Source organism: Prionailurus viverrinus, chromosome B3 (assembly GCF_022837055.1).
Source record: "Prionailurus viverrinus isolate Anna chromosome B3, UM_Priviv_1.0, whole genome shotgun sequence".
Lineage (NCBI taxonomy): Eukaryota > Metazoa > Chordata > Mammalia > Carnivora > Felidae > Prionailurus > Prionailurus viverrinus.
Window position 1 is genome coordinate 83,666,883 of NC_062566.1, and position 278,832 is coordinate 83,945,714.

The window sequence follows — 278,832 nt, forward strand, 5'->3', positions numbered from 1 at the left end:
AGACAGAATCCGAAGCAGACTCCAGGCTCTGAGCTGTCAGCACAGAGCCGGACACGGGGCTTGAACTCAAGCCGTGAGATCATGACCTGAGTCGAAGTTAGCTGCTTAACCAACTGAGCCACCCAGGTATCCCCCCTTCCCCCCCCCCCAAAAAAGAAGAACTTTAAATCCTTGAGTGAAGTCTTAACCAGTTTTCCTTCTTGAGGTAATTCCATTAAAGCACTTAGCCTAGAAAACAAATTACATGGTTGGATCTTCGTACTAATAAGTCAGTGAAGAGGATTGCAACTTGATAAAAAATAAACCTGAGAAATCTGAAAATTTCTTAAATATTTTTATGTCCCCTAGCATTATCTTTTCCAAAAAATGATACTCAAATGCCTACAACTGCTTCCTATTGCCATTTGAGTACTCTGATTTTCTTAAAATCACTACTTGCCATCACTGTCCGCTTGCTTTATTTTCATAACATTTACCATTATATCATATAGTTAACATTGGACTTTGGTTTATTTGCTTCTCACTTGAATGCACGCTTGAGAACAAGGTTTTTAAAATTATTTTTAACCCATTGCTCTATTTCAAATACTTAGGATGGGGCCTTGTGCATTATAGGCAATTTATAAGTAAATTACGACAAGTCCTTAACATGGCTTCTGTGATTCAATCTGTCTTTCCAACTTTAGTTGCGTCTCTTCCAGCACATAAAGTATGCTTGTTTCAAACAGTGAACCAAGATGCAGCTAGGAGCCATCATGGCTGGAGCAGAGTAACCAAGGAGAAAGGTGGTAAAGTATTTCAGAGAGGTAATGGGGGTAGGTGAGCAGCTGGTACAAAGCATTACAGGCCATTTAAAGTCTATAGGGAGTTTTAGGTGAAGTGATAATAAAATTTATGTTAACAGAATTACTCTGGCTGCTGTGCTGAGAAAAGATGAAATGGGGCCAAGAGCAGGAACAGAAACAAGACTATTGCAATAATTAGGCAAAATATAATGACTTAAACCAAGATGTTTAAGTTGTAAAAGTGGTCATCAGGTTTTGGGTAAAGATATTTCCCAGGGGATATGCTGGTGGACTATGGTGGTTGTGAGAAGTCAGGATGAGTAAAGATTTTACCTGAACAACTAGAAATGAATTGCCATTAGCTGAGATGAGGACTAGAATGAACAGGTTTGGGGATAGTGGATATGAGTGGGTTAGGAGTGACCCAAACTCTGAACATGAATATCTCCCATTATTCAGTTTCCTTTAATGTTTTTCCATAAAGGTCTTATATCATTTGGGAAATGTATTCCTAAGTAACTGACTCATACATGGATAAACAGATTGCTCTTTTATTGAGATTAACAGACACCATATACAACTTTATGAATTGTCAGAATGCTAACACCTATGTAATTGCTGAGGTGAAGAACTAGAACATTGCCAGGACCCAAGAATCCCTTCCAATGATTTCTCCCTCCCTTTCCTGCCCTACCATGACCACATACTAAAACAAGGAAGTTCTAATCCATGGCAGCCTACTGCAGCAAACTAAAACCTAAAACAGTAAATTCCTTGAGGTGCCTCAAGGTTAGGAAATTGAAAAACCTACAGACAGCCAATCACAAACAGCAACTTGGCTTTCACAGATAAGGTAATTGCTTCAGCTATAGCCAATCAAATAATTTCCTTGCTTTGCTTCCTGTCTGCTCTATAAGAGCCTTTCCCCTAGCTCTTGACAGGAGTTTAGTGCTGCCCAGATTCAAATCAATGTTTGCTCAAATTTCAAAATTTTACAGTGTGTCAATTTATCTTCTATACAACGCTATCCTGACTTTATGGTAGTCACATACTTGCTTTCCTTCATAGTTTTGAAAGTGATTCATGCATTCTCAACATTGGTTTATTTTTTCATCTCCTATTTTTTACTCTACATAAATGAGATCATAATGTATTTTGAATTTTGACTTCTTTTGCCCACATGTTTCTGTGACTCATTTTTGTATGTCACTTAATATCTATCACCAGTATATGGATATTGAGATTGTTTTCAATTTTAGGGTCTTACAAGTCTGCTATAGAACATTCATGTCTTGGTAAACATATGCATGGATATATGGTATATTTAAGAGTGTAATCACTAGGTCACAAGTTACATATTTTTTAATGTGGATTTTCTAGATGACTAATGTGGTTATGTTTTCCATTTTTTGAAAAAACCTTTAGATATCCTCTTTGGGGACTGTCTCTTCTTGATTTTAAGAGTTCTGTATTTATTCTGGAAATAAGTCTATTGAATATATGCACTGCAAATATCTTCTACTTTGTAGCTTGGCTTTTCACTTTTTTAATGGTATTTTTTTTGATTAAGAAGATTTCTTGATTAGGGGCTCCTGGGTGGCTCGGTTGGTTAAGTGTCTTGACTCTTGATTTTGGCTCAGGTCATGATCTCTCTCAGTTTCATGATGTCGAGCCCCACATCCGGTTCTGTGCTGACAGCACTGAGCCTGCTTGGGATTATCTCTCCTCTCTGTCCCTTCCCTGCTCATGCTCTCTGTCTCAAAATAAATATATAAAGTTAAAAAAAAAAAAATTTGTAGGGCACCTGGGTGGTTCAGTCAGTTAAGCATCTGACTTGATTTTGGCTCAGGTCTTGATCTCATGGGTCATGGGTTCGAGCCCTGCATCGGGCTTTGTGCTGTCGGCCCTGTCCACGTGGACTCAGAGGGATTCTCTCTGCCCCTCCCCCACTCTATCAAATAAACTTAAAAAATATTTCTTGATTATAATATTAAGTTTATCCATATTTTTATGGTTAATTCCTTATGTGTCTTATTTAAAATTCCTCTCCTCTCGCAGTTGGTGGGTTAGAGCCCCGTGTCAGGCTTAGTGCTGACAGATCAGAGCCTGGAGCCTGCTTCACATTCTGTGTCTCCCTGTCTCTAGCCCTCTCCCCACTCTCTCTCTCTCAAAAATAAATAAACATTTAAAAAAATTTAAAAAATTAAGTGTCTCTCCTCATTTCAAGGTCAAGAAAATAGTCTCATATTTTATCTTTAAGAAGCTGTGTTACCTTTTCTTATGTAACTTGATTATTTCCCTGGAATTGTTTTTTGTGTATGCTGTGATTTTGGGGTTATTACTCATTTCTTTTTTCCAGGTGAATGTAAAATTGCCCAATCTCAGTTACTGAAAAGTTTGTGCCTTCTACATTACTCCGCAGTACCATCTTTTATATCTAGTATCCATATATTCATGGTTCTCTTTCTAAGCTCTCTAATCTGTTCCATTGGTCTATTCTATGCTTGAGTTGATACCACTGTCTTGCATACCTTAGCTTCATATTAAGTCTTAATATCAGATAGAGCAGATTCTTCCACCTTGCTTTACTTGACTCTGCTGGTATTCTTGCCTATTGCTTTTTCATATAAATTTCAAAGTCACCCTTTGAATATCCACACACAAAAAAATTGTTGGGATTTTGACTGAATTGCTTTGAATCTACAGATTAATTTGGGAATCGACCCCACTGAGTCTTCCACTCTATGAACATGGCATTTTGTTAGGAATCAGGATAATGGTTATTGCCTGTTTTATGTTTTATATAAACAGATTCTTTTATATTTGTTCAACATTAGGTTTGTGAGGTTCATTAATTTTGCAGTTTGTAATTATTTTTTTTTGCTGTGCATTACTCCACTTTGTGCATATTCCACAATCTGTGTATCCATTCCATTCTTGATGGGCATTTGTGTGGTTTCCACACAGTTTGAAGCCAGTATGAACAGTGCTACTACCAACATACTTGTCCATGTGTTTTGATGAACATATGTAAACATTTCTCATGGTATATATAAGGCACCTGATTTTTAAGTTAAAAGGGAAAGTTCAGTGCCTGTGGCTTCTTCCTTTTCTGGTCCAACAATCCACAACATCAATTTTATCGTGCATAAAATGCTTTCTTCTCTTAAGGGATATTTTTATGGATCTCATTTCTTTTCCTTTGATTCATTTCTCAGATACAGTATTTGAGTTGTTTGGTATTTGTCCCTGCAAAAATTCTTTCACCTTCTGCCTTTAAGTTGAAAGCAGTTTCCTTGGGCTCTCATAAATGCTTTTAAGATTTCTTGCTTTTTTTTTTTTTTTTAACATTTATTTATTTTTGAGAGACAGAGCACAAGCAAGGGGAGGGGCAAGGAGAAAAGAAGACACAATCCGAAGCAGGTTCCTGGCTCTGAGCTGTCAGAGGGCCTGACGCAGGACTTGAACCCACAAACCGTGAGATCATGACCTGAGCCAAAGTCAGATGCTTAACCAACTGAGCCACACAGGCGCCCCCATATTTTGTTTTTAATTAAATTTTTTCGTATGTCTTTTGAGCATATTAAGGTCCATCACTTAATGTTTTTTAATAAGGACACTTTTCTCAACTTACCTGTCATAATAAAGAGTCAAATATACTTCCTAGGACATTTATAATTCAGGTTGTTTTACATTTAATTTTTAATTTATCATAAAATGATTCGTTAAATAAAAAGATATAGGAATCAACTTTTTCAAAAAAGTTGCTATTAATAATCCCAATATAATTATTGAATAGTTTTGTCTTTCTCCCTATATTGAAATGTAATCATAGAGCAAATTAACATATTTTCATTGGTCTATTTATAGGCTCTATTCAATTGAGTGCTGTTGCACTAAGGTTGTGTTATGGTAGGTTTTAATATCTAGTGTGCTAAATTCTCCCCCAATTATGTGTTGTTTTTTTAACTAGGCAAAGAACTTCATTACCCTCTGTTTCAAAATTTATTCCCAGGCTTCTTCAGCTTAATTAGCTGTGAAGAATGAATTGTGACAAGCAAAAAACTGAAAAGAGCTGCTAGTGGCTAGGGGACTTGGGCTTAAAACTATCAGATCTAGATTTTATCAGGTTCATGAACAAAATTTTAAAAAGCAGTTATAAATAGTAGCAGATGCTACTGTAAAGTAGCATCTCCCAGTAACTTCTTTGAGTTCTGTCTTCTTCAGAAGCCAACTTCCAATCACATTGTTGCATTCTTAGAAATGCATGAAAATTATCCACAAGATCTGGAACTTCATTATCAGTCTCTTCAGTAGCAAGTGATGCTTTTCCATCCCCAGAGAGTTTAGACAGAACTTCTGCCAGTCTCCTTACACTAGTCCCACTGTCTGTACCAAGCTGGATTAAGATGCTGGGTAGGCTTTCTGTCAGCAGTTTTGCCTCAGCATGGCCTGTAATGGTGAAAGTACTGGCTGCCAGAGACACCTGAACTTTAGAGTTGTGATAATGCATCACTGTTCCTTGATTTGTAAATATAGTCACCTCTTCAGTGTGAGAGATATTGTTGACTCCTAATATTCTTTCAGGAGAACTAAAGATTTTTTCTCTTCTGCTGTAGCTATTCTGTGAACCACCTTCTTTCTGCAAGCAGTTCCTTTTCCACCCGTGCGTACTTGTGCCTGCAGTGTGGCGAGTTTCTCCTGGCTCACGATAGTTCCTTTCTTCTTGTCAGGGTGGAAGTGGGGTTGTGCAGGGAGCTAGGGTTGTCACTCAAGGGGTTGCAGGCAGACCAGCTGGGATTAGGGGCACACAGGTAGGGATGCCCCCAATTATACTTTTCCAAATGTTCTAAGATAATATGTACTTAAAATTTTTTTTTTCAACGTTTATTTATTTATTTTTGGGACAGAGAGAGACAGAGCATGAACGGGGGAGGGGCAGAGAGAGAGGGAGACACAGAATCGGAAACAGGCTCCAGGCTCTGAGCCATCAGCCCAGAGCCTGACGCGGGGCTCGAACTCACGGACCACGAGATCGTGACCTGGCTGAAGTCGGAGGCTTAACCGACTGCGCCACCCAGGCGCCCCAATATGTACTTTAATGAAAACTTTAGAATCACTTTTCAAGTTTCCAAAAAACTAATTTTGACGTTGATTGTATTGAATTTATAACTTAGGAATAATCAACATCTTTAGAATATTGACTCTGACTAAACAAACTAGTGTTTCTCTCCATTTATTCTATCATATATGTTAGTAAAATTTTAGTTTTCTTCCTATAGGTTCTGCGCATTTTTATTAAGTGTAGGCCTAGGGTTTGTGTGCATGTGTCATTTGCTATTTTGAATAGGAATTTTTCCTTGCATCATATATTCAGTTAGTTGTTTATAAATAGAAAATTTGGAGATATTTTTCCAGTCTGCAGGAAGCTGCTTTGTTTTCCTCTTGTTTATAGTGAAGACTTCTGTGACTATTTCCCTCTCTCCAGTGACTGATTGAATCATAGTTAAAGAAACCAAGTAAGGCACTTCACCAGAAAGACGAAAATTTCTTTTTTTAAAATTTATTTAATCTCTACACAATGTGGGGGTCAAATTCATGACCCTGAAATCAAGGGTCGCATGTTCTGCCTGAGCCAGCCAGGCGCCACAAGAAAATTTCTTTTTGTTATAGGTTGGACCTATAACATGTTTAACTGATTTGAATGATAAATCTTAATTCATTAATAGCTAAATTTTTCCCCTATGGCTATTACCAACAATGCTCTGTTGAACCTCCCTCTGGTATCAGGCTTTCTTAACAATTTGGTCCAATTCTGTACCCTTAAAAAAAGCCCTTTTTCGGGCGCCTGGGTGGCGCAGTTGGTTAAGCGTCCGACTTCAGCCAGGTCACGATCTCAAGGTCTGTGAATTCGAGCCCCGCGTCAGGCTCTGGGCTGATGGCTCAGAGCCTGGAGCCTGCTTCCGATTCTGTGTCTCCCTCTGTCTCTGCCCCTCCCCCGTTCATGCTCTGTCTCTCTCTGTCCCAAAAATAAATAAACGTTGAAAAAAAAAAAAAGCCCTTTTTTTGTGAAATTGAGGGACGAAAAGGGTTGAAAAGACTTCGCTTACTACATTCTGTTTTATAGTTTTGACTTTGGAACCATGTGAATGGTTCATATAAAAAACTTGAATCAACAACCTAACCTTACACCTTACAGAGCTGGAAAAAGAACAGCAAATAAAACCCCAAACCAGCAGAAGACAGGAAATAATAAAGATTAGAGCAGAAATCAATGCTATTGACACCAAAAAACAGAACAGATCAATGAAACCAGTAGCTGGTTCTTTGAAAGAATTAACAAAATTGATAAACCCCTAGCCAGTTTGATCAAAAAGAAAAAGGAAAGGACCCAAATAAATAAAATCAAGAATGAAAGAGGAGAGATCACAACCAACACAGCAGAAATACAAACAATAGTACGAGAATATTGTGAGGAATTATATGCCAATAAAATGGACAATCTGGAAGATTTGACCTCAGCTGCAGCAACTTCTTACTCAACACATCTCCAAAGGCAAGGGAAACAAAAGCAAAAATGAACTATCGGGACTTCATCAAAATAAAAAGCTTCTGCACAGCGAAGGAAACAATCAGCAAAACTAAAAGGCAACCGACGGAATGGGAGAAGATATTTGCAAATGACACATCAGATAAAAGGTTAGTATCCAAAATCTATAACGAACTTATCAAACTCAACACCCCAAAAAAAAAACAATCCAGTGAAGACATGGACAGAAGACATGAATAGACACTTCTCCAAAGAAGACATCCAGATGGCCAACCAACACATGAAAAAATGCTCATCACTCATCATCCAGGAAATACAAATCAAAACCACAATGAGATACCACCTCACACCTGTCAGAATGGCTAACATGAACAACTCAGGCAACAACAGATGTTGGTAAGGATGCAGAAAAAGAGAATCTCTTTTGCATTGTTGGTGGGAATGCAAGCTGGTGCAGCCACTCTGGAAAACAGTATGGAGGTTCCTCTAAAAATAGAACTACCCTATGACCCAGCAATTGCACTAGTAGGTATTTATCCAAGGGATACAGGTGTGCTGTTTCTAAGGGGCACATGCACCCCAATGCTTATAGCAGCACTATCAACAATAGCTAAAGTATGGAAAGAACCCAATGTCCATCGATGGATGAATGGATAAAGAAGATATGGTATATATATATACAATGGAGTATTACTTGGCAACAAAAAGGATGAAATCTTGCCATTTGCAACTACGTGGATGGAACTAGAGGGTAGTATGCTAAGCAAAATTAGTCAGAGAAAGACAAATATCATATGACTTCACTCATATGAGGACTTTAAGACACAGAACAGATGAACATAAGGGAAGGGAAGCAAAAATAATATAAAAACAGGGAGGGGGGACAAAACATAAGAGACTCTTAAATATGGAGAACAAACAGAGGGTTGCTAGGGAGGTTGTGGGAGGGGGGATGGGCTAAATGGGTAAGGGGCATTAAGGAATCTACTCCTGAAATCATTATCGCACTAGATATCAACTAACTTGGATGTAAATTAAAAAAAAAAATAATAAACAAACTTGAATCAAAAGGAAAAGAAAATCCCTAAAACTGTGAAACAAATAGATACAAGTGAACTTTGGAGTATATCATTGATGGTATAACCACACAGAAAAAAGTATTTGAAATGACTTTAAAACTCAATCATTTGATATACCTTCCTGGCAGGATATATCTTAAGTAAATAAAATAGTCAGTTGTAATTGGTAGTTCTATTGTTAGTGGTAATATTAGTATTGTCTCTTTGAAACTACTTTGTGCACTATATATATATATATATATATATATATATATACACACACATGTATATGTATATATGTGTGTATATATGTATATATGTATATATATAATGCATAAACAAGTAATTATGTTAATTTCATTAAATATTTTCTGTGTAATAAAAGATACAAAAATATAAAATATAAATAAAAATATAAAATCAAAGAATTTAAGGGAAAACTCTAATTTCATTTGATTTGGAAATAACTATATGAATTCATAATTTAGTGTTTTTTCAAAAATTCACATGTTTCCTAGCTTTGTCTACAGAGTGGGCATAGAAATAATGACAGTCCAAAAGTGGTGAGGCATCCCAGTGCTGTAGTCTCTGAATGCTATTTTCCAACAAAAAGAAGCAGGGCTCCTTGAAGAAATGGCTGACCCTAGATCTAGGGCAGGAAATGTACAAGATGAGCTTGTCATGATAGAAAGCAGGGATACTAAGGGGCACTTTTGGAGGTTTCTGGGACAACTCATTCTTTTTTATTTTTTTAAGTTTATTTATTTATTTTGAGAGAAAGAGAGAAAGGGTGCAAGCCGGTGAGGGGCAGAGAGGGAGAGAGAGAATCCCAAGCAGGCTCTGTGCTGCTAGCACAGAGCCTGATATGGGGCTGGATCCCTTGAACCATGAGATCATGACCTGAGCCAAAACCAAGAGTCAGATGCTTAACTGACTGAGCCACCTAGGCAACCCTCTGAAAATTTTGTTTTAAGTGACACTGTACCAATGATGGCTTTATTATAACTTTTTTGATACATGTATCAAAGTTGGGTTTTTTTGGTTTTTTTATGGGGTTTCTGGACCACAAGAGACACTAGAATGCTGATTTTCATTTGCATAGTAATAAAAATCTGGATATTAAATAAGCACTCAAGTTCATCCTCTGCTTTTTGGATTATGTGATGGTTAATATTATGTATCAACTTGACTGGGCCACGAGTGCCCAGATTTTTGGTTAAAAATTGTTCTTGATGTGTCTGTGAAGGTGTCTTTTATTTTTTTAAGTTTATTTACTTTGAGAGAGAGAGAGAGAGTGCACTCACACATGAGCAGGGGCAGGGCAGAGAGAGAGAGAGAGAGAGAGAGAGAGAGAGAGAGAGAGAGTCCCAAGCAGGCTCCTCGCTCAGAGCAGAGCCCAACTTGGGGGCTCTATCTCACAACCTGAGATCATGACCTGTGACCTGAGCCAAAATCAAGTCCATTGCTTAACCGACTGAGCCACCCAGGTACCCCTGTTAGGGTATTTTGGGTGAGATTAACATTTGAATTGGTGGACTGAGTAGAGCAGATTGCCCTCCCTAATATGAGTGGCCCTCATCCAATGGCCTGAATAGAACAAAAAGGCTGCCCCTCCTACAAGTAAGAGGGAACCCCTCCTGCCTAACTACTATGAACTGCACATAGGGTTTTTTTCAGCCTTTGGACTTGGACTGAATGATTGGCTCTTGAGTTCTGAGCTTGCTGGTTTTTGGACTGAAACACTACTGGGTCTCCTGAATCTCAAACCTACAAACTTGGATTGGAACTACATCATAGGCTCTTTTGGATCTTCAGCTTGCTGACTGCCCATCCTAGAACTTTTCAGCCAATTTCTTATAATCTCTTTACATATAGCCATCCATACTATTGTTCTATTTCTCAGGAAAACCCTGACTAATGACGATTAATTAGTCTGTTTGATATCCCTTCACTTCTGCAGGTTTGAATTTTAACTTCTAATCTTCTCAGTTGAAAATAAAAATTAAAAATTAGTACACATTAAAAAATAGTCAAATGAGAGGTGGCTTAGTCGGTCGGACTTCTGACTTTGGCTTAGATCATAATCTTGGGTTTCATGGGTTTGAGCCCCGTGTCGGGCTCTGTGCTGACAGCTCAGAGCCTGGAGCCTGCTTCAGATTCTGTGTCTCCCTCTATCTCTCTGCTCCTCCCCCACTCAAGCTCTGTCTCTCAAAACTAAATAAATGTTAAAAATTAAAAAAAAAAAAAAGTCAAATGAGAGTGGAGGTTCCAAGATAGTAAAAAATGCTCCCTTGAGAATGGTAAAGAAAACTTCATGAACCTGACATTTGTAAGAATGTCCCCCAAAGGTCCATGTCCCAGTTGGGGAACTCTGGAGTGTGAAAAGCTCTACCTCTAAGTCAGAGGTGATACTGTGTAATCATTATTCCTGGGCAGACAGAAAGATGAAACTTACCTCCTCTCCTCTCACTTGCAATTAAGTGGAGCCATGTACTTCATTTTGGCCAACAGAATGTAGACAGAAGTAATATAAACTACTTGCAGTTCTGGTCTTTAATAGCATTGGATGTGATTCTCCATCTCTCTTCTTCCATAGTGACCTTGGATGCCTCATATTTCAGATGGTATAGCTATGTTAGCTACATCAAGGACAGCTCACATCAGACAGTAGTGTGAAAAAAACACAAATTTTTATTGTATTAAGTCACTGAGATTTGTGGGTTGTTTAAAAAAAAATTTTTTTTAATCTTTATTTATTTTTGAGAGAGAGACAGAGTGTGAGCAGGGGAGGAGCAGAGAGAGAGGGAGACACAGAATCGGAAGTAGGCTCCAGGCCCTGAGCTGTCAGCACAGAGCCCAACTCGGGGCTCGAACTTACGGCAGAGCTGGAACTCACAAACCATGAGATCATGACCTGAGCAGAAGTCGGGCATGGGATAGTAAGATTATGTTTATTTTGCTTATGAGCAGTTGGGATAGTAAGATTATGTTTATTTTGCTTATGAACAGTTTGATAAAAAGAATTCCCAAATTATAGAGTTAGATTGACAGTCCAACACAAGAGTTCTTAAAAATGGAAAGGAAGATGTGACTACAGAAAAAAGACACAGAGGGATGCAATGTTAATGGGCTTTGGGATAGAGGAAGGGGCCTCCAAGAAGGTGGAAAACACAAGGAAACAGATTCTCCTGTTGAGCTTCCAGGAGAGAACAGAGCCCTGCCAACACCTTGATTTTTGCCAAGTGAGGGATTCATTGGACTTTTGACCTACAGAAAATAGGTGAATTAGTGACTAATTAAATAACTAAATGTGTTTTATTTATTTATTTTAAATTATTTTTTAAAATGTTTATTTTTTTTGAGAGAGAGAGAGAGGCAGAGAGAGAGAAGGGGACAGAGGATCTGAAGAGAGCTCCACACTGATAGCAGGAGACCGATGCGGTGCTTGAACTTACAAACCATGAGATCAAGACTGAAGCCGAAGTTGGAGGCTCAACCAACTGAGCCACGCAGGTGCCCCAAATGTGTTTGTTTTAAGCCATTGTCTTGTAATTTGTTACAGCAACGAAGAGGAAATTAATAGTTATATAATTAAATAATGACACTGTGATTATATTAGCTTAAATAAAATATACTCAAATTTCACCTGATTCTTTTTATCTTTAATGTGGGTATTAGAACATTACATATATGGCTCACTGTTTATTTCTATAGGACAGTGCTGATTTAGAACATTATGGCTGGATCATTCTGTGTGTTGGAGAATTGCAAAATTAATTTTTGAGAATTCTTGGACTGTCCTCAAGCCCTCCTTTGGGTTACCTTCAAGGTAGGTCTGGGAGATAACTTTCTATTTAGTCATTAGACCTCTTGAACTCCTCAGCTTTCATAAAACAGTATCAGTCTCATCTCCATTCTGCTGAGTTAAAGCATATGATTCAGCATTAATAGGCAAGATAGAAGAGTTCTACATGTTCTACATATTGTCAGGGAACATGACCTCATACTCACAGTTGTTCAGTACTTACCTATTTGAACAAAATCACAGTTTAGTGTTCATTTAAAGAAGTCATGCTATTGCTGAAATTACAGAAACCAAGATAAATGTTACACATCTTTCTATAGGCCTAGTTCAGGACTAACAATAAATTTTTACACAGAACATACTATAGGGTTTTTTTGTGATGGAAACCTGGCTAGACACTATCTAGACACCAAGTATTTCTTCTTTGTGGGTATACATTTCTTAGCCTTCCTTGGAGTTAGTTTGTAGCCATGTGATTAGGTTCTATCCAGTGGTAGTAGGCAGAGGAGATAATACTCTGCTGTCAGCACAGAGCCTACTTTGGATCCTCTGTCCCCTCTCTGTCTGCCCCTCCCCTACTTGTTCTCTCCCTCTTTTTCTCTCTCTCAAAAATAAATGAACATTAAAAAAAAGCATCAAAAGGAGCTTTAAAAAAATCCATCCATTATCATTCACACAGTCTCCTTCTATATTAACTTCAGAGGCTACATGTTCAAGATGGCAAAATCACAAAATGGAAGGATCCTGGATCCCTGAGATACCATGTGGAAGAAAGCCACCAAGTGAAATTGGATGACTGAGTTTGTGAGTAAGAAAGAAGCCATTGATTTTTTTTTAATGTTTGTTTATTTTTGAGAAAGAGAGACAGAGTGTGAGCAGGAGAGGGGCAGAGAGAGAGGGAGACCCAGAATCAGAAGCAGGCTCCAGGCTCTGAGCTGTCAGCACAGAGCCCGATGCAGGGCTCGAACTCAGAGACTGAGAAATCATGACCTGATCTGAAGTCAGACGCTCAATCTACTGAGCCACCCAGGTGCCCCAGCCATTGCTTTTTTAAGTCAAAGAGATTTTTGTGGTTTATTTGTTGCCATAGCATATCTTAGCTTACCCTTAATAATACAGTTCTGTTTAATAATGACTTTTTAAGAGTTGTTTAATTCTGGAAATCACAGGGATAAGTTTATTTCCAACTACCCATAATCTTCAAAGTACCCATGCCCATCATCTAGCAGGTAGACAGCTCTGGAAATATAACTAATTAAAAAATGTGGAGGGGCGCCTGGGTGGCGCAGTCGGTTAAGCGTCCGACTTCAGCCAGGTCACGATCTCGCGGTCCGTGAGTTCGAGCCCCGCGTCAGGCTCTGGGCTGATGGCTCGGAGCCTGGAGCCTGTTTCTGATTCTGTGTCTCCCTCTCTCTCTGCCCCTCCCCCGTTCATGCTCTGTCTCTCTCTGTCCCAAAAATAAATAAACATTGAAAAAAAAATGTGGAAATATTCCATGTATCCTTGGGGGCATATATGAAAATTCATAAAGTTATATTAGAAGACCATGATAAATTTTGTTATAATTCTATAAAGTTATAGTTTGGTGACCTACTGGAAACTGGGTACTTGTAGATTTTAAACAAAGATAGTACAGATGGCATTTCTCTTGTTTCTATTCACGATATCAGGTCTTAGTATTTTCCAAAATAAAAAGTACTTCTTCAACTACATTTTTATTATTTCAAACCATGTTCCTACATTTTTCCAGGTAGCTACATTGTTAAAGTATTTCTAGATATTTTGGAAGCTCAAAGAATAATGGCAAAACTCCTCTGTACTTTATATTTATTTAATCATTGTTTTACATATTTCTTTTTTTTGTAATGTTTATTTTTGAGAGAGAGAGAGAGAGGGCATGAGCAGCGGAGGGGCAGAGTGTGAGTGGGACAGAAGATCCAAAATAAGCTCTGTGCTGACAGCAGAGAGCCCCATGTGGGGCTCAAACTCACCAATCATGAGATCATGACCTGAGCAGAAGTTGGATGCTTTACCGACTAAGCCACTCAGGCACCTCTCACATATTTCTTTTGTAATTAATAGGAATATTAATTATATATCAGAACCTACTTTATTACTGAAACTGATAGAGTTTATATAGTATTTATACTTGTAACAAGCCAATGAGGCTATTTTAAAAAATCCTTCATAGGGGCGCCTGGGTGGCCCAGTAGGTTAAGTGTTCGACTCTTGGTTTCAACTCAGGCCATGAACTTGTGATTGGTAAGATCAAGCTCTGTGCAACAGCGCGGAGACTACTTGGGATTCTTTCTCTCTCTTTCTCTCTACCCCTCCCCGACTTGCATGTGCTCTCTCTCTCTCTCTCTCAAAATAAACTTTAAGAAATCAATTTAAAAAATAATAAAAATTCCTTATAAACACACAGAAACCCTGTTTTTATATTTTTATCATACAACTATGGTGGGAAATGACATTCGATTCAGAATCCTAGACTGATGTCAAAACTAGCAGCACTTCACAAAGCCAAAATTGTACTTTTTTGAAGGAGGAAATGGGGTGAGGATAAGAGGAAGAAAAAGGGCCACGAAGAATGATACACAGAAGACATTTGTAGAGTCATTACTTTCCCAAGAGTTTAGAGGGATATCTCTGTACTTTGTCCTGTCCAGGTGAGTCACAGACTCATACACCTCATAGCTATACTAGTGACAATGTCATGGTCTCCTGTAGTGTTGTTTCTAATAATGCACATGCTTAAAAGTTCAGGAGGACTAATCACAAGGAACTTTAATGCTGAAAGATGCAAATTTTCTTCACTGAGGGCTTTGGGAATGAGATGTTTAAGATGGCATAGGTATGAGATCTTGAAAACATATTAGAAGTTATGACAGAGTCAAGTTTAGTCATAGTATGCAATGATTGTAATGTGAATTTTTGCTTCTGTAGTTATCTGTAGGAAACTTGAAATCCCAACCAAATCTCTCTTGCCTTCAAGATCATTCCTTTTGCCATCGATTTACATATGTGCTGAGAAATAGAAATTCATTTTACTGCAAGTTTAAGAAACATGCTATTTGAAAAGTATTAGCAATTATTTCCCAGGATCTCATAATATGTTCTAAATCCAAATACTAATTACTCACTTATTCTCACTGTTTATGAGGTTAACTAAGAGTTGCTATCAGATGTCCCTTCAGTTAGACTAAGCATTAGCTTAGTCCAGAGGGGTAACTTATGGGAAAAAAATTGAGAGCAGTAAAGTTAATCCAATAGTAGAGACCTTGTTTGGAGTTTCCTTGGGTGGTAAGATCTGCACTATTGAAATGAGCAAGGACATGATTAACATGCTTTAAAAATTGTAACTGGAAAGGGAATTTGTCATTCCTACACAAACCATAATAAGAACAATTTTCAGATAATTCCAGAAACTTCCAAAATAGTGTGGTTTGTGAAGATAAATTCCCAAGATTTCTTTCATCACATTGTGGGAGATAAATAAACAGAACATAATCTCACATGACCCAGGAAAAAACCCATAAATTGTCAGCTCCTCAGAGTCACTGGCCAGGATGACATCAGGCCACGTTTTCTAGGATCTCAATTAGCAACCTTGCCCCACAAAGATAACTTTTTTTTAATGTTTATTTTTTGAGAGAGAGAGAGACAGAGCACGAGCATGGGAGGGACAGGTAGAGAGGGAGACACAGAATCTGAAGCAGGCTCCAGGATCTGAGCTGTCAGCACAGAGTCCGATGTGGGTCTTGAACTCACTGTCTGTGAGATAATGACCTGAACCAAAGTTGGATGCTTAACCCACTGAATCACCTAGGTGCCCCCCCCCCCAAAAAAAACTTTTTAAGTTAGTAAATGCCCTGGATCTTATTGATTTGATGTCAAGTAAATTATTTTTTGGTGCCAAAAAACATACACTTAAGATAGTTGTTTTGTGAAATCTTGTTGTAATGAAAAGTGTAGACTCATATACATCATAAATGATAAATAGTGTTTAAAAATATTATGTCTTGGAGAAATTTAAAATAAACTCCTACCGTGATAGTAATACAAAATGTTTGAGGCCTTTGTTATATGATTGCCTTCTATGAAGCTATGGTGAACTCAAGTCACAGTTACTCCTGAGGCTAAAGCCTGGGTATATTTAGCAGTACAATTAGAGTAGATTTAGTGGATTAATTCGGGTTGATGGACAAAGCCTTGGAAAATACCTTCTCAAATGAATTCTTATTGTCTTTATCATTAACAGTACATTGTTAATACAGTTGGCTGAATTAGAACGGTACCAGTGCTTATTCCTGAGGTTAGTCAGATTGTATACTTTTGCTCTTTTTTATTTTTTTAATGTTTATTCATTTTTGAGAGAGAGAGAGAGAGAGAGAGAGAGAGAGAGAGAGAGAGAGAAAGCGGGAGAGGGGTAGAGAGAGAGACGGAGACACAGAATCCATAGCAGGCTCCAGGCTGCAGAGCCCTGCCCAGGGCTCGAACCCATAAACCACGAGATCATAATCTGAGCTGGAGTCAGACGCCCAACTAACTGAGCCACCCAGGTGCCCCTACTTTTGTTCTTTTTTAAACTAAATAGGAGGTTTGTGTGTGGTGAATCATTGAGTGTTATCCTGTAGATACAGGCTTAGGAGAAGAAAAAATGTGTGTGCTTGAACTGTTGGATCCATTCTATCTCTAATCCCTTCTGCTCTGTGAGGCTGCCTGTGGAGGAGAGGCCAGGATTCACAGCCTGGAGCCAGGCTGCACCCATCTCACCTCATTCAGCCCTTATTTAAGGCCACAGAGACTGAGGTTTCTGCTTTTTTTCCCTTTCTAACCTTCCAGTTACTTCTCTCTTCCTTCTTCACTGCCACCTTCTGCCACCACGTCATTAGGAGGTTATTTGGAGGACTGTTATATAAAAGCAGACAAAATTGCCTGGCAGTGTATTGGGATCAGAATGGGTCATGGATATTATTTATGTAAGAAATAACATTTTAAAAACCAGTTATTATATTTCCAAATGTATTTTAATTAAATTCAGTGAGTCTTATAATTGATTTTTATTTTGCATTTCTTTTTACATGCTCGGTGTCACATTTGTGTGATTTATTTAATCTTTGACTAATGAAAAAAAGTCACAAAAGATACATTTATTTGTTTAAGCACCTTAAACTTTGAACTGGTAGAAAGGTTCAAAGGTAACCTTTATTGGAATTTTATCTTGAAATGATCAAAAGATATATTTATTTTGCTTTCAGTAATCTTATATTTTAAGTATCTTTCTATTTTGCTAAAGAATTAATAAACCTCAGGAAAAGAATTGGCAAAATTAAGAATTCTCCGCATAATTCAGATAAAATAAGTTTTTGGATTAAATGTTAACTTGAAAATGACTTTGAGGGGTCATCAAAATGAAAAGCTTCTGCACAGCAAAGGAAACAATCAGCAAAACTAAAAGGCAACCAACAGAATGGGAAAAGATATTTGCAAATGGCATATCAGATAAAGAGTTAGTATCCAAAATCTATAACGAATTTATCAAACTCAACACCCAAAAAATAAATAATCCAATGAAGAAATGGGCAAAAAACATGAAAAGACACTTCTCCAAAGAAGACATCCAGATAGCCAACCGACACATGAAAAAATGCTCAACATCACTCATCATCCAGGAAATACAAATCAAAACCACAATGAGATACCACCTCACAGCTGTTAGAATGGCTAACATTAACAACTCAGGCAGCAACAGATGTTGGCGAGGATGCAGAGAAAGAGGATCTCTTTCGCATTGTTGGTGGGAATGCAAACTGGTGCAGCCACTCTGGAAAACAGTATGGAGGTTCCTCAAAGAATTAAAAAATAAAAATTGCTACAACCCAGCAATTGCACTAGTAGGTATTTATCCAAGGGATACAGGTGTGCTGTTTCTAAGGGGCACATGCACCCTAATGCTTATAGCAGCACTATCAACAACAGCCAAAGTATGGAAAAAGCCCAAATGTCCATCGATGGATGAATGGATAAAGAAGATGTGGTATATATGTACAATGGAGTATTACTCGGCAACCAAAAAGAATGAAATCTTGCCATTTGCAACTATGTGGATAGAACTAGAGGGTAGTATGCTAAGTGAAATTAGTCAGTCAGAGAAAGACAAATATCATATGACTTCACTCATATGAGTACTTTAAGACACAGAACAGATGAACATAAGGGAAGGGAAGCAAAAATAATATAAAAACAGGGAGGGGGACAAAAACATAAGAGACTTTTAAATATGGAGAACAAACAGAGGGTTACTGGAGGGTTGTGGGAGGGGGGATGGGCTAAATGGGTAAGGGGCACTAAGGAATCTACTCCTGAAATCATTGTTGCACTAGATGCTAACTAACTTGGATGTAAATTAAAAAAATAAAATAAAATAAAAATTTAAATAATAATAATAAAATGACTTTGAAGCATGCCTGGGTAGCTCAGTTGGTTGAGTGTCTGACTTAGGCTCAAGTCACAATCTCGTGGTTTGTGATGGAGCTCCACATTGGGCTCTCTGCTGTCAATGAGGAGCCCACTATGGACCCTCTGTCCCTTTCTCTCTCTGCACCTCCCCTGCTGGCACTTTCTCTCAAAAATAAAAAATAAACATTAAAAAAAAATAAAATAAAATGACTTTGAACTGTTCTGTATGGTACAGTAGTAGTGGATCCATGACTATGCATTTATCAAAACCCATAGAATTGAATGCTATAAAGAGTTAATTTTACTGTATGCAAATTAAAAAAAATCAACTTGAATGGCAGGGAGACCCAAGATGGAATGTAGGCTATGGCAAATAAATCTAATTGAATTATAACTGTATGACACAACCACACTAACAGGGATGGGAAAGAAAGGAGCTGACTTAAATAACTGTAAAAAGTGTTTTGATTAGTTACTGTAAGACTAAAGATAAAAAGACTTATACCTAAACATCTAATTCTTATAAACTTGTTTACCACAGGGTATGGGTTATCAATTTTGAAACTATTTTACACGTATGATAGGGTTGAATGATAAGTAAATATATTACAGACCATGGGCCAGTTTTCTTACTGTTGGACAACTTACTGTTGAGTGCTTTGATATTCCTCCCTCGAAGAGGTGGAGTTAGCTTCTCCTCTCTTGAAAGTGGGCTGGACTTAGTAACTCCCTTCAAATGAACAGAATATGGAAGAGGAAAAATAGTTACTTTACGTTGGAGACACCTGGCAGAACTTAAGTAATCAAGGTTAATATAACCAGTAACAGACATATTGATACCATGTATACCCCTCTGATAGGCTGTGATGAGGAGGGTACACCACGCTGATATTCTTCCCACAAACTCTACAACTTTAGTGTAATCATGAGAAAGCAGCAGATAAATGAAAATTGAGGGACATTAAAAAGTGTCAATGTATGAAAAGCAAGGAAAGAATAAGAGACTGTCACAGAAGGTTGTCATAGAAGATTGAGGGGATAGGACAACTAAATACAATATAGTGTCTTGGATTTGATCTTTGAACAGAAGGAGGACATTAGTTAGAAAACTAGGGAAATTATAGTAAAGTCTGTAGTTTAGTTAATATATTGTACTAATGTTAATTTATTATGTTTGAACATTGTACTAGACTTATATATATAAGATTATATAAGGTGTTGACTTGGGGGAAGCTGGGTGAAGGGTATACAGGAACTCTGTATTAGCAACTTTTCTGAAGTTCCAAAATTGTTTCAAAATTAATAAGGCTTTTGAAAACAGGCTTATGAGTACTTTTTTAAAACCATCAAATTTTAATTTTTTTTCTGGAAATAATTTGCATTGCTTTACATTCATTTACTTAACACACCCTGAACCAAATTCATGATCTTCCTCTGTCTCTCTTCCAAACCTGCTCCTCTCCTGTGCCCCTGTCTCTGTAAATGGCACCACCACGTTCTCTCTCAGTTGTCCAACTAGGAAACAGAGTCATCCTTGACTTTTCCTTCTCCCTTGCTTTGTGTTTATCTTTTATTTTTGTTTTTGAGAGAGCATGTGTGTGTGCATGCAAGCAGGGGAGGGGCAGAGAGAGAGGGAGCCCCTCTTGTGAGATCATGACCTGAGCCGAAGTCTGATGCTTAACCGACTGGGCCACCCAGGAGCCCCTAAAAGTAAAGTCTTAAAAAAAAGAAAAAAAGACACCTGGGGGATGAGGTACTTAGGGAGGTGGACACCAAAAGAGGCAAGAAGGAAATGTTGCATAAATGCGGACAGGATAGCAGCAGAGTGAAGGAGGATGATTTTGGAAGAGATGGCATAAGAATATATAAAATTGACCCATATTGGTTCTTAAAAGACACTAAGCTATTGATGATTGGAAATTAATAGGAATTAATTTTGCTCATTAACCTATTCATATAGCAGCCTGTTAAGCATTTCCTACAGTATTTGGGAATCCAAAGGCTTTCTAAAACTTTGTTTGCTGGATATTTACACTCTTACTGCTGCTACTAATATGAAACCATGACAAAGATACATATGGACCTAATTCTTTTTGTAATATTTATTTTATTTTATTTTTTGTCATATTTTTAAAAGAAAATTCAATCAAAAGGATTATCTGACTTTCTGTTTGAAATGAGAGACAGCAGTTGAGCAGCACAACTGAAGATAGAATTTCATTTAGTCATGAAGCATAAAGAATCTTGCTCTTGAAATCAATTCATTTATTCATTCATGCATGTATTCTTTCATTCTTTCAATAAAAAGTTATTGAGTCATGTATTTATTAAAAGATTTAATCTAAGGTACTTGAAGAATAAGTAGAAGTTAGCAAAACAAAAACATGAAGTTATATGATAAAAATACAAATAATGTCATTCCCTTCCTTAAAACTTCCTATGGCTTCCCATTGCACTTAGAGTAAAACTTACACTTACTTCCACAGCCAAAAGTCCCTGCATGATTGGACCTCTATGTCTCCTACTTCGTCTACCACTTCCACTTGCCTTTCTGTTTCTTAATTGTACATACCAAGGTATTTCTGACTTTTTAAAAAAAGTTTGTTATTATTATTATTATGTTTTTTTGAGAGCGAGAGAGTGGGAGGGTCAGAGAGAGAGAGAATCCAAGTTGGTTCTGCACTGTCAGGTCAGAGCCTGACACAGGGCTTGAACTCATGAACTGTGAGATCATGACCTGAGCCGAAACCAAGAATCAGATGCTTAACTGAGTCACCCAGGAGCCCCTATTTGTCACCTTAAAGCTTTGTCTCTTACATACTGGAATGCATCTGATATGATTCCTTCATTTTTTTTTCTTTAAATCATTGGTAATCAAGCTTCAGACAATGAAGTATGATCTCCTCCTTAATTCTTCTGTCTGCACAAAATGTTCTGTCTTCCTATTCCCCTATCTTAAGTCAAATGTCACTCTCTAGAGATGCCCTCCCTGACAACTTTATCTAAGTAGACACTTTTCTCCACAGTAACTTATCACTACCTGCACTTATCTTGTTCATTTATTTGTTTGCTTGTTCTTTTCTGCCTTCCTTCATTAGCATGCGAGGTCCATGAAAGCAAGGACTTTGTCCTGTTCACTCCTATATCTCCAGTCCCTAGAAGAGTGTCTGACACATTATGGGCATTCAATAAATAATGTTTACCCTGAAGGATAAGATTTATATTTGAAATTTTTTTATATTTGAAATATTAAGCTCACTAGTACAAAGTTGGTGCTCAACAAAATTAAATTCCTTTCCAATACATAGATGAGACTAATCAATTCAGCCCCCTGATCAGCAAATATCTCACACGTATGTTGAAGATGTTGAAGATGTTGCATACTATTAAAAAAAAAAACACATAGTAAAGGAATAATGACAGTGGGTGGGATATTCTCTCATTGCTCCTCCTAATCCACTCTTCACTCTGCCACTGTGTTCTGTGTCCCTGGAACACAGATCTTTAGTGCTACTTCAAAGGGTTTCCTTATTCTCTGGCATCTGGCTGGATTTGGTCAATGAAAGTTACCCCTGGGAGCTCAGAAAAGTAAAAGAGTGAAGTTTTCCTGACTGAGTTCCTTTACTGATGTCTTCGAGTTCCTTTTCGGCAGCCCTCTCCCATAGTTCTCTCCAGACAGTGGTCACTGTTCCTTCCTGCTGGGGATGTTACATGCCTTGTTGGTTTCCCTGAACCCTGAACAGTGTCCACACTGTTGCAAACAGCCCTTCATGAAAATTTCCTCAATGACAGAGTAGTGCCATCTCTCAAAATGGAACACCCGTCTATCTCCTGTTAGAACTCCAATACTGGCAGAATAAGAAAAAGCGGGCAGAATTAAAACATGGCCTTCAGCAACACAAAAGCAACAAAGGTAAAAGGAGCCATGGAGTGACAAGCACATATCGTGGCCCCAAATGTGCATGTTCTGCCACCTTCCACTTTTGTGTCTTTGGATCACTAGTGTCTGAGGTTGTGTTCTCTAGAAGTAGATGCTGAAAAGAGTTAGGGGTTCAAGGGATCACCACTAATGAAAGGAAGGGGGAGAAAGCAGGATTAGGCAAAAGGTGAAGTCAAACTACAGTGCAGCTCTACATAGCTTCAGTTAACCCAACAGGGAGCTCTGGAGTGAGGAATGCCTGTCAGAGTGTCTCAATTGGGCTGAAATGCCTCGCACCTTTGTACTCTCTTGTCATTTATCCACTAGATTCGCCAGATCATGCAGGAAGGGGTGATCTTGGGTAAGGTGGCTCTCTGCAGCTGAGACAGACCTTGAAGTCGTTGTCTGCCAGAGCCTACCTGCTACCTGTACTCCCTGCAGGTGAGTAGAAGGTCTTACCTTAAAGAGAGAATATGGAAGGGCCGTCTCTATGTCTTCCACAGCAGTCTGAATCTTAATCTTTCTTGGGCCTATCTCTCATTGCACATCTATCTACCATGGTAACTGTTTTCAAAGGCTTTGTTCTAGTACCCTCTCCCTAGTAAAAACTATCCCAGCTTAATTAGTTCAGCTTATCCCATGTAACTTCTAATCAAGTTTCTCTATCTTACGTATTTATAGAGTAACAGGCAGCTGGGTAAAGAAAATATGTTCCCATTTTAGGAAATCTGATGTACTAAGAGACAAGATAGTATATTATCAGATTATATAGTATCAGAGACATATAGTATTTCTGATTATATAGTATCAGAAATAACATCACCAAGCAGAAGCACAGCATTCATGATTTTGTCTTTGTATTGTCATGGAAAGGGTTGCTCTGTGATATTAGCTCTAAGATACTGAACATGTGTGGCTTTGATGATTCATTCTTTAGCTTTATACAGTAAGTACTCTTATCTCCTGTATCGTCTCTGAAGAATGCCATAGTTCTTCCAAATCAGTATTTCTGACTGAGTGTTACCATGAAATCTTCCTCAGCAGCAGTATTATATTTTATTTTTTAATTTAAATTAAAATTTTTTTTTAATTTATTTTAATTTTATTTAAATCAAAGAAAGTTAATAGTGTAGTAATGGTTTCAGGAGTAGAATTTAGTGATTCATCACTTACATACAACACCCAGTCCTCATCCCAACAAGTGCCTGCCTTAATGACTATCACCCATTTGCCCATCCCCCCAACCAACACCCCTCCAGCAACCCTCAGTTTGTTCTCTATTAGTTAACAGTCTCTTATGGTTTGCCTCCTTCTCTGTTTGCAACTTATTTTTCCTTCCCTTCCTGTATGTTCATCTGTTTTGTTTCTTAAATTCCACATATGAGTGAAATCATATGATATTTATCTTTCTATGACTTATTTCACTTTACATAATACACTCCATTTCCATCCACGTTGTTGCAAATGGCAAGATCTCATTCTTTTTGATTGCTGAGTAGTATTCCATTGTGTATGTGTTTATATATATGTATGTATATATATTGCAACTTATGATATTTATTTTTTTAATTTTTAAAAAATTTTTTAAAATTTACATCCAAATTAGCATATAGTGCAACAACGATTTCAGGAGTAGATTCCTTAATGCCCCTTACCCATTTAGCCCATCCCACCTCCCACAACCCCTCCAGTAACCCTCAGTTTACTCTTCATATTTATGAGTCTCTTCTGTTTTGTCCCCCCTCCCTGTTTTTATATTATTTTTGTTTCCCTTCCCTTATGTTCATCTGTTTTTTCTCTTAAAGTCCTCATGTGAGTGAAGTCATATGATTTTTGTCTTTCTCTGGCTGACTAATTTTACTTAGCATAATACCCTCCAGTTCCATCCACATAATTGCAAATGGCAAGATTTCATTCTTTTTGATTGCCGAGTAATACTCCATTGTGTATATATACCACATCTTCTTTATCCATTCATCCATACATGGACATTTGGGCTCTTTCCATATTTTGGCCATTGTTGACAGTGCTGCTATAAACATGGGGGTGCATGTGTCCCTTCAAAACAGCACACATGTATCCCTTGGATAAATGCCTAGTAGTGCAATTGCTGGGCCATAGGGTAATTCTATTTTTAGTTTTCTGAGGAACCTCTGTACTGTTTTCCAGAGTGGCTGCACCAGCTTGCATTTCCATATGTATTTATTTTTTTAAAGTGTGTTTATTTTTGAGAGAGAGAGAGAGAGGGAGGGAACCAGTGGGGGAGGGGCAGAGAGAGGAGACAGGATCTGAAGCAAGTTCTGTGCTGACAGCAGAGAGCCCAACCTGGGGCTCAAACTCACAAACAGCGAGAACATGAACCGAGATAAAGTCAATTGCTTAACTGACTGAGCCACCAGAGTGCTCCTCCATTGTGATATACATACATCTTCTTTTATCCATTTGTCAGTCAATGGACATTTGGGCTCTTTCCACAATTTGGCTATTGTTGATAGTGTTGCTATAAACATTGGGGTGTATGTGCCCCTTCAAATCAGCATTTTTGTATCCTTTGGATAAATACCTAGTAGTGCAGTTGCTGTGTTGTAAGGTAGTTCTATTTTTAATTTTTTGAGGAACCTCCATACTGTTTTCCAGAGTGGCTGCACCAATTTGCATTACCACCAGCAGTGCAAAAGAGATCCTCTTTCTCTGCATCCTCGCCAACATCTTTTGCTGCCTGAGTTGTTCATGTTAGCCATTCTGACAGGTGAGGTGGTATCTCATTGTGGTTTTGATTTGTATTTCCCTGATAATGAGTGACGTTGAGCATCTTTTCATGTGTCTGTTAGCCATCTAAATGTCTAGCAGTATTATATTTTAATATTGACCTAACACTTGACCTGAAAAATGCATCAGTGATTAGATAATATATAAATAGCATAATATGATCATCTTTATGGTAAAAATTGATGCTATGGTTTCTTATTTAAAAATTTTTAAACGTTTATTTTTTCAACGCTTATTTATTTTTGGGACAGAGAGAGACAGAGCATGAACGGGGGAGGGGCAGAGAGAGAGGGAGACACAGAATCGGAAACAGGCTCCAGGCTCCGAGCCATCGGCCCAGAGCCCGACGCGGGGCTCGCACTCACGGACCGCAAGATCGTGACCTGGCTGAAGTCGGACGCTTAACCGACTGCGCCACCCAGGCGCCCTAAACGTTTATTTTTAAGAGAGAGACAGTGTGCCAGTGGGAGAGGGGCAGAGAGAGGGAGACACAGAATCTAAAGCAGGCTCCAGGTTCTGAATAGTCAGCACAGAGCCTGATGTGGGGCTTGAACCCACAAACTGTGAGATCATGACCTGAGCTGAAGGTGAATATTTAACCAACTGAGGCAGCCAGGTGCCCTGATGCTTTGGTTTCTGTAAACCAAATGTTCTTATCTCTTTCACGTACCACATCTACACTTGGGTCTGTTAGAGATGGTTGACATTATGCTACCACATTTCAGATATCTTGTTAAATTATATTTAAGTGATGATCTGAAAATACAGTGATATAATCTGAGTATATTATATAGTAAGAAAGTAGGAACATTTCTAGTAGAAAAAAATCTCCAGGCTAGTATCTTAGGCAAGAATTTTCTCCTGTTTTTCTTGACTCACATTTCCTTAAAGCCAATCAATAGGCAATTTAAATTTAGCTGGGTTCCTAACTTAAAACAAAATAAGCATGTGACTCTTAATCTTGGGGTTGTGAGTTCAAGTCCCATACTGGGTGTAGAGATTGCTTAAAATTAAAAAAAAAAAAAGTCTTAGAAAACAAAATTAAAGTAATTAGTTCACAATTTAGCTGTAATGTCTTTAATGTTGAATACAAAAAGTATAAATAATTTTAATAAATATTCTTGATTTGATATTATAAATTATGCAAATAATTCTGTGCCAAATTTTGAAGCTGAAGAGTTAACCCTTCTTTACATGTCTTTGACAAGTTTCTAGACTTGTAAAAGTTTTCAAGAAACTAACCTAAAGCTTTTTGGGTGTGCATGTATATAACTATGCAGTGTTCTGATTGCAAGCCAAATGATCCTCAAATTTATGCTGTATCAGATTCTTTCTAAAGATGTAAAAATCTTTGATCTGACACAGGCGGCTTCTTACTAAAGTTTGTTTTTGGAAAACGAACAAAAAACACTGTTTTTGTTTTGTTTTGTTTTAGGATCCTGAAATAAAAGCCCTTCACCTTAGCTTGCTCAGGTGCTAGATATTTATTTATGTCAAGCACTAGAGGGAAGTGTGGTGTCACACAACTGCTATATTCTGCAAACCATGTACACTGTGGCATGCCCAAATATAGAGAAGAGGTACAGCAAAGAAGGACTTAGAAAAATACTTTCTCAAGATTGAAGTAGACAGGTGTGGTTTCCCCAGATCTACTGAGATCTAGTGTTTTACATAGAAAGTCCCAATATAGGGCTTTGATCCTTTTTAAGCAGCAATAACATTCAAATAACTGATTTTCATAGCTTTATTGTTATTTTACAACAAGATATGCCCCTGATTTTTTTGTTTATTTATTTTTGCTATGTCCCTGATTTAAAAAAAAAAAGGCAAATAAAGTACAAAGAAAAAGTGAACACAACTTGGAATCATACTATATGTTCTCACTGTATGGGGGAGGATTCTTGTAGATATCTCTCTCCAGTGACAGAAATATGCAATTTTATTTTATTTAAAAATTTTTTAAACATTTATTCATTTTTGAGAGACAGAGAGAGACAGAGCACCAGCCGGGGGGGGGGGGCGCGGGGGGGCAGAGAGAGAGGGTGACACAGAATCTGAAGCCGGCTCCAGGCTCTGAGCCATCAGCACAGAACTCGATGAGGGGCTCAAACTCACAAACCATGAGATCATGACCTCAGCTGAGCTTTTTTTTAAAAAAAAAAAAAAAAGCTGGGTCATGACCTTAGCTTAACTGACTGAGCCACCCTGGTGCCCCAGAAATATGCAATTTTAAATACATGGAATAATACTGTACTTGTTGTGTCTGGAATAGTTTTGTTTCAGATGGTAATAGACATCTTTCTGTTGTGGCAAAGTATAGTGTATGAATAGGGGGAGTCAAGTGTCTAGATTTAAATTTCTTCTCCACTCACTGTGTGGCTATCAGCAAGTGATTTAATCTATCTCTGTGTACCTCAGTTACCTCATATGCAAAATGGGGATGATAATATTACCTACCTTAGACAGTTGATGTGGGAGTTAAATCATACAATTGTTTAAGACAATACCTGGAACATATGAAGTACTTACCACATTTTAACTAGTTTTCTTCTTATTATTTTTATTTTATTACTTTTTTTTTTTAAATTTTAATGTTTATTTTTGAGAGAGAGAGACGGAGAGAGACAGAGCATGAGCAGGCAAGGGGCAGACACAGATGGAGACACAGAATCTGAAGCAGGCTCCAGGCTTGAGCTGTCAGCACGCAGCCTGATGTGCAACTTGAACTCACAAGCTATGAGATCATGACCTGAGCTGAAGTCGGACGCTTAACCAACTGAGCCACCCAGGCTCCCCTCTTCGTTTTTTTTTTTTTTAATGTTTATTTATTTATTTTGAGAGAGAGTACACACGCACCAGGGAGGAGCAGAGAAAGAGGGAGAGAGAGAATCCCAAGCAGGTTCTGCACTGTCAGCACAGAGCCCAACATGGGGCTCGCTCAAACCTACAAAATGTGAGATCATGACCTGAAAAGAAATCAAGAGTCAGACGTTTTACCAACTGAGCCACCCAGGTGCCCCAATTAACTATTACTCTTACAATTTTCAACTTCATAGTAACACTGAAGGTTTTTAAAATATGAAAGTGGGACTTTTTTCAAATAACCTTCATCATATTTCAAAACCATGCTTTTAATATAAATTATTACTGCTTCTACCTATAACTATATACTTTCTCCATTGATGTTGGTATTTGCATGAGACAAATACTCAGTTTGCATTTATTGATTGATCTACCTGAAGACTTTAACAGAAATAGATGAATTCTAAAACAGGTTTAAGAACTGTCCTGTTGAATGCAAGGTACCTTTAAGTCAGATGGTTTTACACAGGTCACTTTTACAATCCATGAGTCCAACTAAAAATCTGTTAATTATTAAACCATTATGTATTATCTGGAGACCTGACACTGCAGATTGTGAACAGACAGCATTTGTCCCTCAAGTTAAATCTAAACACCAATTGAAAAATGTAATTATCAAGAGATTTAAAAAAAAAAAAAAACCTTTTTGTCTTAAATTTAGTAGAGAAAGTGGGATATCTCTTGTTTTGACTGGCATAAACAGGTCTATGGCCGAAACAATTGGTTTAAACCTTGTTTGAGATTCCTGCTTGTTTTAGCATGGCGGCGCTTGGAGTTCACAGAACTCTCCTTTTGGTAATTTCTCTGACAAAGTGTCTGGAGGGCACAAAACTGCTGGCAGACTTTAAAAAATGTGGTGACTTGGAATGTGAAAGTAAGTTTGTTTTTCTTTTTTGCCTTCTTTTCCTCTTAAACTGAGGTTCTGAAATGACATAATATGTTATTGTGGGCATGTATGATAGAAGTAAGCATTAATATCATTGAGAAATATTTGCAGCTATAAAATATACTTCACTAAAAAAAGAAAATGCTAGAAGCAAAGCATTTTGTAATAGTTTTTAATATAAATATATCAAGGGGCAAAGATCAGCCTGATATATAAATATATCGGAAATTATAAAGATATTAATCCAGGCCTCAAAAACAAACAAATCAGCACTTTTCCTAGTTTTTAAGATAGCTATAATTGATTTGTATTGATTTGTATTATTGTCTAAACTTTATCAAACAATCATTTCTGTGTTCATTTATTATGTAAAAATATTAAAATCAGTGTTAGGAATGCATAATTTTATTTATATCCTTGAACATTAAATTTCTCCTTTCTTTTACAAAGAAAAATTAATTTTCATTTTACTGGTTAAGAAGTTATTTTCTGTTATTAGCATTATGGTGCAAAAGGAATAGTATCACAATATATTACAATTGTTTTACATATATTCTATCTCTCCAGTATGTGAGAATTATTTTTAATTTGCAATATGTAAATTAAAAATCCAAAATATTATTAGTAGAAATGTAAATAATTTATAAGTAAATTTTTATGAGTACACATTTTCCTTAATCATTTGGATATGCAATTTGATATATAGAGATTTACTAGATGATGTTTTATAACAATAATAATCTTTCTTTCCTTCTTTATTCTTCATCTTAGTTTCCTTAGGGCCAGACACCAAACATAGAAAGGAACATTCAAATTCATAGTAATTTATAACATTATTTTAACTTTAATTGTATGACTTAATCAAAATGTTTTACATATGTTAGTATAATTATAATAGGTAATATGTATATTACTTTATGTATTGAAGGGCTAGATCTAGTATATGGGGTTATGACCATTCATAATTATTGAGTGCCTATTATTTGTTGGGTCTGGGGGGGTAGGAGTGTATACCTAACAATAAAATGAAATGTCAGATAAATTTCTTGCCCTCCAGGAATTTTCATTCTAGTGACAGGTCAACATGAAAAAGTAAATATCAATACAGCATAAGAATAATAGGTAATATTGAAGTTCAGAGAAGGGCAGAACAGGCTGGACCAATTCAGGATGTCTCATAGAAGAAGTAGAATATGAGTTGACCATGAAGAGAGACTGAAGAGTTTCTGAAGGAAAGAGCAGAAAGAAAAAGCTCAGAATATGGAAGGCAGATGTTGCAGTGCAAATAACCTCAGTGCAAATCTGGCTCCACCATTTATCAAGTGTGCAACCAACTTTATAAGGTTTAAAGGATCATTTTTTAGATCGATACAAGATTATTGACCTTATAGGTCTGTTTTGAGGATTCAATAAAATAAAGATATGAAAGAGCTATCATAATGCCTGGAATATACTGTAGTCCCCTTTACCCATGGGTCACTTTCCATGGTTCTAGTTACCTGCGGTCAACCATGGCCCAGAAGCGGATGATCTTGCTTCTGACATACAGTCAGAATGTCAATAGTAGCCTAATGCTATGTCACAGTGCTTACCTCATGTACCTCACTTTATCTCATTTTATTTAGTCATTCTATCATCTCACATCATTGCAAGAAGAGTAAGTACAGTAAAATAAGATATTTTGAGAAAGAGATCACATCACATAACTTTTATTTTATTAAAAAAATTTTTTTAAATGTTTATTTTTGTGAGAGAGAGAACAGGGGAAGGGCAGAGAGCGAGAGAGAGAGACACAGAGTCTGAAGCAGACTCCAGGCACCGAGCTGTCAGCACAGAGCCCAATGCGGGGCTCAAACTCATGATTGTGAGATCATGACCTGAGCTGCAGTTGGACACTTAACCGACTGAGTCACCCAGATGCCCCAGCATCACATAATTGTATTATAGTATATTGTTATAACTGTTCAATTTTACTATTAGTTATTGTTTTTAATCTCTTACTGTACCTAATTTATAAATTAAACTTTATTATATGTATGTATACATAGGGAAAAACATAGTATGTAGGTTTGGCCCTATCTGTGGTTTCAGACACAGAGGTCTTGGAATGTATCTCCCTCAAATAAGGGGGACTAACTACTGTAGTAGGTACCAGGAAGAAAACGAATTATCTTTACCTTTCCTTCCTGACAAGATGGTAATAACATATTCCAGGGACAATGGACAGATGAACTTGACTATAAAGGAATAAGAGGAAGTCATTTTAAATAAGGAAGAGGAGCAGGTTATGGATAGCCTTGGACACCAAGCCAAAGAGCTTAGAATTTATTCTGTGTGCAGTGGGAAGTCAATGTAGGTTTTTGAGGTGATAAATGATATGAAGCAATTAGCATTTGGAAATATATAGGATATACTGGAGGAGGGCAAGATGGGAGGGAGATAAATAACATTTTAATTTAAATTGTGTGTTTTTCTTCACATGTTTACATAGCTTTAATAAGCAGAGTCTTAGCCATGAGAGATTACAGAGGACCTGACTGCCGATACCTGAACTTCACTAAGGGAGAAGAGATATCTGTTTATGTTAAACTTGCAGGAGAAAGGGAAGATTTGTGGGCAGGAAGTGTAAGTATCTAGTCTTAAAAACTGAATGTAGAGTAAATGACTAGCTTGCACAGAAAAGCTGCTTTTCATCTCTAAAGGAACTTTAATAATTTCAAAGCACTTTAACTATATAACATATATGTAATATATATTTAAAATATTTATTGGGGCGCCTGGGTGGCGCAGTCAGTTAAGCGTCCGACTTCAGCCAGGTCACGATCTCGCGGTCCGTGAGTTCGAGCCCCGCGTCGGGCTCTGGGCTGATGGCTCAGAGACTGGAGCCTGTTTCTGATTCTGTGTCTCCCTCTGTCTCTGCCCCTCCCCCGTTCATGCTCTGTCTCTCTCTGTCCCAAAAATAAATAAACGTTGAAAAAAAAATTAAAAAAAATATTTATTAATTTAAATATTTAACACATTTAAACAAACGAAAAATGGTCATGTTCAGTCTTGGTTTCAGAATTTCTATAAAAGTAGTGTTTTGGGAAGGCAGTTTGGTTGGGATAGAGAACTTAAGAGTGCCTTGAAATTATTTTTATGTAGCATGAATAGTTTCTGAACTTAGGTTTTATATTTACTTGGAGAATAAAATTACTTTAAAAGTGCCAGCGGAGATTATGGGACATCTAGGCAACACCAACAATAATGAAAAGATGCTATGGTAAGCAATTTTACTCCCAAGCTGAACAAGCATGACCCACCTGATGCACACATCATTTCCATTTTTTTTTTAAACATTTATTTATTTTTGAGACAGAGAGAGACAGAGCATGAACGGGGGAGGGTCAGAAAGAGGGAGACACAGAATCGGAAGCAGGCTCCAGGCTCTGAGCTGTCAGCCCAGAGCCCAACGCGGGGCTCGAACTCACGGACTGCGAGATCGTGACCTGAGCTGAAGTTGGACGCTTAACCGACTGAGCCACCCAGGCGCCCCCATCATTTCCATTTTGAATATGCATCAGATTTCTCTGTTGTGTAGCCTTTGTGATCACTATTTGAAGGAGAAGATTCTACTTGGATCTATCCTGCTTTTTTAGCAGCAGGGGCTGTATGACTGAACGGCTGACTCTCAATGGCCAGAATTATTTGGCTTCTGTAGTTCCCAAGATTCCTTACTGCTATAGTCCTTTAAATATGCCAGTGTATGTCTTTGAACACATTAGAGGCAACCAATGCAGCTGTAAGAAAAATGACACAGTAGGTATCATAAGAGAAAAAGAAAGCATTCTTTCTTGCTTACTATGTATGAGAATGATGGTTCCACACAAAAGTGGCATGCATGTGTAGAGCCAGGGTGAAGTTTCAAGCATACTTAGTTTTGTGCATTAGGTGATTAACCCAGGCAGGCAGCTGTTTAAGAGACCACACTATGGAATTCACCCACAGACTGTCAGTTTCCAAACAGCTGCCGCAACTGCAGAGCTGGAGAATCACAGTTGAGATGTAATGGTGCTGGATGAAAGGACCAAAACACGTTTCAACTTTGCCTGGGATAGGAAATGGGCTAAGAGTGCTGAAACCTTCACTCTCAGGGGACATCCTACATGTAATTAAACTGGATTAAGAAGATCTCTGCTACCAAGGTAGCCCCAGAAAAGTTTTATGGAACCAAATCCTCCCTGGAGGACTTACAGATCTTTGCTGTATTGATGAATCCATCTTGGCCCTTCAGAGTTAAACATCTTACTTGATTCTGTTGTCCTAAAAAATGCTGAATATGTCACAGCTCCATCTAACTTGGCTACTGCCACCATTCTTCTGCCTTTTGATAGCCCATGTTTACTAGTGTAAATCTGTGGTCCACCTGGGTAAGGAAGGTCATTAACAAACATAAAAAGGAAGAAAATGAGTATGTAGGATGGTTTTCCCTCTGAAGTTTAAAAAAGTGACATTGTACAACTTGACTCTTTGTTCCCTCAAATTAATACTATTGTTTTGAATAACAGGCATATCTGGCTGGCTCAGTTAGTAAAGCAGGTGACTCTTGGTCTTGGGGGCTGTAAATCTGAGTCCCACATAGGGTGTAGAGATTACTTAAAAACAAAATCTTTTTTAAATGAAAGAGATAGAGGGAGAAAGAGAGAGAGAGAGAAATGGGGAAGGGCAGAGAGAGAGAGAGGAAAAGAATCCCAAGCAGGCTCTGCACTGTCAGCACAGAGCTTTACGTGGGGCTTGATCCCATGAATTGTGAGATCGTGACCTGAGTTGAAATCAAGAGTCAGACACAGGGTATTCACTTTTGAATGCCACTTCTGTGTAAAGAGAGCTCCCATGGTATTCTTACTTTCTGATCTTATACTCTAGTAAACTTTTGCCTGCTGCTCACTTAAAAAAAAAAAAAAAAAGACAGACGTTTAAGCAGACTGAGCCACCTAGGCACCCCTAAAAAGAAAATCTTAAAAAAAAAAGGGGGGGGGGAGCGCCTGGGTGGCGCAGTTAAGCGTCCAACTTCAGCCAGGTCACGATCTCGCGGTCCGTGAGTTCGAGCCCCCCGTCAGGCTCTGGGCTGATGGCTCAGAGCCTGGAGCCTGTTTCCGATTCTGTGTCTCCCTATCTCTCTCTGCCCCTCCCCCGTTCATGCTCTGTCTCTCTCTGTCCCAAAAATAAATAAACGTTGGGAAAAAATTAAAAAAAAAAAAAGGAATATGATTTCACTTTCTTTTAGACAGCAAATGAAAGCCAATTAATGTTTGTGATTTAATATAGATGAAAGCCAAGGACATGGGACAAAATTAGGCCCAATAATTATTACTGCTTTGATAACTCTTCCTTGTTAATCTTCATTCTTCATTTTGGTAGAAAGGAAAGGACTTTGGATATTTTCCCAGAGACGCAGTCCAGACTGAAGAGGTGTTCATATCTGAGGAAGTTCAGATATCAACTAAAGTGAGTATTAAATAACATTTCAGTTGTTAATTGCATTTAAATTTTCTTGGCTAAAATAGTTTTCTGTAGTATAAGTGTCTATTGGTTAACTATCTTGTATAGTGAATACATAAAATGGTTTGGGAACTCACTCTAAGAATAGTTTGAATATGTGAATAAAATTAGGTTAAGACAAAGTTGATGACAGGCATATTGCTTTCTGAAAAACTGACAGGCAGTAGAGTGTAGTAGTGAAGAACATAGATTCTGGAAGTAGACTGAGTTCAAAGCCTGACTATGGCTTTGTATGCCTTAATTTTCTCATCTGTATAATAAAGATAATGATTATATTATGGTGCTACTTCACAAATTTATGGGGAAAGATGAACATAGGTAAAGTATATAGAACAGCATTTAGTAAGTGCTATATAAGTATTAGATATTATTACTAATGTTATTATCCTACTGGGACAAAATTTATTTCCCATCACTCCCTCTGGGTCTTATATCTGTGCAACCTCTTTTGCTATTGAGTTTTAAGTGAGCTCGATAATGTTGGATTTGATAATGTTGGGCTTGATAATGAGAAAGGGAATCAGAAGGTGACTTTTCACTTAATTTTAAAAATATTTATTTATTTATTTATTATTTATTTAAATTTTTATTTTCAGTTATTTTGAGAGAGAGAGAGAGAGAGAGAGAGAGAGAGAGAGAGAGCACAAGCTGGGGAGAGACAGAGAAAGAGAAAGAGAGAGAGAATCCCAAGCAGACTTCTCACTCTTAATCACAAACCATGAGATCGTGGCCAGAGCTAAAATCAAGAGTCAATGCCCAACTGACTGAGCCACCCAGGTGCCCCCAGAAGGTGACTTTTCAATATATGAGTCTGATTAGCCCATTTAATTCAGATTCTAGGCTAAGGCAACTCACCTTAAATAAAGTCAGTGTGAAGTGAGTCAGCCTAGTCATGCAAACTGTCTATTATGTGGCTCTTTCCCAGCATAAATTCTGGGATTAACAGTCAATTTACTGTATAATTTCTGGTACTGTCAATTTTCGTTTTTGTTTTTAAAGACAGAATTCTTATTTATTTATTTATTTAAAAGTAGACTCCATGCCCAATGTGGGGCTTGAACTTATGGCGCTGAGCTCAAGAGTCACATTCTCTGCTGACTGAGCCAGCCAGGTATCCCTGATACTGTCAGTTTTATCTCCAAAATATATATGGAGTATATTGTCTACTCCATATAGACTGGAGTAGTCTATATATGGCTGTCCCCATAGCCCTAATCCAAGGCCTCATCATTTCTTTTTTTTTTTTTAATATGAAATTTGTTGTCAAATTGGTTTCTATAAAACACCCAGTGCTCATCCCAACAGGTGCCCTCTTCAGTGCCCATCACCCAGTTTCTCCTCCTTCCCACCCCCCATCAACCCTCAGTTTACTCTCAGTTTTTAAGAGTCTCTTATGGTTTGGCTCCCTCCCTCTCTTTTTTTTTTCTTGCCCCTCCCCCATGGTCTTCTGTTAAGTTTCTTGGGATCCACATAAGAGTGAAAACATGGTATTTGTCTTTCTCTGTATGACTTATTTCACTTAGCATAACACTCTCCAGTTCTATCCACGTTGCTACAAAAGGCCATATTTCATTCTTTCTCATTTCATGTAGTATTCCATTGTGTATATAAACCACAATTTCCTTATCCATTCATCAGTTGATGGACATTTAGGCTCTTTCCATAATTAGGCTATTGTTGAAAGTGCTGCTATAAACATTGGGGTACAAGTGCCCCTATGCATCAGCACTCCTGTATCCCTTGGGTAAATTCCTAGCAGTGCTATTGCTGGGTCATAGGGTAGCTTGATTAGAATACTATACTGTGTGCCTGGGTGGCTCAGTCAGTAAGGTTTCCAATTCTTGGTTTGGGCCTCAGGTCATGACCTTCGGTTTTGTGGGTTTGATCCCCAGATCTGGCTCTATGCTGGTGGTGTGGAGCCTGCTTGGGACTCTCTCTCTCTCTCTCTCTCTCTCTCTTTCTCTCTCTTTCTGCCCCTCCCTTGCTCATGCTGTCTCTGTCTCTCTCAAAAAATAAATATATACTTAAAATACAAAAAATAAATATATACTTAAAAAATTAAAAAAAAATACTACAATAGGGGCGCCTAGGTGGCTCAGTCAGTTGAGCATCTGACTCTTGATCTCAGCTCAGGTCTTGATCTCAGGGTTGTAAGTTCAAGCCCCGAATTGGACTCTGTGCTGAGCATGAAGCCTATTAAAAAAACAAAGAAAATAGAATACTACAATAGCCTTCTAAACGATTTCCTCATCTCTACATTTGCTCTCTTCAAATTCATTCTCCAAAAAGGAACGGAGCAATGGATCTCATAAGAACAAAAACCAACCCCCCCCCCAAAAAAAAAAATCAGATGCCATTCCTTTGCTTTACAGCCATTTAATGGCTTTCTATTGAACCTAGAATCAAGCCCTGACTCCTCACCCTGGCCCTACTTGAGCTGCTCCTGCTCTCCCCTCGCTCACTATGCCCCAGGCCACACTCACCTATTGACTGTTCTTAGAACATGCCAAACACTTTCCCAGCCCAGAGACCCAAACAGGCTGTTGCCTTTGTTGAAATTCTTTCCCTCAACTTTTTCACTTGGCTGGTTCTTTCTTATCCTTTATGTCACCACTTAAGCATCAGTGCTTCAGAGAGGCTTTCATGATTCTTGTGGAATTACTGCATCTTAACCACAGATTCCTGTTTATGTCCTCCATAGCACTTACTAGATTTCATAATTACTTTGTTTCCCTTTTGTTTACTGTAGAATTTCAGCATCTAGAACAATGCAGAACACACAGTAAGTATACAGACACCCTACATTCTTAGGTCAAGTTCCCTGGGAACAGACTCTGAGGTAGACCTTTGCACTCACGAGGTTTCCTGGGGAAAACTCAGGAATAGCACCTGTGAGGGATCAAAAGAAAAAGCAGCTTTGGGCAGACAGAGAAGTTGAACTGTGATGTAGTCGCAACAAAGGTCTCAGTTGATTCAAGGAATTCTGAACCTGGGACGGCCTTTCAGAATTGCACTGAATAGAAGCAAGGTGTTGGGCTTTTTCCCCCTTGCATTACTGGGTCATCTGAGGTAGTGTTACTTGGGCTAGGTTAGTTTAGTGTTTACTATAGACAGCTACTATTCCAAGCATTTCATTCATTTAATCCTCACAACACAACACCCCTATAAACTAGGTACTGTCATTATTCTCATTTTACAGATGAGGAAACTGAGGCATAGAAAGGTCATATAATTCACCCAAGATCACAGAGATGAACTTGGCAGGGTCAGTATTTAAACCCAGATGGTTGGTTCCAGAGTCTGTTCTCAAGCACTTACTAGATTGCAGTGCCTAAAACATTGTAAAATGTTAATTTTGAAGTTTACTTTTTAAAAGTTTAAAAGTTCTGAACTGTATTCTCATTTCATAATGATCATATCCAAAGAGCAGCACATATCACTGTTTCATACCATGAGATTAAAAAATAACAATTTTGGGGTCCTTGGCTGGCCCAGTCAGTAGAACACGTGACTCTTGAACTCTGGGTTGTGAGTTCAATCCCCACATTGGGTATGGAGACTATTTAAAATAAAAAAAAAATAGTAGTAATAATAATAACTTAACCATTTTTCTTCTTGATTATTTGGTTGTTCTGTGAGATGAACAAGAGGATTCCCCACCTCAACTGGCTATATAATATCTCAATAAAAGAAGCCTAAATGTTTTAGTGCAATTAAAAAAAATTTTTTTTAATTTACATCCAAATTAGTTAGCATCTAGTGCAACAATGATTTCAGGAGTAGATTCCTTAACGCCCCTTACCCACAACCCCTCTAGTACCCTCTGTTTGTTCTTCATATTTAAGAGTCTCTTCTGTTTTGTCCCCCTCCCTGTTTTTATATTATTTTTGCTTCCCTTCTCTTGTGTTCATCTGTTCTGTGTCTTAAAGTCCTCATATGAGTGAAGTCATATATTTGTCTTTCTCTGACTGACTAATTTCACTTAGTATACTACCCTCTAGTTCCATCCACATAGTTGCAAATGGCAAGATTTCATTCTTTTTGGTTGCCAAGTAATACCCCATTGTACATATATATACCACATCTTCTTTATCCATTCATCCATCGATGGACATTTGGGCTCTTTCCATACTTTGGCTATTGTTGATAGTGCTGCTATAAGCATTGGGGTGCATGTGCCCCTTAGAAACAGCACACCTGAATCCCTTGGATAAATACCTACTAGTGCAATTGCTGGGTCATAGGGTAGTTCTATTTTTAATTCTTTTTTTTTTTTAATTTTTTTTTTCTTTTTTTTTCAACGTTTATTTATTTTTGGGACAGAGAGAGACAGAGCATGAACGGGGGAGGGGCAGAGAGAGAGGGAGACACAGAATCAGAAACAGGCTCCAGGCTCTGAGCCATCCGCCCAGAGCCTGACGCGGGGCTCGAACTCACGGACTGCGAGATCGTGACCTGGCTGAAGTCGGACGCTTAACCAACTGCGCCACCCAGGCGCCCCCTTTTTTTTTTTTTTTAATTTTTTTTTTTTTTTAATTCTTTGAGGAACCTCCATACTGTTTTCCGGAGTGGCTGCATCAATTTGCATTCCCACCAACAATGCAAAAGAGATCCTCTTTCTCTGCATCCTTGCCAACATCTGTTGTTGCCTGAGTTGTTCATGTTAGCCATTCTGACACGTGTGAGGTGGTACCTCATTGTGGTTTTGATTTGAATTTCCCTGATGATGACTGATGTTGAACAGTTTTTCATGTGTCAGTTGGCCATCTGGATGTCTTCTTTGGAGAAGTGTCTATTCATGTCTTCTGCCCATGTCTTCACTGGATTATTTGTTTTTTGGGTGTTGACTTTGATAAGTTCATTATAGATTTTGGATACTAACCCTTTATCTGATGTGTCATTTGCAAATATCTTCTCCCATTCTGTTGGTTACCTTTTAGTTTTCCTGATTGTTTCCTTTGCTGTGCAGAAGATTTTTATTTTGATGAGGTCCCAGTAGTTCATTTTTGCTTTTGTTTCCCTTACCTCTGGAGACATGTTGAGTAAGAAGTTGCTGAGGGCAAGATCAAAGAAGTTTTTGTCTGCTTTCTCCTTTAGTATTGATGGCTTCCTGTCTTACATTTAGGTCTTTCAACCATTTTGAGTTTATATTTGTGTATGGTGTAAGAAAGTGGTCCAGGTTCATATTTCTGCATGTTGCTGTCCAGTTTTCCCAGCACCACTTGCTGAAAAGACTGTCTTCATTCCATTGGATATTCTTTCCTGTTTTGTCAAAGATTAGTTGGCCATACGTTTGTGGGTCCATTTCTGGGTTCTCTATTCTGTTCCATTGATCTGAGTGTCTGTTTTTGTGCCGTACTGCAACTTTTAACCAGGCCTCCATGCTTTACAGTCTCTGGTCTGTCTGAACTGTCATCATGTGCTGTGAAATTCCCGTCTCTTAAATCACCACGCAGCTGAATGTGCCTGTTCAGTGCACTCTTAGGAGAAGCAAGATTTTGTGGACATATATACATTTTCATCAGGAGTTTATTTTCAGAATATGCTCAAAGCCTTGATTTTTCATTTAGGTATATCATCGACCCTGAGCAGTCAGTTGTGATATAAATGTTTGAGGTTAGGAGATCTGATTTTAGTTTATGCTGTGTGTCGAGCTAGTTTTATGGTCTTGGGAAAATCATAGTCATTCATTTTAAATGATTTAGGGAGGAATAAGGAATTTTAGTGTATTTATGTCAATCATAATTTTTTTTCTATTAGGAATCTGATTTTCTTTGTCTTCTTGGAGTAAGCTACACATTTGAAAACGAAGACAGTGATGGCAAAAACATATATCCTTATGAAGAAGATAAAGACCAAAAATTAAGTGTATATGAAAATGATTTTCAGACAGAATCTGGATTTTATTCAACTTCTGAAAGTATTTTGTTGGAAGATCAATTTCCAGCATCGGAGGCTCCTGAAGATATCAGAAGTTCTAGTGAATCAAAAGATTGGGAAGAAGTGGAAGCTGGAAGTCTGGAAGAGGATTCTATTCCTGAAGTGGTTCATATCCCACCATCCTCAACTGTGTCTGAAGTGAAAGGATGGTTTGGATTTGGAAGAGAACAAGCTAAAGGAAAGACTTTTGAATCAGTTGTTGAACCTCTACAAGAAAGTTCATTTCCAAGCAGAAAAGTAGCAGGAAAAGATGAGAATGACCTAGAGAAATTAAATAATGATGAGCCCCAGACAGAACAAAATCAAGAACCAGAATCGGAATTCAATTCAGTGCCAAAGAAACAGTCTGAACTAGGTTCCATCAGTTCTCAAGCCACTGGTTGGTTTGGGGGTGGTTTTACAAGTTATTTAGGTTTTGGAGGTGAGGATACAGGGCTTGAATTATTGCCCGAAGACAGAAGTTCACCACTACAAGATGCTCCTAATTCCATACCATCTGAGGAAGAATCTACAGTTCCATGCACAGAAACATTAACAGAAAAAGAAGACACAATCACCAATGATAGCTCAATTCTCAAACCAAATTGGTTTGATTTTGGTTTTGGTATGCTAGGCTTTGTATATACCAATGAAGATAAAATTATGTCAGATGATGGAAAAAGTGAAGAAGGAAGTGGAGGAGATGAACACGAACATCTTCCAAAAAGTAAATTTGACCCTGAAAAGGAACAAGAAATAAAAACAATAAAAATTATAGAAACTGAAGATCAAGTAGGGAATGAAAGAGTCTTAGAGAAAACAGATGATTCTGATACATTACCATATTTTAAAAATTTCTTATATAATTTTGACAATCCTTGGAACTTCCAGGACATTCCAAAGGAAACAGAATTGCCATCTCCCAAACAGATGCAGGATGAAAATAATGTAGTTGACAATGATGAAACAGAAGAATTTTCAGTTGAAAATTATCAAACAGATAATATGAAAGTTATGATGCTGAAAAGCAGATACAGTCAGTCAGGTTTGTATAAAAATATCAATTATGTAACTTATTTTTTAAACATAATTTATTTTTATAAGTACAAATCAGATTAAAAAAAGCCAGAAATCCATGTTTCTCAGCATATTCAAAAGTCAATAACAATCTTATCAACTACCCTTTTATTAATTTCTGGTTTACTCTGGGAATTAGATCTTAGTATTATAAAATAAAATACCAAGGTAAAAAGAATGATTGGAGATACATAGATATTCCAAGAAGATCTTAAGGTATTTTACAATAAATTTTAATTTTTATCAAAGTAGTATATGTAAACAGGTTTTATATAAATAGTGCTAAGCCTATTTTTTTTCTTTTTATACAGAAGCAACTTGTTGCTTCTGTCCACCTCTACTCTCTCCTCTGTCCCAGGGACAATAATTTTTCTTTCTTTCTTTCTTTCTTTCTTTCTTTCTTTGAAGCAAATTTCTTTTAGTATTTATCTCTATTTTCTAAATAGAATCTTTATATTGTTCTGCTTTGATTAATGTGCACTGACTTTCTATTTTCATTAATGAGGGTTTCTGCTCATTTACATTAACTTTTTAGCTTATTAACACCTTCCCAATATAACTATATTTGAACGGTTTTCTATCAATTCTGGGAGCTAAACAGAAAACTATGGAAAGGGGCAGAGTATCACAGGATACTTCTAGATCTAGCATCTAAGTATTTAGCAATTTCTATGATTAGAAACATGGATTCTACTTTAAGTAAAGAATTATGTAAAATGACTTTCTCACATTTCCATTCTGATGTCTCTCTGATGGACAGATTAGAAACTGCAAATATTGGCCAATAATACAGGAACAACTGAACCTTAGGATGATAGATAACCTTTCATAAGAAGAGATCAACAATGTTGCACACTCAGGAAACACATAATTTCCATTCGAAATGATTGATTTTCTTGAATTTTCAGAAGAACTATATGTTATTTCTTAATAGTCTCCAAAATGTGAGCTCTTAACTGAATTAATACCTTCAACCAGAATGTAGACTTATATTCTTACCCTTTGCTAAATGAGAAATGGGTATGTGTAATGCATGACTAAAAATAGATTGTCAAAGCCTAAAGAGGAAATGATGTTGTTCTACACTTGTTGGATCCTAAAGGAATATTTGTGAAAAAGCAGGTAAGAGTAACTGAGAAGAATAAATGAGACTAAAATAAAGCAAAACAATATCAAAACAATATGAAATAAAGAAGATTTAAAATATAGATATATGAAAATATTTTAAGCATATTTATAAAAACTCCAAGGCATACTGAACATCACTTTAGTAGAATTTATTTATTATTTCATATAGTGATGCTAGGAGAATTTCTTTTTTTTTTTAAATATTTATTTATTTATTTATTTATAAATTTATATCCAAGTTAGTTAGCATATAGTGCAATAATGATTTCAGGAGTAGATTCCAGTGATTCATCCTCTACATATAACACCCAGTGCTCATCCCAGTGTCTTCCTTAATGCCCCCTGCCCATTTAGCCCATTCCCCTAGCCACAACCTCTCCAGCAACCCTGTTTGTTCTCTATATTTCTCTATATTTAAGAGTCTCTTATGTTTTGTCTCCCTCCCTGTTTTTATATTATTTTGGTGAGAATTTCTAAATATGAAAACAGGAGATCAAACGAGAATAGGACATTTATGCAATTACAACTAATTTTGAGGGATTTTATGAAAATATTAGGAAATTCCTTTAAGCTTCTAAAAAAGATAGGTCATTCTATATATATAAAGTAGATTATTCCAAAATATTACGATATTAATTAAATGCAAAACAACCTGGGGTCGTGTAAAATTTATTTATTTTTTTAACCTTCCTTCCTTCCTTCCTTCCTTCCTTCCTTCCTTCCCTCTTTTCGAGAGACAGAGGGCAAGAAGGGGAGGGGCGAAGACAGAGGTAGACAGAATCACAAGTAGGCTCTTCACTGGCAGCACAGAGCCCCATGCGAGGCTCAAACTCATGAAACATAAGACCACGACCTAAGCCGAAGTCAAGAGTTAGACATTCAACTGACTGAGCCACCCAGGTGCCCCTAAAATTTATTTTAAAAAGGTAATACTAAAAGGATTCAGATAAATCCATAGGCCCTACTTTCTGGCTATTGGAGAAACAGCTATAGCAGCCAATATTTTTAGATAATTTCAATAACTCTTTTAGGAAATACCAAGTGGAAACTTGCGTTAATCAGAAAGATTGCATTAAAAAAATGAATCACTGGATCTTAAATCAATATGTATGAAAGGCTGAAACCTGAGATAACCAGATTTACAGAAAAACTAATATACTGATATAGATATTTACAAAACACATAAATTAGGGAAGTTATTTATATTGCAATATTAACTATTTTACAAAAGGACTCCAATTGAACTTATTTAAATGAATTTTCCAAGTATAGCTAAATATAAAACGTTCTTCATTATATTATTTGACTTAAAATTCTGTTTACAAACAATTGTAAGAAAGGCATATCTGTATCTAATGTAAATCCTTCTTAAAAAATGTTTATTTTGAGAGAGAGCGCGTGTGTATGTGTGCATAAGCGTGCACAAGTGGGGGAGGGGCAGAAAGAGTGGGAGAAAATCCCAAGAGGGCTCCTTGCTGTCAGCACTGAGCCCCATTTGGGGCTCAATCTCACTAACCAGGAGATCATGATCTGAGCCAAAATCAAGAGTTGGATGTTTAACCGACTGAGTCACCAAGATTTACACATCTAATGTAAGTCCTAAAGCTTTGGTTTAAGTCATGTGAAAATAATACCCTGAAATTAATTTAATTAATTTAATTAAAAGATATTATGGGAAGTATTCATTTTTCTTAACATATGTATTTATTTTAAATGCAATTAAAACAATATTTTAAAAGAATTTAAACACATACAAGTTTCAGTGTAATTAATAATAGACTAAGCCTTTTTTTTCCCCCTAATGCCATTAAACATCATTGTAGATCACTGAATCCTGCATTTACAACAGTCCCATTGTATTCAGGTTCCTGAGCTGATTGCTCAGTTTTAACTTTTATGTCCACAGGTAAGAGTAAGTTACTGATTTGTGTTTGCCTACTTGGGACTTTCATCTTTTGAACAAGGCTAAATAAGTGACAGCACTAAAGTGCCATGTTAAATTCATAATTGAAAGAGCAATAGACACTGAATAATTGTCTTATTATAAGCAATAATACTGCTTTTCAGAACTGCACTGATACTTTCCTATCCTTGTCTTAAAAAATAACCGAGCATCTGACTCTTGGTTTTGGCTCAGGTCATGATCTCATGATTTGTAGGTTTGAGCCCCGCATCGGGCTCTGTGCTGGCAATGCAGAGCCTGCTTGGGATTTTCTTTCTCTTTCTGTGCCCCTCCCCTGCTCATGCTCTCTCTCTCTCTCTCTCAAAATAAATAAATAAGTGTAAAAACAGAAAAGTAACTGAGAAGTAAATCCCACATTTTACTTGAATACTTTAGGCTAGGAATGGTTAGAACTTTTTTCCCTTTAACTCTGATTAGTTAATTCAGTCAAATGATTGGTTTAAACTATGTTTGAAAATTGAATTGTCTTAAAATAAATGGCTATTAGTATGCACATGAATATATGATGCAACAATACAAATGTGGTAAACTTTGACATATATGTTTCAAATTAAAAATTTTTTAAAATTAATTTTGGGGAAGGATAATCCTTTTAAATGTTTATTTTTGAGAGAGAGTCCTGCAAGGGGGGAGGGGCAGAGAGAGAGGAAGACTGAATCCAAGGCAGGCTTTGTGCTGACAGCAGAGAGCCCAATGTGGGGCTAGAACTCAAAAACTGTGAGATCGTGACCTGATTCAAAGTTGGATGCTCAACCAACTGAACCACTGAGGTGCCCCAAGGATAATCCTTTAATTAATTAACTAATTAATTAATTAGTTTAACATTTATCTATTTTTTAAAGACAGAGAGGGGCAGAGCACGAGTAGGGGAGGGGCAGAGAGAGAGGTAGACACAGAATCTGAAGCAGGCTCCATCCAGGCTCTGAGCCATCAGCACAGAGCCTGATGTGGGGCTCAAACCCACAAACTGTGAGATCATGATCTGGAGTTGAAGTTGGATGCTTAACCAACTGAGCCACCCAGGCGTCCCAGATAATCCTTTTAAAATGAAGGTTCTCAAAAGACATGCATTTATATTTTCATTATAAATTTGAACTCAGGTATATTATCATTGAAAGGTATACACATTTAAATATTTAATATGTAGCATAAAATCAGAAAAATGAGGAATATTTTAATTAAATCTCTATTAGCCTTCTTACACCGAAATGCAAAACTTACATAAATTTTTTCTGACAGTACAGATTTATGACTTCTGTAAAAAAAGCAGTGAGAAGATTTATAATTTCTTGAATTCCCTCTCAAATTTAGGACACTCATTGAAGCAAGATGTTAATTCCATGAGATTACCAAATTAAGAAAACATGTAGCTTTGCCTTTGCCAGACACATTCATAGTATATGAATGAAATCTAAAACGTAATTTAGTATTGATTTTAATGTTTATTTATTTTTGAGAGAGACACAGAGTGCGAGTGGGGGGTGCGGAGAGAGAGAGAGAGAGAGAGAGAGAGAGAGAGAGAGACACAGAATCTGAAGCAGGCTCCAGGTTCTGAGCTGTCAGCACAGAGCCCAATGCGGGGCTCGAACCCATGAACTGTGAGATTATGACCTGAGCAGAAGTTGGACACTTAACCAACTGAGCCACTCGGGTGCCCCATGTTGATTTTAATTTGATTTCTAAGCACAACTTTATGGTGTTTTGGGTCTGAAAGTGAAAATAAGCACATACCTGTGTATACTCATGGAAGAATGTATTTTACTAACAGTTGAATGAGAATATCTTGAGTTTTTTACTTTTATATTCTACTTAAAAGTATCAGTATTTTCCCTATTTCGTCAACATAAACATACAAAATGTTATTTTTATGCTGTCAATTTTTCTTAATTGCCAAAATAACTTAAATAAAGTCAAGAATATAGTGTGAACTTATACTATCTATATATTTTTTATACAACATACTCTAGTAAATTAGTAAATTATATAATGTGCTTTAAAATAGAAAATATCCGGGGCGCCTGGGTGGCGCAGTCGGTTGAGCGTCCGACTTCAGCCAGGTCACGATCTTGCGGTCCGTGAGTTCGAGCCCCGCGTCAGGCTCTGGGCTGATGGCTCGGAGCCTGGAGCCTGTTTCCAATTCTGTGTCTCCCTCTCTCTCTGCCCCTCCCCCGTTCATGCTCTGTCTCTCTCTGTCCCAAAAATAAAAATAAAAACGTTGAAAAAAAAATTAAAAAAAAAAAATAGAAAATATCCTATGAGGTCCTTGGGTGGCTCAGTCGGTTAAGTGTCTGACTTTGGCTTGATCATGATCTCAAGGTTTGTCAGTTCAAGCCCCATGTCAGGCTCTGTGCTGAAAGCTCAGAGACTGGAACCTGCTTTGGATTCCGTGTCTCTCTCTCTCCCTGTACCTCCCCTGTTCATGCTTTGTTTCTCTCTTTCTCTCTCTCTCTCAAAAATAAATAAACATTAACAAGTTTTTAAAAATTGCAAACTTCAGAACCTTTAAAAAAATAAAATATAAAACATTTTATAATTATTAACGAATAAAGATTGCTCTCAATCATATCTTTCAAATTTTTCACTTGATATAAAGGATGTATTTGATTTTAGGATTTACAAAGCTTCTATTTATTCATTTTTTTTTCAATGTTTTATTTATTTTTGAGACAGAGAGAGACAGAGCATGAACAGGGGAGGGTTAGAGAGAGAGGGAGACACAGAATCTGAAACAGGCTCCAGACTCCGAGCTGTCAGCACAGAGCCCCACGTGGGGCTCGAACTCACAAACCGCGAGATCATGACCTGAGCCGAAGTCGGTCGCTCAACCGACTGAGCCACCCAGGCGCCCCTATTCATTGTTTTCTAATATACCTGCTGGATAATATGATATGCTATAAACTGGACATGGGCTGAAAGGGGAAACAAAAATTGGACTTTGAAATTAACAAAGCTCCAAGGGAATGGAAAAAGTACAATACCTGAGATTTGATTGGTGCCTTGTCATTTTCAAATTTGTTTCAAGTATCCTAAGACTATGGGTACCTTTCTGTGCAAATGGCTAATATAGTTTCTTTGGTAGTGGGCTTTCTTTCTTCTTTGGAGCAATCTCATTAAAACTTTGAGTGATAATGGCTTTTATATTTAATAGTACATCCTGGCAACTATGGACTGTAGACATGTATAACCTAGTGGACTAGGTTTCAGAACTTGGAAGTTAATTGTTGTGAACTTTAATATTGTCTTTCTTTGTGTAACTGGCTCAGTTTGTTCTATTCATTATATAGAATAGGCGGTTATGGAGTGTATTATTACACTGGTTACAACAACTACCATATATATGGTGATTACAGCAACCAGCAGAATGGTTATGGGAAAGTATCCAGGCGAGGTGATCATCAAAATAGCTACTCACCATACTAAATTATTCCATTTGCAACTTATCCCCAACAGGTGGTGAAACAGTATTTTCTAATTTGAAGATTCATTTGAAGGTGGTTCCTGCCACCTGCTAATAGCAGTTCAAATTAAATTTTTGTATCAAGTCCCCAAATGGAAGTATGATGTTGAGTCCCTCTGAAGTTTAATTCTGAGTTCTCATTAAAGGAAATTTACTTTCATTGGGGGGCACCTAGGTGGCTCAGTCGGTGAAGCATCCGACTTTGGCTCAGGTCGTTATCTTGCTCTCTCTCTCTTTCAAAAATAAGTAAACATTAAAACAAATAAGAAATAAATTTACTTTATTTCTTAATTGCTATGCTTCTGAATCAATTTGATTTGTTTTATGTACCCCCTCCCAGTATTGTAGAGCAAGTCTTGTGTTAAAAGCCCAGTGTGACAAGGTCATGATGTAGTAGGGTCTTACTGGTTTTTAAATAAATCTTTTGTATAAAAAATGAGGCTGTAGATATGGTAAATAATTTTGGTCATTTTGACTATTTCTGGTTCTCTAAGAGATAAAGTAAGAAAAATCTATCATAACTAATTTTCTTGAATGGCGGGGATATATATTTTTGCAATGGGATTTAAATATTATACTTTCTTGGATAATAAATATATCTAACAGGAATGAAATCCTATAGAGAGCTATTTAATGTCTTATTCTTAGTCATAAGCTTATGTAATAGCACAACAGCATCTTTGTTGACAGTTATGTTATTTTTTATTTTTTTTAATAGTTTTTAGGACAAAAAGGCAAGGTAGAGAATAGAATTGTATACAGTCTTAAAAATTCTTCCTTGGTAAAAGAATAAAGAAAAGCATTGTGGTAGGCTAAATAATGACCATTCAAAAATGTTCATGTCTTAATTCCCAGACCCTGTGAATATGTTACTTGACATGGCAAAATGTCATATTGCAGATGTGAGAAGGAGAGATTATCCCAGTATCACAAGGTTTGTTACAGGTGGAAGGAAGGAGGGTTAGAGTAAGGGAGAGGTTACAAGATGCTGTACTGCTGACTTTGAATATGAAAGAAGGAGCCATGAGCTAAGAGATGCAGGTGGCCTCAAAAAAGTAGAAAAGGCAAGGAGATAGATTTCTCCTTTAGAGCCAACAGAAAGAACACAGCCCTGCCAACACCCTGGTTTTGGGACTTTTGATCTCCAGAACTCTAAGAGAATATATTTGTATTGTTTAAGGCACTAAGTCTGTGGTAATTAATTACATTCGCAGTAGGAACTAATGCAAGCTGAAGTTTATGTTTTATGGAATTCTTTCTGTAATGAAGTATCACAATGACCACAAAAATTCAAAGAATGACCTGCCTGGAAAACAAAAGGAAGCCCACAACAAACCCCCCTAAACAATTCTATATTTATTCACAGATATGGTATCTGAAATAGAGTTAACCACAAGAGTTAATAAAGAAGTACATTTCGAAACTCCATCTTCTAAAAATAATGATGAAAAATCAAAAACATCACTGGATACTGAAGGACCTACTCAGCAGGAAATAGACAGATCTGTGGAAAATACCCTGCCAAACAATCAAATGTTTTCAACTGATTACTCTCTGTCTTCTCAAAATTATATTGCTCAAAAAGGTAAGAAACAAGTTATTTGTTCTCTAATGCAGCAATTAAGGAAGAAATTAGATGCAAAAGTTATATCACATCAAGTGTTAACATATTTTTATTTATAAATTGACAGAAGATGCTTCTGAGTATCAGATTCTGAAATACTTATTTCAAATTGACATTTATGATTTCATGAATTCTGCATTTTCATCAATTATAATTCTTACAGAAAGGGTAAGTTGACCTTTTAAATCTTTTCCAATAATTTTACCTATTTCTAAATATAGGAGTAACTGAAAATGATGTTTAAGTGAATACTCTTATGCAAATGTTACATAATGTTGGTCTTTCTATAAAATCTTACATGTAGGATTTCTCCTTACATGAATGTTTTGTTGCATGGATATTGTTAAGGATTTTTTTTAACCTTTCCTTAAGTTTTGTTGATCATGAGCACTGTTTTTTTTTCTTTCTATTTTATTCCCTTTTTTTTCAAATCAGGAGAATTATACTGAATGATATAGCTTGGAAATAATAGGAGCTAAAATGAATCTTAAGCAAATTTTTAATATCTGAATGATAGCTGGGATCTCAAAATGGTACATTATAAGACTCTTACAAAAGCAACAAATATCTTAAAATTTAACCAAGCCATAACAAAAATTCCAAAATCTTCCACTTAAAAAAAATGTTTATTTACTTACTTTTGAAAGTGGGGGTGGCAGAGGGAGGGGCAGAGAGAGAGGGAGAGAGAGAGAATCCCAACAGGCTCCATGCTGCCAGCACGGAGCCCAATGCGGGGCTCAATCTCATAAACTGTGAGATCATGACTCGAGCTGAAACCAAGAGTTGGACGCTCAACTGAATGAGCCACCCAGGCACCCCTTTATTGTAAATCCTATTAAATCCTATCTCATTTATTGTAAATGAGATATTCCACAGGGCTTAGCTATAGTACTTGGCACATAGAAGGCCTTTTACAAATGTTATTTCCTTTTCTCATCTACTCTAACATATAAATAATTGAAGAAGCACTTTTATCTTCTTACATTTTAAGATGTAATTGAACAGTAGTTGCCTTAAGGAGCTTACTCTAGTTGAAGGACATAGGTAAAAAAAGCAATAATTATAATACAGTTCCGTAATAGACAAAGGAGGCTACTGATACATTAATCACCCTACGGATGCTCTAGTAGACTGACCAGAAGTGGTAGCTGGATATGGTGGGGGAAGAGAAGCCTGGGAAAGTGTCTCAGAGATCATACTTGAGCTTACCTTGAAGGAAGAGGAGGATTAGCCACACAAAGAAAAGATGGGCATTCTAGGTTGAGGAGAGAGCATTTTTAAAAGTAAGTGGAATAGATCATGCATTTTTGGAGAATTATAACCAATTTAGTCTAATTAAAAATAGTATGATAATGAAGATTATATAGGGATAAAATCAAAAATAGCTTCAAATATTATAATAGGAATTTGAACTCTATCTTGTAGATAATGGGGCACTATTGAAGTTTTAAGCAGTGAGTAAAATGAAAAAGTTGCATTTATAAAGTCTATCTGTCAATAGTATCAAATATCAAATAAGGATTAAACAGGTAAAGACCAAAGGCAGGCCTGGTCAAGAATTTATTGCATTGTAAAATCTGTAAAAAAAAAAAAAAAAAAAAAGGTGGGGTAGTGCCTGGCTGGCTCAGTCAGTAGAGCATGCGCCTCTTGATCTTGGGGTTGTGAGTTCAAGCCCCACATTGGGTATAGAGATTACTTAAAAATAAAATCTTAGGGGTGCCTGGATGGCTCAGTTGGTTGGGTGCCTGGCTCTTGATTTCGGCTCAGTTCACGATCACAGGGTCGTGAGTTTGACCCATATCAGGCACTCAGCCCCACATCTACACTAAGAGTGCAAAGCCTGCTTGGGATTCTCTCTCTCTCTCCCTCTTTCTCTGCCCCTCCCCTGCTTGTGCTTGTTTTCTCTCTCAAAATAAATAAATAAACTTAAAAAAATAATAAAATAAAATGTTAAAAGGAAGACTTATTGTATTAGTTTAGGAAATAAATGGTGAAGGTCTAAAACAGGGTATATAAACTCAAATGAAATGAGTGAAGCATAGGTAAAGATGAGAACTGTAACTAACTAGAGTGTGTATGCTTTCTCCAAAGTATGTAGCTGCTATTTACCTTTAGCCTGGTTTTACCAGATTTTCTGATATTTCAAGAAAAGTGGAGATGTGGATATTTTGTGTGAAATCTCTTGATTTTTAATGCTAGCAAATATTCACATTAAAAAGAAATACTAGGGGCCACCTGGGTGGCTCAGGTGGTTAAGCATTTCACTCTTTTTTTTTTTTTTTAATGTTTATTTATTTTGGGGACAGAGAGAGACAGAGGATGAATGGAGGAGGGGCAGAGAGAGAGGGAGACACAGAATCGGAAGCAGGCTCTAGGCTCTGAGCCATCAGCCCAGAGCCTGATGCGGGGCTCGAACTCACGGACCGCGAGATTGTGACCCGAGCTAAAGTCAGACGCTTAACCAACTGAGCCACCCAGGCGCCCCAAGCATTTCACTCTTTTGATTTCAGGTCAGGTCATTATCTCAGTGTGTGAGATTGAGCCCTGAGTCAGCACAGAGCCCACTTGGGATTCTCTCCCTCTCTCTCTGCCCCTCCCCTCTGTTCTTTCTCTCAAAAATAGATAAATACACTTTAAAACAAACAAAAAGAAGTACCATATTGGTCAGACAAAACGTTCTTTGGATCAAGTTTGGCCCACTAGCCACGTTTTTAAACTTTTGATCTAATATCTGATGGTGGTTGTTAAAATAATTGAAAGGACAAACTAGATAGATCTTTTGTAGACAGAATTCATTGGATTTAATGATTGATTGAATGTAGCGTGGGAGGAAAATGGAAAAGTGAGGATAACTTACCAGGTTTCTAGCTTGGGTGACCAGGTAGATGGTGGTGACTGTGATAAGAATCTTAGTGAAAACTGGGCTTAATAACATATACCATTTTGTTTTCAGAGGCTTCCTCTTCACTTTATTTCTTTGCTAAGTTCCAGAGAGTTGACCTTACCTGGTAAATAAGCCCAGAATAGTGATTAATTTACTCTGTATGATTTGGTCTTAAAGATGTTGATTAAAAACTTTACTTAGAAATCTGCTCCATCATAAGAGAAAAGAAAAACTAATAGTAATGATTATAAAAAGTCATAATAGGGGTGCCTGGGTGGGTCAGTCGGTTAAGCATCTGACTTCTGCTCAGATCATGATCTTGTGGTTTGTTTGTGAGTTCGAGCCCTGTGTCGGGTCTGTGCTGACAGCTCAGAGCCTGGAGCCTGCTTTGTCTCCCTTTCTCTGTGCCTATTGCCCGCTCACACTCTGTCTGTCTCTCTCAAAAATAAATAATAAACATTAAAAAAAAAAAAGATATAATAAAACTTTCAACGCCCCATGAATTAGTTCTGCTTATTTGTATGTCCTCTTGACAGATCCCTCCCATGTCAACCCTTCCCTCTCAAATTATACTAGTGAAATTACTAAATTAAAAAATAACAATAATTTATTAATCAGTATGCTATATTCACTGCTCCTAAGTGCTATTTAGTAAAGGCTATGCTAAGTATGTTTATTTTTGTGGACTCAGTAGATATAAACACATTTTACTTTAACTATTTTGGTTGACATTTTTTAGACATGAAATATTGAATTTAGTTTTGTGTTAATTATCTTGTGACCTTGGGGTGCCTGGATGGCTCAGTCAGTTAAGCGTCCGACTTTGGCTCAGGTCACGATCTCCAGGTCTGGGAGTTCGAGCCCTATGTCGGGCTCTGTGCTGATAGCTCAGAGCCTGGAGCTTGCTTTGGATTCTGTGTCTCTCTCTCTCTCTGCCCCTCCCCCACTCACACTCTGTCTCTCTCTCTCTCTTCCTCAAAAATAAAGAAACATTAAAAAAACATTTTTTTAAAAAAAATTATCTCGTGACCTTGGAAAGTCACTTATTCTGTAGGGCAGTCTCAAGTTTAAAACTCTAGCATCAGAAGCTGAGACCAGATGACAGACTGCTGGTTAAAGCTGCCTTGTGCATTGTTTAAAAAATTATGAACCAGTTGCCAACATTTAAAAGGTGAGTTAATACAAAAATCTGAATTTCTGGGTTCTCTTGAAAAAGTGGAAGACTGTAATATATAGTCTTTCATTTTCACATGGCCAAAAAAACTCAAGGGGAATAGTGCTTGCATTAAATACACAGGAATTCTTCATTTCCCTGCATTTATTTCACCTGTTCTGCCTTTATAGGGCTTTAAGTTCATAATATTTGGACCAAAAGTCCTGAAGGGTTCCTGCCAGGTCTAGAATTCTAACAATCTTCGTGCATCTACTAAACTCCCATAACATAGTTTTGAAAAGCTGCAAGTAAATGGAAAATCTGAGCAATTTTCCAGTTAAATTTAGGTGAAAGGGTTTCCTTTTCTTTTATCTAGATGTTTCAGGTAATTGTTTCTATTTGTTAGTAATTTCAGTTAGATTTTGTACACAACATAACTTTCTTTGAATTGTTTGTAATAGGAATTAATACTTTTTATCTAGGTTATTTCATAATTGAGGAGACTCTTTGAATTCTAACATTTATCTATTCCTAACTAGAATGTTTCATTTATATGTGGAGTAAACAATGGAAATTACCTAGCTCTTGTTCAACAGGTAACTCCGGATTCAATATGCTCTGAGAACAACTCTTAAATCGCTAGTACACAGAATGAAAGCGTGGCTCAGCATGTTTGATTTTCTTCCAAGGGACTAGATCCTATAGCCTGCGACATCGTTTAATTATGTTTAATTAAATGGGCGTAACTAGTACTTACAGCTTTGCAATAGGGCCCACATAAGGGAAATCAATTTCTAGGTTGAGGACAAAGTTTACTGGTTAGCATGTTTCTAATGTTACTGTGACTAACACAGGAGCATTTGTTCTCCATTTCCTTCAAAGCAGGCCTAGATAAGACAGCAAAATCCCATGTCTTCTTGAGAACAATCTTTGAATGTCTTTTATAGAGTTAAAACTATGTATTCTATATGAATAGACTATAAATAAAACATTCAATTTAACTTTTATCAGTTATCAAATTCAGGATATCTCTTTTCAATTGTAGATTTTTAAGAGGATACTAATGCAAATGATATTTAAGGAAAACAAAATTTAATAAGGAGTGATGTCCATGAAATTGGATTATAGGTTGGTAGTCACAACTCCACCTACAGTACCCCTTTACCACACAAGTGTCAAAACAGGATCAGTCAGTGTTAAACAGAAGAGTGCAGGATGTATTAGAATCTGAAATCTTTCTCAAGGATATGGGGAACTTAGTAGAACTTTATTTATATGTTAAGATATTTTAACATGAACTTTTTAAAAAATGGAATTGAAAGATCTAGAGGAAGAGGTAAGTTTCTATATGACTATTAAGTGTACAAAAGAGAAATTAGGTTTGAATTTGGCACCGAATTTAAGTTTTACTGTGTTTTTGCTACAGGGGAATCTTTTCGAGTTTTCAAAAACTTTGTTTATTCTTTTGTCCCTAATCTATGTTCCTAATATTTGGAATGGTAATTATTGAAAAATTGGAAAAGGGCACAGACTGCTTTAGGGGTGGGCAAAAGAGTTAAAAAAATGTTTTAGGTTATAAATAAGTCCTGAAAGCTGAAAATGATTTTATAGTTTCCTGAAAATGTTCAGACATTAAAGAATTTTTATCAAGTAATACAATGCTCTAAATGCATTGTTCTAAGATTCTCTGAAATTTTAAGTATAAAATTCTGGTTATGCTTCTGTTCTGACTTTAATAAGCTATTAACGTAATTTAATTTCAATACACACTGACCAGTATATATGAAGGTTGTGTAATATCTTAAAAATGGAGAATTATTAAGCAATTTCTGTTCCTGATACCGATTGTTCCTGAAACTCCTTAGGCTGATGTGGCAAAAGAGAACACTTTGAGTTCCAAAAAACTAGGCCCCATTTGGGCCCTCAAATCATTTGCTGTGAACTTGGCCATTTTTTTTTTTTTTTTTTAATTCTTTCTGGCACAATTGTTGCTGCCAGCTTACATTAGGGAAATTTCCTAAGGATTCAAGATTTTGTTCAACTATTGAGTTTTCTCAGGTGACCTGTTTAGGAAGAAGCATCTGCTCCTTTTTGTTGCTTCCCTGAGGACTTGTAGAAAGCCGAGCTTGTTGAGGATTATCATTGCTGGCAAGGAAGACCCAGGGGTTATCCTTTACACCTATGTCAGCTAAAAGTCTCCCACGAACAAATCCAGCCCTCCGTACTTTATTCAACATACCTAAAAATAGGGTCCTAAATTTAGAAGGCAAGGTGCTACTTTCAGCTGCTACTTTTTGCTCCCCTTTCTCAGAGGAGAACAGCAGTCGTCCAGCCAAGGTCCACAGCGGTCGGCTTTGGCATTTGGGCAACGAGGAGCTCATAGAGTTTAAGACAGTTCTGTCTAGCAAGTGCCCAGGTAACTTAGGTAGACATGCATAAACCATTCGAACCTCCTCTGGGCAGTGGAGACCCGATCGAAGTTCTCTAGCGTGGGAGAGGTTAAACTCTGTCTGAACCACAGCTGACCCGAGACGCCTTCCTGTCCAAAGTCCAAAGTCCGGACGCGGTTGGCAGTACGCACAGGCACGGGCCCTGCAGGCCATTTTCTGACTGGAAAGAAGGCGGCTGCCGGTTTCCTTGGGCCAGCAGCGTTCCCCGGGGTACGATGCCGTCAGGGCTTCAGTGGGGGTGACTCTTGACGTTCTGCGAGAGGAAAGTGCTGGGAGCTGGTGTTTGGCCTGGCGTCAGCCCTTGGGTCGAGGGGCCGCGCCGCGCTCACCCCGTGAGGCTTCACGCCTAGGGATCTCCAAGAGAAGCCTCGCCCCTACTGCGGCCAGATTTTGGGGGCGGGGGGGAGAGTCCTGAGCCGTAACCCCACTCCTGGGCTAGTGGCCCACACTACAGCGCAGAGCCTGAGGCCAAATTCCACTGTCTCTTCCTCGAGACCCTCCACTTCCAAGGGTGGTCGGCTTGGCCAGGTAGAGCGCCGGCCCCTTTAAGAACGAAAGGCAAGGACACGTCTACGGACCTCGCGCGAAGATGGAGGGGAAACTTACCGCATCCTGGCGTCCCCGCCTCCCAGCCTACCCGCCTCGGCCTGGCCGAAACCAAATCGAGGGGTGGACGGTGAGGAGAGGGCTAGTTGCAGGCTCCTGAGGGATGGGTATGGACCTCCGGATGTTCAGAACATAGAGTGTAACTAGAGGCGAGGCTTCCCGGTTGGAGAGCGTTGCACACTTGAGGCCTGTCGGCTTCTTTCTCTCCAGCAACCCCCCGCAGCCGGCTCAGCAGTGGTCTGCTCCTGTTGCCCGGTGCAGGTTTGGGTTCCGGACTGAAAGCTGGGTGTTCTTTGCTGCTTGTTGTGGCTCCGCCAGGCCCGGGCTGCGGCCGCTATAGCTGAGGCAGCCTTGGCGCCATGGAGGGGCCCGGGTCTGCCCCTCAGTCGTACTTGGGTCTGGTACTGGAAAAGCTACGCAGGGTGAGTCTAGGCGCGATCAGTGTTACTTGGCCCAGGGGTCGCAGGAGCCTCCTGGGGAAGGAAGCCGCCGACTTTGGCTTTGAGGTCTGAGCGGCGGTGGCTAGAGGTCCTGAAGCCAGTCCTCACCTGCTGTCGGGCTCGGGCCTGTGTCCGAGGCTGGTTCATAGGCGGCTTAGGTGGTTTTTTAGGTGATGGAAGGGGACCAGGAGATCAGGAAGGTGAAAAGAGCATTTGCCTAGCGGGATTTTGCAAAGGTGTGTTAAATGTTTTCGGGTTCCTAAAACGATTTCCCTTTCCGTCATGTTATTTATTTTGAACACGGGTCAGTGACACGTGGTTCTCCCACTGTGAGAAACTTAAGGACTGATCCTCTGAAATGAATTCCCTTTAATGCTGAAACTTATAGTTGTCTTGAAAGGACACCTAAGCCTGGATGGGAAGTTGGGATTATAATTCTGCGTTTTCTTTTACTAAAGAATGCTCTTTTGAGATACTTTACCTTGAGATTGTTCTTCGTTTCTTTCTGTGTGTGTGTGTGTGTGTGTGTGTGTGTTTAGTATAAAACGTCGTGTTAATGTAAAATCTGGAGATCTTGAACTCCCAGTGTTCAAAATTTCTATATATTTTTAAGATCATTTTATAATCAGGTTGCATAGATTTTTCTCAAGTGTTTATCGGTGTCTTTGGTGACATATTTTGGGGCACTTCTATCCCTATGTTTTAGACTATTTGCATTAAAAAGTCTTTTAAAATATTGGGGCAGTTGCGATTATTGGTTTCTTGTTATCTGTATTAAAAATACTGTTATGGTATTCAGTCATTCAATTATAGCGTGTATAGTGATTTTGTGTGTGTGTGTGTGTGTGTGTGTGTGTGTGCGTGCGCGCGCGCGCGCGCGCGTGTGTGTGTGTGTGTGTGTGTGTGTGTGTGTATGACAGTTCTGTGGAGAATCTAAATGGGCTGAGTTTGGGCCTCTGGTATCATGCTGTCTGTTAAAGGAGAGAAGACAAAAACAAAAAACAGTACAAAGTAGAAACCGATGAAGTGCTTATCAAAGCATACACAGAAAGTGCTAAGGAAATTGAAGGGTGGGAGAGATTGTATTTTCTTGAGTGTTTAGGAAAGCCTTTCCAGGCTAACTGAGTAGCTTAAGCAGAGGAAGCATGAAACAACATCGTCTGTGCAGGGAACTCAGTTTTACTAGAGTACAAACTGGGCTCGGAATGATGTGCAATAATGGTTGCTGGAGACATAAGTAGGTTCCAGTTGATGTAGGTGCTGGAGAGCATTTGAAGAATTTCAGTGGTTAGACTTTCGGTTTAAATAGAGCTTCCTAATAGTAGTGTATAGATGAAATGTAAGGAAAACAAAACTAGAAACAGGGTGTAGGGAAGAGATGACAGAGTTGTCAAGTAGTGATAAAGAAGAGGATATTGAATGGGGAAAATATTTAGTAGCTAAGAGCCAAAATGGGTAGGATTTTGTCCGTTGGATGTGAAGAATGAGAGAAGGCATCTACAATGACTCCCAGGTTTCTGGCTATGGCAGCTTCTTCATTCACAGAAAGAGGGTTTATTGGAAGAGAAGTATATTGTGGCATGAGTGATGATTTCTGATTGTACATATTTCCTTTTCTTCACTGAAAACAATAATCAAAACTTAGTTTTTATAGGACTGTGAATGGAGAGACACATGAGGAATTGCAGAATTCTTGCAGAATTTTTTCTCCTGTGAATGTATTTTTACCTGGATGATTTCTTTGCTAAAAACTGCTATGCTCACCACATGGGCCTGGGGGCTAGGATGGCACAACATTGTTCTGCTTTTTATTTATTTATTTATTTTTTTAGTTAAAAAAATATTTTTTGGTTCAGCTATAGTTCACATAAGATTCAGTCTTTTATAGTGTCCAGTGATTTTTTTATCTTAAAAAAATTTTTTTTCAATGTTTATTTTTGAGAGAGAGAGAGAAAGACAGACAGCATGAGTGGGGGGGGTGGTGGGCAGAGAGAGGGAGACACAGAATCCGAAGCAGGCTCCAGGCTCTGAGCTGTCAGCACAGAGCCCGACGTGGGGCTCGAACTCATGAACTGTGAGATAGATCATGACATGAGCTGAAGGCGGACGCTCAACCTACTGAGCCACCCAGGTGCCCCTATAGTGTCCAGTGATTTTTTTTTTTTTTGTATATTCACTATGTTGTGCAGCCATCACCACAATTCCAGAATATTTCCATCACCCCCAAAAGAAACCCTGTACTTATTAGCAGTCATTCTCAATTCTCCCCTCTCTCCATCCCTTGACAGCTACTAATCGACTTTTTGTCTCTATGAATTGGTCAATTCTGGACATTTCATGTAAATGGAATCCTGTAATGTGTGGCCTTTATGACTTCTTTTACTTAGCATACTTTCAAGATTCATCCATATTGTAGCTAGTAATAGTACTTCATTCCTTTTTATGGCCGAAAAATATTCCATTGTATGGATATGCCACATTTTGAATATCCATATAGTTAATGGACATTTGGGTTGTTTTCACTTTTTTGGCTATTATGAGTAATACTGCTGTGGGCATTTGTGTATAAGTTTTTTTGTGAATGTCTTCAGTTCTCATGGGTGGAATTACTGGGTCATATTTACCATATGTTTAAGTTTTTGTTTTCCACAGACACTGCACTACTTTACATCTCCACCAGCAATGTTTTAATTTTTCTACATGCTCTCCAGTAATTTTTTTTTTTTTTTTTTTTTTTAGCCACCTTAGTGAGTGTAAAGTGGTATCTCATTGTGGTTTGGATTTCCATTCCTCTAATTTTAATGATGTTGAGCATTTGTACATATGCTTATTCACTATTTGTGTATCGTCCTTGGAGAAATATCTATTCCTTTCTTTTACCGATTTAAAAAAAATTGGGTTATTTGCCTTTTTGTTGTTGGAGTCATAAGAGTTTTTTTAATATATTCAGGATACAGGATCCTTATCACATACATGATTTGCAGATATTTTCTCCCAGTCTGTGGATTGTCTTTTCACTTTAAAAAAATTATTATTTTTAATTTTAATTTATTTATTTAATTTATTTTATTATTATTATTATTTTAATGTTTATTTATTTTTGAAGGAGAGGGAGAGAGACAGAGTGAGCGGGGGAAGGGCAGAGAGAGAGAGAGAGAGAGAGAGAGAGAGAGGGAGAGACAGAATCTGAAGCAGGCTCCAGGTTCTGAGCTGGTAGCACAGAGCCTGACAGGGCTCGAACTCACGAACCACAAGATCGTGACCTGAGCCGAAGTTGGACGTCCAACCAACTGAGCCACCCAGGTGCCCCATCTTTTCACTGTTTTGATGGTGACCTTTGAAGCGTGAAGATTTGGGGTCCCTGGGTGGCTCAGTTGGTTAACTGTCCGGCTCTTGATTTCAGCTCAGGTCATGATCTCACAGTTTGTGAGTTTGAGCGCCACTTGGGACTATCTTTCTCTCCTTCTCTCTCTGCTCCTCCACTGCTTGTGCACTCTCTCTCAAAATAAATAAATACAGTAAAAAAGTTTTGAAGCACAAAGGTTTTACATTTTGATGAAAACTAATTTATTTTTTCTTTGGTCGTTTGTGCTTTTGGTGTCATATCTAAGAAACCATTGCTTAAAATGAGGTTACAGGGATCCTGGGTGGCTCAGTTGGTTAGGCCTCTGACTCTTGATTTCAGCTCATGATTTCATCTTACGGTTGGTGGGTTTGAGCCCTGCATCAGGCTTTGCACTCGCAGCATAGAGCCTGCTTGGGATTCTATCTCTTTCCCTCTTTCTCTCTGTCTCCCTCCCCACCCCCCCTTCTTTCTCTCAAAATAAATAAATAAACTTCCAAAAAAAAAAAAAGGTCACAAAGATTTACAACTATGATTCCTTTTAAGAGTTTTAGCTCTAACGTTAGGGTCTGTGACCCATTTCAAATTATGGTATGAGATCCACTTGTACTAGTAACATTTGTTGAAAAGCCTGTTCTTTCTTTACTGATTTATTTTGATACTGCTGTTGAAAATCAGTTGACCATAAATTTATTTCTGGATACTCATTTCTGTTCCATTGTTTATATGTCTATCCTTAGGCCGTTGCTAAACTGTCTTGATTATGATAGCTTTATGGCAAGTTTTGTGATAGGGGAGTGTGAGTACTCCAACATTGTTTTCTTTTCTTTTTTTTTTTTTTTTTTGTTTGTCTGTCTGTGTATGGTTATATAGCTATAGAGAAGGAACTGCTATATACCTTGCATTTCTCTATAAATTTTAGGATCAGTCTGTCCTTTTTTTGCAAAAGAGGCAATTGGACTATTGATAGGGATTGCATTGATTTTGTAGATCAGTTTGGGGAGTATTGCCATCAGGACAGTATTAAGTCTTCTAATTTGAAACATAGAATGTCTTTCTATTTGTTTAGAACTTAAATTTCTTTCAACAGTGTTTGGTAGTTTTCAAAGTATAAAGTTTGCTTTATTCCTAAGTCTCTTACTCTTTTTGATGCGATTGTAAATAGCAATTTTTTAAATTTCATTTTCAGATTGTTTATTGCTATTGTATAGAAAATAGGACGGATTTTTCTGTATTGATTTTCGTATCCTACACTGTTGCTGACCTTGCTTATTAGCACTAATAGTTTCTTATTAAGACTTCTTATTTTAGAATTTTAAGATTATTTAGGATTTTCTGTATGTAAGATTATGTGATCTTCAAATGGGGGTAGTTTTAGTTTTTCCTTTACAATATAGGTGTCTTTGATTTTTTTTTTTCTTGCTTAATTGCCTTGGCCAGAACCTCCAGTACAATATTGAGTGAATATGGAGAGAGTGAATATCCTTTTCTTGGTCTTGATTTTATTTTAATATTTATTTATTCATATAATCTCTATACCAAATGTGGGGCTCAGACTTATATGACTTTGAGATCAAGAGTCACATGCTCTTTTGACTGAGCCAGCTAGGTGTCCCCCTTGTTCCAGCTTTGAGGTAAAAGCTTTCAATTTTTCATCATTAAGTAAGATGTTAGCTGTTGGTTTTTCATAGATGTCCCTTATTAGGTTGAGAAAATTCCCTTCAGTCCTAATTTGTTGAATGTTTTGATCATAAAGGATGTTGGATTTTGTTAAATGTCTTTTCTGTGTCTATTGAGATGATTGTGTGATTTTTTTTTCCTACTAATATGGTATATAATATTGATTTATTTTTATTTGTTGAACCAACCTTGTACTCTGGTATAAATGGCACTTGGTATATAATTCATTCTATATACTGCTAGATTTGGTTTGCTATTATTTGGTTGAGAACTTTGGCATTTACATCATATATTGATGTGTGTTTTTCTTTTCCTGTGATATATATGTTTGGCTGTCATACTAGGGTAATACTGGCCTCATGGAATGAATTAGGAAAAGTTCTCTCCTCTTTTGTTTTTTGGAAGAGTCTGAGAATGATTGGAATTAATTCTTTTGTAAACTTTTGGTAGAATTCACTAGTGAATCCATCTGGTCCTGGGCTTTTCTTTGATGGAAATTTTTAAAAAATACTAACATTTCTGGTGAACTAGTAACGGGGGTAATGTAGGGAGAGGCAGAAATTAAGGTGTTTTTTTTTTTTTTTTTTTTTTTTTTTTAGAAGAGGTATAATCAGGTTTATTTAATACAGATTAATGAACAACAGACAGTAGTTTGGAAGGGGTACTTAATATGGATCAGAGTTATAAAACAGATCTGGGAGATGAGAATAGACATTAAAGGGTGTTGTTCTAGGTAGAAAGATCTTAGAAAGTAAAGATTTTTCATATGGGTTTTGGGTTGAACGCTGGAAAGAAACAGACCTGATTAGACTGCAGGTTTTTTCTTAAAAGGACATTTTTCTTTTTCTCCAGGTTTTTTCTTAAAAGGACATTTTTCTTTTTCTCCGTACTATTCTCCTTTCTGTGTTTGAGTAATGTTTGGGGCCTGGTAACAAAGAAAAGAATAACCCCATTGGGTGAGGATAAATAATGAGCTGACCCAGAGAAAGATGAAATATAGAAGGAATTGTAAAAGCCTTAAGCTGTTTTGTGCTGAAGACCTGCGAGGGAGAGAAGTAGTATAGAAAGGCCATGGTTACAAGATCATGGTCTTTGAAAGAGGATTGATGGAAATGGTTAACCTTTCCTGAGTACCTGTCATGCATGTTCAAACAGCATTAATCCCATGATAGATAAGAGTATGGAGCCACAGAAATAGGGTAGATAGAGGCATTCAGATTCTAAACCCAAAGCTTCATCATTGGTTTTCAAACTTTTTTTTTTTCTCTAAGCTGCAGATCTATCCACCCCCCCCCCCCCCCCATGGGGAAATCTTAAATGGAACCCAGTATATTCTATACATAAAACCTAAACTGGTTGGTAGCAGGATAAGAACACCTGAGCTCAGATTCTTTCTTTGGCCATCTCTCCTCCTCTTATTCTTGGAAATCTGAGGCATCTCTGTAGAACTCCAGTTTTGAAATCATTGCATTTCACCATACTGCTATTTTTCATCACTTGATGATTGAAAGTTGCCAGAAAAATACATGTGATACCTTCTGTTTGGTAGTCTGGCAGCTTATTTCATGAAATGGGTGTTAAGAGTGTTTACACATAAACCTGTACTGATGTTTGTGTCTTAGTTTATGTGGGGTCCTATATAATAAAATACCACAGACTGGGTGGCTGTTAAACAAGTAACATTGTTCTCAGTTCTGGAGGCTGAGAAGGCCAAGATCAAGGCGGAGCAGATCCTGGGGCTGGTGAGGATATGCTTCCTGATTCATTCTTCTTATAACCTCACATGGTGGAAAGGTCAAGGGAACTCTCTGTGGTCTCTTTTATAAGGGCACTAATCCCATTCATGAGGGTTCCACTCTCATGATCTAATCACCACCCCTAAAGCCCCACTTCCAAATAACCATCACACTGGGGATTTGGTTGCAACATAGGAATTTTGTGGGGCCACAAACATTCCACGTATAGCAAGCAGTTTGTAATCAACACTTTTTATCAAACGTGCATTTTTAAGAAGTTAATTTTCTTTGTCTTGAAGGTTGTGGCAGTGTTGCCTGAAGATATGAGACCAGGTCCTAATCCCTATGGTTTCCCATGGGAAATGGTAATATGTGCAGCTGTTGTTGGAGTTTTTGCTGTTCTCTTGTTTTTGTGGAGAAGTTTTCGATCGGTAAGTAACCAATACTAGGAGAATATTCATCTGTCTTCAGGTTGAACAATTAACATAAGAAATATATCTTTTGGGGCGCTTGGGTGGGTCCGTTGGTTAATGTCCAACATGGCACAGGTCATGATTTCGCGGTTTGTGAGTTCAAGCCCTGTGTTGGACTCTGTGCCAACAGCTCAGAGCCTGGAGCCTGCTTTGGATTCTGTGTCTCTCCCTCTCTCTGCCCCTTCTCCACTCATGTTCTGTCTCTCCTTCAAAAAGAAATAAACACTTAAAAAAAAGTTAAAAAAAAGAAATCTATCTTTTATTTTAAGCAAACGTACTAGCCTGTTGTTACGTGTATTCCTCGTGTTAATGTGTGGCTACTAGAAATTGAATATGGATTTAGAAGAATTTTTCTAAGTGTAAAAATGTTAAAGACTTTATTTGTAGAAGTATTCTACACTAATACCCTACCTGTATTTCTTATTTATTTATTTATTTATTTATTTATCTATCTATCTATCTATCTATTTATTTATTTATTTATTTTAATCTGTGTTTATTGTTAACAATATACTAAGAATCTGTGAATTTACCACTCAACTTGAAACCAAAACATGGACTATCACTTACATTAGGTGATCTTCCCTCATTTCATCCCCTTTTCTCCTTGTGCCAGAGGTAACCTTGTTCTGGATCCTGTGTTTATTATTCCCATGCCTTAAATTTTTTTTCTTTTTTTTTGGTGGTCATATCTACATATATTTCTCAAGTATAATATGTAATCTTATTTGGTATAATGCCATAAGACATATCTTGTAACTTTTTTAGTCCATCCTCTGTTGCTAAGATTTATCCATATATTTGGATGGGGCTATGGTTTTTTCCATATTGAGTGCTTTAGAATATTACATTGTAAGCATATGCTATAGTTTATATGTAGATTTTATGGTTTTGGACATCTGGGTTTTTTCCACGTTTTTTTCTGTTACAAATAGTGCTGCTGTGTATATTCTTATACATGTCTCCCATAGTATATTTGTAAGTTTTTCTTGGGAGTAAACTTAATGTGAGATTACTGGGTTATAGGGTATGTGGAGGTTTTACTTTGAAAAGATAATGACAAATTCTTTTCCAAATTGTCTATACCAGTTTACACTCACACAAGCAATATATAGGAGCTCCTAGAGATCCACTTGTTCTCTTTCTTCTCCAACATTTGTTATTGTTGACATTCTTTATTATTGCCATTTTGAGTGGGTATAAAATGGAGTTTTATCATAGTCTTGATTTTAATTTCTTGATCACCAAGTAGATTGAAATCTCTTAATAAATTCATTGGCCATTTGTATTTGTTCTTTTTGGAAATAATTATTTAGGTCTTTTGCCATTTTTCTATGAGTAGTTTAGATATTCTTGATGGTGTCTTTAGTTTGATTGATTGATTATGAATATGCCACATTTTATTTAACATTCTGTTGTTGATGAATATTTGGGTTGTTTCCAGTTTGGGGCTAGTATGGAAAGTGTTGCTATGTACATTTTTATGGGCTGTTTGGGAAACATATGTATACATTTCTCTTGTTTATATAACTAGGAGAGAGATAGCTGCATCATAGCATATGTAGATGTACTCAGTTTTAGTAGATGTACCAAATTTATTTTTCAAAGTTGTCTTCATACTAGTTGACACTTTTACCAGAAATTAATGAGTGTTCTAGTTGTTTTCATGTACTTACTAACACTTGATATTGACTGACTTTTAAACTTTAGCCATGTTTGAAGGTATGCATTTATTTTCTTATTGTGGTTGTAATTTGTATTTCTTGGATTCCCGCAGTGGTTGAGCATCTTTTCATGTGTTAAAAGGCCATTTGTTTAGTTTGTACACTGCCTCCTCAAGTCTTTTGTCCATTTTCCATTTCCTTTTTCTTTTTTCTGTTTTAAATGTTTATTTATTTATTTTGGGGGTACAGAGACAGAGGAAGAGAGAATCCCAAGCAGGCTCTGTGCTGTCATGACCTGATCCAAAATCAAGAGTTGGATGCCTAACCAACTGAGCACACCTGTTTTTTTTCCTTTTTAAAATATTTTTCATAATTTCTTTGTTTTTGTCTAAGTATACTTGACATGTAACATTTTCTCAATCTAAGGTGTACACATGTTAATGTTATAAATGTTGATACATTTATATATTATAATTTCCATTTTAGTGATAATTAGCACCTCTGTTACATTATGTGTTAATTTTTTTCTATGGTTGGAATAATTAAGTTCTAGTCTTTTAGCAGATTTGATGATTATAATACAGTGTTGTTTATAGTTACTATACTGTGCATTAGATCTCTGGGCTTATTTGCTACTAGTTGTGAGTTTGTACCTTTTAAGCTATCCTTGTTGCCAGTGTCGCAGTATGAAACATCGTTTCATCTTCCTTACCGTGTTTTTGTCTGTTATCAGAGAACAGAAATTCTTTGAAAATTTTGCATTTAACATGTCCTTGATTCATCTTGAATGTAATTTTTTGCCTGGAATGGGGTAAAGATTCGGTCTAATTTTAACTCCAAGATACAACCACTTTCCTGCTCATCTGCCATGCCACATATTAAGAGTTCAAATGCATGGACTGTGTAGATCTTTTTTTTTTTTTTTTATTCTTTTCCACTGATTACTGTTGAGAGCAAATACATGTATATCATTCTGTATCTCATCAATTAGGGGAAGACTAATTTGTGTTGTTCATGTATTATATTCTTGTTCTTTTCTTGTTTCCTTTCTTTTATCAAGAATGAAGAGAATTTGACTGAATTTCACTCTCTTGATAGGTTTATAATTTTTTTTGTAGTTCTGCAATTGTTGCTTAACATATTTTGAGCATATTTTATAAGATGGATACATGTTTAGAATTGCTATATCTCTTATTGGTGGATTGAACCTTTTGTCAGTATCTGGTAACTCTCTTTAATGTTAGTGATTCTTTTGTCTTAAGGTTTCTTTTATCTCTCATTTTTATAGCCATAGCAACTTTTTTGGGTGATATTTGATAGGTCTTTTTCTGTCCTTGTACATTTTAGCCTTTCTGTGGTGTTCTACTTAATGTGCATCCTGTGTAAATTTCTTTTTTTTTTTTTTAAGTCTATTTATTTTGAGAGAGAGAGGGAGAGAAGGGGGAGGGACTGGGGAGAGAGAGAGAGAGCGTGCATGCGTGAGCACCCCGGGGAGGTGCAGAGAGAGAATTCTAAGCAGGCTCCACATTTCAGTGCAGAACCTGATGCCAGACTGGAACTCATGAGTCATAAAGTCATGAGCCTTTCAGCAAAGTGACAGGATATAAAATCAATGCACAGAAATCGGTTGCATTCCTATACACCAACAATGAAGCAATAGAGAGAGAAATCAAGGAATCGATCCCATTTGCAATTGCACCAAAAACTATAAACTATTTAGGAATAAATCTAACCAAAGAGGTGAAAAATCTACACACTGAAAACTATAGAAAGCTTATGAAAGAAATTGAAGAAGACACAAAAAAATGGAAAAATATTTCATGTTCCTGGATAGGAAGAACAAATATTATTAAAATGTCAATACTACGCAAAGCAATCTATATATTCAAAGCAATCCTTATCAAAATAACACCAGCATTCTTCACAGAGGTAGAACAAACAATCCTAAAATTTGTGTGGAACCAGAAAAGACCCCAAATAGCCAAAGCAATCTTGAAACAGAAAACCAAAGCAGGAGGCATCACAAGCCCAGACTTCAAGCTGTATTACAAAGCTGTAATCATCAAGACAGTTCGCTACTGGCACAAAAACAGACACTCAAATCAATGGAACAGAATAAAGAACCCAGAAACGGACCCACAAATGTATGGCCAACTAATCTTTGACAAAGCAGGAAAGAATATCCAATGGAATGAAGACAGCCTCTTCAGCAAGTGGTGCTGGGAAAACTGGACAGGGCATGCAGAAAAATGAACCTGGACCACTTTCTTACACCATACACAAAAATAAATTCAAAATGGATGAAAGACCTAAATGTAAGACAGGAAGCCATTAAAATCCTTGAGGTGAGGGGCGCCTGGGTGGCGCAGTCGGTTAAACGTCCGACTTCAGCCAGGTCACGATCTCACTGTCCGTGAGTTCGAGCCCCGCGTCGGGCTCTGGGCTGATGGCTCAGAGCCTGGAGCCTGTTTCCGATTCTGTGTCTCCCTCTCTCTCTGCCCCTCCCCCGTTCATGCTCTGTCTCTCTCTGTCCCAAAAATAAATAAACGTTGAAAAAAAAAATAAAAAATAAAAAAATAAAAAAAATAAAATCCTTGAGGTGAAAGCAGGCAAGAACCTCTTTGACCTTGGCTGCAGCAACTTCGTACTCAACATGTCTCCGGAGGCAAGGGAAACAAAAGCAAAAATGAACTATTAGGACCTCATCAAAATTAAAAGCTTCTGCACAGTGAAGGAAATATTCAGCAAAACTAAAAGGCAACTGAGAAAATGGGAGAAGATATTTGCAAATAACATATCAGATAAAGGGTTAGTCTCCAAAATCTATAAAGAACTTATCAAACTCAACACCCAAAAAACAAATAGTCCAGTGAAGAAATGGGCTAAAGACATGAATAGACACTTCTCCAAAGAAGACATCCACATGGCCAACAGATACATGAAATGATGCTCAGTGTCACTCATCATCAGGGAAATACAAATCAAAACCGCAATGAGATACCACCTCACACCTGCCAGAATGGCTAACATGAACAACTCAGGCAACAACAGATGTTGGCGAGGATGCAGAGAAAGAGGATCTCTTTTGCATTGTTGGTGGCAATGCAAGCTGGTGCAGTCACTCTGGAAAACAGTATGGAGGTTCCTCAAAAAATTAAAAATAGAATTACCCTATGACCCAGCAATTGTACTAGTAGGTATTTATGCAAGGGATACAGGTAAACTCTTTCTAAGGGGCACATGCACCCCAGTGTTTATAAACAGCACTATCAACAATAGCCAAAGTATGGAAAGAACTCAAATGTCCATCAATGGATGAATGGATAAAGAAGATGTGTACAATGGCAATCAAAAGGAATGAAATCTTGCCATTTGCAACTATGTGGATGGAACCAGAGGGTATTATGCTAAGCAAAATTAGTCAGAGAAAGACAAATATCATGTGACTTCACTCATATGAGGACTTTAAGATACAAAACAGCTGAACATAAGGGAGAGGAAGCAAAAATAATATAAAAACAGGGAAGGAGACAAAAACATAAGAGACTCTTAAATATGGGGAACAAACAGAGGGTTACTGGAGGGGTTGTGGGAGGGGGGATGGGCTAAATGGGTAAGGGGCATTAAGGAATCTACTCCTGAAATCATTGTTGCACTAGATCCTAACTAACTTGGATGTAAATTAAAAGAATAAATTAACAATTAAGAAAAAATCATGAGCCTGATGATCTGAGCCAAAATAAAGAGTCCGATGCTTAACTGTTTGAGCCAACCAGGTACCTCTGTAAATTTCTTTTATGTGTGTTCTGGCAATCTCTTGTTTTTTCACTGTTTAGTCTGTCTACATATGTTATGATTATTGATATATTTGGACTAAATTCTTTCAGCTTTGTTCGTTTATTCCACTTTTTATGTTTAAATTCTTTTACATTGGTAAGTAAATCTTTTTACAGTGAAGACAAGAACCTTAACATACTCTCACATCCATTGGTTTCTTTCACTTTACTACTCAGATATATTTCTTCTTTTCTTTGTTTTTAATTTTCTCCTCTACTCTGTCCCTATCCCTTACAAACCACAAAAATTATTGCCAAGATACTTGGCCCTTACTTGATGTATCTCTTGAGGGTCTCCTGGATTTACTTCTTCCCATATTTGAATGCTTCTTTCAAAATTTTTAGTGTAGATCTTTGCGTGGCAAACCTTCTGCGACTTTATTTTGAGTGCTTGAGGATATTTGAATTAAGTCCTCACTTGGAATGGTAATTTGTTTGATATAAACATTCTAGGTTCAAAGTTCTGTCCTTTTAATACTTCAAAAGCCTTACTTCCTTGTCTTTTTACGTTTCATGTTACTTATTAAAAGGTCTAATGGCAGTGTGATTCTTATTTATAAATGATCTGTTCTCTGTGAAAGCTTTTAGAATCTTTTAAGTTGACATTGTTATTTCAATATAATGTGTCTAAGTTTGAATATTTTAAAATATTTTTAGAATTCTCTGGAATCTTTTAATATGAGAGCTTGTTTGCTTGTTTATTTATTTTTATTAATTATTGTTTTAGAGGGAGAGAAAGCACAAGTGGGGGAGAGGAGAGAGAGACAGAGAGAATCTTTTTTTTTTTGTAATAAAAAAAATATTTTAGAGAGAGTGCAAGAAGGAGAGAGGGGCAGAGGGAGAGAGAATCTTCACACTCAGTCAGCATGAGCCTGATGCATGGCTCTGTCCCACAACCCTGGGTTCATGACCTGAGCTGAAATCATGAGTGGGTTGCTCAACTGACTGAGCCACAAAGACATGCTGAGAGAGGGAGAGAATCTTATGCAGGCTCCACTCTTCAGCGTGGAGCCTGATATGGAGCACAGTCCCCATCACCCTCGGGTGATGACCTGAGCTAAAATCAAGAGATGGATGCTGAACTGACTGAGCCACCCAGGTGCCCCTGTTTTATCTTTTTTTAATTTTAGGAGTTATCTTCTGCATTTTACATTTCGTTTTCTCTTTTTGAGACTATTTTTTGGATTTTGTCCCTTCTACTTCTGTCTTCCATGTGTCTTAACTTTTGTTTTTTAATTTTTTTCAGCTTCCTGTTACCTTTTGAGATCGTTCCTTAATGTGATTTAGTGCACTGATTTAGTCCTCATCAATACTGATTCCACTGTACCTTGATCTTAAAACTTTTGTTTTTTAATTTTATACCTATACATCTTTGTAGATGATTTAAGTCCCCATTTAAGTTCCCTAAGCCTGATCCCTTTACAAATGGAGTTTTTCCTTCATTTTTTGAAGTCTATTCAGATCCATGGTCCTGTGGTAAACATTTCTCAAACTGTTATTTTGGAAAACATGATGTTAATAAGGGCTTCCTGAAATAGGAAGGAACCTGTTTTAGGGTAAAATATATTTGAAGAACAATGGACTAAATGAAATGAAACTGCTATCTTTAAGGCTGAGTTATTTCAGAACCTTCAGTATGCTTATATACAATGTGAATCTTCAATAGAGAAACTTTAATATGTAGCATTTTTTCCATTGGAAAAAGAACACTCTCAGTTAATGTATACTCATGCTAAGGCAGTAAGAAACCAGTTATTTATGTTAACTTTAAAAAAAATGTTTATTTTTGAGAGAGTGCGAGGACGCGCGTGCAAAAGAGACTGCAAGAGGGGGAGGGACAGAGAGAGAGGGAGACACAGAATCTGAAGCTGGCTCCAGGCTCCAGCTGTCAGCACAGAGCCTGATGTGGGGCTCGAACTCACGAACCACAAGATCATGACCTGAACCGAAGTCAGTCACTTAACCAACTGAACCACTTAGGCGCCCCAGAAACCAGTTATTTTTAAGTTGGTAATAGAAGTTAAATAAGTCAGATTTACTTAAATATGTATTTGTTTTAATATAATTTTGTTGAATTTTTTTTTTTCAGGTTAGAAGCCGGCTTTATGTGGGTAAGCTCTTTTTTCTATTATAGATCTCATCATTATTGTTCATAATTTTGAAACTTAAAACAATTTACATATAATACAATTTTTTTTTCAGGAAGAGAGAACAAGCTGGCTATCGAACTTTCTACACTGCTTGATGAAAAATGTAAACTACTTGAAAAATTTAGCCTTGTTCAGAAAGAGGTAAGACATTTTTGAAAATGTTACATATGTGTTAGAGCTGGAAGACTTTACACTTTGCAGTGCAGAAACTTCTGTGTAAGTTTATTAATGCTTGTTTGCAAAGTGTGAGAGTTCAGTTGCTCTTCATATTACCAGTCTTACTAATTGTAACCACTGTGGTAAGAGCATAGTGATGTTTTATTGTGGTTTCATTTTCATTTCCCTGACTAATGAGGTTAAGCACCTTTTTCATATGTTTATTTGTTGTTTGGATATCTTATTTGTGAAGTTACCTGTTTAAGGGTTTTTTGTTTTGTTTTTATTTTTCTTATTTGAAAATATGGTTATCTCTTTTTCTTTTTTGATACGTAGAATATTTTCTATATTTGAACACAAGTCCTTTGTTAGGTATATGTATTGCAAATATTTTCCTTCACTGTGTGGTTTGCCTTTTTATTTCAATGGTAAGCGGAAGTTCTTAATTTTAACCTAGTCTCATTTGTTAATCTTGTCTTTATGATGCCTGCTTTTTGTTTCTTATTTAAGAATTTTTGTCTACTTAAGGTTATGAAGATATTCTTCTGTGCTACTTTCAGAAGCTTTGTTTTACTTTTCTCATTTAGTCTTTGTATAAATTTGGTAGAGCCACCATAACAAAATATCACAGACCAGGTGGCTTACCCAACAGAAATTAATTTTTTCACAGTTCTGGAGGCTAGAAGTCTAAGATCAAAGGGTTGACAGGTTTGATTTCTTACGAGGCTCCTCTCCTTAGCTTGCATGTGGCTGCCTGCTTGCCTGGACCTCCCCTGGTCTTTCCTCTGTCCAGGTGCTTGTTTCTGGTATCTCTGTGTCCAAATTTCTTCTTTTTATAGGACATCATGTGATTAGATTAGGGCCCATCCTTAAGCCTTTATTTTAACTTAATCACCTCTCTAAAGGGCCTGTCTCCAAATACGGTCACATTATGAGGTACTGACTGAGACTTCAACGTATAAATTTTGGGGAAAACAGTTTAACCCAAATTTAATTAGTCTTTAATTCACCTGTAATTGAATTTGTAATGGTGTGATTTGGAAGTCAAGATTCAGTGTTTTTCAGATGGATGTTGAATTAACCAGTACCGTTTATGGAAAAGACCATCTTTTCCTCTGTTCCGTGGTGTCATCTTAAATCAAGTGCTATATATATTTGAGTATTTCTATAATATCTTCTGTTCTTTTGGTCAGTTTTTTAAATTCTTGTGCCAATATCATGCTTTTTAATCTATCTTTTTGTAACGATTCTTGATAGCTGACAGTGTAAACCTCCATGTTTGTTTTTAAAGATTGTCTTGGTGATCTTGGTACTTTGCTGTTCTATATAGATTTTAAATCAGTTCATCAGTTTACACACATAGGCTGCTAGGAATTCAGTTGGGATTACATTGAATATATAGATCAATTTGGAGAGGACTGACATTTTTACAATGTTGAGTTCTTATCCGTGGACTATATAGTATATCCCTTTATTAACATCTTTTAAAACCTCTCTGTTATTGTTTAAATTTTTGTGTTGAGGTTCTCATCATGTTTTATTAGATTTATTCCCTGGTATCTGGTGATTTTTGAAAGTCATCTAAATAGTATAGCTTTTTCTTTGTTTTTAAAAATTAAAAAAATTTTTAAAAAAATTTTAGAGAGAGAGAACACGCAAGTGGGTGAGAAGAACAGAGGGAGACAGAGAAAATCCTAAGCAGCCTCTATGCTGAGAACTAAGCATGGAGCCCGAGGCAGGGCTTGGTCTTACACCCTGGGATCATGACCTGAGCTGAAATCAAGAGTCGGACACTCAACCAACTGAGCCACTCAGGCACCCCGATAGTATAGCTTTTTCTTAACAGCTTTGTTGTAATATAATTTACCCACTATGCAGTTCAGCCATTTAAAGTATACAAATGACTTTGTATACTTTTAGTATATTTACAGCTGTTCATCCATTGCCATAATTTTTGTACATTTTTATTACCCCCAAAGAGGCCCTGTAGCCCTTAGTTATCACCCTTCACCCAGTTTCCCCTACTCCCAAGCCCTAGACAACTTATCTACCTTTTTTTTTTTTTCTATAACTTTGTTGGCTCTGTGTTCCATTTCACATAAATGGAATCATACAACATGTGGTTCTTTGTGTCTGGTTTTTTTTTCACTTAGTAAAATGTTTTCAAGTTTCATCCATGTTGTGTATAGATTTGCTGGTTCTGGGGCACTTGGGTGGCTCAGTCTGTTTAAATGTCCTTCTTGAGCTCAGGTCATGATCTCATAGTTTGTGACTTTGAGTCCCACATCGGGCTCTTTGCTGACAGCTCAGAGCCTGGAGCCTGCTTTGGATTCTGTGTCTCCCTCTCTCTGCCCCTCCTCCACTCATTCTCTCTTGCTCTCTCTCTGTTTGTCTCTCTCAAAAAAATAAATAAATAAATAAATAAACATTAGATTCACCTATTCTGGACGTTTCACATAAATAGAATCATATATAGTCCTTTGTGACTGGCTTTTTTCACTTACATTATGTTTTCAAGGTTCATCCATGTTGTAGTATGAATCAGTACTTTTTTTTTTGCCAAATACTCTTCTTTGCCACAATTTATATATGTGTTTGTCAGTTGGGTTATTCTGTTTTTGGCTGCTACAAGTGATTGTGCTATGGACATTTGTGTACAAGTTTTATGTGAATATGTGTTTTCAATTCTTTGGTGTATATTCCTATGAGTGCCATTGATGGATATGTGTTTAACTTTTTAGGAACTGCCAAATTGTTTTCTATAGTGGCTATACCAGTTTACATTCCTACCACAAGTTTGTGAGTGTTCTAGTTTCTCCACATCTTTCCAAACACTTGTTACTATCTGTCTTTTTGATTTTAGCCATCCTAGTGAGTATGAAGCTGTATCTCACTGTGATTTTAATTTGCATTTCTCTGATGGCTAATTATGAGGAGCACTTATCTTTTCATGTGCTCATTGACTGTTTATCTTTTTTTTTTTTAATTTTTTTTTAACGTTTATTTATTTTTGGGACAGAGAGAGACAGAGCATGAACGGGGGAGGGGCAGAGAGAGAGGGAGACACAGAATTGGAAACAGGCTCCAGGCTCTGAGCCATCAGCCCAGAGCCCGACGCGGGGCTCGAACTCCCGGACCGCGAGATCGTAACCTGGCTGAAGTCGGACGCTTAACCGACTGCGCCACCCAGGCGCCCCGACTGTTTATCTTTTCTTGAGAAATGTCTCTGCAGTTCCTTTGCCTATTTTTAAATTGGTCTTTCATCTTACTATCAAGTTGTAACTTTGTATATTACAGATGTGAAATTCTCATTAGATTATGTGATTTGCAAGTATTTTCTCTCATTTCTGTGGGTTGTCTCTTCACTCTCTTGGTGGTATCTTTGAAGCATAAATTTTTTTTATTAAAAATTTTTTTAAATGTTTATTTTAATAAATTATTTTTATTTAATTTATTTTTGAGAGAGAGAGAGAGAGTGTGAGTGGGGAGGGGCAGAGAGAGAGGGACACACAAAATCTGAAGCAGGCTCCAGGCTCTAAGCTGTCAATAGAGCCTGACATGGGGCTCGAACTCACGAACTGTGAGATCATGACTTGAGCTGAAGTTGGAAGCTTAACCAACTGAGCCACCCAGGTGCTCCTGAAACATAAATGTTTTCAATTTTTTTTTTATTTTAAAGTTTTATTTATTGTTTTGAGAGAGAGAATGTGCTCATGCATGAGCACAAGCGGGGCAGGGGTAGAGGGAGAGGATCCCAAGCAAACTGCATTGTCACCATGGACCCTAATGTGGGACCTGAGCCCTGAACCCAGGAGATCAGGACCTGAGCCAAAACCAAGAGTTGGATGCTTAACTGACTGAACCACCCAGTGGCCCCAAATGTTTTTAATTTTGATGATGCTCAGTTTAACTACTTTTTTTTTTGTTGGTTATACTTTTTTTGGTGTCATATCTAAGAAACCATTGCCTAAAACAACTCACGAAGATTTGCACCTATATTTCCTTCTAAAAGTTTTATGGGATTAGTTCTTATGTTTAGGTTTTTATTTGTTTGGAATTAATTTTTGTAAATTATGTTAGGTAGGGGTCCAGCTTCATTCTTTGGCATGTGGATATCCAGTTTTTCCTAGCATTATTTGTTGAAAGGACTGTTCTTTCTGCACTGAATTATCTTGGTAACTTGTTGAAAATCAATTGACTAAAGTTGTGAAGTTTCGACCCTTCAGTCAATTTCATTGATCTGTTATGTCTATCTTTATACCAAGTCCACACTGTCTTGATTAGTGTAGTTTTGTTGAAAGGTTTGAAGTTGGGAAGTGTAAGTCTTCTAACTTTGTTCATTTTTTTTTCAAGATCATTTTGACTATTCTCACCGAGTCCTTTACATTTTCTGTGAATTTTGGGATCAGCTTGCAATTTCTGCAAATGGATTAGCTGGAATTTTTTTCTTTTTTAAGATTTTACATTTTTTTAAAATTAAAAAAAATTTTTTTAAACATTTTTTTATTTTATTTTTTGAGAGAGAGAGATAGAACACAAGCAGGGGAGGGGCAGAGAGAGAGAGGGAGACACAGAATCCAAAGCAGGCTTCAGGCTCTGAGCTGTTAGATGCAGGGCTCAAACCCACAAATGTGAAATCATGACCTGAGCCAAATTCAGAGGCTTAACCCACTGAGCCACCCAGGTGCCCCAAACTTACTTATTTTAATGTCTGACTGAAAACTCTATTATTTGCATCCCTCAAGAGTCTGTTTCTCTTGCTCATTTTTTCTCTTGGTTCTTAGTCAAATCTTGTGTTGGTCAATGCCAGGTTATTTGTAGAGAAAAATTTGAAGTTGTGGGTGATGTTTCTGTAGTGAGGATTTGCTGTTGCTTCTCATAGGCAGCTAGGCTGAAACATTACATATTGTAGATTACTTTAATTACAGATTAAAATGTTTGGAAATTTGGCCTCATTTCAAGGGATTGGTCTGTTTCTGGTTTAGACTTTCTTATAAGATAGCCAGTGTGGGTTGGTATTAGTTTTGCATTGCTGCTGTACCAAATTATCACAAACTTAGTAACATAAAGTAACACAGGCTTATTTTCTTATAGCATTGGAGGTCATACATCTAAAACCAGGCTTATATAAAACTAAAATGAAGGTGTCAGCAGATCTCTTTCCTTTTGGAGGCACCAGGAGAGAATCTTTTCCTTGCCTCTTTCACCTTCTAGAGGCTGTCCATATTCCTTGGCTCTTAGCTATATTGCTCCAGTCTCTGTTTCCATCTTCCCATTGTCTCTTCTCCTAACTTTGATCCTCTTACCTCCCTCTTCTAAGGACTCTTGGGATTATGTTGGGTCCACCAAGATAATCCTGTATATTTGCCCCATCTGAAGATCCTTAACTTAATCACATCTGGAAATTTTGGGGATTAGGACAGAATTTGGAGAGGTCTTTTTTCAGCCTACCACAGAGCCCCATCACAAAACCTGAGCTTTGTGGCTCATCCTATTCATTAGGTCTTAAACTCCCAAGTTTTTCCCTCTCAGGTCCCCACTTCTACTAAAATCTCTGCTGGGTTTCTTGTCCTATCATCCTCTGCTTTTGGGCAGGGAGAAAGAATTGTCAAATGTTGGACTTGGTTCTCTGAGGATACCCTGTTCTATCATAAATTCTCACTATTTGGTTTTCTCTCCAAGGCCTTCAGACATGTCCTGTTGTTTTTGTTTTGTTGTGTTTTGTTTTCGACCATCTTTTGTTCTTAGTGTGGAAGGTTGGTCCAAATAGCCTAATCTTCTATTTAATCACCTTTTTTTAAAAGCATTGAAATAAGTGCATTTTGCCAAATCTTATCTCATTGTATGTTTCATTTTCCTTATTTTGCACCTTTAAAGATTTAACATTGCCTACTTTATTTGTTGTATGATTTGAACTACAAGTGAAAATTTTGATGGCCAGTTTGAGTTAGTTTCTCTTCAGTGAATAGGGACTTGGGACAGTTCTCTTAGTTTTAAGGGTGAAGTTCTGTCATTTGTTGTTCAAGCCAGTGTGTTAGCTGCCCAGCCTCTATTATAGTGGTCATATTTGAAGAACTTAAAGCTAAGTAAATTGAAGTAAATTTAACATACACGTGGAAGTGGATTTTGTCTGCTTCTTAGATGCCTATTCAGATAAATATGGAATAAAATTTATAGAGCTTTTCCTTACAGTGTTGCTTTCTTTCAGTATGAAGGCTTAGAATCATCTTTGAAGGATGCCAGCTTTGAGAAGGAGTCAACAGAAGCGCAAAGTTTGGAGGTAAAAACAAATAATACATATAATTATAAAAGATGGGGGTGGGGCACCTGGGTGCCTCAGTCAGTTAAGCTGCCGACTCTTGATTTTGGCTCAGGCCATGACTTGATGGTTCGTGAGTCTGAGCCCTGCATCGAGCTCTGCTATGTCAGTAGGGAGCTTGCTTGGGATTCTCTCCTTCTGTCTGCCCTTCCTCTGCTTGCATATGCATGCTCTCTCTCTCTCTTTAAAATAAATAAATAAACATTAAAAAAAAAAGCTGGGAGAAAGATTCTTACTGAATAACAAATTTCAAGAACAGTGTATCTTCTCAAAACTATGTTAAATGTGTAAGAGCATTTCTAGATGTTAAAACTTAAATAAAACATTAACTATAAGAAATAGAACATTAGTATAAAATATTTTAAACTATTAATTAAATATTTTATAAATATTTAATTTTATAAATTTTTAATAAAATATTTAAAAATTTGAGCTCTCTTGCTAACTTGTTTTGAGTGAGGCATATTCAGTTTACCAGTTTACTAGAATCTAAGGCCATATACAAGCTCTTTATTCTTCCTTCTTGAGAAATGTATTAAGGTAACCATCCCTTTTTTTGACCCAGTTTTCTCTAGAAAGGAAAAAAGGATTTGTTTTCATAAATTTAGGAGTAGCTGGCAATAAATTATGTAAATTATGGTAGTACTTGCCTTTACTTCATTCCCAGTATATCAAGAGCTGACTAGAATTAGGCCAAAGTTTTTTTGTCTTTTTTTTTTTAATGTTTATTTTTGAGAGAGAGAGGAATTTTTGAGAGAGAGAGGATATGCGAGCAGGGGAGGGGCAGAGAGAAGGGAGAGATTGAATCCCAAGCAGGCTCTGCATTGTCAGCGCAGAGACATGAGTCTTGAACCCACAAATCGTGAGATCCTGACCTAGCCCAAGTCAAGAGTTGAGCTGGATGCTAAACTGACTAAGGCACTCAGGGCCCCCTAGACCAAAGCTTTAAGCAGTGATGTTCTGGTAAATGTTTAACAGCTGTCTCTCTGAAAAGCCAGAGTCCTTATTTGTAGCATTTGCTGGGTTCGATTGTGTAAATATTCCCAGTTTCAAGGTACCAACATGATGTTACTGAATGTGGAGTTTGGAAGAGATATGTATAGTCAGCTCTCCTGAGCCAGGTATGATTTGGCCAGTAGTAAGAAGGGAAATACTAAAAATTTGTCATTTAGCTAAGCTGCAACAAATTAAGGTAAATAATAGGAGTGTCTTATTACTGGTTACAGTTGGAAGTGTTGTAAAAAGCATACTAACATAAAGTAGAAAACAATGGACTTAGTACCTTTAGTGTACATATTTAGTTAGTGCAGCTTGGCTGTTATGAATCACTGATGTCCAAAATCATCAGAAAGTCTCTAAGTATAACAGTGGATGTTAACTCACTGGAATTAAAATAAAAACTAAAAAAGTCTATAGGTCATGTTTCAGAATTAACTAGTAGAGTCCAAAGGAAGTTATGAATAGAATTCCAAATGAAGTATATTTCTTAATCTTTTCCTTCTTCATTTGTTACCTATTGATATCCTCAAGAACATGTTGAAATTATTTTATTTATTGACCTGTTTTAACTACTGTTCCAGTAGTAACTTACCAGTTTGATTAAAAAAAAAAAAGGAACTGTATAAGGAATTTAGCCGGCTAACAGAAGACCAAAAACTGGACAGCAAAAGCATTTATTCAAGTGTGGTAGTATTGTGGGTAAAATAAAACACACCAATTTATTTTTAAGGCATTGAATTTACATGATCTAGCAGTAAAATTAAAATGAACATTTTGGAAGTTTTTGTCTGATTTTAGTAATTTGAAGAACCATGTAGTGTTTATTTTTAAAATTGGTAAATGTAATTGAGCATAAACTATATGTGATAGAATTACAAAAATTTCATGGTTGAATTGGTAGATAAAATCGAAACAATAGACTAATTTTGACTCAAATCTGGGAATTCATATAATCAAGTAACCAAATTTGGGAAAATATATAGAAATAAGTGTTTTAACTACTATAATATAGTATGTACTTGTTCTTTCTTTTTTCTTGGCTTCCATTAAATTCTTTGAATCTTTTGGTTTTTTTTTTTAAAACAAGTTTGTTGAAGGATCACAAATATCAGAGGTATGTTTGTTACAGTGTTTAAAATCAAATTGGAATAATTCAGTGGTTAATCATTTAAAATTAAAAAGTCCCAGAAAATATGTCATAATTCAATTCAGAATATTACTATGAAGCAATCTTGATTAATTTTTTAGTTTATTTTTTATTATATCTTTAATTATATTAAATCAGACTTCTCATTTTTTCCTTTATAATGCTTTAGAGCAGAGGTTGGCAAAGTATATTCTGGGTTCTGCACCTGTTCTGTTTTATTTTTGTTTTTTAATTTTTTTATTTGAGTGTAGTTGACACAAATGTTACAACATGGTGATTCAGTATCACTATACTTTAATGCTATGCTCATCACAGGTGCAACTACCATCTGTCACCTTACAATGCTATTACAGTCTCGACTATATTTTCTGCGTTATACCTCTTATTGCCATGATTTATTCATTCCATAACTGTAAATCTGTATCTCCTACTCCCTTTCACCCATTTTGCTTATCTCCCCACTGCCTTTCCTGTGGCAACCATCAGTCTGTTCTCCGATTTTATAGATCTGATTCTGCTTTTTGTTTATTTGTTTTGTTTTTTATTTTTTATTTTTTTTTTCAACGTTTATTTATTTTTGAGACAGAGAGAGACAGAGCATGAACAGGGGAGGAGCAGAGAGAGAGGGAGACACAGAATCCGAAACAGGCTCCAGGCTCTGAGCCATCAGCCCAGAGCCTGACGCGGGGCTCGAACTCACGGACCGTGAGATCATGACCTGAGCCGAAGTCGGACGCTCAACCGACCGAGCCACCCAGGCACCCCTGTTTTGTTTTTTAGATTCCACATATGAATGAAATCATTTGGTATTAGTCTTTTTCAGTGTGACTTATTCCACTTAGCATAATATCTCTAGGTCCATTTACATTGTCACAAATGGCAAGGTCTCTTCCTTTTTTATGGTTATATGATACTCCATTTTGTATATATACCACATCTTCTTTATTCATTCATCCGTTGATGGACACTTAATGTTGCTTCCATATTTTGGCTATTGTAAATAAGGGTGCAATAAACATATGGGTGTGTATATCTTTTTGAATTAGTGTTTTAGTTTTCTTTGAATAAATACTCAGCAGTAGAATTATTGGATCATATAGTATTTCTGCTTTTAACTTTTTGAGACATCTCCGTACCGTTTTCCACAGTGGCTGTACCAGTTTACATTCCCAGCAACAGTGCACAAGGGTTCCTTTTTCTCCATATCCTTGCCAACACTTGTTATTTTTTGTCTTTTTGATTTTAGCCATTTTTACAGGTGTGAGATGATACCTCATTGTAGTTTTGATTTGCATTTCCCTTATGATCAGTGATGTTGGGGATCTTTTCATTTCTTTGTTGGCCACCTACGTGTCCTCTTTGGAAAAATGTCTATGTAGGTCCTCTGCCATTTTTAATCAGATTGTTTGGTTTCTCTACTTTTTTGTAAATAAAATTAAAAAAATTTTTTTTTTTTTAGAGAGAGAGAGTACATGCAAGTGCACGAGTGGCAGAGGGGGAGGGAGAGAGAATCTTAAGCAGGCTCCATGCCCAGTGTGTAGCCTGACATGGGGCTCCATCTCACGACCATGAAATCATGACCTGACCTGAAATCAAGAGTCGGACACTTAACCGACTGAGTCACCCAGGTGCCCCTGTAAATAAATGTTATTGGAACACAGTTATGCTCATTTATTTACATAATGTCTTTGCTTTCTCACTACATGCTCAGAGTTGGGTTGTTGGGACCGAGACTACATGGCCTACAGGCCTAAAATATTTACTCACTGGCTTTTTATAGAAAAAGTTTGCTGACCTCTGCTAGTATTGCTGTTATTTAAATATTATAAAAATGAACTAATATGTAAATGAAATTTATTTAATTTGAAATATATGTATTTGATTATACTCATCTGCTTTATCATAACCAAAAAATCCTATGTCTGTCTTACAAAGTTGGCTTTCTCTTTTAGGCAGTCTATGAAAAGCTGAACAGCTCTAAATCTGAACTTGAGGATGAAATACTTTTTCTGGAAAACCAATTAAAAGAAGAGAAATCTAAGCATTCTGAACAAGATGAATTGGTAAGGTATTTGTGTTTGAGGAGACTGCAGGAAAAGGAAATTTATTGAGTTTAAAAAACTTAATAGGTATCAGTTAAAGTATTATATGTACTGTAAAAAATCCAAAAAAATACAGAAGGCTGTTAAGGGGAGAGTAAAAATTTCCAGATCCAGTAGCTTTTTTATTTGTTACAGGTTACCGTTACCATGTTAAGTTTCTTGCATATTCTTACAGAAATTTTCTATGTGTACTATGGAAGTAGCTTACATAAATAAAGTTGAATTATCACATACTTAGTAGATTTTTTTATTGTTCATAAGTCATTTTGAAAACATTTTAACTTTCCTTTATTTGTTATTTTAAAATCTGTAGTAAGGAAGATCTAGATGTGTGTGAGATTATTTAGTAAGATGTGATGTTAGGGGATTTATCTTGAGCCTATAGAACTTAAATGTTATGAAGAGTAAACATGAAATGAATTACTGTTGTCTAACTTTCATATAAAATCCCTTTAAGCATATGGCTGACGAGTTTTCTTAATTTTAAGTCCGCATTTTTTGAGTGAAAGTGTTAGGATAACAATATATCTAAGATATATGGCCTCTTGGAAACCAAAAAAATTTAGTGAATACTTGTTTATAGATTGATACTGTCTTTCCAGATGGTGGATACTTCAAAAAGGATACAGTCTCTAGAGGATGAATCAAAATCTCTCAAATCACAAGTGGCTGAAGTAAGTTGAATTAGTCTAGAAGGTCTGTTGCTTTTGAAAATCATTTTAATTTTATTATTTTATGATTCAAGAAAAAGATATAATACTAGAATTTGAGATATAGGTGTCGTAGATATAGTTCTTTTATTGAAGGTACTTTAGGAAACTTCATTTTATTTTATTTGACAAGTATTTATTGAGCTCTTGCTGTGTACCACCGTTGAAAGTGCTTGGCACTTACCATTAGTGGATAAAATAGAAAAGCTCTCAATAAGTTTAAATTCTGTTAAGAGAGGCAGATAATAGATAGACAAGGAAGATGGCAGCGTAGGAGGATGCTGCGTAGTAGGTCATGCTGACCACTTAGATTCCACCCACATCTGCCTAAATAACCCAGAAAACCGCCAGAAGACTGGCAGAACGGACTCTCTGGAGCCAAGCGTAGACTAGAGGCCCAGGGAGAGGGTAGGAAGGTCGGAGAGGCAGTGCGTGCTACATGGACTGGCAAGAGGGAGTCGGGGCAGTGGAGGGGGAGTCCGTCCGGCAAGGCAGAGCTCCCGAGTCTGGCTTGCAAAAGCAGAGGGGCTGGACAGAGTGAGTTCTGACAGCCAGCGGGACATAACATCTGGAATGTTAATAGTCAACAGCTCTGCTCTCAGAGAGCAGGGAGGGCAGGACAATGCCGGGAGAGAGAGTTGCTGAGCCCTGGAAGACAGAGTTCAGCTCGGTTGGGGAACAAAAGCTCTGGGAAGCGCCATCTCCCTCTCCCATCCCCCAGCCGAAATTCCAAAGGGAAACAGTTCCCATCACCGAACTTGCTTGCACAGTGCAAACTCCCAACCCTGTGCTTCTGTGGATCCATCCCTCCATTGGGTCTGCCTCCCTCCTGGTGCTGCAGGGCCCCTCCCACAGGGGACAACAACTGCAAAGCGAGCTAAGCCTGCCCCTCCCACCCTGTGCACCTTGTGGATCCACCCCGGCTAATATGCCAGATCCCATCAAACCAGCACCACAAGCCTGGCAGTATGCAGGCAGCCCAGACAGGGGCCACACCACTCCACAGTGGGTCCTGCCCCTGGACGAGGGGAAGATAAGGTACACACCAGTCTGACTGTGGCCCCAGCCGCGGCCTGGGGGCAGACATCGGGTCTGACTGTGGCTCCGCCCACCAACAACTTTCTCCGGACAGCACAGGGGAGGTGCCCTGCAGTTTGGAGCTACCTCAAGGACTACCCAAGATGATGGAACGGAACAATGGTCCTCAAAAGAAACTCCAGGAAGTAGCGACAGCTAACGAATTGATCAAAAATGATTTAAGCAATATAATGGAACATGAATTTAAAATAATAGTCATAAAATTAATCTCTGGGCTTGAAAAAAGTATAGAGGACAGCAGAGAATCTGTTGCTACAGAGATCAAGGGACTAAGAAACAGGAGGAGCTAAAAATTTGCTATAAATGAGGTGCAAAATAAAATGGAGGCGACCATAGCTCGGATTGAAGAGGAGAGAATAGGTGAATTAGAAGATAAAATTATGGAAAAAGAGGAAGCTGAGAAAAAGATAAAAAAATCCAGGAGTATGAGGGGAGAATTAGAGAACTAAGTGATGTGATGAAACGCAAAATATCCATATAATAGGGATTCCAGAGGAGGAAGAGAGAGAAAGGGGCTGAAGGTGTACTTGAACAAATCATAGCTGAGAACTTCCCTGATCTGGGAAAGGAAAAAGGCATTGAAACCCAAGAGGCACAGAGAACTCCCTTCAGATGTAACTTGAATCTATCTTCTGCACGACATATCATAGTGAAACTGGCAAAATACAAGGATAAAGAGAAATTTCTCAAAGCAGCGAGGGATAAACATGCTCTAACATATAAAGGGAGACCGATAAGATTAATGACAGACCTATCTACTGAAACTTCGCAGGCCAGAAAGGAATGGCAGGAAATCTTCAATGTGATAAACAGAAAAAATTGCGGCTGAGAATCCTTTATCCAGCAAGTCTGTCATTTAGAATAGAAGGAGAGATAAAGGTCTTCCCAAACACAAACTGAAGGAATTTATCACCACTAAACCAGCCCTACAAGAGATCCTAAGGGGGATTCTGTGAGTGAAATGTTGCAAGGACCACAAAATACCAGAGACATCACTACAAGCATGAAACCTACAGACATCACAGACTCTAAACCCATATCTTTCAATAATAACACTGAATGCAAAAGGACTAAATGCTCCAACCAGAAGACATAGGGTATCAGAATGGATAAAAAAACAAGATCCATCTATTGTTGTCTACAAGAGACTCATTTTAGACCTGAGGACACCTTCATATTGAAAGTGAGGGAATGGAGAACTGTCTATCATGCTACTGGAAGTCAAGAGAAAGCTGGAGTAGCCATACTCATATCAGACAAACTAGACTTTAAATTAAAGGCTGTAACAAGAGATGAAGAAGGGCATTATATAATAATTACAGGGTCTATCCATCAGGAAGAGCTAACAATGATAAATGTCTGTGTGCCGAATATGGGAGCCCCAAATATATAAAACAATTAATCACAAACATAAGCAACCTTATTGATAAGAATGTGGACTTTAATACTCCACTTACAACATTGGATACATCATCTAGACACAGGATCAATAAAGAAACAAGGGCCCTGAATGATACATTGGATCAGATGGACTTGACAGATATATTTAGAACTCTGCATCCCAAAGCAACAGAATATACTTTCTTCTCGAGTGCACATGGAGCATTCTCCAAGATAGATCACATACTGAGTCAAAAAACAGCCCTTCATAAGTATAAAAGAATTGAGATCATACCATGCACATTTTTAGACCACAATGCTATGAAGCTTGAAATCAACCGCAGGAAAAAGTCTGGAAAACCTCCAAAAGCATGGAGGTTAAAGAACACACTACTAAAGAATGAATGGGTCAACCAGGCAATTAGAAGAAATTTAAAAATATATGGAAACAAATGAAAATGAAAATACAACAATCCAAATGCTTTGGGATACAGCGAAGGCAGTCCTGAGAGGAAACTACATTGCAACCCAGGCCTATCTCAAGAAACAAGAAAAATTCCAAATACAAAATCTAACAGCACACCTAAAGGAAATAGAAACAGAACAGCAAAGACACCCCAAACCCAGCAGCAGAAGAGAAATAATAAAGATCAGAGCAGAAATAAACAATATAGGATCTACAAAAACTGTAGAGCAGATCAATGAAATCAAGAGTTGGTTTTTTGAAAAAATAAACAAAATTGATAAACCTCTAGCCAGGCTTCTCAAAAAGAAAAGGGAGATGACCCAAATAGATAAAATCATGAATGAAAATGGAATTATTACAACCAATCCCTCAGAAACACAAGCCATTATCAGGGAATACTATGAAAAATTATATGCCAACAAACTGGACAACCTGGAAGAAATGGACACATTCCTAAGCACCCACACACTTCCAAAACTCAAAGAGGAAGAAACAGAAAATCTGAACATACCCATAACCAGTGAAGAAATTGAATCAGTTATCAAAAATCTGCCAAAAATAAGAGCCCAGGACCAGATGGCTTCCCTGGGGAATTCTACCAGACATTTAAAGCAGAGATAATACCTATCCTTCTCAAACTGTTCCAAAAAAATAGAAAGGGAAGGAAAACTTCCCTCATTCTATGAAGACTCATTCTATGAAGCCAGCATTACTTTGATTCCTAAACGAGACAGAGACCCAGCAAGAAAAAGAGAACTACAGGCCAATATCCCTGATGAATATGGATGCAAAAATTCTCAATAAGATACTTGCAAATTGAATTCAACAGCATATAAAAAGTATTATTCACCATGATCAAGTGGGATTCATTCCTGGGCTGCAGGGTGGTTCAACATTTGCAAATCAATCAATGTGATACATCACATTAATAAAAGAAAAGATAAGAACCATATGATCCTGTCAATCGATGCAGAAAAAGCATTTGACCAAATTCAGCATCCCTTCTTAGTAAAAACCCTCGAGGAAGTCGGGATAGAAGGAACATACTTAAACATCATAAAAGCCATTTATTTAAAGCCCACAGCTAATATCATCCTCAGTGGGGAAAAACTGAGAGCTTTCTCCCTGAGATCACGAACACGACAGGGATGTCCACTCTCACCGCTATTGTTTAACATAGTGTTGGAAGTGTTAGCATCAGCAATCAGACAACAAAAGGAAATCAAAGGCATCAAAATTGGCAAAGATGAAGTCAATTTTCACTTTTTGCAGATGACATGGTATTATATATGGAAAATTTGATAGACTCCACCAAAAGTCTGCTAGGAGTGATACATGAATTCAGCAAAGTTGCAGGATACAAAATCAATGTACAGGAATCAGTTGCATTCTTAGACACTAATAATGGAGCAACAGAAAGACAAATAAAGAAACTGATCCCATTCACAAGTGCACCAAGAAGCATAAAATACCTAGGAATAAACCTATCCAAAGATGTAAAAGATCTGTATGCTGAAAACTATAGAAAGCTTATGAAGGAAGTTGAAGAAGATATAAAGAAATGGAAAAACATTCCGTGCTCATGGATTGGAAAAATAAATATTGTTAAAATGCCAATACTACCCAAAGCTATCTACACATTCAATACAATCCCAATCAAAATTGCACCAGCATTCTTCTCAAAGCTAGAACAAGCAATCCTAAAATTTGTATGGAACCACAAAAGGCCTCGAATAGCCAAAGGAATTTTGAAGAAGAAGACCAAAGCAGGAGGCACCACAATCCCAGACTTTAGCCTCTACTACAAAGCTGTAATCATCAAGCAGCATGGTATTGGCACAAAGACAGACACATAGACCAATGGAATTGAATAGAAACCCCAGAATTAGACCCACAAAAGTACAGCCAACTAATCTTTGACAAAGCAGGAAAGAATATCCAATGGAAAAAAGACAGTCTCTTTAACAAATGGTGCTGGGAGAACTGGACAGCAACATGCAGAAGGTTGAAACTAGACCACTTTCTCACACCATTCACAAAAACAAACTCAAAATGGATAAAGGGCCTGAATGTGAGACAGGAAACCATCAAAACCCTAGAGGAGAAAGCAGGAGAAAACCTCTCTGACCTCAGGCGCAGCAATTTCTTACTCGACACATCCCCAAAGGCAAGGGAGTTAAAAGCAAAAATGAACTATTGGGACCTCATGAAGATAAAAGCTTCTGCACTGCAAAGGAAGCAGTCAACAAAACTAAAAGGCAACCAACAGAATGGGAGAAGATATTTGCAAATGACATATCAGACAAAGGGCTAGTATCCAAAATCTATAAAGCGCTCACCAAACTCCACACCCGAAAAACAAATAATGTAGTGAAGAAATGAGCAGAAAACATGAATAGACATTTCTCTAAAGAAGACATCCAGATGGCCAACAGGCACATGAAATCGCTCCTCATCAGGGAAATACAAATCAAAACCACACTCAGATATCACCTCACGCCAGTCAGAATGGCTAAAATGAACAAATCAGGAGACTATATTTATTTATTTATTTTTTAATATATGAAATTTATTGTCAGATTGGTTTCCATACAACACCCAGTGCTCATCCCAAAAGGTGCCCTCCTCAATACCCATCACCCACCCTCCCCTCCCTCCCACCCCCCATCAACCCTCAGTTTGTTCTCAGTTTTTAACAGTCTCTTATGCTTTGGCTCTCTCCCACTCTAACCTCTTTTTTTTTTTTTTTCCTTCCCCTCCCCCATGGGTTTTTGATAAGTTTCTCAGGATCCACATAAGAGTGAAACCATATGGTATCTGTCTTTCTCTGTGTGGCTTATTTCACTTAGCATCACACTCTCCAGTTCTATCCACGTTGCTACAAAGGGCCGTATCTCATTTTTCCTCATTGCCACGTAGTATTCCATTGTGTATATAAACCACAATTTCTTTATCCATTCATCAGTTGATGGACATTTAGGCTCTTTCCATAATTTGGCTATTGTTGAGAGTGCTGCTATAAACATTGGGGTACAAGTGCACCTATGCATCAGCACTCCTGTATCCCTTGGATAAATTCCTAGCAGTGGTATTGCTGGGTCATAGGGTAGGTCTATTTTTAATTTTCTGAGGAACCTCCACACTGCTTTCCAGAGCGGCTGCACCAGTTTGCATTCCCACCAACAGTGCAAGAGGGTTCCCGTTTCTCCACATCCTCTCCAGCATCTATAGTCTCCTCAAAACCACACTCAGATATCACCTCATGCCAGTCAGAGTGGCCAAAATGAACAAATCAGGAGACTATAGATGCTGGAGAGGATGTGGAGAAACGGGAACCCTCTTGCACTGTTGGTGGGAATGCAAATTGGTGCAGCCGCTCTGGAAAGCAGTGTGGAGGTTCCTCAGAAAATTAAAAATAGACCTACCCTATGACCCAGCAATAGCACTGCTAGGAATTTATCCAAGGGATACAGGAGTACTGATGCATAGGGGCACTTGTACCCCAATGTTCATAGCAGCACTCTCAACAATAGCCAAATTATGGAAAGAGCCTAAATGTCCATCAACTGATGAATGGATAAAGAAATTGTGGTTTATATACACAATGGAATATTACGTGGCAATGAGAAAAAATGAAATATGGCCCTTTGTAGCAACGTGGATGGAACTGGAGAGTGTGATGCTAAGTGAAATAAGCCACACAGAGAAAGACAGATACCATATGGTTTCACTCTTATGTGGATCCTGAGAAACTTAACAGAAGTGCATGGGGGAGGGGAAGAAAAAAAAAAAGAGGTTAGAGAGAGAGGGAGCCAAAACATAAGAGACTGTTAAAAACTGAGAACAAACTGAGGGTTGATGGGGGGTGGGAGGGAGGGGAGGGTGGGTGATGGGTATTGAGGGGGGCATCTTTTGAGATGAGCACTGGGTGTCGTATGGAAACCAATTTGACAATAAATTTCATATTTAAAAAAAAGAGGCAGATAATAAAAAGTTAACAAAATTTGCTAGAAAGCACATAAAAGGTTAAAAGAGGCTAAATCGTTTGTCCAAGGTCACATGGCAAGGTAGTGGCAGAGCCTTGACTGGACCCTGGTAGCCTTTTTTCTGGTAGCCTGTACTGTCTTTCCTATTAATATTGTCATGGTTTTTTTTTTTTTTTACTTTAATTCCATGTTTTAGGGAGTATGTATAAAAAAGAGTTATAATATTAAATTAATTCCTATAAGCTTGATATGTTGTGTTTTACTTAGGCCAAAACGACCTTCAAAATATTTCAAATGAATGAAGAACGACTTAAGATAGCTATAAAAGATGCTTTGAGTGAAAATTCCCAACTTCAGGAAAGCCAGAAACAGGTTTGTACTCTGTAGGGACTCTTTAACTGTGACTACATAGTTATAAATGTTCTGAGCATACTCATGACTGACCCATCCTGGGGGCAAGATTAGGCTTTCCCCGGAAAGCAGGAAAGGAGGACAGTCTCCTGAATATCCTTTGATATGTCTTTTATATAGGGTGCAAAAGTGTATACTCCTGTTACCTTTTTCCTCCAGTAGTGAAAACGAGCCAGGGCAAATTTTAATAATCACAGCAAATAGGATTTAGGACCAACTCCTTAAAGCCAGAGTGAAGGAAGGCAGCGAATATCCATGAGAATGATTGAAGCTATGGGTCCGGGGCCTAAAGATAGAAGCAGTTCTGGTGGTTAGAGCAAATGAGGATTTAGCTTCTTCCTTCTTCATATGTAGAGATACTCCCACACACCCACATATATTTACTGTCTCACTATTCTCCCAATACAGTTAAAATTTTTCCATGGGACAGTTTTTCATTTGATTGCATTATTTACAGTCTTCTAAATGTTGTAGCTAAGCCACGTGATGTGCTCTTACTACATGTTCTGTTTTACCCAAAATTTTATTTGCTCTAGGGTTAGTTTTGTTTCCTATATACCATGGAGATCTGTCTTCTGGACATGCTGAATAACTTTGTGCATTCAAATGCTTTGTTAATGTACTAATTTTATTTTTTTCTTGAAGCAATCCTTCCTGAGGCCTTCCGTCCTCCTGGTCCAATAGGAACTTTTTCTCTAGGTCTGTTAATGATTCTGTTGTCCTGAGATTTCACTTCACTCCCATCTATTCCCTTGTCTTTCTCCTGTGTTGGATCTTCTATTTCCTGTATCCAAGACTTGCTCTTTTGTGGTTAATTTTCTTGATTAGCTTCCTGAGAGATAGGTATAGAAGGTAACTTTTAAAAACTTTGCATGCCGGGGCGCCTGGGTGGCGCAGTCGGTTAAGCGTCCGACTTCAGCCAGGTCACGATCTCGCAGTCTGCGAGTTCGAGCCCCACGTCAGGCTCTGGGCTGATGGCTCAGAGCCTGGAGCCTGTTTCCGATTCTGTGTCTCCCTCTCTCTCTGCCCCTCCCCCGTTCATGCTCTGTCTCTCTCTGTCCCAAAAATAAATAAACTTTGAAAAAAAAAAAAAAACTTTGCATGCCTAAGAATGTCTTCTCTCAAGGTTATTGACATTTTGGTTGGATATCTTCTGGATTGGAAAAGTTTTTTTTCTTGAAATTTTGATATCGGTCCATTGTCTTCACTTTCCAGTATTGGTTTTGAGAAGTCAGATGAGATTTGGATTGCTGAATCTTTTTGTGATCTGCTCTTTTCCTCCCTGAAAGATTTTAAATATTTATTTATTTTGAGAGAGGCAGAGAGAGGAAAAGAGAATCCGCTCAGAGCCTGACATAGGGCTCAATCTCAAAACTGTGAGATCATGGCCTACGTCAAAATCAAGAGTCGGATGGACGGACTGACTGAGCCAGCCACCTGTTCCATCCCAGGAAGCTTTTATATCTTTCCTTGTTTCTAGGTCTCTGAAATGTCATGATGATGTGTGAGTCTTTTTTCATATTCTTAATATGGAAACTCTTGGTTTTGATTCAGTTCTGGGAAATTATTTCATGCTTTTTCTGGGATTTTTTGTATGATTATATAGTAGTTATTTAAATATGTCCTCTTGGGCTGTGTGGGTGCCTCAGTTGGTTGAGTGTCTGACTCTTGATTTTGGCTCAGGTCATGACCCCAAGGTCTTGGGATTGAGCCCCATGTCAGGCTCAGGCTGAGTGAGCGTGGAGTCTGCCTGAGACTCTCTCTCTCTCTCTCTCTCTCTCTCTCTCTCTCTCTCTCTTTCTCTCTTTCACTCTCTGCTCCTCCCCTGCTTGTATGTGTGCATGCACTCACTCTCCCCTGCCCCCACCCCCAAAAGATGTCCTCTTTGTTTTCTTTCTTTGCAAGTTTTGTTGACTTATTCTCCTATATTTTTCAATTGTAAGTGGTCTTTTTTATTTTGTTTTTGCCTTTTCTTTTTTTAAATATTTTTATTTATTTTTGAGAGAGACAGAGCACGAGTGGGGGGAAGGGCAGAAAGAGAGGGAGACACAGAATCTGAAGCAGGCTCCAGGCTCTGAGCTGTCAGAACTGTGCCTGATGCGGGGTTCGAACTCCTGAGCCTCCAGATCATGACCTGAGCCGAAGTCAGACATTTAACAACTGAGCCACCCAGGTGCCCCTGTTTTGCTTATGCCTTTTTTTCATTTATGGATGCCGTGTCTTAGCTTGCTGAGGATATTGTTATTATTATTATTTTCTTTTTTGAAGTGTTTTTCAGTTCCCTGAGTTGTTTTGTTTACTTTGAGTTCCTTTATTTTCTGTTTTGGTCTATGTCTTTTATATATGAGTTTCTTTTTTTTTTTTTTTTAATGTTTGCTTATTTTTGAGAGAGAGAGACAGTATGAGCAAGGGAGGGACAGAATCCGAAGCAGGCTCCAGGTCCTGAGCTGTCAGCACAGATCCCGATGCGGGGCTCGAATCTACAGACCGTGAGAGCATGACTGAGCCAAAGTCAGATGCTTAACCGACTAAGCCACCAAAGCACCCCTCTAAGTTTCTTTTTAAAGTCAGTTATTAGGTGATTCATGGCAGTCTGCTCATTTGATAGTGAAGCTCTTCATATCTAATTGGAAGCTCAGTGTGTGTTACTGGGAGGCTGTTCTGTAGGGTAATCTGGCTAGGGTGTTTCCTTGGAAGATCCCCAGTTGTTGGTATTTGAAGATCATTTTCCACAGGGATAATTCCTCCACAGTTTCTGTTTGAGAGGGATAAGCCTGTTTGCCAACGGTGTGGCAAGCAGCTAAGACAGGTGGGGGTTGTTGGTGTGTCACTATCCAGTAAGTCAGCTTTTCCTTTATCCTTTTATGTTTTCAATATTTTACTCACACTTTCACCTGGGCCAAGTGTCCCAGAGTTTCATTTTCCACCTCTCCAGAAAATAACCTTCTAGGCTTTTGCCAGACGTATATGTGTGTGCGTGTGTATGCGCACATGCATGTGAGAGATATGGGTGAGTGGGAAAGATGGATGGAGAGTCAAAATGTATGTGTATGTATGTGCAGGGGCTTTCTGTTTTTTTGTTTTTTGTTTTTCATTTTTTATACAAACTTTCAGTCTTCCTCTTTTCAATCCTATTTATAGCCCTAGTATTGGTGCCTCCAAATTCTAAGCATTTTGGGTTGTATTAAGTCAACTTACATTTGGACTTTCCCATCTTCTATGTAGATTTCAGATTTGTCTGCTCTGCTGTATTTCTTACTATACTTATATCTCTTTCTGCTTTCCACTTCTAGAATTACCTTTTTCTTCATCACCTGTTTTCTTTTTTCTTGTGGGTTTATGCTTCTTCCCCCCCCCCCCAAATCTTTTAGTAAATTCATTCTTATCTTAGTAGATTTCAGGAGAAAGTGGTCGTAAATGCTGTGTTAAATTTGCTGTTATAATCAAAACTGACCTTTTCAATTTTGAAAAATTTTCACCTAGATTGTCTTATTCTTTACATCTACTTTCATTTAACTCCTTTTTAATCACTCAAGTTCTTAAAATAAACTATCCTACATTCACTGATGCCATGTTCTAATATACTCCTCTAACTTCTTAAGACTGCATGCTGGGTATGCAATTTCTTTAGTCATTCACTAGAGTCCACTAATAACCAGATTCAAAGTTTTTTCTTCAAGAAAATCCTCATTTTTTTTTTAATCTGTTGGTGTTCTCTTATTGTGTTATACACGCATAGAAAAAGTTTAGTTTTCTTGTGCTAGGAAAGATGCCTTAGTTTTGCAGAGAAATCCAATAATTATTGTTTGATAGAATAGAGTTTTAAAGTTTTAATAGATTTGGACTTTTATATTTCTTTTTTCAACGTTTATTTATTTTTGGGACAGAGAGAGACAGAGCATGAACGGGGGAGGGGCAGAGAGAGAGGGAGACACAGAATCGGAAACAGGCTCCAGGCTCTGAGCCATCAGCTCAGAGCCTGATGCGGGGCTCGAACTCACGGACCGCGAGATCGTGACCTGGCTGAAGTCGGACGCTTAACCGACTGCGCCACCCAGGCGCCCCTGGACTTTTATATTTCTATGGGCCATTTCTTTTGTGAATTGCTTGCTCAGTCATTTTTTTTCTTATTTTTCTTTTGACTTCTAACAGCTCTTTGCATCTTAAGATTATTAATCCTTTGCCGCATATATTTTTAAGAGTTCCTTTCTAGTTACTTGCTTTTAGATTTTGTTATTTTTTGATTTGTGAGGTTTTTAAGTGTTATGTAGTCAAATCTGTGTTTTATAACGATCCTTCCCTTTTGTATCATGTTCAGAAAATTTTTTCTATAAAAGTATATACTAAGTAAAAGATTGTTTATGCAGAATTTGATGTATTCCATATTAATGGTATCTCTGGAAGTTCAGTTATCCTAACTACAAAACAGCACATGATTTAAAAAACAAATTTTAGTACAAATAAGTTATGGCATATTTAAGGGATGGTAAGAAATGACCAAATCTAACATATGTATGTCTCAAAAAACCTCTTATTTAATAAAAACTTATTATGTAAATCAGTTGAACAATATTTAAGTGTCTCTTATTTTACATTACCCCTCTTAAAAGTTCTTTGAAAACAGGACCCCACCCTTCCTTCCCTTCTTTCCTCCTGTCTAACCCTCTCCTTCCCTTCTCAGCAACACATTGTGTCGTATAACATCTATTAAAGTTATATCTACGGGCACCTGAGTGGCTCAGTTGGTTAAGCGTCCGACTTCAGCTCAGGTCATGATCTCACAGTTGGTGGGTTTGAGCTCCACATTGGGCTTTGTGCTGACAACTCAGAGCCTGGAGCCTGCTTCAGATTCTATGTCTCCCTCTCTCTCTCTCTCTCTCTGCTTCTCCCCACTAGTGCTCCTTCTCTCTGTGTCTTTCAAAAATATATAAATGTTAAAAAAAATTTAAAAAAGTCGTGTATGTATATATAAATAAATTCATTCACACCTAAGTATGAAACATAACAAGTTGCCTTTTTTTTTCTTGGTTGGGTTTTAATTTTAGCTTTTACAAGAAGCTGAAGAATGGAAAGAACAAGTGGGTCAACTTAATAAACAGAAAATAACATTTGAAGAGTCCAAAGCATATGCAGAGCAAGTTCTGTATGATAAAGAAACTCAGATCAAGGTAAATGGGCCTTCTGGTTTTAGTGACTGAGCCAGCTAGAATGTTATACTAATTCTGAAATTTGAAAATTTTTGTTTTTTGAAACTTTTATTTTTATAATTTATTTGGTCAAATTAGAGGGTGTGTACTTCTTGGGCATTCATTTTAATTTGTACTGATATTATCATCTTGCTCCCAAATGCTCCTTGAAGACTTTTAGATTTGTAGTCTATATATCAACATTCTGTATGTCCTTTTTGTCCTTTCCTTTGTATTTTAGCCTAGGTATTGATTGACGAGAAAAAAGAATAATGGATTTTACCTTTGTCTTTTAGACTGCCATCTGTTTCTTTTGATAAAAAGAGGTTGGAAAGAATTTTGGAATTTGACAGATGAAGTTATATGTATTGGCTGAATATCTGTAATACCTAGATTAGCTATTGTATGTACTCTCACAGAGATAAATACTTTTCAAAAAATAAGTCTAATTGAAACTTGACTCTAATAAGAATATGGTAACTTATTTTCACTTTTAGGATTTGTTCACTTTTCCTTACTCCTTATTTGTCCTTTCTAGCCCTTTTTCCTGCCTTCTCTTTTAAATCTTATGCTTTCAAGCTGCAAACATACTCAGGTGTGAGTATCAAGTAATAAGATATAAAACTAACATTCTGCAATCTATGCAGTGAAGTGAACATTGCCATCTTGAAACCTATTCATTTATCCTCTTTACGTTGTTGCTATGAATTTTTTGAAGATTCCAGCTTTAGTTGTTTTCATGATTTGGCATGTTCTTTTATTTTTTCCCTAAACTTACTCTACTAAAGAACTTGAGATTCTTCCTAAGCAGAATAAGAATGAGATGCTAATCTCAAGCTCTACTCAAAGCTTTAGGCCATGTTATTTTTGCCTGGAACTCTCAAGAGGGACAGATCAAAGGGTAGAAATTACAGAGCAGAGTGGGTTTTTAGGTGGGTCCTTCCACAGAAATATATGGCATAGTCATTTCATTATTTACAATGAAAATTCTTTCTTTATTCAAGAAAATCAAAAAAGTACTGTTGGAAAACCTGTAATGTACCAGTTCAGGTTCTATTTTATGATAGAACCCAGGCTCGCCTGTGTTCTTTTTATATATCATGTACCTCACTTGCAGGTGTTTGACCTCACACAAAATTTACTGTTTGGTTAATGGCTACTGTTATTTGTGGTATGGAAAGAATGTAATATAGTAAATATTTTGTTACTTTATAGTCAGGCAGTATATTTAGCAAAAATGGACCATTATCCAGTATCGTATTTGATTTAGGAATAACCAAGTGTGGTTTTTAACTTGCAGAGTTTAATAGTCAATAAATATTATAGTTTTTCAGAGTATATGTCTCAATATCAGCTGGTGAATAAGAGGTCATGTACTGTTATCTATGTAGATTGATTTTTAAACTATAACTACACATTCAGAAGTTGTAAATCAGTTAGCAAAAGGCCTTATTACCTTCTCTTTCTGTTTTTCTCTCTTTACTAAATGTCAAGTCTCTGACTGAACGTTTGATAAAGATGAAAGATTGGGCTGCTGTGCTTGGAGAAGACCTAACAAATGATGATAACTTGGAATTGGAAATGAAGAGTGAATCAGAAAATGGTATGCAGTTGGGTATGAAGTCGTGATTCATCCTCTTTTGCTAAAAATGATAAGTAGCTCTTGTATTTGCTTTTAGTTTCCTATGTGTACCATGTTCTTTATACAATTCTCGTTTGGCACATCTTCTCCATTTGTCTCTAATACTCTGTCCCTCTCACACCGTTCCTTATTGTTAAGCTTCAGTTGGGATACAGCTTTTTCAGTAATCTTTCTCCATCTCCTCAGACAGACTTACAGCCTCTTTCCTTCCTGTTCTTTTTATATGTTGTACAAATCCTCATTATAGCAATTTTCACATTGCATCATAATCATTTCAGGGCCTATTTTTCCTGCCATGTCTGCTAATTGGGTGGATTGTGGGTAGTTTGAAAAATGAGTGTTATATTGGTGAATGCCTGAGGATACTTTATATTAATTAGATGGCTCAGTACTTTAATCTTGGCCACCCCAAATTGTTATCACCATTGCTGGTTGTGGTCTGGAAACTCAGGCAGGAGTTAGGTTCACTGTAGCTGCTCCCTGTATTTTCAAACCAATTCTTTTGACTTGAAAAGAGAATTTTATGTTGACATGATTATAGATTCATTGGAAGTTGCAAAAAGAGTACAGAAGTGTTTTGTGCATCTTTCACTAGTTTCTCCCCGTGGTAGCTCTTCTGACTTTTGTGACCTTTCTCTTTTTTCTCTCTCTACCCCTTACATATTAACACATGTGTTAAGGAACAGAAGGTATGATTTTTTAAAAATTTTTCTTTGATGATAGCATTAATGCTTGGAAGAAAATTACAGTCCCATACGGTTGGTTCTGTTTGTACTTTTTTACTTCTGCTTTGTCTTGCAAGAAGCAATTCTTTTTGTAATAGAAAATGCATGCTCGTTTATTGTTATTTTAATTTGGAGTATAATTCCACTTATATTTTATATGCTGAAGGATCCTAAGAATAGTTGAGACGGTGGACTGTATTGGGTGAATACCAGATTCTTGTTACAAATTTGTTTCTAGAGAGAGTCGTGAAGAATCTGTTTGACAATATTATGGTACTTGCAGTGCTTTTTTGTTTATCTTCTTGGGAGCATGTCCAAGGCCATTCTGCCTTATTTCAAATTCTTTATTGTAGCAAGAATAGAGATTACAAGGCTCTAGTTGCATGGACTAGTAAAATCATTTGGATGTCTGTTGTGGCATGGCACTATTTTCCCAATTTAATGTTGTTTTTATTTTTTACTATAGATAATCAACCAAAAGGAGCTTTGAAGAAACTGATTCATGCTGCTAAGGTTTGCATTACTATATAAATATAAAGATAGAGAAAAGAAATAAAATTTGGATTAAAGCCATATGTCCTTAGTAACTATTTTAAAAAGTCTGTTTTATAGTTACCATAGAAGTGATTCCAAACTTTCCAAAGTGAGCAGAATTTTCTTTATCAGTTGCTTTTTTCTTTTTATAATAACTTTAGAAATTCATATTGTTATTTTTAGAATTTATCATAATAAGAAATTTTAAGGTCTGCACAAATTTTTTAAAATAAGGAGTAAATAAAAAATGTTTAGCATATTTTTTTTTATATTTCTGTCTGAACATTCTTCTTTCTCTGGTCTTAGTATTTTCCTATTCCTGTTGCCCCATATCCGAATTTGAGAAGTAAATGCTTGGTCCATTTTCTTCTGGTTTATCCCTTTTCTTTTGCATCATAGTAGTGGTATCTTGATCTTTACTGATCTATGTGAAGTTGTGGTACTGTAGTTTGAAGGTTACTTTAATTAAAACTTATGGGTTGAAGGTAAATAGAATGAAAATAGCCACTTTTTAAGGATGGGACACTGATCTTCTCTACCTCTCTTTTGACATTTACAACTACTAATCACTTTGTTAACTTTTCAAGATGGAAGCTGCATTGTTGGTTATTGCATTCTAGGTGATTATTTTATCAAAGTAATAGAACTTTAAAAGGTTGGAATGATATATTGAGATTTTTTGTTTTTCCTTTTTTGGAATAACTGATTAATGTTGTTTTTTTTCCTTTTCCCATTCTCTAAAGTTAAATGCATCTTTAAAAACCTTAGAAGGAGAAAGAAACCAAATTTACATTCAATTATCTGAAGCAGATAAGACAAAGGAAGAGCTTACAGGTAGGATATCTGTATACTTTTAAAGTCTTTCTAAATAAAGGTACTTTTGCAGAAAGGTACTATTAATTGAATCAGTTATGCAAAGGTCCAATTTGATTGTTTTTTTGACTTTTATTTCTAATTTGTGAAAAATTAGTACTAAGTTTTTTGTTGTTGGTAAAGTCCTATCAGTTTCTTCCATATCATATGAAATAAAAATGATGAAATTATTTATTTTTTAAAGTTAATTTATTTATTTTGAGAGAGAGAGAGAGAGAGAATCCGAAGTAAGCTCCACAGTGTCAGTGTAGAGCCCAACTCGTGGCTCGACCCCACAAACCTGATCATGACCTGAGCCAAAACCAAAAGTCAGATGCTCAACTGACTGGGCCGTCTAGGCACCCCTCTCCAATCTTAACTAATGAAATTATTTTAAAAAACATGTAAAACTCTACTTACCTTTGAATTTCAGTGTTGTATGTGTAACATGGTTTTAGATATTAAAAAGTAGTAAATTAAAACTATTAACTTTTATAAGATCATCCCTATGATCCAGTTTTACCACATGATATTCAACAGTAATGTCTATTACGTGACAGTTCTTGGCAGTGGCTTAAAGCCTAGGTCAACAGATTTCTTCTGATGTAGATTTAAAAATTTCTGTGGAAAGACCAGGTGTGACATTAAAATCATTTAATGGTAGCATATTTATTTTAAGCTATCCTTTTGATATATACGTTTAATTAATAGATGAATAATTATATACCATTAGAATAAGTAGTATGCCATTACTAAAATTTTAATGTATGTTAGTATGATTTTGTGATTTTGAAACAGAGTAAGTTTTGTTCTGTATTAAGATTTGTGGTGGGGGTACCTGACTGGCTCAGTCAGTAAAGCATGCAACTCTTAACCTCAGGTTGAGTTCAAGCCCCACCTTGGGCATGGAGCCTACTTTAAAAAAAAAAAAAAAAAAAAAGATTTGTGGTGATGATTCATACACATGTTTTGGGAGATGGCATTTCAATTTTAGAGGAATTCAGAAGGTGGGGTTATGATGTTGGAAGAGAAATGAGGTTTTAAAAACAATTGATGGGGGTACCTGGGTGGCTCAGTCGGTTAAGCATCCAACTTTCACTCGGGTCATGATCTCGTGGTTCGTAGTTGAAGCCCCACATTGGGCTCTGTGCTGACAGTTCGGAGCCTGGAGCCTTCTTTGGATTCTGTGTCTCCCTCTTTTTCTGTGTCCCTCCCCTGCTCGCACTCTGTCTCTCTCTCCTTCAAAATAAATAAACATTAAAAAAAAATTTAACAAAAATAAAAAATAAAAACAATTGATGTACTAATTTTATAGCATTCATTATTTAGAATTGTTATTTTTTGTTTTCCTAGATAGTTCTTTTAGGTGGGTTAGCAGTTAACAAGCTAAAACTGGTATTTTTCTCCCCAATCTTTTTTTTTAAGTTTATTTATTTATTTTGAGGTGGGGGAGGGGCAGGGAGAGAGAGAGAATCCCAAGCACCGAGCCCAATGTCGGGCTCAAACCCATGAACCACCAAATCATGATCTGAGCCAAAGTCTGACATTTAACTGTCTGAGCCATCCAGGTGTCCCTCTCCAATCTTGATCTGGATTAAGCTAGCATGATTTTGTAGGATTTCTTATCAGATCCAAATTTCTGGCCTGACCTGTTATATATATCCAAATTTTGCTTAAAAGGAGGGCTGGCTAGAAGTTAAGTTATTAACTAGTACACTTTTTATGAGATAAAAATAGGCGTTCATCATGTTTAAGTAGTTTCATAGGAAATGTTGAACTAAAATATTTTCCTTCAGAACTCTCATCTCCAAAACTTTCTTGAGAAATTTTACTATTTTTTGGTTTCCTAACTGAAAATTAAATGCTAGAAATAGAATATTGAAGGTTTTGGGAAATCTTGGAGTAAAAAAAAAAAAATTATAACAGTTTATATAGTTCTTTAATTAAAATATTAAAAAGCATTTAGGTGAACAAAATCCCTTATAAACTTTCTGTTGGAAAGAATTTATGAATAATTTATTATTTTTTGCTAATTTTTATCTTTATAAAATGTGAATGTGCATCTAGAAATATTTACTCCTTTAATTATGATTTTTAAAAATTTTCTATAGAATGTATTAAAAATCTCCAGACTGAACAAGCATCTCTGCAGTCAGAAAATACACAATTTGAAAACGAGAATCAAAAGCTTCAGCAGAAACTTAAAGTAATGACTGAACTGTATCAAGAAAATGAAATGACACTTCACAGGTAATAAAGATTTTGTTCATATCTCCCCTGTATGGCAAGTAAAATAGTTTAATGCATATTCAGCTTATGTGATACTCAGAGCACTCAATTTATGATTGGGTAATATTTCATCAGTTCATTTTTAAGAAGGTTACTTGATCTTGAAATGCTTTTTATTCTGAATCTGACCATTTTTTACTACCTTCCCTACTAGACCCTGATCTAAACCATCATCAGTTAGTGCCTGGTTTATTGTCGTAGCCTCATAAATAGTCTCTTTCCACTCGACCTCCTGCATAGTAGTTTTCAGTGGCATGACCCTTCTGAAGCATAAAGTATGGGTGTTGTCACAGTCTTGTTTGCAAACTCCCAGGTGCCTTCATATCACAGTAAGAATTTAATCCAAAGCTTTTAGATGGCCTACAAGACTCTGTAAGATCTGACCTTTGTCTACCTCTTTTTTTTTTTTTTTTTTTTTGCTGGTTATCTCTTTAATTTTAGCTTATTCATTTTAGTTTTCCTTCATTACCCTCCAGCCACACTGGTCTTGATGATCATTAGTATGCCAAGCACATCTATACCTCAGGGCCTTTTGTACTTGCTCCTTTTCTTGGACTGGCATTCCCCTGTATAAGGTTGAATCCTTCATTTCATTTGGATCTAGGTTCATATGTTGCTTCAGAGACTCCTTCCCTGGCTACCCTAAGATAATACCTGCAATTCCCTTATCCCTTATCTTGCTTTATTTTTCTTCATAGCCCTTAAAGTCCTCTGACGATTTATTGGCCTTTCCCCCCTCCCCCCCCCCAACATTAAATGTCAACTCCGTAAGAGAATTACTTTATTCTCTTTTCTTCAGTATTTCCAGTGCCTAGTATTATGTCTTGGCACATGGTAGTTATTCAATAAATGTTTGTTGAGTATATGAATAGATATGTTTAGTACCTTTATATATTGGATTGAGAGATTTCTGTGCATGTGTGTACTGATCTCTAAATGCATAGATGCACAAACGACTGCTAAGATATCTATCTGGAGACTCCAGATTTTCAAATACTACTATAGGACATATTTTTCATCATAAAAGGAAATAAAATGTTCCTTGATTTAATTAATGTAATTTCAAGCCCCTTTAATGAAAGTTATTACAGTTGATCTTCATCATGTATAGATTCTGTATTTGCAAATTCGCCTACTTGTGTAAACTTTGTATTTAAAAAAATTTTTTTTTTAACGTTTATTTATTTTTGAGACAGAGAGAGACAGAGCATGAACGGGGAGGGTCAGAGAGAGGGAGACACAGAATCTGAAACAGGCTCCAGGCTCTGAGCTGGCAGCACAGAGCCCGACGCGGGGCTCGAACTCACGGACCGCGAGATCATGACCTGAGCCGAAGTCAGCCACTTAACCGACTGAGCCACCCAGGCGCCCCTGTATTTTTTTTTTTTTTTTTTTTGAGAGAGCGAAAGCGTGCTTGTGTGTGTATCCATATGGCGGTTAGGCAGAGGGAGAGGGAAAGACTCTTAAGGAGGCTCCATGACCAGCGCAAAGCCTGACTCACCACTCGATCTCTTGACCATGAGTGGAAATCACAAGTAGGACACTTAACTAAGCCACCCAGGTGCCCCATGAAAACTTATTTTTAATTTTTTAAAAAATTTATTATTGAGAGAGTGAGAGTGTGAGCAGAGGAGGGGCAGAGAGAGAGAGAGCGAGAGAGACACAGAATCTGAAGCAAGCTCTAGGCTACAAGCAGACAGCAAATAGCCTGACACGGGGCTCAAACTCATGAGCCATGAGATCATGAACCAATGAAAACTTATTTTTATCCTAAAACCAGTACTCAGGAGCTTTAGTGGTCATTCTCAGACATGCACAGAATAGCAAGAAATTTGAATCTCCCAGTGTGTATGTTCCCAGTCTTCCTTCTTATTTCAGCTCTCATTTTGTAAACAAGTGTCCTTTTTTGCACTATATGTAATGCCACATTTTTGTGCTTTTTGTTGGTGATTTATCTATTTTATTTTATTTATTTATTTATTTATTTTTGATTTAGCTGTTTTAAAATGATCCCCAGGTATCATGCTAAAATGCTGTTTAGTGTTCCTAAGTGCAAGAAGACTGTGATGTGTCTTATAGAGACAGCACCTGTGTCAGAGAAGCTATGTTCAGCCTGAGTTATAATGCTGTTGGCTGTGAGTTCATTAGTAATGAACCAACAATATATGTTAAATAAGGTATCTTTAAACTGAAAAACAGAACACAGGGTTACATGTTGGTGGGTTGATGAAAATGCTGTGAACAGAGCACCCAGAAACCTAACTCTGTTTCCTTTAAGAGCAATGGTTCAGCATTTGCTAATTTAGGATTTGGGATGACTTTATAGAACATAAGTAGTGGGAATGAGATTCTGTTTTATATATTTGGAAACTGGTAGAAAATACCAACATTCCATTGCCATCAGGATGATGGGGGATTTGTTAAGCTCTGTCGTTGCCAGCCTGTATACTTAATTATTCTTTGGAATCCATTAAAAATCAAAAACTTGCTGTTTATTATGGGCTTCTGGGCCAGTTGGGACTGCCCAGGATATGAAAGAAAAATAAACTTGACTAAATGGAAGAGCTATAGAGTGGATGACTCATGGCTTCTTTCAGTAAACTTAGGCGTGCACCCTTTTTAGGTTAGGATGAAAGATATAAGTAAAATTTGGATACAAATGGGATTATTTTGAGGTGGAAGGAATACTTCTGAGTATATCTTTTGAACAAAATAAAAATACATGGTTGATGATAGAATTCTGATGAGGAATATTTAAAATTAAAAAAAAAAGGTGTTCTCTGTAGATATTCAAGAGCAAGGATGGGACACTGAGTACAATCCTGTATGTGTTGTTCACATTGTGATTTCATCAATTCATTAATTTGAAATATCTTCAATTTCCCAAAATACTGTGTATTCCATTCTTACATTTAAATTAAAACATTCATCACTCAAATATTGGAGAGAAGTGAAATAGTATAGCATACAAGTTTGATATGTTGCTTTAGATATGTGAAGTAAGATGTGATTATTTTTTGATCATATCATCAGGCTTCTTTTATAATGCCATTTTCATCATTAATGAATCTATCCAAATTCAAGGGGAGGTTCATAGACTTTACCTCTCTACAGCAGACGTTTCTGGCCATTTTTTTAAATCTAGGGTTTGTAAAAACACACTTCCTTCCATGTCCAAGCCCATCATACTTTGATGCTTTTTCTGAGGAGATGACTTATTTTCTTCTAACCCTATGAAACGATTGACCTAGGGAGTAATTTCTTAGCAATTGGTAATGTAGTTTATGGAATATAAAACATTTACTGCTACCGTGTAGGATTTCTTCAATAGTTTGTCATGTTCTTCCCCAAAGTTCGTGAAGAAGGGGAGACATTCACATTTAGGACTCCATATGTGTTTTCCTGTGGTGTTCAGTATTTCTTGAGGGACCAGTGTTACTGATGATACCACGTGAAACACAGGGGTAATAGAGTATAATGGAGTCACTACTTGCTAGCTCTATGCCTAGGTTCACTTATTTAGTTTTTCTGTGTTTCCTTTCCCTTCTTATAGAGCTGTTGTGATAATTACATAGGGTAGTAATACATGTAAAAGTCTAAGAACAATTTCTGGCACATGCTAATGGCTCAGTAAGTTAGCTGTTTTTATTAAAAGAACTAAAAGTAGTAGATAGGACTACTAGTACTACTTTTATTTACTTTGGGTTCATTATAATTTTTTTTTAAATGCGTGTAAACTGTCTTAGAAGCTTAATCACCGTGTTAACAACTTAACAACCAATTTAAAAATTATTGAAATTCAGTTTATTACTTGGTGACTTCTTGTCTAATAAATGTCACGCTGCTTTATACAAGAAGGCTTGATAAATAATATATAGTCATGATAGTTTTTACTAATATTTACTTTTGATCTTATTTTCATGATAAAAGTCTTATAGAAAACTCTTGAATCTTTTGTGTTAATAGTACTATATTAGACAAGGTGGTTTATAATTTGAGTTTATAATATTAATTTCCACATCAGGAATATTTATGCAGCTACTTTTTTTTTTTTTTCTTGCACGTGATGTTTTTAGTGGTCTTATGCAAATTGTTTTATGAGAAGCACCAGTTGTGATATTATTAAAAAGATATAATTGATTATCTTATGACATACAGTAAAAAACAAAACAAAACACTTTTTGTTTCAAGGAAATTAACAGTAGAGGAAAATTACCGATTAGAGAAAGAGGAGAAACTTTCCAAAGCAGATGAAAAGATCAGTCATGCAGCTGAAGAGCTGGAGACCTATAGGTATTGAATATTTTTTACTCTTTTCTTTTTCAGGTGGGGAGGGTATCCAAAAACCTAATACTAGAAAAAATAAGGCAGCTCCCCCAAATAAACCCAAGATATTTGTCATTATTTTTCATTTGTATATCTTGCTTTATTATGCAATTATACAGAAAATATAAAAGGAGAAATGTTTCCCTTTCAGTGTACATGATTTTAAATCTCTTGCATTAAAATAGGGAAATCCTATTTTATGTTAATATGAAGAAATTTATGAATATCCATTAATTTCAAGGTCTTTCCTCTTTGGTTCTAATGGGGAAGAATATATACAATATTAATGAATTTGAGAAGTATGCCTCAAAGAGAAGAGTGAGCCACTTCTGAAGTATTGATAAGTCTAGTTTTTCCCTTGTTCATTTGTCATTAGTTCTGTGGAAATCATAGAAAACCTAGAGAAAATAAGGGGCAAGTTTTAGCAGTATCCCAAATAGTTGTGATACTTAATTTTACATTAGGAAGAGTAAACTTGGATTTTGTCCAAAAGAAGGAATTATCTTATTAGTTGTATAAAGGTAGTAAGTAACATTTTATTTCACAGAGACTTTTAATTTCCTAGAGTTCTGTTAAGATTACAGACATCTGAATAATTCTTCCAAGTGCATGCTTCTTAGTAATAAAAACAAACCAATATACCATATAAATCTTGGCATAACCTTTGGTTTTAGGTAAACCCAAGTAGTAGTACTCTTAAAGCATAATTAATATTAAAATTATATTAGGAAAAAATATGCTACTTTAGAACATCTTGAAGGTGATTAGTGTGGAGTTCTGGAGTTATTTTTACATTAAACACTCTAGGTGTTTTAATTAATATTTTCAGTAGACATAGTGTGTTCTGTCATTTCTTAGTGCATGTTAATAGTAGAATGATTATTCCTTGTAGAAAGCGAGCCAAAGATCTTGAAGAAGAATTGGAGAGAACGATTCATTCTTATCAAGGGCAGGTATATGTGTGTGTGTGTGTGTGTGTGTGTGTGTGTGTGTGTGTGTGTGTATTAAACAATTCTGATTTGTTCGAATTGGTATCTCTGTTTTGATGCAAGAGTATAGTTACTTGATAGTTGTACCACGTCTCTTGAGGTTTTGCATGTGGCTGTGGAACATTTATAGGGAGCCAAGTGTTCTGAAATAAAATACTTGTTTATTTGTTTATTTACTTATTTATTATTTAAAAAAAATTACTTTGGGGGAGAGTACAAGCAGGGGAGGGGTAAAGAGAGGGGGACAGAGGATCTGAGGTGGGGTCTGCGCTCACAGGCCGATAGAAGCGAGCCCAATGTGGGGCTGAAACTCGCAAACTGTGAGATCATGACCTGAGCCAAAATCGGATGCTCTACTGACCCAGCCACAAAGGTGCCCCAAGAGTTTAAAATTGCTGTGTTTTAAAATTGTTTCAAATTGGCATGTCTCCTGCTTCTTTGGGAATATGGATTAAGTAAATAAATAAACATATATCAGCACTGGAGTCTCGTATTTACTTGGACTAATTATCTCTTAGTCAGCAACTCATTGTAGTTGATTTTTGCATAAAACAAAAATATACTAGACAAAAATTGTCTTTACATTCAGTTTTTGTTTTAAAAATGTGATAGAGTAGTCATGTGTATATGAAAATTTGCTTTAAAAATGTTACTGACTTTCAGAGATGCTTGAGTTATTTTCGAGTTTATGAATTGTGTACTAAATCATAGTGGTAGTGTGAGATTTTTTCCCTAAGAAAATCAGTAGTATTTTAATGAATTTCTTTTTCAGATTATCTCCCATGAGAAAAAAGCACATGATAATTGGGTAAGTATTAAATTCTCTTTGTCAGATTGTTCTTTTTTCTAATTTAAATGAGCCGTTTAAAAGATACACTTTCACACCAAAAATTAAGGTAGTGTTAAATAAATTTCTTTTAATTTTGCTGGTAGTGAAATTATGTTTTTTATGAACTAAATACTTGGTTATAACAGTTATTCACAAAATCTGATTTTTCCTTCTCTGCTTTTACTTTGCAAGGAGCTTATACTCTTTTGGGGGAGGTGATGCAGTGTTTATGGATTGTTTTGAGAGCATTGGATTGCCACTAATTTACTTGTGGACAACTTACTTAAAATTACTGGGCCTGTTTACTCATCTGTAAAACAACAGATTGAACTAAGTGATATCGAAAGCCTCTTCTAGTTGTAAAAGCTTTACAATTCAGTTATCTGATTCTCAGTGTTGAATTACTTGATACACATCAAGAAAAAGATCATCATGAGAAGTGGCATGTCAGTGTTCCAGAAGAACTCTATGAGGAAATGATAAGGATGTGGCTTTTGACTAATTTTGAGAATGATCCATCTAATTTGTAGAACTGTTGTTAATAGCTGGCCTTCAGAGGACTTGTCCCTAGGAGTCTTAAAGCAGAGACAGTTTGTGCAATGTGTGAACACATGGGGTCTGGAGTTACCCAGTTTTGGTTGTTATCCTGGTTCCAACACCCGTAACAACAACAACAATTGTTTCTTTACCTGTTTGTTTACCTATAAGGTAGACATATCAGTAGTACCTATTTTATAGAGTTATAGTGATGAATAAATAACTCATGTAAGCCTGTTAGGTGCCTGACACGTAGTAAGCACTCAGTGTATGTTAACTGTTACTAGATTCTTGTTACACTGAAGCTTGGGAGATATTTCTTAGTGGTGGATGTTTCTTGGAGTGGAGATTCTGGTATAGGTTGAGAGATTAGACATGTTGAATGTCAAAGCTTTTCCCGTTTCTCAGATTTTGTGTTGAGGGCTCAAGTGGAAGATTTGTTAATGAATTAGACTGGGCTTGGAGATGAATTTAGTTTTTTTCATCATTCCGCACCACAGTCAGAATACTAAGATAAAGATTATTTTTTAATGACAGAAGAGACTCATAAATATGGAGAACAAACTGAGGGTTACTGGAGGGGTTGTGGGAGGGGGGATGGGCTAAATGGATAAGGGGCACTAAGGAATCTACTCCTGAAATCATTGTTGCACTATATGCTAACTAATTTGGATGTAAATTTAAAAAAATAAAAAATAAAATTAAAAAGAAAAAGATTATTTTTTCATGATGAGAGGAATTGATGTTTGCTAATCTCTTAATGCTCTAGGCACTGTATTTAAAGGCATTTTGTGTATATTACTCATTGAATTCACACAACAACTCTATAAAATAGATATTATAAGTTAAGTTTTACAGGTGGGGAAATAGCCCAAAGTCACATGATCAAAGAATGAAGAATAGAGATTAAAATTCTGACTTTTTAGATTCTAAATCTGTGGCTTCTCAGTTATTATACATTGAATTTCTAGTTTAGTAAATGACAGACTTTATGTTAAAATATGCAGAAAATACCCTTAATGTCTAAAAATGAAGATTTTTTTTAGATTTTATAAAAGTAATGTATACTCACTAAATAAAAAAAGTTCAGACTATTTACAAAGGATGTACCAAGAAGTAATCAGCAGTATCACTTTAATTTATTCTATGTTTTAAGTATATTTAGACATAAGTCATGTATATGTTTTAAAAAATGAAATTATACTATATATTAGTGTTTTTATGTTCTTGCTTTCTTAATATAGATATTTTTCTATGAATATTTTATAATTTATGTAAACCTTTTCCATTTGACAAATGTTTAGTTTGTTTCCACTTTTTTACTGTTATAAATAATTTTATAATTTTGGATGTTACTTTTTCCTTTGAGCATTTCTTTGCTCCCTCCTATTAGAGTTAATGTTTTCTTCCTTTGAACTCATATAATACTTTGTTTTTATGTGTTCTGTGACAAGTACAATAGTTGTCCTTACCACAGATTTAAGCTTCTTTAGATAGGGGGCTTAACACCTGCACTTAATAGAATGCTTTTTTGCATATTGTAAGTAATATCTGAATACAATGTGGTCATTCATTGAAATTATAGTTTTACCTAACCTTTGAAGTGTAAACTTTTTAAAAGCCTGTAATCATTTAGCATCTGTTTATTCTTATATATTTTTTGTAGATTTATCTTTAATATTGATAGCACTATAATCATACTAGGATTTACTTTTTTTGACTTAGTAACTTTGTATTGTTTTGTCTCCTATAATTAAGAGTAAATATGTAATACTATACTGTGTAGAAAACATTTAGAAGTATTTTTAATTCTGTGTTGTTAAAACACATTGCTAAATGAATGGATATTTTATTAACTAAGATTGTTATTGTGTAGTATTGTTTTTGTTAGTACAAAATTGATTATATCATTATATACTAGAAAATGATTTACATTGGAATCTTTTTGATAATGAATGCTAAAATATGGTTAAGCTAGGGTTTGGTTGTTTTGTTTGTGTGTGTGTATTTAACATTCTTTATTCTTTAGCCAGTTAAAGTCAATTCTAATGTGTAGTTTACAATTTTAAGTGAATACATTTGATAGTACAGTTCTTTTAACCTGTAAAAAGTTATGGTTCTAGGTTGAGTTAATTTGCCTTTGTATAATAGATAAGTTTGCCCCAGTGCGTTGCGTTAGTTTGGACAGGTCTGATGCTCCATACGCTGCTGCTGTTTAACTAGAGAGTTCACAGAATGACTGGGAAACATATAGTATTCCATACAAGTTTAATCTTTGCCCACAAACTATTTAGGAATATTGTACGTTCTTGCTGTTTATTATAGGTGTAAGTTTTTTTCCCATAGCATACATACTCTGATTTTCTAATTTTTTTTTTTAAGTTTATTTACTTGTTTTTGAGAGTGCTTGTGCATGGGCAGGAGAGGGGCAGAGAGAGAGGGAGAGAGAATCCTGAGTAGGTGTTGCGATGTCAGCACAGAGCCCGACGCAGGGCTGCATCTCACACACTGTGAGATCATGACCAGAGCCGAAATCAAGAGTCAGATAGATGCTTAACCAACTGAGCCACCCAGGCACCCCGAATCTGTTATTAAATACAAGTATCACTAAACCAATGTAAAAGCTTATAGGAATGGGAATATGATCTTAACAAACAGACTGCATGCTTTGGTTATATTCAGTGATTTAAAAAAATGGCCTGTACAGGCATGTTGTGAAACTGTTTTAGATCTTTATGGTTTCACAGAATTATAGTGATTTCTCTCCAGAGTTGGTTATCTGCTTTTATAGCCAGAGTACCTGTGCGTAATGATTCTGAGTCTCCATTCTCATCACCCTAAGCTTGGGTCCTCTTACATTGCTTCTGTCATGTTATTTGGATATTGACAGCACCAAATATTTGCCTTCACATCTAGATAACCGCATTTATTGGCAAGTACATGATCAAACTCCAGCCTTAGACTCATGTCTTTTGGTTATAGGAAACTCATTTCCTTTAAAAAAAAATTCTGTAAGTTAAAAATTTTTTACACTGAGTTTACTGAAATGCATTCTAATGTATTGTGATATGTGTGAATGCTTATCTTCCATTTTACATTTGTATAAGTGTTATTTTAAAAACATATTTAAAAAAATGAAAATGTATTGTTTTCTTTAAGTTGGCAGCTCGGACTGCTGAAAGAAATCTTAATGATTTAAGGAAAGAAAATGCTCACAGTAGACAAAAGTAAGTATCTTAGTGGGAACACTTTAAGCTTTAGTTATTACTTTATTTTTAGTTGTATTTTATTTATTATATAATATTTTTGTAGGGACAAACAAACTTGCAGTGAATCCAGCATATCTAGTGGTGAAATATTTATTAGTTTCATTATAAGGTACTAGATTTTTTGTTTGAAACATTTGTCTTAGGTTACTTTAAGAGAAGTAAATTGTTTACATGTTCTTCTGTAAAAAGCATAACTTAAAGAAATTTTTTTCATGTGTATTTATTTGAGACAGAGAGAGCGCATGTGAGCAGGGGCAGGCAGAGAGAGAGAGAGAGAGAGGGAGAAAGAAAGAATCCCAAGCAGCAGTGCAGAGCCCAACACGGTGCTCGATCTCACCAACTATGAGGTGCTGAAATCAGGAGTTGGCGGCTTAACCAACTGAGCCACCCAGGCACTGCCCTGCCACCCCAGTTTTTTTTTTTTTAACTTGAGTAGGAAGAAGGCAATTACAAGGGATGGAAAGAGAAAAGATAGATCTCTGATGTGATAATTCTCAGAGTACTGGCATCTTTTAGTAGATATGGGTAGAATCCATTTTTATTATTTCTTTCATTCTCTTGTTTTATTGTATTGGGTGACATTGCCATGCAATAATAAAATGAAAGAATAAAAGCTTACAATGTATGATCGAAGGGAAGAATAAATGCTTTTCTAGGAGCAAACATCTCTTCCCAGGTGTTCTAATTTCTTGCCAGAATGTACCATTAACATTATTCCATGATAGTGTAGTCTTTTTGCTTGTCTTTTCTACTTTGAAATTAAAACTGCATGATTAAATGTTCTATGTCAGATCTTATGATCAAGAACTAGAAATAAGATTCTTTTAAAATGTCACAATTTTAAGATAAAAGGTTTAGGAATAAAATAGTAGGATGAGTTCACTGGATTCCTATTTTGTGTTGTGATTAGAATCATTTGGGTAACATTACAATGGAAAGCAGGTGAGATGCAGAGCTAGGAACCCTGTGTTTTAATCCTGTTACTTTAATTTTGAATAAATCATGTAAACTTTTAGCTCAGTTTCCTTACTTGCAAACTGATACATTAGAACTGGTTGACCTTGGAAAGCCCTGCTATTTCTAAAATTTGGATTCTGTGTAATAGTATTTACTGAAGTCTAGTTTTGAACACAGAACAAAACAAAGTGATTTCAAACCTCAATAAAACGTCACTATCACTAGGCAGAAAGAACCCTGTTACTATGGAAAGGTGTTTTGGTCAGAATATTGATTTATTGATTTATTTTGTTTTCTTTCTTAATTTTAATTACAGTGTAGCAGTGTTATATTTCAGGTGTATGATTTAGTGATTCAACAATTCCATTTATTACTGGTCAGAATAATTTTAAAAGATTTGTTTCTTCTGTGTAAATATTGAGATAGTGAAGAGATCCTTGTACTTGGAAGAGGCATTTTTCTTGAAATGTGGGTGCTTTTCTTAGATGAGTAACTTAGAGATGTTTGTTCTTTATTTGCAGATTAACTGAAACAGAGTTTAAATTTGAACTTTTAGAAAAAGATCCTTATGCACTTGATGTTCCAAATACAGCATTTGGCAGAGGTAGTCTTTTTTTTTTTTTTAAACCCTCATTTAAAAAATATATATATGTATATATTGCACATACCTTTTATATTAGTGTAAATTAATACTATTATTTATAAATATTTTAGATTTTGGAGCCAGGATTCTAAGCTGAGTTCTATCAAAATCTCCCAAGTTTCTGAGTTTTTTTACCCTGGAAATAATGTAAATAATTGCCGCCTTTATTTCTTAGTGGGCTTTTGTAAGATGATGTATATTTAGCACATTGAGCTCTTTGAAAAGCAAAGTGAAAGGCATGTAGTAAGGTACTCAATATTTCTTGGGAAAATGAGTAAGGAGTGCTTAAAGGGAATAACATTGTGACTGTTTATATATCCACTACTCATTGGGATTTGCTTGAATTATAAAAACAAGATTTAAAACAGATGTTTTTAATTATTTAAAAGTATCAATTAAGAAGGTGGGAAAACATTAATAATCTGAGATTTGATTGCTTTAATTACCTCCAAGAGAGGACCAGGTCTTTGGAAGATGTATTTAATACTTTTGTCTATTCATTAATGAGTTAGCATCTTTAATGATCTCATACTGTTCCAAGTAGTTTAAATTTTTCAAAATAATTTTTGGTTGAATTGGAATTAAGCATCTAAGGCACGGAAGATAAACCTAACTTTATATAGGTAGAATCCCATTTTAATAACCATTTCAAAGTTGTAAAAATCACTTTTGAGAGTCTAATTTCATTAGAATGAAAATGTTTTTACATTACAAAATAACAGGTTATTAATTTCAAATAGTAACAAAGGTTGGAGTGGGGGGCAATTATACAGAAGGAATTCTTGACTGAACGTAGTGCCCAAGTCTCGTAAAGATTAAATAATGCTTTGATCGTTTGTTGTAATTGCATTTCACCGTTATATAAGCTACATAATAAAATTTATCATATTTAAAAAGTATTATTTTGGTGGTATTTAAGTTTGCTTTCTGATGTTGATTTTAGATCTTTGGAAGCATAATCATTACTTGGGAGTGGTGAAGTTTGTAAAATGATAGGGCTCCTGGTTATATGGTTTAGAAAGTGATTTATTCGATAAATAAGTATATGTAAACTGAATTTTCAGTGGTAATGAATCAAAAGTTGTTTCTGATGCTTCAGAGGATTTTGCATTTCTATTTTGAAAAATCTGAGCTTCACTCAAATAATTCATGGCTCAACATGGCCTAGCCTATCTGGCCCTAATTTCAACCGAGCCCTTCCTATTACAACTCTTATCAGCTGAAATGTCTGGAAGCATACTGCCATTAAAAGCAAAACCGAACAAACTTCATGGCCCCCAAATCCTCTCATGGTTCTAAAATATCACCAGTATCCTTTGCTTAATATTGTATGGTTACTTAAGTGTATTATTACCAAGAGAATAATATTTTTCTTGACTACAGTGTCCACTTGGTAGACAGACTTTAAACCACAGGGTTCCATATTTAATTCTATCCCGTATTAATAAAACCCAGAGCATGCTAAGTGTTTAGGATGTGGATTAAACTTAAATTGACAATAGGGTGACTTGATGGAAATTGTTGAAATGGGATTCTAATCTATAGTGTAGCTAACTGAAACTATGAATTTAAATATGCTGTTTTAATTATTCCAGAGCATTCCCCATATGGTCCCTCACCATTGGGTCGACCTTCATCTGAAACGAGAGCTTTTCTCTCCCCTCCAACTTTGTTGGAGGGTCCACTCAGACTCTCACCTTTGCTTCCAGGGGGAGGAGGAAGAGGTATATTGTTTAAACATCTTTATTACTCTAGATTTCTTCCTTACTTTATATTTTCATCTCAACTTATCTTTAAAATGATCTTTAAAATAAATCTTTGGAAAATACAGGCATTCCTTGCACTTATTGTGGGTTATTTTTGTTTGGAAAAGGAGCTCTATGACATGTAATTTTAATATATTTTTCTCTCAGAAACAGGTATAGTAGGTTATGTTTTGGTCAAGCCCTTAATCTTTTTAGATCATTTGACTTCTTAAAAACTATATATTATACTACATGATACAACACTTTATAAAGAATACATGAAATATGATAACAATATAACTTAGCATAAAATTGTATTTTAACAAAACATTATTAAAATGTAGAATTTCTAAAATCTTTTTTTACTTCATTATCATGATCTTTTTATTTTAGAAAATCAGAAAGTAAAAGAAAGAACCTTCTTTTTAGAGTGGAGTAATACAGAAGTACTATCTTGAGTACTTCTCAAGAAGAGTTTTGATGGGAGACTTAAGGGAGACGGAAATGATTTAATACTTTGAGAAACTGACCCAAGATTGCTTTGTTACCCTGTATGGGGTTTTGCAAATTCTAGCAGCTACTTCAAGCCTATGCATTAGCTCTTGGTCTTTCTCCATTTACTTCATCAGCGCTCATCCTGGCATTACCTGTGTACCTGGAGTTTTCCTCTTTTGATTTCTCACCTCACCTTGTCAAGTTGCTTTAAAATTTTCCCTTGAATTGTGGCAAAATTAAAAGGTAAACAGTGCTGTTCATTCCCAAGTCAAAAGTCTTAGGTTTTTAGCCCCAAATCTGTGTTGTATAAGAGCTAATAACATTCTTCATCAGTGTTGTGTCTCTATTCCCCCCTTTTTATCAGTGAATCTAGCATGTTGAGTCTGAGGTAGGAACAGAAAGTAATGAGACTAAATAAAAACACTAAACTAAATCCAACTTCTCACAACTCATATACTCAAATGGATACTACTTACCAAAAATAGTCTCTCAGGGATGCTGTCCTGTTCTGTTGAAACTGCCATTATTTTAAATATTTTTGGAGCTCTTTCTTTGGGATTCCCTTCAAAGAATGAGAAAATAAAATTTCTATGGGTTATGGGATATTCTCCCTTTGCCCATTTCCTCTTTATGTCTTTGTATCCTCAGTTTGGTATACTTCCCATTGGTCCCTCCCACTTCCCAGTCCCACTGCTGATTGGACCCACAGCCTGGGGATATTTCAGAGAGAACTTTTGCTTGTGTTGGCTTTGAACTGAAAACTCCTAGGGAAAGAGTGAGTTGCAGACTGACACTTGGAGCCCTGGGAGACCTTTCCTTTGAGCATTTGAGGAAGGAGACTAATTTTGAAATTCACATGTATGCCCTCAAATCCTTTTTCCCCCTGTTTTTTTGACCTATATTAAGAAATATATTTTATATCATGTCACATTACATGCCAACATAAATGTAATAGAAGCCATTTACATGAAGTAGTACTACCCTTACTATTTTTGACGCTTTCTGGTATTTTGTGTTCATTTCTGTTCCATTTCATTTAAAAAAGTTGCTCATTAAGACTAATTTCATGCACCATGATGGTTTGCAGCCAGCAATCTGAAAAACAGTTCCCTAGAAATAAAGGTATAATTGGCTAAATTGCAAATGTGAATCACTAGAAGTTGAATGACATAAGTCAAGGATTGCTTGTAGTCAATTGGATATTTTGTAATAAGTAAGAATTACCTTTGATTTCTCCTCTCCTATTTAAATTACTTTCCTCTCCTTTTTATTACTTTTGAGAAATGATGTGTTTAGATTATTTGCAAGGGTGTTTTACTGTTTGTTAGAAGAGCTACAGAAGTTTTAGGTAAGTTATTAGTAGGTCTTAAAAGAGTTGCTTTGGAATAAAAGTTACTATGACTCACTGAAGAAGGGTGAATAGTGCCCTTTTCCTTCCTTTTATTATCCTTTTAAATTTGAAAGTTTGAATGAGATATATGTTTGAATCAGATGGAACATAAGGAAAATAATTTCTTTTTAGAGTAAATTTCATGTAACTTTTAGTCTGAATGAAAATTTTAACCTTTAGCATTTTTAAGTTTGTAATTTTTTCCCTGGTAGTCGGTTGGTTGGTCTGTATTTTGGTCTTCTGAAAGGAAGCAATCAAGAGAAGGTCTTTGAATGTCTTCTTTAAAGATCTGTGCTTCACACTAGATGAACTCAGCCTAATTGACGCACATTTTTTTTCCAGTTTAATTTTCTGCTTTCCTAGCCTTTTTCTTCTAATGACCTTATTAGAAGGATGAACAAGCTGGAAAGAAAGATTTGGGGAATATACAACTATGAGGAAAAGAGATAGTTGACTTACTTTCAGAATATAAAAGTCAGTTTACCTCCTGAGTGTACAAAAGAGAGCAGATAAAATTTTTTTTAAAAGATTATTATGTATTTTTTAAAAAAGATTCTTATATTGATTTGTACAAGTTACCAAGAAAAGTTGAAATAGTTTTAGTCGCTTAAAGGTGTACTGAACTGTGGAGACATTTTAGAAAGATTTCTATTAAATTTTTTTAAGAAAATCTATTCCTTAGAAGGTTAAAAAGAAAAAAGCTTTTGTTTTCTGGGCAATATAGTTTTGAGAAGACCGCATTCCCCCCTCAGTGACAGATAAATGAAGTACTAACATATGTTGTTATTTAATGTTGAAAAAATTTTTGTATTTGTTTTTTCCATTTTAATTGAATATGTGATATTAATTGAGGTACTGTGTTTTTTGTGGTCATAAGAAGGGAACTTTATAATGATGGTCTTTCTTTATAAATGTAAGCATGCCAGATTTCCTTATCCAAATGAGTGTTACCTTGTTCAAAGTATTTATTCCAACAGTGCTGTTGTTTTTGAAACTCTTGTTTTAGACTTGCCTTCAGAGTTGTGAGCTCTTTTTGAAGGTGAATTTGATATTCAGAAATTGATAAAAGCCCTTTAAAGCCAAATTTATCTGGTGGGTATAAAGTTTGTAATCAGACTGGTTAAAATCATTTTTGGACAGAAGTAGAATCCTGTTTCAGCATTGAGATGCGATTTCTTGAGTGTCTCTTAAGTTAATCCAAGTACCTTTCTAAAAGAGTTGTTCTAAAAATACTTTCAATAGTTGTAGAATTATTGAAATAGGTATATAACCTCTAAGATGACTGTGTTAAAAGCATCATGCTCTTTTTGACTATTGGCATATTAGTGTAAGCAACAAAAACCTCATAATTTTTTTATTCCATCTGATATAGAGGTCTTTACTTTGTAATTCACTTCATACTTTTATTTTTCAGAGTTAGTATTTATAATTTATAATTTAGCCACTGATTTTCTTTGTAAATGATGATGGTGGTAACATTTATAAATGACTTTTATAGGCAATTATTTGTTTATACACATGGCAAGATTATTTTTTCCTCATTGTCCTAGTCTTTGTCCTAGGCTTTGGTAGGATGGAATTACAGTCTAATATGTCTTAGGGAAACTTCGTTGGAATCTGATTGTTTTCACTTTTTAAAAGCTGCCTGGATTTCATTTGATGATAGGTCTTATAATACTTTTTTAGATAAAACAGAATTGTAATTTTTTCTTTAATTAGGCTCAAGAGGCCCAGGGAATCCTCTGGACCATCAGAATACCAATGAAAGAGGAGAATCAAGCTGTGATAGGTTAACTGATGCCCATAGAGCACCTTCTGACACTGGGTCCCTTTCACCTCCATGGGAGCAGGATCGCAGGATGATGATCCCTCCATCAGGTATGGAGAGAGTGTAATTATTTATATTTCAAAGGTAAGCAGTATATGAAACAGAAGAATGGAAGAAAAGAGGAGTACATGTATGTCCTGTTTTAAGAAAAACTGATACATATTGGAAAACAATAATAACACAAATTTCTAACCATAATAATTAGGGGTAATTGTTCATGTTACAGAAAGCTGCTTTGTTTCCCTCCCAACCCTCTCATGGAATATCTTTATTATTTTTATTGCTCATAGAAGTAATACATGTTTATTTTAGAAAGTCCAAACAATGAAGAAATGTGTAATTAGGAAAGTGAAAAAAATCTCCCTCATCATCTTAGCATGCTTTTCCAGGTATTTAGTTTTATATATTTTAGGGATTTTTTTTTTTTTTGGTATATGTTCATAAACATAAATAGAAAAATTCCCTCATCACTTCTGTGCAATTACACTATTCACCTTCTTGTAATTGTCTTTCTTCATTAAACAGTATACCTTAGATTAACTGCTAAAATAAATATATTTACCGGAAGAGTCACAGCAGAATATCCTGAAGGAAGGCAATAACTGCTATTCTTTTAATAGCTCTTACTCTCCCAACGAATGTATTTAAAATTTTTTAGTTTGCTAAACTTTTATTTATGCAGTGTTTCAGGGACACCTCTTATGTGAAGTGAGCTATGCCTGCTTTGTATAAATTTAAAAAAACATACTACTTCAGATTCCTTCCTGAGGAGTTGGAGAGAGTAAGAACATCATGGTAAAATAACTTTAATTCCAAGAATCAGCTCTTGCTGTGGTAGTAGTGTGTATATGTTCTAAGAAATGGTGGCTCCTGTGGAGCCTGAGTGGCTCAGTTGATTGGGTGTCTGATTCTTGATTTAGGCTCGGGTCATGATTCCAGGGTTGTAGGATCAAGCCCCATGTCAGGCTCTGCTCTGAGTGTGGAACCTGCTTAAGACTCACTCTCTCTCTCTCTCTCTCTCTCTCTCTCTCTCTCCCCCCCCCTCCCCCTCTCCCCCTCTCCCTCTCCCTCTCCCTCTCCCCCTCTCCCTCTCCCTCTCCCTCTCCCTCTCCCTCTCCCTCTCCCTCTCCCTCTCCCTCTCCCCCTCTCCCTCTCCCTCTCCCTCTTTCCCCTGGTTGCATGCTCTGTCTCTCAAAAAAAAAAAAAAAAGAATCTTTTAGGGGAGTGGCATAGAACATCTTTCAAAGATTCTTTCTTGACTTTAACATTCACTAAAAAGTTTTGCTATGATAAAAATAAAGATAATAAACTACAGCCCCTTTCTCTAAGAACTTGATTGCAAGATTTTGGTGTATTATCATATCACTACATCTGTATAGAGAACTTTCCTTTGAGAATTTACAAGCTATTAATACCAAGAATCCCTGTCACATGTGCTAACTCTCCAAGTAAAATCTGGTGAAGTGGTTTTCAAAGTTGGCTTACCTTCAGAAGTAGCCTAAGAAACTTCAAGGAAAATGCAGACATATCTGGGTCCCCCTTCAGATCAGACCTTTGGAACATGAACTTCAGAGGTAAGGCCTATATTTCTAAAATACTCCCTTGGAGGTTCTGAGGAATAGCTAAATCTAAAAACCACTAATCCATATAAAACCACTGCCCTTATTATATGGAAAGAGCACGCAGTCCTCCAAGAGATTAGTTGGCAGTCTTAGGTTAAAGTAGCTAGGTAGATAGCTGAGACTAGAACTCAGTATTGACTTTGTTATTGTTCATTCATAAAATTAGAAAATTTTTTACATGTCCTTTAAAAATTGCCTGAAGCCTATAATTTTAGACTTTTGGTATTATCTCATAGATACCTAAGTCTCTTTTCATTTTGTTTCCAGGTTTTTTTCCTTCTTTTGAAAGTTGAATAATTTCTATTGATCTGTCTTTAAGTTTACTGACTCTTCTCTCTGTCATCTCCATTCTGCTATTAATGTTTTTTAATTTAAAAAAAATTATTTTTGTTTTTTTCATTTTGCTATTAATATATATTAAACCTATCTAGGAAAAGTTTTATTTTATTTTATTTAAAATTTTTTTTTAATGTTTATTTCTGAAGGAGAGAGAGAAAGAGCAAGAGAGCGTGAGTGGGGGAGGGGCAGAGAGAGAGGGAGACACAGAATCTGAAGCCGGCTCCAGGCTCTTAGCTGTCAGCACAGAGCTTGACGCAGGGCTCGAATTCACGAACTGTGAGATCATGACCTGAGCCGATGTTGGAGGCTTAACCGACTGAGCCACCCAAATGCCCTGTGGAAAAGTTTTATTTTAGATATTGTATTTTTCAGTTTTAGAATTTTCATTTTTAAATACTTTTACTGTCTGCTGAGATTTCTTATCTTTTTATTCATTGTAAGCATTTTTTAAATGTCATGAGCATAATTTTATAGTAGCTGCTTTGAAGACGAATGATCATTGTGACATGAGGGTCATCTTTTTAGTTTAAAAAACACTGATGTTGGGGCGCCTGGGTGGCGCAGTCGGTTAAGCGTCCGACTTCAGCCAGGTCACGATCTCGCGGTCTGTGAGTTCGAGCCCCGCGTCAGGCTCTGGGCTGATGGCTCGGAGCCTGGAGCCTGTTTCCCATTCTGTGTCTCCCTCTCTCTCTGCCCCTCCCCTGTTCATGCTCTGTCTCTCTCTGTCCCCAAAATAAATAAACGTTGAGAAAAAAAAAAAATTTAAAAAACACTGATGTTAAAAAATGGCAACTGAAATAACTGAATTTCTGAGGAATATAGATTCTGCAGTTATCTGAGATTTTCTATAATGTAGTCCTATGAAGCATGCTTTGTAAATTTCATATATTTCCTTAACATGTTAGAACTTGGCAAGAATTAAAAAAATTTTTTTTTTGATTTAAGACAAGTAAGCAGAAATATAAGAAATTCTATAATTCTAAGGAATCATTTGTTTTTGCACTGTTAAATACTTTGAAGAGGGGATATAGGGAGCAAATAGAAACAAAAAAAACAACTTAAGCCCTAACGTACTACTAATTACATTGATTGTAAATTGTCTAACATCAGCAGTTAAAAGACAAGTTGGTAGAATGAATTAAAAAACAAACCATGACTCAACTATTTGCTGAGTACAAAACTCATTCAAATATAATAGTATAAGTAGATAGGTTGAAAATAAAAGGATGGGAAAAGGTAATACTATGCAAATATTAATCAGAAGACAGCACTAGTAGTTATTATTAACATCAGATAAAGTAAACTTAAAAGCAAAGAAAATAACCAGAGACAGAAAAACATCACATAATGATAAAAAGCATCAAGAAGACATATCAAACACAAATGTCTATATAGCAAGCAAGAGAGCTACAAAATATGTGAAGTAAAAAGTGACAGAACTGAAAGGAGAAACGTAAATGTACCATTATAGTTGAAGGCTTCAGTATCTCTCTTTACAGTTGGTGGAACAACTAGACAATTTGGCAAGGATATACAAGAACTGAATAATACTGTTAACCAATAGGATCTAATCTACATTTATAGAATACGCCACCCAATAGCAGCAGAATATACATGCTTTCCAAGCCCCAAAGGAACATTTCCTAAGATAAATCATATCCTGGGCCATGAAACAAATTGAAAATAATTGAAATTATATACGGTATTCTGTGTTTACAGTGGAATCAAACTAGAAATAATGAACTGTTGATGCATGAACAATTTGGATAAATTTCAAGGGCACTATGTTGAATGAAAACAATCTCTGAAGGTCAGCTACTGTATAATTACATATATATCACATTTTCGAACTGACAAAGTGATAGAAATGGAAAACAGATTAGGGGTTTCCCATGGGTTAGAGATAGTAAGGGAAGGTGTGTGGATGAGACTATAAAGGGTAGTATGAGGGAGATCTTTCTGGTGATGGAATAGTTCAGTATCTTGAGTGTGGTGGTGATTACACACATGTACACATGTGATAAGTTGGCATGAACTATATACTTACATTGTATTAGTATTAGTTTCCTGGTTATTATATTGCACACTAGTTACGGAAGATTGGGTTCGGGAAATGGGGTAAAGGTGTGTAGGACTTCTCTGTATTATTATTATTTTTTCCCTCTGTATTATTTTTTCAGCTTTCTGGGAATCCTTATTTTAAAATCAAAAGTAAAAATGAAATCCTTTTTATTGGATACAGTACATATACAGGAAGTGCAAGTATTCTTTAGCATATAACTTGGTCTTTTCATAATTTGAGCACATTTGTATAACTACCATTCAGATCAAGGCTGTTTTCAGTTCATTTTTCTTCATCTTAGGAACTTAGAAATCTTTTCAACTTTGCAGGAAAAAAATGTTATTGATGGATAATATAAATAAGTTAACATTCACCTATCATACAATAATTGGATTAGAATTTTAACAAGAATATGTTCTAAATAACTCACCCATTACAAGTTCATTTTTTGTTTTTTTGTTTTTTTTTTTTTAAAGTTTATTTATTTTGAGAGAGAGACAGAGAAAGAGCAAGAGAGTGCAGGAGCAGGAGAGGGGCAGAGAGAGAGGGAGAGAGAGAATCCCAAGCAGGCTCCACACTCTACTTGTGGGGCCTGTTCCGGGACCTGATGCGGGGCTGGTGGTGGGGCTGGAGGCGGGCTTGACACAGGGCTTGACATGAGGCTTGGTCTCACGAACCATGAGATCATAACCTAAGCCGAAATCAAGAGTTGGATTGGATGCTTAACTGACTGAGCCACTCAGGTACCCCTGTAAGTTCTTAATAAATAAGAACTTATGCAACAGAAATTTAACCAAAGTGACTTACTTGACTCAGTGCTTTGCTCCATAAGAAATGGAGCTTCATTCTTTGAGTCTCTCATTCTTGTTGCTGAAGTACAGGAGTAGAAAAGCAAAAACATGCTTTTTTAAATCTCTCTGAGTCAGAACAGCTAAAATTTGATTGACCAAAGCAAGTCACATGACATAATTTAGAATCAGTGGGCAGGAAATATATTCTGCCTCTTGAAGACAAAGGTACAAGGATGGTGAAGAATTGAGATCATGAATGCAGTATATCAGAGGGATTATACTTTTACAATGTGTTTTCACTTGTATAACTATATGTAAAAAATATATTTGTATACTATAATGTCTTAGATTTTAAAATTACTCTTTAAAAATTTTTTAAAATGTTTATTTTTGAGAGAGAGAGAAAGCAGAGTGTGAGCAGGGGCAGGAGGGGCAGAGAGAGAGAGATAGGGAGACATAGAACTTGAAGCAGGCTTCAGGCTCTGAGCTGTCAGCACAGAGCCCGACCTGGGGCTCAAACTCACAAACTGTGAGATCATGACCTGAGCTGAAGTCGGATGCTCAACCGACTGAGCCACCCAGGTGCCCCTAAAATTACTCTTTAGAAGAAAGAAATAATGTAATTTTTTGTTTAGTTTTTCTAATAAATGGTTCCTAAGTAATTGCCTTGCTTTCTTTGCACTTGTTCTTTTTTTTTTTCAAAGAGTAATAATTTAAGTGAGTTTTTTAGAAAATCTTAAAATACTGTCTCTTAACTAACATTTAGCATTTACCATTATGTTTTAAGAGTCATGAATCTTAAAATATTCTTGTATCTTATATAAATTATGATTAGTGACATGTTTCAACAGTATTAGTAGCAAATAATTCAAATAAGAAAACTAATGCTGCTAGACTTTAAATGATATCTTTTTGACCATGAGGGAACAAATCTGCAGAAACCTTGGCTTTTAGCCTTTTAAATAATTCTTGAGAATTATACCACAAAGAAGTTATAGTTAATTTCTACTGCAGGTATTAATCAGAGTAATGATTTGTCATACATAAATGAATCTAGTAAGAATCCAACAAGAAAGGTATTACTTATGTCTAAATTCATATAAATATTTTTGGTAGTATTTTAGCTGAGAAAAAAGAGTAAGAAAACCACAGATACTTTAATGAAACAAAGTTTTAGTTTTTTTTCATTTTTTTATTCCTTGGTTGTCTTGATTTCAGTGCTCCTTTTGATTTTAGTGCACTAATTTCAATATCCTTATACTCCTATAACTGGCCACACAGCCTCCTTTTCCATCAGGAAGAAGTAATAGAAAAGAATGAAGAATCTTAATTCTCTGCTAGAGTAGACAGATGTAAATTAAAGGAGGATTATGTCACTTCCCCTCCTTTTTTAAAGCTTTAATATTTTTAGAGTTTCTGTTAAAAGAGCAAGAAGTATGTATGTAGTTTCTCTTATTTTTGTCATTGCTTATCTTTTACTAGTTTGGATAAGATATGTGAGGGGTAGCAAAGAGATTTAGCAGCTCTTTGATAGTATTATGAATTAAGTCTGGTCTTCAGCCTTGGATGTTTAAAAACATGCGTTATCTCTTGAAGGGCTGAATAAGAGATACATACAGCCAAATTGAGGATGATAGTTTTAAATTTTACCTTGAGAAACAAAAGCAGCATAAAGCCAACTTTAGATAGCATTAGAAGTGCAGGCATAGATTTTTACTTTACTGGCTCTAATTTGTAAACTTTTATGCAGATAATTGTTCTTCATGGTGAACATTCTTTTATACAAGATTCACTTGATGAAATAAGAGTTGGTCTTAAGTTAGGCCCATTTTGATCTCCTTGTTGAGATTTTGGAGTCTTCATATACTTAATAAGGTGTCCTAACAGCTTCAATGATGCTTTTATCCTCTTAGGGAATGGTATTTGCTTAAAAGTTGTTTCTACATTTTTAGGCTACCCCTTGTTTTGGAGTGTATATCTCCTGTATCACTATCACTTCTTGTAATGGTCCTATATAAATTCTAATGATTTGTATTGGTTGTGTTTGGTAGACAGGTTACTGCTATACATGTTTAATTAACTCTAAAAATCTTTAGTTTTCCAATCTTTATGAAGAGAGTAGATTGAGGAGAGAGTAGGATGTGGGGAGAAATGTAGACGATGTTTTGAAAAATTTTGCTTTTTTTTTTAAATTTTTTTAAATGTTTATCTTTATTTTTGAGACAGAGGACAGAGCATGAGCAGGGGAGAGGCAGATAGAGAGGGAAACACAGAACTTGAAGCAGGCTCCAGGCTCTGAGCTGTCAGCTCAGAGCCCGACACGGGGCTCGAACGCGACAACTGCGAGATCATGACCCGAGCTGAAGTCGGATGCTCAACTGACTGAGCCACCGAGGCGCCCCCCAAAATTTCGCTTTCAGTAAAAGCGAGAGATGAAATGGTAGCTGGGAGGGAGAGTTTTTTTTTTTTTTAAGATGGAAAATATTGCAACATTTATTTACTGATGGGAATAATGCAAGGTAGAAAGTGAAATTGATGATGTATGGGAGAGAGTATAATTATAAAAGTGAAACACTTGAGTGATAAACAGAAAGGATGGGATCCAGACTGTAAGTGAGAAATTAGATAGGAGCTAAGTCACTTTATTCATTTGAAAAAGAAGGAAGGCACAAGTAGGTACAGATGTAGAGACTGGGTAAGGGTGAGCGAAGCTGTCTAGTTCCATCAGTTCTTGGTGTGGCAAGATCATTAACTTGGGATGAGCGGAGGGAGTTGTCAGAGATTTGAAGAGAGAGAAAAAGATACACAATAGCCATTTAGTAGAGTGAAGGAACTCAAACTTCACTGGAGTGTAGTATGATTACAGGGCAGTGTTGAGTATCTATTTGAAATTTATGGTCATAAATTTGAATGAGACTAGTGACTATTATGCTTTAATATGGTTTATAAATATAAAATGTTTAATTTCTCATGTAGTTACTTTGGATGCTTATTTTGCACCAGTTATTATGTTAAGTGCTTTTTATTGATTGTTCTAACACTCAGGACTGTTACTCCTGTTTTATGGAAAAAGGAACAAAAACAAAGATAATGTAAAATCTTGCCTATTACCTTCTAAAATTGCATGTTAATATTTGCTTCAGGTGTGTGTGTGTGTGTGAGAGAGAGAGATAGAGAGAACATGTAAATAAAACATATAAAGAAAAAAATAGCACACTATATAAATGAGGTTGTTCTACTTCCTTTCCTGGAGCCATTACTATCCTTCTTTCCCAGAGGTGACTACTCATGCATTTAGTGTGTGTAAACTTACAGACCATATATAATTAAAAAAAAAAAAAAGTTTTTTTCTATTTTATTAAGTTTTTTATCAACATTATGTTCTTGATTTCTTTCTATTTTAATATAAAGTTTATTACCTTAATTACTATATAGTATTTCTGTATATAAATATACCACAATGTATTTATCCAGTGTTCTTTGATGAGCATTTAGGGGGTTTCCAGTGTTTCACTGTTAGTAACAATGCTGCAGTTAACACCCCTTGCATATATGTTATTTAGAGATGAGCTGAAGAAATGAAATTGCTGAGTAATAGGATAAGCATATTTTCCTTTCCTTTCCTTTCCTTTCCTTTCCTTTCCTTTCCTTTCCTTCCTTTTCTTTGTTATTTGAGAGAGAGAGAGAGAGAGAGAGAGAGAGAGAGCGAACATGAGCAGGAGAGAGGGAGGGAGAGAGAATCATTTTTTAAAATGTTTATTTATTTTAGAGAGAAAAAATGTGCGTGCACAAGCAAGGTAGGGGCAGAGAGAGAGGGAGAGAATCCCAAGCAGGCTCCATGCTCAGTGCAGAGGCTGTCGCAAGGCTTAATCCCAGAAACCATGGGATCACGACCTGAGCTGAAATCAAGAGTGGATACTCAACTGACTGAGCCACCAAGGTGCCCTGTTTTTAGTGTTAATAGATGTTGCCATATTGTCCTCAAGAGTGGCTGTACATAAAGGATTTGAGAGTACTTATTTCTCCAATACTTGATATAAAACTTTTTGAATATTTCCAGCAATAGGAGTTAAAATTATTGTCTCCTTTTTATTTGTAGTTCTTTGATTAGTGAGCTTGAACATCTTTTCATGTTTATTGGTCATTTGTATTACCTGTATTTATTTGCTGCAAATTGCGTGACCCATTTTATTTCCTGCTTGCTAGCAATTCTTTTTTTTTTTTTTAAATTATTTTTGAGAGAGAGAGAGAGAGAGCATGTACACAAGCAGGGGAGGAGCAGGGAGAAAGAGGATCCCAAACAGACTCCGTACTGACAGCAGAGAGCCTGATGCAGGGCTTGAATTCACCAACTGTGAGATCATGACCTGAGCTAAAGTCAGACGCTTAACTACTGAGCCACCCAGGACCCCCTTCATAGGAATCTTAGTACATTTTGGATACTAATCTTTTGTCTTTTGCAATACTCTATTGGTTTGTTATTACACATGCTCTTGTTATACATAAGTTTCAAATTTTCTTATAGGTAAGTTAATCCATGTTTATTTTTATGGAATTTTTGTTTTGTTTAAGGCCTGTCCCTAGATCAAAATAATATTCTCTGTTTTCTTTCTTTCAAAAATCTTAAAATTTTGTTTTAATTTTTAAGTTTTCAATTTGGATTTGATTTCTGTATTAGTGTTTAGTGCGAGGAATTATTTTATTCCATTGAATAGACAGTTATTTTAATATTATATATTGGTTCATCAATTTGAGATATTACTTTTATTTTAAATGTCCATATTTGCATAGATCTATTTCTTTGACATTCTTTCTATACCATTGGTCTTTTTATTCCAGACTCGTAACCTATCTGTATCAATGCTGCTATCATCTGCTTTCTGGAAATTTTGCTTTTCATTCCATTTAAATTCCTTAATTATTAGGATAAACTATTTTTTTCATGTTGTGAGTGAAGATGTTTATTGTACTTGGTTATTAGGCAGTATTAAACCTAAAAAACAATCCCAATCCTTTATCCATCTTTATGCTTCTCTTGTTAACCAACTTGATGTTTCTCTTATGTGATAGAACCCCAGATTATTAAAATAGGTACTGAGGGAACTATCACAGTCCAAGATTTGTTATGGAATGAAAAGAGATAGACAGCATTTTTATTTGACATAGACATCTTGGATTTTATTCAAATTCTTAGTTTATGAAACTGCTTCAGAATGCTGTGTACACTTATTGGCAGCCTTTATTCATTTTTTCCCCCTGATCCTTTTCCTTCTCCCATTCTTTCTTCTTAATCATGTCTTCTTTTATAAGGGTGGTAAAAAAACAAAAGTAAGCAAGCAAGCAAGGAACTATGTCTTTATTTTCTCTATTTTAGTCTCATTGGTTATAGCTTTATCATATTGCATGTGTGTATGTTTGTGGGCGTGTTTATGTGTGTATGTGTATATTTGTGTTTGAGCATAATACCCTGTTTACTTGTTCATCTGTCCTTTTCTCTCAGGGCAAGCTTCACCTCCTTGGTAACAACACCATTTCTGATTCCTCCAATCAAAATTCATTAGGCTACCACTCATATAATTTGTATACCTCTTTATTAACGCATTGACCACACTGTATTTATTTCTGTCACCATTAGACTATGAAAGCATGGACTGTATCAAAACCAGCTTTGTATCACTACTGCCACGTACACAATAGGTCTTGGTAGATTTAAGGAGTTAATTATATTGGCCAGTGGAGGGCAACATGGGTATATGATTTATAAAATAGTAAGCTTGTAGCAAAATTTTTTATTTCTGAGGTTGCTGATATTGTGGAGATGTAATTTAGAAGCAAAATAATGATATGGTATGGTATCTTGAGGCTTGATTAAGAAAGAGCTGGGAAGTTTTCAGGTTTACCCATTTTTATCCCCTTGGCCAAATTCTGCCATTTAATTAATCCCATGTTTGCGGTAGAAAGGGAAAACTCCTTTTAGATCTCAGTGGTTATATTGGCCTTTCTTTTCACTGGGCTAATTCAGACTCATAGAGACAGCATTTTGCTAAGATTCTGAAAGGGGGAGGAAATGAGCATGAGACTGTCCAGATCTTTCTCTCCTAATGCACATCCTTTGACCCTTGGGAGCTCATTAAATATAATTCTATTAACTCTGGTTGATGCCAAGTGGTTTTCATGGCTTTGTGTGGGAGAGGTGTGTCAGTAAGGTCCCTTGTGGCTGAGTCAGATGAGGGGTGACCTATCCAACATTGTATGGAGTTTGTATTATGAATTGCTGCTTAGAATAGTCACGGAAGGCAATTTGCAGCTGTTTTTCCTTATCCATCTGGATAAGAGAGAGTCACATAATTCACCCCCTTTGACTTTCCTCCTATTTTTGGAGTTGGGCATATCATACCTAATGTATAAAAATCTGCCATTGCCTAGCCAAGATGAGATGGACTACTTATATTTTTTCAAGAATGAGGAGTTCTACAAGGACCCAGGAATGATCATTTTGTTATCATAAGTGACACCTGGGGGCAAAGGTGGTTAGCTGTAGAAGCACCTGAGTCAGAGTCTGTGCCCAGATTTGTGTCTGTCTAGGTGTCCTTAATCTGAGCATTGTGAACCTTCCATTCATCTATTGAGTGAGAGATCTTCCCCTTTCATTTTGGAGGGATGCTAAATTCCAAAATATTGAAGTTACTAAAAATTTCATCCTTGATGACCTCTGAATAATACTTCTTGCTTTGGTGGCTATTTCTTTTATCATCGTCTATTCTGCTAAATTTCTTGATATGCTTACAACATACTCTCTTTTTTTCTTTGTCAGTAGTGATCTTCTCAGTGATGTTTTTGATATGTTGATGTATTTACTTCCTTCACTGAACTGAAACTTTCAAAATCTAGAGTAGCATATTATAATTGTGTTTACTACAAAGGTAAAGTTATTGCCTTTAGTGAATAATTTTCCTAAAATTACTTACTATTGTCTACCAAGAATATAGGTCAATTTTTAGGAAGCAAGAGAAATGTCTATATTCAATATATTAAACGTAAGTAAACTTGATTTATTTTTACATTGATGAAAATATTTTAAAAACTTTTCTAGGCCAACCATATCCTGATCCATCTCTTCCTCCACAAAGGCAAGACAGATTTTATTCTAATTCTGGTAGACTGTCTGGACCAGCAGAACTCAGAAGTTTTAATATGCCATCTTTGGATAAATTGGGTAAGAAATACTTTGTGTATGTGTATGTGTTTTTTAATAATGATGGCACACTAAAGAATTGGGAGCTGAAAAAAGGACTAGTAACTGCTACCTCTAATAGCTCTTTTTAAAAAAAAATTTTTTTTTAATGTTTATTTATTTTTGAGAGAGAGAGAGAGACAGAACGAGTGGGGAAGGGTCAGAGAGAGAGGAAGACAGAGAATCTGAAGCAGGCTCCAGACTCTGAGCTTTCAGCAGAGAGGCCAACATGGGGGCTCAAACTCATGAACCATGAGATCATGACCTGAGCTGAAGTCGGACACTCAATGGACTTAGCCACCCAGGTGCCCCTACCTCCAATAGCTCTTAATGCCAAAATCTTTACTGAAAACTTTCTAGTTTTATGTTTCTTGATATATTGTTTGTACCCATGGCGTCTGCATATATGTTAATGGTTGGTTTGGGCACTATTGTAATGGGTCTACTATGTGTACCTCTGATGGCAAATTTTACTCTATTCCATGATTAATTATAAAAATTTTTCCAGTCCACTTACATGTATCCTGTTTTGTAATCAGGGAGGGTAAGCTAGTGTAAATGGATATGTGAAAATCCACCAGAAAAATAATTTGGATGCATGCTCTGTTGCTGGTTTAACCAGTTATCTTATTTAGTCATTTCTTACTTAGATTTAACTAACATTTACTGAGTAACCTACTATTTGTCAGGCACTCTTTTTAAAAAAAAATTTTTTTTAAAAATATTTATTTATTTTTGAGAGAACACAGCATGGGAGAGGCAGAGAGAGAAAGAGACACAGAATCCAAAGCAGGCTTCAGGCTCTGAGCTGTCAGCATACAGCCTGACGCAGGGCTTGAACCCATGAACTGTGAGATCATGACCTGAGCCAAAGTTGGTCACTCAACCACCTGAGCCACTCAGTCTCCCCAGGCACTCTTTTCTTTAAACCACCTCACAGCAAACTACTGAAGTCGGGAAATATATATATCCAGTGTACCAGTCAGAACTGTTTAACATTAAAAAAATGAAAAGTAAATAGAAAATTAAAATAAATTTATTGGTAGAAGGTTTCCTCAGCAAATGGAATTTTATTTATTGTAGAAAATCAATCTTTTTTGAATAATAAGCAAAGAAGCAGATGTATGGCCTGGATTTTCTCTTATTAGTTATAATGAAATAAATTCTTTCTAACTCTTTGGATTTTGAATTGTTTTCCCCCATTAATTCAAGCTTAATGGAGTGAAAGTATTATGTGATTAAATATTTATTTTTAAACTACTGCTATTTAAGATTTTTTACATGTCCTTTTTTTGTTATTGAATAATATCCAATTAATCAGATAATTTTTAAGTGACTACTATTTAGAAGGTGCCCTACATAATATGGCAGATAACGTAATTATAATAAGATGTAGTTTCTGCTTGTAAGAAGCTAGTAATTAAATGTGGAGAAAGAAATCTTTATCTTTAATTAATACTGATCAGAATAGTACGTTCCATTAGAAAATGTGCTGTGTTCACTGAGAGAACTCTCATGTAGTTGAAGGATCAAGGAAAACTCCATGAAGGAGGTAGCATTTGAGCTGCTTTTGAGGGAATTTGAAAAGTTGGTTCAGAGGTGGGGATCTGTGTCAGTAATGATGAACAGCATAAGTAAAAACAAAGAAAAGAGCTCAAGTCATTGATGAATAATGGTTATAAAACTGAGATATTAATCACTTGACAAAGTCTTATGAGGTTAAGTGAATTAATATGTGTTGAAGTACTTTGTAAATAGAAAAGTTCTGTATAAACTTTTGTAAAAGTTCTATAAATATATAATAATAAATATTATTATTGGTTTGTCAGTATATGTCACATGGAGAAGAATGATGAGAGTTCTGATTGAAACATATTAAAATCTGACTAGCACTAGTGCTCATAAACATTTGTTGAATGAAAGTGAATTATTTAATCTTCACAATGAACCTATGAAGTAGACACTATGTCTCATTTTATAGATGAACAAATCAAGTCTCAAAATGGTGCTCAGGTAGGAAGTATCAGAGGCAAGACTTGAACTCAAGCTTGTCTGTGTCCAGAGCCATGGTCTTGATCCCTATCCATTATTGAAATGAGATGGTAGTGGATCTAACTTTTGATGCACTAAATGTCTATAGAAAGCTTACATTTGACAGGTGTTATGGTAGTTGCTGTATTTCAGTGGTGAATAGAGCTCAGCATTCCTTATAACTTGAGGTCTAGTAAAGACCTATATGCAGTTACACTACACAGTAACAAAGTAATGAATACAAAATGCTATGGGACCATATGGGGCACTTACCAAGATGAGGTATTGGTGTTTCGAGTGTGGGATAGTTAGAATTTTCCTGGAGTACATTTAAGCTGAGAATTAAAGGTCCAGAATTAGTTGGATCAAAATAATGGCAATCATGTTCTAGGAGAAGAGAATAGCATCTTTAAAGATGCTATTAAGAGTTAAGACGTCCTAATAAATTATGGCTGCCACATGGAGTGTGAGTCAGGGAATACTGAAACAAGTAGTAAAAAGGTTAAGCAGTGCATAGAGTTCTTAGGGCTTTGCAAAGCTGGTCAAAATTTGGACCATATTCATAGGGTAATGGAACATATTAAAGGATTTAAAAATGACAATATCATCAGATCTGTATTTTAGAGAAATTACTGTCGTTGTATTATGTGAATGGATTGGAGGGAGCAGTCAAGATTGGAGGCAGGGTAGCTTTTTAGGAGACTGTGACAGGAATCTACATGGGTGAGGGTGGTGTTTTAACAGAGGGGAGAGATAGATGTGAACAGACCTAGAGAAAATAGAATTAGGAGGATTTAGGATTGAAAGCATGTGGGATTGTGGGGGAGACGAGGAGTCTTGGCTGATGCCCAGGTTCCTGGCTGTGGCATCTGGGCCATTCATTGAAAAAGGAGCAGCAGCAAGTTTGACAAGAAAGATTATAAGTTGCATTTTGAACTTAAAAAATTAGCGACACCTGTGATACACCTGTATGAATATTCAAATAGGCAGTTCAAGCCTTCCGGTCCTAGGGGAAATATCTAGATCTGAATTACATGTCTGGAAATCATTAGTAGTATATATCAAATTACAGCTGTAGGAGTGGATGGGATTTTTCAAAAGAGAATGAAAGAATAGGGCTGAGGTAGAACTCTGAGAAGACCACCATTTAAGGATGTTAAGGATGTTAAGGTAGTGGAGCCCACCAAAGAGATTGAAGAGTGACTAGTAAGGAAAGATAGAAAGAAGGGTACCATTATAAAAATTGAAGGCTGAGAAGATTTAAAGAGGGAGAGAGTAGTCAACAAAGATGAGAAATAATATAAAATGAGGACTAAAGTGTCTTTTAATTTTCCACAAAAGTAATTTCAGTGGAGGGGCGCCTGGGTGGCGCAGTCGGTTAAGCGTCCGACTTCCGCCAGGTCACGATCTCGCGGTCCACGTGAGTTCGAGCCCCGCATCAGGCTCTGGGCTGATGGCTCAGAGCCTGGAGCCTGTTTCCGATTCTGTGTCTCCCTCTCTCTCTGCCCCTCCCCTGTTCATGCTCTGTCTCTCTCTGTCCCAAAAATAAATAAACGTTGAAAAAAAAATTAAAAAAAAAAAAGTAATTTCAGTGGAGTAGTGGATGTTGTAAATAGATGGCAGTGTGAGCAGCACAAAATGAGAGGCATTCCAAACAATATATAGAGAACAGTTATTGATTACAGAAGAGAAGGATAGCTGTAGGGGAATTTCCTTTTTCTGTCTCATTTTTCTGTCTCATGTAGTTGGGAGAGACTTGCTAATAGAATGGGTTTAGCTGAAAGGGAGGAGGGAGGTAACAGAGAGGAAGATCTCTGAGGAAGCTGTAAGGGTGGGATTCTGAGCACAGAATCAGGGTCAAAAATCATCTATAAGGATCCTTTTCCATGATAATAGGAGGAAAGATGATAGGAATATAGTTGCTGATACATTTATTTGTTTGATTACAAAAAGTTAAGGGAGTTTCTAAGGGACTTAGTGTAGTAGGTTTGAAGAGAATGGAGGTTTAAAATGCTGAGGAGAAACATGATGTGGAAGACACAGAAAGAAAGTTAATCACTAAGCAGCTGAAAGTATGGCTAGAAATCCATCAGCTTGGAGTGGAGCCTATCTATACACGAATCTATGGTTTATTTTACCCTCAGAAGTGCTAAATAGCTCAGGTATAGGCAGAATGGAATTGGAGACTTGGATTAATCTAGGGCTAGAGCATTGTCAGGCACATGTAAAATATGGCCAGTGGGGTAAGGACATTGATGACTGGATGCAGTGATGGACTTTGAAGTCCAGTTAATTAGGGAAGAAAATGAGGAGAGGAGGAAACTGAAGAGTTAGACCAAAGGACTGGAAGCTTCAGTGGCAAGAACAGGTGTAGTGAGAATAACTAAATGAGTAGGCTAGGCAAGGATAGGTAGTTGTGGTCAGAGAAGAGGGTTGTTTGAATTTACCTTCTCATAGACCGAGCAGTTCTTGATGATAACAAAGTCCAGGAACATTTATTTCAAATAATGGCTAAGTTCAAATGCTAGTCTGTGTTACCTGATGGAGGAATTAGGAAGGTAGAATGAAATAGTGAAAGGAAGGAGGGAAGAAGAGAGGGAGGGAGAAAGGAAAGGAGGAAGAAGGGAGAGGGATGCTACCTTCCAGAAATCTCTTTATGATGCTCTTACAGCAGGGTTGCCTAGGAACAAGCCACAAAAATCTCTGCCATGTGCCTTTGCAGAACTTTGTGCCAAAATTTCCAGTGTCCTGAAGCTGTTCTTGTGGCCCTAATGCAGGATGCTGGTATCAGGCTGGTTTAGGTACTGACAGGGGGAAATATCAATTCTTTGTGATCTGGAGGTATTCTAGGAATGGAGTGATCAGTTATGTATTAAAAAAAATTTTTTTTAAGGTTTATTCATTTTTCAGAGACAGAGAGAGACAGAACATGAGGTGGGGAGGGGCAGAGAGAGAGAGGAAGACACAGAATCTGAAGCAGGCTATGAGCTGTCAGCACAGAGCCTGACACGGGGCTTGAGCTCACAGACCACGAGATCATGACCTGAGCTGAAATTAGATGCCTAACTGACTGAGCCACCCAGGTCCCCCTACAGTTATGTATTTTAATTGGTTTAATTTTTATGTTTAGATGGGCCAATGTCTTCAGAAATGGAATCCAGTAGAAATGATAGCAAAGACGATCTTGGTGTAAGTATTGAAAGTGGAATTTTATCCATGTATTCAGGAGCTTTCCAGTCTCTTGGTTTACTGGAATAGAAATTTAGCTGGCAATATAGTTGTTGATACAAAACTACTTCTCCCATTTTGACAACTATATATACTTCCTGCATAGCATTATAGCTGTTTCTTTTCTGGATTGTACTCTGTGGTGAAAAAGTACAATTTACAGACTAGAGTCTTAGTTTACTAAAGTTAAACCAGAATTTGGATTTTTCCCCCTTGGATTTTTATTTCAATGTTTTAAAGTATATTTTTGTTACTATGTTTACAATTTTTGCTTTTGGTCACTTTATGTTGAAAATATAAACACCTTTTCTTTTTTTCAGTATATGCTTGATAAAGAATGTATATTTTGATACTCTTCAACTATTTTTATTTTTTTTCAAGTTTTATTTATTTATTTATTTTGAGAGAGTGAGCTTGTGAATAGGGGGAAGGGCAGAGAGACAGGAGAGAGAGAATACCAAACAGGCTCCACATTGTCAGCACAAGCCCATTGTGGGGCTTGATCTCACAAATTGTGAGGTCAAGACCTGAGCCCAAATCAAGAGTTGGATGCTTAACCGACTGAGCCATCCAGGTACCCTCTCTGTTTTATCTTTAGCCAGAATATTACTTTGTTTTGGTTAAAACTGTTTTCTTTTGAGTTAATATTTGTGATAGCAAAAATCAGTCTGATGTAGAAAACTGAATCTTTCTCAGGGGACTGTTAAGACTGTTATAGACTGCTTTCTGGCAAGGTGCCTAGGTGCTTTCTTTTAAACCTAAGGTTTTCAGGAACATTACTGCAAATTTTGCTGTTGTTTTAGTGACTGCTGTATGTCAATTTGTTATAGAATTTAAATGTGCCTGATTCATCTCTCCCTGCCGAAAGTGAAGCAACTGGCCTTGGCTTTGTTCCTCCACCTCTTGCTCCAATCAGGGGTCCATTGTTTCCAATGGATACAAGGGGCCCCTTCATGAGAAGAGGTCCTCCTTTTCCTCCACCTCCTCCAGGGAGCATGTATGGAGCTTCCCGAGATTTTTTCCCACCAAGGGATTTCCCTGGCCCACCACATCCTCCATTTGCAGGTATGTTTTTTTTCTTTGAACTTAATATGTGTTTTATAGAGTAAATCAAAGATATAATTCTACTTCCTATTCATATATTAAGTTTTCTCACCACAGGTATACTGTTATTCTTCAAATTGGGAAGGTAGCCAACTATTAGTAGACTGTAATGAGGCTTCAACTTGATTCATCCTAATGATATGGGAATTACTCTGTGTTTCAGTAATTGGGAAAATCATTGGCCTTTTGTAACAGTCTTATGTTAAGACCAAAATTATTTATATCTTATTTGATAGAAACTGGTTACTGCATCAATTAGTAAAAATAATTACAACATATATTTTAACATTAAAATTACTGGCTAAAGTGTTTTTTTTTTTTATTTTTTTATTTTTTTTAAAATTTTTTTTTTCAACGTTTATTTATTTTTGGGACAGAGAGAGACAGAGCATGAACGGGGGAGGGGCAGAGAGAGAGGGAGACACAGAATCGGAAACAGGCTCCAGGCTCTGAGCCATCAGCCCAGAGCCTGATGTGGGGCTCGAACTCACGGACCGCGAGATCGTGACCTGGCTGAAGTCAGACGCTTAACCGACTGCGCCACCCAGGCGCCCCTGGCTAAAGTGTTTTTAAAAGTCTTTTTCATAAGTAGTTCCTATGTAGTCCTACTTATTTATTTATTTATTTATTTATTAAAGATGTTTTTATTTATTTTTGAGACAGAGAGAGACAGAGCACGAGTGGGGGAGGGGCAGAGAGAGGGAGAGACACAGAATCTGAAGCAGGCTCCAGGCTCTGAGCTGTCAGCACAGAGCCCGACGTGGGGCTCGAACTCACAGACTGTGAGATCATGACCTGAGCTGAAGTCGGACGCTCAACCGACTGAGCCACTCAGGCACCCCTAGTCCTACTTATTTAAAACCTAAAATATGTTTATCGTGTTTGGACTAATTGTTGAATTCATTGAAATTTTTTCATAGTGTCACATATAAGAAAAAAGGAATCATTTTTTGCTTTTATATCTATACATTGCCATTTAGAACTATAGGTTTCTGTAGAATAAATATATGGTTATCAAACACTAGGCAGAAGGTTGTTATGTGCCTGATATGGTTATTTCTCACCTTATTTCTCCTCTATTTTAAAGTTTAAGGTGAATTAAAGTGAATTTTGGGGAATTCCAAGACAGTCTTTGATATAACTAAATGTTTTAGGATAATATCCAATTAGAATTGGAAATTACTGATCTGAATTTTAAGTCTGGTGAAAATTACATTAGTTAAAAACTTTTAAAGTAATGTTTATATATTTTGAAATCATTTCTGTTCTTTTCAAAAATGTTAAGATGTTAGGTTTTCATAAAATTAAAACTGTCTAAAATTAATGATATTCCCTTCAATCCTATGCAGTTGAAGAGAGAGAGTCTGTTTTTTTCTCAGTGTTGTAAAAATTCATTTGTTAGCTCAAATAATTATTCTGGTGTCACTTTTTGAATATAAATAGAGGTACTGTAAGTTATAAGCTAATCATTTATTAGGGCTGCGGTACAGGTGCTTAAAGTTAAAAAATGTCTTTTACCAATCTCTTTGAACAGTGAGAAATGTCTATGCACCGAGAGGTTTTCCTCATTATCTTCCCCCAAGAGCTGGATTTTTCCCCCCACCCCCACATCCAGAAAGTAGAAGTGAGTTCCCATCAGGGTTGATTCCACCTTCAAATGAGCCTACTACTGAACATCCAGAACCACAACAAGAAACTTGACAATATTTTTGATGTCTCTTCAAAAGTAATTTTGACTTCTCTCTCAATTTCAGTTTAAGTAACTGCTGTTACTTAAGTAATTATACTTTTGCTCAAATTGAAGCTTAATGGATTTTAATTCTCAGGATAGTATTTTGTAAATAAAGATGATTTAAATATGAATCTTATGAGTAAATTATTTCCTTTTTATTTTATTCTAGATAGTATAATTATTTTAATTTGATTAATGAATTCACTATCACATAAACAATAATGGGAGTTTTATATATGTAATCTTGCAGTTGGGGATGTTTTAAACTCCAAAGACTGTGTCTTTTTGCCAAGAACTGTATTTACTATGGTTGTAGACAAATGTGAAAGTAACTTTATGCTTAATTAAATAAATTTTAATTGACTTAAAGACTTGTTTGGTATTGATAATAATAAAATCAGCTAGTTTTCCCTAAATATGACTCCCTAAGTTAGTTTTTTCACTTTTCCCAATAGCTTTGGGGCTCAAAACTAGTGCTTTATATGGGTTTTGCCCATTTGATTATCTTACCAAGAATGTGTACTCTTTCTTCGAAGTGAACATGAATGACCAAAGCAACAGGTTAATACACTTAAAAGTCAACATTGATTATATATATATTTTAAAGTTTTATTTATTTTTGAGAGCGAGAGAGCGCGCACAAGCCGGGGAGGGACAGAGAGAGAGGGAGACACAATCCAAAGCAGGCTCCAGGGGCTGAGCTGTCAGCGCAGAGCCCCACGTGGGTCTCGAACCCGGGAAGTGTGAAATCATGGCCTGAACTGTCGTCTGATGCTTAACCAACTGAGCCACCCAGGTGCCTCAACGTTGATTATATTTCAAAGAAAACTGGGATATTGTTTAATGGTAAGTTTTTAGAATTTGGATCTTCACTCAGTTCACTGGGTGTTCACAGTTCACTCAGTAGCATCCTGTACAGTTTTCTTTCTGGCTTGCTTTTCTTTTAATTTGTAAGATATTTACTGTTTTTAGTGGGGAATGTTGAAATTCACTATAGGAATATTGTATTGGGACTCAGTTTAATATCTTTTGAATGTTTCCTTAACTCAGGTTTGTATTCTGTTATTAGTCTTCATGCACATTAATATGATTATGAAAGGAAAGATAAATATAGCTAATAAATATTACAATACTTATGTTGAGAAGCTGGTTGATTTTAATTTAGTTGTTTACTTGGAAGTTTTCTTCAGTGCCAAAACACAGAAGATTAAATATTCTTTTTTTTTTTTTTTTAATTTACATCCAAGTTAGTTTGCATATAGTGCAATAATGATTTCAGGAGTAGAATCCAGTGATTCATCCCCTGCATGTAACACCCAGTGCTCATCCTGACAAGTGTCTTTCTTAATGCCCCTTGCCCATTTACCCATCCCTCCACCCACAATCCCTCCAGCAACCCTCTGGTTCTCTATATGTAAGAGTCTCTTATGTTTTGTCCCCTGCTGTTTTTATATTATTTTTGCTTCTCTTCCCTTATGTTCATCTGTTTTCTAAAGATTAAATGTTCTTGAACAAAGCAATCTGTACTTGTATTGGAACCGTTTGTGCCAGCATTTCCCCAGGTGTTCTCTGGAACACTTCTTGTGAGGTATTTCTACTTCCTCTCCATTCTCACCTTCGCCTTAGGAAAAAGGGCTAAACAGAAAGGCTTCATGAAATGAATTGTTTGGATAAAGTATTTAGAAGATTGAGGACTATAAGACTATCATTACACTTAGTGTTTAAAAGCCAGGTTTTAGGGGAAATAGATTACTTTTTTTTAATGCTTATTTATTTTTTTTGAACGAGAAAGCACAAGTAGGGGAGTGGCAGAGAGAGAGAGGGAGACACAGAATCTGAAGCAGGCTCTGCGCTAAGACACAGGGCTTGAACTCACGAACTGTGAGATCATACAGAGAGCCGAAGTCAGACGCTTAACTGACTGAGCCACCCAGGCGTCCCTAGACTACTTGGAAATTTGTAAAGTCAAAGGAAAAAGAGAAACAATAGTGATGGAGAACATTCCATTCAAATGGAACTTTTTTGTTTGCACCAAGATGGAGGAGAACTATTTTGACTTAAGACAGAAGAGAAGAAAGAAGAGAGGGCAAATCAAATATGAGAGAGAACAGCAATAAAGTGAAGAAGCAAAATCATAGAGGAGGCAAGGAGAACAGTTGAGAGCACGGTAGAAGACAGAAAGACTTGATATGAGCTGAGTAGTTTAGAATACTTTGGGGTTCCAGTGTAAATGAACATATTTAGCTTTAAAATATTTTTAAATTAAAGAACTGTAACCAAATGGGGATAAATCAAATAATAGTATTTTAGGATGAATAGCAAGTTTTCTCCCATTTATTTCTTTTTCCCACTTATACTTCCTAGTTAGGCTCTCTTTTAATTCTTTTTTCCTATTTAATTCTGGTGGTTTTAGAATTTAGAAGGTATGCTTATGCCTCTGATCCTTGATTTATCAACTTGATTTATTACATTTATCAATTCCTGTATTGATTCCTTGAGATGAAAAATTAGGACTTCCCACACACTCTTGCTATTCTCATTCTCCTTTCCTCTTCATTTTTGATATTTATCCAAGTTAAAGTTGTCTGTTGTTACCTTTGTAATTTTAAATTAAACCTTTGTTAATAGTTTTTTCCTTTATTCCTCTCCCCACTTCCCCAACTTTGGTCAAAATCCTATTTTCTTTTAGCTATACATTATATTTTCAGGGTTGCTAATAATAATATGCGTACAAGCATACCCATCTTCTATACTTGGTCCATAGTTGAACTAAAATTCAAAATAAACAGCATTTACATCATTATCATTATTTAAATATTGTTCACTATCAGGCCAAATTATGTATTAAGTTTACATTTCCTTCTTTGTGAATCCCAGTATCATTTCTGGGTCACCCTTAAGAGAATATTCTTAAATATCAAGGTCAATGAGTGATTTTTTTCTTACCCCACTCTCTTTTCCTGTGTTTATCGATAATAGCCTAAAATAATGACATATTTTGGTTAACTTTATACTTGAGCCAAGTCCTCTCCCTTCTTTTTTTCTCTCCCTCATATTATTTGCCATTATCATGTGTTAATTAAAAAATTCTTCATGTCTTTTCTGTTGTGTGTTTTACTATTTGTATGTTCTTTTTATTAAAAAAATTTTTTTTAAATGTTTATTTTTGAGAGAGAGAGAGAGACAGACAGACAGAACACGAGCAGGGGAAGGGCAGAGAGAGAGAGAGGGAGACAGAATCTGAAGCAGGATCCAGGGTCTGAGCTGTCAGCACAGAACCTGACTCAGGGCTCAAACCCATGGACCATGGGATCATGACCTGAGCCGAAGTCAGACCCTTACCCTAACCGACTAAGCCACCCAGGTGCCCCTGTTTCCTTTTTAAACATTTTAGTCTTGGAGTCCTTTGTCCTCCTGTTGCAAACCAGGCTGATTTCTAGGCCTATGAACAGAGCCTGCCTTTTTGCTCATTTCTTGGAATTACTCCTCTGTTTCATAGAGCCTCTATCTTGCTGGGGTTTTTTGTTTTTGTTTTTTAAATTTAAGTGTTTTGCTAGAGTTCAGTCTCAAGTTATTTCCTTAAAAAGGACGTAGGGAATACTAAATCTGCATCTTCCTCATGCCTAAAATCTCAACCCTCCACTCCCTTTTTTGGTGTTAGTTTATACCAGTATAGAATTCTAAGTCAGAATTTTGAATACATTGTTCTTTTAACATCATTTTAGTACCAGTTAATATCAATATATTGTTCTTTTTTTTTAACATCCATTGTTGCTGCCGAGAGGTCTGAAGGAAATTTGATTCTGAGGACGCCTGGGTGGTTCAGTCAGTTAAGTGTCCGACTCTTGCTTTCAGCTCAGGTTATGATCTCACGGTTTGTGAGTTTGAGGCCTGTGTCAGGCTCTGTACTGACTGCACAGAGTTTGCTTGCGATTCTCTCTCTCTCTCTCTCTCTCTCTCTCTCTCTCTGTCCCTTCCCTGCTTGCTCCTCTATCAAAATAAAATAAACTTAAAAATTTTTTTGATTCTGTTGTATTTGTTGGTAACCTGATTTTTCTTATAAAACTTTTTAGGTTTTTTTCTTTATCTTTGGTGTTTTTTTTGTTGTTGTTTATTTTTGACAGAGAGAGACAGAGCATGAGTGGGCGAGGGACAGAGAGAGAGAGAGGGAGACACAGAATCCGAAGCAGGCTCCAGGCTCTGAGCTGTCAGCACAGAACCCGACGTGGGGCTCGAACTCACAGACTGCGAGATCATGACCTGAGCCGAAGTCGGACACTCAACCGACTGAGCCACCCAGGCACCCCTATCTTTGGTGTTCTAAAAACCACAGATTGCATCTACATGTGAGACTTTTTTCACTCATTTCTGGCTAGTCCAGGTCCTCTGAGCAGATTCCAAGATGGAATTAGACATTGAAGAGATTTATTGAAGGAGAACACCTGTGAAGGATTAAGGGGAGATAGTGCAGAATTAGGTGGAGAGGACCTTTCAGATTGTGATTCAGATTGACATCTGTGAAGAGGAGAGGAGGGAAGGAAGGAGGGGTGTGTAGGAAGAGCCTCTGATTCTAGTGTGGCTCCAGGAGACCCCAAGCTGGGCCCATGGCAATCCCCAGGACAAAGATTGCCTGGTTAGAGGAGTCCCTCACTGGGTAAGAATGGCTCTGCTCTAGGACCCTTGCATGTTCTGTTCCTGGGCAGGAGCACCCCTAGAGAGAACCTGATCTTGGTGTGAATGCTGAAGGTGCAGCAGCTAGAGGCCGGCAGCTGACGGTACTTGCAGCAGTTTCTCTCTTGAAGGCAGGCTATGACTGGTGTACTCCTGGCTGCCACATTGTGTTAGGCACTTAAACTATGAAGATGTGTGTCCCAAAACTCTGGGATTTTTTTTTTTTTTTGGTAAGTTCCTTTTTTACTTTTTCTCTCAAATTTTTCATCTCTTTCCCTCCCCCTCTCTTTTTTTTTTTTTCCTGGAAAATTTTCTCAAGTATATTTTCCAATCTTTCACATAAAAGTTTTTGTTTTCAGCAATCATTACTCTTTGAGAACATTTTAAATTCTATTTTCTACTTTTTTCATAGATCCTGTCCTTTTTGTGAAGATCTAATCTTTTGAGTTTCTCTGTTGTAAATTAGAGGTTTCTTAAAAGTGTTTTTCTGATTTATTTCTTTTCTCTAGGGTTAATAATTCTTCTTATTTATCTTGGGCTTTTTCTCCTTAGATACTTGGTTAGCCTTGAGTTTGAAGACGAACTGGTTAGCTGATTCTAGCTTATACATAACTCATACTGTGCAACAAAGGATAGTTTTCTTGTTTGGTTTCTTCCTGGGAGATCTTTGTGTGTGTTGGGACAGGTGGTGGGAGATGGAGGGTGGGGGTGGAGACAGAATCTGTGACTGACAGGCTTTTCCTTAGGATGACTGATAGGGAGCTGGCTAATTGGGTGTAGGTCCTCCAGATAACAGAATTAGAAGGGCTTCCTTCATCTAGGATACCGCCATTCACTCTAGAAGTTTTGCTTGTTCCAAATGGCTTAATTTCTTTAGGGAGTATCTCTCTAGTATTTTAGCTGGAGACCAGTCCTGGCTCACTGCCTTGTGCTTGGGGTTGTGCAGGGAAATGGTGGTACCAACTTTTAGGTGATCTTTGTGCAGATCTTCAAGTAATCTCCCTATTTTCACACTCATACCCCAGTTGTGTACACAGTATACTAACTGGCTCTGAGCCCATCTTCAGACTCTATCAGGCATACTGACTCTCAGGCCCTGATAACAGATTCTAGGCTGTAGCTTTCTTGACCTATTTTATCCCCCAACCTAATCCATCTGTTCTTTTGTCCTCCAGAAAATTTTGAAACGTCATTTGTTGGTGACCTCTTTCATTCTTTTCATCTTTATGGGGGTCTATTTCTCTTGACTCTTCTTTGTGTTTATTTCAGTGGGGCCTTGAAGGGCAGGTGGTGTAAATGGACGTACTTAGTCTGTTACCTTGAAGCTTAAGTTTTCTATTGTTGCTGTTGTCAGCATCTGCAAGGATAGTTAAAGGAGTAGGTCAGAGTTCAAGATAGTGAACTGAGCATTCGTTATTTTGGACTGATAGGCAGTAAGCTTGGACATTTCAGGAAAGAATACCTTTTGGTCCTGTTTGGATAACTTTTTCTTCCACTTTGACGTTCTGATTTTTTTCAGTGGAAAATTTCAGTAGAAAATTCAGTAGAATACATGGTCCTATAAGAAAAGTTAAAATGGTCAAAAGCACAAGAAAGTCCAAGGTCACCACTCACCAAAGCAAAACCATTTTTTGCATTTATGTTGTACTTCCTTAAGTCTTTTTACCCTTCACATGTCTTCTGTATTATTGTAATTATGTGTCTATAACTATATTCTTAACTATTAGTAATCTAATATAAATAATTTTTATTAGTCTTTGTAAAATCATTTTTAATGGTTGTTTTACTTTCCTTTTTGTGAATATAGTTTACTTGACTATTCTTTTCTTGTTGAACGCTTAATCTGTTTTTTTTTTTTTTAGAATTTTTAAAGAATTAAATAATGAAAGTTTAATATCTTTCTGTATAATATCTTTACCCCACTAGATTTAGGATAATTTCTTAGGGATATATTCCTAAAATATATTCTGGGGCCAGAATTTGGGACTGGGGACAGAGGATTGTTAAGAGGAAAGGAGATCACATTCTTTGGAACCAGGTTAGTTGAAAAAAAAAAAAAGTTTTTTCTTTTTAAAGCCAGACAGTTTGTAGACATGATTAAGATGATACAAATTATTTTGTGAGTATACTTGATGATTTTTATTCTGCTTCAGGAGTGGTTCAGGGTTTACTATGCATCTATTTAAAAAGGCATCTAGCCTTATAACCTTTGCAAACTAAGCTTCCTATTTTTTTTTTTCCCAAGTAGCAGCTACTTCGACAATTTGATATGAGTGCTACAAAAGAGATGGTGTGTTTTTTGGTGGAATATGGGAGCTCTCTGATAACTGTCTGTAAAGAACAGTTAAGCTTACTACATTGTATTATGTTTCTTGCTTGTAAGACAAATGCAACTGAAACGAGTTTGAGAAAAATCAATGGAATAAATGCTGGTTTGTGCAACTGAGAATTTCACAGTTATATCCAGTGGCTTAAATTATGTCATCAAAATGTGGTCTTTCTCTTCTAATCTCTTAGCTCCACTTTCCTCTGTTAGTTTTATTCCCAGAGATATTATCTGCCCATGTAGTTGCAGCATCTTTAGATTTATATGGATGCGATAGTTAGTGTTTAAAATCCCAGGAAGAGAGATAGCCTTTATTTTGAAATTTCCAGCAGAGTTCCTGGAGATGGCTCTTACTTTTCTGCCTTGGAGTAAAGTTTCATTTCCAAACCAGCGTTTTGTGGTTGGAGGATGGGATCAGGAGCTCTCTCCTTTTGCTGGACAGGATAATCCCAGTCTGCATTACATGGAATAAATTTTTTGTTAGAAGAAGGGTTCTGTATGGATTGCTGGGCAGGCAGAAACAATAGGGTCTATTACACACGGGAACAATCTTGCACCTCTTTTCTAGAAAGCTATTTTTTTTTTTAAGGTTTCCAACTTGCTGTATAGTACTCACCTTTGTGTGGAAAATGTAAAAAAAATATTGGTGCAGGATAGGTGTGAAGTATCATTTTCAGAGCTCAGGAATTGTTTTGGTAGTAGTTCCTATGTCAAGGATGCATGGATTTTAAGTTAACGGAGCATAGTATGTATCTAGCACAATAGTATGATGTGGTTGCTGGAACAAATTGAGGATTTAAAACTTTTTTTAATGTTTATTTATTTTGAGGGAGGGGCAGAGAGAGAGGCAGAGAGAGAGAGAGAGAGAGAGAGAGAGAGAGGGAGAGAGAGAATCCTAAGCAGGCTCCATGCTGTCAGTGCAGAGCCTGATGGGGGGCTTGAACTCCTGAACCATGAGATCATGACCCGTCAGATGCTTAACTGACTGAGCCACCCAGGCGCCCTTGTGTGAGAAATCTTAAGTTCTACTCTTTTAGTAAATTTCACTTATAAAATACAGTATTGTGAACTCTGTTCACCATGTTGTGCCTTAACTCATCTTATAACTAAAAGTCTATACCCTTTAGGCAGCCTCTTCCTATTTTCCCAACCCCAACCCCCAACCCCTGACAGTGATCATTCTACTCTCTGTTTCTGTTTTCCCACTTATTTCACTTAGCATAATGCCCTCCAGGTTCATCCAAGTTGTTGCAAATGGAAAGATTTCCTTTTTTAGAGCTGAAAAATATTCCATTGTACATATGCCACAATTTATTCATCTATCAATGAACACTTAGTTTCCACATTATAGTGTCTTGGCTATTGTAAATAATGCTCTGCAATGAACATTGGAGTGCAAGTATCTCTTGAAGCTACTGATTTCATTTCCTTTAGGTATATACTCTTAAGTGGGATTGCTGGATCATATAGTAGTTTTGCTTTTAACTTTTTGAGGAACTTCCATGTTATTTTTCCATAGTAGCCATACCAGTTTACATTCCCACCAATGTGTACAAGGTTCCCTATTATCTATATCTTCACCAGCATTTGTTATCTCTTGTCGTTTTTGATAATAGATAACAGGTGGTATCATTGCAGTTTTGATTTGCATTTCCATGATGATTAGTGATGTGGTATATCTTTTTATATACTTGTTGGTCATTGGTATGTCTTCTTTGGAAAAAAATGTCCCGATTCTCTGCCCATTTCTTTTTCTTTTTTTTTTTTTTTGTAACGTTTATTTATTTTTGAGACAGAGAGAGACAGAGCATGAACGGGGGAGGGGCAGAGAGAGAGGGAGACACAGAATCCGAAGCAGGCTCCAGGCTCTGATGAGCCATCAGCCCAGAGCCTGACGCGGGGCTTGAACTCATGAACTGCAAGATTGTGACCTGAGCTGAAGTCAGACGCTTAACCGACTGAGCCACCCAGTCGCCCCTCTCTGCCCATTTCTTAATTCGGTTATTTGTTTTTTTGCTGTTGAGCTGTATGAGTTCCTTGTATATTTTGGATATTAACCCCTTTTTAGATACATGGTTTACAACTATTTTCTTTCATTCCGTAAGTTGCCTTTTCATTTTGTTGATGGTTTCCTTGCTATACATAAGCTGTTTACTTTGATGTAGTTCCACTTGTTTATTTTTACTTTTATTGCTTTTGCTTTGGTGTCAGATCTAAAATACTGCATGACCAGTGTCAAGGAGCTTACCCCCAACTATGTTTTCTTCTCGGAGTTTTATGATTTCAGGTTTATGTGCAAGTTGTTAATCCATTTTGAGTTGATTTTTATATATGGTATTAGATAGAGGTCCGGTTTTACTTGTTTGCATGTGAGTATCCAGTTTTCCAGGTAATATTTATTGACGAGACTGCCTTTTCCCCATTGTATATTCTTGGTGCCTTTGTGGAAACTTAATTGACCATATATGGATGTGTTTATTTCCGGGTGCTCTATTTTGTTCCTTTGGAATATGTGTTTGTTTGTATGCCAAAACTTTACTGATTGTTTATTATAGCTTGGTAATATAGTTTGAAGTCAGGAAGTGTGATGCCTTCAGGTTTGTTCTTTCTCAAGATTCCTTTGGCCATTTGGAGTCTTTTGTGGTTTCATAGAAATTTTAGGATTTATTTTTTTCTATTTCTATGGAAAATGCCATTGGAATTTTGAATAGGAATTGCATTGAATCTATAGATAACTTTGGGTAGTATGGACATTGTAACAACATTAATCTAAAAACGTTAGTCTGAAAAATTTAGGTCTGTTAATTTGATGACCCTTTGGATTGTAAGATGTCAAAATAGTCTGTTGATTTTACTAATTTAGTAGAAAACATGTTCAAGTCAGTTAACAGACAATATTTTGGTCCTTTACAAACATTATCTTAGCTATGCTTGTATATTCTCTCTCTATATTTTTTATATACATACACAATATATAAACAATATATAATTTTGGTCCCTTATAAACATTATATTAACTGTGTTTATATATTCAATATATATATTGGATAAAATATTTAATATATTGAATAATATATATATTCATTCCCAAGTAACTAGAGTTCTTAGCTTCCAGAAATAATTACAGTTACAAGGTAGTGACAAATTTTATCCTGCTTGTCTCTTGCTAGTAGGTAGGCTAACCATATATTAATTGTATAATGTTTCTTATTGAAAATAAGAGTAAAAGAAAATTATACACATAGATTCTATAGTTTACATTTTCACATTCTATTCTTTGCATTTTCAGATCTTTTCACACATACACACCACACTTTATATGTGCTAGACATAAATTCATGTACTTCCTGCATGAATTATTCTGTTGCTTTGTGAGTCACTAGAATTGGTTGGTGAATACGCACACACATGCTGAAATATACCAAGGGTGGTTAACACAGTTCAGGAAATACAGCAAGAATACTGGGCATGGAGAATATGGAGCTTCAAAAAATGTAATATCTATGTTTTTGAAAAACTAAGTTGAAAAACTGTATTGTCTGCCAAATAACAGTATGGTTATATTATTTAAGAGTGTTAGCATAGAAGTTGTATAATATAGGGGGTTCTATTTGGGTTCAAATATTGCTCTACCACCGACTAGTTTTATGACCTTGGACAAGATTCTTAACCTTTTTGTGCCTCCATTTACTCATATGTGAAATAGGTGTGATATGTACTACAGGGTCGCTGTGAGGATTAAGTAGAGTGCTTTCTAGTGAGGTGGTTATTGCAGTGGTTGGCACACAACAGTTATTCAGCACATGTCATCTTGTTTCCTAGCTAATTTAATCAATGTTTTCTCAGAAAGTTTCACTTAAATGAATATTTTTGATTAAAGTCCATTCTTTTAAACACACACTTTTAATTATGTTGTTTGAAAACCTTCCTGAAATGTACTAAATGTTCCACTAACTTACTATACAGATGTTCTGAAGATAATACATTTTCCTATTGGTTCAGGGTCATGACATATTTATCACTGCCATGTATTTCAAGCTTATTACAGGGGTATTTGAGTCTGTTTCAAGTTCCTCCAAAATGGCTTTAGATTAGTTATGTTCTCTTTTCAGGTGTATAAACTTCTGTTCCTTTTCAGAGTCACTCCTTTCCTCCACATCTCATCTGCTGCGGTCTGAGAAATGAGATGAATAGTCTTATTAGAATTATTCTGGAAGTAAGAATAAGTGAGCTAAAAGGAAGTGGAAGTGGCTTTTCTGATGGGATGCCTTTAAGCATTAGTGCAGGGGGTAGCTTGTTCCCACAAGGTTTTTTTGTTTGTTTTTTGTTGTTGTTTTGAGAGAGAGGCTGAGCACATGGTGGGGGAGGGGCAGAGGGAGAGAGAGAGAGAGAGAGAGAGAGAGAGAGAGAGAGAGAATCCCAAGCAGGCTCTGTGCTGTCAGCTCAGAGCCTGATGTGTGACTCTATCCCATGACCCAGAGATCATGACCTTAGCCAAAATCAAGTGTTGGTTGCTCGACTGACTGAGCCACCCAGGCGCCCTTCCCACAAGGGTTTTATACGTACTTCTGGATCCTTGGCTATACTCCAAATAGCTGAAGTTGTTTTATTTAATGCCTGTATTAAATAAGAATTACTCTAAAGAGAATAGTGCTTTAAATTGAAATATTGATTGCAGTGACATATTAAAACATTCTGCTTACAACCTAACCTAGACTTTAAACTCTCAGTAGAGATTTGAGCTTCTTTCATCTTACTGTGATGCATTCATCCATGAGTGAGAGAGAGGCTATATTCTGTCTTGCCTTGGTCACATTTTAGACTTGGCCAGATCATGAGCCAAATCAATAGTAAACATGCATTTATTGGTAATTTGGGTCATACTGACATTTTCAATTATAAATATTTTAAAAATACAGACAAGAAAGAACAAAATAATATAATGAATTCCCTTTTACTTACTACCTAGATAGAGCAAACTTAGCATTTACTATATATTTTTTTTCAAGAAAAAATGTCACAGATGCAGTTGCCCTCATGCCCATACCAATTCTTGCTCTCATGCCCCAGAGGTGAGCACTCTTGTAAAGAGGATGTGAATGTTTTTTTTTCCAGTTAAATGTGTTTATGTATGATTTATTTTTCTTGCCTTTAAAAAATGTACATCAATATCATTACATATATCCTTCAGCTGTTGGTTTTTTTCACTCTATTATTTTGAGATCATCCATACCAATAAATGTAGATCTAGTTAGTTCTTTTTGACTGCTGTATAGTATTCCACTCTGGATATGCACAACAAATTCATTCTCTTATTAATGGACATTAGGTTGCTGCTGATTTTTCATTATAAATATGTGGAAATAAGCATCTTAGTATTTGTTTCTTTGTCGTATAAGCAGTAGTTCTCTAGAGCTGTAGTTTTCAAATGGGTACATCCCTCTGAGTATGCAAAGAATTTCCAAGTAGTATGCTTTTGGGAAAGTTGCCAGCATTTTATCTTCAGTGTGTATTCTCTTCCAGAGATGTTCTTCCCAAGGATGAATTTATGAAGAAGATGCAGGTTCTTTTGCCTACCTTCCCTTTTGCAGTTATTCTTCTCATTTTCATTTTACAAAAGAAACACAGACCTTTAATGTGGTTCTAATGCCCCTATGATGTGTCATACTAAAGGTGTACAAACCTTTGAAACTCTAGAGAGACTATTTGAAATATTAGTGTCAGTACTGAGAAAGTAAATAACTCTAATGATTTCTTTCAACTGATTGACTTATCTAAAAGAATTTTAATTAAAAACATTCTTTTTCAGTTAAAAAATTTTTTTTAAATGTTAATTTTTGAGAGAGAACAAGAACCAGAGAGGGGCAGAGGAGACACAGAATCTGAAGCAGGCTCCAGGCTCTGAGCTGTCAGCACAGAGCCTGATGCAGGGCTCAAACTCACAAACTGTGGGATTGTGACCTGAGCCTAAGTTGGATACTTAACTGACTAAGCCACCCAGGCACTCCCAATTTTTTTTAAGGTAAGCTTTGTGCCCAATGCGGGGCTTGAACTCATGACACTAACATCAAGAGTCACATGCTTTACTGACTGAGCCAGCCAAGCACCCCTAAAATAATTTTTGATGATATTTCACTGTGTTTTTTTGGTCTTAAAATTTTAGGACTTTGAAGAATGAGTGCCACTGCTGTAACAAAAACTCTTTGTCTTCCCATCTCCTTACTTATGGGAAAAAGATGTTTTAGTACTGGTGTTTATAAAAATGAAAAATAGGTAATGGAATTGATGTTGGACCTGACTCATTTCAGGAGCAAGTAACATCCATCCATGGAGTATGAACTGGAAAAAAACAAAAAGCCCCAAAAAACCCACCAAAAAACTCCAGCCTCATTCATTAAGAAATACAGTTCTGGGGGGCTTGGCTGGCTCAGTTGGTAGAGCATGCAACTCTTGATCTTGTGGTTATGAGGTCAAGCCCCATGGTGGACCTAGAACTTACTTAGAAAAGACACAGTTCTGATAAGTTATACCAATTTAAACTTATATTTTTGATTACTTATGCATTTATTATGTATAAAAGCTAAATGTAGGAGAAAAAAGTTAACACAGCTTTCTAAAATTATACATGTTAAATTATATATATATATATGTATATGTATTAAATGTTTATTAATTTTTGAGAGAGATTGAGAGCGAGCAGGGGAAGGGCAGAGAGAGCCAGAGACAGAATCCCAAGCAAGCTCCATCATGTCAGCACAGAGCCTGATGAGGGGCTCGATCCCATGAACTGTGCGATCATGACCTGAGCTGAAACCAAGAGTTGGATGCTTAACTGACTGAGCCACCCAGATGCCCCTATATTTTTGTTGCAGAAAATAATCCATGAAAGACTCATTAACAACGGTATATTATATTTTTATAAAAAGCTGCGGGATAATTGGAACGGTTATGTAGCAGTCTGGGTGAAATCAGGAGACAAACCACACAGTAAACAGGGAAAGCTTAATATAAAGAATTATACAATATTGTATGATGAAAGAGTATAAAGAAACTCTGTAATGGCCCCCTAGGTCTGAGGGTGGGCCCTCATGGTAGGACAACCTTGGAGTAGGGGGGTGTTCGGCCTTTTTTGGTGAGAGTGTGGTTCAGCCCCTGGGACAGCAGAGAAGTTCTCTGTCCATGCTGCACGTGGGGAACAGGCAAACGGCAACCAGTATGTAGTTGGAGTCAGGGTGACAGATGGGAGGCCTTCAGGGCCAGTGGGTGGGCCAGACAATGGCAGCCCCATGAGTGACCCTTGGGATCAACAGGGCCAGTGTGCACACACTCCGGGCAGGCAGTGGGAGTCCAGGTGCTGGTGTAGGCAGGAGACTTTCAAAGCATGTGGGCCATGCAGCAGTTCTAGTTTCTGGGTCAGGAGGGCTGAAGGAAGGTCAGGCCAGGGCTGTAAGTCCACAGAAGCACTGTGTCTGATCCCATGGGTGGTGGTGTTAGAGAATGTATCTAGAAGTGATATTCCTGGGTCATAGGGCAAAGGCAACTTCAACTTTACAAGATACTGTGAATTTGCTCTTAATTAATTAATATTTTTAAAATATTTATTTTATTTATTTATTTTTCAATATATGAAGTTTATTGTCAAATTGGTTTCCATTTTTTTTTCAATATATGAAGTTTATTTTAAATATTTATTTTTGAGACAGAGAGAGACAGCATGAGCAAGGGAGGGGTGGAGGGGAGGGGTGGAGAGAGAGAGAGAGAGACAGAATCCGAAGCAGGCTCCAGGCTCTGAGCTGTCAGCACAGAGCCTGATGTGGGGCTCGAACTCACAGACTGTGAGCTCATGACCTGAGCCAAAGTCAGATGCTTAACCCACTGAGCCACCCAGGCACCCCTCAAATTTGCTCTTTAAAGCGGATATTCAGGTTCCAAATGTGTTTCCCTCTTCCTTGTCAACACTTGGCATTTTATTGCCCTCATTTGTGTAATTTTGTTATCTTTCAGACAGGAAGGATGATTCAACTGAAAATTTGTTCACAGTATACCTCCCATTTTCTTTTCACAACCAGCAGCCCAGGCTAGCTAGTAGATTGTACCAGAGTGATGCCCTTCCAGGCTGAGTTCTGGGGTGGCTAGGAGCCCTGGCTGGTTGCCTCCTGATGCTTTCATTTTCTTCTTGGCGTACAGCTAGAGTGGAGCCGGGTCTGACAGTGTGCCCTGGATAGAGAGTGGACTCGGGTACTCACTACTCGCCTGTGTGATGCAGAGGCTCTATTTGTTCATCAAGGGCAAGGAGTGTCTATGAAGCTGTGAGAGAAGTATGTCCCAAGTGTCCATGGAGCAGGTAGGAAGCCCAGGTGTGAAATCCCGGATGTAGCTGGTTGGCTGTGAGGGGCTTGGAAGCTCAGGTGTGGGAGGAGGGCTCCCTGCAGATTTCTAACTGCTTGCATATAAATCAGCTATTTTCTGCCTGTGGCTGGTGTGTGCTCTCAGTGGTCACTAAACTAGCTGCAGGGTTACGTGTGGGAGACTACAAATTAGAGCTTTGTCATTATTTTGAAATACCTCAGTGAAAAAAATCACTTGAATTTGAAATTAATTCACATTACAAGAAATCTCAACATTACGTTTACCATTATTATGTTTAGGGTTGTTAGATTTAAGTATAATTTTACCTGCATAAAGTTTTGAATGGTTGTGAAAAAAAAGTTTAAAAATTATCACCTATTTGTGGGGTGTTTCTCATTGATGACACTATTAAAAGTTTTAAGAGGTTACCAGTTAAAACATTTGACATTTTATTTGAAAGTTCTATACAAATTTAGTATTTTACCCCCAATCCTCTGCATTTTTTTTTCTCATCAATTATATAATCAAACAATGATTTCCGCCCCCCCCCCCACCTCCAGTTTTTTCTAGTTTATACCAGTGTGCTGTACAGTGTATTCTGTATATGTCAGGACATGAAAAAGATTGGGAAGCATTGATATAAACATTGTGGTTTGATGGCTGGATGTTATTCACATTTGCTTGTGTGTTACTCCATTAGCACCACTTTATGTTACTGGCTTCATAAAGATCCCACCTGATTCATGTCATAAGCCCCAAGCAAGTTAGTTTCTGAATTTGTATGTTCAGCTATGAGCACACTGTCCTTACCAAGACCCATCCCACCGACTCCCTATCTTCTTTATTCCTAGGGTGGTGGGTGAAATGGGTAGGTAATTTTAGCTATGTAAATTTCATATAGTTCAGTAAACTAGGTTTTGAAAATATTTTATTTCATACATTTGCTCAAAGATGATCGTGTATGTCTCTGCGCTGCTAGGCTAACAACAGTTAAAACTTTTAGTGAAGAATCAGAGTTTTAGATAACTAACTCCAATCCCTAATTTTACAGATGACAGAACTGAAGCTCAAGGGAGAGTCTGCTCATGTAGCATTAGAGCTTAAAGTATAAAACATGCTGCCGCCTAGGTTAGTGCTCTACTATACCAAGCCTTCACTTGTATGCTAGTCATAGATATTAACACATTTTTTCCGTACATTTTGGTTACTATTTTTGTATTTTAAATACATAAGCATGTTGATTCACTCAAAAGAGATATGGTTAGGAAACAAGGAAGCAGTAGGTATAATGACAGTTGCTTGTGAACACCAGATTATTCCAAGATGAGGGAGTGCCTAGAAAAGAGTCAGTGTCTGGAATGAGTAAGGAAAGATAGATGAAGGAAGAGAGCCATTTGCTTTCTCATAAATGACAGCTGTTTGTCTCAGCAAGCAAGAATAGAGATTACAAAGCCAAACTAAAGCAATACAGGGACTTATGAACTGCTTAATACTGGCATACTAAAGTATTTTTGCATCCAGTACAGGAACTGTAAAAAGTTCCTATATATAGTCTATAAATTAAGTTTTACCATATCAGTAATGTATTCTAAATGCATAATACACTTGGGTTTTGTGTTAACCAGCCTATTGTTTGCTCTTAAGCTTGTATTTTGCCAGTTAGTAAAACAAAACAAAAAAATTAAGACGCTTCAAACTATTTAAGACTTTTTATGAACTATACCCAAATTTAAGCTTTGCTGTACCCAACTACAATAGGAGCAACAGGAGCTAACATGATTATACATTAATATAAGGATTATTGCAGTTTATTTAACACTAAAAGTTTTCATGCTTTGCATACAATAAAGTATATTACAATGATCACTTTTTAATGCTTTATTCGTTGATTAAAAGAATATACATTTAACATAAACCATACAACATCAGTCATCAGGTCAAACATTCAGCTGGTTTCCTTACAGTTTCTGTCAGGATTTATTTTATCCGATCACATTTATAAGATAAAATCTCACCACATCTGGCATTTACACACACTGTGCCAGTGGATTCACACTACTGATGTACATATAAAATCCTCATGGTATGTGCTCACTGGAGACAAAACAGTGCACACCTGTCAAAAGGTCATTTTAATATAAGATGGTAAAACCATTTGTAAAATACATATAAACTTTTTCCATAAATAGAATCATATCTGGACATCTGTTGCATAAATTGTGTTTCCAAAGCTTACAATAGAGCAGCCAGGTCTCAGCACTGCTGGGCACCCACGTTGGCTACTTACTTTATTATTGCAGACTGTCCTTTAACATTAAATGCACAACATTCGTACCACTTAAAACTGGGGTCAGGTGGAAGTCTCACAGAGACCACGTCTGTACCGCGGTTGCCCTGAAACAGTTAAATCGGCTTTTAAAGCCTCTCAGATATAACAAGGTTTTAAAACATACTTCATGGAATGTTCTTCATGTATCATAGCAGCTCATACCTGTGATAGAACAAGTTTTCAGTTTTTCCTTTCTTTCCTTTACATTCACTATTCACAGTGAAACAGGTGCATGGTTTTTTTTTCTTTTTTTTGTTTTGTTTTTTTCAGAGTTCTGAGGTTGCTGACTGAGCCACAGCACAGCTGTGTACCACAGGTCGAAATTCGACCTTAAATATTACAATCTAGCAGTATCTGGCTGGCCAGAGTGGGCCGGCCCCTGCCAGCATGTGGGCACTTCTTCAGTTAAGTCTATTCTTTGGCAGCTGACACGCGCGCTGACAGAGAAAAATCCAGTGACTCGTTGCTAGGGATTTCACGACTAATGTTTGTTTGCAAGCATGTGTGTTTACAGCTCTGTTTTTTAAAGATTTTGCTTTAGGAGGTTTTACCCTGGAATACAGCTTCTTCCTCCACTATTTGAAATCTGGGCTAAAAAGCTAACTTGAATGTATAATGTAATTGATGAATAAATTATGTCAGATATAGTTTTTAAAAAGTCTAACAATTTGAGTATTCACATTTAGGTAAGTGCATTTTTTTAAAAAAAGGATTAAGCAGTGTTCTAACCTAGTACTATACAAAATTCTGAATGGTAATTGGTGATATCAACTATTATATATGTAATGAAAGTTAAAGTCTTGGCTTTTCTGTTAAAGATAACTCATTTGGGATCATACTATCCTCCCTTCTTCCATTTCAAATAAGAATTAATGAAATGCTGTCACAATGCATGAATGCGGTGCATTGCATACAAATCCACCAGGCTATGGATATATATCTATATATGTATAAAAATATTTTGGCTCCTGAGCTCTGAACTCTGACACACAAAGAATAAAAACATCAAAAGGCAGAGTAACTCAGTGAAAAATAAAGTTAGCCAGCAACCTCAGACAACCTTCGGTTGTATATCCTTAAGGTTGGATAACAAGTCCATTAACCGTGAAAGCCCTATACACTGTCACTTTGAACTTCTAAACCAATACCCGACTACGTTCTTTGATCAAGAAGTAGAATATACATATATAATTCTATAAAGCTAATACTGATTAAACACAGCACAAAGGGGTTAATTCACACTACTGAAAAAAAACATAATAGGACCCTACTTGCATATGTAACCACAGGAATTGTACATTTTTAAAAAAAGCTAAATGTCTTCGCTGAAGCTTTGCATCTCTCTGTAAAAATGACGATTTGGTTCAGTGAAGACACTGAGTGATTCGATGTCCATGACCGCGTGCCAAGGTTGACCCAGGCCCAGGGATACCTGCTCAATAAGGTTATGCACTGGATCCACATCCTGGTCGGCCAGTTCACCTTGGTCAAAATCAATGCTTTCTTCAGTGACTTCAAGTACTTTTAGATCAGAGCCACGAAGACGAGCAATGGCAATGAGGTTGTGTGCCCACACTGTATAACCTTAAAAATAAACAAAAGATAAGAACTGTCATTTCCTTGCATTTTATTTTGTCTATTTGATAAGTTAGTCCTTTCCACAAACTTGTATGTCACTTATTACTTTGGCCCTTTTCCTTTAAAAATATATTGAGATTGGAAAAGGAAGTATGATTGTTTAGCTCAGGAAAAAAAAAAAAAAAGACTAAGTTTGATATTGTTTCCAAAACCATCACCGTGGGTGGTGCATTGGTAGGTGCTGTAATCCTATTCTGATTATCACTGCACTTAGTAAGATTGAGGACATTTAAAGTATAACTAGCTTTGGATAGTGCTGTATCATAAATTTTTATTTCATACATATATATCCATTAACAATACATACGAAACTGTTGTTTTTAGTTACTAAAAAAATCCTCTCCTATGATGCTTCACTGTCCAAAGTTATGAAGTGACACTTCAAAGCTAAAATTGTTAATTGTGAGTAGAAAATAGGTAAAGTATAAAACAGTCACAGAAACTTGTACTAACTTGAGGATATTGATGATTTCTGGGAAAGAATAAAGGGGAGTGGATGACAGGGGCTTTGGCTGTATCTAATTTCTAATTTCTTAAAAGAAAAAAAAAGGTTACACTGGCTGAAATTAACCTTTCAATAACCTGGTATTTCTTTGTCTGTAAAAAATCCCTATTTTATTATCTTTAATACTGATATATTCTTTGCTGCTACCTCTGACTGGCCAAATTACGAAGCAAAACTTGAACAGAAAGACACACACAGTCCTACACTAATGCAGGCTCAAAATTAATTTAAAAAAAAAAAAAATTTTTTTTTCAGTGTTTATTTATTTTTGGGACAGAGAGACACAGAGCATGAACAGGGGAGGGGCAGAGAGAGAGGGAGACAAAGAATCGGAAACAGGCTCCAGGCTCTGAGCCATCAGCCCAGAGCCTGACCCAGGGCTCGAACTCATGGACCGCGAGATCGTGACCTGGCTGAAGTCGGACGCTTAACTGGCTGCGCCACCCAGGCGCCCCTCAAAATTAATTTAAAAACATAATAAAACACAACTAATAAAGTGAGTTTAAGACATTCATATAGTCTTTCTGTTTTGTATTCTATAAATGTGTTACATGTTCCAGAAAAGGAAGTAAAATGTTCTTCTACTTGTCAGAATAGCAACTCTCTCTAAATGAGAATAGTTAACATTAAAATGAAAGGCGTCAGTAAGAAAAAAAGCATATACCCATTTAATGGAACCATTGTTTAAAAAATATCATACAAATTAGTATGTTAAAATCTAGAATCTAGAAGATGAGGCAGCAAGCAATAAAGAAATCATATTTTCTCCTTCTGTATTATGGTGTTAAGAGATCTTGTGATTAGGGGAAGAAACATATCTACTGCAAGTAGATCTGTTTGTTTTCTTAGATAAATCACCTACCGTGAATTGCCAGAAGAGAGAGCTTTGTGCACCTCCATGCTAATAAAACCAATGGATCTTCATTTCGGTTGTCACTAAGATCTGGAAAACCAGACGTGTCAATCACATCATTCATTAATATAAAATGAGTGAGGAACTTATCATACTGCCTGGATATAAGATCAACAATAGCTCCTGAAACACAAGTGATGTAGCTGTCAAAATGAATCCTCTCTAGTGGTATACTGGGTTTCAGAATCTTTAACATATCTTCACTCTTGATATCAAAGGCCATTATATAGACCCGGAGGCTGGTGCTCTTTCGTGACAAGGCTTTCCAATGCTCATCATTTGGCATGTTGTCCAGAGACTTGTGCATCACGGAAACGTTGTGGACCAGGAGAGACAGTCGCTGCAAAGGCACATGGTTGCTATCGGTTAAGACTCTTGCCATCTCGGCTGTAAAGTCACAGAAATCCAGGGCAAGTGAGCGTAGATTCACAAATCGCTCCAGTTCGACTGTGGTGATCAGGGTGCTGTTACCAGGAATATTGTTGTCCAGCAAACTCAGGTGCTCCATGGTGTTGGCAATAGAGTTTGAGAGAGATGACAGTGAGGTTGGGGTTACTATTTCCAGCATAAACCCACAGGACAGCCATTTCAGTTGCCTACTATTACTCAGTATTTCTTCAAACAGCTGCTGAATTCTGTAAGGAAAACACATGCCACAATGATCCTGTTAACATTTAGCTCTAACCTCTAAACACTGACTTTTGAAAGTGGGCAATGAAATGGCATGCGATGCTGAGATCCATTTTCTCTCAGTAAATGTCTATCCAACACATAAATAGTATTACCATATTATTTCTACCATTAAAATTCACATTAAAATATAATGAATAAACTCTATTAAACACATAAAAATACGTTCTTTACCCTAGGAAAGCAGCATTTTGCAACAGTATGGTAGAAAAGATTGATGATATACAATTTATGTTACAGAGAAGGCAAACAGATAAATAGCAGTTTTAAATCGTAATAATTACCCAAATTCTATGATTTGTCTTAAAGATTTATGCTGTGGAATGGCATATTTTATAGTTAAAATATTTCCAATTTATAGGACATATGTTCTTCTTAGAAAAAATATTACTCTTCTCATTGTATCTTATAATTTCTCAGAAAAAACTAAAATTATTACTAATGTAAACCCCCTTCCACTAACTATACAACTTACTGTTTAATTTTTTTGCCATCAGGGTCCACCTTGCTGAGGTATGTATTTGACAAACTTCCTTGCTGTTGTAGAACACTTATGTCTCCAAAAAGGCTAAACTTCTGGAGGTTCCTACAAGAAAAGTAATTTAAAATGACTGTCTAACTAAATAATATGTAAAAATATAAATATTAAAAATAGAAAATAGAAGGGATACCTAGAAAAGTTTCTACCTTATAACTCACTTAGAATCCAATGAACTACTTTCAGATTGTTTTTTACACACAATGAAAAGCAACATAATACAAGAACGGCATAAGCTTTACAAAATGAAGACTGAGGTATAAAGCTTAGTTCCAGAAATCAATATTTTAATGACCATGGAAAAATGTTTATGCATTGTTTTCCTGATTTTATTCAGTTGTCTGTTTTCTTACATGTAACTGAGCTTCTTGAAGATGATTATTATTTTTTTAATGTTTATTTGAGAGAGAGCAAGAGAGTAAGCATGAGTGGGGGAAGGGCGGAGAGTGAGGGAGACACAGAATACAAAGCAGGCTTCAGGCTCTGAGCTGTCAGCACAGAGCCTGAGGCGGGGCTTGAACCCATGAACTGTGAGATCATGGGCTGAAGTCGGATGCCTAGCTGACTGAGCCTAAAGATGATTATTTTGAATTGTCAGGCAATTCATAGATCTCTCTTTCCTTGGGGATGGTTACTTGAGCTTTATTAGTTTCCTTTGGTGGTTCCATGTTTGCCTGATTTTTAATAATCTATGTGGTCTTGAATCGGTGTCTTGTGTATCTGGGGGAGCAAATACTTCTTCCAGTTTTTATAGACAAGTTTGACCTCCTCCTGTTGGGTCTCCAGACTATGAGATTGCATCCAGGACCACATTCAAGTTGGTGAAGCCAGGTCACATGGCTGCTGCTGGACCTGCACTGGGGTCTATGGTTTGTGGACCCCATTACCAGACACCTTGGCAGGTGTGGATCCTGTCTGGTCTCCTGGTGGACAGGACTGCCTCTGAGTCCTTTGTCAGTAGGGCTGGTGCTGGGACAAAGGTCTGCTATTAGGTCTGCAAACAGCTGCCAGTTACTAGGTGTGTGGGCAGGAGTGATTTCCACCAGATCCCTGAGATAGGCTCCTGTTCTGGGACTCAGGGAGGGCAGGGGTGCCCAGGATTGCAGCTGAGAGGGGCTAGAACTGAGTGTCAGGGTTGTTTCAGGGTCCATGGCTGGGACCAGATTCTGCAGGCCTGTGTCTGGGGGCACTGACAAGTGTGCCATCTGCTGGGTTTTTAGGTGTGTGGGACTGCCCTCAGACCATGGCTGAATAAGGATGGAGTTCATTCATAGGGCTGCTTCAGGATACAGTTAGACCAATGTTGGCAGGTCTGCCCTGAGGCACAAGGAGGCTTGCCTCCCAACAGGTTCCTGGGCAAGCAGGAATATTCCTGATCACAGGTGCACACAAACCTGAATTCTGTATTGCCTTGATTAAAAATTCCTAAGGGATCATACCCCTAACTGGCTATCAGAAACAGGCAAATGGCTAGCTTGGTACAGTAAGATCCTTCAAAATGTGGTTCAAAAAATGCTATACTGGGCTACTTACTATTCTTTAAATGTAATACTATTCCCTCTCCTGGTCTGCCTGGTAAACTTCTATTCAGCCTTCTGAATAGATACCTGAATGCCAACTACTCTATCAAAGCCTTTTCTGAGGCAATCCTCTCAGCCTCTGTAGTTTTAGCCATTTCTTGGGACTTTATAAAATGTCTTTATTAAACGGTAATATGCTTTACTGTGATTTGTTACCTCTCTCATTAAAGGGGTAAACTCTTGTTTCTTATAAGTACCTAGCAATAATTTTTGGCACAAGATAGGTGTTCAATGAATATCTGTTAAACAAATGAATATTTTGGGAAGGTAAGCTCAAGAGTTACCTAAATAGAAATAGTAATCAAAACCGTAATATAAATGAAAACAATGGGAAATAGATACATAAGGGGAGGTGGGCCTGGGATAGATTTTGTAAAGATAATCACATCAGAGAATTATTTTAAGGGTAATGTTTTCAGTTGACTTAAAAAAAATGTTTTCTTCTGGATAGATCTTCTATGTAAAGGGAGATTAAATATTAGTTTATGAGTATTGACAGCTATTAACAATAATTATGTTCTCCATTACTTTGACTTTTTTTTCCTATCAGGAGTTCTTTTATGAAATAGAGAACTAAATCTCCTTTAAAGGGAGAGAGTAAGGAAAAGGTTAGCACCTCAAAGGGCTTAGAAACATTTCTTCATATAGTTCCATAGAATAGTAAGGTGATAATACCAGGTGAGTAGAAAATATTTCACTGAGTTTACTACCAAGATGCTTCCACAAATGTATTTAAATTTATCATTTATGAAAAGATAAAAAATCTTTTCACAAATAAAAAGATGTTTTAAGGGACCCGTGACAGATGGAAACCAACCTGAATTATTAATTTCATACTAGTGATATTCTTCTTGTCATATTCTAAATCTGCACCATGTAATATGGGGAATATAGTTACTAAATACTTGAAACATGGCTAGTCAGAGCTGAGATGTGCTCTAAGTATAAAAATACATTTAGAAGACTTAATACAAAAACTATAAAATCTCATTAATATTTTATATTGGTCACATATTCAAATGATAATATTTGGATATATTAGGTCAAATATACTAAAGTTAATTTCATCATTTCTTTTTACTATTTAATGTGGCTACTTGAAAAATTTAAATCACGTGTGGTCTGTATTATATTTTTGTTGTACAGTGCTGCTCTAAAGAATACAATGTGCAGGGGCACCTGGGTGGCTCAGTCAGTTCAGGGTCCGAGTCTTGATTTCAGCTCAGGTCATGATCTCATGGTTTGGGCCACGCTGGGCTCTGTGCCTACAGTTGGGAGCCTGCTTGAGATTCTCTCTCTCTCTCTCTCTCTCTCTCTCTCTCTCTGCCCCCTCTACTCCCCTGCTTGCATGCTCTCTCTCTCTCTCTCTCAAAATAAATAAACAAACAAAAAGAATATAATGTGCATATTCTAGTTTTCTGGTTAGCTTCATTTAAAAACATACTGTCATCAGCAGAAATATAATTAAGGGTATATAGCTAATACTGCTGGTTTTATGGTTAAAATATTTAGCAGAACACCCACATCACTTTTCAGCTTTCTGACTATATGTAACAATATAAACTCTAAGACCAATGAGTAGTTTTTAACTATAAAAAAGTAGGAGGTGACTTCAGAAAATGTTATATATAATTAAAAAAAAATTCTACAACTCCAAACACACCTTGACTATACTGCCAATGTATACTGCAGATATTATAAAGTACCTATAAAAAAACATGTGGTCTTCCTCCACCTCTCCTATTAACTCAAATACAAGTCAAATCCATCAACTTGAAAAAACGTACAAATGATCAAGAGGAAAACCAGTTTGAATGAATGGAGCAAATAAGCTCACCTTTCTTCACCTGTGATGTCATCTCTAACTTTCCATTGACTGTAACTCATTTATCTTGAAGACATCATATTTAATCTCCACTGCTATTTGTATCTCAGACGTGGAAAAAAGCAACCTGCCAGCACGACTGATTCAGGTTTGTTTATTTTGAGAGAGAGCAAGAGACAGCGTGGGGGAGGGGCAGAGAGAGACTCCCAAACAGGCTCTGTGCTGTCAGTGCAGAGCCCGATGTGGGGCTCCATCTCATGAACCCTGAAATCATGACCTGAGCCAAAACCAAGAGTCGGATGCTTGGGGGCAACCAAGCACCCCAGCCATGACTGATTCAAAAGCAAGTCCTCCCCCAGGAAGGAGAAATCCTCATTTTCTCATTCTCTTGAGAGAAACAGGAATGGTAAGATATATAGGCAGGTGAAATGAAATTAACCATGAATTATATATGTCTACATGGCAAGTTTTCTCCACTTATTAACTAACAATTAGGCTCCCAGAATTTAAGATGACTAGGCTGGTGTTCATTTTTTTACTTTTCCCAAACATTTCAATCTGTATCACTGGCATCAAGATCTGGTTATTACTTTCTTCCTGCCTTCGTCTGTCCCTGCTATAGTGGAGAAAGAGATCATCCACATTCTATCTTCTCTTCTGTCCTTCTCTAATCTCCTTTTTTCTACTACTTCAATCTATTTAGTCCAAACATTTTTTTTTTTTTAAGAAATGAGAAGTGAGAGTATTTTTATTTATGTATTTTTTTTAAATTTTTTTTTCTTTTTTTCAACGTTTTATTTATTTTTGGGACAGAGAGAGACAGAGCATGAACGGGGGAGGGGCAGAGAGACAGGGAGACACAGAATCGGAAACAGGCTCCAGGCTCTGAGCCATCAGCCCAGAGCCTGACGCGGGGCTCGAACTCACGGACCGCGAGATCGTGACCTGGCTGAAGTCGGACGCTTAACCGACTGCGCCACCCAGGCGCCCCTAACACAAACATTTTCTTAAGTATAATTATCAGAGACTCCTACATATCAAGGTGCCACAAGTGGAACTGGGAGTTCATTTAATGAATTGTGGTTTTACTTTTGCTGTTCTATGCGTGGTAAATAAAGAACACCTATCTCCCAGATGGAATATACAAGTCTGTATATATATAACAAACAAACAAAAAAACAACCAAACAAACAAACAAAAAAAACCAGAAAAACTGTCTTTCACAATCATGGCTAATAGCCAAGACTATCAACAAAAAGTTTTGACATTTGGGGCGCCTGGGTGGCGCAGTCGGTTGGGCGTCCGACTTCAGCCAGGTCACGATCTCGCGGTCTGTGAGTTCGAGCCCCGCGTCAGGCTCTGGGCTGATGGCTCAGAGCCTGGAGCCTGTTTCCGATTCTGTGTCTCCCTCTCTCTCTGCCCCTCCCCCGTTCATGCTCTGTCTCTGTCCCAAAAATAAATAAACGTTGAAAAAAAAAAAGTTTTGACATTTTTGACAATTCTTGGCATTATGGTGACTATATTCCATCAGAGTTATTAGCACATAAAAGTACACTTTCCCCCCAATTTCTTTATGTCACTTCACAGATGTTATTTGGTTTTAATGAATCTAAATCATAAAACGTTTTTTCTATTTCTACTTTCCTTTTCAGTTGTGACTAAAATTATTTCTTGCTATGTAATCAAATAATCTATTACCCAAAAATGACTTCACAACTCCTAGTACTACAAATCTGTATAAAATATTTTGTCTTTTTAATTCCCACATCAAACTTATTTATCCCTCCCAACACAATAGCTTTCTTTCCCTGGCTGGAATCTATTTACCAAGTAATGCTCATTGCTAAGCTCACAGTATTAGGTAATGATGGTAAAAAAAAGTTAAATATTACATTTATATTAAATATTATATATATTAAATATTACATTATAACCAGCAAGAATAATGTTATCCATATTTGTAAAGGGTTGCTCAGGAGAAATAAAGGTGGTGTTTGAAAGAGCACTGAATGAGAAATCAAGTGTCCAAAACGCAAAAAATCCACTGACTACAGTTTTGTGAAATAAAATAATTTTTAAGTTATTTAAAAAGACAAAAACCTATCACTTTAGCAACATCTAATTTCTTCCTCGAAACATGATGATACTTTAATCATATTATTTGAAATCTTGCTCTAAGTTAAGTTCTCATATCACTAAACCTCTGGTCTAAGTCATCTTCACCTGTAAAGTTCTCTGATTCTATAAATTCCTAGTCATTGAACTGAGCACTGAGTGAAAGGGTTCAGTTAGAAATAAAAACAAAGAGAGTAAATGAGTAGTAACCATTTTCTCCCATAAATTTAAAACTCTTTTGTCATTCTGGCTCAAATGACCACCCATCTCTTTTGGGTTATTCTTGAAATTTAACAGCTACAATGTATGCCTGCAGTATTGGCTCAATTTATTTGCAGGGTTTCTAAGACTTTTAGCATTACTACTTTTAATGAGAATAACATTTTCAACTATGAGACTACTCAAATTAATTGGTCTTGGAATGATGAATAGGAGTCTCTCACTGATAGATTTTAAAGCATTATTCATTTATATAAATTTAAACTGAATTATTTTATCCACAGACTGATTTATATTATACTTGGGGTTAGGATGGAAAAGGAATGAGTGAAAAGCAGCTTAGCTACTAATATAAATCTTAATGATGTCTGTTTTCTGATAAACATTATCTGCTTACCATTTTTAAAATTTCAATGTGTGTTAAGAAATAATATTGTTATGGGCGCCTGGGTGGTGCAGTCGGTTAAGCGTCCGACTTCAGCCAGGTCATGATCTTGCGGTCCGTGAGTTCGAGCCCCGTGTCAGGCTCTGGGCTGATGGCTCGGAGCCTGGAGCCTGTTTCCGATTCTGTGTCTCCCTCTCTCTCTGCCCCTCCCCCGTTCATGCTCTGTCTCTCTCTGTCCCAAAAATAAATAAAAAACGTTGGAAAAAAAAAATTAAAAAAAAAAAGAAATAATATTGTTATGAAATAGCAAAAAAAAGACAAATTTAATAAGGAAAACTAGTTTACAGTTTTATAAAATTAAAAATCACTATAATCTAAAATACATCCAGATGATACAAAAATTGGGCTTTACAGTTCGTGGGGTCCATCCTAGAAACTGATGGTAAAATGCTGAGTTCATGTGCACTTTCTGGAAGAAGGATCACTAGCTTTCATCAGCTCTTCATAGATTAACCAAAAATATTAGGTACCACTGATGTAGGCCTAGAGTCCTGTAGGGATATTTACACACACACACACACACACACACACACACACACACACACACCAAAACAACAAAAATTCTAGATCTGTCGACAGAAGATATTAACCACATTTACCAATGTATATCCCTTATCAAAACTGCCAGATTTTAGGAGCTACTTCTATGTGTATGTAAGGTCAGAAAGAACAAGCAGATGTCAACCAATGACAGAGATTACTATAAAAGATTCACACAAAAGTAGGTTAGAGAATCAAAATAAGTATAATAAGACCAACACCTAATTTATTTTGGGCCTAGAGGGCTGAGTGTTTGTCACTTTTGCTGGCAAGCTTTCATATTCCAAGAAAAAGCCTTTTCTATCAGAAATGCCACTTTTTAAAAATGTTTACTTTGATAGAGAGAGAGAGAGAGAGGAGAATGAGAATGAGTCGGGGAGTGGAAAGGGAGGGGGACAGAGGGTCTAAAAGGAGCTCTGCACTGACAGCAGAGAGCCCAATGCAGGTGTCAAACTCGTGAAGCTGCGAGATCATGACCTGAGCTGAAGTCAGACACTTAACAGACTCAGCCACCCAGACGCCCCAGAAATGCCACTTCTCAATCAAATCACAGCTGTCAAAATTAACACCACCACAGAAAACACCAGAGTTTCCCAGTTTTTAGAGAAAAGAAAAATGCTTTACTTCGGAAATTCTTTTTTTTTTAGTGTTTATTTATTTTGAGAGAGAGCGAGCGAGAGAGAGAGAGAGAGCGCGAGCGAGCGAGTGCATGAACAGGGCAGGGGCAGAAAGAGAGGGAGAAAGAGAATCCCAAGCAGGCTCCATGCCCAGCAAGGAGCCCTATGCAAGGCTTGATCTCACAACCGTGAGATTATGACTGGAGCCAAAATTAAGAGTCAGACTCTCTTTTCCCCTTTGGATATTCTTTCCTGCTTTGTTGAAGATTAATTAAGCATATAAGTGTGGGTTTATTTCTGGGTTTTATATTCTGTTCCATTGCTCTGTGTCTATTTTTGTGCCAGTACTGTACTATTTTGATTACTACAACTTTGTATCATAACTTGAAGTCCAGAATTGTGATACCTCCAGTTTTGTTCTTTCTTAGGATTGCTTTGGCTATTCAGGGTCTTTTGTTGTTCCATACAAATTTCAGTGTTATTTGTTTAAGTTCTGTGAAAAATACTGTTGGTGTTTTGAGAATGATTTCAGTAACTCTGTAGATTGCTTTGGGTAATATGGACATTTTGACAATATTCTCATCCATGAACTTGGAATATCTTTCCATTTCTTAGTGTCTACAGTTTCTTTTATCAGTGTTTTATAGTTCATAGAGTATAGGTCTTTCATCTCTTTGGTTAAGTTTATTCCTAGGTACTTTATTCTTTTTGGTACAACTATAAGTAGTGTTTTTTTTTTTTTTTTAATTTCTGTGACTTCACTTTTGTTGTCTAGAAACACTACCAATTTCTAGTTATTAATTTTGTATCCTGCCACTTTACTGAATTCATTTTTTCTAGTAGTTTTTTTTCGTGGAATCTTTAGGATTTTTCTATGTATAGCATCATGTCATCTGCAAATAAGTAACAGTTTAACAACTTCTTTACCAATATGGATGCCTCTCATTTCTTTTTCTTGTGTGATTGCTATGCAATCCTTTATATTTCTGTGGTATCAGTTACTTCTTTCTCATTTCTGGCTTTATTTGGGTCTTTTCTCTTTTTTTCTTAATCAATCTAAGCGTTTGTCAATCTTGTTTATCTTTGCAAAGAACCAGCTCTTGAGTTTGCTTTTTTTTTTCCTTTTTCTTTTCTTTCTTCTCCTTCTTCCTCTTCTTTTTCTTTCCCCTCCCCCTCCTCCTCCTTCTTCTTCTAAGTCTCTATGTCATTTACTTCTGTCCTGATCTTTAGTATTTCCTTTCTTCTACTCACCTTGGGTTTTGTTTGTTGTCTTTCTAGTTCCTTTATGTGTAAAATTAGATTGATTTTTTTTTCTTATTTCTTAGGCCTATATTGCTATATATTTCCCTCTCCAAACTGCTTATGATGTGTCCCAGAGATTTTGGACTGTTGTGTGTTCATTTTCATTTGTTGCCATGTATTTTTTTATTTATTCTTTGACTGCTTCATTGATCCCTTGGTTGTTTACAGGTTATGTGGTTTAGTCTTGACATTTTTGTGGTTTTCCTGTTTTTTGTTTTTTTCCTGTGATTCATTTCTAGGTTCATATTGTTGTGTTGGAAAAGATACATGGTATGATTTTGATCTTAAATTTATTGAGGCTTGTTTAATGGCCTAATATGTCATCTACTCTGGAGAGTATTCTATTTATACTTGAAAAGAATGTGTATTCTGTTGTTTTTATATGGAACGGTCTGTATATATCTGTTATGTCCAGATGGTACAATATGTCATATTGATTTTCTGTCTGGATGATTCATCCATTGATGTAAGTGGAATGTTAAAGTCCTCTATTTTCTTGATGGATTGATCTCTTTATTATTATGTAATGCCCTTCTCTTTTATTACAATCTTTGTTTAAAAGTCTATTTTGGGGGTACCTCGGTGGCTCAGTCAATTGAACATCCAACCGGTTCAAGTCATGATCTTGCAGTTCATGAGCTCAAGCCCCATATCGGGCTTGCTGCTGTCAGCCTGTCAGTGCAGAGCCCACTTCAAATCCTCTGTCCTCACTCTCTGCCCCTCCCCTGCTTGTGCTCTCTCTCAAAAAAAAAAGAAAAAAAAGTCTATTTTGTCTAAGTAATGCTACCCCCAATTTTTTTTTCACTTTCATTTACATGGTGAATGTTTCCTGTCCCTTCACTTTCAGTCTGTAAGCATCTTTAGGTCTGAGATGAGTCTCTTGTAGGAAGCAATATAGATGGGTATTACTGTTTTTATCCATTCTACTACTCCGTGTCTTTTGATTGGAGCATTTAGGCCACTTACATTTATTTTTTTTCAACATTTATTTATTTTTTGGGGGGACAGAGAGAGACAGAGCATGAACGGGGAGGGGCAGAGAGAGAGAGGGAGACACAGAATCGGAAACAGGCTCCAGGCTCTGAGCCATCAGCCCAGAGCCTGACGCGGGGCTCGAACTCACGGACCGCGAGATCGTGACCTGGCTGAAGTCGGACGCTTAACCGACTGCGCCACCCAGGTGCCCCGGGGCCACTTACATTTAAAGTAATGACTGATAAGTATATACTTACTACCATTTATTAAATTTGCTTTCTGGTTGTTTTTGTAGTTCATTGTTCTTTTCTGCTTCTCTTGTTCTCTCTGTGATGGATAAGTATCTCTAGTGTTGTATTTGGCTTTATTTCACTTTATTTATTTATTTTTTTTGCCTTTTTTTTTAACTTTGTTTTTTATTTTTAAAAATTTGTATCACACTTAGTTAGCATACAGTGAAGCAATGATTTCAGGAGTAGATTCCTTAGTGCCCCTTACCCATTTAGCCCATCCCCCCTCCCAAAACCCCTCCAGTAACCCTCAGTTTGTTCTCCCATATTTATGAGTCTCTTCTGTTTTGTCCCCCCTCCCTGTTTTTATGTTATTTTTGTTTCCCTTCCATTATGTTTATCTGTTTTGTCTCTTAAAGTCCTCATATGAGTGAAGTCATATGATTTTTGTCTTTCTCTGACTGATTTCACTTAGCATAATACCCTCCAGTTCCATCCACGTAGTTGCAAATGCAAGATTTCATTCTTTTTGATTGCCGAGTAATACTCCATTGTATATATATACCACATCTTCTTTATCCATTCATCCACCGATGTACATTTGGGCTCTTTCCATACTTTGGCTATTGTTGATAGTGCTGCTATAAACATGGGGGTGCATGTTCCCCTTCGAAATAGCACACCTGTATCTCTTGGATAAATGCCTAGTAGTGCAATTGCTGGGTCATAGGGTAGTTCTATTTTTAGTTTTTTGAGGAACCTCCATACTGTTTTCCAGAGTGTCTCCACCAGCTTGCATTCCCACCAACAATGCAAAAGAGATCCTCTTTCTCTGCATTCTTGCCAACATCTGTTGTTGCCTGAGTTGTTCATGTTAGCCATTCTGGCAGGTGTGAGGTGGTATCTCATTGCGGTTTTGATTTGTATTTCCCTGAGGATGACTGATGTTGAGCATTTTTTCATGTGTTGGTTGGCCATCTGGATGTCTTCTTTGGAGAAGTGTTTATTCATGTCTTTTGCCCATGTCTTCACTGGATTATTTGTTTTTTGGGTATTGAGTTTGATAGGTTCTTTGTAGATTTTGGATACTAACCCTTTATCTGATATGTCATTTGCAAATATCTTCTCCCATTCTGTCGGTTGCCTTTTAGTTTTGCTGATTGTTTCCTTCGCTGTGCAAAGCTTTTTATTTTGATGAGGTCCCAATAGTTCATTTTTGCTTTTGTTTCCCTTGCCTCCAGAGACGTGTTGAGTAAGAAGTTGCTGTGGGCAAGATCAAAGAGGTTTTTGCCTGCTTTCTCCTCAAGGATTTTGATGGCTTCCTGTCTTACATTGAGGTCTTTCATCCATTTTGAGTTTATTTTTGTGTATGGTGTGAGAAAGTGGCCGAGGTTCATTCTTCCACATGTCGCTGTCCAGTTTTCCCAGCACCACTTGCTGAAGAGACTGTCTTTATTCCATTGGATATTCTTTCCTGCTTTGTCAAAGATTAGTTGGCCATACGTTTGTGGGTCCATTTCTGGGTTCTCTATTCTGTTCCATTGATCTGAGTGTCTGTTTTTGTGCCATATTTCACTTTATTTTTGGTGTATCTATCATAGGTTTTGGCTTTGTGGTTATCATGAGGTTCATACATGTCATCCTAAGTAAACAGCAGCCTACATTAACTTGATGGTCATTTAAGTTCAAACACATTCTTAAAAAAACAAACAAAAAAACCCAGGAGTGCCTAGGTAGCTCAGTCAGTTAAGTGGCAGAGTCTTGATTTTGGCTCAGGTCATGATCTCATGGTTGTGAGATTGAGCCCTGTGTCGGGCTTGATGCTAGGCATGGAGCCTGTTTAAGATTGTCTCTCTCACACTGCCCCTACCCCATTCATGTGTGGGTACTTGTTCTTTCTCTAAAAAAAAACAAAACAAAAAAACCCACATTAGAGGGAATCAACAGTAATTTTTGAGGATGCAGAAGAACATATCAGCAATCTGGAAGATAGAGTAATAGCACACAAGCTGAATCGCAAAAAGAAAACAGAATTTTTTAAAATGAGGATAGATTAAGAGATCTCTTAGATAAAATCAAGTAAACAAACATTGGCACTATAGTAGTCCCAAAAGAAACAGAGAGAAAGGTGTAGAAACTTATCTGAAGAAATAATAACTGAAAACTCCCCTAAGGTAGGGAGGTAAATAGACTTCCATCTCCAAGAAACACAGAGAGTTCCAAACAAGATGAACCCAAAAGGTCCACACTACAGTGCATAATAATTAAAATGAGATCATGAGATCACGACCTGAGGCAAAATCAAGAGTTGAAGGCTTAACTGACTGAGCCACTCAGGCAGGCACCCCTTCTACTGTGTTTTTTTACTTCAGTTATTTTATTAACCCTGTTTAAAATTACAATGATCTCTTTTTAGCATTTTAGTATTTTCTATATTTTTATTGACGGTCTCACTGGGTTCTTCCATTTTTTTTTTCCAACCCATTGAGTATCTTTATGATCATTACTTTAAGTTCTTTATCAGGCAGATTGTTGATCTCTGTTTCATTTAGTTCCTTTTCTGAGGTGTTTTTTTTTCCCCCCACTGTTCTTTCTTATAGAGCATATTCCTCTGTCTCCCAAGTTTGCTTGACTGTCTGTGTTTGTATGCATTAGGCGAAACAACTATTTCTCCTAAAGCTGAAGGAGTGGTCTTGTGTACAGTGTACCCTGAGCAGACTGTGTGTGCATTGGTGATTTTGCTGGTTGGGTGGAGCTGTGGCTGTATATGCCAGTAACTCTTTAATGCCATGGCATGTCTCTGTCTCTCTTGCTTTCTCTTGCCATTCTCTTTACCTTTGGTTTTTCAGTACCTGTTCAGTCCTTAGTTAGATCTTCTTCAGGAGGAACTGACCTATTAATAGGTGTAATTTGGAGGAAGTGAGTTCAAAGTCTTCCTACATTGCCATCTTCAACTGGGACAGAGAGAATAAATTTAAACTAGGTTTATGTAGCTTTTTTTTATCATTATAAGAAGTTAAATCATTAAAATTTTTTTAATGTTTATTTGTTTTTTAGAGAGAGAAAGAGACATAGCCACTGAGTGTGAGCAGGGGAGGGCCAGAGAGCCAAAAGAGGGAGACACAGAATCCAAAGCAAGCTCCAAGCTCTGAGCTGTCATCAGAGTCTGAAGTAGGGCTTGAACTCATGAGCTGTCAGATCATGACCTAAGCTGAAATCGGATGCTAACCGACTGAGCCACCCAGGCGTCCCATAAGTTAATTCATTTTAAAATCATTACATAAACTAACAACCTGCACATTAGTAAAATTTGACAAGTTAATGTAAGGAGACTCTTTGGGATATTTCTGTTTTAGCTCCATCTATACAATATTTTTCAACATCCCAGCAATGTTCAAAACATGCCAGTCAAAGGCAATTTAAAAAAATTCTGTTGAGGGGATGGCCTGGGTGGCTCACTCCATTAAGTGTCCAACTTCGGGTCAGGTCATGATCTCCCAGTTCGTGGTTTGGAGCCCCACGTTGGACTCTGTGTTGATAGCTTGGAGCCTGGAACCTGCTTTGGATCCTGTGTCTCCCTCTCTCTCTGCCCCTCCCCTGCTCATGCTCTGCCTCTCTCTCTCTCAAAATAAACAAAGATTAAAAAAAAATTCTGGTGGGGTGCCTGTTCGGTCAGTTAAGCGTCCGACTCTTGATTTCAGCTCAGGTCATGATCTCATGGTTTGTAAGTTCGAGCCCCTTATTGGGCTCGCTGCTATACGTGCAGGGACTGCTTTGGATCCTCTGTCTCCCTCCCTCTGCCCCTATCTTCCATCCCCATCCCATCTATTTCAAAAATAAACAAACATATATAAAAAATTTTATTTGCAGCAATGCAATGGTAATAATCTTATTATAGTAAAATTAATAATAATGCATAAACTTTCCATATGGAAATCATGTATGTGTTTATGTAATCATAAACACACATTTGAAGCTAGAATGATTTTTGGAATCATCAAATTCAATCATCTCTTTACAGATCAGGAAACTGAGGTGACTTGTCTAAGACTGTAATACTAGTTAGGGCAGAGCTAAGTAGAGGACCTGGGTTCTGACTCCCATTTCATGTTGTTCCTTATAATTAAACCATGTCCTAGAATATAATTGTCTTTTTGAAAGTTATTATAAAAATTATAAGTGGCATATTTTAGAGTAGTATATGATGGCAATTTGTGGAAAAATGTTTTTAGGTACTTACTGTTCCACTCCAAATAAAGAAAATTTTAATTAAGTGATACAGAAAACAACAATTTACTTTTAAACCTAGCAAAACAAAACAAAAAACCCCACTGACAACTCAACAGCAGCCTTCAAGTATATCATGTTGAAATCATATTATAGATCATATGGTGAAGCCAAGAAAACTGCATATAGCCTTCAGGCGGCTCATTATTATTTCAGATGGTAAATAAGGGACTGAAAAGAACATCTAGGCAACAAAGTTAGAATAGAACATACTGAACCATGGCAATAAACAGATGACTCATTTTGAAGCTGAGAGACAATAGCAGTAACAAATCATTTGCGCCACATAATCCTTTTACTTAAATATGAAATCTGTGACCTATTTTATTTATGTATTCATTTATTTATTGCTGAGTCAGTGAGTGAACTAAAGAAACAAACAGGGTTCTTTCCTGCCCAATGTACATAACATGCATTTGCTTAAAGGCATGTAATAAAAACATATTGGAAAAGTATTACAGTTAGTTACAAACTTTTTCTTTCATCTGAATCCTTCAAGTTAATTTAGCTCTGTTTCTATGGTAATAATAATAGGATACAATTTACTATCACCAGTCCCTCTCCAAGTCCTAAAGATGTGTTGTGAAAGTACAAAATCACATATAATGTTTGATAATCAATCTTCTGGAACATGCAAAAGACTGTATTATTGCCAAAAGATAATTCATTTCTTCAACTTAACTGCATTCTTCTTTAATCCTATTTCAAAAAACCAGAGCTGTCAGATCATTAAGTACTTATATCTTAGAAACTCAGCCTATACACTGTTCTCCTACTGTTTGTTCATTCAATTATTAGAATATATACTGTGTGCCAATGATGTGAAAAATTATAGCAGTTAAGGTCCATATGTCCATAAGTTTAGACTCTTGGCATAGAAATAAAGGTTTAAAAAAAATCAGGTGAGGATAAGGAATTATTAATAACTTTATTAATGTGTATAACTGGCACTGTGTTTATATAAAAAAAAGCCCACTACTTCCAGAGCTTCATACTGAGTGTGTAGTGTAAAATGACATCAATATGTTGGATTTGTTTTAAAACACTTAAGATAAAAGAAAGCAAATGTGGCAAAATCCTTAATGACTGAATCTGAATGATAGGTTCTTTGTGTCTATTTTTTGTGTGTGTTTGAAAATTTCATTAAAAGAGTTAGAAAATCAGGCAGTCATTTCTCTGTAACTGGCAAGTTCACTTTACTCTGTGCCTCAGTTTCACCATCTGTAAAATAGGAATAATAATGGTACATATCCTTATGGTTGCTTAATATTGCTGTTTCTCTGGGAAAACTAGTTTAGCATTTTAGGGGAACACATGTATTCAGCTCTTTGCAGTGCTGGCAATACAACTGGGTCTTACCGAGCCCCATGACTGTAGTGGTGACTCTAATAGGAGTTTGGTATCAGGAGGGTGTTAGGCTTGAGAAGGTGGGTATAAGCTATGGAGGAGCAAAGTCTCTTGCCTCAGGTGATTACCTTTCTCCTTTGCCTTTAACCAAAATAGTCCTTTTGAGGTTTCTAAGAATGAGATTCTTTTTTGAAGTTACTAGCAACATCTGAATAAAAGGTAGTTCAATTCTGCTTTGTTTCTTCCCTTTTCCCAGATTAAGAGATGTAAAAGAAGAAGAGTACACATGAGGAATGTCTGGGTAGGAAAACAGATTTATCTGGGCCTATGGTTACAGGTGATGAGACCAGTGATTTGGGGCAAAGGGAAGGAAGAATCCTTGTGTAGAGCACTACCTGCTTTTTCCTTTCTACTTAGTCCTACCATCTTGAGCCCATAGCTCATATGAGGGCCAGATGTAAGCAAATTCAAAGAAGTAACGGGTTTACATGAAGCAGGAAATGAGGGAGGAGAAAAGAGGGAAAGGAAAATTCCAAGTGACTGCCGAAAGGGAGACCAGGAAGTTTCTGGGGCAATTCAACAGACTGACTCAAATTTACATAACTATATGAACAGGGCACTGTTTGAAAGTACTTCGCAGTACAAGGAGTTGAATACCAAAGATAAGCCATATTTTCAGAAAGTAAACTGTTCACACGCTGGGTATTTTCTTTTTTAAAGAAAGTACAAACCATTAATGCAAAAGGAAAACAAAATGAATAAAAATGGCCAAAGGAAAAATATGTTTAGACATATTTAGGGAGTAGCAATTAAAAGGGCATTATAATATTAGCTGGACAATTATGTCTAATTTCTTATACTTACATTCTCCTTCTAGAAGGCCTCCAGATAAAAATATACAATCAGACTACTCATCACTTTCACTGCTCCCACACTGGTCCACAGCACCATCATCCCTTGCCTGGATCACTGCAAAGGCCTCCTGACTCAGCCTGTTGCTTCTACCCTTGTCCTGCTACAAACGATTTCCAACACAGCATCTAGAATGTTCCTTTTTTAAAAAATCCTTTGAGTATGGTTGACCCACAATATTACATTAGTTTCAGGTGTACAAAACAGATTCAACTTCTCTATATGTTATGTTATGCTCACCAAAAGTATAGTTACCATGTCACCATACAATGCTATTACAGCATCACTGACTATATTCCCTATGCTATGCCTTTTATTCCCATTACTTATTCATTCCATAACTGGAACCTGGATTTCCTACTCTCCTTCATCCATTTTACCCATTCCTCTATCCCCCTTCCCTCTAGAAACCATCAGTTTGTTCTGTTAGAATGTTCCTTTTGAAATATTATATATGTCACTCCTCAGTTCAAAACTTTTTCATGGCTCCTCCTCTTAGAGTAAAAGTCAAAGTCTTTATAAGAGGCTAATAAAGGGCTACTGATTTCCACATCACCATTCCCCATATGGGGCGGGCAGTGTTCTATATTCCAAGGCATTTTCTGCTATCGTACTTAAGCACTCCCTTGGTCAAAGTCCCACAGTTGAGTTCCTCCATTTAACTGCTACTTACTCCAAGAATGACTTTCCAGAGAGACACAGAAGGCTGCTCTCTCCCTTACTTCTTTCAAATACTATTTCAGTGGTTGAGATGTTTCTTAAATTCCCTTATTTTACACAGCAACACTCCTTTCTACTTCCACCATTCCCATTTCCCTTCACTGCTTCATTTTGCCTCACTGCATGTATTATGAACTATGATACTATATATTTTACTTACTTGTTTTTTGTCTTTTTTTTTTTTTCCCCACTAGAACATGCTCTATGATGGCAGGACTCTTTGACTACTGTTGTATCCCCAGTTGCTACAACAGGGCCTGGCATTCAATAAATACTTGTTGAATAATATATTTACCTTAGTTCATGACAAAAATTAGGGTCTATTTAACTATACCTAACATATTACAAATTTAGGGTACAGGTGTACATTAGGTACAAGATGCATTAGGAATCCCTCTAAAATATCATATTTGCCAGAAAAGTGAAACTTCTTTTCTCAAACCAGTTATATGCACTTTTAAAAAGTTAATTGATTTATTTTGAAGAGTGAGAGCTGGAGGGAGTGCAAAGAGAGAGGGAGAGAGAGAATCCCCAGCAGGCTCTGGATAGTGCAGAGCCCTGACATGCGGCTTGATCCCGTGACTGTAAGATCATTACCTGAGCAGAAGTCAAGAGTCAGACACTTAACCAAATGAGCCACCCAGATGCCCCTGCATTTATCTGCATTACCTTTTCAACCATAGTTAAATGGACATACAATTTTAATATACGTATTTAAATTGTATGTTTTACAAAACACATATATGCATATTAAAATTTCATGAAAAGGGCTAGTTTTCTTTTTAGCATAAGAATTTCCCTATGAATTAAACAACCATGAGAATTTTTGACAGACTTTTATAAAAACCTACACATATACAGGCATATCTTTAAGATATTATGGGTCTGGTTCCAGATCATCACAATAAAGCAAATACCATAATAAAAAGCTAAGTCAAATGAATTTTTTGGTTTCCCAGTCAGTGCATATACAAGTTATTTTTATGCTATACTGTAGTCTATCAAGTACACAAGAGTATTATGTCTAAGTGTACATGCCTTAATTATAAAATTGTTTATTGCTGAGGCACCTGGGTGGCTCAGGTTACGCTCTCATGGTTTGTGAGTTGGAGCCCTGTGGCTGGCTCTGTGCTGACAGTTCGGAGCCTGGAGCCTGCTTCCCATTCTGTGTGTGTCTCTTTCTGCCCCTCTGTGCTCATGCTCTGTCTCTCTCTCTCAGAAATAAACAAACATTTAACAAAATTAGAAAAAAACCTTTATTGTTAAAAAATGCTAACCATCATCTGAGCTTTCACCAAATGTTTTTACTGGTGGAGAGTCTTACCTCCATGCTGATGGCTGCTGACTGATCAGGGTAGTGGTTGCTAAAGGATAGGGTAGATGTGGCAATTTCTTAAGACAATAAAGTTTGCTACATCAATTGACTCTTCATTGCACAAATTATTTCTCTGTAGTATGCAATGCTGTTTGATAGCATTTTACCCACAATGGAGTCAATCCTCTCAAACCATCCTGCTTTATCAACGAAGTTTATGTAATATTCCAAATCCTCTGTTGTCATTTCAATAATCGTGACAGCATTTTCATCAGCAGTAGATTCTATTTCAAGAAACCACTCTCTTTGCCCATCCATAAGAAGCAACTCTTCATTCATTAACGTTTTATCATGAGTTTGCACTAATTCAGTCACATCTTTATATTCCACTTCTAATTCTAGTTCTCTTGCTATTTCCACCACATCTGCAGTTACTTCCTCCACCAAAATCTTGAACCCCTTAAGGTCACCCATGAGGATTGGAATCAAGTTCTTCCAAACTCCTTTAATGATGGTATTCTGACCTCTTCTCATGAATTATGAATGTTCTTAATGACACCTAGAGTGGTGATTCTTTTCCAGGTTTTCAACTTACCCTGTCCAGATTATCAGAGGAATCATGATTTATGGCAGTTATAGCCTTATAATATATATTTTTAAAAATAGTATGGCTTGAAAATCAAAATTACTCCTTGGGCTAGAGAATGGATGTTGAACTACCAGTCATGAAAACAACATTAATTTCATTGTACAATTCCATCAGAGTTCTTGGGTGAACAGGTGCATTGTCAATGAACTATTTCTTTTAAGTTTATTTATTTATTATGAGAGAGAGAGAACAAGTGAAGGAGAGAGAGAATCCCAAACTGTCAGTACAGACAGAGCCAGATGTGGGACTTGAACTCAGGAACTGTGAGATCATGACCTGAGCTGAAGTTGGCTGCTTAACTGACTGAACCACCCAGGCGCCCCAATGAGTTGTAATATTTTGAAAGGATTTTTTTTCCCCCTGAGTAGTAGGTCTAACCAGTGGGCTCAAAATATTCAGCAAACCATGTTGTAAACAGATATGCTGTTCATTCAGGCTTTGTTGTTCCATTTACAGAGCACAGGTAGAATAGATTTACTATAATTTTCAAAGGCTCTAGGATTTTTAGAATAGTCAGTGAGCACCGTTTTCAACTTAGATGTCATCAGTTTCATTAGCCCCTGATAAAAGAGCCAAGCTGTCTTTTGAAGCTTTGAAGCGAGGCAATGACTTCTCCCTCCCTAGCTCTGAAAGTCTTAGATGGCATCTTCTCCCAACAGAAGGCTGTTTTGTCTATGTTGAAAATCTGTTGCTTAGGGTAGCCATCTTCATTAATTACCTTAGCTAGATCTTCTGGATAACTTGCTACAGCTTCTACATCAGCAATTGCTACTATACCTTGCACCTTGATGTTATGGGGAAGGCTTTTTTCCTTAAATGTCATGAACCAACTTCTGCTAGTTTCAAAGTTTTCTTTTGTACCTTCTTCACCTCTCTCAGCCTTCACAGAACTGAAGAGAGTTAGAGCCTTGTTCTGGATTAGGCTTTGGCTTAAGGGAATGTGGCTGTTTTTATCTTCTATACAGACCACTAAAACTTTCTCCTTATCAGCAATAAGGCTGTTCCACTTATCATTTGTGTGTTCCCTGGGATACCACTCTTAATTTCCTTCACTAACTTTTCTTTGGTATTCACAACTTGGCTAACTATTTGGCACAAGACGTCTAGCCTTTGGTCTGTCTTGGCCTTTGACATGCCTTCCTCACTAAGCTTAATCATTTTTAGCTTCTGATTTAAAGCGAGAGAAGGGCACTTGGGTGGCTCAGTCATTGAGTGTCTGACTTTAGTTCAGGTCATGATCTCATGGTTCATGAGTTCGAGCCCTGCGTGGGGCTCTCTGCTGTCAGCACAGAGCCCACTTTGGGATCCTCTGTCCCCCTGCCTCTCTGACCCTCCCTCTTCATTCTCTCTTTCTCTAAATAAATAAACTTAAAAAAAAAAGTTAAAAAAAATAAAGGAAGAGGCATGTGATTCTTCCTGTCACTCAGGGCCATTTCAGAGTTATTAATTGGCCTAATTTCAATACTGTGGTATCTCAGGGATTCAGGGAGGCCCGAGGAGAAGGAAAAAGGCTAGGGAATGGCTGGTAATTGGAGCAGTCAAAACACACAACATTTACTGATTAAGTTTGTTGTCTTATATGGAAATGGTTTGTGGCACCCTAAAATAATTACAATTGTAACATCAAAGATCACCGACCACAGATCACCATAACAAATCTAATTATCATGAAAAAGTTTGAAATATTGTAAGAATTACCAAAATGTGACACAGAGACACAAGGTGAGCAAGTGCTGTTGGAAAAATGGTGCCAACAGACTTGTTCAATGTGGGGTTGCCACAAAATGTCAATCTGTAAACACAAAAACAAAAACAACACATCTGTGAAGTGCAATAAGAAGCAAAGCACAATAAAACAAGGTATGCCTGTGGATTCATTGAGTTAGTTCAGGGAATGCTTTGAAAATAATATTAACCACCTATGAGCCTAAGAAATATTCCTCAAGGTCTAACTACAGAGGCCAGAAAACCTTTTATCTTTTTCTGGGATTTCTGTTGGACTGTTTAATATAACTGGGACCCCAAAATTTCTGGTATCTTGGTCATAATGACCTTATTGTTCTCTCTTTTGTGGTTCAGAATTGGGGAACTTCATTGGTGGCAATAACTACTATATTTCCTTCCATTTCAGAAGCTCCAAATTATTTCTTTGATGTAAATAAATAGTATCAGTGGAAAAATGCAAAACATAGCCACCCTAAATTAAAGTTAATACAGCCAAGTCTAATGAACTATGGCAAAAGGGAATACATAAAAACTTGGTACTTCAAAGAAATGTTCTTAAAAAGGTTAAAATCTTTCCCAGTGCTGTAAAGGGGCTCATAAAATGTAACATTTTACTTTTCTAACCAGATAAAAGTTAAAATAATCTACATCACTGCACGAAATTCTTTCAGGTCAATTCTTTTCTTAGTCCATGTTTAATACCAAGTATGTTTGTATCCACATAACACTTTTGGTAACATATTTCCTTCTCGCACAAATGCTAATGAATGATCATAGCCAAAAGAAACAAACAAAAACAGACACTTTAGCAAACAGTGGTCCAATATAACTCTCTGTCATCATGGCAATACTCTTCCATGTTGTCCAATAATGGTAGCCAGTAGCTACACTGGGCTACTGAGCACTTTAAAAAAAAAATTTTTTTTTTAATGTTTATTTATTTTTGAGACAGAGAGAGACAGAGCATGAATGGGGGAGGGTCAGAGAGAGAGAGAGGGAGACACAGAATCGGAAGCAGGCTCCAGGCTCTGAACTGTCAGCACAGAGCCCGACGTGGGGCTCGAACTCACAGACAGTGAGACCATGACCTGAGCCAAAGTCGGACGCTTAACCAACTGAGCCACCCAGGCGCCCCTTGAGCACTTGAAATGTGGCTAGTATGCCTAACTAATCTTTAATTTTAAGAAATTAAAAATTAAAAAGCTATAAAGAAGCTATATGTGACTAGTGGCTTTCAAACTATACAGCACAATTTTAGGGACCTGAAGTAAGTCATCGGCCTATAATAGTATTCTTTATTAGCTTTATTAGGATCCATTAACTAAAAGCAATTTTCTAGCACTTGTTTACAATTCACTTACTCAATTACCTTCTAAGAATCACCATCATCCTTACATCCCAGAGATTACAGACAACAAAAGCTTAAGACTGACATTTAAAATTGCTATTGAACATGCTATTTATTAAAAGTTCATTTTAACAATACTAAGGACAAGAAATCAGTGATTCTTACAGAGAATAATGTCCTCTTGACTGTACTTCCAAAATACATTCTACATCTATTCACTTTTCTTCATCTCCATTGTCTCCAACCATACTCTAAGCTACCATCATGTCTGCCTAGTTTATTGCAAAAGTTTCCCAAGTCTCCTCGCATCATCTCTTGTTCTCTCGTATAGTTCATTCATTACACAGCAACCAGAGTGATTGTCTTAAAAGCCAAATTAGATCACATTACTCTTGCCCTTAAATATTTCTTGGTGACTTCTTCTATTCTTAGAATGTAGCTCAAACTTCATTCCACAAGCCCACATAACCAACTCCATCTCTTCTTCCCTCTACAACTCAGACAGCATCTTGACAACCCTCCCACTTTCATTCTCATGGTCCTGCCATAATTTCCTACTGTTCCATCCATCAAAAATTTGTCTGGCCTAAGGCTTTGGTGTTTAATTTTTTTTTTCCTGTTTAATTTGGTATTTGCTCAAATCTTCAGATGGGTGACTTTTGTCACTCATATTGCATCTCAAGTGTTGCTTTTCAGACAGGTTTTCCCTTGCCATCTAGTCACTATTACATAGTCTTCTTTTACATTTAGATTTTATTTTATTTCACACCTGAAATAATCTTTCTTTCATTTATTGTTTCTTTCTCTTCTAGAATGTTGAGTCCATGAGAATGTGAGTTTGTCTTCACTGTTTGGCACCTAGTAGGCTCTCAATATTTGGACGAAAAAACAGATTTTTTTTTAAATAGCTATCATTTAGGCCCTTTGTATATTGATCAAGTGGGGTGAACTCTTCCAAGGCTGCCTCAGAACTAACATATTAAAATGAAAATAATTTAATCAGTTCATTCAAAAGCTGCTCTACAGCTTCATTTAACACAGAAAAAATAATATTTTACTTTGACAATCCTTTGCTAAGTTTTATTTCCTATCCTCCATCTATCAGTTCTCAGTCATTGTAAGAATGTATCTATGGACTACAGAGAACCCTAATTCTCAGCAGCTCTCTGAGGAGGTTAGTTTCTTTAACAGGATAGTCTCCTCATTTCTCAATGACCTTGAGGCTATCCCTATGGAACCACTTTAATTTGTCAGTTTTAAGGTAAGGAGTCTGTTGGGTATGCATCATCTCACCTCTCTTCTCTATGGGCAACCGTCTCTTGGACACGGTACACTGGTCAGAGTCCCAATATATGTTAATATTTATTCTTCAAATGGGCTTCTTTAAGTGAATAATAAAAGCTCTCACAAGTAAGATGCTATTATTACATGTATTTACTACACTATGGGGGGGGGGAATATTTCAAGAAAAATAAGGCTGAGGATTGTTGAACACAACATCTTCAAAGGTATTTCCTACTGTCTTAGATAACAATATGAAATGTCCAAAGAATTTTTAACCTAATTTAAGATGTATTTTTAAATGGCCTGTTTTTGGATTTTGGTAGACTGATGTTGAGAAAACAATACAAAGTGTTAAGACTCTTCTTCACTGAACATGCCAAATCAATACAACCAGATCTATTATTAATAGATCTTTTACTAGTGAGAGGTTATATAAGCAGACATAACCATGAAATGGTCAATCTACATACATGTAGTTGGGAGCTGTAGCCCAGATTTTTAAGAGGAAAATTACCCTCGTATAAAATCTCTCTGGCCTACTGTGGTATTCATCTTTAAAAAAAGTACTTCCCCCAATTTAGAATTTCATACAAAGTAAATTGTAAAATACTCATACAGTCTAGAAAAGCATAAACTAGATCATGGCAATGAACCTATGCCTGCTGTTTAAAAATAAGTATTTTTAGTATCTTAGTCTATTAGCTATTATCATTAATTTTATTGTCCATGAACTCTCATTTTTCCCAAGTAGTCAAACGAGCACTACTCAATAACTAGATTAAATCCGAAAAGTGGTATCTGTTGTTTTGAACTTTTAAGAACAATTTCTTACAGAACTGCAGAAGATATTCTGCCTATTTAACTTATAATACAGATGAATGAGAAATACCTGCTGTATTTCTGTTCTTACTTTCTGTTTCTTACAATAATGGCAGATATTGTAGCCTCCTGAAGGGAAGGGAGCTCTGAAACCTGGAGGACTGTGTTTTACCCTTTGAGAGACATTTCTGGACACCCTTGATCTTCGTCAGTTCTTCCTAACACCTAAGATACCTATAAAGAGGCTATGGTCACTCTGAGAGTACACGTGCATATAAAACCCAGGAATCAAGCAAAAACCGATGCCAATTATCCTCTTGGAAGAGTACCCTTGAAAAGTTCCCACAATCCAAGGTTATAGTTTTAGTTCTTTTCCTGGGGTGCATGAAAATAACTGGAACACAACAAAATAACTGTCTGAGTTGTATAAATTATATAAAGGAATTTACCACAAAGATTGGAAGCATAATACTTGTGAACTGGTAGGTTTCAAACCCCCTTTGGTACTTACAAAATGGCAGATATTGTAAAGCAAAACCACTGTAAATTTAAGTTGGAAGTGTAAAGAACAATATTAAATGTTCATTTTTTTCATTAGTTGTTAAATTTAATGTTTTTGGAAAGACCAAAAAACTCTAAATGAAATGGTTTTCTTCTTTACTGACCCTGAGTCTGTAGGTTAAGTGCTTACAGAAGGAAATAAGTATAGGCTTTACCAGAGTTACCAAATAAGCAACTTGATTTAAAACATTTTCAAATTTGTTACAATTTAAAGAAAACTAGTCCCATTTATGCTTTTAACATTCATGTTAGTACTTTTAATATTACTAAAATATCTCCAGACATTTTCAAAAATAAAGGTTAAATTAACTTATTTCCAAGCACATAAAGATAGTTTATTTTAAAAAACCCTTTGAAATATCATTAGTACAGATAATATATGTAATAACACTATACTTTGATTCCAGACACATACAATGAACGTGCTACCAAGCAGCACAACACACAGCACCATCCATATAGTAAATGACAAGAATACCTTAAAATCAGGGATGACAGTGTGCTATATTTGTACAGAAGTGATAGATGAACCAAAAGGGCAGGCATGAGGTGGCAATATAGACAGGTAGATTAGGATGCTAATAAAGGTGGTAGGTACACTTGTATTTGTCAATTATATCTCAATAAGGTTAAAAAAAAAAAAAAACAACCAAAAAATCCAGCAGTGGTAAGGGAAGTAGGGAGAGAAGAATTAACAAAAGGAAGAGGTGATATATCACTATTTTGCCTACATAACGTTATCCATGCATCCAACCAACCAGTTATTAAAACACTTAAAAGGAACTAGGTACTATGTAAGGCTTGATCATACTTGGACCAAAGGCACACAATTTTTTTTTTTTTTTTGGATGGTTGCTCAGAAGTGCCATCTGATCTCAGAACAGAAAAATCTAATTAGTGCTCACTGAATTCACTTCCACTCTTGGTCTCATCAGTATTTTAAGCGCTCACTGACTCTGAATCTTTTAAACTCTGGGTCGTTTGGTCCTCTAGCCATACATTCAACTGAGAGTCTCTAATTTACAGCTTCAAACAGCCTCTCTTGCTACATCCAATCAATGTACGAAAATGTTATGGCTTGATGTGAAAAGCTGGGGAAATACACAGGCCACTGGAAAGATGGAGCCATGCTCCAGGTACAACTTGGAGCTTTCTGCTTACCTCCCACTCTTGATTCAGAGACAGTATATCTATATCTATCTACCTAGTATTAAATCAGCACCTTCTCTCAACCCTGTTCAACATAATTCATGCTGTTCAACACAATTCATTTATTGCAAAAGGAAGGACACTGCTCTTGTAGAAAATGCTGTATGACAATGCGTTTATCACTTGACCCTGTTAAGTGTCAGTTTCCCTTCTATAAAATAGGATTAATAGCTGCCTTGCCTAACTCACAGGGTCACTGAAAGGATCAAATAAGATAATGTACTTGTAAACTGCTAAACGATCATTACTATGAAAGTTGCTCCTTTTGGAACTTTTGAACTTTTTTCCAACTCATAGTTTAATTGTAAGGTTGGTTAGAATATCCAGATACAAAAAACGAGTAGGATTTTGGAAAGGACAACAGGCAAATAAAGGAAAATGCTGATAAAGATAATAAGTCAGAAAACAGGAAGTTAGTCCCAGAATGACAGTCAAGTCCTGATGCAAAACCAGGCCAGTTATGTGCTTACTCTTTGCAGACACTGGCCAGTTCCCCTAGCACACGCAAACACTAAGCTGTACCGTGCTACTTTTAGGTGAATCACTGGGGATAAATTGAGTCTGGAAGTGCAAGGGGAGGGACTTCCAACCCTGATGATCAGGCTCTTCCCCCACCCCTCTAACAAACACTCCTACTCTTTGTGCCTGGCCCAGTTAATGAAAACTATTCCTGGTAAGAAAATGGCTGTCAAAGATTTCTTTTACGCAGTCTTGTAACTATGAGACACCAGCTGTATACCTACTTCTTCCCCCACTACGAACTATCTTGAATGGACAGGTTCAGGGTCAGAAACACTGGGTTATGTTTTGTTTTTCTCAAGACTCATTCACAGGCCTCACCCTCCAAGCTTCAGTTCTCTCATCTGTAAAATGAAGAATGACGGCGCCTGTCAGCTTCATCCCAGGGCCACCGAGAGGATGAATGAGACAGTGCCTGGAAGGCGCCAGAAGTGATGTCTGACAAACACCAAGTCCATCAATGTTTATAAAGTGTTATGATGAGTCCCGTTATGACCTCCCGCCTCAAAGAAATTGCCGGGTTGGAACTGACACCCGCAGTCACTGAAGAAAGAAAGCAACGCCAAAGCTGCCAGGCGTATCCTCACTGAATCTTTTTCGGGGCGAGAGGGAGGAAGCGACACGGGGCCCCGGGAGAGGGGGAGGGGGAAAAGGAGGATGGATGGAGGTCCATGATGAGCCTACCTGTTGTTCCGGATGCTGACCAGCACGCACAGTACCAGCTCTAAGTAGGTGCGCAGCACTTCCAGCCAACGGGTTGAGAGCTGCAGGGCCTCGACTTCTTCCCCGCCAGTCCCAGGATCCGCGCCGCCTCCGTCGCCTGGGCCGCCGCCACCGCTCAGGTAATTCTCGGCGGCGAACTCAACACGCAGCTCTCGCACGAACCAGCCGCACTTGCGCATGAGGAATTCGAGCCGAGGCTGCTCCGCGGGGGAGACGCGGAGGCAGATGCGGAGCTGGGGCCACAGAGCAGGGTAGAAGAGGCACTCGCGCCAGTGCGAGCAGGAAGCCGAGGCCCGCAGCCGGTCAGGCGCGGGCAGGAAGGAGAAGATGTGCACGATCAGCTCGCTGGGCAGCGACGCGGCGCCTGCCGCCTGCCCGCACAGAGCCATCCGGCCCCGCCGCCGGCTGCCAGCCCCCGGCCGTCCCCGCAGTCCCCGGAGCAGCCCCCGCAGCCGTCGCAGCTGCTGCAGCCGCAGCCGCTGCCGCCGCCACCGCGCCACCCGGGCGGCCCCGGCTCGGGTTCGAGCTCCCGGCGGTCGGGGCTGCGGCACTGACAAGAACAACAACATCAATGACAAGGAAGAAGGGGGCGGAACCGTCGTGGGTCTCGGCGGAACCAAATGCAACAGAAATTGCGGAGAGGGGGTAAGGCCTCTGCGGGTGTGGCTTCTAGATAGCCAGCTTCTGGCTCCTTAAACTCTACTCACGCGTGTCCAAAGTCTATACACTCAGTAACTTCAAAACGCTCGCCTGTAATGTTTAGCGCCTCGGAAGCGGCAGGACTTTTCCTAAGGAAACGGCAACCCTCCCCGCGCCTGGACGCAGAGGCAGAGCAGTGGTAGAAGCTGAGTTTGACGTCACCGGTGGTGGGAGGAGCCCGGCGAGGCTGAGCTCGACTTCCGGAAGAGGGGAGCGCCCAGTTGCCGGCAGGGAAGGGAGATGCGGCACGTGACTCTTGACGCACGAAGGCCGGCGGGGCGGGGCGGGAAGCGCGGTTGGTTCCTGCGCTAGGCGGCTTGTCCCAGCTCCTGGCGGCGACTGAGCCCCGTCAAGAGTGTAAGTTAGTTAATTTGGGCGTTCAGGCTGTGGAAGTGGAGGAACTAGGGTCAGTACGAGGGGTCGTGATGCTTCTCATTCTAAGTTTCGTAGTTCTTGGGCTAAGGACTCAGCCAGAGTGCCAGCGTGCGAGGTGTTTCTCAGCCGATCCATCTGCCCAGAGTATTGTTAAAAGAGTTTCTGAGATTTCTGAGAGAGAGCCACTAAGCAGAGGGAGGCGGGTGGACTCTCGGGCTAACTTGGACGGGCTGTGTCGGGAGAGGAGTAACTCGGGGCGGGGCGGCGCGGCGCGGCGCGGCCGAGAGCCCAGACCAAGGCCGAAGGTGGACATTCCCTACTGGTCGCATCATGCAGATGACCTCCGCGCACACCTGGTCTGTGGGGAAGGAGTGAGAACAGCGCCACCCTTTGGATTTTGAGGGAGAGGGGGAAGAAAAGGCAGTGAGGTCTGGTTAGATGATTTATTAGCCTCTTCAGGGTTTGAGGGAGTCTCTGAGTTCCCCATTGTGAGATTTAAAGGCCCCACTTGAAAAGAAGCTTGTGGTTATGATAAAGGTTTTCTTTAGTTTGGCGCCCCTAATTTGAGAGAAGGGTTTTTGAATAAGTGTCCCATTTTACTTGATCACAACTTGGGAAGTAGTTAACTGGTTGTAAGGGGCGGTGAAGTCAGAAAGGAATAAGTGATTTTATGTAATAATTGAGGATTGCTTTAGTGAGGCTGCCGCTTCAGAGCCTTAGCTACGATCTTGGAACAGCCGTGTTCTTCTGTGGTAAACACCAAGAAGCTGTTCTAGATTATTTTTAACTTTTTGAGGGCACAGCTCTCCGTTCATGCAGCTTCGATGGTTTTTGGTGCCTTGCACGTACCATGTTGCTAACGATATTGTGTTGTGACCTCTGAGTTCTTTTCAGCTGAGAAAAAAAGCTATCATTCATCGTAGGTCACTTCTCAACCTCTGTATGGAAGTGATCTTTCTATGTAATTATTATACCTTATGAATACATTAATGAACACTTATGGAAACAGCAGTGAGTTAGGAAGTTGAGACTTGGATTTTAATTTTTTATTTCGTAAACATTGAAATATTTTGAAGTGAACATAGACCTCTACATAGATATTCCACTTCTAAGTCCTTCAGTATGCATCTCCATAAAAACATTAACTCTATAGCAGAAATATCAGTTTTAATTATAACATCTTAATGTTATGTAATATTCTAATATCTAATATTCTGAGTTTTCAGATTTATCCATTTATCTCCCAATTGACCTTTACAGCTGTTTTATACAGACCATAATCCAATTAAAGACCACACTTTTTTATGTATTTCAAGTCTCTTTTAATCTAGAATAGTCATCCCCCCAACACATTTTTTTTCTTTCTGATTAGCTAAAGAGAGGAGACTTACTATCCTGTAAAATATCTCCCCTTCTATAATTGACTACTTTCTCTTGGTGTTAAGCTTACCTCTTTAGTGCTTGAATTTCTAATAAACCTAGACATTAATGCTAAAGGCTTGATTATGTTGGTGACATCATGATCTCCCTCCTAAATTTATGTATTTTGTTTTGTTTTTCTCCTTAAAACAAAGTAATCTATGAGGTGTTATTTTGCTTCCTAAAAATGTCTAACTCCCCTATCACTTAATGGACTTAACAATAATTGATAATTCTCGCCCAATAATTTTATTAGGGGTTGCAAAATGATAGTTTCTAATTCTTCCATTCCATCTGAATTTATTAATTTGCATTCTTCTGTAAAGTAGAAGCTTACTTTTATAAACTGGCGACATTTACTTACCCCGAAATACACCCTCTGTTGGAAAGTTAAAAAAAATGTTTAGTTCTTTGATTACCAATTTTGAAAGTAAGTTTTAGGGCCTCAAAGAGTGACAAATTTTGAGTTTTTGTAGCTTTAACTTTTCTGAATGTCATACACTTGTTGATTTTTGTTATATTTTAATCAATTTTTGATTCTCAAATTTTGATGCTTCTAGAACATGTCTCAAAGAATTCTGTGTAATTATTATAATTTAAAAAAATTCCTTGAACATTTTTTAGTAGATGTAACACTGGACTGAGTTGGAGCATGAGGCTAGGTTTTGATCTTTTTTGCTTTTGCCATGATCTAGCTAGGTGACCTTTAAACAGTTTGCTTAACCTCTTTGGGCCTCATTTTCTCCGTCTGTACAAATAAGAGAGTTTTGGCAAGGTTCCCTGCAGCTCTGATATTTTCTGACTTAAATAAGAAGACAAAACTTATTTAGATAAGTTGTACGTTACAAAATTCACGCATTTAAAGTGTACAAGTCAGTGATTTTTAGTAATTTTACCAAATGGTGCAGCCATCACTGTAAATTAGTTTTAGAACATTTTCATCTCTTTAATAAGATTCCTCATGCCCATTTACAGCTAATTTCCAGTCTTATCCTCAGATAGCTATTAATGTCCTTTTTGTGTCTATAAATTTGCCTTTTCTGACCATTTCATGTTAATAGAATTATATAACACCTGATCTCTTGTGTCTTGCTTCTTTCACTTAGTGTAATGTTTTTGAGGTTCATTCATGATGTAACGTGTCATTAATCTATTCCTTTGTATTGCTGAATAGTATTCCACTTTATGAATTTTTTTTTAATCTACCCATTCACCAATTGATGGACATTTAGTTTCCCAGATTTTGGTGATTATGAATGTTCCTGTGAATATTCATATGCAAGACTTTTGTGGATACATATTTTCATTTCTCTTGGGTAGATACCTATGAAAGTGATAGGTTGTATGGTATAGTTCTATGTCTGACCTTTTGAGAAACTGCCAAAGTGTTTTCCAAAGTGGCTGTTATCATTTTTCCATACTAGAAGCAATGTATGAGGGTTTCCAGGCTCTGATTTTTGATGATCTGGAGATATTCTCTGATTGATTTGAGATTATTTTTCCTTATTCTTAGCATTTTGCTAGCAACAAACTACATTTTCCTTAGATACCATTAATTCTTAGTTTTAATCAGTGGGAATAGTTCCTAAAGGAAATAAAAATAAATCAATCTGTTATAAAATAAAATTGAGTTTCTTAGTGTTTTTAAAAAAATTTTTTTTTGGGGCGCCTGGGTGGCGCAGTCGGTTAAGCGTCCGACTTCAGCCAGGTCACGATCTCGTGGTCCGGGAGTTCGAGCCCCGCGTCGGGCTCTGGGCTGATGGCTCAGAGCCTGGAGCCTGTTTCCGATTCTGTGTCTCCCTCTCTCTCTGCCCCTCCCCCGTTCATGCTCTGTCTCTCTCTGTCCCAAAAATAAATAAACGTTGAAAAAAAAAAATTAAAAAAAAATTTTTTACTTTCATATTAAATGAAGAATGGTAGTTATACTATTATTAATGAAAATAAGCTAAGGCACAAATTAATAAGATATGGTCTTGCCTAGTTATAATAATAAAACTATATTCCAATGATGGCATATAATTTATTAATCTGACATCTTTAATATTATCAGTTCAATCTTTATTGAGTATGTGTATTCTTAGCATGTTAATAGAGTTAGATTATTTCTCTTGACATTTATGTATACTATACTTGATAAAGTATAAACTGTTTTTGATAGAATAACAAAACTGACTTTATATCGGCAGAATGAAATTGCATTGCATGAAGTTATCATGTCTGAGCTAGGATTCAAAGTGTGGGAAGAAGTAATGACGTTATAAAGCTCATAAGTACTCAGTAGTACTAAGCTTCTAGTTCCAAAAGTGGCACATTGTCACTATAGCAACTACCCATACTTATTTGGATCTGAAACCCAGGCAACGGGTAGTGGATAAGACTATAATATCAAGATAGATAATGTGCTCTGGTGGGTTGATTGGTCTGGTCTGTTGATGGTCAAGTATTTGTACCATTTTTCTTATGTTTATTATGATTGATTCAAGTTTCATGAAGTTATCTTAATTTGTATTAATGTGTTTTTTTGGAGAGAAATTAAACATTCAGTATTCTTATTGTATTCTTTTCTAACATGCCAAGCGTAGTGCTTTTTCCAATTAGGTTATTAGGATATTAAATATATTTGTACTGTAGCTCTTTCTCCATTATTATTTGGCAAGTTGTCAAACAGTAGTTATAAAAATATAACTTTTATTTTGAATCACTTGCAATATTATAACAGAAAAAAATACCATGACAGATTTTATTTTAGCTACATCATGAAAAGGTGACTAAGGGTACCAATAAACATGCAAATTGCCTAAAGACAAGCATTTTTTGAAAAAATGTTTTTTTTCTAAACAAGGTCTGGGTTTCAGACACTGTTGGCAAATGGAGATAACATAATTTCCTTCCAATTATCTCTTAACATGCATCCATAAATTTACTTAGAGGCACAGGAACCTCCTGGGAAAATAGAATTGGGAACCCGATTCCTTTCTCTCCACCCTGTCTGATGGATTGGAATAGTTCCTGGTGAGGTCATATTACAGGAAAAAGATGGATTGAAGGGAATTTGTCTTAGGGCAGGGAAAGTCTGCCCTGATGAACTGACTGCAAGACAAAGGATCACATTTTTTTTTTCCCTAATTTTTTCCCAAATTTTCAGAAATTTGTTGTGCAAGTTTGTGAATTGGAAGATCTATATCAATAAAGCAGAAATTAATAGCACATATTCTAAGAGACAGAAGCAGTGAGAGAAGAATTGGGTCTTGAGCAATGTGGTAGTAAGTGGGGAGGACTGTTACTTACCAGAGGATGCTTCCCCCATTGGGAAGGTGGAAGGTTTTTAGATTTTCAGAAGACACTAACATACTATTTTTTTTTAAGGGTGAAATGTTCTGATTGCCAGCTCATTCAAATTACAGATATTCTGTGGGCTAAACAAAACCGGATTACATGTAGGATACCAGGTTACCATTTCTTTACCTAAGAGCTCTCATACATGCGGGCTGTGGCCACGTTGTGTTCTAATAGCAGGCATGCTAGCTAAAACCTGTGCTTTAAGTCCACTCCTAGAGCTATTTTTTTTTTTTCATTCATTCAGAGTTTAAAGAAATAGGAAAGAAAAAAAGGTTTAAAGTGTTTATAGTATTATCGATTTCTTGCCTTTATTCCAGTGGATGGGTGTTTAATTAGAGTATCTTGTGTTGCTAAAAATATATTGAAAATCAAGTACTGCTGTTTTTGATGCAGTTTATTCAACCAATAGGGTTCCTTGACTTCTAGTTACAACCAGTAAGTGGCTGATTTTAATTACCTTAGTTGGAGTTTGACAGCTCACATTATAGCTAGTATCCCACATAGGACTATTACTCAAGGGGCATTGTCTCTAAGTAATCATTTAAATTGGGTCCTTTGGTTGCTTAACTAGCTTAAGTAATGAGGGGACTTTTCTGTTTCCTCCCTCCCTCCCTAACTCTCTTCCTTCTTTCCTCCCTTCCTTCCTAATCCCTCCCTCCCTCCCTTCCTTCCTTCCTTCCTTCCTTCCTTCCTTCCTTCCTTCCTTCCTTCCTTCCTGTAGACACTATAGGGAGTTTACAGGACATCCATAAACAGACATCAGAGCATACCTGAGCCTCCCAGAGATTAGAATGGGGAACTAAAAACAGGAACTGAGCTTACTCTCTTTATCTCTGAGTTCAGTAGTCTCTCTTTCATTTTTCTCAGTAGGTTTCCTTTGCCTTTTCATTTTGCTTAGGGCCCCAAACTGCTAGTCTTTACTAATCTACAAGGTATTCTAGCTCAATACCTTCATTTGCAAATTTGTTCTTTGTCTTCATTTGAAATTCTTGAGAGAATCTGACTGGGTTATCTTTGGGAGATAGGATACTGAACAGTTGGCGGCATTCCTATTGATTAAGGCAAAGTGTTCCTGCTGTTAACCTTAAAAATAAAACTGCCAGTTTATTCAGGAATAGCAAACAATGGGTTTATTCAGGAATAGCAGAGAATTGCAATCTAGGACATGCAAATTATGACAAAACTGTAGGCAAGTCCACCTGAAAAAGGAGAGGAACACTCTTCTGTAGAAGAAAAGGGTGACATTGGGACGGCTGTTATAAACAAAAAGTCCTTTGGAGTAAACTGGGAGTTCAAAGTATAGTGACTTTTTATTGGCTGAGCTGTGACTGGGTTACCACCAACTGAGAAGCTGGGATGGATTAATCTTCCTACTGGAGCAGTGGAGTAGTATCCACCTGCAAGGTGCATCTCTTCCTGTTGGATTTGGAGTTGATGAGTGGTAGGACATGAGAGCTTCTCTGCTGAACCTTCTGACTCCATTTTAGTGAGGTTTCCACTGCCATAGTCTACGTAGCTGAATTTAGGAGGATGGAGTAATGTGCTGGTTCTTTTACATATGGATGTGGGGATTAGGATGAAGAGAAGAAGCTTTCTTCAGAATAAGGTGTAGGCCAGCAACCACTCTGAATTCTCTCTAGTACATGGGTCCCATGGCTTAGTGACTTTATCCAGAGATTCCTTGAACTCTGTATTGAACAAAAATAGCCTATGCTGACAACTGATCTTTTAGATAGTTATTGACTAGTCTTCAAATAGGTTCTTTGGCTTTCTTTACTCCTGGCGTACTCATTAGACTTTTTCAGGTTATACTAGTTGAATAGCTGTAAGACTGTCATGAAGACATATATCCTTCATGGTCAATTACTGCAATATTCTCATTGTAGAATTTAATATTTAATCCTTTGGGAAAATCTCTTAAGCCTATTAGGTGCTGAAAAGGAGAAATGAAGCGAATATTTTCATACAACAACATTAATTGGAATGTTACTTTGCTCCAGGGCAAAGGGGTTTCACTTGATATGCGAAGTGTAATCAGTTTTAGAGGCGAAGGAGTACTATGTTGAGGATTTTGGATTTTGAGATTGTTCTCTTTTTCTGCTGGGAAGAATGCCATGTTTGATTGTGACGTCTGCCATGGTTTGGAATTCTTTTTTTTTTTTTTTTTAATATTTATTTATTAGAGAGCATGAGCAGGGGAGGGGCAGAGAGAGAGAGAGAGAGAGAGAGAGAGAGAGGGAGGGAGAGGGAGAGAGAGAATCCCAAGCAGGCTTGGTGCTGTCAGTGTGGAGCCCCATGCAGGGCTCGATCCCACGAACCGTGACATTATGACCTGAGCCAAAATCAAGAGTCGGACTCTGAACCAACTGAGCCACCCAGGCACCCCTGCCATGGTTGGAATTCTTGACCTGAATGACCTATGTTTTCTATTCCTAGTTTGAGTTAATTATTCTCTGAATGATACAATATATTAGTGTTTGTTTTCTACTTTCCTTTTGTTGTTATGTGTACCTTCTTCAGTGGATTGTATTTGTGCCAATTCCTTATGTTATGAGTATCACATAAGTAACACATAAGTGTTAAATTTTATAAGTAACTTTTTTCAAATTAAGAATTTTTAAAAGCCACAATATTATCAAATGAATTTCTAAATATAAAAAATTGTCAGCTTTTAACTGGATTCGCTAGGAATGTGAACTACTTCTTCACTTACGTTGAATATTAACAGGGGTGTAGTGGGGTGGGGGGAACTCATACTTCTATGCCACAAACAAAATATAACAAATTTTTCATTCACATGAAGCGTACAGTTTCTTCCATAGTATTCACTTTATATACAGGAAGATTTTAACATTTCTAAAATCTACCCTTTAAGCAAGAACTTTCTAGTAGAGGATTAACTACTTTTTTTTTCTTAATTGGAAGTAATACGTGAACATGGTAACAATAACAAAAAAGTACTTTTGATGAAAAGCAGCAATTCTCATTCCTTGCCTGCCATTTTTAGGCCTATCCCCAGAGACAAACATTTTTAACTATTTGGGTGTTTGGTTCTTTAGGTAACTTTAAATTACATGCTTTGCCTACACTCCTTGATTGATTAAACATCATCTGTCTACTCCCTTTTATAAAAGATGAAGACTTTTACTCCCACATCTCTCTCAATCTTTCTACTAATATTTGATAGTTAATTATGTGTTTTAGGTGTTCTCTTCATTCTTATATTAATGTGCTTTTGCTACACAACAATCACAGTTTTTTTTCCTGTACAGGAAGGGTGTATTATGGTAGATTAGATAGCTGTTCAGCAGTTCCTCACTTCTCCTTCATCCACCACCATGGTATAATTCCTCTTCCAATTAATGGGAGGCTTGGTCTTGCGACTTGTTTTGGCCAAGAGAATGCAGGAAGTGACAGTGCACCAGTTTTGAGTGTAGACCTTACAAGGCATTAAATGTTTCTCTTTGCCACTTAGGGAGTTTCTAACCTTTGTATAATAAAACATGTCCCAGTCATCTGTTGGGCACCATTGAACCCAGATGGAGAAACATGAAGATGTCAACTTCACCTGCAGCATGAAACCAGAGCTGCCTCAATTCACCTGAAGAACTTATTTCTAAGTGAGAAATCATATGTTTATTTTATGTATGCTACTGAGATTTTGTGCTTGCTTATTTTGCATACAAAATCTGATTAATATAAAAATGAATACCTAGAAGTAGGGTGCTGCTGTAACAAAAATTTTAAATGTGTCATTGGCTTTGAGACTGGGTGGTGGTCACCAAGAAAACTATTACAGGAGGCTGGAAAAACTGGTAAACTATATAATGTAGTAGAAAAATATTTGATAGAACTGTTGTCTGTAGTAACACAGAAGACAGCAAATGTTACTAAAAAAAAAGTGAGTATTGGGCAAGGAAAATTCAAGGCAGAATGTTGAAAGCATGAGTTGGTTGCTAATAAGTGGACAGGATAGGGTACAACAAGAAAATTCAGTCTACCACATCTGACCTCTTGGCTGTAATTATTCATGTCGCCCCCATTCCACCTGCCTAGTTTGTCATATTAATACGTATGTATGATGGAACATGCCAGTTTGTAGGCTTCCCTTATAGCGAGTGGACAGAAAGCCATCAGGCTGCTGGTCTTCCAGATGCCACAAAGAGGAATGCTTTTCTCTGAGTCACTAAAACCAAAGTGTAAAGTTAATTTTTATGGTGATGTTTTTTCCTCCCTCCCCTTCTTTTTTCTTTTTAGGAGAAAGGCTCTAGTTAATAAGGATATTAGTTGCTGAAGCAGATAAACATGAAAATTTCCATGTTTTAACAAAATAGCAATTTATTTTTTCACTTAATGGTTCAGTGCAGGTCTTCCTCTCAGGAAACAGCTTTCCTTCTGCCTGCTCAAAATTCCTCTGTCTTGTGGTTCTGCCATCCTTAAAATGCCTTGTGATTGACCTCTTCTAGTGGAGGGAAAGGAGAATGGAGAAGGCACTTCGTAATTGCTTTGGCAAAGAAATGATGTTACTTCTACTTACTTCCCATTGGCTAAAATTAGTCACAGGGTACTGCTTAGATGTAAGAAGGTCCGAGAAATGCTGTTTTTGGCTAAACAGTTACTTCTTAGGGACAGCCTTACACTATAGAAGAAGGTATATACATTTTGGTCAACAGTTGGCCATGTTTGCTGCAAAGGACAGTTATAGTCCTGCTGCTTTTTATTTTTATTTTTTTAACGTTTATTTATTATTGAGAGACGGAGACAGAGCATGAGCATGGGAGGGTCAGAGAGAGGAGACAGAATCCGAAGCAGGCTCCATGCTCTGAGCTGTTAGCACAGAGCCTGTCGCGGGGCTCGAACTCACAAACCACGAGATCATGACGTGAGCTGAAGTCAGTCAGTCAGTTGGTTAACCAACTGAGCCACCCAGGTGCCCCAATATTCCTGCTGTTTTTAGCTGGGAGTAAATATTGCGCTCCTTGTATGCTTTGTGAATGGAAGTGGAAGAGGAAGGTGGAGGTGGAGTATTTTGATTTGTACAGTTTTTCTTTATTCAGGTCTTCAATCAATCTCTGTTCTTCTTCATTTATTCTTCTTAAAGGATGAATAGCATTTGGGTTGTTGTGAAGCACTGCATCATTTCCAGCAGGGATAACAAGGTTTTGGACTACAAATGTAGGAAATATGCTAATACGTTTTGTATGACAGAGGAGGTGTCAGAGAAAAGAGTCCTGGCAGAGGTAAAAATCAAGTGCACAGAAAGCTGACCAGATACCAGATAACATGAGCATTTTCTATGTATTTGGTTACTGCTTTAGCTGTTGTATGCTAAAGATTGTTGATTCCCATATGTCTGTTGCTAATTTTCCATGAGAATAGTAGTGAGTACATTTAAAATTTTGCCTCTTTGAAACGTTTCTTTTTAATTCAGCCTTTAAAAAATTAGATGGTTGGGAGCACTGGGTGACCTAGTCGGTTGAGCATCTAACTTTTTTTTTTTTTTTTTTTTGAGCATCTGACTTTTGATTTCGGCTCAGGTCTTGATTCCAGAGTAATGGGATCGAACCCCACATCAGGCTCCACGCTGAATTTGGAGCTTGCTTGGTATTCTCCCTCTGCTCCTCTCCCTTGCTCATGTGCTCTCTCTCTCTCTCAAAAAAAAAAAAATCTTCAAGAAAAATTATATGGTTGGCTTATTAATATGTTGTTGCTAAATTTATTCTAGCTTTAATATTAAGCTAAGTAAGTAAAATTAAGGAAGAATAATTAATAAAAATTATTTTAAATTATAAATACCTGTTTTGGGGGTGCTTGGCTGGCTCATCTGGTGGAGCATGTGACTCTTTATCTTGGGATTGTGAGTTCAAGCCCCACATTGGGCATAGGTGTTACTTAAAAATTAAAAAAAAAAAAAAGGTAAAATGTTAAAAAAAAAATCCCACCTGTTTTCATCTTGTTCTCTATTTTTCTTTGTCAATTTCACCTTGGAACAAAGCTTTTTCTCCTCATTACTGAAGTATAGTCATATGAGTTCAGAATTCAGAGACATGGGATTAAAAAATATTGGTGTAACAATTGTACCTAGAGAATTAACATTTAGCTTATAGCACAGAATATGAGCTGAAGTAGTTACTTTTGCTAATTGTAGAAAAATATACATAACAAAATTTACCATTTAAGTGTACAGTTCAGTGGCATTAAGTATATTCACATTGTACAGCTGTCACCACCATTCATCTCCAGAACGTTTTCATTTTTCCAAACTGAAACTCTATACCCATTAAACAGTAACTTCCCATTTCCCTTCTCTACCCTGAACTAATTATTTTAAATTTACCTATTTCTATGTTTTCTTACTTGCCCTGTTTGCTATCATTATAAATGAATGTATATTGAATACTCCTTATATATAAGGAACTGGGGCAGATGCTGAGCAGGGTTGAATTACATTATAAAGAAGGCTGAGCAATTTGTCACCATGTTAATTAGTTTCCTAGGTAACAGTCTTGTATCATATCCTTTATCTTATGCATACCCCACTAAGTGTGCAAAAGTACACTACCTGTTTTTTTTGTTTGTTTGTTTCAGAAGTTACCAGGAAAATGTCTCGTTAACACCAGTCTGACAATTCTAAGACAAGATTGAACTGAAATATTGCTTTGGTTTCATCTGAAATTTTGAGTACCTAAATGAACATGTTTGCAAAATTATTAAATATGAAAATGGATGGTAACTTATTTTTTTTAAACCTGGATAAATTGCTATAGCTATGGTTCATACACACACACACACACATATATATATAGGTGTCCTGGTTTTATTTCTTCCTCTCTAACTTTTTCTCTGTCATGTTCATTTGTACCTCTTTCCCCTCCTGTCTATAAGTTTGCCTATTTCCCATGGCTTTTGCCTTTAGTCTTTTGCTTAGAAATCTTACCTTTTTCAGTTCAGTCATCTCTCTGTCGGAAAATAACTTTTAAGTCTGTATTTCTTAACCCTGAGTCATAGTTCTGAATCTAGAGCTATGTCCTAAAATTTTCTCTTATGTGGTCTGCTGTTACCTCAAACAAAATGTGTCTAATGTTGGACTTATTTTACATCTGCTTAAAACCTCATCCTCTCCTCTCCGTCTTTTTCTTTCTTTCTTTCTTTCTTTCTTTCTTTCTTTCTTTCTTTCTTTCGCTTAACTCTTAGTGGTCAAGTCTTTCCTTTTCAGCTAGTCACCAAATCCTGTCAACTATTTCTGTCCATTATAGTGATCTTTATCTTATCTGACCCTTTCCATTCTTAAGGCACTCTCTCCAATATAGCACCTGATCACCTGCTGCCTATTAGTACACTAGTCCCCTAGCAATAGAATTTTCTGTCCAGTTTTTATACCATTTTCTCTGTAACTTTTCACATGAAAGTTCTGAACAGCTATTTTGGATTATAGTTAATTGTGTCTCCTTCTCATTGTCTTTTTCATCTTTGTATGTGCCAGAAGCCTTGCATCATAGTTGGTAGTCAACAAATGTTTTTGGGAATATGGTATTCTAACTATAACTTCTTCTCCTTCTAATGCATTTTATACAGCATTGCCATGTTCTTTCATTTATTTAACAAATATGTATTTATTTTTTCAAGTTTATTTATTTACTTTGAGAGAGACAGAGTCAGGGAGGGACAGAGAGAGAGGAAGAGAGAGAATCCCAAGCAGGCTCCACACTGTCAGCATGGAGCCTGATGCAGGGCTCGAACCCTGGTGGAGTGCTTAAACCCACGAACTGTGAGATCATGACTTGAGCCAAAGTCAGACACTTAACTGACTGAGCCACCCAGGTGCCCCTTAACAAATATTTATTGAGTGCTTATTATGTGCCAAGGACTCTTTAAGAGCTTAAGGATGTAATAATCAACAAAACAAACAAATGTATGACTCCTGGTCTAGTAAGGATAGAAGAATGACAAATTAGCAAAATAAATAGTGTGTTAAATGATGACTGCAGATGAAAAAAAATGATGGTATACGAAAGGTGGTGTCAACGTGAAAGTTGACATTTTGGATAAAGTGGGCAGGAAGACCCTTTTGTAAAGGTAGCATTTGAATAAAGAATTAAGTGGGAAAGGAATATCTATGGGAAAGAGTATTCCAGGCAAAAGGAACAGCAGGTGCAGAGGACCTCAGATGCATGTGTGCCTGGCATGTTTGAATATGAGGGGGTGGGGGCGGTGAGGATCATAGTGAGCTGGAAGACGAGTAGTAGTAATTAAGGGTGTATGTTAGGGGAGAGGTATTGATTGGAAAGATACGGTTTGTAGGTCACAATTAGGAGTGTGATATTACTCTGAATGAATGGCTAGCCTTTGAACATACAAGTGAAATGATCTGACTTATGTGTTAGCAAAATCATTGTTACCCATATTTAGGAGAGAGGGGAAGTAGGGAAATCAAAGTTAGGAGCTTTACCACCAATCCCAGTCAGAGATAATGGTGGTTCAGACCTCAGTGATAGCAGTGGGAGTAGTGAGAGGTATTCTGGTTTGAGAATATTTGAAGTAGAGCTAACAGAATTTTCTGATGGATTTGGATGTAAGGTATGAAAGGAAAAGAAGAATCAAGGATTATTTGAAGGTCTTTGGCCTGAGCAGCTAAAGGATGGAATTGCCATTAATTGAGATGTAGGTAGCTCTGAGAGGGGCAGATTTGGCAGGGGATTTTAAGGAGTTAAGCTTCACATGTGCTAAGTTTGTGATGTCTGCTTGACATCCATGCTGAGCAAGACTGTCCAGGTTCATGTGGGTATACTAGACTGAAGTTCAGGAAGGAGGTCTGAGAGTCATCAGCATTGAGATGATATTTAAAATTATGAGACCAATTGAGTCATCTGGAGAGTAAGTGTAGAAAGAAAGAGATTAGGGGCGCCTGGGTGGTGCAGTCGGTTAAGCGTCCGACTTCAGCCAGGTCATGATCTCGCGGTCCGGGAGTTCGAACCCTGCGTCAGGCTCTGGGCTGATGGCTCAGAGCCTGGAGCCTGCTTCCGATTCTGTGTCTCCCTCTCTCTCTGCCCCTCCCCCATTCATGCTCTGTCTCTCTCTGTCCCAAAAAATAAATAAACGTTGAAAGAAAGAGATTAAACTTTTTGAAATATCTTACTCCTTCATATCTCTGCTTGGTACATACCCCCAAAGGCTCTGCTTGGTACATATCCCCGAAGGCTGCAGCATCTCTGTGGCCTTCTACAGTATAGTTTCATATAAATCTATTTTTTTCCAGTCAAACTGAAGTACTTACATTGCTTAAGCTTTCCTTTTGCGTTGCTGCTTTACTGTTTTTGCTGTTTGTATTCCTTTTATTTGAAATGCTTTGACTTCTCTCTACTCAATTTCATTTTGCAAAGTTCTGATCTTTATTCCACTCACTTTATCTTGTCTGTATTGTAAAGTTCGTCATATTTTTATATGTGTCCTTTTTTCCTAGTGAGCTAATGAGATATATGGCAGGGACCATGATTTTTAACGTCTTCTACAGAAATCAGAACCCCAGTTCTACTCCTCAGAGGCAATCTATGGGGAAGCAGTCTTTCTAACCACTAGAAACATAGAGAAAGTAAGGCTGTTCGGGGACACCTGGATATTGATTCTGTTTTCACCTCTTAGGTGAAGTTGTAGCCTTCTTGGCACTAGGTTTGGCTCAAGAACCAGGATCCTGGAACCCAGATTGTTTATAATTTCTTCCCATTAAAGGGTATAGCTTGTTAAGGCCTGTTCTTCCCCAGATGGTGGTGTAAGCCCTCAACATAAAAGAGAAATGGAACCTTAACAGTTGAGCTTGTCAAATATTGCTAGACCCTACCTTGCCCTAGAGTGCATGACTCTACAGGCCAGCGGAAGCAGTGCTGAGATAGTCTACATCTATTCCTGCTCGTAGTGGCAGTCTTACTGCTGATGAGATTTTTGATACTGGCTAAGTCAGGAACTGCATGTAAGTGTGTGTGTGTGTGTGTGTGTGTGTGTGTGTGTGTGTGTTCCTTCATGTGTTTATGTTCTTTCCTTTAATTCTTTCCTTTAATTCACCTAACCTTTATTTCAGGCTGACTTACATGGGTTAGTCACAGTTCTAATGCTCTACATCTGTTAACTCTTTTAATCTTCATAATACCCAAATGAATTAGCCATTTTCAGATAAGGAAATCTCGAAGAAGATTGAGTAACCTTCAGTAATGCTATTAACACTAAGTGGAGAGGTGGGGTTTTGATTCCAGGAAGTTTTGATCCAGAGCTTATACTTTACTTTTAACTGCTGTACTGTACTAGCCTATCTAAAATGCTGCAAAAAATTCTAATTATTTTTGTCCCCTAATGGTTGCCTCTATAACTTAAAATAATGTACTTATATCATTATTTCTTGATTCATCAACTAAGGCAATAGCTGTTGATGACTTGTCATAAAAGATGAGGATTTAGTTCATTTATGCTACTCGTGTGCTACTTCAGATTTTATACAGTTATATATTATTGATGTTATTTCCTCTACCTTTGCAATTCCAATATACCTAAACTCCATTTCCTGTTCCATTAACTTTTAGTGGTATCTCTTAGTTCTCATTCTATAAAGTGAGGATATTATCACTCATATCCTTTACTTTATCTCTTTTACCTCCTTTCTGCCTTTTAACTCCTGCCAAATATCTATTTTCTCTAAAGTTATCAGTTGATAATGTCTATACTCTATTAAAAGAAAGAAGTATGACATTGTTAAGAATGTAGATTAGAATGTACATTAGAGCTAGGCTGCCTGGTTTTTACCCAAGCTCTGACATCCTAGCTGTATGAACTGGCAAGTTAATTAATCTTTCTGTGCCTCACTTTCCTCAACTGTAAAATGGGGATAATAATGGTACTTATTTCACAAGATTATTATGATGCTTACTTAAGTGATTTAATATATGTGAAGCATTTAAAACAGGGCCTGGTACCAAATAAGTACTATGCGAATAATTGCTGTTAATGTTCTAATTTTTCTGTAATCATAGTTAACTTTTATGTTTTCAGTTTATTCTAAAAGTTAAAACCAATGAACAGCATTTAACTATTCAACTTATTATGATTACATAAAACAGAACCAAATAGTATGTTGTGATTACATTTCTTTGTTTATGTCCAAAGTCGTCACCCTAAGGAGAATGCTTCTGGGATCACCGTCAAATGGATTATTTTTCTTCTGCATAAATTCCTCAAAATTATGTAATATTTTAATTTTCTTTATAATTGAACCTTGACTTTCTTATGTATTGTTTTTTCCTCTAGAGTTAAGACTTACTGTTTTTTCTTCTGATTGACAAAAGAATAAGCTATCTTCATTCTGAAAATTATCTGGCTTCTCTGACATACTGGGTTATAAAATCCACTTTCTGGGGTACATGGTTGGCTCAGTCGGTTACGTGTGCAACTCTTGGCTCAGATCATGATCTCACGGTTCTTGAGATTGAGCCCTGCGTTCGGCCCTATGCTGATAGCGTGGAGCCTGCTTGGGATTCTTGCTCTCCCTCTCTGCTTCAACCTCCCCTCCCCCACACTCCCCCCACCCCCCCGCTCGTGCACACACGCTCTCTCTAAGTAAATAAACTTAAGAAGAATAAAAAAATAAAATCCATTTTCTTCTTGGTGACAGTTCTTTTAGAGACTTTTGTCTTTCTGTTCCACTTGGGATCTGTTACTCTCAGGATTGGCTACATAGTTGTCATTCTGGATCTTCCCTTCTCTGTGTTCCTGGGTTAGATCTTCTGTGTCTTAGATCCAATGTTTTCTTTGTTTCTCACTTTGTTTTACTGAATAACATTTTCAGTGTCTTCAGAACATTGCTGAGTAACAAATTTTAGGGTTCTTAAGTGCCTGAAAATGTTTTTGTTTGATTCTTATACTTGATGTACCTGTGGGTATAGAGCTTTAAGTTCAAAACATTTTTCATTCAGAATTTTGAAGACGTGGCACATTGCCTTCTAGAATTTTGTGCTGTTACTGAGAAGCCTGATGCCTGCTTATTTCTTGCCTTTCTGGAAGCTTTTAAGATATTTTCCTTATATAATTCATCTCAGAAATCTAAAGAATATGTTTAAATATTGATTTTATTTTTATTAATCTGATTGGTATTTCATATAGCCTTTTCAGTGTGAAGGCTTGTATTTTTCTTCAGTTTTCTGAGATTTTCTTTTATTATTTATTTGCTCTGTATTTTCTTGATTTTCTCTTGCTGGAAGTTACTCTCGTGTTAAATCTCTTAGATTTGTTCTCTATTTCTTGTATCTTTTGTTTCCTTGTATTTTTCTTTCATTTTGGTGTATGTTCAGGAAATGTCCTTCATTTTTCAGTTCTTCTGTTTAAAAATGTTTTCAGGAGTCATTTGTTTTCAAAGAACTCTGTTCCTTTAGTGCTGTTTGTTTCTATGACATCCTGTTCATGTTTTATAGATACATTATCTTAAAATTCTGTAAAGGTACTGGTTAGAATTTATTTATTTTTTTACATTGTTTCTCCCTGAATATTCTTTGGGACTAATAATCTTTGGGAATAATCTCTGAAAATAGTTTATTTCCTTTCCTGCTCTCAGTTTTCCTCATATGTTTGGCAATTTTTCAAGCTTATTTTTATTTAAGAATAAAGGATACATTGATGTTTATTGGAAGCTGACATGAGTTTTCTTTACTATTGAATAAGTAGATATACTTCTGATAGATTTCTTTCCTGAGTGGGAGCCTGACTGAGAGTTCTATGTGGGTGGGTTAATCTACTGGAAAGCTTTAGTTTAGGATGTATAGGCAGAGGCTTGGCTGCTAGTGATGTTCCTTCAGTGCCATTTGGTTTCATTCTGGTTGTCATCACTCACTTAATCATTATATCTAGCTATCTAGCTATTATAAATCTCTCAAAAGCTTAGGTAGATTTATTGGTTGTCCTTTGTTGTATAGGAAATTTCCTAAGGTTTAACAAAGCTTAGTGGCTTAAAACAGCAATCATTTATTTAGGTCACCATCTTGTGGGTCAGCAGGTTAGGCTGGGATCAGCTGGGTGGTTATGGTCTCAGCTCAGCTCCCTCACATTTGTGTTCAGCTGTAGTTTAACTCAATAGCTGTGTTTATGAGGGTGGTGAGCTCCTGGATGAGGCATTGGAGGCAATTGTGTCTCTCTCATCCTGCAGCAGGCTAACCTAGAATTATTTACATGAGAGTTTCGGGGATCTAAGCAAGGTAGCAGAATTGCAAGGACTTCTGAAATAGAGACTTGGAATTGGCTTAGAATTTATAATGTGATTCTGTTGGATTCTTGGCAAAACAAGTGAAGAAGGCAGCTCAGATTCAAGAAGTAAAGGAATAGACTATATCTTTTGTTGGGAAGAGCTATGAAGTCATATTGCAAAGGGTATTAATTCAAAGAGAGGTAGAGAATTATGTTCAGCCATCCACTGTAGGGAATTAATATATTACACTGTATATTTAAATATTTTTTACCTTTGAAAACAAAGTTTTATGGTTGCGTGTGTGTGTGTGTGTGTGTGTGTGTGTGTGTGTGTATGTATCTATATAAACTGTATACACTAGACCCTTGAAGAATGTGAGGGTTAGGGGTGCTGACTCCTGCATACTTGGAAATCTGCATATAACTTGACTCTCCCCAAACTTTACTAATAGCCTACTCTTCACTGAAAACCTTACCAGTAACATAAATGTTTGATTAACACATATTTTGTATGTCATATGTATTATATACTGTATTATTATAATACAGTGAGGTAGAGAAAAGAGAATGTTATTAAGAAAATAATAAGAGAGAGTGGGGTGCCTGGGTGGCTCAATTGGTTAAGCATCTGACTCTTGGTTTGGGTTCAGGTCATGATTTTATGGTTGTGAGATTGAGCGCCACATCGGCCCTCCCCGCCCCCAGCATGGAGCCTGCTTGGGATTCTCTCCCTCCCTTTGTCCTTCTTCGCCTGCTTGCATGTACGAGCTCTCTTTCAAAAATAAAGAAACATTAAAAAAGAAACATACATTTACATTACTGTACAAAATCCACATGTAAGTGGACTTGTGCAGTTCACACCGTGTTAAGGGTCAGCCGTCTATCTGTCTTTGAGAGCTCCCTCACCCTCATTTCCTCAATGCTATGCAAAGTCAAGTCCTGTCAGTTTTACATTCTGAATACTCTGCAATTCATTCTTTTAATTTTTTCTGCTACTACCACACTAGTCCATAATCTAGGCATAGATTATTATCCAAGATTCTACTCAATATGTACCATTGCAATATTATTTTATCCAATTTTTACAATAGGATCATTCGTCTACCCCTTCTAGCCCCCCCCCCCCCCCCCCCCCCCCCCCCCGCCACCCCCATCAGAAATTCATTCTCCACACTGCAGTTGAGGTCTTCCTTTTATAATGCAAATCTGGTTGTATCCTCTTGTGCTTAAAAAGTGGCTCAATTGGCTAAGTGTCCGACTTTGGCTCAGGGCATGATCTCGCAGTTTGTGAGTTTGAGCCCTGTGTCGGGCTCTGTGCTGACAGCCTGGAGCCTGCTTCAGATTCTGTGTCCCCCTCTCTCTCTGCCCCACTCCTACTTGTGCTCTGTCTCTATCTTTCAAAAATGAATAAACATTAAAAAAAATTAAAAAGTATCAATAACTTTCCGTGACCCTTAAGGTGAAGATCATAGTTCTTACTGTAGCCTACAAGGAAATGCTATTATTGAGACCTGAGAAATGTATGAATGTGAAGGATAGCCAGACACTTTCTAATATGGCATGGTTTTGAATTTATATATTTAAGTACCTATAGTCAAGATGATATTCCCCCAAATTAATGTTTAGTCAGTGAAGGCAAACATTAACACAGGTGGATAAATTTGTAAAATTAGTAGACATTTTTCATTGCTCTTTTAAAATCATTTTTTATTTTTTAAGTTAATTTATTTATTTTGAGAGAGAGAGAGAGAGAAAGAGAGAGAAGGAGAGAGGGGGGCAGAACACAAGCAGGGGAGGAGCAGAAAGAGAAGAAGAGAGAGAATATCAAACAGGCTCTACACTGTCAGTGCAGAGCCCAGTGCAGGGCTTGAGCTCATGAACCATAAGATCATGACTTGAGCTGAAATCAAGAGTCAGACACTTAACCAACTGAACCATCCAGGTGCCCCTAATTGCTCATTATTTGTGTGTTATATGTTAATCATTTTTTACTATGTTAGTCATTTTCTTTTTTTACCCACTTTATTGAGATACAGTTAACATATAACATTGTATAGGGTTAAGGTATACAATGTGATGATTTGTTACAGATACATGTTGTGAAATGACCACCATGATAGGGTTAGTTAACACCTTTATCACCTCACATAATTACTGTTTTTGTGTTTGTGTAGTGAGAACATTTAAGATCTAGTGACTTTCAAATATATAAACAGTATTTTTAACTATAGTCACCTTACTATACATCAGATCCTTAGAACTTATTCATCTTATAACTGAGGTTTGTACTTTTGACCAACATCTTACCATTCCCCCCCGCCCCCAACCCCTCGAACCACCATTCTATTCTGTTTCTATTAACTTGGCTTTTTTCTTTTTTTTTTTTTTAACTTGGCTTTTTTCATATTCCATATATAAGTGGGATTATATAGTATTTGTCTTTGTCTGACTTATATCATTTCGCATAATGCCCTCAAGGTCCATCCATGTTGTTGCAAATGGCAGGATTTCCTTCTAATGGCTAATACTCTATTGCGCGCGTGTGTGTATGTATGTGTATACACATATACATACCATATTTTCTTTATTCATTTGTCCATGGATACTTAGGTTGTTTCCATATCTTGGCTATTAGGAATAATGCTGCAGTGAACATGGGGATGCAGATATTTCTTCAAGTTCCTGATTTTATTTCCTTTGGGTGTATACCCAGAAGTGGGAATGCTAGATCATATGGTAGTTCTATTTTTAGTTTTTGAGGAACCTACACACTGTTTTTCATGGTGGGTATACCAGTTTACATTCCCACCAATAGTGCACAAAGATTTCCTTTGCTCTACATCCTTACCTTGTCTCTTGTTTTTTTAAAATTGTGATGTACTTTTATTTTCTTTAAAAAATTTTTATTGAGGTGTAGTTGACATACGATATTAGTTTCACATACACCGTGATTTGACATTTATATACATTACTCAGTGCTCATGATAAGTGTAGTCCCCATATGTCACCATACATTATTTTAATATTATTGACTATATTCCCTATGCTGTACTTTTCATCTCTGTGACTTACTTATTTTATAACTGGAAGTTTGTACCTCTTAATGCCCTTCACCTATTTGCCCACCCCTCACACCCCTCCACTCTGGCAGCCACCAGTTCTCTGTATTTATGAGTCTGTTTCTGTTTGTTCCTTTTTTTCCCTATTTTTTAAGATTACACATATGAATGAAATTGTATGTTATTTGCCTTTCTGTGTCTGACTTAGTTCACTTAGTGTAGGACCCTCTAGGTCCATCCATGTTGTCACAAATGGCAAGATTTCATTCTTTCCCAGGGGTGCCTGGGTGGCTCCGTTGGTTATGTGTCCAACTTCGTCTCAGGTCATGATCTCACAGTTCGTGGGTTCAATCCCTGCATCGGGCTCTGAGCTGACAGCTTGGAGTCTGGAGCCTGCTTCAGATTCTGTGCCTCCCTCTCTTTCTGCCCTTCCCCTGCTCACACTCTGTCTCTCTCTGTCTCTCTCTCTCAAAAATAAACATTAAAAAAAAGATTTCATTCTTTTCTTATGTTGAGTAATATTTGCATGTATGTGTGTGTGTATGTATGTATGTGTGTATATACATTTTATCCATCTTTTTAAAAATTTGTTTCAATGTTTATTTGTTATTTATTTTTAATTATTTTTTTAATTTACATCTAAGTTAGTATATAATGCAACAATGATTTCAGGAGTAGATTCCTTAATGCCCCTTACCCATTTAGCCCATTCCCCCTCCCACAACCCCTCCAGCAACTTTCTGTTTGTTCTCCATATTTAAGAGTGTCTTATGCTTTGTCCCCTCCCAGTTTTTATATTATTTTTGCTTCCCTTCCCTTATATTAATCTGTTTTGTATCTTAAAGTCCTCATATGAGTGAAGTCCTATGGTACTTGTCTTTCTCTAATTCGCTTAGCATAATACTCTCTAGTTCATCCACGTAGTTGCAAATGGCAAGATTTCATTCTTTCTGATTGCCGAGTAATACACACACACACACACACATACATACACACACACATACACACACCACATCTTCTTTATCCATTCATCCACCAGTGGACATTTGGGTTCTTTCCATACTTTGTTGTCAGTTGTGCTATCAACATTGGGGTGCATGTGCCCCTTTGAAACAGCACACCTGGATCCCTGGGATAAATACCTAGTAGTGCAATTGCTGGGTCGTTGGGTAGTTCTATTTTTAATTCTTTGAAGAACCTCCATACTGTTTTCCAGAGTGGCTGCACCAGTTTGCATTCCCACCAACAATGCAAAAGAGATCCTCTTTCTCTGCATTCTTGCCAACATCTGTTGTTGCCTGAGTTGTTGTTGTGAGCCATTCTGACAGGTGTGAAGTGGTATCTCATTGTGGTTTTGATTTGTATTTCCCTGATGATGAGTGATGTTGAGCATTTTTTCATGTGTCTGTTACCATATGGATGTCTTCTTTAGAGAAGTGCCTGTTCATGTCTTCTGCCCATGTCTTCACTGGATTATTTGTTTTTTTTTTGGGGGGGGTGTTGAGTTTGATAAGTTCTTTATAGATTTTGTATACTAACCCTTTATTTGATATGTCATTTGCAAATATCTTCTCCCATTCTGTCGGTTGCCTTTTAGTTTTGCTGATTGTTTCCTTCACTGTGCAGAAGTGTTTTATTTTGATGAGGCCCCAATAGTTCATTTTTGCTTTTGTTTCCTTTGCCTCTGGAGACGTGTTGAATAGAAGTTGCTGCGGCCAAGGTCAAAGAGAGTTTTTGCGTGCTTTCTCCTTAAGGATTTTGATGCTTCCTGTCTTACATTGAGGTCTTTCATCCATTTTGAGTTTATTTTTGTGTATGGTATAAGAAAGTGGTCCAGGTTCATTTTTCTGCATGTCGCTGTCCAGTTTTCCCAGCACCACTTGCTGAAGAGACTGTCTTTATTCCATTGGATATACTTTCCTGCTTTGTCAAAGATTAGTTGCCCATACGTTTGTGGGTCCATTTCTGGGTTCTCTGTTCTGTTCCCTTGATCTGAGTGCCTGTTTTTGTGCCAATACCATACTGTCTTGATGATTATAGCTTTGTAATACAGCTTGAAGTCTGGGATTGTGATGTCTCTAGCTTTGGTTTTCTTTTTCAGGATTGCTTTGGCTAGTCAGGGTTTTTTCTGGTTCCATTCAAATTTTAGGATTGTTTGTTCTAGCTCTGTGAAGAATGCTGGTGTTATTTGATAGGGATTGCTCAATGCTTATTTATTTTTTATTTAAAAAATTTTTTTAACGTTTATTTATTATTGAGAGACAGAGAGACACAGAATCTGAAGCAGGCTCCAGGCTCTGAGCTGTCAGCACAGAGCCCGATGTGGGTCTCGAACTCACAAACTGAGAGATCATGACCTGAGCCAAAGTCGGACGCTTAACCGACTGAGTCACCCAGGCACCCCAGTGTTTATTTATTTTTGAGAGAGAGAGAGATAGAGAGAGAGAGAAAGGAAGAAAGAGACAGAGCAGGGGAGGGGCAAAGAAAGAGGGAGACAGGATCCAAAGCAGGCTCTGCACTGATAGCGGACAACCTGATGCAGGGCTCAAACTCAGGAACTGTGAGATTATGACTTGGACTGAAGTCAGATGTTTACCTGACTGAGCCACCCAGGCACCCCTATCGATTCGTCTTTTGATGGACACTTAGGTTGCTTCCATTATCTTGACTATTGTAAACAATACCACAGTAAACATAGGGGTGTATATATCTTTTCAAATTAGTGTTTTTGTTTTCTTCAGATAAATACCCAGAAGTGGAGTTGCTGGATTATATGATATTTCTATTTTTAATTTTTTGAGGAACCTCCATACAGTTTTCCAGGGTGGCCATACCAATTTACATTATCACAAACAGTGTGCACATCCTTGCCACAATGGTTGTCATTTTGTTACTAGCCATTCTAACAGGTGTGGTGATATCTTATTGTGGTTTTGATTTGCATTTCCCTGATGATTAGTGATATTGAGCATCTTTTCATATACCTCTTGGCCATTTGTTATGTCTTCCTTGGAAAAATTTCTGTTCAGGTCCTCTGCCCACTCTTTTAATTGGCTTTTTTTTTTCCCTATTGAGTTGTGTGAGTTCCTTGTATATTTTGGATATTAACCCATTACCAAAATGTGGTTTGTAGACATTTTCTTGCATTCTTTAAGTTACCTTTTTATTTTGTTAATTTTTTTTTTTGCTGTGAAGTTTTTAGTTTGATATTGTCCAACTTATTTATTTTTACTTTTGTTGCTTGTGCTTTTGATGTCTATAAAGTCCTTTCCAAGACCAGCAATAGCAAGGAGCTTTTCCCCTATGTTTTGTTCTAGTTGTGCAGTTTTCCCTTTTCTTGTTTCTGTATTGTTAGACCACTTGCCTCCAAAATGAATTTGCAGTTTAGTGAGGTGTCTTAGGGAGATTTTGCAGAAAATAGATTTGTTTTTGAGAATCTTTAAGCTGTATGATAGAGTGTACTTTGTAGTATGTGTCTAATGCTGTAGTTTGCAATGTTCTCTTTTTTTTTTCCAACCTCCTCCTACCCAGATCACTGTCCAAACACAATTACTTTTTAAAAAATTCATTTATTGTTTATTTATTTTTGAGATAGAGCATGAGTGGGGGAGGGGCAGAGAGAGAGGGAGACACAGAATCCAAAGCAGGCTCCAGGCTCTGAGCTGTCAGCACAGAGCCCTACCCGGAGCTCAAACGCATTAACTGTGATATCATGACCCGAGTCGAAGTTGGACACTCAACTGACTGAGCCATCGAGACATCCCCAAACACAATTACTTTTATTTTCCTGCTTGTCTATCCTCCAAAATATATTTGTTCGCTACTGAGAATAGATTACACAAGATTCTACTGAGCTAGTCCAAATGGTAATGTTGTAGCTAGAAGACCTTCACAGGTTTTTAGTTAAACTGAGGAAAAACATCTTGTTTTATTTTCATTTGGATAGAGTGGGGAACTTTATGTTTGTTTGTTTGTTTGTTTGTTTGTTTATTTATTTATTTATTTTGGAGTGGAATGTGAGTCCTTTTAGGTTTATTAGGATTTCTCTAGGGATGATTTTGGGATAAAGAAACTGCTGCATATATGAAAGAATGTAAGGATTTTTTTCTGCCCTACAGTCAAGATTTTACCTAAAGATTTTCATTTTAAAATGGCTTTTAAATATAACTACTAAATAAATAAACAATAATTTAAATAATTAACAATAATTAATTATTAACAATAATTAAACAATAATGTAAATTTTAGAATAGACTAATGTAGCCAGTTGGCAAGTGGGACTTTTCCTGTTCCCTCTGATATGGGGCTGAGGTCTGAGAGCTGAGAACAGAATATATTAATGTCGAGATTCCAAAGTGGGATACAGCTTTGCCTGTGTAGAACTTGTTATGGTCACCACCCCTGCCAACAAAGCAGTTCTAGGCAGTTCCTTGGATATGGTGGTTCTGTGCAGTTCCATATAATTCTGCCAACTCATTTACAGCTAATTGGGGATTGTTGGATCCCGTGTTCTCTCACTCTAGCTGCAGCCAGGTCAGAAGCCTATAAGATGCTGCCACAAAGGCACTGCCCACATAGGGGCCATGGCCAGTCTCTGGTCAGTGAGCTTCTTTCTCTTTTCGATTTTTTTTTCTTTCTTAACAGAAGCTATAGCAATATATTGGCTGTTGGTTACAGGGGCAGAAATCAGAAAAACACAGATAACTAACCGAGTCATATCCGTGTTGAAATTGTAAAATAGTGATCTACCAATTTCTGGTAGAGCTCCCTGAATCCAAGTCTTAAACAAACAACCCCCCCCAAAACCCCTTTTTCATCTGATTAGTTTCTATTTAAGTTTTATATAAACATGTTTTTAAGTATAAGTGAAGTTTAAACTACTGGGAGTAGTGCACATGGTTTGTCAGTTTAACGGGAGACCATTTTTTCTGCTTCCATTCTTCATACATACCTATTTGAAATCCTTATCTGAGTGGTTACAGTTGTTGCACCAGTGATTCTATTTGAAGTTTCCGCTATAATTCTTGTCCACTTGAGCTATTGGAACTGACAGCATCTTCTGTTGCTATCATGACTCCTTTAGGCACAAAGCGCAGTTAGATTTTCTCTCAGGAAAGGAAGTTTCACTAAGATAGTGTTTATTTTATAGAGTAATAATCTTTTCTTAAATGTTGTTCATACTTCTAAAAAGTGCCACTGCCAAATAAAATCTTCACTTTTAAGGAGAAAACGTGTACTAGACAATCAGGATTTAGTATAGGGTTAATGCTATTGACTTCTGGTGGCTTTGATGTAAGCTATTAATGTGTGGTTATATAGAAATCTAATAGGTTAAAGAGAGAAAGGCATGTCCACGTGCACATATACACACATACACAGAGAAGGAGGGAGGGATGGAAGGAGAGAGAGAGAAAGACCACCTTCTTTTCCAGGTTTATGCTTTCCATCATGAACCTGAGAGAATAATTCAGCCTGCATAAGTAATGGCAGGCCTCACTGAGTTTCTTTTGATTTTCCAGAGAGAAATTGTATTGAAATTCTCATAGTCACTATTACCTCTGCCTAGTAAGTAGATAGTGGGAATGGCCTTCTCTCTCTCCAAGAAAAAGGTTGAGCGTTTGAATTAGAGGTACAGAATGCTCAAGGAACCCCAGTCTGACATTCTGGCTGTTCTAGTTGAGGACATTTCTTGCTTTTCTTCCTGGTAGCTTTTCTGTCAGGTATCACTGAAGTACCTTTTGACAACCTCTCTCCATGACAGCACTTCTTAGCATTCTTTCTTATAACTGACTCTCATCTTAGGGGCCTTTCTTTAGTGGTTGCAGTTCTGCAGTCTCCAATAGTTCCCAGTAGCAGCTGCTCCCTGTAGCTTCTGGTAGTGTTAACAGCTGATTTGATCCCAGGCCTCTTATTAGTAACTCCTATAGAAACAGTGTCTGTTCTCAGCCTTCCTTTCTAGCCTCAACTCTTACTAGTTCTTACCTTTCTGTTCTCCTTCCTCAGTGAACATATTCATACCAATATGCTTGCAGTTTTTCAAATATGATTCCCTGTTTGATATTCCTGCTCCTCTTCATGTCAGCACCCAACTTGGGCTCAGGTGTTACTTTTTCTATGATTTTCCAGAGCTAATTAGCTGCTACCTCATTTGTGCCCCTCGTATATACTCTAAATCTGTTAAAGTATATATAATTCTTTGTTGTTGTTTATGGCTCCTTTGAGTGGGGCAGAAGAAAGCCCTGCCCAAATTGCAGATTCTTGACCAAAATAGTCTTTTAAGCCACTAAATTTTGGGATAATTTGTTATGCAGCCATAGAAACTGAAATAGATTTTGGTATTTGGAAATGGAGAGCCATATAACAGAAACCGAAAAATGTAGCAGTAGCTGAAGCTAAACTAGACGAGACTAGACAGTGGGCAGATGATGGGAGGACTTTGAAGAGACTGTTGGTGGAAGCCTGGGATAGCCCTTAAGGAGGAAGTCAGTGAAGGTTTATTTATTTATTTATTTATTTATTTATTTATTTTTAAAAATATTTATTTGTTTATTTTGAGAGACAGAGAGAGAGAGAGAGAGAGAGAGCGCAAGTAGGGGAGGGGCAGGGAGAGAGAGAGAGAGAGGCAGAGAATCCCAAGCAAGCTCCATACCATCAGCACAGATTCCCGACATAGGGCTTGAACTCACAAACCATGAGATCATCCGAAATCCAGTCGGATGCCCAACTGACTGAGCCACCCAGGTGCTCTGGAAGTCAGTGAAGATTTAAAGGAAAGCAAAAAAAAAAAAAAAAAAAAAAAAATATATATATATATATATATATATATATCATTAGGTGATATATAATGAAAAGATTATTGATATGTGATAGCAGAAAGCTTAGCAATAATGTCACTTATAGTAATGTGGGAAATAGGAAATGTTTTGCATGATGATAATGAGTTGCATGATAAAGGTATTTCCAGGGATATTTTCCGGCCGTTTCTTGCTGTTAGTAGTCAAATATGATAGGAGAGAGTGCTATGGTATGAATATGGGTGTCCTCCAAAATTCTTAGATTAAATCCTGGTGCCCAGTGCGATGATATTAACAGTTGGGACCTTTGGGTGGTGCTTAGGTCATGAGTGTGGAGCCCTCATAAATGGGATTTTATAATATGTTTTTATAAAAGAGACCCCACAGAGCTGACTAGCCTCTTCCACCATGAAAGAAAACAGTGACAAGTTGTCAGTTTGCAACGTAGAAGGGAGTCTTCAGCAGAACCCAACCATGCTGGCACCCTGATCTTGGGCTTCTAGCTTCTAGAACTATGAGAAATAAGTTTTTGTTGTTCATAAGCCACTCTGGCATGTAAAGTAGTCTGATTGGGCTAAGAGAGATAAGCTAAGGAAAGAATTGTTAAATATAAAGGAACTAGAATTTACTGAGTTCAAAAATAAAACTCTCTTTTCTAGTTTCTCCAGATGGCAGATAATTCTTAAGAAAAGCCTAATGGAAAAAAAGCTTAAAAAAAAACTTGGAAAAAAAAGTCTAATGGAAAGAGATTCTAGGGTATTGTCAGAAAATTAAGTTTAACAATGAAGCTAAAGGGAATGATTATAAAACTCTTTGAGTCCTGGAGATTTTAATGTCATGCCTCACAAAGACAATAGTCTCTTTAAGGATCTGAGGACCTGCAATACCTCAGATCTTTATTAAACAAAAGGTTCTCTAAGAATTTTAAGAGCACTGTCCCTCAGGACCTTATAGGAAGCTCAAGGATTTATTTTGAAATTTATGGGTGTGGCTTTTGTGTAACAGAATGGATTATACAATGCTTCACAGGAAGCCCACACAGTTAAAAAAAAAAAAAAAAAAGGCTTTTAGAGAAGTTTTAGGTTCAGGACAAAATCGAGCAGAAAGCAGAGTTCCCAAATACTCTCTGCCCCTCTTGTGCACTGGCGTGGTACATTTGTTAAAAATCAGTGAGCCTGCATTGACACATCATTATTCCTCGTAGTCCATAGTTTACATTAGGATTCATTCTTGGTGTATTTTCTATGGGTTTGGACAAATGTATAATGACACCTCCATCATTAGAGTATCATACAGAATATTCTTCCTGCCCTAAAAATCCTCTATGCTCTGCCTGTTCATCCAGCCCTCCCCACCAACCCCTGACAAACTAATCTTTTTTTTTTAAATTTACATCCAAATTAGCATATAGTGAAGCAATGATTTCAGGAGTAGATTCCTTAGTGCCCCTTACCCATTTAGCCCGTCCCCCCTCCCACAACCCCTCCAGTAACCCTCTGTTCTCCATATTTATAAGCCTCTTATGTTTTGTCCCCCTCCCTGTTTTTATATTATTTTTATTTCCCTTCCTTTATGTTCATCTGTTTTGTCTCTTAAAGCCCTCATGTGAGTGAAGTCATATATTTGTCTTTCTCTGACTAATTTCACTTAGCATAATACCCTCCAGTTCCATCTACATAGTTGCAGATGGCAAGATTTCATTCTTTTTGATTGCCGAGTAATACTCCATTGTGTGTGTGTGTGTGTGTGTGTGTGTGTGTGTGTGTGTGTATACACCACATCTTTATCCATTCGTCCATCAATGGACATTTGGGCTGTTTCCATACTTTGGCTATTGTTGATAGTGCTGCTGTAAACATTCGGGTGCACACCTGTATCCCTTGGATAAATACCTAGTAGGCAATTGCTGGGTCGTAGGGTAGTTCTATTTTTAGTTTTTTGAGGAACCTCCATACTGTTTTCCAGACTGGCTGCACCAGCTTGCTTTCCCAACTGACAAACTAATCTTAACTCTTTACATAGTTCTGCCTCTTCCAGAGTGTCATATAGTTGGAGTCATACAGTACGTAGCCTTGTTAGATTTGCTTCTTTCACTTATTAATATGCATTTAAATTTCTTCCCTGTCTTTACATGGTTTGGTAGCTCATTTCTTTTTAACATTGAATAATATTCTGTTGTCTGCTTGGTTTATCCATTCACCTACTGAAGGACATCTTAGTTGTTTCTAAGGTTTGGCAGTTACGAATAAAGCTGCTATAAACCGTGTGCAGGTTTTTGTGTGGACCTAAGTTTTTAACTCTTTTGGGTTAATACCAAGGAGTGTGATAGCTGTATTGTATTATAAAAGAATATGTTTAATTTTGTAAGAAACTGTCAAATTGTCTTTTAAAGGGTCTGTACCATTTTCCATTTTCACCCACAATGAATCAGATTTCCTGTTATTCCATATCCTCACCAGCATTCAGTATTGTCAGTTTTCTGGATTTTAGCCATTCTAGTAGGTGTGTAGTAGTATTTTATTTTAATATGTACTTTCCTAATAACATGATGTTCAGTGTCTTTTTATATGGTTATTTGCCATCTGTATATCTTCTTTGTTAGATGTTTATTGATATCTCTTGCTCATTTTTTAATCTGGTCATTCATTTTCTGACTGTTGAGTTTTAAGAATTCTTCATATATTTTAGGTAACAGTCCTTTATTAGATATGTCTTTTGCAAATATCTTCTCTGAGTCTGTGGCTTGCTTTCTCATTCTCTTGATCCACAAGTCTTTAAAAGTCTTATATTAATTTATACTGGAAGGCACAGAGATAGTACAAAATGAAAAGAGGCTTTGGATCTCAAACTTCTGCAGACAAGAAGCATGCCAAGAACATGGCTATTTACCATGAAACCTACAGCCCAGAGTGGGGAGAGATGAGCCACAGTAAACCACTCCCATCAGTACAACTGACCTCTAGTTGAGGAACTAGCAGCATATGCCCAACTGAGTTTCAAACTTGTAATGGACTTATGCCTGCTCCACCATTGTGTATTCATATTTGTGGAGACAGATAACTTCTCTTTTTTTGTGTATAGCTCTTCACATCAAGAGGAACTGTACTCAGGGGCTATATTTAAGGAACTGTTCAGGCTGGGCTTCCAGCCTGAGCCTGATAATGTGGATATTGGGGAAAGGAATGAGTATATTTTTTGCATGTTGGAAGGATGAGAACTGCTGTGGCCAGAAGGTGGACTGTGACATACGGTATTTTTGAAGATTGGTTTTGACAATATTTGTGGTCCCACATGCTTTTCTAGAACCATGCCACTGAGTTTATTTCCCTTGCTCTTGAACCTGGGCTGGACTTTGAACTGATTAATAGAATGTGGAAGAAGTAATACCTTATGACTTTCAAGGAAGCCTAGGTCATAAAAGGTGATACTGTTTCTGTCTGGCTGTCAGGATCTTACCTTTGGAACCTAGCCACCATAGAGTAAGGAAGCCTAGGCCACAGAGAGGCTATGTGGAGATACTCTGGCACCAGCCAAGGTTTCATCTGACAACATCAGCCACCAAACGTGTTAGTAAATGAGGCTTTATTTAAATTCAGTCCCTAGCCTTTGAGCCACCCCAGTTGATGCTGAGTGGTGTAGAGACAAGCTATATCCTTTGTGTCCTGTTTAAATTGCAGATTCATGAGCAAAGTAAGTAGTTTCTTGGTCAGTAAGTATTAGGGTTATTATTTTTTATATAGTCCTAGAAACTTAAATAATTAGAAGGGTAATAGTTTTGGGTTTTTTTTTTTTTAATTAAGTTTTGGTAATAAAGTTTTGCTGGCTTTATGAAATGAATTGGGAAACATTTCATCTTTTATTTGGTATGGAATAATTTATTTTTTTTCAAAAAATGTTTTAATTTTAGTTAATAGATTTCAGTGGTAGAATTCAGTGATTCATCATTTACATACAACACCCCGTGTTCATCACAATAAATGCCCTCCTTAATACCCATCACCCATCTAGCCCATCTCCCACCCACCTCCCTCCATCGACCTTCAGTTTGTTCTCTGTTGTTGAGTCTCTTGTGTTTCATTTCTTTCTTCTCTCCCCCTCTTCCTGTATGTACATCTGTTTTGTTTCTTAACTTCCAAATGTAAGTGATATTATATGATATTTGTCTTTTTCTGATTGACTTATTTCCCTTAGCATGATACATTCTAGCTCTATCCACGTTGTTGCAAATGGCAAGGTTTCATTCTTTTTGATGACTAATATTCCATTGTATGTGTGTGTGTGTATATACATATACCACGTCTTTTTTTTTTTTTTTTTTTTTTTTTTTTTTACACTTATTTGTTTTTGAGACAGAGACAGAGCATGAACAGGGGAGGGTCAGAGAAAGAGGGAGACACAGAATCTGAAACAGGCTCCAGGCTCTGAGCTGTCAGCACAGAGCCCGACGCGGGGCTCGAACCCAGACTGTGAGATCATGACCTGAGCCGGAGTCGGGCGCTTAACCGACTGAGCCACCCAGGTGCCCCTATACCACGTCTTCTTTATCCACTCATCAGTCGATGGGCATTTGGACTCTTTCCATAGTTTGGCTATTTGGCTATTGTTGATAATGTTGCTATAAACATTGGGGTCCATGTTCCCCTTTGCATCTGTATTTTTATATCCTTTGGGTAAATACCTAATAGTGCAATTGCTGGATTATAAGGTAGTTATATTTTTAGCTTTTTGAGGAATCTCCATAGTGTTCTCCATGCACCTGTTTGCATTCCCACCAGTATTACATGAGGGTTTCCTTTTCAATATGGAAACATTTAAATAACATTATAATTATTCCTTAATTGTTAGAATTCACATTAAAAGTTTTTTGGGGGGCACCTGGGTGGCGCAGTCGGTTAAGCGTCCGACTTCAGCCAGGTCACGATCTCGCGGTCCATGAGTTCGAGCCCCGCGTCAGGCTCAGGGCTGATGGCTCGGAGCCTGGAGCCTGTTTGGGATTCTGTGTCTCCCTCTCTCTCTGCCCCTCCCCCGTTCATGCTCTGTCTCTCTCTGTCCCAAAAATAAATAAACGTTGAAAAAAAAAAAAAGGTATTTTGGGTGTGTTATTTAAAATAATAGTCACCTTTCCAGTCTCTTTTTTGGTTATTAGTTTGGGGTTTCTATTTGGTTTATATTTGGTTTGTGTTTTCTTGGAAATCATACATTTCTTCTAATCTTGCTAACGTTTGTTTTGCTTTATATTTTTAAGCAGTTAAAAAAAACATTTTGAAATTATCAATTTTCCTTTTCTGCTTTTTTTAAAAAAAAATTTAATGTTTATTTATTTTGGAGACAGAGCACAAGAGGGGGAAGGGCAGAGAGAGCCGGAGAGAGAATCTGAGGCAGGCTGCAGGCTCTGAGCTGTCAGCACAGAGCCCGATGCGGGGCTTGAACCCACGAATTATGAAATCATGACCTGAGCCAAAGTTGGACACCCAACTGACTGAGCCACCCAGGTGCCCCTGTGCCTTTTTTTTTTTTTTTAATCCTTAAGATAAATATAGCATTCCTGCTATTATAGTCATTTGTCTTCATAATGAAAGGGTTTAGGGACATAACTTTTTATGCTTTTGCATAAAATATGCATAAAATATGGCTTTTGCTGTGTTCCATAAATTTTTATGTATTTACCTTTTCATTAATTTCTAGGGAGTTTGTGATTTTTCTCTTTGTTCAAGAATTTTTAAGTCATTAAGATGTTTCAAATCATTTAACAATTATTTTTAGTATTATTGAATTATCAGTGACTGGACTGTAACATATTTACTTTTAAATGTTTGTTATAGTTTGCTCTGTGGAAATTTCTATAAAACTGTGAACACATTAAAATGTAAATTCTCTCACTGAGAAAAGTAAGATTCCATATTGTCTTAGTTTAGACTCTTCTAAGAAAGATGCAGCCTCACCTTTTGAAACCATTCTGTCCCCTGGGCTCTTTCACTCTGTGCTTGTGATGGAAGTGGCAGCTCTGATGATCTTTGATTTACCTTGGCAGTGGGTGGTGGTGGTGTTATTCTTTCCTTATCTGGAAGAACAGCACCTGGCTTCTGTTGAGATGGATGTTTTAGGTCTGTGGTTCCTACTTGTATTAATCTCCTTATCAAATGGTCACTTTGCTATACCTTTAGTGTCCTCTTCCAAAAACAGTTTCTCATTTTCCAAACCTTTAAGTTCTACTTCCTTTTTTTTTTGGCTTGACAATTCTGTCTTATTATTATTTCTCTCTCCTCGCATTTAACCATAAGTGGTGAGGAGGAACCAGGCCACTCCATCAACACTTTGCTTAAGATCTCCTCAGGGAAATACCCGGTTTCATTGCTTTCAAGTTCTGCCTTCCACAAAACACTAAAACATTAACACAATTCAGCCAAGTTCTTTGCTACTGTATAGTAAGAATCATCTTTTCTTTAGTTTCCAATAATATGTTCCTCATTTCTGTCTGAAACCTAATCATAGTGGGCTTTATGGTTCATATTTCTACTAGCATTCTGCTCAGAATTATTTAAATGTATATTTTTAAATCTTTATTAATTTTTGAGAGACAGTGTGAGTGGGGGAAGGGACAGAGAGAGAGGGAGAGAATCCTAAGCAAGCTCCGTGCTGTCAGCACAGAGCCTGATGCGGGGCTCGAACTTGTGAACCATGACATCATGAACTGAGCTGAAATCAGACCCTCAACCACTGAGCCACCCAGGTGCCCCAGAATTATTTATTTTCTAAGAAGACTGAGGTTTTCTCTTCAGCTCTTCTCTTTTCTTTCTGCGCCCTCACCAGAATTACCCTTTAATGCTCCTATTTCGAGTATGCATCTCTCAACTTTTTCAGCCTCTATCCATTAACCGGTACCAAAGCCACTTGCACATTATTAGGCATTTGTTGTAGCAGCACCCCACTCTCAGTTCCAAAATCTGTAGTAGTCCAGGTTCTCCAGAGAAACAGAACCTGTGGAGGTTGAGAATTCCCACGATCTGCTGCCTGAAGCTGGAGACTCAAGAAAGCCAGTGGAGTAATCCATTCTAAATTTGAAAGCCTGAGAACCAGAGGAGATAGTGGTGTAAATCCCAGTCTAAGGTGAGGAGAAGGCAAGATGAGATGTCTCAGCTCAAATGATGAAGCAGGAAAAAAGGGGGAAATTCCTCCTTCCTCCTTTTATTCTATGTAGACTCTCCATAGATTAGATAATACCCACCCACATTGAGAAAGGCAGTCCACTGAGTCTGCCAGTTCAAATGCTAATCTCTGGAAACGGCTGCACTCAGAAATAATGTTTCCTGTGGGTACCCTATAGCCAGTCAAGTTTACACATAAAATTAACCAATACATACACACACACACACACACACACACACACACACACACACATACACACATGAAAATCTTTGAAATAAAACTTCAGTAGATGAATTTAAGGAGACTTACCCTGGGGATCTCCCTGAATTAGTGGGTTGGAAAAATCAAGAGGAAGAAATACCTAAAAGCTAAAAACAAATATATGCAAAAAGATACATTGGGACAGAGGCATTCACTTAAAGACTCATTTTTCACATAGTATTTCTATGGAAATTACTGGAACTTGTGCATTATCAAAATAATGACGTAAACCAAGGGAGAAGAAAACAAAATTGAGCAAATAGAATCTTAACACAAAAGAGAGGCAAAAAAATTTACCTAATATTGGTGGAGAGAGATTCTAAATGACAGCTGTGCATCAGGCCTGGAAATAAATGAGTTTAGGTTGAAATAGGTCAGAAGGCTCAAAGAGACTTCTTCAAGAAGATGAAATTAATGAAATACCTAATAGGTTTGAGTGTATTGAGAAAAGATTTACACAAGTTCTGGAGAATATGGGATGGATATATATATATATATATATATATATATATATATATATATATATGTAAAATATACAGGAAAGCAAAAAACGAAAAAAGATAATTTTTAACTAGGGAACATAATTGTAGTAAATTTTATGTAGTAAACTATTGATAAATACTATATCAGTAGTATTTACATAGTCAATATAAACAATGGATATTAATCTAAACAATGAATATGTGTCCTATTGCATCGATCCTGTGGTATTGATATTACAGCCCTTGAAAAGATCTGGTTAGTGGGTGGGGGCAGCATGGAGGAGAAAGATTGGGTAGGGAAAAATAATGGGTTTTGATCTATCATTATGATAAGATTTCAGAAAACCAAGGAGCCTGTGTGTGTGTGTGTGAGTGTGAGATAAAAATATATTTCTCACTGTATACATTGGGGGAGAGTGCCCTGGTCCTTATGAAAATCCAGGACAGTGCATGCTGATAATTTCTACTATCATCTTTGCATGTGCGTGCATGCAATGGTGGTTGTATGTAAAAGAGAACTACATTCTCATCTTTTGTAATAAATGTTATTAGTAGGTATTCGCTTATAATTAAAAGTCACTAAGAATGTAAGATTATAAGAATTTATTTAGAGACTGGGGATAAATACTAAAGAGCAGAAAGAGTTGAAAGCAATTGCTTCTGGAGTGAGCAATTTGAAATGTGTGGGCCCTAATGTTTTTCATAAAAAGTCTTATAAGGTTTTAAAATTTATTTATTTACTTATTTGGAGAGAGAAAGTGCAAGTGGGGAAAGGGAGAAAGAGAAAATAGTAAGACCTCATGTCAGAAGAAAGATCTAAGTTTGCATCTTGAAGGATACCCTAATCCCTCACACCAACCCAAATTTTAATTAAGGTTGATAAGAAAAACTGGTATTATGTTTATCCCTATAAAATTTTCAAACTCTAAGGATAATGATAAAATCTTACTGGATTCTATGCAGAAAAAAGAAGTTACTTGCAAAGGAAAAAAAAATCAGACTGAGATTGAGTTTCCTGTGTGCAACTTTGGAGACTAGATGCTGGTAGGATAATGTGAATGGACTAGTGAGGGAATTATACCCCATGAATCCTATAGTAGGCTAAACTGTCAGTTACTTCTCAGGGAGAAAGATAGTTGCAGATGTGTGAGGATTCAGAGAGTAGAGAAGTCTTAAGGAAATATACTAGCAAAAGTGAATAGGAACTGTAGGATATGAGAAGATAAAAAAGAGAGGAAATAGTGGTAAACGGTAAAGTTGACAGTATACACACATGGTTCAATCTCATTGGGTAATGACAGACTTGGAAAATGCTTACTGTAAGTTCTAAAGAAGTATTCTGATTTCTCCAGCTGTCAACTTGAAGATTTTCAAAATAAAAATTTGAAAGGCTTTTACCTAGGTTCAACAATTTCTTTTATAGTATTTCTCTTCTAATTCAGGAATACTACTTTAGAAATGGCTAATTCCAGGGCAGGGAACATGTAATGTGAACCTGCTTTGTTTTAACATGCCAGAAAGCAAGGAGTTGCTCAAAGATGAACGGGAACATGTCAAAAGGGCAGAGAGTGCATGCAGAAGATCTTTTTGGGGGTACTTTTGAGAAAAACACCCATAAGGGAGTAAATAAAGCAGGATTGCAAGAGAGAGTTGTTGAACTGTGATGCAGTTCATCTTCTAAATGGGGAGCTCTGGACCTGAGATGGCTCTTTAGAGTTGTCCTGAATTGAGGCAACAGGGTTGGCCCTTTTACCTCTCATGGTCCATTTATTTGATGTGAGCTTCTATTTGACATGAGAAAGCTCCCTTCAATTGAGGACAGTTTCTGGGGAGATGCCATTTGTGAGCTGCTGCATACAATATTCTCACTGTATACATTGGGGGTGAGTGCCCTGCTCCTTATGAAAATCCAGGACAGTGCATGCTGATAATTTTTACTATCATCTGTTTGCTTCATATGATAAGTTTGTCTCATCTGGGAATAGCTTCTCTAGGATGGTTGGTCTCTTTCTGGAAATAGTAGTGGTAGGTAAGTAGGACTTAACTCTTTAACTCCAGGCTTTCTTGGTACAGCTGGTCTTGGGGCCACAACTAATAATTCATTATATCCTTCTGCTACCAATTCTAGATCTCCCCTTACTTTTGGCCAATACCTCTGCTGGTCTAGGCAGATAACCTGAGGTCATTGAGTCTCTTATACCTGAGAGGTTCTGAGGCCTAGTCATCATGCTCACTATAGTCTCCAGACTGTGGCTGTTGTATCTGTCCATTTGTTGTGAAAACTGGGCAAAAGAGTGTGAAGAGATACCTTTCATATATACTTTAATATGACAAACATGTTTGTCATCTTGGTGATAAAAATATATTTCCTTGCACTTTAGTAATAGAAGTCCTACCTCTTCCTGATGACCAAAATCTATCACTCCTGACAGATTGGTGACTCCTTTCCTTGCCCTCTGGTCTCTTGGCCCAAGGTGTTTGAAGTGACTAGGTGGAGGTTGTAACTTAAAGTTTAATGGACTGTGTCCCTTGATAAGAACAGGACCTCTAAGTTCTTAGAACCTAGCATTGCTGGGAAGGGAAATCAAAATTGCTAAATGGGTCACTGGGAATGATAGGAAGTGAGGCCATTTCTGCTTCCCCCACTTTGTTTCCTGGCTGCATGTATTTTATAACAGGTGTGGCCCCATATAATGGTTATTGATTTAGAGTGTAACTGCATCTTGGAGGAGGGTGGATACTATCCTCATGATATCACCTCCAAAGGGGTGCTTCAGCCATGCCTTTAGAATGGCTTTACTTTTAGGCTGGCAGCTTCTGAATGTTGCAGTATGTGATAGGACCAGTAGATCCCATGGTCTTTGCTTATATCCTTTACTATAAAGAGGATCCCTTGGTCTGAAGTAATATTATATTGGATGTAGTTAGAATGGACCTGAAATGTTGTTAGCTCTCAGGAAGTGGTGCTAAGGCCTTATGGTCAGGAAGGGCAAATCCTACTGGTCAGGAAAGGCACATACTACCAATATGTGTTGATTCTTACCAAGGTGAATCACTGTGCCTTCCAGAGTGCAAAGGGTCCAATGTAATCAATTGATACTAAGTGCCTGGTTGATCTCTTTGAGGGAATGTGCCATATTGGGGGGCACAGCTTTGGTCTCTGTTATTGGCAGGTTGGATAATCTGCAGTAGTAATTGGATCAGCCTGGGTGAGAAGGAGCCCGTATTGTTGGGTCCTTGTGTAATGTTCATTCCTGCCACCATGGCTACTTTGTCCATTATGCCAGCACTAAGGGGACAGTGGCAGAAGCTACGAGATATCAGTTGGTTAGTATTCTGTATACTTGGTTGTTTTGTGCCTCTTTTGTGGTAGGTGTTCTCTGTGGGTATTAATATGTGATACAAACATCTGTACCCTTTGTGTTTACTCCCATAAGCCCATCCTCATGCCCTGTCCCCAGGAAAACCAGTTAAGAGACTTTGTAATATTTTATTTAAAAAACTTTTAAAATGTTTATTATATTTTTGAGACACACACACACAGAATCTGAAGCAGGCTCCAGGCTCTGAGCTGTCAGCACAGAGCCTGTTGCGGGGCTTGAACTCAAGAACCGTGAGATCATGATCTGAGCCAAAGTCAGCATTTACCCTACTGAGCCACCCAAGTGCCCTGAGACTTTGTAATGTTTTAGATGGGAGTTAAAGAGGTCCTGAATTAGTAGAATGGCAGTGAGAATATAAATAAACATATCTGAGCAGTGTTTCAGGTTAGGTTTCTGACAGTTTGGAGACTCCAAAGTTTTCAATGTGATTGATTAGGAGAATCAGAAATTCATTTTAATGATTCAAAGGATTCAGGAAAAAGTTGGTCTGTAGGTGGGAGAGATACATTTTGTTTCTGGCCACCAGACTTAGAAATCCTGGTCTGGGGGTGCCTGGTTGACTCAGTTGTTTGAGTGTACAACTCTTAATTTTGGCTCAGGTCATGATCTCACCGTTCATGAGTTCAGGCTCTGTGGTGACAGCACAGGCCTGTTTGGGATTCTCTGTCTCCCTGTCTCTGCCCTTCCCTCTCTCTCTCTCAAAAATAAATAAACAAACAAATATTTTTTAAAAAGTCCTAAAAATCAAAAAGAAAAAAAAGCAATCCTGATCTGGAACTCAAGCAAGAAGTCAGAATTAGAGACATAAATGTGGCCATGTCATAAGTCTACCCATTTCATAACTCATAACTACAGTGAAGAGTTTATTTGCTATCAACACCTCTGATATACCATTTGTGGTCCTCAACCTGTTCCCTGGGGGAATGAGTGTATGAGGGAGCAAACAAATAACAGAAGCAAAAATTACAAGGAAATTGTTTTAATCAGGTTTAAAACTTAGGCTCATGTAAGAATTAAAAAATTTCCTTTCAACAGTGCTTAATGTTTTAATATAACTGCTCAGGGTCTCTGTTAGCTTTTCACTTTAAGATAGCATCTGGGTTTGTGATGGAGAGGTGGCTTCTATGATCTCATTGCTTGAAGAAGTCAGAATTTTTAGATTCATGTACTGTCTCAAGGCTTCTCTGGTTGCTGTGGTGATGTCCTTTGTTGTTCCTGCTGCTCTCCCTGTCAGCATTTGGACTCTTCTCCTGCAGTTTGGTCAGAGCCTAGTGATGTTTCTTGGCTGACATGGCTGTTGGTGTTAGAGATCTGGCCAGAAGTTAGAGACAACTCAGCTTAGGTAGCTTACTCTGAGACATGATCGTCACCCAGACTCAGAAACCTCAACTGGCAAGCTCCGTAGCTAGATGCTTTGGGGCTGACCTATGCCAACCTTGGGAAAGCTGAACTCAGAGGCTTTTTCTGACAAAGCTCAGAAATTTATTTTGATACTTTCTTGTCCATTTGCCCTTTTAACTTATTTAGTATCTGTCACTATCCACCCTTCCCTTCCAACACACATGCACACTAGAATATCAATAAATGATAATGGGGATCTTGTCAGTTCTTTTTCATTGCTAAATCACAAGCTCCAAGGAACGAAGTACTGGTCACATGGTTGACCATTAATAGGTCTTTGCCAAGTCAATGAGGACATACATAATGGATGAAATCCCTAAGGAAGTGTGTGTCACATGAGACCGAGATGAGGACTAATCTGTTTAGTACATCTTCTACCTTCTATTTTAGAGGTAGATGGCAGACGAGGTTCCAGGGAAGGAAACTGATAACTGATCAGGAGAAGTATGAAGAGGATGGAGTGCAGAAGAGTGGGAGAACCGTGTGTTGGTAAAGAGCAATAATCACTTTTGTCAAAGGCTTCAGAAATAGAGTAGGAGTAACTGAGTTTGACAACTGGGGGGTTATTGGTCATTTTGGGGAAACTGCAAACACATGAATCTGGGAGAACTCAGAATTGTGCCATAAAAGGAGAAGAGAATTGTAGCAGTAAGTAAAATCTTTGTGAAGGTTAACAGTGAAAGTAAGAAGAGATTAAGATACGTCACTGGGATCTTCAGAAACAGGACTCATGAAGAGTTTTTTAACATATAGGGAGGAACTGGTGCAGGAAAAGGAGAAAGACTAAAGAAAGGTGGTTTATGAATTAAGGTCTCAGAACTTAACTGGGAAAGGATGAGATCAACCTTAGAAAGGAAGACAAGAAAGAAAGAAGAATGAATGGTAAATGGAACATCTGATGCAAATGGGAAGAACATAAAGAAATTTACATTTACCTAAGATTTTGCTTAGGTAAGGTGTCCAGGTTATCTGCTAACAGTGCATGTGCGCAGAGCCCTGTGAAACATTGTGAAACAGGGCCAGGTTATAAGGCTGACACTTCTTTTGCACATTCTTCGACCCTATCTTGACTGAAGGTGAGTGGCCATATTCCCTGGAAATGCCTTCCCAGAGAATTTTGAAGGCAGGAGTTCTTTAGTTTTTGTTCATAGTCAGACTTAGTCGAGAGCCAATTATCTTTCCCCATAGGGAAATTAATTTCCAAGGAGATATCTGGGTGCTCTCGGGTTCCCTAGAATTGATACGAGGATCTCAATAGATCCCAAACTCAACTCTCTGATCCTGGGTTATGTAACTAATACGGATAATTCAAGTAATACAAGCTTCAGATTCCTTTGTACCTTAGCAATACTGACTCATTATCAAATAAAATGTATTTACTCTGAGTGTTTCCTTTTACTTGATTTTCTTAAGAGCTGATGACAGAGTCCACTAATATCCTATTTTAGATTATCCTATGATAATCAAGAGTTAATGCATTTATATGCTGATGGGAAAATTATGTGGTAACATAACTTCCTATTTGTTCTTTACTGATTTCATATATATGGATTTTGTAAAAATGTGTTTTTTTGGACAAGGTAAAAGTTACACAAAGAAGTACATAATGTGCACTTTTAGAGTTAAAATGTGTATTTAAAATTGTTTTGAATTAATAAAAATTTTATAGAGTGGTGCTTGCCTTTCTTGTGCTTTTTAATTGTCATTAATTTTTTCATTTATCATATATTAGCTGTAATGTGCAGATTCTGTTCCAGATACTGGGGATATAAATGTGGAAGAGATACAGTATTTAAATTTTAAGGAGTTTATGGTCTGGTTATGGGAGACAGACAATTGTAATAAAGTAAGTACAGTAGTATGTGCTAAGAAAGAAATGTGTACAGGGTGGAGTAGAGCCCAAGGGAGGGAGTAGTCAATTTCTGTCTCAGAAGGATGGGAATCTACTGTCAAGAAAGATTATACTGATGAAATGATGCCTGAATCCTGAAAGGTAAGAAGGTGCTTTTGTTAAGTTTGCCATTAGATAATATAAAGTCTTTGAGGACTAGGAATCTCCTACAAGTTTGTGTTTGAGCACAAAGGAAGAATTTGCCAGTAAATGAAAGACTCTAAAGTTACCCAATTCTCTAAGGTTTGCAAGTTTAAAACTATTATAAAAGGTATTTTTTACAATTACCAGTAGGTGGCAGTGTTACCCCATGAAAAGAGACTGCTCACCAAAAGTTGAAGATGACTCTTCAGTTTCCAAACCTGACAATGAGGGTTTTCTGGGTTAAAAATGGATGAGAAAAAAAAGTGAGTTTGAAATTTTTTTTCCTCTGCAGGCAAGTTTTAACTTGAAAAAGCCAATGTCTGCCCTCTCCACTTCCCATTCATCCTGAGCCCTAGAGATTTCCATAAAATTGACTTGGACACCTCTCATTCCAAGGCCTGTGGGAGTCTAAAGCCCTCCTCAGGATTTCTGCACTCCATTGACCCAGAAACAAAACTGAGCTCCCTGCCTAAAAGCCCATTCACATTAAACATTCATGACTTTAAGAGCCTTTAGTGAAGATTTGGAGAAAGGATAGCAAGCTGAGTTTCTATAACAGCAATGCCAACCTCAAATGAATCAGGCAGCCTCTCAGATCTCAAAACGTCCTTTGGCCACCCACCACCATGGGGTTTTATTGAATTCTTTTGTTTCAGCTTTTATCTAGTTGGTTCTTCTTTCTCCCTTCTTGGCCCTGGACTTCAGATTCTTTTCCCTCTTTCTGTTAAGCTTTCCTTCATATTTCCCTGCCCCCTTTCCCTTCCCTCTCCCACTGCCTCCTTCTCTCTTCCTGTCTTACCCCTACCTCCAAACCTATCAAGGTGCTCTACAGTAGAGGGCTCTTCACTCAGTGTGATCCCCTTCCTTTGAAGGCAGTAGTGGCAGTTTATTACCCTGAAACAGAAACCAAACCCTCCGTTTTCAAGTGTAATAAAAATACTTAAAAAAAAAAACACACCTTGCAGATATTTTTTAAAAAACTTCCCTCATGGTTTTCAGCTAGTGGTTGCAGGTTTTTCTGTAGCAGGGTGATATTAAGTGAGCTTTTTGGGGCGCCTGGGTGGCTCAGTTGGTTAAGCAACCAACTTCAGCTCAGGTCATGAGCTTGCAGTTTGTCAGTTTAAGCCCTGCGTTGGGCTCTGTGCTGACAGCTCAGAGCCTGGAGCCTACTTCAGATTCTATGTCTCCCCCTCTCTCTACCCCTCCCCTGCTCACGCTCTGTGTCTCTCTGTCTCTCAATAATAAATAAACGTTAAAAAAAAGCTTTTTAATGTTCTTTCCTCCCTGTCCTCCATATGCCTAGAAAATAAATCACACTTCTTCATCATCTATCATATTTGTATTATTTGCTGCTGTTTTATTTTTTCCATAGAGTTATCTGTGTAACTCATTGTGATCCCAGGATTGGTACCACTGTGCAAATTGATTGGTCTGTAGGGGACCATTCCCTCCCCACCAACCAAACTTCCATGAAAATTTTGAATATAAAGAAAATTTGAAAGAATTGTTGAAAGAACCTATTACCTAGAGTCTGATTCTTAACATAGTATTATATTTCCCTTCTATCCATCCATCTTATTTTTGATGTATTGCAAAGTAAGTTGCAGACATAAGTATACTTTACTCCTAGATATTTCAGCATGCATATAATTAACTGGAGTTTAATGTTTATTTTCAGTTTATGTATGTTGGGTAAAATTTATGTCACAGCGATATCCAAATCTCAAGTGTACCATTAGATAAGTTTTGACTGATACAAAAGCCAGGGTTACCCAAAGCCCTATCAAGATACAGAAAATTTCCATAGAGGAATTATTTGGTTGTTTTTCCACACAGAGGGAGTATAAAATGGTTAAATTCTAGACTTTTTTAGGTCCGCATAAACTGTTGGGAGGGAATTACTTATTGTAGTCAAAGGGATTTTCACTGAGTTTTATTTTGTAGGTGTAGAAACACATCTTAGATTAAGGTCTGCATCTGTGCCCTTTTTTGTTTCAGTTTGATCTCTGTGATAGAAGTAAGCAGGAACAGTCAGAAGTGAAATGTGAATTAAGAGCAAGAACTTGGTTTATTTATTTTTTAATGTATCTCAACTCCTTGGAATGCTTTATACCTTTGGCATTCAATAAATATCTGTTGTCTGTAGACTATCTGCTACAAAAACTTACTGGGTCTATTTTATAGCTATTATTTGTTCACCTAGAAAATAATCATGGGATCATAGAAGTCAAAGCCACAGAAAGTGTCACACATCTTCCTCAGCTGTTCATCAGTCACTACTTGAAGTAGGGTTAAAGGTAGAGGATGTGATACTAAGAGCCTTTCAAGGACACAGAGGTGAGGAAGGAAGGGCAGCTAAATTCAGCAGAAGAGTGTTGACGGCCCAGCCATAAAGAGACCTGGATTCTGAGTACTCTTCTGCTTCCTATTAGAGTTCAAACCCAGTGCTTGACCTTTCCAGGGCCTGCAGTACATGTAGATGAGTAGTTACTGCTCCTTGAATGTGTTTATATGGAAAATGCCTGATACATTCCTTAGAGGAAGGAATATATAGCAGAAAACAGTAACATGTTATTTTATTAAACTAAGTTATAGTCAAGGAATTCAGATATACTTTTAAATGCTACACCAAATTTGAATACCCCAAATGCCCACTGAAGCCCATTACAAACCATTGCTTGCCATTCTTTGTTTATGAGTGTGTTTCCCACTTTACTGACTTAAAGTCAAATATGTGGAGTGAAATCTGTCTCTGAATTGCCATCTTGGTTACAAATTATCTTCTTCCAAGATGGAAATTTTCTCCAGAAGAAATAGTAGTATTTTGGTCATTGTTAGGTAAGGGGAATAAAAATTCACTCTAACTAGTTTAAGCAGAAAGAGGTTCATAACAGAGTATTAAACAGCTTACAGATTGTAGGTTGAGCTTCCAGGAATGGTTCCCAGACTGATACTGGCTGTCAAGGGATTGTTTCCTTTGCCACAGTTAGGATGCTGTAATATCAGAAAGACGCCATCACCACAACTATCAGTTCCAGAGCTTCTGCTATGAACAAAAAATAGCCTGCCAATTTAGGAAGTTGCTCTTCAGCTGCTATCCCAGACTATGCCACTGCTGTTCCAAGTCACCAACACAAGTGGATGCCAGAGTCCAATAAAATCTGGAAACCTGGGTGAAAGAGATTGGGAAATCATTTTTAAGCTTTTTAGCCCTGGCATTGTAGAAGAGGTTGGGGCATGTACCGAGTGAGCCATTTTCTCAACGTCTAGTAGAAATCTCTAGCATTTGGAGATCTGACCAAGATGGCAATATAGGAGGCTCCTGAACATCCCTTCTTCTGTGGATGCACCAGATGTACAGCTATACTGAGAGAAGTACCCTCTGAAAGAAATCCAAAAACTAGCTGAGCAACTCCACACGTTGGGCAGAAGACATAATACCAAATGGGTAGGAAACGCTGAGACATGCTATAAACCCTTCCCTGTACAGTGTCATAAAATTAAAATGAAACTCCTAACTCAGCTTCTCTCTGGGGAACAAAGAATTTGGACTGCACATCTAGCACACCAGCTTATGACTTCCAACTGAGGTACTGCAATCCTTTCTGTGACACAGATGGATCTTGCACACCCACCCTTGCCTACTGGGGGCCATTAAGAACAAAGGCGGTGGCTTGAACGATCATAAAAGTTTTGAGTGATGACCAGGAGCTTGGGTGGAACTGATTGATGAAATTCATCTACATGAGACTACTCTGCCAAACTGGGAGAGGTGGCTTTTATATCTAATGTGCAGAAATCAGCAGAATAAAGACATCTAGATTGGAAAGCCAACAGGGTTTTCCATCGACAAGACCCACCAGACTGTTGCATACAAAGAAGCAGTTCACAACAGGTGTGTAAGCACTTGACACAACTGTCTCCCCAGGATCAGAGTAGAGGGAGGAGGCAAAAAAGCACCCATCTTCCAGTCTTTCACTGAAAGGGATCCAACTGCATACTTTACAAGTTGCTGTCTGAGGCTCCAGCTTTTAATTTTAACATGCATTAGGGGCTCTCTGCAATCCTTCCCTGAGTCCAAAAGAGACAATGGGCTCTTCCCCTGCCTTATCTCTCTGGCTTGCTTCAACAATAAAACCAAATCACCAGTATTTCCCTGAAAGCAGCTTCTACACACAGCTGACACCTCATTTTGCAGCTTTTGCCTGAGGGAGAGGCCCCTAGGTCATCTAGCTCTGATAGCCAATGCAGAGTCTCACAGGATTGTAGCAAAGAAAGAAGCAGTTCCTAATAGGTGGGAGCAAGTAAACACTTGCCACAGCTATGCCCCCAAGGCTCAGCACTGAGGGATCGACAAAAATGCCCATGTTGTAGTCTTTCCCTAAAAGAGGTCTGACTGCATACTTTACATGCTATTGTCTGAGGGTCTGACTTTTAATTTAGCATGTATCTAGTGGTTGGCTGTGATATCCTCTAAAGACGGGGGAAGCTTGGAAATTTTCATGGCCTTTTCCATTCAGCTAAATACAACAGTAAAACTTAATTGCCAAGATTTCCCTGGAAGGAGCTTGTACACATGTATGGGCCCCCAGCTTTTGTGGCTATAGTTTGAAGGATGGGCCCCCAAACCACCTAGCTCTAATAGCCAACAGGGCTTGCATGCATAAGTCCCATAGGGCTATAGCAAACAGGAAATTATTTATTTATTGTTTGTTTTTTTAATTTTTTAAATGTTTATTTACTTTTGAGAGAGAGACAGAGGTGTGAGCAGGGGAGGGGCAGAGAGAGGGAGGCATAGAATCTGAAGCAGGCTCTGGGCTCTGAGCTGTCAGCACAGAGCCTGACGACGGGGCTCGAACTCACAGACCATGAGATCCTCACCTGAGCCGAAGTTGGATGCCCAACTGATTAAGCCACCCAGGTGCCCCTATTTATTTATTTATCTAAAATATATTTTATTGTCAAATTAGCTAACATACAGAATATACAGTATGCTCTTGGCTTCAGGAGTAGATTCCCATGATTCATCACTTACATAGAACAACACCCAGTGCTCATCCCAGCAAGTATCCTCCTCAATGCCTGTCACCCATCTCCCCACCCCCAACTTCCCTATTCAACCCTCAGTTTTTTCTCTGTATTTAAGAGTCTTTTATGGTTTGACTTTTGTAACTATTTTTTTTCTCTTAAGTAATTTTTAAATGGGTGCAGAAATACCCCTCTCTGACTATATACCTAGGCTTGACACAAAGGGAGTAGGCAAAAATACCCATTACCCAGGTTCTCCCTGAAAGGGACTGAACTACATACTTTTATAGTTGCTGCATGAGGCTACAGGTTGTAATTAGCCTGCATCCAAGTGATGAGGGAGCAAGAGGAAAGCTGATGGCAGAGTACAAGCTAACACCGCCAAGCCCCCTACCCCTTTCAAGGTGGGATATGTGTGACATTCCTTAGACACTCCTGGCTGCCCAAGAACTAATGAAAGGGAAAAACAAATTGTTATAGAGATCACAGTCATGCAGGACCTGAGTCTCCATCAGTTTGCAATTGTCTTAATGATTTACAAGAAAAAAAAAAAAACAATTTCAACAATTAGACCTCCAGAAACTTACAGACTCAATTTTCTGGAGCCCTAATATCACCCCCCTCCATAGGTTACGAAATCTTACATATTCAGTCACTCCTCACACTTATAATGCAGTTCTTTCTACCAATGGGTCCTGTTTCCATGCTAAAATAAAAACACCTTTTTTGCACCAAAAATGTTTCAAGAATTGTTTTTTGGCCATTGACTCCAAAACTCCACTCTAAACCGCATCACAAGTGCTGACTGTAATCCTCCCCTTTGTGATAAGAGTTGGGGGTCTGACATACCCTTACCTACTGGGAGCCACAAGAACAAAGATGTTGACTTGGACAGTCATAAAGGTTTAAGAGACAATTAGGAGCTGATTGATAAGCTTCGTCTCCTACATGAGACCATGCTGTCAAACTGGCAGAGAAAAGTTGATTATAATAATAAAGGAGTCAGTTCATTAAGAGGATATAACATCTGTAAATACTATGCACTGAGTACCTAAATATGTAAAGCAAACACTAACAGTTCTGAAGGGAGAAATAGCAATAAAATAGAGGGGAAGTTCCGTATCCCAGTTTCAACAATAGGTAGATTGTCCAGACAGAGAATCAATAATGAAACTTGGATTTAAATGACATGTTAGACCAGATGGATCTAATAGACATATACAGAACATTTTATCCAAAGCAACAGAATACACATTCTTCTCAAGTACACGTGGAACATTCTCTGTGATAGATCATGTTAGGCTACAAAACAAGTCTTAGTAAATTCAAGAAGATTGAAATCACATCAAGCATCTTTTTTGGCCACAGTATTATGAAAGTAAAAATCAATTACAATGAGATTGGAAAATTCACAAATATTTGGATATTACAGCATGATTCTGAAGAAAAGATGGGTAAAAGAAATCTAAAGGAAGTATCTTGAAACAAATATGAGCACTGGGTGTTGTATGGAAGCTGATTTGACAATAAATTATATTAAAAAAAATTAACGCAAGGAAAAAAAAAAGGAAACAACATACCATAACTTATGGGATGCCACAAAAGTAGTTCTAAGAGAGAAACTTATAGTGATAAATGCCTACATTAAGGAAGAAGAAAGGTTTCAAATAAACAACTTACTTTACACCAAGGAACTAGAAAAAGAAGAACAAACTAAGTCCAAAGATAGTAGAAGGATGGAAATAGCAAATATTAGAGTGGAAATACATGAAATAGAGACTGAAAACACAATAAAAAAGATCAGTGTAACTAAGAGCCTGGTTTTGAAAAGATAAAATAGACAAACCCTTAGCTAGACTCATCAGGAAAAAACCCCTCAAAATCAGAAATAAAAGAGACATTACAACTGATATTACAGAAATACAAAGGATCATAAGAGAACACTACAAGTAGTTATACCCCAACAAATTGAAAGAAACAGATACAAGAAATACACAAATTTCTAGAAACATATAGCCTACCAATACTGAATCATGATAAAACAAAATCTGAATAGACCAATTACTAGAAAGGAAATTGAGGCAGTAATCAAAACCTCTCAACAAACAAAAGTTCAGGACTGGATGGTTTCATTGGTGAATTCTACCAAACATTTAAAGAATTAATACCCATCCTTCTCAAGCTCTTCCAAAAATAGAAGAGGAAGGAACAGTTCCAAACTCATTTTAATAGGTCAGCATTATCCTTATATCAAAGCCAGATGAGGACACTACAATAAAAGAATATTACAGTCTATTATCTCTGATAAATGTAGATGAAAAAATCCTCAAAAGTTAGCAAACCAAATTCAACAATGCATTCAAAGGATTATATACTGTGATCAATGGGACTTATTCTATGGAAGCAATGATGGTTCCACATCCACAAATTAATTGATATACAACACTTTAAAAATAAAGGATAAAACATTTTTTTTTAATTTTTAAAAAAATATTTATTTTTGAGAGCGTGAATGCGAGCTGTGGAGGAGCAGAGAGAGAGGGAGACACAGAATCCAAAGCAGGCTCCAGACTCCAAGCTGTCAGCACAGAGCCTGATGAGAGCACAAACTCATGAACCGCGAGACCATGGCCTGAGATGAAGTCAGACACTTAAGTGACTGAGCCACCCAGGCGCCCCTATTCTGATCATTTCAATAGAGGCAGAAATATTGTTTGATAAAATTCAATATCCTTTCATTATAAAAACTCGACAAACTGGGTATGGGGAGGTACCTCAATGTAACAAAGGTCATATATGGCAAGCTTACAGTTAACCTTATACTTAATAGTAAAAAACTGAACCTTTCCTCTAAGATTGGGGGCAAGACAAGGGTAACCACTCTTGCTGCTTTTATTCAAAATAGTACTGGAATTTGTAGCCCGAACAATTAGACAAGAAAAGGAAATAAAATAATCCAAATTGAAAAGGAACAAATGAAATAATCTTTTTTTTTTTTTTTTTTTTTTTTTTTTGCAGATGACATATAAAGACCTCACACTGAAACTGTTTTTAGAAGTAATAAATTAATTCGGTAAAGTTGCATGATACAAAATCAAAATACAAAAATTAGTTGCTTTTCTGTACCCTAACAACAAACTATCAGAGATAGCTCCACTTTCTCATGAGGCTTATGACTACTCTCTCCCTTCCAGGATAGTTATTTTTATCTTCCTGACCATTTTATTACTGTATATATTTTTCTCTTTTTTGCATGTGCTGAGCAACTTGTTTTTGTTTTGATTACTAGATTGATTTTTTTTTTCAGTTCAGTCTTATACATATCTCTGTCCTCAACACATAGTATTGCCTGATACACAGTGAGCACTTAGTAAATGAAGTACTTGTGTCAAAAGGGTGATTGACTAAAAGAATATTAAGGGATAGAAGGGCATGGTTATAATTAGAGTATAGAATAAGAACAATTAAGAGTGAAGAGTATAACAGGTGAAAGGAGGGAACTTGTATTCAGCAAGGCAAAATAAAGAAATGGTAAGGTCAAAGATACAGTGGTGCAGGCAGGTGATTCAAGAGATGGAGGAGGATATCAGAATTGTATTGGCTGAGAAACCATGTTGGCAGTGTTTACCATGGAAGGTGTAGTACGTGAAGGTGGAGTAGAAGATTGAATAACCATGGTAAGATAGTAGAAAAAAAAAACACTATCTTGCCAGATAGTACATAATAGTGGACATAGGATGATCTGAAGTGATTGGTATAGAATTTCAATGAGATTCAGTTGCCAAGAATTGGTATTAGATCAATACCTGCTTCTAGGCAGGGGGGAATAAGGGGAATGCAAACATGTCCTCTTTGCCCCATGAGCTCCATAAGAAAATGGGAGAAGGAAGGATCTTCACTGGGAATGTTTTTTTTTTTTTTTGAATGGTAAAATAGAGTAAATATCAGTACAGGTGAAAAACTAAAAAATACAGAGAAGCCAAAAGAAAAATCTAAAAATTGCCTAAAACCTGCTCTACCATCAGAGACCCCAAATGTTAATTTTTTTTCTGGATTTTTTCTAGTATAAATACATACCTTAAAAAGACTTTTGTTTAATATTGAGCAAAAGTGATACTGTACTGCACATCCTATTTTTAATCTTTTTTACTCATGGTTTGCACAGAATTTGAGTGCAGATACAGTATATATATATATTTAGATCTGATGGAGAGACTATGGAAATACTTAATATCACCTGTGTTTCTGATAGCTCCCCAATTCCTTGTTCTAACTTCTTGTGATTCCTGGATCCATTGCAGCCATTTATCTTTATATGACACCCCATTTTAATAAATGCCACAATTTTTGCTTAAGCTAGCCCAAGTTATTTTTTATTCTTTCTTTTAATATATAATGCCTGTCAACCAATGGTGTATAGTGTAATATTTTACCTCTATTCTCTCCATCACAAGATTATTACTCTTTTTAATCTTTACTAAAATGACAGGTGGGAAAATCCTTATTTAAAATTGTGTTGGGGCACCTGGGTGGCTCAGTTGAGTGTCTAACTCTTGATTTTGGTTCAGGTCCTGATCCCAGGATCGTGGATTGAGCCCTGCATTGGGCTCTGTGCTGAATGTGGAGCTTGGTTAAGATTCTCTTTCTCCCTTTGCCCCTCTCCTCTCTCTCTCTGTCTCTCTCTGTGTGTGTCTATATATGTGTGTGTCTCTATGTGTGTGTATATGTTTATGTGTGTGTCTATCTATATACATATATAGACACACACATAGAGACACACATATACATATGTACACACACATAGAGACACACTTATACATATATACACATTGAAGGCATGGCTATAAAATGGTAGAAATAACTGGCTATGAGATTGTAGCAGTATCTCTTTTGTGATGGCGTTGTGAGAATTACATGAGGTAATACTCATACAGCATTTAGAATAGTGCCTGGTAGAGTAAGCACTCAATCAACGTTAAGGATAACTCCTGGTTAAGTTGGAAAGACATAATTAAAGGAAAGAGGCCAATAGTTTGGGAAAGTGATTAGAGAGGTAGGCTCACTGAGAGGTAAGCCTTGAGATGATTAGAGAAATTAGGTGTTGTTTAGTTTCACAGTTCAGAATTCCAGAAATACAGTGATTCTGAATGATGGCAATGTTTTGAGTATTTCCTGAGAGATTTCAAGTAGAGGCTGAGTTTGTTGTAGCAGTCCAGGTCAGACAACTGTGCAGTTACTATTTAGTGGATCCTCCATGTGAGTGACTAAATCAGGTGGAATGTGACAGGACTTCGGATGTCAAGGAGCATCCTGAGCCAGATGCTAGAGATCTTCATGAACATTGGGGAGTGCTTTGAATGGAATGAGAACAGTAGCTATATATAATGGTGGGGGCTTCAAATGAGAGGGTGTTGTTGCAGGATGTTAAAAGAAAAAGAAAAAGGAGTTATGAAGTGCTTGCATGGAGCTTGGAGAGTAAGTAACCTGACTCTTAAGAGTGCCAAGCAGTCTTCTCTCTGACCACATGGATAAAAAGGTGAGAGATTGCATATTTGCTTTCTCCCAGCGTCTCAGTCACTTCACTTCTCTAGTCAGTCTCTTTTTTGTGAAATGAGGTTCAGAAAAGCAGTTTCTTTATTGGTTACTCTGTTTTTTGAGAGGCAGAATTATTGACATAACAGAAATCTTGGAATATTTTAGGTTATCTGCTTTGTGAGAATCAAACGAGACTGCAGATGTGCCTGGGTGGCTCAGTCGGTTAAGTGACTCTTGATTTCAGCTCAGGTCATGATCTCAGGGTCATGGGATTGAGCCCCACATCAGGCTCTGTGCTGACAGTGTGGAGCCTGCTTGGGATTCTCTCTCTCTCTCTCTCTCTCTCTCTCTCTCTCTCTCTCTCTCTGCCCCTTGCCTGTTCATGCATGTGCTCTCTCTCAAAAATAAATAAACTTAAAAAAAAAGACTAAAAAATGAAACAAAACCAAACGAGACCATGTATTTAGGAATGTTTTGAAGAGGATAAAGGGTTCCAAATGTCTTTATCCTTAAAAATCACATTAAAAGTAGGATGAGAACTGACATTCTCATAGTTTCTGCAAATGAAGTCACTAAATTGTATTTTATAGATACGTAAAAATTTAATAAACAAAGATCAGCGTTGCTGTGCTAGTTATTAAGTCCCTAAATTCTTAAGCCCTTCTGTATTCTGCTTTGTGATGCTGGGGCTTGGACTCTGTAAACTCCATTTCTGCTGTCACCTGGCTCCCTGTTAGGCTCTGCCAGTAGGTGGCATTAGAGGGAGAATGGGAGATTGAAGGAGAGAGAAGGGACTTGAGCCATCCTGCTGGCTTCTAGTTTTCTTCTTTTCTTTCTAATCCTGTGAGCATTGGTCCAGTGACCCTTTCACCAGGCAGCTGCATTTCCCTTCTACAGCGTTAACTGAGATGGTTTGCAGGCTAGCCACCTCTCCAACACTAGCCACCTCTCCAGCCCCCAATGTAAGCACCAGGCAAGCAACTCCCCTCCCCAGAGGTTGGGAGTCTCCGCAACGGCCCTCTTCTACATTTCTAAATTTTAACAACCACTTTCCTTGTTCACCTAACCCTATAAAGGTGGTGCTAGCTGCTTCCTGCAGTTGCTATTTCTGTGATATCTGTGTCCTTTTTTTACTCTTCCAGTTGCCAGTTCTTTATTTTAAAATCACTCTGTTTAAATAGCTGGTGTGGTTTCTACCTCTTGACTGTACTCAGACTGATAAAATTGTTTTAATGATTTTTTAAGTTGTGGATAATTTAGGGTTATGTCTTCTGTTTGTTTGCTTTTATTTTTTGTTTTCTTTAAATAGTCTTCATGCCCAGTGCAGAGAACAGCATGGGGCTTGAACTCATGACTCTAAGATTTAGACCTGAGCTGAGATCATGAGTCAGATGTTTAACCAACTGAGCCACCCAGGTATAACCCCAGATAAGGTTATATCTTAGTTGTATGTAACCTGCATTTATTATATAATGTTATTTAGTGTATGATAACATTTTTCCAAAAAATTAATTATAACAAATATTATAGACAGAAATAAAAATTAAGTTTAATTTTATGAAAAACTTGCTGCATTGCTCTTATTTTTTCCCATTTTACTGCAGACTAATGAATATTTCATTAGAGCCTCACTGTGGACAGCCATGTGGGAACTACCTACTTAGTGTAAAAGATTAGGTTTGAAATTAAAATGTTTCACTCTGGCCCAGACTCACAAATTTAGGTGATATAATTGACATTTCTGAGCTCCAAATAAAACAGATTAAGTTTTAAATTTACTTTTGAAAGATAGGATATAAATGCCCATCATAAAAATTCAATTTGAGGTGGTTAATTTGAAAATCTCTAAGATCAGCATTGCTCCTTTGGTATCTTTCATCCGTATGGAACTCTTAAGATAAAAATCTTCAGTTTGGTCTCATTAATGTACTTTCTCCCTTTATTATTTACAAACCCATAAAGTTAAAGATAAATAAGTTATTACATGTAAAATACTTGTAGGGAGGAGGTTTTGAATTGTTACTCCTTCTTGGGATTGAACCTGTGTTGGGGGTTCTGGTTTTAGCTATGAAATCAAAATAGATCAGTTCTTGGTAGCCAAGGACGTCACTCATTAGTCCACCTCTATCTATCAATTGATTGAAAGAATGTAGGAACGAGTAAAATAATGAATTAAAAAATCTATCCCAATCTTTCCATTCTACTTGCTTAACTCCTTTCAGAGCACAACCCAGTTTATTTCCATTATCCATGCTCACACGTTCTTTTCCTGTTTTCTCTCACCACACATCTTTGTGATCTAGAGCACCTTATCTTCTGTATTCTATATCCATAAAAATTTTGCTTTGGTCCCTAAGCTTCCAAAATAACAATCTTTAACTCAGAAAAGCTAAATTATATGGTTTCAAGGATTGATCTAGTCTGGGTGTGTCCTGCAATAACCTAATTTATTGGACAGGGAGTATTGTTCTGAGTAATACCAATATTTAAATTTATATGAATGTGGTAATGGTGAGAGAGCCAGTGATGATTTTATTTTTTCTTTCTAAATTTTATTATTATTATTATTATTACTATTATTATTATTTTAATTTTCTGTATTTGTTTTTTGAGAGAGAAAGAGAGAGAGAGAGAGAGAGAGAGAGAGAGAGAGAATGATCAGGGGAGGGGCAGAGAGAAAGGGAGAGAGAGGGAATCCTAAGCAGGCTATATGGTGCCAGCACAGAGTCCAGTGTGGGGCTCAAACTCATGAACTGTGAGATCATGACCTGAGCTGAGATCTAGAGTCACATGCTTAACCAACTGAGCCACCCAGGTGCCCTTATTATTATTATTTTTTGTTCTATAGAGTACCTCTTTTCTGGCTAGGTAGGAATACTTCATTGATCATGAAATTGTTTTGATGAATGTAGATTTAAGTATGGGGAATGAAAATGGTCCTAAAACATATTTAAGCCAAACTATTTCAAATTGTCCAATTCATCCTTCCAATTTCTGGGATGTGTTTTTATTTAAGTTTATTTATTTATTTTGAGAGAAAGAGAGGAGAGAGAGAGAGAGAGAGAGAGAGAGAGAGAGAGAGAATCCAAAGCAGGCTCTATACTCTCTGTGCAGAGCCTGATGTGGGGTTCAAACCCATGAGCCGTGATTTCATGACCTGAGTCGAAGTCTGATGGTTAACTGAGCCACCCAGGCACCCCCCTGGGATGTGTTATTTTATTAAACCATAATTATATTGGCTCTCCTTTATTTGGAAATGACAAATAGTATTTAAAAATTTTTATTACCATTTTCTTTGTTGGAACATGTCACTTTAAATCACATTTATTTCAACCAAAGATAATTAATTTTCTTTGAACTTTGTTCAATCTCACTTTTAGTTTAATTCTAAAACATGACATATATTGGTTGTCTCAGATGGATATGATCTTTTAAGCTGTTTTCTTTTACTCATTTATAAAATTTTTTGGATGCCAGAAAAAAATCATGAATGATCCTTAATGATGAAAAAAGTCAACAAAAATTAGAAAGTTCCATCAATTTACAACAAATAAATGAGCAAAGGTAGGTAGGTCTATGATGATACTTGTAGTAGACACCTCATGTGATTACTGTTTAATTGCCAACTCAGAAGAGGTGAAATGATCTTCAACACATGCAATGGGTACCCAGTAACTACATTTATATACTGACTTTCTGTCTGTAACTGAGTTATCCAGGATGGTTAACCTGATTTAACCTTGCTCAATCACATTCTTTCTCTCAAGAATTTAAAACTTAGAATTGAGACATAAAGAGTAGAGGTTTTAGGCACTGGATCAGATCAATAGCAACATTCTTTTTTTTTTGTGTGTGTGTGTGTTTATTTACTTTTTTGAGAGAGACACAGAGTATGAGGTGGGCAAGGGGCAGAGAAAGGAGACACAGAATCCTAAGCAGCCTCCAGGCTCTGAGCTGTCAGCACAGAGCTAGATGCGAGGCTGGAACTCAGGAACTGTGAGATCATGACTTGAGCCAAAGTCCAATGCCCAACAGACTGAACCACTCAGGCACCCCAATGGCAACATTCTTAAACGCAGTCTGTGAACTTCCGTGTTTGATATCTTCAGTAGCCGTTGCTCTTGCCCTTTCTGGGTGTATGTTTTCAAGTTATTCTTGAATTCTGTGAGCTATCCTAGTATCCAGTTATTAAGGTTATCTTTTGGTTTGGACTAAACAGGATTGACTCTAGTTTCTTGCAACAAAAATACCCCAGTGGAAGAAAAAGAAGAAGAACATTGAATGAAAAAGGATGTTTTAAAATTACTGGAAATAAGAAAGTAAAAATATACTGATTAAAGCTAGGTTGAGAATAAAATCTTAGGTTGTTAAGGCTTGAGGGAATTTATTCTTTAAATATTGCCTTTAACAAACTCTTTTGTAAATAGTAAATGCTATTTTGCTTTGATTTAAGGCAGCTCATTCCTATAATGACAGCATATCATTAACCTAAAAAATATCTTTTAGGCCAACTCATGATTATTAGAGCTGTTGAAAAATAGGAGAAACCTACTTTATTTGGCAGCTGTATTATAAACAATCTACAGTCTCCCAGAGGAGAGATGAATAACTTTAGTAACTTTCTGTATTTCAGACTAATATCAGTCTACATTTAGGGAGATGGTTCTTAAAGGAAATCGTTTTCTATATTTGACCCATATGACACCTAACTTTCCAAACAGTTAAACCTGAACACTGTTGTATTGTCTCAATCAGAAAATGTGGAAAAATGACTCACATTGGTAAATTTTGGTTGTATATGTTGCTAAGATAATTAGTTACCTTTATTCATTCATTCATTTATTCTACAACCATTTATTGCATGCCTATTATGTGTTAGGCTCCGTACTAGTGTCTGAGATTCATCAGTTAAAAAATAGACAAAGATCTCTGCTCTTGAGATGCTTACATTCTAGTTTTAGAATGGATTTACTTTTTGGTGTTACTAATTTAGCTTTTTTTCTCTTGGCTTTCAACCAGTTTGAAGCCTATTCAGATTGCATCAATCAGGATTATTTAGGGTACTGTTAATCAGGCAAGAGACTGATGGTGGACAAATGTCCACTATATAGACATCAAAAATTATTTAAAAAGTCTATTAGTTTGTGTTAGAATTCACTGAGTAATAGAACAATGTTCATATTTTGATTTGGGTTAAAAGGAGGAAATTAATATGGCAAATTAAGGAGACTAGGAAGTTTGTGAATATATATGCATATTTATGTATGCCAAATAAATATGCATTTGCCATATGTGTGTGTGTGTGTGTGTGTGTGTGTGTGTGTGTAGCTATTTTACCAAATCTAGTTCAAGAGCTTATTTAACTATCCTTAGGAATTTTAGCACATAGAGATTTTAAACATCACAAGATGAACAGAAGCATAGTTTATCACTATTATAAGTTAATTACAGTACTGATGTGTAATTAACTAATGAATTCGACAGTCATAAAGAAATCGCTAAATATAACTAACAGCATTGTCACAGTTAACTAATTGCTGATGGCCATTTTCATTTCACAAACATTACATCTGTTTGTGAGCATATTAATTCTATGTTGTTGCTGGTTCAGTCTGTGGACTTGAACCGTGTGTCAAGATGGAAGCTGCAGCCCTTGCTTTAGTCATTGGACCTGGGCTCTTTGTGAAAACTCTTAAGAACTGGCTTGGTTACTGTTCATTCTTCTGAAAACTGCATTTTCTTGTTGATCTAATAGACAAATTCAACTTTTCCTGCCAATAAGCAAAAGATTCAGAGCAGCAGTTTCAAAGTAGTTCTTTTCTTCAGGGAGTCTGCAAGGTCAAAACTGTTTCCATAATACTTAGACTATTCTTTCCCCCTTTCCAGAGGCTACATGATGTGATGGCATAGCTGCTCTGATGTTAAAATATGATGAGTTTATTATGGTTTTTCAATAAGTAAATTGATACATATTCCAATATTTTCTCAGTTTTAATTTCTAACATGGTAATAATTGATTGACATAAACAAAAGCTCTTTGGTGGGCTTTCATAGTCTTTAAGAGGGCACACGGATTCTTGGACCAAAAAATTCAAATATTGCTGATTTAGAGTAATATAAAACAATTACTTGAAGAAATTAGTGTTCATAGAATTATATTCTATATCCACTTGTGGCTATTTAGACATTATTTACTGGGTCCTATTATGTAGTTGCCACAAACTTGTGCTGCCTTAGCATGTTAATACCTACTGTTCAAGAGTTTTATTTTTCAAGTATCTCTATTAAAATAGTAGACTTAAAATAGTAGATACTAAAATTGGTATCCCTTGCTGTCATTATGAGATAATTGATTTGCTAACTTGAGGTTTTAAATAATTGTGGATTCTTCATTGCAGATTGAATTTTACCTTATGATAAATAGCTGTGAATCATTCCTAAACAATTAATAATAAATAAGCTTTCAGGTCTTAAAATTATCACAAATCTTTTCTGAGGTTTAGACATTTATCTTGGTTCATTTGGATTGTAATAATTTGTAGATTGCTTATCTTTCCAAATTAATAGTTGTATTTACCTCACTTAGGGAATCTTTGCAAAAATGAGTACGATTCTTCAAAACATGCTGGTAAAAGTCACTTAAATTTAAGGTAATGAAGATAGCAACATGTAAAATCTCTTTTATGAATATAATCTCAAGGTTTAAAAGTTCTTCACATTTTCAGTATTTCCAATATTTACATCAAGACTTAGGATTTGAATAATAATGGTGCTGTTTATCTCAAGTGACAATTTGAAATAATTGTATATAATGGTGGAAATTCATATATATTTTGATTATAGAATATAAATAGCATAGTAAGAATATATATATATATATTTTTTAATTTACTTACTGTTTTTTACTTTACATCCAAGTTGGTTAGCATATAGTGCAACAATGATTCAGGAGCAGATTCCTTAATGCCCCTTACCCATTTAGCCCATCCCCCCTCTCACAACCCTTCCAGTAACCCTCTGTTCTCCGTATTTAAGAGTCTTTTATGTTTTGTCCCCTTCCCTGTTTTTATATTATTTTTGCTTCCCTTCCCTTATGTTCATCTGTTTTGTATCTTAAATTCCACTCCATATGAGTGAAGTCATATGATATTTGTCTTTCTCTGACTAATTTTGCTTAGCATAATGCCCTCTAGTTCCATCTATATGGTTGCAAATGGCAAGATTTCTTTTTTTTTTTTGATTACTGAGTAATGTTCCATTGTATGTATATACCATGTGTTCTTTATCCATTCATCTGTTGATGGGCATTTAGGCTCTTTCCATAATTTGGCTATTGTTGATAGTGTTGCTATAAACATTGGGGTGCATGTGCCCCTTTGAAACAGCACACCTGTATCCCTTGGATAGATACCTAGTAGTGCAATTGCTGGGTCGTAGGGTAGTTCTATTTTTAATTTTTTGAGGAACCTCCATACTGTTTTCCAGAGTGGCTGCACCAGCTTGCATTCCCACCAACAATGCAAAAGAGATCCTCTTTCTCCACATCCTTGCCAACATCTATTGTTGTCTGAGTTGTTAATGTTAGCCATTCTGACAGGTGTGAAGTGGTATCTCATTGTGGTTTTGATTTGTATTTCCCTGATGATGAGTGATGTTGAGCATTTTTCCATGTGTCAGTTGGCCATCTGGATGTCTTCTTTGAAGTGTCTATTCATGTCTTTTGCCCATTTCTTCACTGGATTATTTGTTTTTTGGGTGTTGAGTTTGATAAGTTCTTTATAGCTTTTGGATACTAACCCTTTATCTGATATGTCATTTGCAAATATATTCTTCCATTCTGTCAGTTGCCTTTTAGTTTTGCTGATTGTTTCCTTCCCTGTGCAGAAGCGTTTTATCTTGATGAGGTCCCAATAGTTCATTTTTGCTTTTGTTTTCCTTGCCTCTGGAGACGTGTTGAGTAAGAATTTGCTGTGGCAGAGATCACAGAGGTTTTTGTCTGCTTTTGTCTTTAGGGTTTTGGTGGCTTCCTATCTTACGTTTAGGTCTTTCATCCATTTTGAGTTTATTTTTGTGTATGATGTAAGAAAATGGTCCAGGTTCATTTTTCTGCATGTCGCTGTCCAGTTTTCCCAGCACCACTTGCTGAAGAGACTGTCTTTATTCCATTGGATATACTTTCCTGCTTTGTCAAAGATTAGTTGCCCATACGTTTGTGGGCATTTCTGGGTTCTCTATTCTGTTCCACTGATGTGAGTGTCTGTTTTTGTGCCAGTACCATACAGTCTTGATGAGTACAACTTTGTAATACAGCTTGAAGTATGGGATTGTGATGCCTCCAGCTTTGGTTTTCTTTTTCAGGATTGCTTTGGCCATTCAGGGTCTTTTCTGGTTCCATACAAATTTTAGAATTGTTTCCTCTAGCTCTGTGAAGAATGCGGATGTTATTTTAATAGGTATTGCATTGAATATGTAGATTGGTTTGGGTAGTATTGACATTTTAACAATATTTTTTCTTCCAATCCATGAGCATGGAACATTTTCCCATTTTTTTTTGTGTCTTCTTCAATTTCTTTCATAAGCTTTTTATAGTTTTCAGTGTATAGATTTTTCACCTCTTTGGTTAGGTTTATTCTTAGGTATTTTATGGTTTTTGGTGCAGTTGTAAATGGGATTGATTCCTTAACTTCTCTTTCTGTTGCTTCATTATTGGTGTATAGAAATGCAACTGATTTCTGTGCATTGATTTTATATCCTGTGACTTTGCTGAATTCATGGATCAGTTATAAAAGTTTTTTGGTCTAAGAATATTGAACTGGATTATATGCTTGAAAAATTTGAAATAATGAATTATATGAATCCTCTTTTTAGATAGGCAGTATAGATAAGGGAAAAGAGTACTTTGGGGGAAGAAGATTATTATAAATTTAAAGTGTTCAATTATATAAATTTTCAAATTATTATTAAAAGACTGTAGTGAAACTATGTCACAGAAATATTTCCAAGTATAAAACCATTTTTGTATGTTGGAGGACATAAGAAAATCCAGTTAGTACTCTAAAGATTAATCTGACTATATTAAATAAAACCTCAATTAACTGCCATGATAGGGTATTCTTTTCACTTGTCGATGAAAGCTTATGCCTTAATATATGGGAATCTAAGGACCATCTGCATATCTCAGCCTGCCAAAATCAAACTAGCCAATCCTAAACTTGCTCAGCTGCTTGCTCTGTCTTTCCCATTCCTCCCCACAAAAACCACAATAATGGCTTTGGCCTATGCTTCCTCCTCACTCCTTCTGCACCCTGACAGCAGCCCCCTACTGCCATCCCTCCTTATATGGCCCTGCATAGCACTGAATTCCTCTTCCCCTTGCAAGCTGTAACAAACTATTTTTTCAGTAGCAATCTTTTCATCTGTTGGCCTTACCACATTTGAATAAAAAAGCCTGAGTATATTTGTAAACAGTCATGGAAGTTGAATGGAGAAAAATAATCAGGGAACGGGGTTAGGGAATGTTGGGTGGTCAGGATGATCAAGAAAGGCCTTTCTGATAAGGAGCTATCTGCTCAGAAGCCTGAGCAGGCCTAAGGATATGGTGGTAAGCACTTTTCAGGTAGAAGAAACAAGTGCTAAGGAAGAGGGGAAAACAGGGAAGTCAGAACGTTGGAATGCTAGGAGGAAGGAGGAAACAGTATCAAACAGGTAATGGGGGAGGGAGCAAATCCTGTAGGCCTCTATCAACATTAGCAAAGATTTTGTCTTTTACTCTGAATAAGAGAGGAAATTACTAAGGCATTTTAGAGAAAAGTGGCATGATGTGATCATGCTTAAAAGGACCACTCTGGGGGCACCCAGTGGCTCAGGTGGTTAAGCAACCAACTTCCGCACAGGTCATGATCTCATGGTTCGTGAGTTCAAGCCTTGTGTCGGGCTCTCTGCTGTCAGTACAGAGACTGCCTCATATTCTCTGTCACCCATTCTCTCTGCCCCTCCCCTGCTTGCACTTTCTCTCAAAAATAAACAAACATTTAAAAAATAAATATTTAAAGCACCACTCTGGCTGCTGTGTGGAGAATATATGGGCAAAGGAGGAAGCAGGGTATCCATTAGGATGCTTTTGCAGCAATCTAGACAAAAGGTACTGGTGACTCATACCAGAGACTCCAAGTTGATTCCAGGTAAGGGAACTGGTGGTTGAAGCGAAGGACAAAAGGAAGGATTTCTCACTCTGGATTTTTTTAAATGTGAACCATTAAAGAAACATTTGTATTGTGCCTATACAAAAAAAGTTGATTAAAGTTTGTACAAATTCCACATGTACCCCATTATACTGGTTTCCCATTTCTTCAGCTTCAGATCTTCAAAGCAAAAAAGTTGTGAATCAGTTGTGAATTCCCAACTGATACTTCAGGCCCATTAACTCCTGCGTGGATTATCAGTGCAAGCACAAACTTTGTGTTTTATTTTATTTTATTTATTTTTATTTTTTAATAACTATTTTATTTACTTTTAAAGTTTGTTTATTTATTTTTGAGAGAGCGAGCGAGCATGGGAAGGGCAGTGAGAGAGAGAGAGAGAAAGAGAGACAGAGACAGAGAGACAGAGACAGAGAGAGAGAATCCCAAGCGACAGTGGAGTGCCTGATGTAGGGCTTGAACTCAAGAACTGTGAGATCATGACCTGAGCCAAAACCTAGAGTCGGACACTTAACCAACTGAGCCACCCAGCTGTTTCTCAAACTTTGTATTTTATGCCTTTTACCCTGTTTTAAAGTTTATACAGTATTGTTACATTCCTTATTTATTTCTGACCTTCACATCCATCCTATGAGGTCATTATTTAAGTTATCTTCATTTATAGAAAAAAACAGCTCCAGGAAGACAAGTAACTTTGCCTCAGATTAGTGTAAGTGGCAGAGCTAGAACCTGAATCGCTTTTCCCATCTTTTCTTCCTGATCTTATCACTCCTTTGCTTTAGAACTTCTTGTGGGTTTTCATGGCTAGTAGACAAAGTCCAGCAACCTTAGCCTGGCATTTAATGATTTTACTATTTGTTTCCAATTTATCTTTTTTTTTCCCTGCAAAATTATGTCCTAACCAAAGTGATCTCTGTACAGTAACTTGGGACACATGGCACTTTGTCACATCTGTACTTGTGTATGCTGTTCTCACCACTGGGACTGTTCATCTTGGCATGATAGATTATTCAAGGGCTACCTTTTCTGTGAACGATTTTCATTCCTTCTCCCTCTTCCACCCTAGCTGTATAGAAATTTATTGTTTTCCTGAACTCTAACCTTTTAACCTAAAACTCTCTTATAGCACTTAGAAAAGCAATCTTGTAGTAAATGTAGTTATCCATATTTATCTTCCTGTAGGTCTGTCTTATTGCTTATACTTTTTATACAGCAGAAATCAACACAGAAAAGTTTTTGTTAGCTATGGCCCACTCCTCTATCTCCCAACATCAGCAACTGGCACATTGCTTTGTATATATTAGTACCTCATAAGTATGCATTGAATAAAACATTAATATTTTGAGGGAATTGAGGTATACATTGAAATATTCATCAAGAATACAATATGCTATAATTAGCTGAAGCATTCATATGAAGATAAGTGGATTAATGAATTACTGTGAGGCACTTAAGTTTTGTTTGAGAACCTTCTGAAATTTCAGTATGTCCTGATGTACTTGCATTTTAAATAATCCTTAATGAATTAATAAGTGCCTTTTATACTCTGAGTTTTTTAGCTAGAAGACTTACATTCTGTATTTAACATCATTTGAAGTTTTAAGTAGTAATAAGGCCTAGCCCTTAGCAGACAAAAGATAATTTGAGAGTAGACACATTGCAACATTCATATTTTTTAAGATTCCCGTGATGTACCATAAAACATTATATTCTAGTATTTGTCATATCTTGACACTTGCTGTGAATATTTCTGTGTTATATAGGATGCCACCATCTATAATAATCAATAGGGAAATTGTGAAAATGCCCTTCTCGACAAGTTTGAAAAAAAGGTATTATTTCTAGAGCTATTACACAATTTTCATGTTTATCAGTGTTACTAAGTAGAGATGGGGTTGATGTTTAATACCTGTATTATTTTCTTGGAGCTGCTATAACAAATTACCATAAGCTATGTGGCTTGAAACATCAGAAATTTATTCTCTTAACAATTCTGGAAGCATGAAGTCCAAAATCTTTATCACTGGGCTGAAATTAAGATGTTGGCAGGGTGACCCTCCCTCTGGAAGTGTCCTCTAGGAGAGAATCCATCCTTAACCTCTTCCATCTCCTGGTGGCTGTAAGGATTCTTTGGCTTGCAGCCATGTCACTTCAGTCTTCAAGGCCAGCATCTTCAAATCTCTCTCTGCTCTGTCTTTATATTACCTTCTCTTCTGTGTATAGTCAAGTCTCCCTCTTCTAAGGAAATGTGTAATGGCATTTAGGGGCCACCTGAATAATCCAGGATGATCTCTCCATCTCAAGCTCCTTCATCACATCTGCAATGACCTTTTTTTGCTTATAAGGTAACATTCACAGGTTGCAGGGATTAGGATCTGATATCTTTGGGGGCCATTTTTAGCCTACCACAGTAACCTAACATGGCTTTCTAAAGGAAGATAAAGAGTAACTTGAGTTTTGACAATAACAGTCAAAATTTTCACTTGAAATCTTCCTGGTGAAACCTCTCAGTAATGGACAGAATGCCTTATTAACCCTTTGAAGCTGTTTTTGAATGTTATTAGACAATTAGCTGTAAACACATTGAAATCACCTGTTCACACTTTTGTCCTTTGAAAAATTAACAGGTTAGAGGGACATTCAAGTATAAGAGCATCTTATAATGTTTTCAAATGATTGGACATGCTGGGGTAATGATCTCAGCTCAGAAGTTGAGTCCAGGAAATAGAAACATGGTCACTTGCTATTTAGCTTTTTATTGGTTGTAGAAATCACAATCCAAACAGCAAATGATTAATACTGCAGAATGTAAGACCAGTGCTAGTTAAGGTTTGTGTTTTTGTTTTTGTTTTTCTTTGAGAGCAAGTAGGGGAGAGGGACAGGGAGAAAGGGAGAATCTCAAGCAGGCTCCACGTTCAGTGCAGAGCTCAAATGTGGGGATTGATCCCACAAACTTGGGATCATGACCTGACCTGAACCAAAATCAAGAGTTGGACACTCAACCGGCTGAGCCTCCCAGGTGCCCCTTAAGTAAACTTTTTATTGAAGTATAACATATATACTGAAAACTTCAGAAGTCATAAATGTACAGCTTGATGAGTTTTCACAAAATGAACCAACCCATGTAAACAGCATCCAGGTAGGAATATGTTACTAGCATCCCCAGAAGTCTGCCTTCTGTCCCTGCCCAACCATTATACCCATCTCTGATTTCTGTTGCCACAGATGCATTTTGCCTCTTTCTTGAAATTTATGTAAATAAAATCATGTAGTATGTACTCTTTTGTGTCTGACTTCTTTTGTTCAACATTTTGTTTCTGAATTTATCAGTGTCTTAGCATGAGCATTCCTGTTGTTTCACAATCTCACCAACATTAAATATTGGCAGTCTTTAAATTTAGCCAATCTGTGAGTAGATGTTGATATCTCATTTGTGAATTTGATTTGTATTTCTCTGATGACTAATTAAATTGAAAACTGTTCATATTTATATAGGTTATTATATTCTTCTATGAGTCATTTGCTCATATTTATTCCTATTTGTGTCTGTTTTTTTTCTTTTTATAAAAAATTGGTTTATAGTTCGTGAAAATTCTCTGTTAGATGGATATTTTGCCAGTATCTTTTCTACTCTGTGATGTGCTTTTTCATTTTCTTAGCCGTGTTTTCTGATGACCAGAAGGTCCTAATTTTTATGTAGTTCAATTTAGCAATCTTTTCTTGTATGATTAACACATACTGTATCTGTTTAAGAAATCTCTGCTTGCTCCAGAGTCATAGAGATATATTCTATTTATTTATTTTAAGAGAGAGAGAGAGAGAGAGAGAGAGCATGAGCAAGAGAGGGGCAGGGTGAGAAAGGGAGAGAGAGAATCCCGAGCAGGTTCCGCACTGTTGGCACAAAATCCAGTGTTGGGCTCAATCTCACAAAGTGTGAGATTATTACCTGAGCTGAAATCAGGAATCTGATGCTTAAGTGACTGAGCCATGAAGGCACCCCTGGAAGCTTTATGTTTAAGTCACATTTAGCTTTATAATTCATCTGGAATCAATTTTTGTATATGGTGTGCGTTAAGGAAAAGATTCACTTTTCCAGATGGATCTGCACCATAGTGTCTCCTTTTTCATAAATTAACTGACCATATATGTGCAAATTAATTTTGTTATATAAAATTATGTATGTGCCAGGAATTGTATATGGTACTAATGATATAGATACAAGTAATAGAGTTTACCTGTCCTGAAGATGATCTTGGTTGCATGAGGAAGATAATAAGTGAAATAATAATGAGAAATACAGTAATCATATTACAAATTGTATGTTGTGAATTAAGGGAATGAGTTTTTTTGTGAGGAGGTGAGGAAATCTCTGGTAGAGGAGGAGGAATTCAAGTTCGGTCTTGAAAAATGAGGAGTTGGATAAATGCATCCCATGTAAAGAGAAAAGCATGTGAAGAGACATAAGATTATTAAAGGGCAGGTGTGTTCATAAAATGGTGAGAAGTTTGCTATAGGAAGCAGTGTGCAAGAAGGTGAGAGGGAGAAGGACAGGGGAGGAACAAGAGTGGATGGATAGGAGGCTGGAACATTTTAGGCAGAGGGGATTACATGTGTAGAATTGAGTAATTATAAAGGAATATGATATATTTATAAAATGGTGAGAAATTCAATATGGCTAGAAGATAGATTGTGTTTGCATGGGAGCAAGGTGAGAAGGAGCATCAGGGGAGGGATGAGGAGCTAATAGAGATGAGGATGAGAATTGGACTGGGCTTTATTTTTATTTTTTTAATGTTTATTTATTTATTTTGAGAAAGAAAGAGCAGGGAAGGGGCAGAGAGAGAATCCCAAGCAGGCTCTGTGCTGTCAGTGTGGAGTCCAATGTGGGGCTTGATCTCATGAACCATGAGATTATAACCTGAGCCAAAATCAAGAGTTGGATGCTTAACTGACTGAGCCACCCAGGTGCCTTGGGGTTGGGCTTTAATTTGGAGGAAATTAGGGAGAAAGAAAGTTTCCAACCAGTGAGTGGTATGATAAACTTTAGTTTTAGGAAGATGTCCTCTGGGGGCATGGAAGATAGATTGCAAGGTAGGAGATTGGTAGATGGAAATAAGAGAAATGAGTATTGACCAAGTGGTGGTGTCAGTGATAGTGAGATAGTGTCAGATGTGGAACTAGTCTGATGTATAGTCAAGAGGACTTGGTGACCATGAATGGTGAGAAATAGGCAGTTGTGACAGATGACTTCAAAATTTATAGTTTGAAAGAATGAGTGAATGGTTATACTATCAACTGGTGGAGAAACTATGAGAAAGAGAAGGCTTGGCAGTAGCAAATAATAAATTACATTTTGGACTTAACTGGATTTGAGATGTTTGTGCATTATGTAGTTAGAGACATTTAGGAAAATTAAAAATATGTGTGTGGAACTCAAGAGGGAAGTCAAGGCTTTAAGTATAGATTTGAGAATCACCAGCACAGAGAAGATAGTTGAAGCCACAGAAATGGATGAAGTCATCCAGGGAGAGTAAATGGAGGATTAAGACAATAAGTCAATGCAGACTAACTTGAACACCTAAGAGGAGTATAGGAAAATGAGCCTGTGATGTGAGATTTTTCCACTGCTTCTATCTGTGGTTTCTAATTTTCAACAATAGCATTATTTTTTTGTGTAATGCAAAATAAATAAAATGAAAAGAAACAACTAGTATGAAAGATAGGAGGAAAAACAGGAGAGAGTTATATCAAGAAGTTAGGGATGTTCACAGCTTTAGATGACACATGAAGTAAAAATAAACCATATAATTTGTTAATGAACTTGCTTTTCCTTTTCCTTTGCTTTAATTGGGATAATGTATGTACAGGATTAAAAAAATCAAATAGCACATAAAAGCATTTGATAAAAAGCAACAATTTTCCTTCCTGCCCAGATCCATTTCAAAAAAGCAACCTATCTTTAACTCTGTTATTTTTTTTTTAGCTGTAAAACGTCTAAATATAAGTTTGATTAGTATGCTTGTTCCTCTGTATTTTGATTTACCCACTTTAGATCGTGACTGTTGTGGTAGGCAGAATTCTAAATTGGCTCCAAAGATTCTTTCTCCATGGCAGGCATGCCCTGGATAGTCCCTTTTTCTTGAGAGTTTGTGAGTCCTGTGAATATTATGGGCTATCACTCTAATGATTAGATTATTAATCTGTTGACTTTTAGTTAATGCAAAGATTATCCTGGGTGGACCTGACCTATTCAGATGAGCCCTTAAAAAAGGGACCAGGCCTTTCCAAAAAAATGAAAAAAAATTCCCCTACCAGACTTGAAGAAGAAAGCTGTCATATTTTGAGAGAAGAGAGAGCCATCTGGCTAGGACCTAGGAGTGGAGAACGGTCCCTGGCTGACAGCAGCAAGAAATCAAAGACTTCAGTCACACTGCAAGATTATGAATTCTGCCAACAATTAGTGAGTTTGGAAAAGGGCTCTATGCCTCAGATGTGATTGTAGCCCTGGCTGACACCTTGAGTTCAGCTTAGTGAGATCCAGGGCAGAGGAGCCAGCTGACCTGTGCCCAGACTCCTGATCCACAGAAAACAGTGAGATAATAATTTTGTGTGGTTTTAAACTGATAAATTTGTAAGGCGTTGTCATGCAGAAATAGAAAACTAATATAGCTTTAACTCCAAATAAAAAGACATAATTTATTTACTTTATCTCTTCTTCATTTCCCTTCTCATTCTTTAAGTGTTATAATAACTTTAGTTCTTCAAATGGTTTATTTTGTTTAATTTTTTCACTGCTATTTCTTATTCTTTTAAATTTTAGTTAGACATTTGATTCCTTTTAATGCGAAAGAAGGATATTAACATTTGTACTTAAAAATTTTTTTTAATTTTTATTTATTTTTGAGAGAAAGACAGAGTGAGAGCAGGAGAGGAGAAGAGAGAGAGGGAGACAGAATTCAAAGAGACTCCAGGCTCTGAGCTGTCAGCACAGAGCCCAACGTGGGGCTCAAATTCACAAACTGCGAGATCATGACCTGGGCTGAAGTTGGATGCTTAACTGTTTGAGCCACGCAGGCATCCCATTTGTACTCTTTTTTTTACTCCTGATTTCTACCTTTCACCTAGAGTGAGACATGGTGAAGCCTGCTGGTAGGAGAAAGCTGATTTCAGTCTGGCACATCTAAGGACACGCAGCTGCGCAGTGATGGAAATACTGTGTAATAAAAACACAGTGCACCTGCTCAGAGTGAATTATTACTAATATATAAGGAGTGTGAGTTAATTGAAACAGGGTATATGCTGTTGCCAATTGATAAAACTCTTCTGGGTTTCTCAGGGATGCTCTGCCCTGCCTATTGAAACCATCCCTTGACATGCCCAGGGAAGACAAGTAAAAGCTGCTAGGGAAAGGCTAAGGGAAATTAAGTGTAGGAACTCTGCCTAGGAGGCTAAAGGATAATTTAAGTTTATCTGATATCGAGAGATTTAGTGAGATATAATTTAATGCTGGGAAGGTAAACAACAGTTTCATCTAATTGGGAACCCCCAGCATCATTGGGTTTCCTGATACTCTTCAATCTGCTTGAATCCTTTGCTGTTGAGGAAGATGTATTTTATGGAGATCTTTGGAAGTGTGGTAATAATGTCTTGCAACACTACCTTCTATGCGTTTCAGGTTATTACCATTAAGAGTCTCTTCTATAACCAAAATTGTGTTCTGGGTTTAGTTTAGATTGATTAGAAAAGTTTAAAAATGATAAACAGTATTTTCAGTGTTATGAACCTGTCACTGTATTTGAGTTGCAAGTAGAAGAAACCACTTATAGTCACCTTAAGCAAAAGAGATTTTTTGGTTGGGAAGGATCTCAGAGAGTCCCTGGGATTGATGGAAAGTGTGGAGAACCAGGCTCAGAAATGTGGTGCTATAACTAAAGTAAATGTGTGGGAAATTGAAGAACTAGGATAGGGAATGTGGAAGACCCCACTCTGAGGCCATTGGAGGGTCGGTAGAGGAAGTATCTCATCTCTCCGAGAGACTCTTTAGGGACTTTGAATTTCACCAATGGTTGAGGGCAGGACTCCTTGATTACAGTTCCACCAAGACTGCACCCTGTGAAAAAGTATTTCCCAAAGGAAGTGGAGGAATTGTTGGCAAGGATATCCATGGATGCTGGGCAGTGGAAAAAAAATTCTGAGGATCACATGGTGTCTAGAAATTGCAAGCCTGTAGGGAATCTAGGCCCTTTTCAGGGCTGCAAAAGGCTAAACTGAAAAGATGGGGAGAGCATAGATATCATCAAACATTAAGCTAGACTAAGAAAAGCAATGTCCTCATTCACTAAGCTAGCAGTGTTTCTGCTTGCCTGCAAAGTTTCTCCATCTTGTCCAATCAACTTTTAATATTTTAATTAATATTAAAATATTATTTCTCTTTACTTGTGCCTACATAATAAGTCTTGTCTATGTTCTTTTCTATACCCAATTAAATGAAGTATGGGACATATTCCATTTATTCCTGATTGCTCTCTGACAAGAAACCATGCCTCTATTGTTTTCGTTGTATTGTTCCTCCTAGCGTTCTTCCGCAGCTGTTTTAGGGGTTGCAGAAACTGATAACTTGGATCGCAAAGTCCCCCTCTTGAAGTTACAAAATGTACATGAAATCACTTTCTGAATTTTTAAGAGCTTGTTTTTTTCAGACCAGTTCTTCACTGGGACAATTAAAGCTGAGATTTGGTAATTATCTTGATACTTCAATAGGAAAATCCTCTTGCCTCAATTACATAAAAGTGGCATAAGCTTCTTTGGAAGGAAGGTAGATGCTGAAGAGGGCAGCATCCTTTCAGAGACTGTGAACATCCAGTTGGGATCCGGTTGTGTTGTAAGCCTGAGAAATGGTTACTATGAAGATAATGTGATTGACTTTTCTATCATCATTTAAAAAAACAATTATGTACTTGATTGCAACTTGAGGAAAGAAAATATTCTCAAATTAGATTTTTCTTCCCATTTAAAAATGGAAAACTTTCCTAATTGCTCAAGAAAAATGAAACCTGTATGCTTCTTCTGGGCACATATAAGCCTAGATGTGGAAGACTTAGTTTTATCTAACTGTGCTTATTTAAAAATCAGTAAAAACTTAGTAAAGCTATATCTGATTAGATTTTAATGTTCTAGGTTTTTCATCTTTATAATTAAGTGTCTTTATATAAATTGTAGAAATTTGTTTCAATGATTTTAGGGAAAAGAAGTTCTTTTGGGGATGGGACAAGAGAATCTATTCCTTCTTTAGCAGGTTTCTTTCACATTTGTGCCTTTTTCCCTTTTGAGCCATTTTCTTCTTTTTTTTTTTTTTTAGAGAAAATTGAAGTTCATCTTTTTAAAAAATGTTTATTTATTTTGAGAGGGAGAGAGTGAGCAGGGGTTGGGGCAGAGAGAGAGAGAGAGAGAGGGAGAGAGAAAATCTCAATGAGGCTCACGCTCAGTGCTGAGCCCGAGGCTGGGTTCAAACTCATGAACTGAGATATCACAACCTGAATTGTCATCAAGAGTTGGATGCTCAACCAACTGAACCACCTAGGCACCCTGATCCTTAATTTTCCTTTCTGTCTCTTTTTCCACAACCATCAACTCTTGCCTCATAAATATCTCTGTAAACCATCCCATTCTCTCCTTTCCCACGGCCCAATTTCACACTTGCATCATCTATTTTGGAGACAACCACAACAGTTTTCACTCTCAGCTTCTTCCATCTCAATTCACCTTTCCTATTGCCACCAGAGTTATTGTCCTAAAATGCAAAACTCTCTTGCTTAAAACCCTTTTGCAATTCTGTTTCAACTGTGGATTAAAACTCGAATTTAGGATAATAAGGTCCTCTGTGATATATCTCCTGCACAGTGTTCTTTCTTACCAACCACTCCTATCCACATGTGTCCCAGGAACACTGAATTGTAGTTTCCTGAATGTTTCCTGCTCTTCAAAATCTCTGGGTGTTTTCCTGTTCCTTCTGCTGTAATGTTCCCCATTGTTCCCCTGGCATACTCTTATTGAGGCAGACCTCTGTGATGCCTTCTCTGACACTCCCAGCAGAATGAGTCATCTTTTATTGTATTGCCTTCACAAATACTATACTACTCCCTCTATTGTGTTACTTTTCCATATGTTTTTTTAATTTAGAACTGACTACCATTTTATAATTACTTGTTTACCCCTCTCTTTTCTTATTTGCCTTTAAGTTTCTTAATGTAGAGCCTTCATCCCAGAAACTAGCTCAGGACTGTCATGAATTAGGTAAGAATAACTATAGAATTTTCTATAATTGAGATATAATTGCCAGATGGCATCTATTAGTTTCAGGCATATCACATAATGATTCAATGTATGTATATATTGCAAAATGATCACCACAATCATTCTAGTTAACATCCTCACAACACAGTTACAAAGATTTTTATTGTGATGAAAACTTTTAAGATTTAGCTTCTTAGCAACTCTCAAATACACAATAAAGTATTTTTAACTATTGTCACCATGCTGTACATTTGCGGTGTTTATTTATTTTATAACTGGAAGTTTGTACCATTTGACTTCCTTCACACATTCCTTTCCCTCCCTCTACCTCTAGCAACCACCAGTCTGTTCTCTGTATCTGTGAGCTCACTTTTTTAGTTTTAGATTCTGAATATAAGTGACATCATATGGTATTTGTCTTTCTCTCTGACTTATTTCAGTTAACATAATGCCTCAACTTCTAATTCATGTTGTTACAAATGGCAAGTTTTCCTTCTTTTTTATGACTTAATAATATTCCACTCTGTGTATATAGATCATGTTTTCTTTTTTTTTCTTTTTTTCTTTTTAATTTTTTTGGCATTTTTAAAAAACATTATTTGGTGTATTTTAGTTATGTGAATGTTGTTAACTTTGTTGGAAGGGTAGTGGTCTCTCTCTTTTTTTTTTTCAATATATGAAATTTATTGTCAAATTGGTTTCCATACAACACCCAGTGCTCATCCCAAAAGGTGCCCTCCTCAATACCCATCAAAAAATTTATTTTTGAGAGAGAAAGAGAGAGAGCAAGAGAGAGAGAGAGAGAGAGAGAGAGAGTGAGCAGGGAAGGGGAATAGAGAGAGGGAGATGCAGAATCTGAAGCAGGCTCCAGCCCAGCAGGCTCTGAGCTGTCAGGAGAGAGCCCCATGTGGGGCTTGAACCCCTGAACTGCAAGATCATGACCTTAGCTGAAGTCAGATGCTTAACCAACTGAGCCACCTGGGTACCCCTAGATCATGTTTTCTTTATTCATTCAACCCTCGGTGGATACTTAGGCTGCTTCCATGTTTTGGCTATTGTAAATAATGCTACAGTGAACAATGAGGGTGCAGACAACTTTTGAGTTAATGTTTTCATTTTCTTCAGACAAATACCCATAAGTGGAATTGCAGGATCATATGATACTTAATTTTTGAAGAAACTTCATACTGTTTTCCATAGTGACTGTACAATTTCCCAACAAATTCCCACCAGCAGTGCACAAGGATTCCCTTTTTTTCTACATCTTCACCAATACTTGTTATCTCTTGTCTTTTGGATACTGGCCATTCTAATAGGTGTGAGGTGATATTCATTTTAGTTTTGATTTGCATTTCCTTGATGATTAGTGATGTTAAGCATCTTTTCATGTACCTGTTGGCCATCTGTATATCTATAACGGAAAAATGTCTATTCAGATCCTCTGCCCAATTTTCAGTTGGGTTTGTTTGTTTTTTTGCTATTGAGTTGTATGAGTTTTTGATATATTCTGGATAGTAACTCCCTTAAAATTTTTTTAAATGTTTATTTATTTTTGAGAGAGAGAGAGAGAGAGAGAGAGAGAGAGACAGACAGACAGAGCGAGTGAGCGAGAGAGCACACAGGGGAGGGGTATAGAGAGATGGAGACACAGACTCTGAAGCAGGATCCAGGCTCCAAGCTGTCAGCACAGAGCCCGATGCAGGGCTCTAATTCTTGAACCTTGAGATCATGACCTGAGCCAAAGTCAGATGGTTAACCAATTGAGCCACCCAGGTGACCCTCTGGATATTAACTCCTTATCAAACATGTGACTTGCAAATATTTCCTCCCACTTGGTATCTTGACTTTTGATTTAATTGATGGGTTCCTTTGCTGTGCAGAAGCTTTTTAGTTTGATGTAGTCTCACTTGCTTATTTTTGCTTTTGCTTTGGGTGTCAAATAAAAAAAAATCATTGCCGAGACCAGTGTCAAGGAGCTTACCAACTGCATATATTTTCTTCTATGACTTTTATGATTTCAGGTTTTACATTGAAGTCTTTAATACATTTTGAGTTACTTTGTGTGTATGGTTTGAGAAAGTGGTCCAGTTTCATTCTTTTGCATTTGGCTGTCCAATTTTCCCAATACCATTTATTAAAGAGACTTCTTTTTCCATTGTGTATTCTTGGCTTTTATCATAAATTAATTGACCATATATACATGGGTTTATTTCTGGGCTCTCTGTTCTGTTCTGTTGATCTATGTGTCTATTTTTGTGCCAATACCATAGTATTTTGATTACTATGGCTTTGAAACGTAATTTGAAATCAGTGACTATAATGCCTTCAGCATTGTTCTTTCTCAAGGTTGCTTTGGCTGTTTGGGATCTTTTATGGTTTTTTACAGATTTTAAGATTGTTCTAGATCTGTGAAAAATGCCATTGGAATTTTGATAAGGATTGCATTTAATCTGTAGATTGCTTTGGGTAGTATGGACATTTTAATAATATCAATTTTCCAATTCATGAGCACAGAATACCTTTTCATTTGTTTGTGTCTTCGATTTTTTTCCTTAATGTTATATAGTTTTCAGTGTAGAAGTCTTTTATCTCCTTGGTTAAATTTATTTCTAGATATTTTATTCTTCTTGATACAATCATAAATGGGATTTTTTCCCTCATTTTTTCCTTCTGATAATTTGTTACTAGTGTATAGAAATGCAACAGATTTTTTGTACATTAATGTAGTATTCAAAACTACCAAATTGGGGCACCTGGGTGGTGCAGTCGGTTAAGAGTCTGACTCTTAGTTTTGGCTCAGGTCATGATCTCACGGTGTGTGAGTTCGAGCCCCGCATCGGGCTCCGTGCTGACAGCACAGAGCCTGCTTGGGATTCTCTCTTTCTCCCTCTCTCTCTGCCCCTCCCCCACTCACTCTCTCTAAAAAATAAATAAAACTTAAAAAAACTTTACCGAATTCGTTTATTAGTTCGAACAGTTTTTTGGTGTAATCTTTAGGGTTTTCTATATATAATATCGTGTCCTCTGCAAATGCAAGTGACAATTTTACTTCTTCCTTTCTGATTTGGATGCCTTTTATTTCTTTTTCTTGCCTAATTGCCCTGGTTAGAACTTTCAGTACTGTGTTGAATAAAAGTGCTGTTAATTCTTAAATGTTAGGTAGAATCTTCCAGTAAACTCATCTGGTCTTTGACTTTTCTTTGTTGGGAGTTTTTAATTACCAATTCAGTCTTCTTACTCATTATTTGTCTGTTCACATTTTCTGTTTCTTCATGATTCAGTTTTGTGGATTGTGTTTCTAGGGATTTATTAATTTGTTCTAGGTTTGTTAAATTTCTTAGAGTACAATTGTTCATAGTATTCTCTTACAATCCTTTTTAGTTCTGTGGCATCTGTGGTAATGTTCCTCTTTCCTTTATGATTTTAATCATTTGAGTCTTCTCTCTTTTTCTTAGTTAATCTACCTAATGGTCTGTCAATTTTGTTGATTATTTTTAAAAACCATCTCTTTTGTTGATTTTTCCTTTGTTTTTCTATTATTTTTTTTATCTATGCTCTAAACTTTATTTTATTCTTCCTTCTGCTAATTTTGTGTTTAGTATGTTCTTCTTTTTCTAGTTTCTTTTTTAAAGATTATTTATTTGTTTATTTATTTTGTTATTTATTTGTTCTATTAGTGCAGAACCTGAAGTGGGGCTTGAACTCACAAACTTCATAAACCATGAGATTATGACCTGAGCTGAAATCAAGAGTTGGATGCTCAGCTGACTAAGCCATCTAGTGCCCCTTCTTTTTCTACTTTCTTGAGGTGTTAAACTAGGTTGTTGATTTGAGCTATTTCTTTTTCAATGCATGCATTTACATTTATAAACTTTACTCTTAGCACTGCTTTCACTGCATCTCATGTTTTGCTTTTTCATTTGTGTAAAGGAATTTTTAATTTTCTTGTAATTTCTTATTTGACCCTTTGTTGTTTAAGAATGTTTAAGAATTTCCATATTTGTGGATTCTCCAGTTTTTCTTGAGCTATTGGTTTCTAGTTTAATTATGATTAGAAGGATACTTACATGATTTCAATATTCTTGAATTTGTTAAGACTTGTTCTGTGGCCTACTGTGGTCTGTCCTGGGGAAGGATTTGTGTTCACTTGAGAAGAAAGTGTATTCTGCTGCTGTTGGATGGAATGTCCTGTACGTGTCCTAGATCCATCTGGTCCAACATGTAGTTTAAGTCCAATGTTTCCTTATTGATTTTCTGTCTGATTGTTCTATACATTATTGAAAGTGGGGTAATGAAGTCTCCCGTTATCATATTGCTATGTATTCTCCTTTCAATCTAGCTTTACTTTACACATTTAGGAGCTCTGAAGTTTGGTGCATAAATATTTAGAATGTTCTATCTTCTTGGTCAACTTTAGTGTAGTGTTGTTCTTGATCTTTTGTAATAGCTTTTGATTTAATGTCTATTTTGGCTGATGTTAGTATAGCCACTCCTGCTTTCTTTTGATTGCCATTTGCATGGGATATTTTTTTAATCCTTCACTTTCACTTTCAGCTTATGTTGTCCTTATATCTAAAATGAGTCTCCTGTAATCAGTATATAATTGGATCCTTTAAAAAAATCGATTCAGCCAATTTATGTCATTTGATAGGAATTTAATCCACTTACAGGATAAGGAAAATTTTACTGATAAGGAAAAATTTACCATTGCTAATTTTGTTAATTGTTTTCTGTATATCTTGTACCTATTTTTTCTCTTCCTTCCTGTCTTCCTGTGTTTTATTGACTTTGGTAGTGGTGTGATTTGATTCCTTTCTCATTTCCTTTCGTGTATATTTTATAGATTTTTTTTGTGGTCACTATTCCAATGATATAAAACATCTTAAAGTTATGACTTCTATTTTAAACTGCTAACTTCAGTTGCTTACCAACAACCTTTAATGCTCCACCCCCCTTTTATGTTATTGTAACAAATTACATCTTTATATATCATATACTCATTGACATAGTTTATGGTTTAAAAAAATGTTTTCATCCGGGGCGCCTGGGTGGCTCAGTCAGTTGAGCGTCCAACTTCACCTCAGGTCATGATCTCACAGCTTGTGGGTTCGAGCCCCATGTTGGGCTTTGTGCTGACAGCTTGGATCCTGGAGCCTGCTTTGGATTCTGTGCCTCTCTTTCTCTGCCCCTATGCTCAAAAATGACAATATGTCAGGCTACTGTATTAGTACACATATTTACCTTTACTGGAAAATCTTGTATTTTCATATGGCTGTGTGTTGCTGTCTACTGTCCTTATGTTTCAACTTGAATAGCTCCCTTTAGCATTTCTTCATCAAGCAGGTTTGTTTGTAATGAATTCCCTAAGCTTTTGTTTATCTAGGAATATCTTAATATCTTCTTTCTTTAAAACTGACATGTGTTTGACATATAATATTATATTAGTTTCAGGTGCACAGCATCATGATCCAATATTTGTATATATTGGGAAATGATTACCACAATAAATTTAGTTAATCCACCTTCCTTTTTAAAGGACAGTTTTGCAGGATATAATATTTTGATTGACAGCTTTTTTTCTTCCAGCACTTTGAATATCATTCTCCTGCCTTCTATCCTGCTTATATTCTACTGAGGAATCTGCTGGTAATCTTATGGAAACTCTCTTGCATATGATGAATTGATTTTTTCTTGCATCTTACAAGATTCTTTCTTTGTCTTTTATTTTAGACAATTTGATTATAATATGTCTTTGTGTGCTTCTTTTTGTATTTATTCTAGTTACAGTTTTTTGGGATTTAAAAATTTGTATGTCCACTTCTTTCCTCAGAATTGGGAAAATTTGGGTCATTATTTTTTCACATACACTATTTCTTTCTTTCTTTTTTCTCTTTCAGAGACTTCCATAATGTATATATTTATCTGTCTGTTAGTGTTCTATAAGTTTGTAAGGCTCTCTTCCCCCACCTCCTCCTTTTTTTAAGGCTCTCTTCACTTTTGTTTTCATTCTTTATTCTTTTTGTTTCTTGGAATTGATTTGAAATGGTTTCTTTGTTGTCTCTGATTCTTTCACCTGATCAAGTATGCTGTTGAAGTCCTGTAATGAAATTTTCAGTTCAGTTATTGTATTTTTCAGCTCTAGAATTTGTGTTTGGTTCTTATTTTAATAGTTTGTTTCTTTGTTTATATTCTTATTTTGTTCATGCATTATTTTCTTGATTTTATTTAGTTGTATGTGTTCTTTTTTAGTTGATTGAACATCTTTTTTGATATTTAAAATTCTGTCAGGCAACTCTTGATCTGCATTTCTTTAGTATTGGTTTTCTGGCATATTATTTTGTACCTTTGATTGGGCTATGATTTTCTGTTTCTTTGTAGGCCTTGTAATTTCTTACTAGATTTGGGCATTTGAAAAAACAACCACCTTTCTCAGTCTTTATATGCTGGCTTTGTGCAGGGGAAGGCCTTTGCCAATCATCCTGGTTAGATGTTTTAGGATGTTTGAAACTTTTTCTGATCTCTTCCTCTCCCTGGCATATTCCTGTGGAACTGTAGCTTGAATATTTTCAGCAGCTTCTGAACTCCGGCCTTCTCCTTTCAGCACTCATAGTTAGCTAAGACAGACACCAAGACAAAAGCCTTTATACAAGACAGAATTTTGGATGTATAGTCTACTTCTTATTTCTATGCTGAGGAAGGAGCTCTGGTATGGAGTTTCCTCCTAAATGCTCTATGCTACATAGGGTGAGGGAATGGTGTGCCAGATGGTACAGGTTTTCCTGCTCCTTTCACTGGAATCTCTTCTTGGTTTTACAATGGCCTGGGTGCTTTATCTTTTCTCCTGGTCTCTAGAGTTCTTTGGTACATGTATTGTTAACTCAGTGTCTCTGTGAAAGAAGAAGAGCCAGTAGCTTTACAGTTCACCATATTTTTAGAAGTAACATTGTAAAGCAAAATAATTGCTTAGGATATAGGATTTATTTTCTATAAATAATGATCTCTTATTCTATTGTACTATGAAATGACATGTTTTTTAAAAAAAAATTTTTTTTCAACGTTTTATTTATTTTTGGGACAGAGAGAGACAGAGCATGAATGGGGGAGGGGCAGAGAGAGAGGGAGACACAGAATCTGAAACAGGCTCCAGGCTCTGAGCCATCAGCCCAGAGCCTGATGCGGGGCTCGAACTCACGGACCGCGAGATCGTGACCTGGCTGAAGTCGGACGCTTAACCGACTGCGCCACCCAGGCGCCCCTGAAATGACATGTTTTGAAATTTATTTATTTTCATGTTTAGTTTATCCTGACCTGCACTTTTGCTCTATCAGTTTATTTTAGGGGAAGACCAGTCAACTATTTCCCTATGCAGCACAAACATCATATTTTTTGTATACTTAAAAATTTTTTTTAAAAAGAGATTATTTGTGTTCAGACAATAGGCTACCAAGTATTCTTGTGCATGTGTGTGTATGTATGCATGCATGTGTATATGTAAATAGAAGGCCAAGGAAGAGTAGGATCTTTCTTCCAGACTTATTAGAAGCAGGATACCTCTATTTGAGGTTAGGGAGAAATAGGATGTTTATGTTAGTGCCTCATTTATGGATACACTGAAAGCAGGGAAAAGTTCAGATTATAGAGAATGGTCTTTTGGAATTAGTAAACTAATGAGTAGTTATTGATTGCTACTGTTTCTCACTGTCAGAGTCATTGTATGATTATGCTAATAAATGTGTATTTATTACTTGCCTTAAGGTACTTTTATGGGTTGAATTGTGTCATTCCCAAAAAAGCTACATTGGAGTCCTAGCCCCAAGTACCTCTGACTGTGACCTTATGTGGAGATAGTGTATTTACAGAGGTAATTAAGTTAGAACGATGTTGTTATGGTAGGTTTTAATCCAATATGACTGGTATCCTTATGAAAAGGGAAAATTTAGACATACAGATAGACATGCACACAGTGACATCATGTGAACATTAAGGCAGACATTGGAGTGATGTGGTACAAGCCAATGGACACCAAAGATTGCCAGGAAATCACCAGAAGCTATGAGACAGGCATGAAACACATTCTTCCTTACAGGCTTCAGGTGGCAACAACCCTATTGATATCTTGAACTGAACTTCCAGCCACCAGACTTTGAGACCACAAATTTCTGTTGTTTAAGCCACTCAGTTTGTGGTATTTCATTATAGGAGTCTCAGGAAACTAATACAGTAACCTCTTGTGTTGCATAATTTAAAAACAAATCTTTATAAATGATTATCAAAGATGTGCTATATCCATCAGTGTAAACGCATCCTGGGGTAATGTAGGTGTATGTTATCACTTGTCAATGCTTGAGAGTCTTCCTTTCAATCCAAAAATTTTCTACTCTTACCTCACTCAAATGTTTTAATAGTCATACTGTTGGCATGCAGATACACAAGTTTCTTTTATGATCTTGGGGACAATATTTGGTAGAGTAAATTGATAGTTTTGTGTGAAATCTTTTAGAGTCACCATCATCTTTGCTTTTCTCTCTCCTTTCTTTAAGGGATTAACACACCCTTGTAATATGTTTTCAAAGATTTTTAAGGTTTAAAAAGTGTTTAAGTTTATAATTTCTAATAGGAAAACATCATCTGAATGAAAACCCTAAGAGCAAACCACTGTAAAATGTCTCAGTTGCATGTGGGGCAGAGGGGTAGGGATTATCTTCACAGCACCCCAGCTTTCTCCATGAGGTCAAAGGTACAGTGGTTTGTATTATTGTGACTTCCAATAGGTGATCGAAGTTGCTTTTCCTTCAGCAAGGGCTTTATTTGTCAGAAGGGCATTATGCCTGACCTCCAAATTTGGCTGACAATTTACTGATGAGATTCATAACCTTTGGGTTACTCTGATATTTTGACGTATTTGCTGGGTTCTGGGCCACATCCTGGAAGGCCACCATAACTTCTGGATCCTGCATGGCTGTGAGAACTGCCATGGGTCACTAAGAATTTCATTGAGCCCAGGCATTCCTGCCATTCCAGGCATTCCCCCCCCCCCCCCCCCCCCCCCCCCGCCATTCCAGGCATGCCTCCAGGAAAATTACCAGGCATTCCCCCAGGAAAGCCACCTGGAAAAGAGCCATACTGAGCTCCTGATTGTCTCTGGCTCCTTCCTCCCTCTGGGCTCTCTCATGTTCTTCCTGAGCCTTCTCAACCCTTTCTATTCTTTCTTGATCTCTCGCTCTTCATGTTTTCACTTATACTTTCTCCGATGTTCAGCAATTTTCTGCGCCCTTGGTTGAACTTCTTTCAACATTGCACTAGCATCTTCATCATAATCCAGTTTACAAGCAAAGTCAAGATCATGTGCTGCTTCTTCCCTATGGCCCAGAAGTCAGTGTGCTTTCCCTCGCCACTTGTAAGGCTGAACTGAATCAGGATTTATTTCAATAGCTCTGTCACAGCCTCGGATGGCAGCATTTAGCTTCTGTAATTTGATGAAGACACTGGCTCTCTTGGCACACAGAATGGCCAAGCGAGGATTCAGCTTGATGGCATCCGTGAACAAGTCAATGGCTTTTTGTAGTTCACCATCATTTAGGGCATCAATGGCAGCCACTTTTTTTTTTTTTTTATCATTTGCCTGATCCATCATTTCCTCGGTTATCTCTACATTTCCATCTCCCATTTCTTGAGGGGCATCAGTATCTGGTTCAATCACACCTTCACTGTCAATTTCTAGATCACTTTCCTCACTTGATGGTTCGTCTATCTTTATGTTTTCCTCCGTCTTCTTACTATCTGTTTTTTCTTCCTTGATATCGTCTTCCGATTTAGTTTTATGAGTAGCGGGTGGTATTTTACCCGCCCCCCCCCCCCCCCCCCCATGCTCTCCACCCAATCCCGTAGGAAGCGCATTTCCTCGGTGTGCAGAACGCTCGGATCCTGCTTACACATTTTCACGAAGGCCTGAAGCTTGCTCGCTTTGCGGGGGTCCATGGTCCAGAGGCGGCGGCGGGCGGTGGACGCACCTAAGGTTGTGGCCCAGTTCCAGGCGCAGGTACTAGCTCAGTGTGACCGTGTGGAAGGGGCTCTGCTTTTTTCTTAAGTGATGTTTGGGTAGGACTCAGCCACTCTCATAATTTTGTAGAGGACAATTGTGGAAGGTGAATTGTTGAGGCCAAGGAAGAAAGACTAGCAATTTTGACGTGTCTAGTTCTATTTTTAGTTTTTTTTTTATTTCTTACAAGGATTTCACTGGTCAAATCAGACTTTTTCCGTTAGAAATTATTTTGCAGCATGGATTGCTATCACTTAACTCACTCCACTTTGGGCCAAATCAGATTTGCTGAGCAAGATAATACAGTTATTTGTGCGTGCAGTAGTAAGGAAAAGAAGAATGAATGGCTTGTAACAGATGCTGTGTTACAAATGTCAGAGCTTTCAATGAGCCCACGACTTTAAAAGGTCATACCATTTTATAGTTATACATTTTAAACTCAGTAATAAATACAGGGTACGTGCTGTACTTCCTACTTTAAATGGATTGGTTTCCCAATTTTCTGTGTCAAACGATGGCTTTACCATCTGCTGCTGTTTTATTGCATTCCTTCAAACCCAAGCCTTTCCTCTTTCCTAATGTGCTTGTTAACTTGCAGGAGGTGCCATCATCAAGACCTCACACTGTGGAGCTTTATAATATTTGTCCAACAGTGATATGACTGATTGATCTGGAACAGCCCTCAATGCCAGAAATACACTGGGAGAAGAATTATATGAATTCTAAGATCATTGTTAAGATTCTGGTCAGCATGACTTGGTAAGCAGATCATGCTGTAGTCCTTTTCTGCATATCAATTTGTTCAAAACTTGTTTGTTCAAAACAAAGTTCTTTTATTCAAAATTTCTATATCCTTACTTATTTTTGTGTACTTTATTTGTCATGAATTGAGAGAGGAATGTTATAATTTCCTACTGTGATTATAGATTTACTTTTGCATTTCTATCAGATTTTATATATTTTAAGACTTTACCTAATTTCATGATATATCTTGACTATGTGCTATATCACATGAAGCTTCCTAAATACACTGCTCCCTTGATATTTTGACCTTTAATTATAATATGTCTGATTACTATTACTTTTTACTTTTGTTTTTAAATGTTTTAATTAATTTTTTAATTGAGGTATAATTGATATATTAGTTTTTGGGTACACTTTTTTTTTTGCCTTTGGAATCTTTTATTCAGATCTATTTTCACAATTACACAGCTGCAAGATTGCACTTGTTTTTCTCTTTTTTTTTTATTTTTTTTTATTTTTTTTATTTATTTTTTTTTTTTTTTAATTTTTTTTTTTCAACGTTTATTTATTTTTGGGACAGAGAGAGACAGAGCATGAACGGGGGAGGGGCAGAGAGAGAGGGAGACACAGAATCGGAAACAGGCTCCAGGCTCTGAGCCATCAGCCCAGAGCCCGACGCGGGGCTCGAACTCACGGACCGCGAGATCGTGACCTGGCTGAAGTCGGACGCTTAACCGACTGCGCCACCCAGGCGCCCCCTCTTTTTTTTTTTTTAAATAAAATCCATTCTTATCCATAAAAATTTCCTGGCTTCCCCTTGCCAATGGTGGAGCCAGCTTAAGCTGGGAGGGAGGTGACGTTTGTGTTCAGAGCATCTGGCCGCCTTTCTTTTCCCTTTGGGTAGTTATCCTTTCTGGTTCTAGGATATTTATGAATCCATAATCTCTTTTTAGAATTAAACTTTAAATTTTTTTTTTAAATATGCTTCTTTTTTTTTTTTGTAATTTTAACATTTATTTATTTTTGAGACAGAGAGAGACAGAGCATGAACAGGGGAGGGACAGAGAGAGAGGGAGACATAGAATCTGAAACAGGCTCCAGGCTCTGAGCGGTCAGCACAGAGCCCGATGCGGGGCTCAAACTCACGGACTGTGAGATCATGACCTGAGCTGAAGTCGGATGATTAACCGACCGAGCCACCCAGGCGCCCCTACACTTTAATTTTTAAAAGCATTTAACATCTGTGTATTTTTATTCGGAGTCATTTGGTTTGGCATGTGTCTGGGACAGACAACTTATAGCTGGATTTAATAATGCAATATGACTTTCTACTTTTGATGTTTATTTATTTTTGAGAGAGAGACAGAGTGTGAGCAGGGGAGGGGCAGAGAGAGAGGGAGACAATGAATCCAAAGCAGGCTCCAGACTCTGAGCTATCAGCACAGAGCCGTGTACAGGACTTGAAACCACAAACCACAAGATCATCCCCTGAGCCAGAGGTGGACAGTTAACCGACTGAGCCACCCAGGCGTCCTGACTTTCCACTTTTAATAGAGTAATTTACCTAGTTTGCCATGTATTGTCACTGTTAATATGTTTGGGATCATTCTTGCCATGTTACTTTGTAATGTATGTTTTATATAGTCCAAATTATTTATTTTTTTTAATCTTCCCAATTTTCAGCTCTTGTTTTGATCAAGATATTTGTGTTCTGTTTTTCTCCTCTTATGGTTAGAAAATTATATTCTATTTCTCTGGACTCTAGAGGTTAATTTTTACTTTTTAAGGCATACACTTAAACATACATTTTTTTTTATCAGCATATAAAATAAACCAGCAAATATATCCTTTCTGAAGAAAGCAGGGAATACTCTTTGTTTTATCTACCTCCTCCTCCTCCTGGTATCTCCCTCCCATGCTGAGATCATCTGAGATAATAGTTTCAGGCCATTTATTATTTAACATTAAAATTTATTTAGTTAATATTTTATTGATTTCATTGCTGATCTATTTTTTTTTGCCATTTCTTAGATTCTTTTTGTTTTTCTGACATTCACATATTGACCCCCAACCCCAGCTTTACTAAGGTATAATTGATAAATAAAAGTTATGTATATTTATGTATTTATTTAATAGTTTAAACTTTTTATTTCAAATAGTTTTAAGTTTACAGAAGATTTCCAAAGAAAATACAAAGATGTCTTTTATTCCCATCACGCTGGTTCCTCTAATGTTCCCTTCATACATAACCCTGGTCCATTTATCAACAATCCACTTATAACATTGTTACAGTAAAATATATCTATTTAAAGTGTACAATGTGTTGTTTTGGTATACCACATATGTTTATGGAGGGCTTATAGGAGATAACATTTCTTTATCCTTGATAATCTGAAAATAAATTTAACTTTGCCTTCATATTTGAATAATATTTTGCCTGAAGAAAATTTCAGTTTCAAAATAATTTTCACTTAGAACTTTGAAGATATTTATCTAGTATCTTGTTGAATCTAGAGTTGATGTGACATGTGATACCAGCCCGATTTTTTTTTTCAGTGAATAATCCCCCTGCCCCATCTTTCCTTTTACCTTTTTGACTTTATCCTTAAATTATACATAAATGTGGTTTAAACTTATATAAAAATGTATCCAGGTGTGAGACCTTTTTCATTCATCCTCTTTGGTCCTTCAGTTTTAAGGTCAGGATTTTTTTTCAGCTATAAGAGTGTGTCTTCCATTATTTTCTTGATTTCTTTCTTGGTTCCTTTCTTTCTGGTCATTTCTTATGGAACTTTGGTACATGAAGGCTGGATCTTCTGGAGTTTTCCTTCATGTAGTTTACAATTTTTATATCATTTATTTGTAAATAATTTCAAACTTATAGGAACATTGTAAGAACAGTACAAGGAACTGCTGCATATCCTCCAACTAGATTTAGAAACTGTTAACCTCTCACCACATTTACTTTACCATTCTCTCTCTCTTTATATGTGTATGATTTTTGGTGGGGAACATTTGAGACTAAGTTAGAGTTGGTTCTGTATTACCCCTAAACACTTTAGAGTGAGTTTCCTAAGAGCAAGGATATTCTCTTTTATAATCACATTACAATGAATTAAAATAAGGGTTTTAACATTGATATACTAGTATTATCTAATTAAAAATTTTTATACATTTCATCTTTTTGTTCCTTTTGTGATATTTTGGAATCATTAATTTTTAGTTGTGTTGATTCATTTTTTTTCCCAGCCCGTCTATTTTTTTTGTTTGTTTCTTTTGTTTTTGTTGAAGTATAGTTGACACACAATGTAACATTCGTTTCAGGTATACAACACAGTGATTTAACAACTCTATACATTATGCTATGCTCACCACAAGTATAGCTACTGTCTGCAGCTCATCTATTGAGTTTTTATTTTGACAATCATTATTTTTCATTTGCAAGATCTGTAATTGGTTCTGTTTCATAGCCTGATCTTGTTTCATGGATAGTGTGTCTTTTCTTATTTCATTAAAATTATTAATTAAATTTCTTTTAAATTTACTTTATGTTCCCTCTAATATTTATTCTTACTGAGTTCTTGTGCTCATATTTCTTCTGTTCTTTAGTGCTTCTCTTTTATTGTGTTGTTAATATTTTGAGGATTCTTGGTTGTGTGCTCATCTTTTTGTATTTAAGAGTCCTTGTGGATACCCAGTAAATGCTGCTTCTGTTTACCACAGCTTGCTTCATTTATTGAGGGGAAGGGTGAGCCAGTGGCCATTATTCTGACTGTAATATTCTGTATCTCATTGATGTTACCAGCTGCCAGTTACCTTGACTTTGCTTGGCAAGATTTGCATTCACATTAACTATTCTTGCCAGAGACAGATGATTTTGCTGTGTGTTGCGCGGTGAAATAGTAGAAGGGAAGTTTGTGTCAGTTATCTATGGTTGTAGCAACACCAGAAACCTTTCTAAAATGTAGCAACTTGATATAATTGCACAGTTACTTAGTTGACAATTTTGTGGGTGGGCTAGGTAGCTCAACTGGGCTGGCTCTGTTTTTTTCTCTGCTGTTCTCGTTTGTGCATCTGTGGCCAGCAGATAGTTCTGTGATTCTGGTGTTCTGCTGTCAGTTGGTGGGTTGGTCGGAGGCTGGCTGGTCTCAGATGGTCTCACTTACATGTCTGGCAGTTGGTTGAACTCCTTGGTTCTCCTCCATGAAGCCACTTTTTATTTCTTTAGCAAGCCATGCTAAAGAAATATGGTTTTCTCAGTTATAAGTACAATAAGAGAAAAAGACTTTCAAGCCTTGTCTCCATCATATTTGCTAATGTTCCATTGGCCAAAGCAAGTCAGATGGCCAGCCCAGATTCAAGGAGTGAAATAGAGTTCACTTCTTGATAGAAGGAGTTTGAATATCACATTGCAGGGGTGTGAATGCAGAGAAAGCAAAGATTTGTCACCGTGATAGAGCAACCTGCCCCAGAGTTGCTGACCTATGTGGCTACACTAAATGTGGTTCTTCTAACAGTAACTCGAGTAGTTTCCCAGGCTGTCATCTGCCATCAGTGCTTGCCATTACAGAGTTTGGAGTACACTTGGCATCTTTTCATCTTGTTTCAGCTTCTGGTTGTGTGTGTGTGTGTGTGTGTGTGTGTGTGTGTGTGTGTGTGTGTTGGGACCATGCTTTTCTTCATACTTCCAACTCCACCTGCTTTCTGTCTTTTAGGGCTTCATTGTTATTTCTAATATACTGAGGGTACTTGTTCTTATTCTCTAGACCTCATATGGACTTTTAAAGT

At 37.0% G+C, this 278,832-nt stretch overlaps 2 protein-coding genes and 2 pseudogenes across 8 annotated transcripts; 1 reads left to right on the plus strand and 3 right to left on the minus strand.

Moving 5' to 3' along the window:
• Positions 1–4,600: 4,600 nt before the first annotated feature.
• Positions 4,601–17,090, minus strand: LOC125168110 (transcription factor BTF3-like; annotated as a pseudogene).
• An 11,864-nt stretch (positions 17,091–28,954) lies between these two features.
• On the plus strand, positions 28,955–139,742 carry MIA2 (MIA SH3 domain ER export factor 2). 6 transcript variants are annotated; one of them, XM_047861317.1, is made up of 29 exons: positions 28,955–29,084; positions 31,588–31,721; positions 34,497–34,583; positions 40,398–41,601; positions 49,548–49,766; positions 49,873–49,973; positions 64,397–64,528; positions 72,160–72,181; positions 72,273–72,361; positions 78,585–78,656; positions 82,794–82,904; positions 83,546–83,617; positions 90,851–90,955; positions 96,040–96,162; positions 97,675–97,783; positions 99,014–99,060; positions 99,825–99,915; positions 102,045–102,183; positions 106,414–106,515; positions 107,441–107,501; positions 108,310–108,345; positions 112,063–112,130; positions 113,651–113,733; positions 115,368–115,496; positions 119,122–119,280; positions 131,138–131,260; positions 136,440–136,498; positions 137,368–137,602; positions 139,176–139,742. In XM_047861317.1, the coding sequence occupies exons 1-29, from the start codon at positions 28,970–28,972 to the stop codon at positions 139,340–139,342; spliced, it is 4,194 nt and encodes a 1,397-aa protein (XP_047717273.1). In that variant the 5' UTR covers positions 28,955–28,969; the 3' UTR covers positions 139,343–139,742. The 6 variants fall into 6 exon arrangements, with proteins under 6 accessions (XP_047717273.1, XP_047717270.1, XP_047717274.1 ...); XM_047861314.1 differs by lacking the exons at positions 28,955–29,084; positions 31,588–31,721; positions 34,497–34,583; ... (1 more) ...; positions 49,548–49,766; positions 49,873–49,973 and adding an exon at positions 55,024–55,178; XM_047861315.1 differs by lacking the exons at positions 28,955–29,084; positions 31,588–31,721; positions 34,497–34,583; ... (1 more) ...; positions 49,548–49,766; positions 49,873–49,973 and adding an exon at positions 56,406–56,502.
• A 16,840-nt stretch (positions 139,743–156,582) lies between these two features.
• On the minus strand, positions 156,583–189,379 carry FBXO33 (F-box protein 33). 2 transcript variants are annotated; one of them, XM_047863965.1, is made up of 4 exons: positions 188,560–189,378; positions 161,270–161,380; positions 160,054–160,739; positions 156,583–158,632 (listed from the first exon to the last, which is right to left on the minus strand). In XM_047863965.1, the coding sequence occupies exons 1-4, from the start codon at positions 189,165–189,167 to the stop codon at positions 158,361–158,363; spliced, it is 1,677 nt and encodes a 558-aa protein (XP_047719921.1). In that variant the 5' UTR covers positions 189,168–189,378; the 3' UTR covers positions 156,583–158,360. The 2 variants fall into 2 exon arrangements, with proteins under 2 accessions (XP_047719921.1, XP_047719922.1); XM_047863966.1 differs by lacking the exon at positions 161,270–161,380 and having other exon boundaries at positions 188,560–189,379.
• Positions 189,380–272,001: 82,622 nt separating this feature from the next.
• LOC125168064 (hsc70-interacting protein-like) lies at positions 272,002–273,239 on the minus strand (annotated as a pseudogene).
• Between the last annotated feature and the right edge of the window lie 5,593 nt (positions 273,240–278,832).

Bases quoted from the DNA above. Each gene is read 5' to 3' on its own strand.
- MIA2 (XM_047861317.1), top strand. From the start codon at position 28,970: ATGGCGGCGCTTGGAGTTCACAGAACTCTCCTTTTGGTAATTTCTCTG. The intron at 90,956-96,039 runs GTTTGTACTCTG...TTTTAATTTTAG, and splicing joins TTCAGGAAAGCCAGAAACAG to CTTTTACAAGAAGCTGAAGA. The intron at 106,516-107,440 runs GTATTGAATATT...TATTCCTTGTAG, and splicing joins GAAGAGCTGGAGACCTATAG to AAAGCGAGCCAAAGATCTTG.
- FBXO33 (XM_047863965.1), bottom strand. From the start codon at position 189,167: ATGTTGTTGTTCTTGTCAGTGCCGCAGCCCCGACCGCCGGGAGCTCGA. The intron at 161,381-188,559 runs GTAGGCTCATCA...CTTTTCTTGTAG, and splicing joins GTCAGCATCCGGAACAACAG to GAACCTCCAGAAGTTTAGCC. The intron at 160,740-161,269 runs GTAAGTTGTATA...TTTTCCTTACAG, and splicing joins GATGGCAAAAAAATTAAACA to AATTCAGCAGCTGTTTGAAG.